Source organism: Schistocerca americana, chromosome 4 (genome assembly GCF_021461395.2).
Source record: "Schistocerca americana isolate TAMUIC-IGC-003095 chromosome 4, iqSchAmer2.1, whole genome shotgun sequence".
Taxonomy (NCBI): domain Eukaryota; kingdom Metazoa; phylum Arthropoda; class Insecta; order Orthoptera; family Acrididae; genus Schistocerca; species Schistocerca americana.
Genome location: NC_060122.1, coordinates 25,880,813 through 26,169,170, shown reverse-complemented (window position 1 = coordinate 26,169,170; position 288,358 = coordinate 25,880,813). Strand labels below are relative to the sequence as shown.

Sequence of the window (288,358 nt, the reverse complement as noted above, 5' to 3'; positions counted from 1 at the left end):
AAATGAAAATAATTTGGCTGTAGCAAAGCTAAAGATGGATATTGATTACTATATTCATGATGAACTTAGGAAATTGTGAGCAGAATTGTTCTGGATTATCATGAGATGGTAGGATTCTTTGTGACATACAGGGAAGTGTTACTGTTGTTTCTGATCATGATAATGCTGATGATTACGTTGTGTTCTGCATTATTTTAGTTGTTATGAATAGTATTGAAGTATTATGACGAACAAGATGATGGAGTCAGGAGTTAACGTAGTCATGAAATATATTGGATTGTATTGACAGAGTCATGTGGTATGTATTTACAGCGAGAAAGAAATCGTTTGCTTGATAAACTGAAGGTATGGTCAGTGGCAAGAAGAAATGCGCTTTAGCAAATGTGGATCTGTTGTCTTTGTGATAAGAAGTAGCTGAAATGTATAATTCAGCTGATATCTTAAGAACAACAAGAATCGGGGGGATATTGGAATGACGATGATTGACTCAGGACTGTATGTTGAGAAAGTATTGTAGCATCTATGTTTGAGTACCATCTGAAAGTAATATACGAACAAGTGTTGACAGATAAAAATGTGAGCTGCAATATTATTTTATTTATTTTTTGAGCTTTAGGTGACATTGACCAGACAACCAGCAATAGTTATAAACAGTACAGAGTTAACATAAAACTTTGAGTTGAAGTAAAATGATGGGCTAGGCTTAGCTTTGGGGAAAACCAATAACTAAGAGACTACAATGCACATGTCTATTCTCACAGTGTTATTATACAAAGTATCTTATTCAAGATAGTTTGAGTCTACATATACAAACACCCATTCATAATTTAAAAATTGTAGAATGGAACATTAATTTGCATCTTCACATACAAATACACTGCCAGAGAAAGAATTAGTACATCTGTAAAGACGATGTCAATTTTGATCCGATGACAGGCTATGCCCCCTGAAGGATAGTAGATGTACTTGAAATGGTTTCAACCACATCCGTCAACAGATAGCAAAGGGGTATAGCTAGCAGACCACCATGTGTGTCTACTCTTTAATAGACGATGCTCACAGCCAGAAGACTCAGTGTGGTGCAAATGTGTGAAGCAAGCAGTTAATCATGACACAAGACGCACTCTTGTTTCCTAAGGTCATCTGAGTGAGTTTGGAAGGGGTCAAATTGTGGCCTACCAAGTCGTGGGATGGTTCATTTGGAGGATTGCCACACAATTTGGATGTGCTACAACAGTTGTGCAATGTTGCTGGTGTCAGTGGTCACGTGAACTTACTCACTCTTATAGATGAGGTTCTGGACATCCAAACAGCACAGACATCTGCCAGGATCATCGTATTGTAATGCCAGTAGTGGCAGATTGTACAGCTATCACAGAACCGATAAAAGGGTTTGGGAATCCAGATGTGTCAACCCAAACTGTTGTGGACTGGTTATTAGCAGTAGGACTACAAACATGCACACCTCTAGCCCGTCTTTCACTCACACCATGACATTGAAGTGCACAGCTTGACTGGTGCCACTGGAGGATAACTTGGAAGATGGAATGTTATGCCATGGTCTTCAGCAATGAAGGCAGTTCCTACTTGCATGCAAGTGACTGTCTTTTACACATACAACGTAGACATGATGAGCACTGTCTCGTGGAGTGCATTTATTCAAGATAAATTCGCACCACCCCAGGCCTTATAGTCAGGATATGCAATAAGCAACAACTCTCATTCACCTCTGGTGTTTCTGGAGAGAGTGCAAACCAGAATGTAACAAGATTCTTTTGCTGTTCTTGCAGCAGGAAGATGTTGGGTTGTTTTGAAAGGATAATGCTCACCTACATAATGCCCATAAAACTCAGAGTGCTCTGAAAGACATGCAGCAACTTCTTTGGCCAGCACAAACTCCAGATTTGTCTTCAATCGAGCGCATGTGGGATACAATGAGACTCGTCAACAAACAACTCTTACAGAACTACATGAAAAAGTTGAGCAGGTATGGCATAACGTATCCCAGGACAATATTCACCATCTGTAGGATCAACCGGATGCTAGAGTCAACACCTGTGTTGCTGCCCATGGAGGCTACAGCATGTACTAATATGGCTGTTTCAGCATGGGTCGATAGCTGGTACCATAGAACTGATTGTGCTGTTGATTTGTAAATGAAATCATTGCATTCGTGCACTCCATATGCAACAATAAATCTTGAGTGAATTGGAAACCTCTAAAAGGGTGCACTAATTTGTTTTTTGGCAGTGTATAAATTCTGAACTTAACCAAACAGACGTGTGAGTGCATGTTCAGTGGATAACAGTATTACGTGATTTGGATCTGCCACGTCAGTTTGATCCTCATCAAAGGTTACAGAAACTGGAACTTTTATTCCACGTAAATTGTGCGCAGTAACACTTGTGTTTCAGCCTCATAAGAATGAATGATGTCGCATGACATTTACTTGGCTTTATACAGTTGAACCCCAGTCGAGGAGAGGTGTGTGGTTGTGCAGCCGCTTGGTGTCTGCTCTTTCAGATACATGCCGGAGAGAATTGTTCTTCAGTAATGTTTGTCTTTACTAGGTGTTCCATAATTATTTGTGGAAAATTGCCGTGTGCCATTTAATCCATAACAAGTTTATGTCCGTGTCATTTTTCCTTGCTTCTGTTATGGCCTCCAATATTTCTAAGATATATCTATTAGACTGCTTGCTGAATTTGCGATTTTGTAATTTGTTAATAATGCTTTGTTGGTGAGTATCAATATGAGTTCCAATGTCTATATTCCATAACAAATGGCCTCCCTGTGACCACAGCAGTGCTATATAGACAGATGTTTCAGGTTGAAGTGCAATCATTTTATAGGTGTGATGAACCCATAGGGACCCATACCAAATAGGTCTAACAGGAAATATTGAACTTAACAATACCAGAGAAGGAAAGTTGCTACTCACCATATAGTGGAGATGCTGAGTCGCGATGGGCATAACAAAAAGATTCACACAATTATAGCTTTCGGCCATTAAGGCCTTTGTCAGCAGTACACACACACACACACACACACACACACACACACACACACAGACACACAACTTGCACACATGTCTGCAGTCTCCGAGAGCTGAAACCACACTGCAAACAGCTGCAATACTTTACTTCACTGACCACCACCCCCACCATACTAGCCCTCCCCCTCCCTCCCCCAGCCTCCTCCTTACCACCACCCCGTCGCCACTCCCATTATGCGCTGGTGCTACTGTTTGCAGTGCCGTTTCAGCTCTCTGAGACTGCAGACGTGTGTACAAGTTGCATTTGTGTGAGTGTGTGTGTGCGTGTGTGTGTGTGTGTCTACTCCTGGCAAAGGCCTTAATGGCTGAAAGCTATAATTGTGTGAATCTTTTTGTTGTGCCTATTGCGACTCAGCATCTCCGCTATATGGTGAGTAGCAACTTTCCTTCTCTGGTATTGTTAAATTCCATCCTGGATTTTCCATTGTTGGATACTGAACTTAAACAGAGAAGGGCAGCGAAAATTTTTACTGGTTTGTTGGACCTGTGGGAGAGTGTTACAGTGATGCTGAAGAAACCAAACTGGCAGACTCTTGAAGATAGATGTAGACTATCCCAAGAAAGTTTACCGACAAAGTTTCAAGAGCTGCTTATAAATGATGGCTCTAGGGATATACTAAAACCACCTATGTATCACTCACATAGGGATTGTAGAAGTTTAAAACAATAACAGCATGCACAGTGCCATTCAGATTATGGTTCTTGCTACTCTCCATATGTGAATGGAATGGGAAGAAACCCTAACAAGTGTTGCAGTGGAACGTTCCTTCTGTCATTCACTTCGGTGGTTTGCAGAGTATGGATGTAGATGTTTAAGGGGCATTCAAAAATAAATGAGCTGGAGGCATAATTACAGAAACTAGTGCCTGTATGTTAGAAGTATTCACCCCTGGCTGTTGAGACACTTGTCCTACTGTGACACAAGGCAGTGAATGGCTGTTTCATAAAATTCGCAGGGCTACGATGTTAGCCAGTTCCACACTTACAGCTGGACGTCGTCGTCCGAGAAGAATCATTATACTGATGTTCTTCTTTCACCAAGATGGTCCTATTTGGTCCTATTCTGATTCACTTCCTGCAGCATGAGACAACAGCAAATGCCCACCCTTCGCCAAGTGATCAAATCATAATGACCAGGCAATGTCACCCGTGGGGTCATTCTGCTCCATGACAATGCAAAGCCTCATACAGCCAGCACAGTCATGGCACTCCTGCAGAAATCCAAATGGGAGGTTCTCGGTCACACTCCATACAGTCCAGACCTCTCTCTCTGTGATTACAACACTTTTGGTCCTCTTAAAAAGGCTCTGACGGGCAAATGATTCACCTCAGACAATGACGTCCAGCTGTACATGCGGAACTTGTTAACATCGCAGCCCCGGGAATTTTATGAGACAGCCATTCAATGTCTTGTTTCACAGTGGGACAAGTATCTCAACAGCCAGGGTCAATACTTCCAACATACAGGTACTGGTTTCTGTAATTATGCCTCCGGCTTGGTTCTTTTTGAATGCCCCTTATAAATGGGCTAAAGAAGGCATATGCCACTCCCTCTTCTGTTTTAGAGCCATCTGTGTATACACAAGCATACTGTGGCCAATATCATTCAATAAATTGCTCTTCTTTGTAATTGATGTCCCTATTTCTTACATCATGATATAAATAATGCACCTGGGCTGCACTGAAGATATCAAACAGGTAGCAGAAGCAAAGTCATTTTGTGTTCTGTAGTATTATTGGTAAGAGATTTTGCCATTTCTCATAGATTCTTACTTGAAGAGGACTTTGCTTTATGTTTTTTTCCGTGAGGTGCTAATGTTAGCTCCCAGAATTTAGTCCCTGACTTTATGGACTTATGATCAGATTTTGATAAACAACTCAAGAGAAATGTGTGTTGTACTGAATTGTATTTATTTGGTCCAGTAAATCTTAAATGTACAGTACAGCACATCAAATATTGGTCTGGTCATTGCAAATCTATCTTCATGTTTACAACAATGAATATGTATTTTCAGTTCTGACTTAAAATTAATTACATTAATATTATTATGCTCCAAGTAGATAGTCATATTTACACAATATTTTTGTAAGTGATAAAGAAAGTTCCTTACACATGTAATGTTAACTTTTTTAGCCTGTCTGGGCATCATCTGTCTTTGAATCTTCAGTAACATTTTGGAAGCTATGACTAGCAGTTTGTTGGTGGGATAAATGTAATAAGAAAATTAAGTAAAGAGAGTGTGTGGCCAGTGTTATTGGAGTGATATGGTAAACGTTTATTGTCACAGATTAATTTGGATATTGTGATGCCACATTAGTTAATTAACACTCTTTTTTAGCATATGATTTTGATTAATTATTGGAGTTTATTTTATACGTCAAAACATAATTTTGTTGCAGCTTCCATTCATGTTCTGTATATATTTGTGTTTACCTGCCACTTCATGATTACTGTTGTAGACACATTCTGTGTGTTTTCATTACAAATGGCATTGCTGAGTTGCTTTGCAATTTCATTAGGGTTAATATTGTCACATAGAAGAAGGTGTAATTAGATGAATGATGAACACTAGCTTCACTTAACGAAGGTTTATTCAGCACTTGCACATACAAGAGCACAGAACAACTGCCTCCAGCCAGAACACATACAGTATATATACAGTCCAGTACAATGATTCTTGACATTTGTGGATACTTCTAGAATGTACTCAAACCGAATATAGAAATTAAAATTTTACAGTACAGTTGAGTTTGGAACTCATGACCCTCCATGTAACAGTTTAGTATCATATCCACTACACCGTGGCACTACACAGCTTCTTCTACGACATTGCTCCCTCCTTAAGAGAACAGCATCTCGGTGTACGTCCTCCTAGTCTGAGAATGAGTCATTGGTCCTGCATATTCTGGCTCCTGATGACTGATTTTCACCCTGGTGGTGATCTTCTTAGAACTTCTTTTGCTGCTATGCTCATCGTCACCTTTTCACTTGTTGCCTGTCACAGGAGCTTTGAATTTACTCTGTGTTGCAGGATCCTTATAGGGCTTCATTCAAAGGAAGTAGACTGTATCTCTGATCTTTCATCGTCTTGTGTCAGGGTCAAAATCTTCAACTTCATAAGTAACATCAGACAACTGTCTTACAAACCATATAAGGTTGTAGTGCCTGAGGAGCTTCCCAGAGAGACCAACCTTCCAAACAGCAGTGAAGATCCAGACGAGGTCACCAGGCTGGTAGACAACAGGCTGGTGGCTCGCATCATACCTTCGATGATTGTTTTTTTTGAGCTTGCAGCGTGCAGAGTCGAGCTAACTGCTGAGCTTCCTCAGCTCTGGTTAACACCTGGCCAATGTAGCCATTGTCCACATCATCAGGATGTAATGGAAACACAGTGTCCATCATTGTAGTCACCTCAAACCCATGCACCAGGAAAAATAGTATAAATCCTGTAGTGTCTTGTTTGGCGATGTTGTAGACAAATGTCATGAAAGGTAGCATCTCATCTCAGTTGCTCTGCTCAACATTGATGAACACTGATAGCATGTTGAACAAGTCTTATTAAGGCGTTCAGTAAGCCCGTTAGATTGGGGATGGTAGGCAGTGGTCATGTGATGAGTAATGCTGCACCGACGGTTTATCTCTGTCAAAAGATTCAATTGAAAAACTTTCCCTCGATCCGTAATTAATGACCTTGGGGCACCATGTTTTAATACAATGTCTTCCAGGATTAATTTGACTGCCTCGGATGCTTTGGCTGTTTTCATGGCTTTTGTAATGGCATAGTGTGTCAGATAATCAGTACAAACAATAATCCATCTATTGCCACTAGCAGACATTGGATATTGTCTGAGGAGGTCAATCCCAACATGATGGAAAGGCATTTAGGCTGGTGGAATTGGTATGAGTCAGCCAAATGGTTTCTGAGGAACTGCCTTTCTCCTCTGGCACTCTAAATGGTGTGACACATAGTGACAGACACTCCTAAATAAACCTGGCCAGAAAAATGTCTTGCGGATTCTATCGTAGGTCTTAATAAATCCGAAATGTCTGGCCTCAGGTGTGTCATGGAATTTCTGTAGAACATCTAAGAGCATGTGTTTAGGAATCACTGGTAGCCACCTCTTTCCAAAGAGATCAAAGTTTTTCTTGTTCTGTAGGTGCTCTCTCATCATACAGACCAAGTACAGGGTCAGTCATCAGAGCTTTTTGCAGCACATCAAAAGCATCAGCTTTTAACAACTCTTGGAGTGGCCTGGCTTTGATACAAAAGTCTTTGATAAAACAACAGTAATAAGAACATAATCCGAGGAAGCTTCTCACATCTCTAATACTTTTAGGAATAGGAAATTCTATGTCTGGCCACACACCTTCATTTGACACAAGGTGTCCAGGTATTTTGATTTCTTTTGCTCCAGAGATACACTTTTTTGGATTAAGTTTCAGTCTGCCTTGTTGAAGACACTTAAGAACGGCCCTCAGTCTTTTTATATGATCATCAAATGTCTCTGAGAACACTATAGTGTCATCTAAATAACAAAGACACATCGTCCACTTCAGGTGCCTTAGAAGATTGTCCATCATCCGTTCAAAAGGAAAATGAAGAACGAGAGATTGGGTTCAATGTCTGTTCCACTTCCTCCCTTATGACCTCTTGAAGCATCTCAGTTTTTTGCTGTCTCTATCTGATGAAGAACACTTGTGAAATCAGTTGCTTCCTTCATCACATACATCAATACGACATTTGGAAGCTGTTCATACTTCTTGTGTGTAGTTCTTTTTTGACGCATTGTCTCGATATACTGGCACCATTTTATGAAGTTATCTGCTGTTGAAACCTCCTTCAGGAGTAGGGCTTGATACATGTCCTCAGCAACACCCTTCAAAAGATGTGCAACCTTATCTTCCTCCTTCATTCTAGGATCCACTATTTTACACAGCTCCAAGACATCTTGAATGTAGGATGCTGTAGTTTCTCCTGGACACTGTGCCCTGCACTTTAATTTATCTTCAGCCTTGCACTTCTGTCGTTGTATGTCGCCGAAATACTTGCACAGTTGCACCTGGAACACTTCCCAGCTTGTGAACTTCTCCTCTTTGTTCTCATACCATTGCTTGGCAGTGCCCTCCAAGTAGAAAAATACGTTAGTCAAAAACATGCTGTCATCCCATTTGTTAAATTTGGCTATATGCTCGTAAACCTTCAGCCACTTGTTTCGTTCTTGGCCATTGTAACTAGATAACCTGGAAGGATGTCTTATGTGGTGGCACACAGTTGCTGTTATCGTAATGTCCTCTTCTTCTTCTGTCTCTAATAGATTGTGATCTGTTGAATATGGCTCAAACTCGGGTTTCTCGCCATGTAAATGGTGGCTCTGTCATGGCCTGATAGGAGCCACTGCATCATCGATAATGTGCACTATAGCAAGTTCCAATACCCAGTGCCTCCACCAGAATAATGTCACATAGAAGAAGGTGTAATTAGATGAATCACAAACACTAACTTCACTTAACGAACATTTATTCAGCACTTGCACATACAAGAGCATGGAATGAACTGCCTCCGACCAGAACACATACAGTATACATATGGTCTTTAAATATGTCTGCTTGTGTCTGTATGTGTGGATGGATATGTGCGTGTGTGCGAGTGTATACCTGTCCTTTTTTCCCCCTAAGGTAAGTCTTTCCGCTCCCGGGATTGGAATGACTCCTTACCCTCTCCCTTAAAACCCACTTCCTTTCGTCTTCCCCTCTCCTTCCCTCTTTCCTGATGAGGCAACAGTTTGTTGCGAAAGCTTGAATTTTGTGTGTATGTTTGTGTTTGTTTGTGTGTCTATCGACCTGCCAGCACTTTTGTTCGGTAAGTCACCTCATCTTTGTTTTTATATATAACAGTATACATACAGTTACAGAACATTCCAGTACAATGATTCTTGACATTTGTGGATACTTCTAGAATGTACTCAAACCGAATATAGAAATTAAAATTGTACAGTCCAGGTAAGTTTTGAACTCACAACCCTCCGTGCAGCAGTTTAGTATCACATCCACTACACCACAGTGTTATTCAGTTTCATCTGCCACAATATTAGGATGTTCACTAATGACCATTTCTCTTTACTTGCAATCAAAGATTATTATCAGGAGTGAGTTCATTGTATACAGTAATAATTGTGCTGTGATTCACATGTTTAATGTTCAAGACTGTTTGTATTACATTTTTTCAGATATGCCTAGATTTGACAAGTAAAGAACATATGCCATTTCACTTATCTATAATGTACTGTGCACTTCCTTCTTATTCACATCCATTTTATTCCTGTGTCAATGAAAATTATTATCTAGTTTACTCAAGTTAAAAAAAAAAAAAAAAAAAAGATTTATCTGTGAATTGTGGGCAGTTATTTTTTGTTGCTTATGGGAGTCGGTTGGTTTTAATTCTTATTCGGAATCTTTTTGCGAACATCTTGTGACAAAGCAAGCTGGGATAATTTTGCTTCCCCTCTTGTTTTGCCATCTGCCTCCTTAAATTTGTTTTTTCAATTTGAACTATTTACTATTAACATATGTGAGTATAATCTGTATTTTCATAAAAGGGGAAGGTTGGTCTTCAGTTTTAAAGATTATAACACCAGATCTAATTTTGTGCTTAGTTTTTGGTATTTAATTGATTTTCTAATTTATTTAAACTATTCCTAGTTAATATTTTTGTTATAGGGTGAAATCAGTTATTGTTTCATAACTTAAATTCTGTTGTTGACCTATAAACAAATATAAATTCTGTACTAATTATAAACATTTGGAAGACGAAATACTAATAATCTTAAAGTATATATTTGGCTCTATTCGAAAATATGTTAGCAAAATCAGCCCTTTAATTCCAAAGTAAGTAACAGTTTTGTCAAAAGTATTGTTTTCATACTTATACAGGGTGTTACAAAAAGGTACGGCCAAACTTTCAGGAAACATTCCTCACACACAAATAAAAAAAAGATGTTATGTAGACATGTGTCCGGTAACGCTTAATTTCCATGTTAGAGCTCATTTTAGTTTTTTCAGTATGTACTGTACTTCCTCGATTCACCATCAGATGGCCCAATTGAAGGAAGGTAATATTGACTTCAGTGCTTATGTTGACATATGACTCATTGCTCTACAGTACTAGCATCGAGCACATCAGTACATAGCGACAACAGGTTAGTGTTCATCACGAACGTGGTTTTTGCAGTCGGTGCAATGTTTACAGATGCGGAGTTGGCAGCTGCCCATATGATGTATGGATTAGCACGGGGCAATAGCCATGACGCGGTACGTCTGTATCAAGACAGATTTCCAGAACGAAGGTGCCCCAACAGGAAGACGTTCGAAGCAATTGATTGGCATCTTAGGGAGCACGGAACATTCCAGTCTATGACTTGCGACTGGGGAAGACCTAGGATGATGAGAACACCTGCAATGGATGAGGCAATTCTTCGTCCAGTTGATGATAACCCTAATGTGAGCATCTGAGAAGTTGCTGCTGTACTAGGTAATGTTGACCACGTCACTGTATGGAGAGTGCTACGGGAGAACCAGTTGTTTCCGTACCATGTACAGCATGTGCAGGCACTATCAGCAGCTGATTGGCGTCCACGAGTACACTTCTGCGAATGGTTCATCCAACAACGTGTCAATCCTCATTTCAGTGCAAATGTCCTCTTTACAGATAAGGCTTCATTCCAACGTGATCAAATTGTAAATTTTCACAATCAACATGTGTGGGCTGACGAGAATCTGCACGCAATTGTACAATCACGTCATCAACACAGATTTTCTGTTAACGTTTGGACAGCCATTGTTGGTGATGTCTTGATTGGGCCCCATGTTCTTCCACCTATGCTCAATGGAGCACGTTATCATGATTTCATATGGGATACTCTGTCCTGCTAGAACATGTGCTTTTACAAGTACGACACAACATGTGATTCAGGCACGATGGAGCTCCTGCACATTTCAGTCGAAGTGTTTGTACGCTTCTCAACAACAGATTCGGTGAACGATGGATTGGTAGAGGCGGACCAATTCCATGGCCTCCACGCTCTCCTGACCTCAACCCTCTTGACTTTCATTTATGGGGGCATTTAAAAGCTCTTGTCTACGCAACCCCGGACCAAATGTAAAGACTCTTCGTGCTCGTATTGTGGACGACTGTGATACAATACGCCATTCTCCAGGGCTGCACCAGCACATCAGGGATTCCATGCGATGGAGGGTGGATGCATGTATCCTCACTAACGGAGGACATTTTGAACATTTCCTGTAACAAAGTGTCTGGAGTCACGCTGGTACGTTCTGTTACTGTGTGTTTCCATTCCATGATTAATGTGATTTGAAGAGAAGTAATAAAATGAGCTCTAACATGGAAAGTAAGCATTTCGGGACACATGTCCACATAACATATTTTCTTTCTTTGTGTGTGAGGAATGTTTCCTGAAAGTTTGGCTGTACCGTTTTTGTAACACCCTGTATTTGTTAATTTCATGATTTAAACAAATAATTTGGACTAACTCTTGTAGTAGAAGAAACTGTTAAAAAGAACCAATTTTTCGATGTATTTAGATAGTCGAATGAGTTAAGTTTTAATTATAATTTCTGTAAATTAAACTTCGGACAATGTGTAGTTTCAGCACCTATTATTGTGATATTACATAAGGGCCCAATTTTTGGTCACAAGGCAGTCAATCCACAGCCAACTTTCAGACGAGGAACCTGTGTTGGTTAGAACGATAACAATTCATCAACTTAACAGTGGAATAAGTATTACACCAGTAGGCCATATGTTAAAGCAATGACAGTGACTGTTGAATTTAGTTGAAAGACTGTGAAATGTGTGGTTAGGCTGTAACTGCTCATAGATGTACAACAGTAAACTATTGTGGCAGTAAGTGGACGTTCACTTGCAAACTATTAATGAGGCTTATTGAAAATTAAACAATAGTGCACTGGCCATATTAAATGTGTATATGTGGGGTTGTGAAAAGCGAAAGTAAACAACAGTGAAACACAAATGTGTACCTGTTGGCTACATTATTTACAGTAGTCAGTGTGCAAATTACAAACCCCATTTTTCAGCCAGTGTAGCAACACCGAGGACAACAAACAAAACTGCTACAGTCTGTTACAGGAAAAATGGCATAAAAAATATTGCTCTTGCCTAAATTCCTTGGCAATAGACAAGTTTGCAATTTTATGATGAAGCTAAGTGAAGCTGCCAGATTTGAATCAAGTTAGTAGTGTTAAGGAGAGCAACAAAGGACTTGGTTGTATTAAGAGAATGGTGTAAGGATGGTGTAGAGTAGAGATTCAAAATTTTCTGTTGCCCCAAATGAGGCTGATGTAGATAACTATGTTGTTACCTGTCTAATGTTAAGTATGGGATTAGTATTTTGTCTTGGAGATGTTGTTGTATTGACAAATTAAGATGTTTATTGAGGTTGTAAGGAATGAAGTAGTAATGGTGGGGAATATATAGTGTGTTTTGTTGTCTAACAGTGACTGTGTAAATAACTGTGTTAAAAGTCTGACATCAAGAATAGTAGTACACAAGTAAGAATCATTGATGTTTGCACCTTCTTGCAATTATTAGTGAGAAGGTTGGTAGTGCATTGTGCTAGTTAGTCTGTGTAAGAGGTAATGGGGATTCTCTTCCCCTGTAATTTTGGCACAAACAGTGCCACAAAATGCCATGGATTAACATATGAAATAGTTGTAAAGAAGTAAAAAAAAAAAAAGGTAAATTATAACATTATGTATGTTGTTGTTGTTGTTGTGGTCTTCAGTCCTGAGACTGGTTTGATGCAGCTCTCCATGCTACTCTATCCTGTGCAAGCTTCTTGATCTCCCAATACGTACTGCAGCCTACATCCTTCTGAATCTGCTTAGTGTATTCATCTCTTGGTCTCCCTCTACGATCTTTACCCTCCACGCTGCCCTCCAATACTAAATTGGTGATCCCTTGATGCCTCAGAACATGTCCTACCAACCGATCCCTTCTACTTGTCAAGTTGTGCCACAAACTCCTCTTCTCCCCAATCCTATTCCATACTTCCTCATTAGTTATGTGATCTACCCATCCAATCTTCAGCATTCTTCTGTAGCACCACATTTCAAAGGCTTCTACTCTCTTCTTGTCCACACTATTTATCATCCATTTTTCACTTCCATACATGGCTACACTCCATACAAATACTTTCAGAAATGACTTCCTGACATTTCAATCTATACTCGATGTTAACAAATTTCTCTTCTTCAGAAACGCTTTCCTTGCCATTGCCAGTCTACATTTTATATCCTCTCTACTTCGACCATCATCAGTTACTTTGCTCGCCAAATAGCAAAACTCCTTTACTACTTTAAGTGTCTCATTTCCTAATCTAATTCCCTCAGCATCGCCCTACTTAATGTGACTACATTCCATTATCCTCGTTTCGATTTTGTTGATGTTCATCTTATATCCTCCCTTCAAGACACTGTCCATTCCGTTCAACTGATCTTCCAAGTCCTTTGCAGTCTCTGACAGAATTACAATGTCATCGGCGAACCTTAAAGTTTTTATTTCTTCTCCATGGATTTTAATACCTACTCCGAATTTTTCTTTTGTTTCCTTTACTGCTTGCTCAATATACAGATTGAATAACATCGGGGATAGGCTACAACCCTGTCTCACTCCCTTCACAACCACTGCTTCCCTTTCATACCCCTCGACTCTTATAACTGCCATCTGGTTTCTATACAAATTGTAAATAGCCTTTCGCTCCTTGTATTTTACCCCTGCCACCTTCAGAATTTGAAAGAGATTATTCCAGTCAACATTGTCAAAAGCTTTCTCCAAGTCTGAAAATGCTAGAAACGTAGGTTTGCCTTTTCTTAATCTAGCTTCTAAGATAACTCGTAGGGTCAGTATTGCCTCACGTGTTCCCATATTTCTACAGAATCCAAACTGATCTTCCCTGAGGTCGGCTTCTACCAGTTTTTCCATTCGTCTGTACAGAATTTGCGTTAAAATTTTGTGGCCGTGACTTATCAAACTGATAGTTCGGTAATTTTCACATCTGTCAACGCCTGCTTTCTTTGGGGTTGGAATTATTATATTCTTCTTGAAGTCTGAGGGTATTTCGCCTGTCTCATACATTTTGCTCACCAGATGGTAGAGTTTTGTTAGGCCTGGCTCTCCCAAGGCTGTCAGTAGTTCTAATGGAATGTTGTCTACTCCCAGGGCCTTGTTTTGACATAGGTCTTCCAGTGCTCCATCGAACTCTTCACGCAGTATCATATCTCCCATTTCATCTTCATCTACATCCTCTTTCATTTCCATAATATTGTCCTCAAGAACATCGCCCTTGTATAGTCCCTCTATATACTCCTTCCATCATTCTGCTTTCCCTTCTTCGCTTAGAACTGGGTTTCCATCTGAGCCCTTAATACTCATACAAGTGGTTCTCTTTTTTCCAAAGGTCTCATTAATTTTCCTGTAGGCAGTATCTATCTTACCCCTAATGAGGTAAACCTCCACATCCTTGCATTTGTCCTCTAGCCATCCCTGCTTAGCCATTTTGCACTTCCTGTCGATCTCATTTTGAGACGTTTGTATTCCTTTTGGCCTGATTCATTTACTACATTTTTGTATTTTCTCCTTTCATCAATTAAATTCAGTATTTCTTCTGTCACCCAAGGATATCTACTAGCCCTCGTCTTTTTACCTACTTGATCCTCTGCTGCCTTCACCACTTCATCCCTCAAAGCTACCCATTCTTCTTCTACTGTATTTCTTTCCCCCATTCTTGTCAATTGTTCCTTTATGTTCTTCCTGAAACTCTCTACAACATCTGGTTCTTTCAGTTTATCCAGGTCCCATCTCCTCAAATTCCCACCTTCTTGTAGTTTCTTCAGTTTAAATCTACAGTTCATAACCAGTAGATTGTGGTCAGAGTCCACATCTGCCCCTGGAAATGTCTTACAATTTAAAACATGGTTCTTAAATCTCTGTCTTACCATTATATAATCTATCTGAAACCTGTCAGTATCTCCAGGCTTCTTCCATGTATACAACCTCCTTTTATGATTCTTGAAGCAAGTGTGCTCTGTGCAAAATTCTACCAGGTGGCTTACTCTTTCATTTCTTAGCCCCAATCCATATTCACCTACTACGTTTCCTTCTCTTCCTTTTCTTACTATCGAATTCCAGTCACTCATGACTATTAAATTTTCGTCTCCCTTCACTATCTGAAGAATTTCTTTTATCTCATCACTCATTTCTCCAATTTTTTGTCATCTGCAGAGCTAGTTGGCATATAGACTTGTACTACTGCTGTAGGTGTGGGCTTCATGTCTATCTTGGCTACAATAATGCGTTTACTATGTTGTTTGTCCCCCCCACGAACCATGGACCTTGCCATTGGTGGGGAGGCTTGCATGCCTCAACGATACAGATAGCTGTACCGTAGGTGCAACCACAATGAAGGGGTATCTGTTGAGAGGCCAGACAAACGTGTGGTTCCTGAAGAGGGGCAGCAGCCTTTTCAGTAGTTGCAGGGGCAACAGTCTGGATGATTGACTGATCTGGCCCTGTAACAATAACCAAAACGGCCTTGCTGTTGTGGTACTGCGAAGACTGAAAGCAAGGGGAAACTACAGCCGTAATTTTTCTCGAGGGCATGCAACTTTACTGTGTGATTAAATGATGATGGCGTCCTCTTGGGTAAAATATTCCGGAGGGAAAATAGTCTCCCATTCGGATCTCTGGGCAGGGACTACTCGGGAGGATGTTGTTATCAGGAGAAAGAAAACTGGCGTTCTACGGATCAGAGTATGGAATGTCAGAGCCCTAAAACAGGCAGGTAGGTTAGAAAATTTAAAAAGGGAAATGGATAGGTTGAAGCTAGATATAGTGGGATTAATGAAGTTCGGTGGCAGGAGGAACAAGACTTTTGGTCAGGTGAATACAGGGTTATAAATACAAAATCAAATAGGGGTAATGCAGGAGTAGATTTAATAATGAATTATAAAATAGGAGTGCGGGTAAGCTACTACAAACAGCATAGTAACGCATTATTGTGGCCAAGATAGACACGAAGCCCACGCCCACTACAGTAGTACAAGTTTATATGCCAACAAGCTCTGCAGATGATGAATAATTTGATGAACTGTACGATGAGATAAGAGAAATTATTCAGGTAGTGAAGGGAGATAGAAATTTAATAGTCATGGGTGACTGGAATTTGACAGTAGGAAAAGGAAGAGAAGGAAACATAGTAGGTGAATATGGATTGGGGCTAAGAAATGAAAGAGGAAGCCGCCTGGTAGAATTTTGCACAGAGCATAACTTAATCATAGCTAACACTTGGTTCAAAAATCATGAAAGAAGGTTGTATACATGGAAGAACCGTGGAGATACTAGAAGGTTTCAGATAGATTATATAGTGGTAAGACAGAGATTTAGGAACCAGATTTTAAATTGTAAGACATTTCCAGAGGCAGATGTGGACTCTGACCACAATCTATTGACTATGAACTGTAGATTAAAACTGAAGAAACTGAAAAAAGTTGGGAATTTAAGGAGATGGGACCTGGATAAACTGACTAAACCAGAGGTTGTACAGAGTTTCAGGGAGAGCATAAGGGAACAATTGACAGAAATGGGGGAATGAAATACAGTAGAAGAAGAATGGATAACTTTAAAGAATGAAATAGTGAAGGCAGCAGAGGATCAAGTAGGTAAAAAGACGAGGGCTAGTAGAAATCCTTGGGTAACAGAAGAGATACTGAATTTAATTGATGAAAGGAGAAAATACAAAAATGCAGTAAGTGAAGCAGGCCAAAAGGAATACAAACGTCTCAAAAATGAGATCGACAGGAAGTGCAAAATGGCTAAGCAGGGATAGCTAGAGGGTAAATGTAAAGATGTAGAGGCTTATCTCACGAGGGGTGAGATAGATACTGCCTACAGGAAAATTAAAGAGACCCTTAGAGAAAAGAGAACCACTTGCATGAATATCAAGAGCTCAGATGGAAACCCAGTTCTAAGCAAAGAAGGGAAAGCAGAAAGGTGGAAGGAGTATATAGAGGGTCTATACAGGGGCGATGTTCTTGAGGACAATATTATGGAAATGGAAGAGTAGGTAGATGAAGATGAAATGGGAGATATAATACTGCGTGAAGAGTTTGACAGAGCACTGAAAGACCTAAGTCGAAACAGGGTCCGCCCCGGGAGTAGACAACATTCCATTAGAACTACTGACAGCCTTGGGAGAGCCAGGCCTAACAAAACTCTACCATCTGGTGAGCAAAATGTATGAGACAGGCGAAATACCCTCAGACTTCAAGAAGAATATAATAATTCCAATCCCAAAGAAAGCAGGCATTGACAGATGTGAAAATTACAGAACTATCAGTTCGATAAGTCACGGCTGCAAAATACTAACACGAATTCTGTACAGACGATTGGGAAAACTGGTAGAAGCCGACCTCGGGGAAGATCTGTTTGGATTCTGTAGAAATGTTGGAACACGTGAGGCAACGTTACAAACATAGTGTCAGCTTGTAAATGGAGAGAAGTACAAGTAACTGATATAATTAAAGCAACCTCTAAATTAGGATACTCTAGATCTGAAGATGTGTATGGCCTATCAAACTATGTAATTAAAAAAGTTGTAGATCTCATAACATATCCTCTTTGCATACTGATAAACTGGATGCTCTCGAGTGGACACTTTCCACAATGTCTCAAAAAAACAGTTGTCATACCATTATACAAAAAGGGTGACAAGCCCTGTATCAATAATTATAGCCCAATTTCACTTGTGCCTATTCTCTCAAAAATAATAGAACATTGCATACTGCAGCAAATATGCATACACCTATCAGACAATAATGTATTAAATGATTCTCAGTATGGATTCAGGTCAAACTTATCAACAGTCAAAGCAGTTGAAAATCTTATCTCTTTTGTACTAAGCGCATTTGAGTCAGAATTATCTGCTGAAGCCATTCTAATTGACTTGAGTAAGGCTTTCGACTCAGTTAACCACAAATTATTATTAGATAAACTGTGTTGCTAAGGAATCAAACACTTGGAACTCTCACTAATTGAATCATACCTCAGCAATAGAAAACAAATAGTAAAGCATAATGACCAACAGTCACAGACTTTAAGTATAAAATGAGGTGTTCCTCAGTGCTCAGTGCTTGGCCCTCTACTATTTATATTGTTTGTAAATGACTTTCCGAATAACTTACCCTGTAAATCTATCCTCTATGCTGATGACACAACATTAGCTAATTCTGGAAAGGATGTAAACATATTGAAGGAGGAAAGTGAAGAGTGTCTCAAAATATCTAATATCTGGTTTAAAGCTAATGAATTATCTATGAACCATGAAAAGACTCTCAAGATAATCTTCAGTTTATCAAACAGTAACATGGAGTTATCATCTGTTAAACTACTAGGAATACACATTGACTCAAAATTAACTTGGGACACACATACAGATTACGTATGTCAAAAGCTATCACGAGTTATCTACCTTCTAGCCAAACTACACACATGTGTTACACAAGATTTATTGCTTCAGTCATACTATGCCTTCTTTCATTGCCATCTACAATATGGCATTCTTTTATGGGGTAACTCTCCAGGAGCCAAAAAAATTTTCACTTGGCAGAAGAAAGCAATTAGACGTTTTTACGGAATCACTGACAACAAGACCTCATGTAGACCTTATTTTAGAGACTTAAAAATTCTCACAGTGGCATCTCTTTACATATATTGTTGCCTATTAAACATAAAAGAAAACTTAAACCACTGCACTGTAAGGAAATCAGTTCGTCAACACAATACTCGACAAACAAATATGATTGATATACCCACAACCAGGCTTAAGAAAACCCAATCTAGCTATGAATACATAGGCATGAAATTATTCAACACTTTACCCGTACAGGCTCAATTGGTTTCAATGGATATTTTCAAAACTAAAACCAATGTGTGGATGAAGAAAAATACTTTCTACAGTGTAGAAGAATTTCAGAATAGTTGTAAAGATGATCTAATTTATTGATAAACTAAGGCTTACTGTTATGTATAGTTATGGATGTAGAGGCAGCTAGCTATAAGCTAATAGGGTACAACACTGTCTTTTTTTTCCATGTAATATTTTTGTTATATGAAACATAATGTACAAATAGCTATAATACTTCTGACAACATTGATTGCATGTTAATGCTGATAAATTATGGCTTACTGTTATGTATGGATCTAGGTGTAGAGGCTGTTGTAAGCTAATAGTTTACAACATTGTTATATTTTTACTATGTAATATTTTGGTATGTAAAACATAATGTACAAATAGCTGTAACTCTTCTGATGACATCGATTGCATGTTAGTGCTGAAAGATGGATAAAATAAATAAACAAAATAAATAAATACTGACCCTACGACTTAACTTAGAAGAAAGATTAAGAAAAGGCAAACCTACGTTTCTAGCATTTGTAGACTTAGAGAAAGCTTTTGACAGTGTTAACTGGAATACTCTCTTTCAAATTCTGAAGGTGGCTGGGGTAAAACACAGGGAGCGAAAGGCTATTTGCAATTTGTACAGAAACCAGATGGCAGTTATAAGAGTCGAGAAGCATGAAAGGGAAGCAGTGGTTGGGAAGGGAGTGAGACACGGTTTTAGCCTCTACCCGATGTTATTCAATTTCTATATTGAGCAAGCAGTAAAGGAAACAAAAGAAAAATTCGGAGTAGGAATTAAAATCCATGGGGAAGAAGGCCGTTTTGGTTAGTGTTACAAGGCCAAATCAGTCGACCATCCAGACTGTTGCCTCTGCAACTACTGAAAAGGCTGCTGCCCCTCTTCAGGAACCCCACGTTTGTCTGGCCTCTCAACAGATACCCCTCCGTCGTGGTTGCATCTACGGTACGGCTATCTGTATTGCCGAGGCACGCAAGCCTCCCCACCAATGGCAACGTCCATGGTTCATGGGGGGGAACCCTTGGGTAACAGAAGAGATATTGAATTCAGTTGATGAAAGGAGAAAATATAAAAATGCAGTAAATAAGTAGGCAAAAAGGAATACAAGCATCTCAGAAATGACATCAACAGGAAGTGCAAATTGGCTAAGCAGGGATGGCTAGAGCCAAATGTAAGGGTGTAGATGCTTATATCACTAGGGGAAAGATAAATACTGCCTACAGGAAAATTAAAGTGACCTTTGGAGAAAAGAGAACCACCTGCTTCAATAACAAGAGCTCAAATGGAAACCCAGTTCTAAACAAAGAAGGGAAAGCAGAAATATGTCAGTGTCGTCGTAAGTGCCGTCTGCTTCACGTCTGCTGTGCAGCGAGCTACGTTAATTTAAGTATTAACTGTATTTTTCTTACTTGTTACTTCTTCCTCCGTGTGTTTTTGCTGTTAGGAAGCTTTAATTGTCGAGTGCTAGTAATAGTGTTCCATAGATTTCGTGTTTGTTTTGAATACAGACAGGGAGAGTCCCTTTAGTCAACCATAGTGCCAGTAGTGCTAGTGTTTGTTTTCAATACAGTCCAGAGACAGGTAGTGCTATTTTCATTGTTTTCTACAAGAAGTGTCTAGCAACCACAGTTTAGTCAACTATCAGCCGCCTTTAGTGAATTAGCAGCCTAGTTAAAAGTTGATTAACTCTGTACAGTAAATTGATTTCTTAGGATGGATAGGATGTGTGACTGCTGTGTATGGACGCAGGAGGAGCTGGCCACTGTTCGCGAACAGCTGAGCGTGTTGATGGCAGTGGTCAGCCGTCTTCAGGCTGGTGCCTCGGAGTATAGCGGCAGTGGGGATTCTGGTGCGCCGTATGGTACACCCCAGGTGTTACATTCTTCACCCAATGTCCCTGCTGTCGAGACATCTTCGCGGGTACCAGGCGCGGTTGGGCCACCCTCTCCCCAAGGGGAGTGGCGGGTTCAGTGGCGTTTGCGGCGCACGAGGCGGAGGGTCAATGAGGAGGCTGGTCGTGTGGCATCGCCCGCTCTGCCTGTGAGTGGACATGTGGCGGCTCCTTCAGCAAGGTCTGAGCAGGCACACGGGGGAGGGGTTTATCAGTTATTGGGAGCTCCAACGTTAGGCGGGTGATGGAGCCCCTTAGGGAAATAGTGGAAAGGTCGGGGAAGAAGGCCAGTGTTCACTCTGTCTGCTTGCTGGGGGGTCTCATCCGAGATTTGGAGGAGGCCCTGCTGGCGGCGATAGAGAGCACTGGGTGCATCCAACTGCAAATTGTTGCTCATGTTGGCACCAATGACTCCTGCCGTCTGGGTTCAGAGGTCATCCTTAGTTCGTACAGGCGGTTGGCGGAGTTGGTGAAGGCGGAAAGCCTCGCTAGTGGGGTGGAATCTGAGCTAACTATTTGTAGTATCGTTCCCAGAACCGATCGCGGTCCTCTGGTTTGGAGCCGAGTATAAGGCTTAGACCAGAGGCTCAGACGATTCTGCGGAGATCTGGGGTGCAAATTTCTCGACCTCCGCTATCGGGTGGGGAAATGTAGGGTCCCCCCTGAATAGGTCAGGCGTGCACTGCACTCAGGAAGCGGCTACAAGGGTAGCGGAGTACGTGTGGAGTGCACATGTGGGTTTTTTAGGTTAGAGAATTCCCTCCCTAGGCCCGACAAAACGCCTCCTGAGACTCGGCAAGGTAGGAGTAGGCAAAATGCAACAGGGAATAACAAAATTAATGTGCTAGTAATAAACTGCAGGAGTGTCTATAGAAAGGTCCCAGAACTGTTCTCATTAATAAACGGTCACAATGCCCACATAGTACTAGGGACAGAAAGTTGGCTGAAACCAGATGTAAACAGTAATGAAATTCTAAACTCAGATTGGAATGTATACCGCAGAGACAGGCTGGACAGCGAAGGGGGATGCGTGTTTATAGCGATAAGAAGTGCAATAGTATCGAAGGAAATAGACGGAGATCCGAAATGTGAAATAATTTGGGTGAAGGTCACGGTTACAGCAGGCTCAGACATGGTAGTTGGATGTCTCTATAGGCCCCCTGGCTCAGCCGCTGTTGTGGCAGAGCACCTGAAGGATAATTTGGAAAATATTTCGAGTTAGTTATAGTTCTGGGTGGAGAATTTCATTTGCCGGATATAGCCTGGGAGACTCAAACGTTCATAACGGGCGGCAGGGAGAAAGAATCCAGTGAAATTTTTTTAAAGTGCTTTATCTGAAAACAGAGGGCCATAGACACAGGTTTCCAGGTAGATGCCGTGTTTCTTGACTTCCGCAAGGCGTTCGATACAGTTCCCCACAGTCGTTTAATGAACAAAGTAAGAGCGTATGGACTATCAGACCTATTGTGTGATTGGATTGAAGAGTTCCTAGATAACAGAACGCAGCATGTCATTCTCAATGGAGAGAAGTCTTCCGAAGTAAGAGTGATTTCAGGTATGCCGCAGGACCGTTGTTATTCACGATATACATAAATGACCTTGTGGATGACATCGGAAGTTCACTGAGGCTTTTTTCGGATGATGGTGTGGTATATCGAGAGGTTGTAACAATGGAAAATTGTACTGAAACGCAGGAGGATCTGCAGTGAATTGATGCATGGTGCAGGGAATGGCAATTGAATCTCAATGTAGACAAGTATAATGTGCTGCGAATACATATAAAGAAAGATCCCTTATCATTTAGCTACAATATAGCAGGTCAGCAACTGGAAGCAGTTAATTCCGTAAATTATCTGGGAGTACGCATTAGGAGTGATTTAAAATGGAATGCTCATATAAAATTAATCGTTGGTAAAGCAGATGCCAGACTGAGATTCATTGGAAGACTCCTATCCGAAAACAAAAGAAGTAGGTTACAATACACTTGTTCGCCCACTGCTTGAATACTGCTCGGCAGTGTGGGATCCATACCAGATAGGGTTGATAGAAGAGATAGAGAAGATCCAATGGAGAGCAGCGCACTTCGTTACAGGATCATTTAGTAATCGCGAAAGCGTTACGGAGATGATAGATAAACTCCAGTGGAAGACTCTGCAGGAGAGACGCTCAGTAGCTCGGTACGTGCTTTTGTTGAAGTTTCGAGAACATACCTTCACCGAGGAGTCAACAGTATATTGCTCCCTCCTACTTATATCTCGCGTTGAGACCATGAGGATAAAATCAGAGAGATTAGAGCTCACACAGAGGTATACCGATAATCCTTCTTTCCACGAACAATACGAGACTGGAATAGAAGGGAGAACCGATAGAGGTACTCAAGGTACCCTCCGTCACACACCGTCAGGTGGCTTGCGGAGTATGGATGTAGATGTAGATGTAGAAGGTGGAACGAGTGTATAGAGGGTGTACACAAGGGTGATGTTCTTGAGGACAATATTATAGAAATGGAAGAGACTGCAGATGAAGATGAAATAGATGATACTGTGTGAAGAATTTAACAGAGCACTGAAAGACCTAAGTTGAAACAAGGCCCCGGGAGTAGACAACATTTCATTAGAACTACTGACAGCCTTGGGAGAGGCAGGCCTAACAGATCTCTACCATCTAGTGAGCAAGATGCATTAGACAGGCAAAATACCCTCAGACTTCAAGAAGAATATAATAATCGCAAGTGTTGACAGATGTGAAAATTACCGAACTATCAGTTTAATAAGTCACGGATGCAAAATACTAACATGAATTATTTACAGATGAATGGTAAAACAGGTAGAAGCTGACCTAGGGGAAGATCAGTTTGGATTCCATATAAATGTTAGAAAACGCGAGGCAATACTGACGCTACGACTTATCTAAGGAAGATTAAGGAAAGGCAAACATACATTTCTAGCATTTGTAGACTTAGAGAAAGCTTTTGACAATGTTGACTGGAATACTCTCTTTCAAATTCTGAAGGTGGCAGGCTTAAAATACAGGGAGCGAAAGGCTATTTACAATTTGTACACAGAAACCAGATGGCAGTTAGAAGAGTCGAGGGGAAGCAGTGATTGGGAAGGGAATGAGACAGGGTTGTAGTCTACCCCTGATGTTATTCAATCTGTATATGGAGCAAGCAGTAAAGGAAACAAAAGAAAAATTTGGAGTAGGAATTAAAATCCATGGAGAAGAAATAAAATCTTTGAGGTTCGCCAATGACATTGTAATTCTGTCAGAGACAGAAAAGGACCTGGAAGAGCAGCTGAACGGAATGGACAGTATCTTGAAAGGAGGATATAAGATAAACATCAAGAAAAGCAAACTGAGGATAATGGAATGCAGTCGAATTAAATCAGGTGATGCTGCTGGAATTAAATTATGAAATGAGACGCTTAAAGTAGTTAATGAGTTTTGCTATTTGGGGAGCAAAATAACTGATGATGGTCAAAGTAGAGAGGATATAAAATGTAGACTGGCAGTGGCAAGGAAAGCGTTTCTGAAGAAGAGAAATTTGTTAACAACGAGTATGGATTTAAGTGTCAGGAAGTCGTTTCTGAAAGTACTTGTATGGAGTTTAGCGATGTTTGGAGGTGAAACGTGGACGATAAATAGTTTAGACAAGAAGAGAATGGAAGCTTTCAAAAGCTACAGGAGAATGCTGAAGATTAGATGGGTTGATCACATAACTAATGAAGAGGTGTTGAATAGAATTGGAGAGAAGAGAAATTTGTGGCACAACTTGACCAGAAGAAGGGATCGGTTGGTAGGACATGTTCTGAGGCATCAAGGGATCACCAATTTAGTATTGAGGGTAGCGTGGAGGGTAAAAATCGTAGAGGGTGACCAAGAGATGAATGCACTAAACAGATTCGGAAGGATGTAGGTTGCAGTAGGTCCTGGGAGATGAAGAAGCTTGCACAGGATAAAGTAACATGGAGAGCTGCATCAAACCAGTCTCTGGACTGAGGACCACAACAACAAAAACAACAACAATACATAAAAAAATACTTGCACTTCACTTACTAAAAGTTACATTCTTACCACTATGATGATTTAACCACTTACCTGTAAGTAATCTCCTACAACTTTAAACATAGCTGTGTGCAGCAACCGTGAAAATATTTTTTACAGTAAAGACAGCCCACTGGTTGCAATGGATTTTATGGTCGAGTTGACCATGGTTTCGACTCATAAAGTAAGGGAGTCTTCATCAGAATTTATATTACATACATAAGAAGTTGAGCATAACAGCTCTGGTCATACAATTTTAACACCAAAAAGGCCATGTCACATAATAAAACATCCTACATAAAAGTTTTACTGTCTTTTCTTGTTAAAAATTAAAGATTGCCGCTAAGGGCTGCTTGTGTATACAAAAAAAAATCCCCTACCGTTAATTAGCCGAGACAACAAAGACCAGGAGAAGAGGGGGATTATAGGTTTCTTTTTTACCGTTTTCTTTAATAACTTGTTGTAAGCTGCTTATTATTGTGAAAATGTTCCACAGTGCAAAGTTAAATGACGTAAAAGTTCCTGCAAAAAAAGGTCCTTTTCATTTTTTCTCTTCGACTAATATTTTCCTGATTGCAGAGGATGTGAAAAATTGCAGATCATTAAATGCATTTTAATGGAACAACAGTTAATGTTTACTGTTAAATGAAGTGGGTTACAAATATTAAATGCCTTCGACAAGGGTAACATGAGAGAAGGCATAGTTCGAAAGAATGTATGGCAGTTATGGCGTTGCAGAAGGTTAAAAGAGGAGTTGTGGAACACATTTGATGTGGCCAGGTAGAGTCAATAGAGTGCAGTTGTGCCACATTAAGGGATAAGCTGTGTAACAGAGTGGATGGGGCAAGGAAGGAGGGTAGAAGTGCTAGAGAAGGTAGATCTCTGGATTGTAGTCATGGACGCTTATTCATAGGTCTTCAAACTGAAGAATGAAAAGGTGATTTCCCAATCCATCTACCATACTACGCCATAAGAAGCAAATACAGAATGTTTCACAAAGTTATATCAACCCTCCGCAGTGTGCCGTATGGATAATTGGTGATACAATGCACCAACATGCCCACATGCAACACTAAATGGAATACAGGTAGGAGTTACTAATAACACTAACATAAGAAACACATATGGAGAGATTCTATGTAAATTTCTGTGTACTGTTCTACACTGCTAGAAGGGAAATGGATTCTTAAGGGAAAACTTCTTCCACCATGAGAGGTGCACAATTTTCATTTTGCAGACATTTCCTGTCTAGTTCTCTTACATGAGCAGACAAAATAACTTCACTCATCTGGTGTTTATATAGTGGAGTTATTTTCTATTTATTAAATGAGTGCACAGTTGTTAAGTGAGCTTGTATGTAAAATACACACTTCAGTGATTAGCAATCTATTCTTTTCATAAAATTATAATTACTCCATCCTTGATTTTCCATGGTTCACTTTAATGATAAACGTCCATAAACAAAATAATCTGGTAGCAATAAATAAATCATGGATGATTTGCCTTCGACAAGGGTAACATGAGAGAAGGCATAGTTCGAAAGAATGTATGGCAGTTACGGCGTTGCAGAAGGTTAAAAGAGGAGTTGTGGAACACATTTGATGTGGCCAGGTAGAGTCAATAGATTATGGAGAAATTTCATCACTGAAAGTTATAAACACGAGGTTCAGAAGCTGGGCATGGGGTGGGCATGGGGTGGATCCAGTTTTATGTAGGTATTTAGATAGGAAAGATTGACTACCAAGAGGAGGGATCATCTAATCCTTAGTCAGGGGAATCCATGGAAGGAGGGTCAAATGATTCATCTTATAACATACGGAATTTCAGAACATATGTCTGATGTATGGGAGACACGTCAAGGTTACAATTCGCTTATTTGAAATTTTGTCACATTTGCAATAATACTTTGTGAAGAATTTCCTTATTTAAAATTTGTCAGACTTACAATATTTTTTTCAAAAATTAATTGTCATAAATTTTTATTCCATTTTAGGGATCCAGCTCAAAGTATCACTTCATCCTTCATAAATCTTCCACAAAGTAGTAACATCATTCAATTACAAAATCACATAACTTGCTGTTTAAAATATTTATCTTCATTTTCATTATGTCATACCCTTTTACCGTGTTGTGAATTTTCATGAGTCTGAGTACACAATTTTAAGTAATGTTAAGTGAGCAAAAAGTTTTTTTATGTCTTGTGTTGTATGGGTGTTCAGATGGTTTTTTGAATAGATGTGCTCTGCTAGATAGGAAAAGGATCACCTCAAAGAAGAATAAAGATGGGCGAGTTAATATTTTTAGGTCTATTATTTAATAGTTGACATGATACCCTAGGCTGTGTGGTGCACATGTTACAAAAGAATTTTTTTTCAACTTTCAAATTCGTGTAATGTTTGCTAAGTTTCCCAGAAAAAGTAGAGCCATATCTAACACCAGATTCAAAGTAGCTATAGTGTGCTATTTTCCATATTAGTGGCACAGGCTAAAACTTCCATTGCAAACGCAAGGCTGTATAATTTGTTTGTTATATGCTCTATATATGAATCCCAACTCAAATTTCTGTCTAAGTTTATTCCTAGGAAACTGATTGAGTAAAGTTCTTCCATTTTTTTCTTATTGTGAGTAATACAGATTTCTTCAGTTTTTGACTGTTTGCTTTTAAAACTCATCATCCTGGTTTTTAAAATGTCTAGCCTCAAGCCATTTAGATTGGACCATGTTCCCAAGTTACTTGACGTATTCATGACATTGTGTAGTATATTGTCAATTGTGTGGTATATTGCCAAAATTTTCATTTTCAATTAGGGCAGAAGTATCATCTGCAAACAAGGTTAAATGAGAATTTATGTAGAGAAACGACTCATTTACAACAGGAATAAAATTGGTCCAAGGATTGGGCCTTGCAGAACATCTTGCGACACAGTTTTCAACTCTGAGAAGTAACTCGCTCCATTTGATGTGATTATTACCCTTTTTTACCTCTCCATGAGGTATGATTCAAAACATTTCAAAGAAATATCCCTTATTCCATACTTGTTTAGTTGGAAAAGCAGCAGGGTATGGTATAAAGAGTCAAATGCTTTTGTATGATCACAGAATATTCTTGTGACTTTAGCTTTCCTCTCTAATGATGAAGAATTTTTTTCAGTAAACTCATTTACTGCATCTACTATGTTTTTGCCTTGTTGGAAGCTAAATTGGTTATTTGAAATGATATCATACTATGTGATGAAGCTTTGTATCTGTAAAGCAGCAATTTTTTAATAATATTTTTGATATGACTGGGAATACAGAAATGGCGTGATGATTCCCAATACCATCTTTTGAACCTTTTTTTAAACAATGGTTTTACTTCCATGTATTTAAGAGATCAGAGAAGTAATCTCCATCAGATGATTTGTTTATTATGATAGAGAGAGGATGAACTATTAGGCTGTAAACTTTTTTAATTAATTTCGTTGGTATCCCAGTCAAACTGCAGACTCTTTGTCTTTTAAGAAGAGTTATGATATTTTCAACAAATTTTGTTGAGACTGTGTTGAATTTTTAAAGACATTCACTGATATTGCCTTTCATCCCAAAACTGATTACTTTCTGCCTATTATTTGGTACATCTAAATCATATTTTGCTACCTTTATGAAGTACCTATGGAAGAAGCACTCAGATATTTCAGTTGGATTTACAACAGATTTGTCCTTAAGCTTGGTTTCTGAAATGTCTTATTTGTGATTTTTGACACCTAATTCAAGGTTAACTACAGATCATACAGCCCTTGTTTTATTTTTTTGCCGCAGAATGTATTTATTATTTGCCATTTGTTTTCAAGCTTTCACCTTTTTTGAAAAATTGTTGTATAATCCCTAATATATTTTTCAAAATCAGGATCTTTGTTGTAGCTGATTGTGTAGCTTCCATTTCTTTTCACTGGAAATTTTTATACCTGGTGTGATCCATCTTATCTTACTTGATGTTTTGTTGCAACATGATCTTGATGGAAAAGTTTCATGAAAGAATTCAAGAAAACTGTTTAAGAATATTCTAAAGTTTTCCTTTGTTGAATCACCATCCCTGAAAGACTATTTAACTTTACTTAGTTTCTCATAGAATATTTCAATATTTGTTTTATTAAAACTTCTTTTGATATAAGTTTTCTTACATTACGTTTATAAGTTTTTGGCAGTGAGACAAACAGGGCTGAGTGATCAGAAGGTCCTGAACCTATAAAGAATGTATGTACAAGGTGCAACAATAAAGTAATGAGACTGATGTGAAAAAAATGTTTCTTACCGCTTTAGTCAAGCTTAGTGTTGTCTCCTTCAAAGTAGTTCCCTTCTGATTGCACATACTTTTTCCAGCACATCTGCCACTCATGGTAACATTTCTGGAACTCATCTTCTGTAATATCCTCCAAGACCCTTGTCACAGTTTTTTGGACATCTTGTGTTGTTTGAAAATGGTGTCCCTTGACTGCCGTTTTGACTCTTGGAAATAGAAAAGAGTCGCACAGAGCGATATCTGGTGAATAAGGTGGCTGTGGTAATACTGAAATTTGTTTTGAGGTTAAAAAATGCTGTACTGACAGAGCAGTATGGGATGGCGCATTATCGTGATGCAGAATCCAATTATCAGCAATGTTGGCATGGACACGAAGAACTCTTTTACAAAGTCTTTCTAAAATTTCTTTGTAGTAATATTGGTTAACTGTTTGTCCAAGAGGCACCCCACTCTTTATGAACAAATCCCTTTGAATCAAAGAACCATACAAACATGCATTTCACTTTTGACTTTGACATGCGAGCGTTTTTTGGTCTGGGTGACCCCTTTGAGCACCATTGTGAACTTTGGCATTTTGTCTCTGGATCGTACTGAAAAAACCAACTTTCATTACCAGTGATAACGTGGCCCAACAAATCTGGATTGTTTTCCATTTGCTCTAACAGATCGGCTGCAACATTTTTCCGTGTTTCTCGCTGTGGTGGTGTGAGATTTTTGGGGACCATTTTTGCACAAATCTTTTTCATACCAACATTGTCACTTATTACTAGACGAACCATTTCTTGATTGATGTTCAGTTCTTCTGCAATCTTTTTCATGGATAATCTTCCATCAGGTCGAACGAGTTCATGCACCCTGGCCAAGTTGACATCCATCTGTAAGGTTGATAGTTGTCCACTGTGGTCTTCATCTTCAACATTCGTTCTGCCTTCACTAAACATTTTATGCCAACAAAAAACTTGAGCTCTTGACATAACTTCCTCTCCAAAAACCTTCTGAAGCTTACTGTAAGTTGTCATCCCGTTTTCACACATTTTAACGCAAAATAATGGCGTACCGTTGCGCAGTATTATGCTGTTCCATTTCTGTGACGAGAGACACAAACACATGTTAACTTATTACAGCACAACTCACGACTGAGCAGTTGCATCGATGTGCCGCTTGGACTAGAAGCAGCTTATAGACCAAGGTCAAAGATATTGTGCCTATGCAAGCCTGCAGGATTGCCACATATTGCAAAAAAAATCAGTCTCATTACTTTATTGTCACACCTCATACATTGTCAAAGTAGGAATTTGTTACAATGTTATCAATGCATGTTGCTTAGTGAATATTTTTTCTCGTGAACTCTGACAAATTTATTTTAAAACCAGACTTTTTAACTGAATCAATAAATTTTGTTGATCCTTTATTGCTATTTGCAGCGTTTATATTAAAATCAGCTACCATTACAAATTTTTTCTTCTTGTCTTTCTTTAGTTCATCTAGCAAGCTCTGGAATGCAGAGAGGAATGGTGCAACTAAAGCCCTTTCTGGAATGCTATAAACTGAAATGACTAATATATTTAGGTCTTTAAGTTCTACATAATAGCTTTTGATTATACAATCTTCATTTAAACAATTAAAATCTGTTTTCATTTTATAGCTTATAGAAGAATCCAGGAGTATGTTGCAACCTCTGTGAGATTTTTCCTCCCTGAATTAGCTGCTTGCAACATTGAAAATTTCAGTTTTATTCAAAATATTTATTTTATTAGAGCTAAGCCAAAGTTCATTTAAACAAATAATTTTAATGTTTTTACATTCTGAGAGAAGGATTTGTAAGTCATCAAGTATATGGCTCCTGTACACATTGTATGTGTTGGTCCAACTCCTCTAACATTCCCCGAGTTTTTGCATCATCATAGCCCTGCACATCACATTTATCTTGCTGATTTTAATCATTTTTCTGTATTTCATTGCTGTTGGGACGCTATTTGATTGTAAGTAATGGGCACACAGGTATGGGGCTTGTGTAACGTGTAATCGTATACAATTCAGCCATGTGTCATCACCAATTTCCTAATACAGACGCTCAGTATAAAGTGTCTTCTCTCTCCTCATAAAGATGAGGTTAAGTAGAGTCTGAAGTGCCTTTGTATTTGTAGGTAAGCTGACTGATCTGAATAAGATTAATTTCCTCCATAACAGGAACATTTATAGGACAGCCTTTTGGATGACTATACCTAACCAGGTGACTTGCCTCTAATGTAGCCAGTCTCATTGCATTTTCACACATTTTGTAAACAAGTCTTGGGTCCAGCCATAAAGTTCTTCCATTTTTCATGGCATGTCCACCCCCGTTTGTATCCTTTTCATAATTCCCATTGCCATGTGTAGGTTTATGATTGTGTACAAGTATTTTCATAATCTTCCTCTATTACCTATTGCATGCTACATTTCTTTAAGCCTTCTCTGTTCAGAGGTAGGCATACTGCCCTTCCTTATTTTCCTTTCTCCTTAGCCATTTCCAGAAACCTCACTTCTGATATAAGTTTTTCTTACATTATTCTTAACATTGGCCTGTTTATTGTCCATCTCATTATCACTCTTGTCTATGCAGTCATTCACATTTTCATTTTGTGTCGCTATGTCTCTCCTCGTTCTGCCCTTAACATTGGACCGGAACATTTCGGAGATTTCTGCACCTTGCTTTCTTTTTGATCGAGGTTTCCATTTCTTACAAAGATGATAGATAATTTTATAATCCATGTGATCGGTGGACTCTGGTTTAATAGTTTTGTTCCTGGACAGTGTTTCATCTTCTTTGACTGTCAACGTGATATTTTCTGTGTTTGTATTTACTCTGTGGTTTCCCGTGATGCTCACCAGTGGATTAAACAATTGTACAGAATTCATATATTCAGTTCTTTGAATTTCGTACTCCAAGTGCATTTGGTATGTCACACAGTCTTTGCCTCATTGGCTGCATAGTTTGTTCCTTTTCGCAAATGGAATGCACACTGGAGATTGCTTGGTATTTTTACAATTATTTTTTAGATGGTCACACTCTCCATAGTGGTACCATGTCGGTTTGTTTTCCTTACAGTATTTTACGGACACACAACACCGTGATTCCAATACAACATTAATTTATTTCTCTCCAAGGAACGTACATCATGGAATATAAAACATTAATTCAAGGATAATCAATATTTCCAGAGTATCTATAATTACAAATATCAACCCGCAACACCCTCCCCACCCTGGTCAACTTCTAGAGGAATGACCAGTTGAAAGGGACGTGGGATTATCGATCCTTCTGAAGTTCGTAAGGTTACAGTTCGTATTTTCCCATCTCTTCCTTCATGAAGATCTTCTATCCGCACCTTCCTCCACATGTATCGTGGACGAATATCCTCTTGTAGAAGAACGACATTACCCAGCTGGAGCCTTCCTGAATCTGGCCTTGGTTGATGAGTTTCATGGAAGTTTTTGAGCAGGATCAGATATTCTTTCTTCCACCTGTTCCAGAAGTGTTCTACCATCTTCTGCAGCCATTGAAATTCCTTGGACAAGTGCTTTTTAACTGGTGATTCTGGACCAGTAGGTAGGGTTGTGAGTCGATCACCTACGAGTAAATGTGCGGGCGTCAGTGGCTCAGATTCCTCTCCCCCTTTCGTAATTGGTCTAGAGTTTAGTGCTGCTTCTATGCTGACCAGGATTGTGTTGAGACCTTCTTCGTCCAACCGTGACTGTCCTAAAACTTTTCTCTGGCAGCGTTTGACAGATCCCACTATCTGTTCCCAGAATCCTTCCCACCAAGGCGCGTGCGAGGCGATGAATTTCCAAGTGATGGCTTGCTGGGCGAGGTACTTGTGCGTCTTGTTTGCCATGGGAGCCTGCCAGAGCTCCTTCAGCTCTAAGTGCGTGGCATGGAAGGTAGTAGCATTTGTAGGGCTTGAAGAAATCTGTCAGTTGACATATCTGAGCTTAGTTCCAGGTGTATGGCTCGTGTTGTTGCACATTTGAATAGAGCAATATACGCTTTCTTCGTAATATGTCCTTGTCTGACATATAATGGACCAGCAAAGTCAATACCTGTTACTGTAAATGGTTTCAGTGGTGAAACTCGTTCAGCTGGTAATGGGGCCTCAGTTTGTTGAACAACGTGAGCTTTCACCATCTTACAAGGTAGGCAACGGTGTAGAACATGTTTAATTGCCTGCCGAGCTCTAAGGATCCAGAATTCTGTTCTCAGTTTAGATAACACTATGTTTACTCCAAGGTGATGCAAACGAATTTGAGTCTGCTGGATCAGTAAACGTGTGAAATGATGATGTCCATCAAGAAGAATCGGGTGGCGTTTATCTCTGGTTAATTCTGCAAACTGCAGCCGTCCACCGAAACGAATAAGACCATTATCCAAGAATGGGTTGTAGCGAGCTATCTGAGAATTACGTGGTAGAGGCATGTTGTTGTATAGTGCATGCAGTTCGAGCGCAAAATGTTGCTGTTGAACAACTTGAATCCAGTAAGTGCGTGCTTCGCCCAAATCTGATGCTGTTAGTTCTCCAGATGTTCTGTTTTCTTTCAATAAGTGCTATTTAAAGCGAAGTACCCATCCTGTAATTCTTAACAGCTTGAAATAGCTACTGTACCGTGTAGCTGTTAAAATAGGAATCGTTGTTTGTATCATGGAGACTTGGTCTGTTAATTTCTTCTTTTCTGGCAAGGAGTGCTCTTCCGTCTGTAAAATTCGAGGCCACTGTGTTCTGTTCTTTGTTAACCAAGCAGATCCATGAAACCATACAGAAGCATGGTGAAGTTTACCTGTTGTGATACCTCTGGAGGTTAGATCAGCTGGATTTTCGTCACCAGGGCAGTGCCTCCACTGTGACGGATTCGTTAGTCGTTGTATTTCCGCAACACGGTTTGACACAAAGGTTTTCCATCGATTAGGGTCGTGTTGTATCCATCCTGTGGTGTCACCGCCAGACACCACACTTGCTAGGTGGTAGCTTTAAATCGGCCGCGGTCCATTAGTACATGTCGGACCCGCGTGTCGCCACTGTGTGATCGCAGACCGAGCGCCACCACAAGGCAGGTCTCGAGACTGACTAGCACTCGCCCAGTTGTACGGACGACGTAGCTAGCGACTATACTGACGAAGCCTCGCTCCTTTGCCGAGCCGATAGTTAGAATAGCCTTCAGCTAAGTCAATGGCTACGACCTAGCAAGGCGCCATTAGTAACATTACATGTATCTAAAGAGTCTCACTTGTATCGCCACAATCTCCCGATGTACCAAAAGGATGGATTAAAGTTAAGTATTCCAGAAGCTACGTACTTTTCTTTATAGCATTCATTACGTATCCTGTTTCAGACCTCACGCCCATCTGCGTGAGCGTAGTGCGTGCCTTTCGGCTTCCTCTCATTGTGTCTAGGCTGTCTTGTCTAGACACAACACATCCTAAGGCTACAGTTGAGTCAGTCCACAATGTTGCACGACTTGCATTATAGCTCGTGGCCTTACAGAAATAATGAAATAGTCTTGATCCAAGAAGTGTCGCTAGAAGTTCCAGTTGTGGAAGAGTTATTTTTTTGATGGGAGCTAGTCGGTTTTTACTGTAAACTAAATGGACTGATACCATATTTGTTGTGATGCACCGTACATAAAGGACTGCTCCGTAGGCCTTTTCTGATGCGTCACAAAAGACATGGATTTATGGCTCAGTGTTTTCAGATACACCAACTCATCGGGGCATTTTTATGTGTGAACATGTTGGCAATGTTGATACCCACATTCGCCAGCGCTTGCTAAGATCAAGGGGTAAAAGCTCATCCCATTCAATTCCTCTTGACCAAATTTCTAGAAAAAATATTTTTGCAGTGAGGGACACAGGCGACAACAAACCCAGTAGGTCATAGAATCTACCAGTGTTTCGTAGTACTTCTCGCTTAGTGGCAGGACGATTTATAAAATTGTCGGTAAAATTGTTGTGAAGAACACTGAGCGTTTCAGTCTGTGTGTTCCAGTGGACTCCCAGTACCTCCGTATCTGTAGTGTTTATGACACCTTCTGATTGCCGTATTCCAATCAGTTGGCTTGAATTTGTGGCCCACTTTGCCATTGGTAGACTGATCTGTCCCATGAGTGATGTAAGCTCATAATTTAAGTTAATTACGGCATTGTCATCTTTAGCACCTGCTACAAAATCATTCATGTACATATTATCTTCAACAAGTAAAGCAGCTTGCGGAAAATTCGTTTTGTGCATTACAGCAAGTTCTTTCAGCTTGGCTGCAAGAAGAAACGGACTGCAGCTAAGTCCGAAAGGTAGCCAGGTGAAGCGGTATGTAATCCTTTCGTCAGTTGTAATATAGTTTCCTTGTTGATCTACGAGTACTTAGTACCAAAAAAACCTCGTGAGATCTCTATCTTTCCTGTGAAGAACTAACTGTAGAAATGCTTGTTTGATATCGGCAATTAAGGCTACTCGATGTAGACGATATCTCAGTAATATTGAAAGCATGTCAGGAAGTAAATTAGGACCTATTTCTAAAGAGTCATTCAATGAACGTGCATTGTGGCCGTGCGACGAACCATCAAATACAGTCCTCCATTTGATGACAACTCACTATTCTTTCTTTACTGCATGATGTGGCAGATAAAATGTGTCACGCAATTTCTGTCCAGAAGGAGTGACTTCCACATGTTTCTTCTTGATGTGTTCTATCATTTGCGCCTCGTAAATTTGTTTCAGTTTCTTGTCCTTCGTAAATTTTTTCTCAAGTGAAGCAAATCTCTTCCCTGCTTGCTGAAGATTATTAGATAACATAACGTTGGGTTTTCTGGGGAAAGACACGACTCTTCTTTTGTCTTCGATGCAGTAGGATTTTGAGAAATCTTGCAATAACGCCAATTCCTTCTGATTCAGAGTTGTTGTTTCATCTTCTGTGATTCCCATTGTTTCTAAATTCGAGAAACGTCGTAAAATATCGTCTGTTGTTGTCGCTGTCTCTAATCTGATGTAGTTTGCCGTCACAAAGTTAGCCGTGGTGCTTGATTTGCTTCCACTTAGAATCCAACCTAGAATGGAAGGTACCAGAACAACTGATGACGTTAGTCGAATCGGAGGGGAATCTTTAACGATTTTTCTTGAGTCGGAAGGCACAGTTGGGTGCGCGGAAAATGAGTATGTGCTTTCAAACGCAGTCATAGACGTCTTGGAATTAGTCCATGTACCCTGTAGTGTGAATTCTACGACTCTGCTCCGATAAGAATCTCGATGGGAAGATCTTCTGTACCATCCCTTAGGTCCGCAAACTGAAGTCCTCGTGTGCGTACAAGTTTTCTTGAGTCGGAAGGCACAGTTGGGTGCGTGGAAAATGAGTATGTGCTTTCAAACGGAGTCATAGACGTCTTGGAATTAGTCCATGTACCCTGTAGTGTGAATTGTACGACTCTACGATGCGTTGAAGTTGCGGATGGCATTTCAAAGGCGTTGACAGATAGATCACGATGTTCTATAGTTCTTAAACCTAGCTCATCAATCAGGAACTTAGAAATGAAGCTTGACTGACTACCGCTATCCAGAACGCAGCGAGAAAGTTTGCTTAATCCTGCGGGTCCACTGACCCAAACTCGAGCTGTCTGAAGATAAGTAAAACCTGCTGAACTTACGTCGATTCTCCCTACAGATGTAGAGCTAATTTGCTGAGAAGATGAAGAAGAGGCAGCAATGTCAGTACAGATAGCTTTGTGATGACTTTTCTTGCACTTAGAACACGAGACCTTGCCCTTCTTACTGCAGTTTCTAGCAGTATGACCTCGGTTTAGACATATAAAACAGCGATTATCTTGCTTTAGTTTATCGATACGTTGTTGGCTGTCAGTTACTATGTTGCAGTCTTGGACCCAATGAGAGCGAGCTTCGCAAAATACGCAGTATGGTTGTACCGGTACTTCTCGTTTAGGCTTACGCGGATTTTTCGCTTGCTTTGAATTTATGTGAAGCCCTGCTGCAGTGGGCGTGAAGCTAGGAGATGACTGATATTCTGTACGAATCTTTTGGAGAGCACCACGAACTTCTTCTTCCAAAAAGTTAAGTAGTTTCAGTACATCTCCTTCCGCTACTCCGGTTCTTCTAGCATGAATGACCCATTTCTGGCACATTTCAGCGGGAAATTCAAGCAGAATTTTCGGAGTGAGAATTTTACCGTATGCCACGACGTCTTCTCCTAAGGCTCGCAGTGCTTCAATACGACGGTTACAATCCAGGAATGTACTGTTCAGCGTTTCAGGTGTCGCTGACTGTGCAGGCTTTGGCGCATCCAAATAATCGAGGAGTGCTTGTATAATGCGATTGCTATCTCCGTATCTATTCAATGAAATTTTCTTTGTTTCTTCATACGTGTTGGCCGTTATAGGTATTCCATTTATTAGGAACTTAGGGATGGGTCTCTATCAATGGTCGATTCAAATTGTTCCCAGAAGCGGGACCACATTTCGACATCTCCACAAAATGACTCAAGCTTAATTGCTGGTAGCTTGACAGAGTGGAATACAGTTGGTTGTGTGAGCACTGGTGGTGACGAGATATTCATCTGCGACGTTGTGGCTGAAAGCTTGTAATCAATTGCTTTTGTAGCCTTCTGTATAGCGCGTTTGACTTTGTCTATATATTCCCACAGCTCAGCACGTCTGCATTGTATTCATCATCAGAGAGAAAATTATGAATAGCGTCATCTAATGAAACGAGCTTCTCTAGAGTTTCTTGAAGACGTTCCCTGTAATGTTCAAAATCATCAATCGGGCTTTCTGTGGTAAGAGCATCAACAGCCGCACAAAACCGCGTAGCATTAGTCCCCTCCCTAGTTCGCTTTCTTTTGAAGTTTGCTAACTGTATCTCTGATTCGTCCTGCATTATGTCTTACCAGAGACGGCTGATGTAAGATTGTTTACGAGTGCGGTTGTGAATAGCTTAAACGTTTAACAAGCAGCGTATGCGCAAACGTAAGTGAACGAAAACCTTTTAATAAAACTAGCTACTCTGAGTGCAAGTTTCAGGCTTGCAATACAAATCCGCAAAAATTGTTTTGAAGCAACCAGTTCATGCGATCATATTATATTGGAATGGACTTAGCTTGTGATGCGGTCCGACATCGTCTCTTGTTTCCTACAGCGTGAAGTAAGCCGTTAATTGTTGAAATCACGCAGGAAATCGCAATTTCTTCCCGGGTTTCGGCACCAAAATATTACGGACACACAACACCGTGATTCCAATACAACATTAATTTATTTCTCTCCAAGGAAAGTACATCATGGAATATAAAACATTAATTCAAGGATAATCAATATTTCCAGAGTGTCTATAATTACAAATATCAACCTGCAACACAGTATTTTGCTATATGACCATAGTAGTGGCAGTTACAGCATTTGGTGACTGCAGTGTAGTTCTTCACAGTGGTTGACCAAAATCCAATGTCTATTCTATTCTGTATACCCAGTTGTGTTCTAAGTTTTGGATTTACCTCCAGTACATAATTTACTGCCAGCAGAGATAGGCACAACAAAAAGACTTTCACAATTAAAGCTTTCAGCCATTAAGGCCTTGGTCAACAATAGACACACACCCACACACACACTCATTTTTTAATCTAATTTTCTCATGTACCACTGTTTGAGGTTTTTACAAGTAAGACGAGACATATAACCCACACACGAAGATGAGGCAGAAACCTGATGAGAGAGACAGCTGCCCAGTGAAAACAATGTGGCCTTGACTGAATGTCAAGCCCCAGAGACCAACTTATGTCTGAGGAACATACCACTATCACGCCAGCTGTAGCCTGCTGGCAGAGACCCACATACCACATACCAGTCAGCATGTGACTGGGCTGCCACTTCCCCAGGTAGTGGAACAGCCCTCGCTATGTGACTGGGTCATGAGCACGAGTGACGACTCGGTCAGCTCGACTTGAGATGCTGCTACAAAAGCTTGGAGAACGTTTGACTGACTTATGACAGCTGTCAAGCAATCATCCTGTGGACCATGAGGTGACACTGTGGAGGATACCCGACCAATTTTGTCATTATTAACTACATGGTAAACTGTATGTCAACCTCAATCATTAGTAAGCTTGTGTGGGACATCTGTATAAGGAACTTTCTGTGAATATTGTGGTGCCCACTAGATCACATGCCTCTGTCAGCTGACATGAACTGTTGGCTTGGTTATCCATTTAGATATTACTGTTGCAGACGACATCATTTTTCTTCATTGCTAGTGTGGGAGAATGAACATTACAGTAACACTTGCCACAACCTCAAATTATGTGGGAGCCAAGAACTGTTGCTCACAAAATAATTGCAGACTCGTCATACCTTAGAGCAGGGAATTTATGATAAACACTGTTTGCAATATGGGAAAGACCCAACTGTTTTAAACTGCAGGCTGTAGATGTAAACTTTATGCTAGTCAGCACTTAATAATGCACAAGTTGTACCACATGGACTAACTACCAATTTGAACTTGTGAATCACTTCGTGCTTCCATGAGGATAATTACTGGAACTATAATTGTGAACTCTTTCATTTACATATTATCTTGTGTGTCAAACCTTTAATTGAAAACAATCCGTGTTGTGAACATGTGTATTGCCCAGGAACAGTGAAATGTACGCTGTTTGGTGTTTTGTTCTACATTTCAGGGACTATTGTAAAGACTGGCCAGTAGACCTATTTATTCAGTAATTCGAAATCAAGTCAGCTACAGTGCTCCAAATTTTTTTGCAATTGTTATTTGCTGTTGTTATCTGCTATTCACACAGTGATTCAGACAGATGCCATCGGTGTTGTCACAGTTTGTGAGTATTTGTACATTTCTGATGTTTGCAATTATGTCACTTATTGGTTGAGACTGTGTGATGTCCCATTTATGAGAGTTATTTATCGATACATGGATCACAGCAACACAAGAGTCTGCGTATGGGAAGTTATTGGTAGGTGTAGTAGTCATTTTTGTATTTTCACATGCTGGATGTACGTCTTTAAGAATTTATGACTTTTTATTGCTACATAACCATACAAAAATGCAAGCATAGTACATTTTGTTTTTCTTATGTCTTGTTTGTCATGCACATGTGTTTCTGTATATGTTAATCATGTTGTGTGATGTGACTTGCTGTACATGTGTATCTATAAATGTTATTTTTATTTTTCACCGTAACATACTATGTAGTAGGTTTTGGTCTAATGGTGTGAACGTGGTTGGCCTAACTAACTGTAGATTGTTTTGAGCATGTCTGGGTATTTACAACAAGCCGTCCATGTGTGTGTGACTCTATCAAGGCACTGTCTTCATTCATGAACATTATAAGAACAATTAGTATGTGTGTGCAATATTGTAATATCTGGTGTTTCTCCTTATTAAATGTTTCCACAAATAAATTGACAATTGCAGCAGTACAGATGAACGAATGTGAGGAGACTTGTACATAAGTGCCGGCCGGAGTGGCCGAGCGGTTAAAGGCGCTACAGTCTGGAACCGCACGACCGCTATGGTCGCAGGTTCGAATCCTGCCTCGGGAATGGATGTGTGTGATGTCCTTAGGTTAGTTAGGTTTAAGTAGTTCTAAGTTCTAGGGGACTTATGACCACAGCAGTTGAGTCCCATAGTGCTCAGAGCCATTTGAACCATTTTGAACTTGTACACAAGTGTGATTGTGTACTTCCATGTTGTTTATCTTGGCACCAGGTATACCATTTTAAACCATGGCATAATACTTATCAGGCGATGAGTATGTCAAGCAAAACACAGAAATAGCACCCTTACCCCAGTGAACTTGTGCTACAGATAAATCTCAGTACAATTTCTACAGCATCCATTTTATTTGCAATGAGGGGTTGATGTTACACGGCAGGGTATCCCTAAACTGTCATGCAACATGTTTTATCATGTCATATACGCATCCCTGTGGTCATTGTGGTCGATCCTTTAATGCTACATAATAACTGCAGACAATACTGAGTACTACCAATGACTGCCCAGATAATTTACCACTTCTCTTGTCTTCCTTTTATTAAAGTGAGGACCTGTCATTTCCTGCATTCATGGGGAGCTTTTTCTAACTGGCATGCAATGTAGGAGTTCAGCTAAAGGAGCAGGGAGAATCATAAATTAGTTCAGAGCTAAAAGCTGCCCCCTGAGAGCACGTCGTCCCAACTGCCTGCAGAGAGTGACTGAGGTGGTGGTTATCTGCCATGTATTGTTCAAGACAGTGGGAGAAAGATAAAAAAGATCTGATCCAGCTGCAGCCTTCAGCAACGATTTGTGAGCTTCAGAATCCTGTCTTGGAGTGAGAGAGGTTTTGTGTCTTCCTCCCTGTGCCTCGACATCTTTGGTTAATGATAACAAACATTACAGGAGTAGCAGTCTGTTTAACTTACTTACAAAATCATTACTGGACAGAACTCACAAGATTGGCTGCAAGTGGCTTATGAGATTCCTACACTCCCTGAAACTGTTAAGTTTCAAGCGCCTGAAATAGAGAACACTTGCTGCTGGGAGACTGAAGAGTAAACATGTGCTGACAGATGATGGAGGAGGAAAGACTTGCTGCCAGACGAGACTTTCCGCTGTCATACAGTAGGGTGATTCCGTTTCAGTAGTGAGTACAGAGGGCAAGCTGGGCTCAGAACTGCTGCCGCCTTCCAATTTTATGCTACATAGGAGTGGTAAGACTGAGGCAGCGATGCAGTCACTGAGTCGGTAGGGGTGTGATGCTGGTTGATTGTTGTCAGGGGCCAACAGCACAATTTCAACATTTGCAGCCAGTTAGCTAGTTGCTTCCATCATGACTTTGGTGATTCTGCAGGTAGTCATACTTTTTTTTCTTGCAGTCATATGCCATATCCATGATTTATGTTTTTATTGTACTCACCCACTTATGCCGAGGTTATATTTCACCGTTACAGTTTCTTGCTCATTTACTAAATGTTCACTTACTTGTCACAGGGGATAAGTCATATACTGATACTTTACAATAGTAAACGGGATCGTTAAGGTGACCACTTGTTTTTGTTGTAGACAGATGATCCCTCCTTTCATTAATATATCTGTGTGTCATGTGGTACCCATACTTTCATGATAGAGTGGGCCAAGACTATTAAATATCATTCAGCAAGATGTTTCCAATGTACAACACTGTCATTTTCTTAAAATGTGTGTGATCTTATGGTAAGCTTCCCTTCTCTGTAGGTCACTAGATATTGGACTTACGCTTCTTAAGGGGTATGCTAAACAGCTCAACCCAGTTGCCATATCAACTGGGTACGATTTTAGAAAAGAGTCCGAGAAAGTCGTTGGACGATTGAGGACTTGAGGCTGGTTTGAAAAACAACATCTTCACAAACATAAGCACAAACCCAAACTGAAACACTACAAAGCAGAAGTGTACTGACTGACCAGGTGAGACACTGCTTCTTGACCACACTACTGAAACTGTGCATTGCAGTCTACATGTGATGGAGGCTAATTCTGAGATGCTCCTTTTTTTCTGACGAAACATTTCATTACAGCGATCATTAAGGTTCGTGAATGTGTAGAGCAATGGACTGTGGAGTTTTGGAAGGCCTCTTCCATTACAGAAAGACATAATACGAAAACAAGAGTTTAGTGAGCAATTAGGACAACTAATGGACAAATCGTATGTTGTGACATGGATGTGAATAATATACTGCAACGGGTTTGCAGACAATTAACAATTATTTAATGCTGGACAGTGGAAGAGTACATAATACCAAGGCATAGCTCACAGTATTACTTGTAGATACGTGCTGTCCTGTATCAGTTGCTCGCTAAACGGTCTACTGTTACTAGTTAATAAGAACGGGACTGATCCACCATGGTACACAAAACACGTCAAAACACTGTTGTAGAAGTAACGAAAAAAGCATTCCAAATTCAGAAGAACGCAAAATCCCCAAGACCGGCTAAGTTTCAAGGAAGCACGAAATTTAGTGTGGACGTCAAAATGCGAGATGCTTTTAATAGTTTCCACAGTGAAACATTGTCTCAAAGAATGGTAGGAAACCCAAAGAGATTCTGGTCGTATTTAAAGTACACCAGTGGCAAAAAACAGTCAATACCGTCACTGCGGGATAGCGATGGAAATGTTAACAATCATGGTGCCACTAATGCGGAGTTACTAAATACAGTTTTCCGTAATTCCTTCATGAAAGAAGACGAAGTAACTATTCCAGAATTCGAAACCAGAACAGCTGTTAGCATGAGTGACATAAAAGTAGATAGTTTAGGTGTTGCGAAACAACGCAAATCCGTTAAGGTCCCTTCCGGTCCAGATGGGATACCAGTCAGGTTCCTTTCAGAGTATGCAGACACAATAGCGCCTTTCTTAGAAATCATATACAACCGCTCACTTGACAAAAGGTCTGTTCCTAAAGACTGGAAAGTAGCACAGGTCACACCAATATTCAAGAAACGAAATAGAAGTAACCTGTTGAATCACAGACCCATATCACTAACCTCAATTTGCAGTAGGATTTTGGAGCATATACTGTACTCGAAAATTATGAATCACCTTGAAGAAAATGACTTATTGATACACAATCAACACGGATTCAGAAAATATCGTTCTTGTGCAACGCAGCTAGCTCTTTATTCCCATGAAGTAATGAGTGCTGTCGACAAGGGATCTCAGATCGATTCCTGATTACTAGATTTCCAGAAGGCTTTTGATACCGTTCCTCACAAGCGACTATTAATCAAATTGCTTGCACATGGAGTATCGTCTCAGTTGTGTGATTGGATTCGTAACTTCCTCTCAGAGAGGTCACAGGTCGTAGTGATGGACGGTAAATCATCAAGTAGAACAGAAGTGACAACTGGCGTTCCGCAAGATAGTGGCTTAGGCCCTCTGGTGTTCCTGATTTACATAAATGATCTAGGTGATAATCTGAGCAGCCCCTTAGATTGTTTGCAGATGACGCTGTAATTTACTGTCTAGTAAAATCATCAGACGATCAATTCCAATTACAAAATTATCTAAACAGAATTTCTGTATGGTGCGAAAAGTGGCAATTGGCACTAAACGAAGGAATATGAGTACTAAAAGAAATCCGATAAATTTTGGGTATACGATAAATCGCACAAATCTAAGGGCTGTCAATTCGACAAAATACCTAGGAATTACAATTACGAGCAACTTAAATTGGAAAGACCACACAGATAATATTGTGGGGAAGGCGAAACAAAGACTGCGCTTTGTTGGTAGGACACTTAGAAGATGCGACAAACTAACTAAAGAGAAAGCCTACATTACATTTGTCCGTCTTCTGGTGGAATATTGCTACGCGGTGTGGGATCCTCACCAGGTAGGATTGACGGAGCACATCGAAAAAGTGCAAAGAAGGGCAGCTCGTTTAGTGTTATCTCGCAATAGGGGCGAGAGTGTCACAGATATGATACGCGAGTTGGGGTGGCAGTCACTGGAACAAAGCCGGTTTTCTTTGGGGAGAGATATATTTACGAAATTTCAATCACCAAATTTGGCTTTCGAATGCGAAAATATTTTGTTGACACCCACCTACGTACGGAGAAATGATCATCATAGTAAAATAAGAGAAACCAGAGTTGTAACGGAAATATGTAGGTGTTCCTTTTTCCCACGCGCCATTCTAGAGTGGAATGGCAGAGAAGTAGTATGAAAATTGTTTGGTGAACCCTCTGCCAGGCACTTAAGTGTGAACTGCAGAGTAACTATGTAGATGAAGATGTACTTCGTAAGGTTCTGATCTGGGCACAGTGCTGTGAACATGCATTGCTGACTGACACACCAGTCAAAAGTGCTAAGCGGGGTAGTGATTTCCTTAGACTACTGCAGGTCCAGTAAAGCTGAAACCACTGTGCCACCCGCATAGCTCAGAATGGGCCAGGCCACAGTCCCTCACATACCCTCCTGTCCTCATGCCTCCCCACTCATACTGACCCCGCCCCTATCCTGCTCATTACTCTTCCCTGCATGCCCCTCTCTCTCCTCTCATCACCCCTCCCCTCCAGTCCACATGCCTCCCCAACCCTACTCTCCAATCCCTTTTCTTTCCCTCACCACCCCTCCATCCTCCTTTCCTTCCTTCTCATCACCTCTCCTCTCCCCTGCTCTCCTCTTCTTTCTGCTCCCCTGCTCTCCTCTTTTCTCCTCATCCCTGCCCTTCTCTTCTTCTCTCTCTCCTGCTCTCCTCTTTTCTCCTCTCCTCTCCTCTCCTCTCCTTTACTTTCTCCTCGCCTCTCCTCCCCAGTATCAGTTCCCATGCAATACCAAATGGTTCAAATGGCTCTGAGCACTATGGGACTTACCATCTGTGGTCATCAGTCCCCTAGAAATTAGAACTACTTAAACCTAACTAACCTAAGGACATCACACACATCCATGCCCGAGGCCGGATTCGAACCTGCGACCGTAGCGGTCACGCAGTTCCAGACTGAAGCACCTAGAACCGCACGGCCACACCGGCCGGCCCATGCAATACCAGGCACCGAGCTTGGCTCAAAAGTGAAATACTTTGTTGAAACTTGCATGTTTTATGGCAAAGGTCATCTCATGTCCTTTCTTCTACTCTCCCCTCCCCTCCTGCCCCCCCCTCTGCCCCCCTCCTCTCTGCTCCCTTCCCTAGAATCAGTTCCCACGCAATGCCAGGCACCGCGGTTGGGTCGAAAGTGAAATACCCTGTAGAAACCTGTATGTTTTATGGAGAAGGGCAAATCTATCACACTGTGTTAAGGACAACTGCTACATTAACAAATGTGTTGGATGTTACCATGTCAACCATGTAGTGGGATAAGACGGCCAGTGCAATACAAATATCCATAAATTGATGTTTCTCCAATGAAATAAAGTTGTTAATTCGAATGTAGTCCTATTTCTTGATCAAGTAATTCGCCTAATCTGATCCAGCTTGAATTTTTTTGAGCTTCAGACACCTGTCTCAGCTTAAGAATTGTCTCAGACAGAATTATCTCTGACAGTGACATTGTTCAAATAACATCAGACTGTTTGAACAAATACAACGGAAGTGTTGTGATATCATAACTGCATAGAAGCTTGGTGACTGTTGTGAATATAGTGCACAGTGCAAGTAGTGCATAAAAATGAAACCATTAGAAAATATTGTGTGTATCACAGTTTGTTCATATTCAGCAATCCAAATTAGTCCAAAACTTTCTCTCCCTCAGTTAAAGCTTCGATTCAGTTGTTCCACATCAAGGTTCCAAATCTCAGAGTGATACATTTGACGTTGACCATCACTGCATAACAGTCACCCTGCATGACGTCTGCAGCTCTCGGTCTAGTGGCTAGCTTTGCTGCCTCTGGCTCACAGGGTCCTGGGTCCCGGGTTCGATTCCTGGCCGGGTTGGGTACTTTTTCTGCCCGGGGACTGGGTGTTCATGTTGTTGTCATCACGGTTCGTGAACGTGGGCGAGATTGGACTGTGGAAAGATTGCGACTTCGTACAAGGGCTGATAACTGCACAGTTGAGCACCCCATAAAACGAACATCATCATCATCACCCTGAATAATGTGTGATGTTGACCACTCGACATTTCCAAGACTACCAAGAGAGAGACAGAGAGAGAGAGAGAGAGAGAGAGAGAGAGAGAGAGAGAGAGAGAGAGGGAGGGAGTTTCCGTGATGTGACTGCACAAAAAATACAGCACAAGGCAGTCAAGTGATATCGCGCAAAACAAGAAACTGTCCATCTTCTCATTTTTGTCCTCAACCAAAAATCTGGCTGGCTTACTCACTTATTCTTGATGCTAGTCTTTTGACCTGTAACCTTTAGTTTTCATCTGCCCTCCTGTCTTCTTCATTCCGTCGATCAGAGTGGTGTACTGCAGCAATTTGCGAGCCGTGTTAGAGAGCGAATGGGAAGTTCCACCAGCGTGAATGAGTTTTGCTTCCAAGTAACGGTCTTTTATTTAACCTTACAACTCACATGTAGATAGTTTTTATAGGAAAATCAGATGCATTTAAATTAGCATTGTCTGATGAAAATTATTTATTTTGAAATAAATATTTGTGTCACATTAACAAATTTGTATTAAATATTTCTAAATAAAACCTATCTTCCCACTTAAACGCAGATAAGTAGTACAATTGTTAGAAATTATATAAATATTTTTTTACATCAGAGATATCAATGGCAAACTTAGCATGTAAAGCCGTTGTAGGGCACTCACTTACTGCAACTTTCTTCCAATAACAATAATACAAAACATATATGTAATCTGTCAACATCATTCATTCCCATATTTTTTTGTTTTATTTTTGTCTTTCTTTTATGTTGCTCAGTACATATATAAAACTTAATGAATCCCATGTATGACAACGTGAGAATAATACAGCAGATAGATATTTAATTTAGTGTGCAGTAACAATACCAGAGTAAATGTATCAAATATTTCAGGATGTTGTAAACACACTTTTCTTAGAAATCTGTTATGGAAACATCTATCATTCTGCAGTGTAAACTACTATTATGTGATATTCGACACTTGAGTATCCTTTTCAAAATACATGTCTGGAATTTCCATTAGACATAGCATGACTGCTAGGTTCTGCAGTGCAAAATGCTGAAGACTAATTTATTTAAAATAACATCCTCTTATGAAACAGTTTCTACTGAATAGAACATTTTTAAACACACATTTTTCACACATAGCACCATGTAGAACAATAAAACTTTGTAATTCTTGCTAATTCACACATTTATAAAATTTATATTTGTGCTTTTCCAAAACCTGATATAAATTACATTTATTTATACATTCACAACATATTAATCCTACAATGCGCATTGTCTCCTTTCCAGAAGTACCATCTCAGTTTGTCTATTAGAAGTCACACAACGATGATCACAATAACAGTTTGTCTCTCAGATGTCTAAATTTCTAGTAGTTAAATTAGTACAAAGTGAAAGCAATCAGTAAGTCCAAGGATCGAAGCAGAACACATTTTTTTAAATAATGGTGTGATGGTAATTCTACTTGTGAAAACGTGTTTTTATGGTCAAGGAGCACAAATTTTGATAAACCAGCTTAACCTTTCTCTTAACGTATCACAAAGGAGCAAAGCAGCATTTGAAGTACTCTGTCTGTAATACCAAAGAAATCGGAACATGTAGAGTAATGAGGAATGTTCTTTTGGCATAGTTTTCTGGGAAGAAATGCCTTTGCCACAATAAAAAGATGTGTTGTATCAGCAGCTTATGTTATACTTATAATATCGTTTTTATATAACTTTATCACTTTGCCTGTATGACAGAGCTGTTACGACAGTCAAATACTCGAGTTTGTCCAGATATTCTTCCAATTACAGCCAAAAATTATAGCTGCAGAACATGTAAAAAATGATAGTCTCTCAAAGATTAACAGTGAATTTTGAATGAGTTGCATGTAAGAAGACAAGTGAGTTAGTAAACAACTGAGGTAATCTTCAGCGCCATAACTATTGAATAGAGTACACAATAAACCTTCACATTTGTGATGCTATATCGTTAAATTTTACCTTAGGAGAACCATAACATAGCGATTCTTCTATGATAGTTTTAATAAAAGACCGGCTGATTTGAAAAGAACTTGCACGTATATTTTTGCCTTATCAGTGCAATGGTATAGAACAACATCTGCACGTTCAGTACAAGAATGTTGTTATATTGCGTGTCCAATTTATATTGACCATCACAAACAACTTTTTGTCCACAAATAAAACAAAAAAATTGTGTCATGCAATTGTTTATCTATCAGGACGACATTAACCAACATCATTGCCTTTTGTGTAGCTTTATTCGTTATCAAGATATTATATTTATTTTAAATAACATCTGGTATCCCTTATTTGGTAATCCACTTTCTCTGCATAAAACCTGTTCAAAAATGTCTTACAATGTACCGTTCATGTAAACATGAGGGAGTTAAATACAAAACACAAAACTGACTGAGGTTGCTGTACTAAACTGACTTTGACTCTGGAGTAATGGTACACAGTGTAGCCACCCAGGCTGATGTAACCCGCCGCCAGGTGGAGTTGACAGTAAAAAAAATGGAAACACAAGGAAAATGGACGCCAGTCATTCCCTCAGACATCTTCTGTTGAAGATTTGTGTGGAAACAACGGAGAAAAGATGGTACTTACCTATGAAACAGAACTGCATTGGCAGAACAGTTATTACAACAATGTTTTCTTGTTTACTATATGGATGCTTGTAGTACACTTAAACAATATGTTGTGCACATTATTGATTTAAAACTGTGTCACCATTACTTTCCTTCGCTTTTGCTTGAAGGTAGGCGTGATACTACTCTGACAAAGGAACTCTACTCAGAACGATATCCTGATAAAAAAGATACCTTCCTGATGGAACCCAACTATTGCTGCTTCAGGAAGTGTGAAGGTTCAACGGGAGGCAACGCAGTCATCATAGAAATCGCACAGTCGAAGCCAGTGAAGCTGCGCTTCACCTTTCTGTCGCCATGAATCCACACGTAGACACACGGCACATGATATCGCATTCCTAAAGCGAGCGTACATGGCACGTGTGCAACATGTTCTTCTGTTTTCATGTACATTTACACCAGGAATTGGACGAGAATCATTACCTGCATCATGTACAGATCTGTCAGTGCGCTCAGCCCAAATATTCGCTAACTATAACTTCTGTGATGTTCTTTTTATCAATGAATATTTCTTCTAAAACGCACAGGCAGACACAAAGAACATTCACTGTTGGTCCACTGTAAACTCGCGGTGGCCGAGATATGGAACATCAGTGTCGAAGGAGGATTGATATCTGATATGGGATACTTTTATTAGCCCTTATTTCATCAATAGTAAACTAAATGGTGCGGCATGTATCTTTGAATCGTCGAAGTTACAAGGAAAGCATTCATAATGTACTTCTGGTAGTGAAATAACACTTGCTTGGTAAATATGAAGAGGTCTTTCCATGGTTATTTTGACTTTCAATACTTCAAACAATTCACGTTATAAGATGTATTAATATGATATTCTCTCAAGAATTGTAGAAATACTGACTGAGTGACATTTCCTGTGGAAAATCTCAGTACAATCTTCGTGTACTACCAGTGTGAGTTACAAAAAAAGATTTTTAAAAGGTTACCAACTGTAGTTAAGCAAAGGATAACGTTTGGTGCTAGTGTAACAATGGCTATTCATGCACAGACCAACTTTTCTGATTGAAAAATTGGATTGTGGAAAAAACTGGATTACAATAAAAGTGAACATATTTGTTCACCAGACTGAAATCCAAAGTTACAGACTATCAATGGCAGAAGAAGCTGAAATATGAGCAAAATATGCTTGTTTCTGTTCTCAGCCGAGATAATATCGCATTGTAGGATTATCAAAATGTCAAAATGTCACGAGGAAAGGAAACATCTGACACTGTGCACCACTGACAGTATGCAATACTACAACACTATTTAATTCACGGACATGATGTATACGTTAAAATTTCACATTTCGCATGGACACAAAGATTTATTTCAATCCCTGAAGCAAATACGTAATACAGACATAGTGTTCCTTCAATAAAATTATGGCTGTACCTCACCATTTCCTCAATGAACGGATTCTAGCAGGACGAGCAACTTGACTCAACTAGTTAACATCACAATTTCTCATTCCAGAACTGCAGTGATACTTTACCACAAATACTACTCTGACATTGACTGAGAAATATTACCAAAATAGTATTAGTACCGTAATGTTAACAGTTTTCAGTACACGATTACTTGAGATAGTCAGCGGTTCTTTTCCAATGTATGGTGCAATGTAGGGGAAATAAAATGCGAGTCAAATTTTTCTTACAACGCTTTAGTTTGGAAAGTTTGAATTGTACTGGTGTAATCCGCTGTAGAATTTTTTGTTGTATTCTGAAGAAGAAAAGTCCTTTAAACATGCATTTAAAACTTTTTTTTGACCGCTCCATTCAGTTAATTCGTAACATTTGGACTCACGAGAATGTCACAGAGTCTGAAGTTGAAAACTAGCTTCTGAAAAACACAATAATATTTACGGTTTTGCTCTCAATAATATTAAAGTGCACAGACATCCAAAAGATTTAACCGTGTAGCTGTTGTGGCAGGATTTGGTCGGGAAATCCAGAGGCGCCAGTCGATGTGGGGTGAGGCTCACTCCTTGAGGCTGGTGAAGCGGCGCAGCTTGACGCGGAGCCTGGGGTTCTTGGCCACCCGCTGGACGCGCAGCTCGCAGCCGGGGCCGGCGCCGGCCAGGAAGGACACCTCGAGGCGGCCGCCGTCGCGCAGCGCCGCCACCAGCGCCTTCGCCGCCGCCGCCTCCATGTCCCTGACGCTCAGCTGCAGCGCCGTGCCGGGGAAGCGGTCGCGCACGCAACGGCCCAGCGCCGCCGCCTGCGCCTGGCTCAGCGGCACCCCCGCGGCGCTCAGCCAGCTCAGGTAGCTGAGGTTGGCCACCACCGCCTGCAGGAACAGGTGCTCGGCGGGCGCGCGGCACGCCACGTCGGCTGCGCGCAGCCCGTCCACCTGCAGGTGGCTCAGCGAGCACGCCTTGAGCGCGCGCCCCACGCAGCGCAGCGTTCGCTCCGCGTCCTCCAGGCTCAGCCGCCAGTGGCTCATTCGCAGGCTCTGCAGCGTCCGGAAGCTGGCCGACAGCGTCTGGAAGAAGGCCACCAGTGCCTTGTCGTCGACAGTCAGCGGCACGCCCGTCCCGGAGACGCTGCTCTTCTCCAGGCTCAGGTCCAGGTCGCTGAGGTGCGTGAAGCCTCGCAGGAACGGCAGGAGCAGAGGGCCGCGGAGGGCCGGACGGTCGTTCACCGTCACCTGCACAGGCAGTGCCGTTCCCGACGAGTACGTTAAGCAGACACTTTGTGGGAGGAAGTATAGAAAGCTGGCAAACACAGCATAACAGAAGACAAATAAGCTCTTTTCGGCAAGAGCTGTGTAAATATTTGGTCATAAGCAAAATGCCTTCTCTCTGCTGCATTGTTGATCTTTGTTACCCCACGTGTATTTCCCTTTTTATGTCAAGTGGAAAATGGACCTTCCCTGAACATTCTGCAATATTATATTGTTTTGTGTTTACACATACTGATATCAGGTATCAGTTCATGCCAGAATTACTACAAAAAGAAATACTGTAGTTAAAGGCGGCTATCTGATTTGGTGAAGACTGCCAGTCTCGCTAGCGGGCTGAAAGCAGAGCTCACCATCTCCAGCATCGTCGACAGGACTGACTAAGGACCTTTGGTACAGAGCCGAGTGGAGGGTCTGAATCAGAGGCTGAGACGGTTCTGCGACCATGTGGGCTGCAGATTTCTCGACTTGCGCCATAGGGTGGTGGGGTTTTGGGTTCCGCTGGATAGGTCAGGAGTCCACTACACGCAGCAAGTGGCTACATTGGTAGCAGGGGTTGTGTGGCGTGGACTGGGCGGTTTTTTAGGTTAGATGGCCTTGGGCAAGTACAGAAAGGGCAACAGCCTCAAAGGGTGTGGGGCAAAGTCAGGACATGCGAGGACCAAGCAGCAATCAGAATTGTAATTGTAAACTGTCAAAGCTGCATTGGTAAAGTACCGGAACTTCAAGTGCTGATAGAAAGCACCGAAGCTGAAATCGTTATAGGTACAGAAAGCTGGCTGAAGCCAGAGAAATATTCTGCCAAAATTTTTACAAAGGCACAGACGGTGTTTAGAAAGGATAGATTGCATGCAACCAGTGGTGGCGTGTTTGTCACTGTTAGTAGTAGTTTATCCTGTAGTGAAGTGGATAGTTCCTGTGAATTATTATGGGTGGAGGTTACACTCAACAACCAAGGTAGGTTAATAATTGGCTCCTTTTACCGACCTCCCGACTCAGCAGCATTAGTGGCAGAACAACTGAGAGAAAATTTGGAATACATTTCACATAGATTTTCTCAGCATGTTATAGTCTTAGGTGGAGATTTCAATTTGCCAGAATAGACTGGGACACTCAGATGTTTAGGACGGGTGGTAGGGACAGAGCATTGAGTGACATTATACTGAGTGCACTATCCGAAAATTAACTCAAGCAATTAAACAGAGAACCGACTCATGGAGATAACATCTTGGACCTACTGATTACAAACAGACCCCAACTTTTCGAGTCTGTAAGTGCAGAACAGGGAATCAGTAATCATAAGGCCATTGCAGCATCCCTGAATATGGAAGTTAATAGGAATATAAAAGAAGGGAGGAAGATTTATCTGTTTAGCAAGACAGCAGATTTCAGACTACCTAATAGATCAAAACGAAAATTTCTGTTCCGACACTGACAATGTTGAGTGTTTATGAAAAAAGTTCAAGGCAATCGTAAAATGCGTTTTAGACGGGTACATGCCGAGTAAAACTGTGAGGGACGGGAAAAACCCACGGTGGTACAACAACAAAGTTAGGAAACTACTGCGAAAGCAAAGAGAGCTTCACTCCAAGTGTAAACGCAGCCAAAACCTCTCAGACAAACAGAAGCTAAACGGCGTCAAAGTTAGCGTAAGGAGGGCTATGCGTGAAGCGTTCAGTGAACTCGAAAGTAAAATTCTATGTACCGACTTGACAGAAAATCCTAGGAAGTTCTGGTCTTACGTTAAATCAGTAAGTGGCTCGAAACAGCATATCCAGACACTCCGGGATGATGATGGCATTGAAACAGAGGATGACACGCGTAAAGCTCAAATAATAAACACCTTTTCCCAAAGCTGTTTCACAGTTTGTGCAGTTCCTTCTCTAAATCCTCGCACAAACGAAAAAATGGCTGACATCGAAATAAGTGTCCAAGGAATAGAAAAGCAACTGGAATCACTCAACAGAGGAAAGTCCACTGGACCTGATGGGATACCATTTCGATTCTACACAGAGTACGTGAAAGAACTTGCCCCTTTCTAACAGCCGTGTACCGCAAGTCTCTAGAGGAATGGAAGGTTCCAAATGATTGGAAAAGAGCACAGGTAGTCCCAGTCTTCAAGAAGGGTCGTCGAGCAGATGCGCAAACCTATAGACCTATATCTCTGACGTCGATCTGTTGTAGAATTTTAGAACATGTTTTTTGCTCGAGTATTATGTCGTTTTTGGAAATCCAGAATCTACTCTGTAGGAATCAACATGGATTCCGGAAACAGCGATCGTGTGAGACCCAACTCGCTTTATTTGTTCATGAGACCCAGAAATTATTAGATACAGGCTCCCAGGTAGATGCTATTTTCCTTGACTTCTAGAAGGCGTTCGATACAGTTCCGCACTGTCGCCTGATAAACAAAGTAAGAGCCTACGGAATATCAGACCAGTTGTGTGACTGGATTGAAGAGTTTTTAGCAAACAGAACACAGCATGTTGTTCTCAATGGAGAGACGTCTACAGACGTTAAAGTAACCTCTGGCGTGCCACAGGAGAGTGTTATGGGACCATTGCTCTTCACAATATATATAAATGACCTAGTAGATAGTGTCGGAAGTTCCATGCGGCTTTTCACGGATGATGCTGTGGTATACGGAGAAGTTGCAGCATTAGAAAATTGTAGCGAAACGCAGGAATATCTGCAGCGGATAGGCACTTGGTGCAGGTAGTGGCAACTGACCCTTAACAGAGACAAATGTAATGTATTGCGAATACATAGAAAGAAGGATCCTTTATTGTATGATTATATGATAGCGGAACAAACACTGGTAGCAGTTACTCCTGTAAAATATCTGGGAGTATGCGTGCAGAACGATTTGAAGTGGAATGATCATATAAAATTAATTGTTGGTAAGGCGGGTACCAGGTTGAGATTCGTTGGGAGAGTCCTTAGAAAATGTAGTCCATCAACAAAGGAGGTGGCTTACAAAACACTCCTTCGACCTATACTTGAGTATTGTTCATCAGTGTGGGATCCGTACCAGATCGAGTTGACGGAGGAGGTAGAGACGATCCAAAGAAGAGCGGCGCGTTTCGTCACAGGGTTATTTGGTAACCGTGATAGCATTACGGAGATGTTTAGCAAACTCAAGTGGCAGACTCTGCAAGAGAGGCGCTCTGCATCGCGGAGTAGCTTGCCACTGAAAGACCTAAGTCGGAAGGAGGCACTTGCAGTAAATAACATTCCGTCAGAGTTGCTGGTATCCTTGGGGAGAAGACGAATTTGTGGCAAGATACATTCGGAGGCATCGAGGGATCACCAATATAGTACTGGAGGGAAGCGTAGAAGGTAAAAATCGTAGAGGGAGAACAAGATATTAATACACTAAGCAGATTCAGAAGGATGTAGGTTGCAGTTGTTACTCAGAGATTCAGACGTTTGCACAGGGTAGAGTAGCATGGAGAGCTGCATAAAACCGGCTTCGATCTGAAGACAACAACAACAACAACACGAAAAGCAGAACAACATCATCAGCTAAGTGATAAAGCTGACAAAAGTGGGTGGTGAGTGACCGTGAGTGACGGTCATTGAAAAGAATTGTGACGGGAAATAAGACGACGAGAGCTGCAAAAGTCACAGCAGAAATGAACGGAGCGCTCACGAAGGACTCATCAGTGATGCAGAAGCACGGAGCCGTGAAACGTAGCCAATGGAAGAACGTTATTTGCTAGGAAGAGAAGTGTTTCACACTGTTTGCAACCTGTGGCCGAATTTACGTACAAGACTGAAAATTATGGGCGTTCGGTGGTAACTTGAGCCGCATGGTTACTCTCCAGTGTTACATTTGCTAAGGATTTTGTGACCACTTCGGCTTTTCGTGTTGTTATCACGGCACAGTGTGTGATGCAGTGTTCCAAAACGACACACACAGCTCACATCGTGCAGGACTGGTTTTGTGAGCACGGGCATGAATTGTCGCCCCTCCTCTGGCCACTACAATCACCAGATCTCTTTGTCGTCTACGTTGGTAAGAACGGTGTGTGATCGCTATACGTCTTTTCATCGTTTCCTGAACTTGGACTTACTTTGCAAGAAGAATGGTACACTGTTCCCTCAAAAACCGTACAGAACCTATAGTTATCCTTCTGAGGTAACAAGATGCAACGTGTTTCGTGCACCTCATTACGCACGGTAATGTGTCGTGTTTTTGACGTTTCCATATTTTTTTCGTCCAAACCCTGTTCATCGAACGTGGTTGTCGTGTTTTCATATAGTCTTGTTATGGTGTTCTGATGAGCACAATTGGATGGATATCCTTGTTTCTTTATTATGATCTATAGTTCTTCCTTACCAACTTTATCAATGCCTTTTTCCATATCAACGAGTGCTCAGTGGTGTCTCGAACAAATTATGCATGCTTTTATATGATCTGCTTCGTCATAAATACTGCATCCGTTTTCGATATTCCTCTTACGGAAGCCCATCAGTTCTTCACTTAGTGAACCAACTGATATTATTTTTAGTCTGCTGTTCAGGATGCAAGAGTAAATTTTTATGGATCTTCCAGTAAACTAATCCCTCTGTAGTTCTGGCAGCTGCTTCTATCACATTTTTTTAAAATAGAAATAAAATTTTTCCTTGCTAAAATGCTCTTGGTACAACACTTCTTTTCCGACAGTCACGAAATAGATTTACCACTCTCAGATGGAGAGCAATTACACCGGATAGAATTTCGTTGTTGATGCTGTCCATGCCTGCTGTCCTATTTTGCAAGAACATCGTAGCATAAATAAGACTAATAATAATAATAATAATAATAATAATAAATGATAATAAAGGACATCATAGCATGAATGGGCCACACCTCCCAACTCTATACATGCAATTTCCCTATTTTCTGTCTCTTCGCCTCCATACAAAACGCGTTTCAATCGTTCGACCTATTGCCTGCCGCTGACTTGTGTTATTTGCCTGTACTGTATCTCTGTGTGCTTTGTTAAGGATTTTCATTGTGTTACATACTAGCGCTTGCTTTCCGTGGACGCCATCTTCGATTATGTTTACGAACCATTACAAAGATTCTTGTTGGGCCTCTTTTACAACCTTTTTATCAATATTCCTCTTCTGTTTGTAAATCTGACGATTTTCTACTGTTCGTTTGTTAAGATAACGGAGATAGACTTTGTGGTCGCTTCAAGGTCTGGCGGCCAGATTTTGAGCTTCCCTTCCCAACGCATATTTCTCTTCCTATCCAATACTCATCAGCAGCCTTCGTTATTGTTCTCCTTGTATTCTTTCGTTACTGCTCAGTATTGCCATGTCAAAGCCACAATCAAGTCAAAATTCGAAAGGCAAGTCATTAATGAAGTACAACGCTTAGCAGTGTAAGCACATTTATTATGGACAGCAGTGGACAAACAGAACAGCATATAACTGCCCCGCGAATGGAGGATGCTGCTATTTATACAAATATCGAAAATTCTAGAATATCTAAATATGGCAAAACCCGAGAACTATCTAGAAATGACAAATAAGGAATGGCATTTATTTGCTTATAATTGTATTTGAAGTCTGGACCCACAGCAAGCCGGCCAGTAACGGTAACCGCTAGTCACGCTGCACGCGGTACAGCTGACAGCACATTCTGAGAAAACTTCGCATATCAAAAATGTGCCGAGCGGTCGGCAAATCTCTGACTGCACTTATTTTTTCCATGTCGGGGCACAACTACATTGCCATTCACTGTGTGTCTCAAAATCCTTATCTTGGGTGACAAAGAGGCACTTTTTCGAATTCAGATCTGTACACACATCACGATTGTCAGGCAGTCTAGATGTTCTTCAAACATTGTTAAAAAAAAGAGACAATGTCATCCAGATAGTTAAGGCATGTTGTTCATATGATCAATGGTGGCTGGAGTCTTACATTTTCCAACCTTCATAAACTTGAATTCTTGGCGATCACGTCAACTATTCTTGTTACGAACACAGTTTTTTTCTACTCTGTCTCGTAAACTTCGATTTACCAGTAGCCTTTCTGTGTATCTGAAGTTGAGAAATACTTTGCTCCTTTCAATCAGTGTAGGGCATCATCAATGTGTGGCAATGGGTATACATATTTTTTCATGATTTTGCTCAGTCATCGATAGTCGATGCAGGAACGCTACTTGTCGTCCCCCTTCTTCACAAGGACCACAGGGGAGGACTGAGGACTCGCTCAGTGTTCAATGATGTCGCAGCATCTTCTTCATTTCTTCCCCAATCATGAGTCGCTCAGCTGGAAAAATCCAATAAGAGAGCTGCCTAATGTGATGTTTTACCATAGGCCGCTTGATATCTCTTTTCTCCACTCTGGATTTGAAAGCTTATGTCAATGGGCACAGACGGGCTGGCGCTGTCTGGAGTTGTCCCACGGCCAGATCAGATCCTGTTAACAGTTTGGTAGTATCTTCCTCCCTCACATTGTCTGTAGCGTAACACGATTCTACATCGATGCCACTGAGCTGTCCATTCTGGACTTTTTCTGCAGTTCCTACATGCTTACCTTTAGGGATGATCTGTGGTTGCTCATACAGTTAATAATCGGAAGTTCTCCTCGATCACCTCCAATTTTGCTATCGTCACTGGTATACACATACCTTTCATGAGTCTGAATAGCTTTATTCAATCGATAAACACTTAAAAGTTTAACTGAGCATCCAGACTGACAACTGGGATTCGTCTCGTCGATTACATAGTCAATGGCAAGCAATTGCACAGAACAGTCTTCGGGACGTGCGCCGGTTGGAATACCTTAGTCTACCTGAGACTTTGATCATTGAGAGTGTGTGATTGCTTGTGATGCCAGCAAGAAGTTCCATCTGAGAATAAAATTATGACTGTATTATATTAAATGACAAATTCGAGGGACTGTGTTCCGTCATTGACAGTTATTCTTGCAGTACACGTTCCTGTCGGCTGGATGTATTACCCATTTACGACATTCGACACAATCGCTTTCGAATCACGAGATATAGTCTTCTTTAGCTGGCAACAATAAACATCGGACATTACAGAAAAACACTAGTACCCAAGCAGACTGGTCGTCGACGGTGAAGTCGATGAGATTTTCCTCGTCTTGGTGAAAGTCGTTCATGGAGGATTTTGATCTGGGACGTCCTGACGTCCAAAGATGGTTGCCTCGCTTACTTGTTTTGAATTTGGCGGCTAGGTGAGCGGCTGGCACCTCTGTAGGGCGACAGGGAACGGCTGTGGCGTGTCGGAGAGCGGTCCCGTCCGGGGGTCCGGGGTACAGCGGTGGGCTTCGTCCCGCAGGTCGCCTGCAGTCGCCTGCAACTGACTGTCGTCAGCACAGCTGTTATTACGGCTGACGTCTGGTGGCGCAGTAGGCGTCGGACGCTCCTGTTCTTCGAATATACTCTTCAAGGTTTACGAGCTGCGTCATTTCGAATAAAACACTTGAGCTTTGGACGGAAATCTGTGCCATCGCCACCAGAAGTAAGAACCAATATGGTAGTATCAGCAAAGAAGGTAGCACTATACACCTAAGAACTGGAATCAAAGACTTTTCAATTACTGGATACCGTAACTGACCTTATGCACATAGACTTTGAATGGCGAAAAACAAGCGGAATTCATACCCATTAAGATACGTATGTGGATCCATAAGTGCTATGCTGTACAAACCGCCAAAGATCAACTGGCTGTCATCCTTCCAGTCGGCTTTCTATCTGATTCAGTCTCAATATTACCACAAAGCTGGTTTGTTGTTACATACACATTTCATTACAGTTTAACTGTCTGGTGATTTCACTGATGTAATTTCATTTAATTCATATTGATACCTTTTGTTCCAACGATTTTAATTTACTTAGTGTATGTAACGATGTCACGGTAGGCAGCAGTCCTCATCATGTTCATTCGTTTCGTGGTGGTATTCTCAGAGGAATATCATTCAGTAGGTGTTTATTTATTTATTTTTTAAATAGGAGGAAAACTGGATGAAATGAATGTATGGTTGGAACCTGTATGTGTTCTAGGACGGAAAATTTATTAAAGTCATTGCTTGTACTATCCAAGTGATTCGGCTTTTAATATTGGCACATCAAAAATTTTTATTTCTTAAGAAGTGCACAATAACGGTGTCATATAGGAGCTGTGGCTTTTTGTTTTCTGATGGATAGTCTCTGCAGGGAAAGACGTTCATCTACTGATGCTACTTTTACTTTCTAATAACTCACTGAAATAAAGCAAAGTTCTACTAAGTGACACACTTAAATTTATAAATTAAAAAAAAAAGTCTTCGATAATTTTTTAAGAGAAAAACTATGGAATAGAAAGAAAGATGTATGGAAACCTATAATTTCGGTTGGATGTGGAAAGAAATCTGTCAGAGAAGGTGACAACGAACAAAGGACCGAGGTGTGTCTGCAGTATTTCATATTAAAGGTCACAGGTGTCGGTCACCCGCTTAGAAGAGCGCGCTGGTCGCTCTGGAGAACTGAGACGGCGCAGCGGGACCGCCCCCAGGCGGCCACGTGACCCCCACTGGCCGTGGCTGAGGTGAAGTCGAACCGCGTGAAAACGTAGCGGCAGGCGTTGTCTCTCCTGTCTCTCTGAAACTTCCTGTCGACCGTGCCCGACCGCCACAAAGGACGTCAGCCGTACTGGGCGCCGAGCGCAACGCAGCCCCTCCACGTCCGCGCCTGCCGTCCGAGACAAGTAAGGGACTCACCGCAACATCCCGGAGTGTGTGTGAAATCCTATGGGACTTAACTGCTAAGGTCATCAGTCCCTGAGCTTACACACAACTTAACCTAAATTACCCTAAGGACAAACACACACACACCCATGCCCGAGGGAGGACTCGAACCTCCGCGACCAGCCGCACAGTCCATGACTGCAGCGCCTAAGACCGCTCGGGTAATCCCGCGCGGCCGCAACATTCTGTATTATCCCACGCCACTCATCGCACACTAGCGGGAGACTAGTGGCCCACGCTGCTTTTGAAGTTGGCCAGGACTGGGCAGCCTGCACTGCTAATCAATGGCGTCACACAGTGTTCAGTGACGAGTACAGTTCATCCCTACCTGGGATGGTCACTGTCAGCAATTTTGCAGCCTTCTGGGGATAGATCCCACGCTTCGAATGTTTCGGAGAGAACAACGGCATTATTGCTAGCGTCACGGTGTGAGGTACTCTCGGGCAGGACTGCAGATCACGGCTAGTAGTGACTGAAACAATTCTGGAAGCACAACAGTACATCGCATACGGCTTGCGTCGTCGCGTGTTACCTCTCATGCGACAGTATCCTGGTGCTATTTTTCCGCAGGTCGATGCTCGTTCACACATGACACGTGTCTCTACGAACTGTTTCCGTGACGTTGAGGTACTACCGTGGCCAGTGGCCAGCAACGTCCCCAGATCTGTCCCAGATGAAACACATTTGGGACTACCTCACTCCCGAGATGTCCACAAACGACCAGCCTGTCCCCTCATATGCTGCCAGTACCAATAATCAAAGGCCAGAGAAAACTCCTGTCACGACTGCAATCACAGTAGTGGACACACGTATCAGCCAAATTGCACCACCCTGGTCATGGACGGCATCTGGGGATGATGGAATGGTAGGAATTTGGATGTTATCAATACGTCCAGAGCCAACACTTAGCAGTGATCGATATTGAATCGCTCAATTTTACACAAACTATACATGAAATACCCACGATTGTGGAGACAGTCCAACACAAACTGAGTATTTATTCACTATTCATCTACCTGAAAGGCGCCGTGAAGGCCGCAGCTGGTATTTGTTCCCATGGCTATGTGAAAGAACTGACTAGCCAGCCGACTGGAACTTTCCTTTGTACCCGCTGCACATCACAGTCTTAAGCCAGAAGTGTCAATTCGTTCTGGCCACCAGCTCCATCCACCACACACTCTAATGGCCAGCAGAGGCAACAAACAATACTGGGCGAAAATTCTGGGATGGATGGGCATTTGTTTTTCTTACGAGTGGTAACAGTGCGTTTTAGGAAGAGAGACGTAATCGTGATATAAGCGACCGTTTGTTACAAACACGTTCGGAACGACTATGATACAGTCACTGTGCATAAAAAGCGTCTTGGTTGTACGGGCCACACAATTATCACTAACGATATCCATAATTCGAGGTATGCTGTTGGTCCCGAATGAAGTGGTCTTTCATATAAATAATACGCCATTGAATATACAAGGTGATCACTGGGGTGTGTATTAACAGACCATAAGTGCGGATGCACGTAGCCAGCGCGTAAGCTCGTAATAAAATCATCTCAACGAATTTAGAAAGTGGTTCGGCTAAGGAACGTGGTACTAAGCCGATATTTGCAACTCCCTCTTACCCCTGCTAGATATTTCCAACGCTAAAATACAATATTTGCTACGCATTCAATCTCGATACCATGAAGACAGTATAACAGAGGTTCTGTGATATATCTTCAGTATCATAGGCGAAGGTGGGGGATGGTTGGTTGAGAATGATCACATACAGTAGATGGTGTGCTATGTGAGGAATCACTTAAAAATGTAACGCTAGATTGAAGTTGTAAGGAATGTACAAAATCCTATACACTGGCGTTTCAGATCTATAATGTTACGCTTTCTCGTGGAAATGCTGTCTGCGATTTCGAATCAAATCTCTCCATGCAAACACATACTTGTGTAGCTCCTATGGAGACGTATTTTAATGATTACAACCACCAGTGAATCATACGTGTGGCACTCTCACATCTCGAAACTCACCTTTTTCGAACCTGACTGCTGCAGTAAAACTCCAGTGTGGTTTCAGACAGTCTCTCTGAATCTTGTAACTGCTCCTCAGTGCCTGCCCTGCTCTCCCTGCGGCATTGTCCGTGTGGTTGATCCCTTTTAAGTCGGAACTGAGAGAAAGTCGGAGAGCCCCATATCTACAACCCTCTGCATCCTGTGGAGAAACAGGGTCACGTGAGTTGATGCGAAAGGACTGTGTTTTAACCACTCGGTGGAAATGGGAGCATGTTGTCGTAGCTCCGCCGACCATGTACAGTGTATAAGGCTAGCGCAAAACGTAGCTTTCTCCTGCAACATGAGGTAGTAGAAAAGACAGTACAAGCAGTTGGTAGGGTTTCTTATCGGAAAAATGACGAAGACTTCACATCATACAGGAACTGGAAGATGGACAAGGATTTTGCTACTGCATTGTGGTGTGTTTCCAAACTACATACAGATACTGCAGTCCGAAGGAGATCTGCGTATCTCAAGGTGGATTCATGTCTATCACACAAACATATCACTCTCTCTCTCTTTCCTCATTATTTTGTACCATCTAATAGAAGAAAACTACTAAGTGTATGCAATCAAACTCTTAAGTTCCATACCATGCTCTGTAATAGCATATCACTAACATCGCCTGGTAGAGAACCCGATGAAATTGTACCGTACCGTGTCTCTCTCTTCCAATATATTGAAAACAAACACAGCCTGCATGGCGGCAACGACTATACGTTGTGACCCCATTAAATACACAGATATTGATTCACTGGAGCAGGTGGTGAGTGAATATAGTCGCTCTCAGAGACCTGAGTAAAGTTTCATTGCCTGTACTGGAAGAAGGCCATCTCGCACACCCAGTCCTCCCGCTGGTGGGTACACCTTAGGACACAGAGCGAATCTCACGATGTAAAGCATGATGTACCGACCTTCATCCTATCCCTGACGTAACGCACTGTGGGTCCACCTCTAGAGAAAAATGGCAAATAGCTCTGAGCACTATGGGACTTAACATCTGAGGTCATCAGTCCCATAGACTTAGAACTACTTAAACCTAACTAACCTAAGGATATCACACACATCCACGCCCGAGGCAGGATTCGAACCTGCGACCGTAGCAGCTCCGCGGTTCCGGGCTGAAGCGCCTAGAACCGCTCAGCCACCGTGGCCGGCCCACCTCTAGAGACCATCTCGATACAATGCATAGTGGATTTACCTTTAAACCATATTCCGGATGCACCATATTGTGGATCTACTTCTGAAATTCTCTCCAGATATAGCACGTAGCGGATCCACTCTTGAAAACTAACTCAGGTCTACTCTGTGTCATCAAAGCCATCCACAATACTTGTACAGACACAAACATACATAAAACAGAGAAAATGCGCTGCAACTGCAACATATGTGGTTGGAAGTGACTGGATGCATTCGAGTACACTGCTATACTATACTGTCTGACTAATGTGCTGTTCTATCTCATACACACAAGAATGATACGAATGACTGTCGCCCACCATTCAAACGAGATCTAGAACACAAATTACGCTGATTGAAGTGATCATGTGATGTCATCATGAATCTTTAGAGAATAAAAGAAGATGTGACGCCTTAGACCGTTGTTATTACTGGAGAATCTAGACACTCTTGTTAGAAATGTTGGTAATATAAATTATATCAAAGATGTTACTGTATTTATCAGGATGAATTTAAAAGTGCTTACACCCATTGCAGAACCGTTTTGCTAAGAGTATTTCGCTATTTGCAGAGCTGTAGCACTGTCAAAAATAATGTACAAGAGGTTGAAATCGAGGCTTTGCAATTGGTAATATGCGTGCAGAATATCTATGTGTATGTGTGTAGAGCTGTCAGCGGTGGATGTTTAAAGTGGTGGTGGTTTGAGTTTAACGTCCCGTCGACAACGAGGTCATTAGAGACGGAGCGCAAGCTCGGGTTAGGGAAGGATTGGGAAGGAAACCGCCCGTGGCCTTTCAAAGGAACCATCCCGGCATTTGCCTGAAACGATTTAGGGAAATCACGGAAAACCTAAATCAGGATGGCTGGAGACGGGATTGAACCGCCGTCCTCCCGATTGCGAGTCCAATGTGCTAACCAGATGGTTAAAGTTCAAAGCATAACGTGATAACTGTTCGTCTATAAATGACGCTGTCAGAGAGACGCACTCCGTAGGTACAACGAAGGGGAACTGTTATGACACCAGACCTGCAGTCGACACACTGTCAACTAATGAATAACTTATTTCTTAGGTAAAAGAATAAATACGTGAAAGCTATAGTTTGTAGATGTCATGACAGGGTTTCGGGTACGTATCAGAGTTGAAGGTATAAACGGAAATAACAAAGCATATCTGGTAAGAAATAAGAGCATGCACTTACGGGAAAACAAAATGGGAGCAGCAACAGAAATCAACTCTGTACACGTGTCAACTCCCTGATGCAGATCCCTACGTGATGAGAAGGGAGTCAAATGAACGTGTACAACTCTTTCCAGGCTTTGAGTTTTCATCAAGTGCAGCACTACGTGAGTCTGCAGACGAGCTCTCTGGCGAGTCGGACCACTACACGGAAGTGTTTCCAACACGTCCATCATCTGCACCACTTGTTGAGTCTCGAAGCGACTGTTAACTATACTTTTCATGATCGTCCTATGCATGCATACGGATCGTCAGAAAGAGGGGAAGTCTTAGGATTTTTTAGTAGCTTGATGTATAAGACACATAAATATCCTCGTAGAAGATCAAACAACAAATGGGTATGTCAGCAGTATGACCATATACATATAACATACGGTCGAAAAGATAAGAAAAATGACATGAAATCGGTGAAATCGGAGGAAAACCTGGTATAACCGCGAAAAAATTAATGTGAAATACGTAAAAATTGAGGTAAATATGATGAAATAATTAAAGTGGCGAAAACGTAGCAAAATTACGAAAATTCACTGAGAATACATACAACTACAGAAAAAATACCGTGAAATCAATATTCATCGAAGTCAATAAAATTGCGTGTTCTGGAGGAGACTACACTGATGCTACACATCCACACGTTAATAATGGAAAGATGTGGTGTTCTAGAGAGGTGGTGTCAAGGCAGAGTGGCTATATCATCCCGCACATTCGCAATACGACCTAACATCGGACCGTGACTACTGTGTGCAAGAGGAAGGTTACCAGAGGCGGTTGTAAACTGCAATATGACTGTCAACATCTTCTCTGTTTACTGATCGTGGTGTTTATTTCTTCCTAAGATGTCACTGTTTCTTCGTAAGCATTTTCAGCCGCCTACGATTATTTTATAGATCTGTTGTGAACATATCATAAATTCCGAAACGTGATCGTGCTTGAACTTCGTAAACAGCAGGCGCCATACACCTCCGGAAACCTGTGTAGTGTTTGTGTTGTGAAGAATTAATGTTTTCTTTGATGTGCAATGTAGTTGTGTCATCACCTTACACTTTGTCGCCATAGTTTATCAGAGAGAAACCTGGGAGAATGTATATCATGGGCTGGAAGTATATTTATTCCAATGGAATATTAACAGCGTTGCATTCCACGTGGCTAACAGGTCGGAAACCGCACAATTCTGGCACTATAGCGTGTTTAATTGTAGAACCGTGTAGCCTTTGGAGTGTGTGTTCATGTTCTAAGATCATTTCTCTCTTTCCAATACCTTCTTGGTATGGACTCCAGACACTACCACTAGTACAATACTCGGGAATTGAAAAGATAAGTGACTTACGTACATTGTTTCAAACTCCATCTGTCTGGAGCCCTAGCATGTATAAACCACATGTTTCTTCCTCTTCTTAGCTGTCAGCTATTTCACTATAACACTGTCAGATGTTTCGGGCTCATACTTGTTATGTCCAATAAGAAATCCTAGTCTCCTCAGTAAACTTGCATTTAGACAGATCCAAATGCAAATGGCTCTAAGCACTATTGGACTTAACATCTGAGATCATCAGTCCCCTAGACTTAGAACTACTTAATCCTAACTAACCTAAAGACATCACACACATCCATGCCCGAGGCTGGATTCGAACCTGCGACCGTAGCAGCAGCGCGGTTTCGGGCTGAAGAGCCTAGAACCGCTCGACCACCGCAGCCGGCGCCTAGGCAGATCATGTGTACTTGGTTGGGTGCTCTGAGTAACAATGATATCGAGTAGTCTTCGCCGAATGGTAGCTACGATACAGGGGTGAGAATGCCAGTCTGTATCACTGGTGTCAGTCGGTTGTGCCAGTGTGGAACGCATATTATGCTCTTTGGAAAGCAGAGTATTGGAGTGTATTTATTAGCTCTTACAGATTCCATATGTTGCAACGTCTTCCACATTTTGGCCAAAGAAACATCACCTCTATCTTCTTTTTCTACCAGCCTGCGTGTGTGTTGTGAGAGCAGCACTGTGCGATGTCCAGCTTTTTGTGGTAGCCAGTGGATCAAAACATGTTAATGTCGGTTTAGCATGTGGCATGGTGGAAAAGAGAACAAAATGTATGGCACTGTACACATCTGTAAAATACACTGATTGGCTGTGTCACAGCGAAATAACAGCGGATGAAACTGCTTACAAAACTACAACACAAGAAATCTCTAATGCGAATGATAGTCTGTGGGATACGGTCTTCTTCCAGTACAGGCGATGAAACTTTATACAGGTCTGTGTGAGCGACTCTATTCACTCGCCACCTGTTCCAATGAATCAATATCTGTGTGTTTAATGGGGTCACAACGTATAGTCGTTGCCGCCATGCAGGCTGTGTTTGTTTTCAATATATTGGAAGAGAGAGACACGGTACGATAAAATTTCATCGGGTTCTCAACCAGGCGATGTTAGTGATATGCTATTACAGAGCATGGTATGGAACTTAAGAGTTTGATTGCATACACTTAGTAGTTTTCTTCTATTAGATGGTACAAAATAATGAGGAAAGAGAGAGAGAGTGATATGTTTGTGTGATAGACATGAATCCACCTTGAGATACGCAGATCTCCTTCGGACTGCAGTATCTGTATGTAGTTTGGAAACACACCACAATGCAGTAGCAAAATCCTTGTCCATCTTCCAGTTCCTGTATGATGTGAAGTCTTCGTCATTTTTCCGATAAGAAACCCTACCAACTGCTTGTACTGTCTTTTCTACTACCTCATGTTGCAGGAGAAAGCTACGTTTTGCGCTAGCCTTATACACTGTACATGGTCGGCGGAGCTACGACAACATGCTCCCATTTCCACCGAGTGGTTAAAACACAGTCCTTTCGCATCAACTCACGTGACCCTGTTTCTCCACAGGATGCAGAGGGTTGTAGATATGGGGCTCTCCGACTTTCTCTCAGTTCCGACTTAAAAGGGATCAACCACACGGACAATGCCGCAGGGAGAGCAGGGCAGGCACTGAGGAGCAGTTACAAGATTCAGAGAGACTGTCTGAAACCACACTGGAGTTTTACTGCAGCAGTCAGGTTCGAAAAAGGTGAGTTTCGAGATGTGAGAGTGCCACACGTATGATTCACTGGTGGTTGTAATCATTAAAATACGTCTCCATAGGAGCTACACAAGTATGTGGTTGCATGGAGAGATTTGATTCGAAGCCGCAGATAGCATTTTCACGAGAAAGTGTAACGTTATAGATCTGAAACGCCAGTGTATAAGATTTTGTACATTCTTTACGACTTCAGTCTAGCGTTGCATTTTCAAGTGATTCCTCACATAGCACACCGTCTACTGTATGTGATCATTCTCAACCAACCATCCTCCACCCTCGCCTATGACACTGAGCATATATCACAGAACCCGTATTACACTGTCTTCATGGTATCAAAATTGAATGCTTTGCAAATACAGTGTTCCAATATGTGCAAAGAAGATGGATATGTCCGATGTTAAGGGATGTGTGGATTTCATGTGGATTTCAGCCCACCGATAGCAATAAGGGGAATGAAAGATTTTACTTTGCTCTTTGTCGAATGTCATCAGGTTGGGTCTGCAATCATAATATTCAATTTTAATTACATTGATAAGTATGTGACTGGTTTCCTAGGACGACTGCGCTGGCCATTAGAGTGTGTGGTGGACATAGCTGGTGGCCAGAACGAATTGACATTTCTGGCTTAAGACTGTCATGTGCGGCGGGTACAAAGGAAAGTTCCAGTCGGCTGGCTAGTCAGTTCTTTCACACAGCCATGGGGACAAATACCAGCTGCGGCCTTCACGGCGCCATTCAGGTAGATGAATGGTGAATTAATACTCAGTTTGCGTTGGGCTGTCTCCACAATCGTGGGTATTCCACGTATAGTTTGTGTAAAAGCTGAGCGATTATATATCGATCACTGCCACGTGTTGGCTCTCGACATATTGATAACATCCAAATTCCTACCCCTCGAATCATCCCCAGATGCCCTCCATGGCCTCTGAGTGTTGGCACTGGCGGTGCACAAGGGTCGGTCGCACCACAGGTGAACATCTGGGAGGTGAGCGGGCTGTATGTACGAGTGTTTTCAGTGATCTCAGGCACCTAGCCGTGACGACGGCTAAGATTGTGGCTTATTGCTTCCCAACACATTGCACTGCACTCTGTCTTGTGGTGTTTGTTGTTGTTACTACCCTATCACTCGGTAGACCCTTTCCTCATCCTTCTTCATCTTGGTGTAGCTGAGAGAACATACTCAGGAGCTCTATAGTGCTTTATAAAAGACACTCAGCAAACCTGCACTGGTTGAGAATTCCACAAGCATGACGGTATAAAATCACGCCGAAATTTAAAATTCCAACTATTATTGTACACAGTATCGATTCCAATTGAGATGTCAAATTTCTGAATCGACAATTTATTGTGTCCGATAGTTGTACTGCGAGCGCACACATCAATCCAACACCTCTGCAGATTGCTTAACGACATAGTACGCACCTGAGCTGAAATTTGAAATTCTGAGCTCCCTCCAATGTAACTGACTTCCTAACAAATGACCTTACTGTGTCAGTACCCAGCAATAGTAGGCAAGGGTAAAAAATCCAGAAGGGTTTGGAAATTAGGTGGTTATCACGATCGAATCCCACCGTACACCAGTTTTAGTATCCTCCAAATAGGATGCAGGACATAGGTGGGTTTAGTGTGGCACATGACAGACGTTATCTACTTCTTCTAGAATGTCTTTGCTCCATTTGCTACAGATTTCCATAGCAGTTGAATTGTGAGAAGAAAGGTATATACTGCATGAATGACGAGAGGGGTAGGGGATGGGTATTCAAGGGAAGAGAGATGGAGAGGACATCTTGCTCTATGTTTGTTTACATATGTTGGTTCAAACAAAAAGGAAGTAACAACTTGAGACAGAGAGAGGGAGAGAGAGAGGCAGGAAGTAAGTCTGGTGTCAAATTTATAAGGGATTCCGCTACCTGGGGCTTTGTTTGCACTTTTCCCAGTAATTTTTCCTGGTGGGGAGGCGAAGTGGTGGAGGGGTGGGGAGTGTTGTTGGACTTCTGAGGTGGGGGGTAGCTAATTTATCTGTTTAATTAATTAGTCAATTAATTTGATATCAAAAGTTTGCTCGTATCTGTGAGGGGGGAGGTGGGATGGTTTAGGGATTTCCCAAAGGGATGAGGGGGGAGGAGAGGGAGGGACAGGGGTTTCTATCAAGGACAGATATGCCCAGGGTTCATAAAACATCGCCCAGAGGGTCATACATCGATTAGAATAACAATATGCCAAGGTCATAAATCAGTCAAATTTGCACCTGAATGTATGCTTACCTCTGAATGTATGCAACCTGCAATGTGAGGTGACAGCGCCATTAGCCTACCACTTATATAGATCCATCCAGACAGAGCCACACTTTCCTGAAGAAGGTTTATGGAACTGAAGTGCCGCAGGTTTCCCACTAATGACTGTTCCTGCACAATAGTCACGCACTCATCAGCATGGAACCCACTTTGAGACTGAGGGGTTTTGGTCGATGTGTCATATCACCGCACACTCCGCTGCAGAGTGAAAATCTCATTCTTGAAACATCCCCCAGGCTGTGGCTAAGCCATGTCTCCGCAACATCCGTTCTTTCAGGAGTGCTAGTTCTGCAAGGTTCGCAGGAGAGCTTCTGTAAAGTTTGGAAGGTAGGAGACGAGGTACTGGCAGAAGTAAAGCTGTGAGGACGGGACGTGAGTCGCGCTTGGGTAGCTCAGTTGGTTCAAATGGTTCAAATGGCTCTGAGCACTATGGGACTCAACTTCTGAGGTCATTAGTCCCCTAGAACGTAGAACTAGTTAAACCTACCTAACCTAAGGACATCACACACATCCATGCCCGAGGCAGGATTCGAACCTGCGACCGTAGCGGTCTCGCGGTTCCAGACTGCAGCGCCTAGAACCGCACGGCCACTTCGGCCGGCAGCTCAGTTGGTAGAGCACTTGCCCGCGAAAGGCAAAGGTCCCGAGTTCGAGTCACAGTCCGGCACACAGTTTTAATCTGCCAGGAAGATTCAGAAGTTTTTATTGTCCTCATGACCTGGGCCATGTTCCCTGTGACACACAGCGTTGCTCCATCGCACTATACTGTGGTCACTGAAGCACGTCTGTGGCGTACAGCTGCAGAGGACTGGTGGCGCTTTTAGTCTCCAGCTCAGGAAGACCACGTTTTTATAAGACGATAGGAATTAGCCTATATATTTTCATCGTTCCTCAGATTAAAATTTAGTACCTTTAGTTATATCAAACGTCGGTAATTCCTTAGCGTGTCTGTCACTACGTTTACATGTGACACATCTTTCAGCACACGAAAACCGAACTTCGGAAATCGTTTTTCGCTGTCATGTTTACATGTTAAAGCCTAAAGCGGATTTGCTAGCTCAGTCAAATATGGCGTTTGGAAATCAGCTGTTCCAGTTTCTGATTAAGTCGAAACAATCACTGTTTCTCTTCAATACTATTAGAAGTAGACAGTTTCATTCTACTTCTCCTTCATCCTGCAAAAAGTCGCTCCATCGGTATTAGTAGATATTTAGTAAAACAAGTCGTAACCTGACAGCCCAAGCACGTTTTAAAGACAGTTATACGTTTACATGGTAGCGAAAATCGATTGTGGAAGATGAAAACCCGCAGCAAGAAGCTTATTTCCAGAATCGATTTAGCAGTCTTTACACGACCAACCAAAAGCGGTATTGAGAAATCGGTTTACGAAACCTAGTTTTGGAATCCCACGTAAACGTAGTAGGTAGGTTTTGATATCAACGGACTAGATGTGCTTATGGTGAAACCTGGAACACGAGTTTTGTAGTTAAAATGTAGAAGCAGTGGTAGTGTTTAACTGATTAGTGAAGTACATTTCCGCGTGCGTTTCACATGTGAGGTGTCATCATCAATTTGGCTTGTCATTGTGCTGTAAGTTATTTAATATTTAAATCATTATCTTGTAACGCATGGTATTGCTGACTACGTCAACCTGCCATGTACCCGTTTATTTTATGAAGAGATCCACTGAATTTTGTAAGAAAATCCTACATTCTTCTCGTCTTTCTTTGGAAGATATGTTCCTGGGTAAAGAACTAGCGTTGTAAGGAACAAACTTTTCGATTTCACTGTGTACTATTTGGAATGGGTAATGACGGTTTTGAATGGCGTAAGTGGGGAGTAGGCAAAGAGAGTCTTCAAAATTTCCTTTCCAAAGCTAAAAAGCAAGAATGTTCTGTTTCACGTATCACAGACGCTGTTAAATACACTCAGCTAGGTACTGTAAGAATTAACCCACTCTTTCGAAAGCAGTTTGGTCGCCGAGACATCGACTTTGTGTTCACTCCAGTGCTCCTAAAACCACTGTAGCACGGTTCTGGCTCCGTGACATGGGCAGTTACAGTGCTGAAAGATGACATCGCCATCAGAGAAGACATCAACCACGAAGGGATGCAGGTATTTAGCAGCTGCCAGTATATCTTCGACTACTGCAACAGATCGCATACAAGCGCAGGAAAATGCCTCCCATAACGTAATACCGCTCCCACCCGGCTGCGCCCGTGGCGCGCTGCACGTTTCACGTTTTGCAGAGGTGACCATCAACCTAGTAAACACGTGATTCCGTTGAATAGCCGACACGTTTGCATTGATCGATGGTGGAACCCCGATGTTCTCGTGCCCAATGAAATTGTAATTGACGATGATGTTGGGTCAATATGTGAACACGTAGGTGTTATCTGCTACAGAGCCCCATGTTCAACAATGTATGATGAACGGTGTGCTCCGAAACACTTATGGGCGCACCAGCATTGTGCTCTTTCGGCAAATATGCTAAGATCACCACCTATCCTACTTTACAGAGCAGAAAAGCCTCCGAATCCCATTTTCCGTGAGAGTGTTGGGCGTCCAACCGTTCAGCGCCTAGAGATATTTTCCCTGTCCTTCTACCTCTTCCCGTAGATGCTCACGACAGTAGCACGCAAACATACGATCAGCTTCGCTGTTTTCGAGATACTCGTTCACAGGCTCTGCATAAGAATAATCTGTCCTTTGTCAAAGTCGCTCATCTCAACGGATTTCCCTTATCTTCGCTAGGGTGATGATACCCCGTCCGTGTCAGCTCCGCCTGCACACTTTTGCTACCGTATCACGTGCCCGCAACGCCACCAGGCGGCATCCAACGCCGGGCCAGGCCGAGGGCACTATGTTTCGGCTGATTAGTATATATTCCACACATGAAAAAGTGAGTTGTCTCCTAAATATAACACGAAATAGTGAAATTAGCGGCACAATTAGTAAATAGGTGTAATTATAGACGCTGACCGTAATTAGTTTAACTGTTTAATATTTATTAATGCTATAACGGCGCAAAATATGGCCGATATGAGCAAAAGAACTATTTGTAACAAAATCATCAAAGCTTCGCAAAAACTACGAGCAGCACTGTGTAGCTGATGAACTTTGCGTCCAGATTCATGTGTAATGTGTGTAAATAACATTACACTTATAGTTGATGTGTGCTTTCGCAAGTGCAAGGCTATAAGTAACGGTGCTCGTTTTTGTGTGGGACACTTTGGATTCGACTGCAAGTTGGAGCGGACTTTGCGTACAGATAGATCGTGTGTGCTGCTAGACGTCGCTTCGTGTGTGTAACAGATACATTGCCTAAGTATTCAGTCCTGGACTTCTAAAAGTTTCACATGTCTTTCATTTGACTGGTGAAGTATTCCAAGGTATGCGACCATCCAGACGTGGCATGTAGTAATTCCGTGCAGACGTTTTGATCTCTAAAAAGTTTATCTATGACGTGTGTCGAGTGAAAATTATCAGATAAAATATGCATAGTGCCTAGTCGGGCTGTTGATACATATTTTATTTGGTGATGAGTAGTCGAAAAAAGTTTTTAGTGATCAAGACATTTCCATGAAATTACCACATGCCAAATTTCGAATGTGACGATTGCGAGAACTCTTGTGGGCTTGGAAAAACTAGCACCGGGCGAACGGTTTGGTTGGGAGTTGTAGTAATTTGAGTGTGACAATCGCAAAGACTTTGAAACATTTCCAGCCTGAGAAATCTATTTTCGGCTTAGGCAACTAAGTCTAAATGTGGAAACTGTGCTGAGTTAGCGCTGAGAGTGATTAACACACAGTACAATATCGTTACTTCATGACTGCGGGACTTGAGTATAGAAGTGTGCTGAACAATATTAAACAGTGTTCGTGGATTTTCGGAAGATTAAGTGAACACATGATGCTTGTCAGACTTAGGTTCTCAGACTGATGATATTATATTAATAGTAAACTATGGTGAGAAGTTGACGGACGGTGCAGTGGCACCAGAATGAGGCACACGATACTGGCAGATTGACGCCTAATATCTTCCAAATCAGAAGACACCAAGAAATAAAATCTGTAGACTATAACGAGTTATAACCCTGTTCGGCTGTGCCATAAACAGGCACGTTAAACCTGCAACTGCTAAAGTGTGTTAGGAGTACCACTGGATAGCTAGATTGTTGCTATACTGATGAAATACACTAACCACACACATGGAACGATACAAGGACTTGTATTAGAACAGAAGTTTCGTTAGACTAGCATAGGAGACGGACTAAAGGCAGCGCCTCCATGAGACGTTTCCCTAAGTCAGTCAATCAGCGAGAAATCAGTGCGCCACATGGAGGCGAGTGGCTCGAAGTGCGCTACCGTCGTCCGCGCATTTGGAATGGCGCTGGAGGCGGGACTCGCTCATTTTATTCTCTCCTCTTCTCTTTTCCCCTCCTAATGTAATAATCCTTAGTTAAAATCCTCTCATTTGCCAGTCTAGAGTTATTTTAAGTTTTCATTTAACTATTTAATCGTAAGTATATATGAGGGTCGTTCAATAAGTAATGCCTCACATTTTTTTTTCTAAGAACATATTATTTGTTACTTGACAGTATTTGGTGACAATATACATCAACATATCTTGTCCATGTCCTAGTTTTCTGCATAGTCTCCATCACGTTCCATGGGTGTACGCCAGCGTTGTGGAAGAGCATGTAATCCCTGCTGGAGGAAGCTCTTGTCTTGTAGGAGTAGCCATGTTTTCACTGCATGACTGACACTATCGTCATCTTCAAAGTCTGTTCCCTGTAAAGAATCTTTAAGCGTCCCAAAGAGATGGAAGTCCAAGGGTGCCCGGTCTGGACTGTAGTAGGGTGGATGAGGCAATGATGTCCAACCCAATTTGGCGATATGTTCCCAGGTTCTCAGACTTGTGTGTGGGCGTGCATTATCGTGTTGGAGCAAGATTTCTGGTGGGTTATTGTCCGATCGAATACATCAGAAACGGTTCTTGAGTTTATTCAGAGTTTTCACATATGCTTGTCGATTGATGGTTGACCTTCTCGGCATCACATGCACTAGAATGACACCAACACAATCCCAGAAGACTGTCATCGTGTCTTTTCCAGCAGAGGGGGTTGTCTTGAATTTCTTCTTTTGGGGTGCATGATGAAGATGGACTGCCTTTTCGTTTCTGGTGCAAAGTGGTGCACGCAGCTTTCATCCCCCATAACGATCCGTGACAGAAAAGCCTCTCCGTCGGTCTCAAAACGCGCTAACAATTCAGATAAAATGGCCTTTCCTTGAATCTTGTGGTCCACTGTGAGCATTCATAGAACCCATCGTGAGCACCTCTTTGAATATTTGAATATCCGAGAGTCTCGATCATTGCAGACGCACTTCCAACGGTGACCGGTAACTGTAGAGCCAGTTGTCGAGTTGTGATGTGCCAGTCGGCACGAATAATGGCATCTGTGCGATTCAGCGTGTCTGGAGCAGTGGCTGTGACAGGACGTCCCGAGCGTGGCCGATCACGGAGCACTGTTCCTGCATTTCCTGAGGCTGTAACTTTCTTTACCCATCGCCCAACTGTACTCCTATCAACTGCAGCATCTGCATACACTGCACACAAACGATTACGGATGTTCACCACGGTTTCTTTTTCCACACACAAGAATTCACTAACAGCATGCTGCTTGTAATGTAAGTAGTATGTAGACGCCATTTTGACGCTGTACTACGGTTGTACCACCAGCCAGAACGGTTCGAAACCTCGACGGCGCACAAAACAAACATCAGATGCAAAGCACCAAGAATGACGTCTGTCTATGTGTATTATGGCCTTTTAAAAAAAATGCAGGGCATTACTTGTTGAACGACCGTCGTACTAGGATACAACAGAAATGTCGTTTGTACAACTTTTAAGGAAATTTAATAGCAAAAAGCCTGGTGTGACCTGGAAGGCGGCGAGCCGCAGGAAGAGGACGGCGGCGCAGGTGAAGGGCGGCAGCGCGGCGAGCAAGTGGGCGGCGGTGGCGGCGCCGGCGCGGCGGCCGCGCCCTCCGGGGCCGGCCCCCGCCGCCAACGGTCCCTCGTGCACCGCCAGCTGCAGGCGGCAGCCGCGCAGCGCCAGGTCGCGCACGCCCGTCGCGCACAGCAGAGACACCAGCGCCGCCAGCGAGCCCTCCTCCTGCAACAGCGTGGCCCGCAAGTTCAAAATGGTTCAAATGGCTCTAAGCACTACTGCTGAGGTCATCAGTCCCCTAGAACTACTTAAACCTAACTAACCCAAGGACATCACATACATCCTGCCCGAGGCAGGAATCGAACCTGCCACCGTAGCGGTCGCGCGTTTTTAGATTGTAGCGCCTAGAACCGCTCGGTAACCACGGCTGGCACATTGTCACAATCTTTGGTGTGTTTATGTTAGTGGTTCATATTTCTTTGTGAAAAATCAGGTAAAAATGTTCATTTATGACGAGCTGCAGGTTTCTGTATACTGAAACAAATTCTAAGTAACTCCACCATCCCTTCAAATGTATAATCTTGGTACCATATGACGACGACAAGTGCCTGTTATACTTTTTGTAACAAAATGAAACCAAACAAACAACTAGCTGCATCTAGCTGGTACATATGCAAAAACTGATTGGTGTTCCTTCAGCTTATTCTTTTGACACCATATTAATGCAGTGTTCTAAATCGTTTCCATGCACACTGTACATACAGAGACAGTTCAAAACATATTTATGTGCTGTTTGAACACAAGGCAGTCTTTCTGATATAACGACTAGCACCATCCTTAGGCCAAACAAGTTTGAAATGGTGGGGTTTTACAAATACATGGATCAGCCTCCAGATTTCACCTTGAGTGGTGCGCCGTCATACAATGATGTGATAGATAGTCTCAGGCCAGCACAGTATAATCATCTGGGGGTGAACAAGATCGATAATACTCCTTGGTCGTCTGTTGATTTATGCAGCGTTCTGCATGACACAGTTTCTCCCAGTCCAACTTTGTAAATTGCACCTCAACACTTCTTGATACACTTTAAATTTCTAACACAACATGACAGTAACTATTCACTGATGCTTCTATAACAGTATTGAAGCACTTTGAACTGCAAGTTGTTATGAGTTGAAGTGAATAGTGTTAGAGCACTGGGAGGAATCAGCAGCTTCTCATCCACCAAATGGGCACTCTGCCGTTACAGTAACAGAAGAATGTTCTAGAATGGTGTGTATCTTGGAGACCTGTACTGATCTGCACCGTGTGTAGTAGGACCCTCCAACAAATTTCTTCTGAGAGTCGGGGATTGGCTGAGTGTCTTCATTACACAAATAATTGTGGATTGATAATAGCAGCTAATTGTTTTGCCCTAACATGCTGGCAAGGTGCGCTACGGGATCCCTTGGAGCTGGTGCCGTTGCCTGTCCCAACAGTCCAGAGGCCGCTGCAGGTCTCCATGAGCCACTGGTGGCTGCTACTGACCCAGATATGCTGGAAGTTTCTGCAGTCTCCGACAAGCCAGAGGTTGCTGCTGGTCTGGACGTATCAGAGGTCCGTGACAAACATGAAGGACAAGAAACAGTAAGTATCCACAGACGGGACCTAGAGTTAAACAAAGACATGGAACTAAACCATATGTACTTACTTTTACGCTTCTTCTACAAGGCAGAGACGGTTGATGATCTTGGTTGCTGTTGGCACGTAACAGTTCTTCCACTGACTGTTTTGCGACTGAGGCTGCATCCGTCTTGCATCTCCTGATGTCATTATCACATGACTGGATGTAATATTCCTGCGATCCTATTGCCTGCCGCCAATTTTCAGGTGGGGGAGGGGGAATGCCGCATTCCTGTTGGTTCCCAGGGAGCAAAACCCATTTCATCCTCAGTTGAGCCTCATACACCAGTGGGACCACCTCTGGTTGATTCAGTCTGGGACAGTGAAACAGGGCAAAGTTGTTTCCTGTACTGTGGATTGACTGGCCTTTTCAAAAAACATGAACAGTTCCAGTAAAGGCAATAGTCTCTACAAATTGTAAAATGTATCCTCAACACATCCAGCTGCTTCACCATTATTTGCTGGAAAGTATTCCCACTACTCACATCCATTATCAACTACTATCATTCCCCTTATAGGGAGATATGGGTGCTGTATGCTTACTGATAATACACATATTAAATTCTTCTCTGGCCAACAGCAACATGTCGTCAATTCCACCAAAAACAAAGGCAGCTCTTTCCTCTCCGTACTTTTTCCCACCAACTCAGAAGTGGAGGAGAGGAGACATCCCTCTGACATTTCGATACAACCTTTCTATCTGGCTGCTCAGCACAGACTGAGTTCACAAGTGTCGGAGGGGAGCAGTTGTGTTTATTTGAATTTCAGACAGCAAGACTGTAGAGTAATTGTCAGTTCGGTTTCCCCACCAGGAAATTCTTCCAGCAGAATAATACCCATACAAATAAATGAACATAGTTACCAAGTCCGTACCTTATATAATAATTGAATTTTATAAATGAACAGTATATCCTCTGCAGAATGAGATTTTCACTCTGCAGCGGAGTGTGCATTGATATGAAACTTTCATGGCAGATTAAAACTGTGCGCCAGACCGCGACTCGAACTCCATTTTATCCCACTGCTTAGTATTATCTGGTCGTTTTCTTAAATTTATGCACACAGACAGATATTTGCATAAGAACTTTAATCATTGTCTACAACAAAAGGTATATCTCATTAAAAGTCTTGCTGACAAATCCAAAAGACTTAGTGAGTGGCTTTTACTCGTGTGTGTGTTACAGTAACTGTGTGCCAGACCGAGACTCGAACTCCGGAAGCACACAGTTTTAATGTGCCAGGAAAGTTTCAGTATATCCTCTGCATTGTAAATGAGATTGGTTACCAAGTTCATATCTTATATGCCAATTGAATTTTATAAATGAACAATACATCCTCTACATTGTAAATGCGATTGGTCTGAATTTCATGTCATGAGATCCTCCCACACCAACAGCTCAGCACAGACTGAGCATTTCACGTCAATTTCCAGAAGGGGAGGAGGAGGGAGAGGGGTTGGGGTATCTCAGAATGACGGATTATCCCCTGGAGCATCACACATCAACTCCCAGTGGGTCATAAATCAATTAGTATAACAATAGGTTGAGGGATGGGAGAGGGGGATGATTATCCTCCGAAAGTATTCTTACCTCTCAGTATATGGAACCCATATGAACAAAATGCGCTCGCAGCCATTTTATCCCACAGCTTAGTATTATCTGGTCGTTTTCGGAAATTTATGCACATAGACAGATATTTGCATAAGAACTCTAATCATTGTCTACAACAAAAGGGATATGTCATTAAAAGTCTTGCTGACAAAGCCAAAAGACTTTGTGAGCAGCCTTTACACTTGTGTGCGTTATAGTAAATACAAACCTGGGAATGTGTTCCGACAACCTAAATGTCCTACTGAGCTCAAAGACACATCACGTACATGAAATTGAAAATAATCCTGTGTGTGTGAAAAGCGATTTCATTCATAAGCAAATAAATAAGCAAACCAATAATTCATACCATATAAACCAATAATTTCACGCTCAGTAGACTTGGCCAGTGCAAACTGTTTGAAAAAAAAATGTAACTCTATAAAAAAAACTGTAATGTTGATCTGTATAAGAACGCAACGTGAAACGCAGGAAAATTTCTGCACTGGCATATGGCCCTGGTAAAATAAAGAAACAGACACAGCCTAAATTGCGCAAAGGAAACGAAACAATCACGTATCACAGTCCCACCTACAAAATGAAGTACTGGCAGAAGCAGGAACACAGCGTCAGCTGACAACGTACTGCTGGTAACAAAACTGACTGCAATTGGCCCAGGGAAACTAGGTTCATAATCTTGACACAGAATGCCAATGAAACACATGACTCAACCTTTAAGTACTGAAATTTCAGTTATGGAGGAACTTATCAAAGAAAACAAAAAAATTGTTCAAATGTGTATGAAATCTTGTGGGACTTAACTGCTCAGGTCATCAGTCCCTAAGCTTACACACTACTTAACCTAAATTATCCTAAGGACAAACACACACACCCATGCCCGAGGGAGGACTCGAACCTCAAAGAAAACAATTCTAGACAGTAATATGAAGGTTCATTTAATCTAATAACTTCCATGGTGCAGCAAATTAACTCACAACATCAATCAATAGAATAATTATTAAAAACTCGACTGTAAGAAGGGTGAAGTAGACCAACAATACAAGTCCACAAAATAAAAATAAACTTCTTACTTCATCAAATAATAGTTTGTACTTCATTTCGAAGTCTTTTTTATGCCTGTATGCTACCCAACCATTGTTGTGAGCCATCATTCCTCCTTGTAATAAACCTGCATCTCACATAGTTCCAAGTGTGAGTCCATGCATTAGACTGTAAACTCAAGCGCCCCCTCCCCCCCTTTGCAGCAAACTGCTGCTATGTACTACTGACAGTGCAAGATTCTACGACTCCACAGTGCTGGCTTCGCAGACACAGGTACTCTGTATCTGTCCATAATTGTTCAAATATCAGTTTTTCTTTGCAAATACACTCCTGGAAATGGAAAAAAGAACACATTGACACCAGTGTGTCAGACCCACCATACTTGCTCCGGACACTGCGAGAGGGCTGTACAAGCAATGATCACACATACGGCACAGCGGACACACCAGGAACCGCGGTGTTGGCCGTCGAATGGCGCTAGCTGCGCAGCATTTGTGCACCGCCGCCGTCAGTGTCAGCCAGTTTGCCGTGGCATACGGAGCTCCATCGCAGTCTTTAACACTGGTAGGATGCCGCGACAGCGTGGACGTGAACCGTATGTGCAGTTGACGGACTTTGAGCGAGGGCGTATAGTGGGCATGCGGGAGGCCGGGTGGACGTACCGCCGAATTGCTCAACACGTGGTGCGTGAGGTCTCCACAGTACATCGATGTTGTCGCCAGTGGTCGGTGGAAGGTGCACGTGCCCGTCGACCTGGGACCGGACCGCAGCGACGCATGGATGCACGCCAAGACCGTAGGATCCTACGCAGTGCCGTAGGGGACTGCACCGCCACTTCCCAGCAAATTAGGGACACTGTTGCTCCTGGGGTATCGGCGAGGACCATTCGCAACCGCAACGCGGCAGAAGTTCGGTTGGGTTGAAGCGGCAGTGAGGTTCGGGTAGCCATGACTCACCCGAGCATTGCCGCCATACACGGCTTGAGTGAGGACGGTCTTGTTTGATCGTCGGTTGGTCGTCTCACCGGACGACGTGTATTTGCTCGCCGATCGCTTATGGGTTGGCGGTTTGTGTCTCAACTCGTGGTTCGTCCTTGTGATTGCACAGTCACTGCTTTTGGCATTGGTCGCGTTCTTCGTCCAAGTGTTTGTGAAATTGTGTGTAGCCTGTCATGTCGACTGCCCAGTTACTTTAGTGCTGTCTCCGCGCTGATGTGTAGCAGTTGGTTGGTTGGCGCGGTCGCGTTGTAGCACCAGTGGGGCATGCAGCGCCAGGGAGGCGCGAATGGCCACCACTCGCCGATGATTGCGACACACATGATTTGAGTGGGGACGGCTTTGGTTGATCGTCGGTCGGTCGTCTTGTCGGACGACGTGTATTTGGCCCGCGATCGCTTATGGTTGGCTGTGTGTGCCGACTCGTGATTTGTCCCTGTTACTGCACAGTACTGCCGTTAGCATCGTCTAGTTCGTCGTCCAAGTGTTCGTGAAAGTGTGTGTAGTTTATGTGATTTTGACTGACAAGTTAATTTAAACGTTGTCGGCGTACTGGCCCTGAATTGGTCGGTTGGCATGCAGTAGCGAGGAAGGACAGGATAGCCATCACTTGCCCGACGATTGCCGATACACACATTTGAGTGGCAACGATCTTGCTTGGCCGTTTGGTCGGTAGTCTGATTAGACGGCGTGTATTTAGGTCGTCCACTGCTTATGGGTTTTCTGTGATCTGTTCTTGTCGTTGTTCCACTGCTGCTAGCATCGTTTGAGTTTTTGTGCAAGTGTGGAACGGAACTAATCTTGATCATTGGTCTGTTGACTGTCTGTCGGTTGAGTTGCCGTCGGATTGAGAATGGTTGGCCCGACAGCCTGTCTCACCTAAGCGGGCGTTAATGTTGAAATTCCAGGCCGACCCTAGAACATCTGAGCGCCCTTGCGAGTACTGCCCTTTTTTATTTGTTTTTGTTGTTTGTACTTGTATGGATTCTAGTCGTTATTTTTTAAAAATTAAGGTTATTTTGCCCTTAAGGCGTAAGATTTTTTAGGCCTTCAGCCTAATTTAAAGAACTGTTTCACGTAAGGCCTTAGACATTTAAAAAAATTTAATGTTGTTGAATTTTAAGTGTTGGGCCTTCACCCAATTTTGAGGTTAAGTTGTTTTGTTCTTAACGCCTTCAGCCTGATTTAAAGAAATGTTTCACGTGAGACCTTTAGTATTTAAAAAAATGTAATATTATGGAGTTTTAATTGTTAGGCCTTCAGCCGATTTTGAATTTAACTTGTTTGCTCTTAAAGTGTCTGATTCTTTGGGCCTTCAGCCTAACTAAAAACTGTTTTAAGATAAGGCTTTACCTTTTAAATTTATGTTTTGGTTGATTTTTGCCTAATTAAAAACTGTTTTATGTAAGGTCATTGTTTTTTTTTTTAAATTTAATGTGGTTTCGCGTTAAGTGTTGTGCTTCCAGGCGATTTTGAACTCAAGTTGTTTGCTCTGAATATCTCAGATTCCTTGGGCCTTCAGCATAAATAAAGAACTGTTGTAAGATAAGGCTTGTTTTTAAATTTCTGATTATGCTTGAGTTTTAGGTTATCGGCCTTCAGCCGTTTTTAAATTAAAGTGGTCTTGCCTTAAGGCATCAGATAGTACGGCGCATTCAGCTGGTGATCAAGTTCCAAAGATGAAAGTTTTTTTTTTTAAATTTCTTGGTTCTTGATATGTTAGATCAACTACATAAAGTTGTATGTTCGAGTGTAACTGACAGCCGCTTATTTGGCCCCTTTACACAATTTAAATTACCTGTCCTGTCCTGCGGGTGAAGCAGGATGTATCAATAGTCACCTTACAACTTTGCACACCAGAGCACCTGGATGCTGAATTAAAATGTCTGAAGCAAGCTTTAAAGAAAACTGGCTATTCAGGCACAGGAGTAAATGGTTTTAAGAGAAGAGCTATGAAACTTGGTAATATATGGGACAGTATTTCTGCAGAATCGATAGACAAGATTTCATCCTTGACGGACGTCAATCAATAGTTTAGTTTTATTTCTGTGATTCTTCAAGCTGTCCTGGTGGATAAGTTGATAGTCTTCACAGATTTGCCGCCAGATCACATTGTGCAAATTCTACAATATTTCCTCAGAGAAACTGTCCGACATCTTCAGGTGGTTCAACCTTGCTAGTGGCTAGTATCGGCACGTCGACACTCCGTTTCTAGAGCACGCGAGCGAAGAATGTGCAGGAGCGGAAATCAGGCATGCGCAATGATTTGCGTGCCATACTAAAACGCCCTCTGCCGAAAATCGAAGAGCGGCTCTCCTGCGTGTGCGCTGTCTAGTGTGGTAAAAGAAAAAATAAATTCAATTAAATGTATTTCAATTTTTTTCAATTGTAATCTGATAATTATATATGTATTGTGTTTCATACTAGAATGTCGTGTTCCCAGATTGGCACAGCTTTGCCACAGGAAACACAAAAGCGTCCGTCTTCTGGTCGGCTCCTGATCGTTGTCAGAAGGAGGCTAGTTTTTGATTACACAAAGGCTTCTATTATTTGGAAAAGGAAAACCCGGATTCCTTTACGTAATCAGTATGAACTTTATAATTACCTAATGGGCCTTTAACAATGAAAAATAAAAAAAATTGCATTTGCATATGAAATCATTAATAAATGTGGTGGCTATGAGTTGTATAGAAAACAAGGACCGGCCTTCTTTCTATGACCAGAAAGCCGCAGTATTATCTGCTGTAGTAAAGGCTGTTTGATATTCATAAAAATAATATGACATGGAGCTAAAAAAAATAGGGAAAAGAATAGAATAATAAATCTGGTAAACACTAAAATATTCAAATAATTCTTGTGGTGTCACCGCCAGACACCACACTTGCTAGGTGGTAGCCTTTAAATCGGCCGCGGTCCGTTAGTATACGTCGGACCCGCGTGTCGCCACTGTCAGTGATTGCAGACCGAGCGCCGCCACACGGAAGGTCTAGAGAGACGTCCTAGCACCCGCCCCAGTTGTACAGCCGACTTTGCTAGGAAGGGTTCACTGACAATACGCTCTCATTTGCCGAGACGATAGTTAGCATAGCCTTCAGCTACGTTATTTGCTACGACCTAGCAAGGCGCCATTACCAGTTTATATTGAGATTGTTATTAATGTATCAACAAGAGTGATGTTCTCCAATTATGGATTAAAGTTAAGTATTACATCAACTACGTACTTTATTTGCTACTATAAATTCCCTTAACTGTTCCAGACATCACGCCAGCCTTCGTGAGCTTAACGCGTGCATTTCGGCCTCCTCTAGCAACATGGTGTTGGCTCTTCTGCCAACACATCACATGGCGACGAGGATTTTTCGTTCCTAACTATATTACCGCAATTTACTTGTGTCATGGCTTCGCCACAATCTCCAGATGTACTGTCCGAATTTTATTGCTTGCAGAATCAGCAGATGCAGGCCTTATTGGATGCCCTTGGACAGCTCGTCCAGGGTCACCGTGCGATGCAAAACGAGGCGGCGGCCGCCGCTCCACCGCTACCGCAGCCACAACACGCAGTTGCACCACCTTTTCGTCCTTTTGATGCAGCACTGGAAAGCTGGACGGAGTGGTCACGCCAATTTGGATTCCATCTCGCCGCCTACAGAATTCACGATATTGAGCGGCAGCCTTTTTTGCTTTCTTGTGTAGGTGTGTCCACCTACCGTGTGATGGTGAAATTGTTTCCCCGATGCGACATAGCAACTCTGTCCTACGAAGAAATTTTGTCTGCATTAGATGCATATTTCAAAGAATCAATCAATGTAGTTGCCAAACGGTATATGTTCTTTCGTACCAAACGTACGGCCGGTCAAACTAATCGGGAGTGGGTTGCAACCTTGCAAGGCCTTACTAGGGATTGTGCTTTTGAGTGTGAATGTGGACTCCCTTATTCAGATACTATGGTACGTGATGAAATTGCACAGAACGTTTCTGATGTTCGTATAAGGGATCAGATTTTGAAACTAGTCAATCCCTCCCTTCAACAAGTGATGGACATATTGGATAGGCAGGACACACTTGACTTTGCTCAGGAATCGTTTGCACTTCGCAAGCCATGTGTCACATTAACCGGCCCGCTGGGCGAGCTGCACGGAACAGTAAACAGCCCTCGCGCCCGTCCGCACAGCTGCCGCCAAGCTCTCCGCTACGTGTGCCGCGCAAGCAAGCAAATGCAGTGCTAAAGTCATGTCCGTGGTGTGCAACTAGACATTTGCGTGAGAATTGCCCGTCCTGCCAAGCTATTTGCACACTCACGACCATTCCAGGCCCTTTGCTTCGCGCCGGAATCGGAATCGAACCAAGAATACTCAGGCTCGTGAACCTTCGCCCATGGAAATTCATGTAGTTAATTCCACTCCGCCCAGTGCCACTCTCTCTCGCAGTGACTGTGTTCATCCCACAAATAGTGTGCATCGACGTCGCCGGAAATCGCGTCAAGTCGCAAGTGCTCCTGTATCAGTGTCTGTCCACGTTGCACGAGACAGTCACTCTTGTCGTCAGCAGGACAATAAACTTTTCATAGACTTGGACATTCATGGCAACGTGATACCATTGCAGCTCGATACCGGAGCTGCAGTTTCATTGATCAATAAAGACACGTACAAACAGCTGGGCACCCTTCCGTTGCGTGCTGCAAATGTTCAGTTAAATAGTTATTCAAGACAAGCTGTCCCAGTGTTAGGACAGTGCACCCTTCTTGCAACATACAAGGGACAAACAAAACTTGTGTCATTTTACGTACTTTGTTCTTCTTCTGCAGTGAACTTGTTTGGTTTAGATTTATTTCAGTTGTTTAACTTGTCTATAGACAATCAGGTCCTATCAGTGAACCAGACTGTGCCTTCAGCCAGTGTTTCTTGTCTATGTGAAGAGTTTGCAGACATTTTTGCACCGGGCCTTGGTTGCGCTAAGAACTATAAAGCACATTTGGAACTGAAAGTAAACGTGCAACCAAAATTTTTCAGAGCGCGCAATGTTCCCCACGCATTGCGTGATGAGGTCGCAAGAACATTACACGATTTGCAATCACAAGTTGTAATTGAACGTGTGCAGGCTACTCTCTGGGCCTCACCCTTAGTAATTTTGCCAAAACCTTCCGGAAAATTGAGACTTTGTGTGGACTTCAAGGCCACAGTGAATCCACAACTAGTGATTGCAACTTTTCCTTTACCCCGCCCGGAAGATCTTTTTGACAAACTGTGCCCGGGTCAATATTTTTCGAAGTTGGACCTAGCAGATGCGTACTTGCAAATACCGGTGGACGAAGAATCCCAGCGAGTTTTGGTGGTTAACACGCATCTTGGCTTGTATCGATTCAAAAGACTGCCATTCGGGTGTGCATCCGCCCCTGCATTGTTTCAGCAATATCTGCAAACTGTTTGTGCCTCGGTCCCTACTGCAGCTCCGCTTCATCGGTTACGCTGTAAAAGTGTTCCGTTCGTCTGGCCGACGGAATGCGAACGCGCCTTTCGCCAGTTGAAATCGGCGTTGCTTTCCAATACTTGCCTTACACCATTCAATCCCCAGAAACCCCTTTTGTTGATGGTAGATGCATCGGATTTCGGGATCGGTGCTGTGCTTGCGCACAAAGATGGTTCACACGATCGCCCTATTGCCTTTGCGTCCAAATTGCTCTCGTCTGCGCAAAGAATTTATTCCCAGATCGAGAAAGAAGCCTTGGCTCTCGTATTTGGTGTTACTAAGTTTCATGATTTCTTGTATGGTCGTCACTTTACCATCATCACAGACCACAAACCCTTGACGTCGCTTTTTCATCCGAACAAGCCTGTACCTCCATGTACAGCGCAGAAATTCATTCGCTGGTCTATTTTCCTCTCGCAGTACCGCTACGATATCTTGTATCGGTCCACTGCTAAGAACGGAAACGCCAATGCGTTGTCCCAGTTGCCTGTTGCTGAGGATAGAGCATTCGATTCTTTAGAACTTGCTTGCATGTTCCTTGATGCGGAAACTGATGACGTGGTCGAATCGTTTCCGATTGATTTTCGTCGTATAGCTATAGCCACAGCTGCTGACCCTGTCCTTGCTACCGTTTTGCGTTTTGTTGCTACGCAATGGCCCTTGTCAACGTCACGGATCGAGGATCCGTTGGTTCGTCGATTTTTTGCTCACAAGGAGAGACTTTTTGTTCGACGTGGTGTTTTGCTGTTGCGTTCTGATAATGATCAGTCCAGGGTCGTGGTCCCACGTTCGTTACAGTCCTCTGTCTTACGGCTTCTCCACCAAGGACAATGGGGTATAGTGAGAACGAAACAACTTGCTCGTCAGCGCTGTACTTGGTTCGAAATCGATGCTGCGATTACGAATATGTGCTCTTCTTGCATGGCGTGTGCCGAACAACAATCCGCACCACCGCGGAAATTCTTTGCATGGCCGAAAGCCACTACCCCTTGGCAACGCTTACACATCGATTTTGCTGGTCCATTCTGGAATGCTCGATGGTTGGTTGTGGTAGACTCATTCATTACTTTTCCTTTTGTTGTCCGGATGTCTTCCACGACGTCATCTGCCACCATCCAAGCGTTATCCGCTATCTTTTGTCTTCCACAGTCTATTGTTTCCGACAATGGCCCACAATTCATGTCCGCCGAATTTCAGTCATTCTGCACGGCCAATGGTATTCAACATCTGACATCCGCGCCGTTTTCGTCTCAGTCAAACGATGCCGCTGAACGATTGGTCCGCACTTTCAAGTCACAGATGTTGAAGCTGAAAGTGTCGCATTCTCGGGAGGACGCGTTATTGGCGTTATTGCTCTTCTTGTCCTCGTATCGCTCTCAGCCCCGAGATGGTCGCTCGCCGGCTGAGTTGCTCCACGGTCGTCCTCATCGAACCTTGATGTCTTTGCTACATCCGCCGCATCAATTTCCTGTGCAGCGGCAGCCACCTGCTTTTGCTCCAGGCGACGTTGTATACTATCGCAACTATCGAGGTTCACGGCGTTGGCTCGCAGGGCGCATTCTTCGCTGCCTCGGCCGCGCTATGTATCTGGTTTTGGGGGCCTCTGGTGAGGTGCGCCGGCATCTCAATCAGCTGCGCCTCTGTCGTCGCCTGGGTTCGGCCGCTCCCCGTCTGCTTTCAGCGACGGTGCCGTCCGGTCAGCGCCCTGGGGACCCATCTACTGGCTCGCCTCATCCCCAGGTGTTACCGACGCTGCCTTCCATTTTGCCCCATGGCGACGCGCCGCCGCCGCCGCCTGTTCTCCCGCCGGCGACGCCCGCAGTGAACTCTTCGCTGCAGCCGCCAAGCGCCTCCCTGGGTCACGCGCCGCCGATCGCTTCCCGTGACCAGCTGTCCTCCGACATGGAACTCTTGCCCGCCCGGGACCAGTTGTCGTCTTCGCCCGTTTGGTGCCCCGACGCGATGGAGGTCGACCCTACGGCCCCTCCTGTCTCTTTACGGGCGCATACACCGCATGTTGGCGTGCACGCTGGACTAAGTTTTCAGGCGTTTCCTAGCTCCCCTCGGACCGAATGGCAGGGTGCGGGTGGCACAGCCTCGCCTGTTGTTAGGCTCCCCACCCCATCGCATACGTCAACATGGGGTCCTCCCCACGGCGGGCGGAAGCCTTATAACACAACCGTACGCCAATTTGGGGGGAGGAATGTGGTGTCACCGCCAGACACCACATTTGCTAGGTGGTAGACTTTAAATCGGTCGCGGTCCGTTAGTATACGTCGGACCCGCGTGTCGCCACTGTCAGTGATTGCAGACCGAGCGCCGCCACACGGCAGGTCTAGAGAGACGTCCTAGCACCCGCCCCAGTTGTACAGCCGACTTTGCTAGGAAGGGTTCACTGACAAATACGCTCTCATTTGCCGAGACGATAGTTAGCATAGCCTTCAGCTACGTCATTTGCTACGACCTAGCAAGGCGCCATTACCAGTTTATATTGACATTGTTATTAATGTATCAACAAGAGCGATGTTCTCCAATTATGGATTAAAGTTAAGTATTACATCAACTACGTACTTTATTTGCTACTATAAATTCCCTTAACTGTTCCAGACATCACGCCAGCCTGCGTGAGCTTAACGCGTGCATTTCAGCCTCCTCTAGCAACACGGTTTTGGCTCTTCTGCCAACACATCAATTCTCACAAGCAATTAGGGCTTATTTATAAACATAAGTAATTTTCTGACTGTATGGTGCGTTTAGATTTCGGGCTGTCCTGTGCTAGCTTCTTGGTTCTCGTTTTTGTCACAAATTACAGTCATTACTTTTGTCCTCCCTTCGAGACAATTCTTGCACCGTTCAAGACCTTCATAACAATAGCTTGGCGATTTACAGTATCGAACATAAATTACTTGAATTTTTCTAATTAATAACTGTTGTCTGTACGCTGGCAAGACTGCTCACTTTTATGGCTTAAAGACGATCTTCTTTACGCTTTCACATTACAAGGAGAAGTACGATAAAATCTGAAGATCTACAAAGGTTTTTACCGTCATATTTTTTATTTAGATGGAAGTGAAACGCTCAGTTCAGTTTCTGTTAAAATTTTTCTTTGACTGCACAATCGATGTATTAGCGTTCGCGCTAGATGCGCATCTTTACAGTTACGTAAATTATATAAAACAAATGTGTTTCAAAGAATGGGTCTCGTCTCATAAGTTGATCATTTAATGCACAGTTAGGTGAATGCCTTTCCAAGGGTACTCACAGCTTTCATACGACGGAAAGCCCAGTAATATTACAGCTGTACTCTGTGTTTACTAACAGTGCGGCTAGACTCATTAAAAAACCGTAGTAGACCAATGTTATGAGGGGCCTGTTATCTAAAAATCTTTGTTTTTGCGTCGTGATTTAATAGCAGCCAATGCAGGGTTCCAGGCTGTGCTCAGTCGAGATCCCACATACCTCGTGATGAGATTATCGGCTGTAGGGGTATGTATTACCTTCTTAATGACGCAGTCCAGGAAAGATGATGTAGGGGATAAAACTTGCGTATTTTCAAAAATGATGGGATGCTCTGTATTCAGACAGTGTGTTCCGCAGGTGCCGACTTTTCCGGTCGACGAAGGCGTGTATGAAGCCGATGTTCATCGCAGCGTTCTTTTACTGTGCGAAATGTCTGGCCTATATATACTGCTCCATACTGACAAGGAATCTTGTACTCACCAAATTTCCTCAGGCCGAGATCGTCCTTAACCGAACCGAACAGGTTTCTCAGTTTTGCAGATGGTCGAAAAACACACTTAATGTCAAATCTTCCGAGAACTCTTCCGATTCTTAACGACATGGCACTAAAATACAGCAAAAAGTCCAAAGTGGTAGGTGTCTTCTTACTCCATAGATTGAACTCGCCCGAGGGTGAATGCATTACGTATCTGTCTCTCAGAATTGTCGATCAGTTTCACTCGACGATGCCCATTTTAGCAGTATCTGTGTCGCTCCCTGACGTCTGACTCGTCAGTCGGCGAGACTCAGAGCCCAGAAATGTCTGGTGCAATTTTGGACAAAACATCAGGAACCAAAAAGTTTTTCGGACCACGGCCGTGTGATCCACTAGACTCACCGCTAACTACTCCTGGGCAGCTGCTGAATCGAAAAATTGTGGCGATACGTGTCACCTCGTAAGCAAACTGTAGGAAGTCGAACAAGTGGTGTGCATTTACTTGCCACAACAAACATTTTCTTAGCAGCGTGCCGTCACGGCTCCCACGCGGAGACCCTTGCAGGCAGAAAGAGGCGCGAGCAGCTGAGGCAAGCGCCGGCGACCGGTACGTACCTCGGTGCGGAAGGTCCAGCCGTCGAGGCTGAGCAGGCGCAGCGTCGAGTTGCGGGCGAGCGCCTGGCACACGAGCTGCGCGGCGCCGTCGTCGAGGCAGAGCCGCTGCGAGCCCAGGTCGAGCAGCTGCAGCGAGGCGCTGTCCGCCAGCCCCAGCAGCGCCGGCAGCACCTCCCCCAGCCGCGCCGCCCCCTCCAGCCGCAGCGCGGCCAGGCTGCGCGACCGCCGCACCTGCCGAGCCGCCCGACCCTCAGCTCAACTCAACTCCACCACACACACACGATCCCACAGCACAGGCGAGACACAGAGCCAGGGGCGGCTGCGAGGTGGGGGGTCTCCTGCTGGCCACTGTTCTAAGGCTAAGCGCATCATTGGACTCTTTATATTTGTTTGCAGTTCTCTACAGGTTACCGCTCAGCCAGCAAGAGCCTCAGTGCTGTCGTTGTGCAAAAGGACAGTATGGGTTTTCAAGATAGAAACGTGGTGACATCTGAAGAGGACAGTCGGTGAAATGGGCCATACGGTTGTTGTTGTGGTCTTCAGTTCAGAGACTGGTTTGATGCAGCTCTCCATGCTGCTCTATCCTGTGAAAGCTTCTTCATCTCCCAGTACCTACTGCAACCTACATCCTTCTGAATCTGTTTAGTGTACTCATCTCTTGGTGTCCCTCTACGGTTTTTACCCTCCACACTACCCTCCAATACTAAATTTGTGATCCCTTTTTGCCTCAGAATATGCCCTACCAACCGATACCTTCTTCTAGTCAAGTTGTGCCACAAATTTCTCTTCTCTCCAATTCTATTCATCACCTCCTCATTAGTTATGTGATCTACCCAACTAATCTTCAGTATTCTTCTGTAGCACCATATTTCGAAAGCTTCTATTCTCTTCTTGTCCAAACTATTTATCGTCCACTTTTCACTTCCATGCATGCCTACACTCCATACAAATACTTCCAGAGACGACTTTCTGACTTTTAAATCTATACTCAATGCTAACAAATTTCTCTTCTTCACAAACGCTTTCCTTGCCATTGCCAGTCTACATTTTATACCCTCTCTACTTCGACCATCATCAGTTATTTTGCTCCCTGAATAGCGAAACACCCTTTACTACATTAAGTATCTCATTTCCTAATCTAATTCCCTCAGAATCACCCGATTTAATTCGACTACATTCCATTATCTTCGTTTTGCTTCTCTTGATGTTCATCTTATATCCTCCTTTCAAGACACTGTCCATTCTGTTCAGCTGCTCATCCAGGTCCTTTGCTGTCTCTGACAGTATTACAACGTCACCGGCGAAACTCAAAGTTTTTATTTCTTCTCCATGGATTTTACTACCTACTCCGAACTTTTCTTTTGTTCCCTTTACTGCTTGGTCAATATACAGATTGAATAACATCAAGGATAGGCTACAACCCTGTCTCACTCCCTTCCCAACCACTGCTTCCCTTTCGTGTCCCTCGACTCTTATAACTGTCATCTGGTTTCTGTACAAATTGTAAGTAGCCTTTCACTTCCTGTATTTTACCCCTGCCACCTTCAGAATTTGAAAGAGAGTATCCCAGTCAACATTGTCAAAAGCTTTCTGTAAGTCTACAAATGCTAGAAACGTAGGTTTGCCTTCCCTTAATCTATTTTCTAAGTTAAGTCATAGTGTCAGTATTGCCTCACGTGTTCCAACATTTCTATGCAATCCAAACTGATCTTCCCTGAGGTCGACTTCTGCCAGTTTTTCCATTCGTCTGTAAAGAATTCGTGTTAGTATTTTGCAGCTGTGGCTTATTAAACTGATAGTTCAGCAACTTTCACATCTGTCAACACCTGCTTTCTTTAGGATTGGAATTATTACATTCTTCTTGATGTCTGAGGGTATTTGGCCTGTCTCATACATCTTGCTCACTAGATGGTAGAGTTTTGTTAGGCCTGGCTCTCGCAGAGCTGTCATTAGTTCTAATGGGATGTTGTCTACTCCCGGGGCCTTGTTTCGACTTAAGTCTTTCAGTGCTGGTCATACGGTATGGTCAAAAATTATTACGTTCATAAACCTGTATGGCAGTCATACGGTATGATTGGCATACAGAGTTATGAACGTAATAATTTTTAAATATCGTGTACATAGTGGAACATTTACGAGGACTTATTCATCAAGAGTTGCAAGATGTACTGAAGTATCTGAAGTATCATGGTCGTGGTGGTGGTAAGTTCCTATGGGACCAAACTACTGACGTCATGGGCCCCGAGGCTTACACACTACTTAATCTAACTTAAGAAGGGTAGGACTTGGAGCAGGAGAAGCATTACAGGACATTTTAATTTCCACTGTCTATACTTTTGCAAATAAATTCATAAAATTTTGTCAGCATAACCAGGAAAAGATTCAGGATTCACACTCACAGCAGTGGAAGTTCATAAACGTACCAAAATAACTTAAATCTTTTTGATTTGCAGCTCCTTGTATTAGCCGTGTTTGCAGTTAAAACCCCAAATAAACTTTTTTATGTGTGATATTTCATCATTTTTCACTTATTTGTGGCTGCATTTGTTGATATAGGTACTCTTTTCTTCATAAGTAAGAGAGATTCTTCGATGAAATTTGCACAGCATACAAATCATACTTACAGCTGTATGAAACTCTGGAATTTTCCAAATCTATTAAAAACTGTGGTAAAAATTGAGGTAATTAAGTGTAAAATTTGGGTTTTTTCTAAACATAAAATTTAAAATGTAACAGGTCATTCATTTTTTTATAGATTAAATAGATTATAGAGTTTCATAAACCTGTAAGTATGGTTTGTAAGCTGTACTAAGTTCACTGAAGAATATCTCTTACTTATGAAGAAAAGTGCACCTATAGCAATAAATGCAGCCAATAGTAAGTGAAAAACTTATGAAATCTCACACATAAAAAAATTATTTTGTTGTGTTTTTGAAGTTTCGCTGCTATGAGTGTGAATACTGAATCCTTCCTGGTCATGTTGGCAGAGTTTTATCAATTTATTTGCAAAAATATAGACAGTGGAAATTAAAATATCCTGTGGTGCCTCTCCTGCTCCAAGTTGGCCTGTTTGACGTCCCATCCGTCTTAAATTAGCTTACGCTAAGGACCACACGCGCGAACCGTGGTAAGGTGCCCTAGATCGTGTGGCTACCGCAAGCGGCTCAAGTATCGTCATTTAGTGTGGAGATACACAATTTGTTTTATTTGACTGAGATTACAGCCAAGGTACATGTACAGAACTCTAAGAGACTGATTTCTGACGGAGCTTTGCAACCGCACACACAGGAGAGGGACAAAAACATGGAATCACCGAACGCGCGACCCATCATCTTGTCCAACACGGTGTAGGAAAGCGGTTGGCATGCAAAACAGCTTTCAGACGTTTCAGAATGGATAACGGTATGCCCCATATTGTTTTCAAGGGAATCTTGCATCCTTCTTCGTGTGAAACAACCGATGACGGAGGTGGAGAGCGATCACGCACCCTTCTCTCCGAAGCAGACCGCAACGTCTCAACAATATCTAAATATGGTGACGGTGGTAGCCGGGGGAAATGCGGCAGTTCACCTTTGTGATCACAAAACCAGTATCGGGCGGTGCGAGCTGTGTGAGAAAGGGCCCTGTCGTCCTGCAACACAGAATAACCATTTGGGAACAAAAGGAGTGTCGTGGGATGGATCAGATCAACCAAAATGGTCACAAAGTATTTGGCAGTACTGCGACCTTGGAGAGCAACCGAGTGTCCGTGGAACACAACGACGCGACTGCCAAAATGATCACCGAACGCCCGCCGCGTTTCACGAGAACTCGGCAAGACGTTGGAAACATTGCGAAACGATACTCATCCGACCAGACGACTTTCTTCCATTGCTCCACAGTCCAGGCTTCGTGGCTTCGGCACCGCGATTTCCTGTTCCGAACACTTGCATCACTAATGAACGCTTTTGGAGTTGCAGATCCCTGCTTATAGAGCTCCCTTGGTGTTGTTTGGGTGTTGACAAGTTCCGCGAGTGGGACATTCAGTTCTGCAGTGACTTTTGCAATTGTCGTCGTCTTGCTCTTGTCTCACTCCTTCACGATGACCGTCTGTCACGACCACTCTACATGCATTCTGTCCGCGTTGCGCCTTAACGGATGACGTTTCTCCTTCCCTGTATGTGGCATAAATCTTCGATACAGTGCCTCCTGAAACGCCAATCACTTCAACTACCTTGGTTGCGGACGCATCAACCGTACTACTATCAACAATTTGCCCACGTTCGAATTCACTTACCTCCAACATAACGCACTCTCAACTACACGGAACGCTGTTGTGATGGCTGCAACGTGTTGAGAACATTGCACACATGCCGCTCATGGCCAAACAGAACAGCGCAGTCTGCACACTTTGCCACAATCTGTATTTATGTTCGAGCATGTATTTCTCGCAGTATTGCCATATTTTTATCCAACCCCTGTATCTTGCAGTATATATAATTGAGTGAAAGATGAAATTGTGGTTTCTAAATTAAATATGTAAGATTTCGACCTTTCAGGAACATCAACTACTGCTTTCAGAATAGACTCAAAAATACTGAAACTCTACTCTGAAATGTTTCTTATTCTAAATTTTCTCTTCAAATGGTACAGAATTTTTCTTTGGCATTTTAACAATACTAGCATTTGTTTAGGGCTGCCGTAACTGTTAGACACAAATTCATTCGTAGAATGTGACGCCTCTACTAGTTAACCCTTTTGTGGTCCGGGGGGCACAGACGTCCCACTGAAGTAATATGAATTTTTGAGTGTTGGAACGTCGATATCTCCTATCTGTCAGTGCTACCATCTAGCGAGAACCTCTGAGAAATTGGAGAAAAATACTGCAGACCATGGCATGGATGCGAGCAGTTAATTGGTTCTACGTGTTTCCTAGCTGTCAAAGTGCGTCTGTTTTACGAAAATAAAATGAAATCACCATCTTCTCTAGAACGAGATTTTCACTCTGCAGCGGAATGTGTGCTGATATGAAACTTCCTGCTGGACTGAGACTCGAACTCGGGACCTTTGCCTTTCGCAGGCAAAAGCTCTACCAACTTTCTTTTATTATTATTAGTACCTGCTAGAGGGGTTGGGGGAAAAGATGGCAGGGGTCGTCTTCCGAGGCCTGGCCTCAGTGTCCCACTCCTGCCTTCCCAGAGTCAAGGAGGGAAAGGATTTCGACAGGAACAAGAGAACTTCATTGGACCACATACGAAGGGCTTATTTCAATAGTGGTACAAGTCTATTTTTGTTCATTCTGAGATACAGAGTCCTAAAGTTAAAAGAGCGCTCAAAAATATGCAGTTGAGATACCAGAAACATTCAAGTATATATACCGACCGTCGACGTACAGTGCGGATGACGTAGAAAATGTGTTACAAACTGTTGCAGAGGACCAAACAATAAGCACCAGGTCTCTCGCCACTGCAGTCGGAATGTCACAATCTACTGTTATGCGAGTACTCCATAGAAACCATTACCATCCCTTTCGCATGCAGAAGGTACAGGCATTATTGCCGGAAGACTACCAGAGGAGGTTGGAATTCTGCAACTTTATCCTATGGCGTCAGACCCACGACCAGCATTTTTCACGAACGATACTGTTCACCGACGAAGCCTATTTCACGAAGGAGGGTATAGTGAATTCGCATAATTGGCACGAGTGGGCGGAAGAAAACCCCCACAGCACAGTAATATGAGGGTACCAACAACGATGTGGTGTCAATCTGGTGTGGTATTATTGATCACCATCTCATAGGGCCACATGTGATACCACAAAGGCTCACAGGAGAGCGGTACCTGCGTTTCAAGGATGCTACATTACCAGAACTGTTGGAAGACGTTAGTCTGGCCTCTCGTATGAACCTGCGGTACATGCATGATGGTGCCCCCGCTCACTTCAGCGGCACAGTGCGACGCCACCTGGACGATACCTTTCCTTCGAAATGGATCGGTCGTGGAGGCCCTGTAGCGTTGCCAGCAACATCACCAGACCTGAATCCACTGGATTTCTTTTTGTGGGGTATGAAGGAGAGGTTGTTGGTGTCAACACCCTTCAACGTGGAATACAACATGCCTGTGATATTACGCAAAGAGATACAGACATGTTGGATCGTGTTCAGCAATCCTTCCTGCGAAGAGTTCAACTTTGCCACACACATCGTGGCTGTCATTTCGAACAGTACTGCCACTGCAGCTTCTGGTCATGTGTTTCTATGTTAGTTTCGATTTGTACAGCTGTACTTTATTCGTTTGTATTAACTGCCACATACTTGTGTAGTTGTAGTTTGTATTCTGCATCTATGTATCGTTTCTTAAGACTAAGTCGGGGACACAAAAACCAAATTACAAAACATTCATGTACAGTAGTGCAGCCCCTCCTCACGGTCCTTTCCCTGTGCCAACTAAACACTATACATAAGACCGGCCAGCGTAACCGGTACGAGAGAGATGTGGGCGCTGTCATTGCTCGCGGTGTCACGCAAACCGTCGCTTGACGCCGCATGCCTCGCCTTCTCGTCAGCGGCTAGACTACCTGCAACACTCGCATGTTGTGCCCTGTTGTCAATCTGTCCCCTTGGCCAATGTCGACGCACAGTAATACCCAAAATTCCACTTCATAAATGGCTCTGAGTACTATGGGACTCAGCATCTGAGGTCATCAGTCCCCTAGAACTTAGAACCACTTAAACCTAACTAACCTAAGGACATCACACACATCCATGCCCGAGGCAAGATTCGAACCTGCGACCGTAGCAGTCACGCGGTTCTGGACTGAAGTGCCTAGAACCGCAAGGCCACCACGGCTGGCTCCACTTCATATTTCCAGATTTTTACCATTCAATTGCATTGTCATTTATTGACACAGGAACATCCGGATAACGAATTTGTTTGTAGCTCAGTGTGTGACAATTTACACGACATATTTTTCCTCATTTATGACTCACCCTGTATATATACACTCCTGGAAATTGAAATAAGAACACCGTGAAATCATTGTCCCAGGAAGGGGAAACTTTATTGACACATTCCTGGGGTCAGATACATCACATGATCACACTGACAGAACCACAGGCACATAGACACAAGCAACAGAGCATGCACAATGTCGGCACTAGTACAGTGTATATCCACCTTTCGCAGCAATGCAGGCTGCTATTCTCCCATGGAGACGATCGTAGAGATGCTGGATGTAGTCCTGTGGAACGGCTTGCCATGCCATTTCCACCTGGCGCCTCAGTTGGACCAGCGTTCGTGCTGGACGTGCAGACCGCATAAGACGACGCTTCATCCAGTCCCAAACATGCTCAATGGGGGACAGATCCGGAGATCTTGCTGGCCAGGGTAGTTGACTTACACCTTCTAGAGCACGTTGGGTGGCATGGGATACATGCGGACGTGCATTGTCCTGTTGGAACAGCAAGTTCCCTTGCCGGTCTAGGAATGGTAGAACGATGGGTTCGATGACGGTTTGGATGTACCGTGCACTATTCAGTGTCCCGGCAAACTGGCTGACACTGACGGCGGCGGTGCACAAATGCTGCGCAGCTAGCGCCATTCGACGGCCAACACCGCGGTTCCTGGTGTGTCCGCTGTGCCGTGCATGTGATCATTGCTTGTACAGCCCTCTCGCAGTGTCCGGAGCAAGTATGGTGGGTCTGACACACCGGTGTCAATGTGTTCTTTTTTCCATTTCCAGGAGTGTATTTTTGGTATTTTGTTTTATTCTTGCCGGCCGTTGTGGCCGAGCGGTTCTAGGTGCTTGAGTCTGGAACTGCGTGACCGCTACGGTCGCAGATTCGAATCCTGCCTCGGGCATGGATGTGTGTGATGTCCTTAGGTTAGTTAGGTTTAAATAGTTCTAAGTCTAGGGGACTGATGCACTCAGATGTTAAGTCCCATAGTGCTCAGAGCCATTTCAACCCATTTTTTTGTTTTAGTCTTCTTATTGTTATTTTTAACTGGATCCTACAACGGCTACCAGAAGCTTCCGAGTTGTCGTCGCATAGCGAATGTAAGAGGGTCTCCCTCTAAACCATTTTCTCTGAGGATCAATCGTGTGCCGTGAACCATTTACAAGTGTGTCTTCTAGTACTCGGAACGACCCAAGGGGCAGGAGGATCCACGAATAATGCACCTAAATAATTCGATAGTCGTGTTGTGGTACAATGCATGGTGGCGGAGCACCTCATGAGTCGGCGTCAGTTGGACCCACAAGGCCAGAGCGTTTTCAGGCGCGGTTTGCAAAACACAATACAGCACTATGTGCTTCAGCTAGTTGACTGCTTTCGTTCTGGTAGTGGGAAAGTAAGCAGTATCTGGGTGTAGGAGTTCGTCTGGTGTGGTAGACTGGCCATCGTCGCAACAGGAGCGCCAGCATACATTGCACAAGATCCCAGCAGCTGCCTGTCAGGCAGTGCGCATCCAAATCGACGACTGCACAGTGTGGACACAAAGCGTTGTCAGCGAGATGTATGGAATGGAGGCGCTGGAGTGTGGCTAATTTGTCGTTCACTACCACATACCACAAGGAACGAGTTTACATGGGCAGGTATAGGGTGCGGACAGCTCGCCACACCCTGATACAGTGGATGGTTGGGTGTTTTTGTTCGAGGTTGTTACAGAGTTGTCGTGCCTGGTAGATGCGGTAGTAATCTCTCGTGCTTGGTGCCTTCGTCATCGGTAGATCATAGGTCATGTTCGACTAGGAAATCGCGTATGTGGGCAAGAGATGGGGTTATGTGGCCCACGGAGACCGGTGGATGAAGATCCCGTAGCACGACAATCTGTAGCAGCATCCCCGTCAAGCTGTTGTTGGCCGCGGTCCATGCGAGCCGCATCGTCCGTAGCTGCAATGCCCGCACGCGGTTGTGGACATGAGTCAACCCCAGGCCCCTTGCTAGTGGAGGCTTCGTTAAAGTAGTGTAACGATCTTTGAACATATGACCTGCAATCACAAACTGTCTGTACACTGTCTAGAAACTATGGGCCATGGAGACTGTCAGAGGAAGAATGTGGGCAAAGTAATTAAGTTTGGACGCTAGGTAAGTGCTGACGTAGTGCGTTTGGAAAATAATATCCATATTGCGGAATCTGCTGTCATAGAGCAGCGCCTGTGCCCTTCATAGTAGCCGGTGATACGTGGCTGTCGTAGTTCGGCGAACTGTACTGGAGAAATGCACCCCCAATGCGTTCAGTGAGAGAACTTCTTGGAAGGGTATCTCTGTCGGGTGTAGAAGGCCTCTCCCGACATCCATGTATGTCGTCTCTGCATGTTGACGACGCTGCCCGATACTGCGCCGTAGCAGCACAACCACTGAAGCGTCGCCTGGATTTCATCGGCTGACCGCTTGAAGAGCACCACGTCGTCTGCGAAGGCAGTACATCGGAAGGTCACATCTCGAATGCAGATGCCTTCCAGTCGTTGGCGATGGCAGTGCAGTACGGGTTCGTGGGCCGCCGCGAATAAGACTCCTGATAAAGGACATCCCTGTCGCACCGACTGTCCAAGAGTGATGTGTTCAGTCTGGTGGCCATTGATCATAATCCGAGAGTGTGCCCCGTGAATTGAGCGGTGAGATCATCCTTGCTGACGCCTGCGAGAGGCCCATGCGTTCGAGCACGGCACGAAGGAAACTGTGGTCGATACGATCAAGGGCGTGATCGAAATCGATGGTGACAAGAGCACCTCGGAGGCGGCAGTCAGCTGCGAGCGCCGTAACGTCGCGGTAGGCGCCAAGTGCCCTGTGCATATTGTTGTCACTGCCTAAACACGTCTGATCATGTGTCCGATGGTGGTCTGAAGTCGTGTGCGAAGGATACGGGCGAAAAGTTTCTAATCCGCGTTCAGGAGTGTAAGAGGACGATAGTCGTAATAACGATGAAAACAGTTCGGTTTGAGAACTGGTATCAGAATGCCTTCGAGGAAATCTGTTGGGACGGTAAAATAGTCGCGGAGGAGGTCTGGAAACATTTGAATCCTCTGAACGCCCATCAGGGGACAGAAGGCGCAGTAGAATTCGTTCTGTAAGCTGTCTGGACCCGGTGGCTTGTTCAGAGCGTCGCCTGCCGCTGTTAAATGTTCAGCAGTTATGGGAGCCAGCAGGACGTCATTCTGGGCCACTACTCTGGGGTCAGGCAGACCACACAGGATGTCTTCGTACTCCCAACAGTCTGTGGGTTCTCGGCGTAAAACGATCTGTAATGCTGGACGAATGCCGCAGCGATGGCACACTTCGAGTCGACGCGTCCACCCTCTACTGCTTCTACTGATGTTATAAGGTGGCGTCTCTCTCTGATAACGTGACATACGGATGCCATTTTGGTGGGGATGGTATTCTGCACCCTTGCCAGGACCCGGACTCCATCAAGCTGTTCCGTGGTGAGACAGAGTAGGTGTGCTTCGAGACGATTAACCTCTGTCTGCCGTTCACGTGATGGCGGTTGGGTCATGAGTCCCGTCAGCGCAGTGTAATAAAATTCCGACCGTCGCTCTGTCACGGCCATATCCATGAGTGTCTGTCGGACAGCTGACTTGGCGCACTCGAGCCACCAATTTAAGGTGGAAGGATGTGCATGCAAACTCCAGAGGCAGTGGTCCCATGTAGCAGCGATCTCCCACGACATGCATCCTCGTACAGATAAGAAACGTTCAGTGTCCACGGACCATGGCTGCGATATGTAAGCTGTCGGGAGTGTGACCAAGCAGATGGATGCCAAGTGGTCGACAAAGGCTGTCGGCCACAGTTCTGTGTCGTTTGTCACGGAGCAGAGTCCTCGAGGTGGCTGGCACAGTGGTCGGTGAAATATGTATAGCCACGGCGGTCCCCTTGGAGTTGCCACGTGTCGTGTAGCGCCAGATCTCGCACGAATGCCCGTAGCGCCGGGCATGTAGAGTAGTACAGTGTTTGGTCTGCTGGATCCAAGATGCTAATAATATCGCCGCCTATGATGTAGTGGTCCATATTCCCATTCATGAGTGGAGTAATTTCTTCAGAATAAAAGGTGACCCTTTCTCTGCGATGAGATGACCAAGAGGGCACATGAACATTTACAATGTGGACTGCTCCAACCGTGACAGCAACACCTCATGCAGATGACAGATACGTAACGTCCGATGCCTCGATGCTGTCTCGTAATAGGATGGTGGTTCCACCTGCACTGTCGCTTGATGGAATGCTGTAGGCTGTGTATCCATAAATATTCAATTGCAGCTCTGGATGGATTTCTTGAAGGAGGACGATATCCAGGTCCGCTGCCCGGAGCATATTATGAAACATGCAAATTTTGATGACTGAGCGTATGCCATTAATGTTAACTGTGCGAACACAGTAGGATTGGGACATCTAAATGCGGAGTGAGTAGATGCAAATGTCAGCCTCTTGGTGATAATGGGGCCATTTGGCTTCTCTTCCTCTGTGGCATGTATCTTTACAGCGCCCCTTCTGCGTGTGTGAGGCTCTCCCCATGTGTGGCGCCAGTCCCGTGTGGCGAAGGAGTGTCTAGTGCGTGTTCTACCTCCATTTCAGCAGCTCAGTCACCGAGCGAGGAAGGGGTCACTGACAGCGCATCGTCATGGGCGTTGTTGTGGTCTACAGTCCTGAGAATCGTTTGATGCAGCTCTCCATGCTACCCTATCCTGTGCAAGCTTCTTTAATTCCCAGTACTTACTGCAACCTACATCCTTCTGAATCTGCTTACTGTATTCATCTCTTGGTCTCCCTCTGCGATTTTTACCCTCCGTGCTGCCCTGCAATGCTAAATTTGTGATCCCTTGATGCCTCAGAACATCTCCTCTTCTCCCCAATTCTATTCAATACTTCATCATTAGTTATGTGATCTACCCATCTAATCATCAGCATTCTTCTGTAGCACCACATTTCGAAAGCTTCTATTCTCTTGTTGTCCAAACTATTTATCGTCCATGTTTCACTTCCATACATGGCTAGACTCCATACAAATACTTTCAGAAACGACTTCCTGACACTTAAATCTATAATCGATGTTAACAAATTTCTCTTCTTCAGAAACGCTTTCCTTGCCATTGCCAGTCTACATTTTATATCTTCTCTAGTTCGACCATCATCAGTTATTTTGCTCCGCAAATAGCAAAACTCCTTTACTACTTTAAGTGTCTCATTTCCTAATCTAATTCCCTCAGCATCACCCGACTTAATATGACGACATTCCATCATCCTCGTTTTGCTTTTGTCGATGTTCATCTTATATCCTCCTTTCAAGACACTGTCCATTCCATTCAACTGCTCTTCCAAGTCCTTTGCTGTCTCTGATAGAATTACAATGTCATCGGCGAAACTCAAAGTTTCTCTTTCTTCTCCATGGATTTTAATACCTACTCCGAAATTTTCTTTTGTTTCCTTTACTGCTTGCTCAATATACAGATTGAATAACATTGGGGAGAGGCTACAACCCTGTCTCACTCCCTTCGCAACCACTGCTTCCCTTTCATGCCCCTCAACTCTTATAACTGCCATCCGGTTCCTGTACAAATTGTAAATAGCCTTTCGCTCCCTGTATTTTACCCCTGCCACCTTTAGAATTTGAAAGAGAATATTCCAGTCAACATTGTCAAAAACTTTCTTTAAGTCTACAAATGCCAGAAACGTAGGTTTGCCTTTCCTTCATCTTTCTTCTAAGATAAGTCATAAGGTCAGTATTGCCTCACGTGTTCCAATATTTCTGCGGAATCCAAACTGATCTTCTCTGAGGTCGGCTTCTACCAGTTTTTCCATTCATCTGTAAAGAATTCGTGATAGTATTTTGCTCCATCAACTGGTCTTTGTCCTGAGGGGCTTCAGTCATGGGAACGTCAGGGCTGGGTGAGGCCACCGTCCTGTCCGTGGTGTCAGATGCCTGCCTTGAGGCGGTGCTGGTAGATTCCGAAGGCAACGACGCGTCAGAGACGGCGTCGGCAGCGTGCTCCCTGTCTCCGCCCTGTTGGTCGTCTTCCGTCGAGAGCCGGCGTTTCTTATGACGTTTCGGCGACCGTTGTTTCCGCGTCCGTGTGTCCGCTCACGTCGAGAGACTTGGGTCAGTACCTTCCACCATGCGTCCGGCGTCCGGAACCGACGCCTCTGATAAGACGAGGTGGTGGTGGTGGTGGTGCTGGTGGTGGTTGCCGGCGTTGTGTCTGTCAAGGGCGTCTCGTCATGCGGCGCCGCAGTCACGCCATTGTCTCGTGGGTGCATTGGACTGCAGCATGGGTGCGGCATATGTGCACATTGGCTACACCACTTCCACATACGTAAGCGGTAATGCAGTTGCCACAGCTGTGTGTACTGGTTCCGCATGTGGCACCTGGTCAAGGCGGCGCTGGAGGCAGTTGGATCGGACGTGGCCTTCCTGTCTACAGCCGGCACACGCCCGAGGGTGCCCTTCATAAATAATGATGGCTCGGCAACCTCCGATGAACACCTACGACGGCAAGTGTTTTAGGACTTCGATGCGCACCTTCGGACGCCACTGAGCACGTGATAGGTTTCAAAGGTGTTCCATTTCTCTTCCGTGTAGCTTAGGACTGTTCCATATGGCCGCAACGCATCAGTAACGAGCGCTGCCGAGTCTTCGAACAGCAGTTCGAATATGCGCACAGTGCGCACACCCATACCCGCGTTGTCCACGGTTACCGTGCTTACGTTACCGTCAGAGTGGCGAAAGCGGTTGCCGTTGGTGGAACGTCGCACTAGCTTGTCACCGCCTCTTCGTTCCACATCTCGAGATAGACTGTACTGGAAGTGATAGACAGGTGTATGCCTATCAGCTCGTGGGGATCGATATGCATGTCGTCTCTGAGAATGCGTTCGTGTTCATAAGCCTGTGGACGCGCATAGGAATCGTTAAACGTGAGTTTCACTGTCGCCTGGCGGTAAGAGAACGTCACATCTAGTGAGAGTTCGAAATTACAACAGCGAACGCAGTACCTCGAGTAGCGAGTAAACAAACACGAGTCACGGCCACATGCCGACTGATCGTACCAACTGAGCTACCCAAGCACGACCCACGACCCGTCCTCACAGCTTCAATTCCGCCAGTACCTCGTTTCCTAAGTTCCAAACTTCACAGAAGCTCTTCTGCAAACCTTGCAGAACTATCACTCCTGGAAGAAAGGATATTGTGGAGACATGGCTTAGCCACAGCGTGGGCGGCGTTTCCAGAATGAGATTATCTCTCTACAGCGGAGTGTCCGCTGATGTGAAACTTCCTTTCGTGGGCAAGAGCTGTACCAACTGGTAAAGCACTTGCCCGCGAAAAGCAAAGGTCTCGAGTTCGAGTCTCGGTCCGGCACACGGTTTTAATCTTCCAGGAAGTTCCACCATCTTCTCTGTTACAAGAATATCTAAAGTGACTAAATATTTTTTCTTATGCATCGTAGACAATTTTGTCAACATCACTGTTGTTTTGTGGGTAGTATTTGGCTTCTCAAACTACATAAAATGTAGAAAACATTGCTATGTGATATGTCAAAGCAATCTTGAAATTTTGCCTTCAAAATTTGTATGTAATATTTTACACTTTTCACAATAAATGTGTTTTGGTGTTGATTTGTTATACTTTTGCCATTTTGGTAAAATCACTTTGCAAACAAAATACTAGGTTCAAATAAAAATGTGTCTTCCATCCCTCCGATTATCAAAATTGGTCAACTCAAATTATTTTTGGTAGAGGAGGTGTGTTATTTATTGTTCGTTACATAAGACAGTTTTCGACCATTAATTTGACAAATATATGTAGAATAAATTTTAACCATGAAACAATTAACTAAATTATAATAACTCCGAACAATGAATCCATGAAGGGTGAGTGCGCAGCCAAGAGTTCTATGCAGTGTTATGTGTTGCTGTTGCACTAGGTGGATAGAAATAAAGCGTTCATTTTTTGACAATCAGGAAGCGGCAACTGGGTAGTCGAAAGGACGCAGTGCACATGCATCAGAGCGCGCAACCTCTGTGCCCGCCGTGACAATGGCCACATCCGACAAGTGAGGAAACTATGAGTGGGGAGGTAATAGTCAGGGAGGAACAGCAGCTGCTCTGAAGGCCTTCAGTATGACTCTCTTCTATCCACTGTTTCGATGCACAGACTACCGCCGCATCAAAACGCCCTGTAAGACTCTCAGTATGACAACCTAATTCCCACAGACTATTCTCTATGCACGATTCGAATTCACTCAGATACTAATGTTACGTTTTTTGACGTTTCCAAGGACTAGTAGTATTAGGTTTTACATCTGCACTCCATTTGATAGCTGTTCCTTGTTTAATTTTGTATTATAAAGCTCACTTTCACTCTCAGAGACGAGACGGAGCTCCGGGGCCTATATGTATTTTGTGGACGTGGGTGGCCAGGGGAGGAGGGGGGCGGCTCAGTTGGAATGGCGAACTGGCAGCACAATGCGACTGTTATTCAATTACACAATACTTAAAAAATCAGTTAAAAAAGGCAAACAGTGAATGATTAAAACATAAGGTAATATTAATGGCACAGATGATCAGGACTTGACAATTTCTGAGGAAAACGTTATGGGGTTGATGCACAGGATGCTGATGCTCTGTGACTTGGCTGTAGATAATATTTGGTGACACGGTATAAGCAGCTTAAGATAAAAAGTTGGATGGAATAGGATGCAGATGCGGTGCAAAATGATTTGGAAAAGGGAATTTATCAGGTCAGCATTGAGGGATTTGGAGATGTAGAATGGAATCTGACTGATTTTGTAGTGGTAATTGGGAAAAGTAGGATCATAGATGTTGTGTACAGATAGGAGTCTGATTAAACGAGGCTATCTACCTGTGAGAAAGTAAAATGGGAATGTCTCTTGCGGTATGTGAGGGGGACATTGGGGCAAATCACAGAACAAATAGGCATGCAATTTGTCAAAGCATGCATGTGGTCTGCCTGAGTTAGGATAAAGTGTTTTACATATTTAGTGGAGGAAGTGGGCATAGGGCAGGAACGATTGGGATTCAGCGTCCTGCCGATTGGGAGATCGGTAGAGGAAGCATCAGGGTAGAACAGGAATGGAAACTGACCACAATCTTTCAAAGGAAACATACTGGTATTCACTTGAAGCGATTTAGGTAAATCATAGAAATCATAAATACAGGTAGTGGAACTGATATTTTAACATCCATCATCCCAAATATGGAATCAGTGACTCACTACTGCACTACTTGACTCTATGGAAATGTAGGGAGTTACTGGACTGAGCTGTGTAGGAAGAGGGGATATGCGAACACAGTCATTTTAGATTTTGTGGCATAAGGTGTCAGACAAATAACACACCTTACATTGAATTCCTGAAACTATTCTGGTTAAACCGGTATGTCACTCGACATAATTACGTAAAAATGTACGAATTTTATTGATATGAAAATCGAATAAACGGGCCATCTCAGGACTATAAACCACCAACACTCGCACTAGGAATTGCATGCTAGTGATTTCCCAGACCTAAGCTATGAGACGCAGTTCTGAGGAAGGGACAATTTTATGGCAGCAATGGCCGTTCCCTGTTCGGCTGAAAACTTCACAGCGAGAGATGCAGCGGTAACAGTGCCATGCCGTGGCCACTGTGCAGGCCGCCGGCAGTGGCCACCCTTGTCACTGCTTTTAACGACGACACTTCAGAGAGCCTTTCTGCAGGAACAGCTGTAAATGGCAGTTAAACATCCGGAGAAACCCAGCTCAAAACATTGGTGACTCTCTGCAGCCACCTGCCTTATAACCAGCGTGGATAAAAGTGTTTGACTCAGTATTATGTAGCAGAAGTTAAACTTTGCCCTACGAAAAAAACGATGCGTTTTATAGGCTGCAGAAAGGCTAGTGGGTGGAGTTATAACAAGTATGAATGCTCTGATTGGCCAGAAAGAAAAAGCGTGGCCACCAGCTTTGATATAGGGAAATTCGGAGAGAATAATTTGCTCTTCTCACGCAGCAAATCGTCGAGAGTTTGAGCAAGACGACTCGCGCTGCGCTGAGACGATTGTGGGAGTAATTACGTGAACACTTCTTCACAAGCTCGTTTTAGGTCTTAAATAGTTAAACTGCAAAGTCTCCTAGTATGCAGAATTGCACCAGGAACTGACAGTTAATGCTTGCGAGCGATTTGAGTGCAATGACATACGTGCTGTTCCAACCAAGTAGTGTGTCCCGTACCAATAAACTTAGCTACGGAGCAACTAGGAGCCTCGGCTTCATTGAAGACATAGGAAATGTATCAGACTGGTGTTTAACAGTCGAGAGAGATTTAGAATAGACTCTCAGGATCACAGCTCGCCCCGACAGCAGCCACTGCCGCCGCCGACGAAAGGTAAACACGCACGCTCGCGCTCTGCCAACGAGTGGTATTCTCTTGACTGTCAGAACACCAGTCTCTCCTGTTTTTTCGTGCATTCAACCGTGAGATGTAGACAAACATATTGACGATTGTCGGGCTTAACTGAATGCAGGAACGCGAGGTATCTGATCTAACGAAAGGAATGACCAGCCACTGTAGAGTGCTTTATACTCCGAAGTTATTCAACTGTTTTAATTGTGCAATTGTATTTGCAGTGATATTTAGGTGCCCTGTAGGGACCCTATTCAATTTTGGGTATTTTCATCTGCATTTTTAGCTTCATTGGTATCTCTAGCCCCAAATGCATTTAATTTGTTCCTATTTTATTGACCCCTAGACATGGTCATCAACCGTCTTACTATTAAAGAACCTTAGAATAGTCAGGGATATCACTTCACAGATGTGAACACCCAGTATCAATATTTTACCATCCTGTACATATTACAATTAAGATTACTATGTCATAAAGTCGCACTTAGAGTAAAAAATAAACCTTAATAACGAAAATCTAAGAATTTCATTTCTTTTGCTAAAATATAGTTATGCCTGAACCCGTACACTAATTTCTGTTAGCGAAAACGTTTCTTTTACATGGAGTGTAGTGGAACCGACATTGAGATCATTGTCTGATTACATCACTGTCTGTACGGCTGCAGTCTTCTGAACTGTGCACGGTGAGCTGTTGTCTTCCTACCTTGCAGACCACAGGTTACACAAAAATGCCTAAGACACTCACAGAGCGTCCTTGTGCCACTGTGGTCAGAAGATAGGTCAGAACCAGTCACACAAGTGTTAAAGTGGGAGCGTGCTGTGAATGACACGTGCCAGAATTGGTCGGGTGGCAAAGGTTAATAGGTCACGAGAGTATTCCGCGAGGATGGAGTCGGCATTTGGGGCCCGTCTTGCCGCGTGCGGCCGACTTACGGTCTCGCCGAGGCAGAGGGCGTCCTCGGTGCCGAGCAGACACTTGCTGACGTTGAGGCTGCGCAGCTGGCAGCCGGGGTCGCGCGCCGCCTCGAACACGTGGTGGAAGCCGGAGGCGGCGGCGTGGTGCGCGGCGTCGCAGGCGGGCGCCGGCTGCAGCAGCCGGCCGCACAGCACCGAGTCCGAGTTGCGCTTGCACTCGTCCGGCCAGCCGGCCGCCGAGCCGGACAGCGACAGCGCGAGCGGCTGGCGCGGCAGCGTGGCCGCGTGCCGGCCCAGGCTCGACGAGTAGGCCGCCATGGCGCCGCGCGGCAGCGACGAGAAGTAGTAGCAGCCGCCGCTGGACGGCGTGCTCGGCGCCGCCCCCGGCCGGTTCCCGCCGCCGCCGCCGCCGCCGCCCGGCAGCGCGCCGCCACCGCCGCCGCCGCTGCTGCTGCCCGAGCCTGCGCAGCCCGCCCCTCACCTCGACGTCTGCTGCACGTACACGGCTACAGGGGAAAGTGCGCCGCCGGACCAGGTGCTCAGGGTGGTTAGATTTGTCGACAGAGAAACGACGGGGCCGTTGTGGGAGAATGGACTGTCGGAATCTCACTGACGGCACAGTCTGAAAAATCCTCGAATGAACCTCAAGTCTTTGCCTCCTCAATGTACTTACAAAACAATGATCCGCTGTTCATATCACCGCCCCCTAGCCAATATCAGGCACGTGTGAGATATATGTGAGATGTACTTACTACTGGTGGATCGGCATCGACTTCCCTCAGCTCAGGAAAAACTGGTCCTAGGTAGGGCTACGAGCCTTCCTGTCACCTAGTAGTTTAAATACTTCATTCGCACAGAAATACGCCATGGCAATAATGATTGACATTCCCAGAGCATTTGATAATCTCTGGTGGCCCGCACTGTTTCACAGGCTAAGACATCTGGAGGTACCGCAGTAACTGCACGTCAGTTTTCTAGACTACTGTAAAGACCGAGTAGTCGAATGGCAGATGGAGAGCCGGAAAGTAATTAAAAGAATTACCAAAGGCTGTCCTCAAGGGTCGATCTGCGGCCCCATCTTCTCGGACATAACAATCGAACCCCTCCCACAACTTCTGGATGGGGATGACAGGTCAGACGGAATTCTCGCCTACACAGATGACCTATTGTCACTGCAAACAACAGAGCCCATTTAGAAGAGAAAGCCAGTGGAATACTACAAACAATTACTCAGTGGTGTCACAACAACAAACTCAGGATAGCCGAAAACAAAACAACATACACTTTACTGAAAGGATCACTCCAAAGGAATCCTTTGGTTAAAATAGGAGACACAAACATCAAACGAGCACACATTATGCGCTATCTTGGGGTACACATAGATGAAAAACTGAATTTCCACGAACACACAAGGCTAACAACACACAAAGCAGAAAAAGTACCACACAAACTGGTGACGCTAAATTCAAAACAGTACATACTACCTCTACCAGTCATACGGACATACCACTGTGCGCTCTTCGAATCAGTACTCAGCTTCGCAGCTAGCACGTGGGCACATAGACTGAACATGGTCACCAACAAAGCATTCGTCAGACGAGGGCAGAGAAGTGTCCTACTTAGGCTATCTGGAGCCTTCGGTACCACCTCAGCGGATGCACTGTGTGTGGTGCTCGTAATATGCCCCACTGATATCACGATCAAATACAGAACTGCCAGGTTCTGGTTAAAGGTGGGGAGACTAGATAAGGTACACACAATAACCGGTGTGCTGATAGAGACGATACATCACCTTAAAAGTTGGCGTTTGGATACGTGGGAAGGTGAGTGGCATGTAAGTGATAAGGGACATAGACTGCACGACTTCCTCCCTGACATAAGGGAGCGGTTGAGAATGAGACATATCGATCCCAGCCACAGTATGGTACATATCTTAACCAGACACGGACCTTATCCCTCGCACTTAAACCACGTGAGTCTAAGGCAGACACCTACATGCACATGCGGGGAAGAAGGTTCCCCAGAACACACTGTCCTTTTTCTGCGGGTAATACGCGAACAATAGACCAACACTACACTTACACTACACAGATACCGACATAGATGCATACACAGCGATAAGAGACAAAGAACAATGGGCACAATTAAACACACTGACAAACAGTATTTCAAAAACACATGAAGAGTACATGTGGACACGACATTACAGACATGCCTATGTGCAGCGTAACAACAATCTACAGAGGATGGACAGCGATACCGACAGTGACAGCGAAAATAGTGACAATGAGGAGGAACAGGATGAGGAAGCTCAGATGTGACAGTAAATAAGCAAAAGTGCTGGCAATCTAGCCGTGAAAACACCAAATACTGTATATGGATGGGCAGCTACAGTAGTTAATACGTAGAATTAGTAATAAATAAGATAAGCAACATTATTTCTCTACTAATAACCGTTTGCGCGCGTGCGCGTGTGTGTGTGTGTGTGTGTGTGTGTGTGTGTGTGACTGGCAGTCAACAGAACGAAGAAACCATTCCAAGATATTCACCATCAGTCCCATTCGGTGATGGTACTAACAAATCTCTCCTCTATCCTCTATTTATATTCTTCTTAAAAAAACAACAAAATTTTATTTATATTTCCATCTTAAATTATTGTTATTTTGAAAAGTATCATTCTTTGTAAATATTGTACATAAAACAAAAGAAAAGAAAACTGTAAAAAAGATGAAAAACGAAAATTGTAAGATGTACAACCTGTTTTAAACATCAGGTAACAGGTCTATAATTAGGCAAGAAATAAATAAATAAAATAAAAGAAAACATGGAGAACATGATCTTCAGAAACATAATAAACCCAAAGAACTGCCATGTTAAATACTGGTACCATTATGTCGATGACATAATATGCCTGATTGATGAACCGCACACACACATAGAACAGCTACACAATGGAATAAACAACTTACACCTAAAAATTAACTTCACATTAGAAACAGAAACAAACAACACACTACGCTTTGTAGATCTCGCCATACAAAAAACAAACAACACACACAACTTCACAATATTCAGGAAACCGACAACCACAAGCACAACCATTCACAACCTATCAAACCACCCATTGAAACATAAGCATGCAAACTTCAGATTCATGCTTCACATATTAAACAGGACACACATGAACAAACAGAACTACACACAAGAACTAAACACAATAAAACAAATAGCAGTAGAAAATGGTTATACTGCCCAAATGGTAAACAAGTTAAATCAAAAACTTTGCAAACAGTACAAAAATGAACACACCACACACACACACACAAATCCTCACCCAGCACAGAACAATAAAAAACACAAACAATGACCACATACATGACACAACAGAGCAACAACACACACACAAAACGAAATGGCGCATACTCACCTAGAATAACAAGGTTGTTCACAGAATAGGCAACATATTAAAGAAACAGTAACTCCAAATAGTATACAGGACAGGGAACACAACATAGAAGAAGATCAGAACACAAGAACCAACCATGGAAAAATAAACAGGTCAGGAATATTTGAACTCACATGCAACACTTGCCAGTCACTTTACATAAGACAAACATGCAGAAACTTTAAAACAAGATATCTCAGAGCTTTAAAAAGCAACAGCTCCCATAGCACATTTGCTGACCACCTTATAGCCAACAACCACCACCCAACCACAATAGAAAGAGACTTAAGAATACTAAAACCAAGCCACAGCCTATACAGCAAACTGACCATTGAGGAAAACTTCCATATACATAAGGCAATAGCGGAAGGAAAACAGGTCTTAAACAAATACACTACACTCTGCAAGGGCACACTGTTTAACACATTAAAGGAACTTTACAAATAAAAACAGCACATACAAATAAAGTCTACATACACGCACACGCGCACACGAACGTACACACACACACACACACACACACACACACACATACACATGAAAAATAAATACACTAAAATCTGCAGACACACCATACACTCACAAATAGGAATACCACATAAAAGACAACACACACAGCTAAGAAGCACACAGAAAACACACACACACACACACACACACACACACACACACACACACACACAAAGATAAAATGCAAATAAAATTCAAATTTGTCGCCGAACTCTCTGGTGAGCAAATGAACACTGACTGGGCTGGGACACATAACAAACCACAATGACACTGTGTTCTGGTGTAGTGAAAAGCGTTTTACTAAGTTATTTGTGGAAAATATTTGTTATAGCTACGTATGCATCACAACATCTCAGCATGATGTGGAGAATGGAAGTGCTTGCCACACGAAATGTAAGTAAATACGAAAATAGGCGCGAAAACATCGCGAAAAACTAAATTACACTCTGGAAGATAGTTTAACTCCAAAAAAAAAGGAAAAAAACTTTCTCATCAACATCGTTTGGTTGAAGATGACAAGCTACCTGTAATAATTAACACAAAAGTGGTCCAGAAAATTCATGCTCACCAAATGTAAAGGTATTTACAAAAAGAAACGCTCTGTTGTTTGATCTAAAAATGCACATAATTTTATAATCATGCAACAAAAATGTTCACATTCCAGAATAAATAAAAACGAAAACCCACTGATGATGGCACAGTTTTGCCCAAACATGTTTGGGTACTGAGAAAAACGGTGTTTTGCATAACTAGCGGACCTCAAATCCAAAAAAAGGTTAACTTTGCATATATTCTTTGAAGTTCTTAAAAATATATTTTTTTAGTAAATGAAGTCTTTTGTCAGACATAATAAATATATGTAGTGAAGCCAATTGACTGCACTTAACAGATACATTCAATGTGTTGGTCTTGAATAGTTGCACTAGCAATAATTGCTGTTCGCATCACATAATAGTGAACTTAATTACCTTTGTTACTTCCCAATTAAAGATTCTGTCAGGATTAACAAATTTCAAAGCTCAACTTTCACATTTCCAACACACTATACTTTACTATCCGTAAGCACTGCCTTCCATATTAGTTGTATGTGCAGCACTGCCATAAACGTTTGTATGTGGAAGAACAGTTAGCAGGTAGCAAGCTGTGGTGATTAGAAATGGCCAAAGTTCCGTGTGTCAATGTATCTTTCGATACAGATTGTCTTTTAAGACTCACCACCGCTATTGTGGTGAGCAGATAAAACCTGATGTGATTATTCTTCTCTAAGAAGTGATATAGCTAAAAATAATTGAAATAGTAACCATTACTCTATTTTCAATTAGTCATTTAATAACTACATAGTTCTAGCTGCGTAAGTAACATGAATTATTGTTACAGGAAGTGGAAGTTGTTATTAAGGAACTGTTAGATACAGAAAGAAGTCATTTCACTCGGTGCTTAGCAGCAATACCACATTCAAACTTATTTGAATGATTTTACAAGTAGTCAATTCCAGTAGATGTAATGTGATACTTATTTGCATCTATCTAGATATTTCTGGACAACAAGCTTGCCTGTCTCGGCTTAAAATGCTATTTTGGTGAGCACCTGTGGATGTTGTGAATAATGAATCTTATTTACATCTTACTTATGATCAAGACCCTATTTTTACAGATTGCATTTCTGCTTGTAACTGGGTGGAGTTGACAATTATATGCCACACAGGAGCCAATGGCGAGCTTTCTTAATTTCATTCACCATATCAAATGTTTCAGGAAAACCTAGAACCGTGTCATTTATGATTTAAATGAGGAAAACTGCACCAGTTACTTATGTTTTGATGCTTAACACAACGCATTTCTAGAATTTATTCCATTGTCAAGTGCATTTGTTCACATGAATCTGTTTGGTGATGTTTGCATATATGATTTTCTGGCTGTCTTGTGTTTTTTTGTGGTAGATTGCAACCAGAAAAATCGGACAAAATGAATTTTTGAGTGTTAGAAATGGTATTTTTGTTTGTCTACTGATAGGTATATACAAAAATAACATTTGTAATATTAGCATTTAAGAACACTTAAAGATTTATTTTGTTCGATTTTCAGTTTGCAGTCGAACCGCTTAAAGAAGCAAGAGAGGCAGAAAATCATACACGCAAACATTAACAAACATATTCACAGTGTACTTTTTACTAGTGGTATATATGATAGTTAATTTTTAAATTTTTAGTTAATAGATAGGATGGGGTATGTATGCAGTTTATAATTGGGTAGACAAGAATTTGTTTTGTATCTTTGGTTGCATATGTAATGTGGGGGTGCATGGATTCATGACATTGTATGTCACTTTTCTTGGTCAGTGAAATTACACTATTATTTTTTTAATGGCTCTTTTAGTGTAGAAAGAAGAGTTGTTGATCCAGCTATGCTGTATTTCTGTAATGTTATTAACTTGGAGAAATTCATTAGCTTATTTACATGGTCAGTTTGACTGATAATGACTATACTATTTTCTTTATCAAATTTTGCTGCTGTCACATCTTGAGTGGTTAATTTCTCATTTAGGCTGTTGAGGATGTGGTGTTGTATCTGTCTGGCTCTAGGAATCAATAGAGTGTCAGAAACAGAGCCGTGAGAAGTAGATTAACGAGCGATTACCATCTCCAGTCAGCCACTTGTGAATGTCACACTCTGTGGAGGCAAGTCTGTTGATACTAGTTAAATGCTACTACAGCCCATCAGAGACTTCAAATTAGAAATATTAGCGTGCACTAGGATATCACAGTTTATTTGGTTTAACCATATTCAAGGCCTTCTCGAGTAGATCACACCAAACACAATAAAGTCTTTCCACATACCACTTAAACACTGGTCAAATGTGAAAACAATTGGAACCACTATTCACTTTCCCTCTGCAGACTTCTGTTCTAAGTAAGGTATCAGCTTGTATCCAGCCTCTGGGCAGTACCTGTCCGTGTGAAATGTTGTGACAGCAAATGTTCTTGAAGGAGAATTTATGTCAGCAAGTCTAGTCTGTGGTTCAAGCCTGGCCTGAGAGTAGATGGCATTTCTTTGCCACAGCACTAGGAGGAGGGGAGAGGGTGAGGAGAGAAGGATCCCTGGTACTCATCTGATAGCTGGTCAAGTCGACCTGGGCCATCCAGGAGGGACTGGAAAGAAGAAAAACCGTACCCCTATGAGAAAGTGAACCCAGGATGTGCAGGACCAGAATCGCACAGTCTGTCTGCTAAACTATCGAGGCTGTACATCGGTAAGACGTGTTCCTGCCATAATGAACATATCACACGTCAGTTCAGTGTGTATGTGTGAAGCACATATGACAATGAGACTGGAAGCGTCAGAATAAATGTAGTTGTAGTAAATCGATGATAATTAAATTGCAGTCCCAAGTAATTTAGCTTCTTCTTAACTAATCCTATAACTCCATATCCAGTCGCTTTTCCAGGCAGCTGAGTAGTGACAGGCTATTTCCACTATGCCTTAGGGCCCTTGTCAAAACTTCAATCCCTCCGACAACACCGACACAGCTTTCTCGTAAAATGCATACACATTACTGCGAGCATACATCCTACGGCATACGAAAATTGCATTCTCTGTACAACTAATAATCTAAGGCGTTCCATGCCATATATCTGGTCACAGGAGTTTTAATTAATCAAGAAATTCACGAGATACGCTGTGTACTTTGGTTGTAGGAAAGACTGAAGTAACGGGAAGCGACGCCCGCTGCAGTTCGCGCTGGTGCCCCCGCCCCCGCCCCCGCCCCCGCACTCACCCAGGCTGACGCCGGAGGAGGAGGGCGGGTCGTCGCAGCGGCGCTGCGCGGCGCCCCACGACCCGGCGAGGCTGAGCGCCAGCAGGGGGCGCGCGCGCACCAGCGCCGCCACGGCCCGCAGGCCCTCGCGGCCGCACACCAGGTGCGGCAGCTGCAGCACCGACACCTGCGGCGCTCGCCGCAGTGCCGCGCACAGCTGCGCCACCTGGCGCGTGCCCATGTTCAGGTCCAGCACCAGCTTCGACAGCGAGGGGCTTGCGTCCACCTCCAGGCCCGTGCATAGCGCGTCCACCAGCGGCTGGAACCTGGGGGCGAGCAAAGGGCGCCCTGTGAGCTCTAGAGACCGGTACTCCCTGTTCGTTATCGTGACAGCGGAGCACTCCCGTCAAGTTCCACACTGCCCAGGGTGCACCCACCAGAGGCCAGGTGTGCGAAAACAGACACGCACGTTCGTTTACTGTTTGGTTGGTTGTTTTATTGGTTTAGCATTTCATTGATGATTAACGTTGATTAACGTTGTTTGTATGTTAATTAATGTTGATCGTATATTGAAGGTTAAAAATGGTCCATTAACCAACTATCTAGCTAAACAATTTTTTGAGAGAAAATATATTTTGTTTATGTTTAACAAATTCTAAACGATGATAAAATTAACAACAAAAACGCTAATCATTCTTTGTGTATTTGGTGTTGTTTTAATTTTATCAATCTTAATTTTATTCTTGTAATTCAAATCTAATTTTCTAATCAATAATTAGATAGATAACAACTTTCTGTATTTTAGAATTTAAAAATATATCTATCTTTTCCGTGATAATTTTCGATTGTAACGTTGCAAATAATTTGTTCTAATTCTTCTTCTAGATCTTCTACTCGTTTACAGTTTACTACTTTTATTTTTCCTAATATTTGACCCATTTTTATATTTTCGATTCAAACTATCTTTTTCATTATGTAAGAAACTGTGTTTGTTTTTTAAAATTGGATGTATTTTTAAGTAAGCTATCCTGCGGAAAGAATTTCCATTATAAGTAGAAAAACCATCTATTTTTATTTCCAAAACCAGCTCTTCTTTAGGAGACTAAAAAAATTTCTAGTTCTTGTCAAAGACTACTATGTGAAATACAAATAAATCCTTCTTTATTAAGAATATTCTTATTTTTCTTCATTTCTATAAATTTATTGTTACAGAGACCTTTAACAACATAAACAAAATTTTTTACTATTTTGTTCACATAATACTCACATATATGTAAACTTATTTTTATCGTTTGACATGGAAGCATTAATTTTATAATGTCCACCTATAGGAAAATCTATCTATTGTCATTTGAATTAATTTTTTTATCTCGTCTTCTGTTTCTCTCATTTTTCTCTTCCTTCTCCAAAATATTCTTGTGTTTTTCTTTTAAATACTGTGTGTATCATCCAAATATTACAGTTTTCTTTCTTGTGTACTTAAATTTTCTAATTCTTGTTCTGTATTTTTAGTACATTGCAAATACAATGCATTAATTGGTTTAATTTCTTCAATGGAATATGGTTAAATTTTGTTGGAAGTATTTATTCTTTTTCTAGACACAAATGGTAAAACATTATTTGTTTTTATTAGTACCAATTATTCAGTATTTATTTGTTTCAGTATTGTAGAACACAAGCTATTAGATTTAGAAAAATACATGTCTCCAGATTTTATAAAGCATATTTGTTTTACGTAAATTACATTGTGTGCCTCCTCAAAATTTCTGTGTAATTAATGGGTGAGCAATTAAAACTAAACACAGTTAACCCATATGTAAGTAATTTTTCTCTTTCTGCTTTATTATCTGCTTTAATTTTTATTTATATTCCAGTTAACTCTTTTGTGTTTCTATTACCCCAGTAGACATACTGCGAGAGATTGTAAATAAGGCAACAACTGTTTTGTAGAGTATCTGTTAATTTTTTCCACATTTTAGATAGTGGAACAGAAGAAAAAGAATCTTTATCAAAATATTTCCTGTTATTTGCTGTTAATTGTAAACACAGTGTTAATGGGTTGAATTCTTGTAATTTTTGGAAATGTGGTTTAATATAATTATAGATTGTTGCTTCCAATTTTTTAATTCCATTTCCTTCAGCTAATGTAGAAGTAAAAGTTTCCCTTAATCATTTATTGGTACAATTTTAAAAAATCTGTAATATGGGTATCAACTTGTTAATTAACTTCTGGACTCGATAATTGGCAAAAATAAAGTTATTGTATACTTTTACTCCAGAATTAGAATTTATCCAACTTAAATGGTCTTTTCCTACAGAATTATTATTGTTAATTATTACATTGCGTTCTTCCTTGTGTTCTCCTTGCATTCAAAATTAAACTATTTATTAAGTACTCGATCTTTCTTCTTTGTTAAAAATTCCTGCAAAAACTTGTGTAATGTCTAAAGTCAGTAAATAATAGTGTTCCTTTCTAAGTTCTTGCAGTATTTGTTGAAGTTCCTTTAGTAATGTATAAATCTTGGCACCTGCTAATCGTATTTTTAAAGGAATAATAACTGGATTTGTATATTTACATCTTATTACATCCATATCCACATTAGTAACTTGTTTTGCTCATTTACATCTTGTTGTATTCGAATCTAAAAGAAGGCGTAATTTACCTTTAACAGTATGTTTGCAGAACAAATTTAAGAAACACTCCTCATAAGAAAGTATTAAATGATCCACATATTTCTTTCTTCGCTAAAAATTGTTTTTTGCTTGTATCTTGTACAGTGTACGAAATCTGTAATTTTAGATACTATAATATTATCACAGAATGGTTTTGTAATTGAATTGAATTGTCCTAAATTTACTTCTCCTTTTGTGTAAATGATATCTCCAATATTTGTAACAAGATTGTTATTACTTAAATTTTCTGTAAGTAACCATAATCAACATCTTTTGTTGGTTGGTTTTGTTTTATTTCCAAGGAGTTCTGTTACAGAATCTTTCTTTTTGTTGTAGCACAAATTTTATTTTCAGCTTCCATTTACAGACACAAAAAAATTAGATTTATGAAAAAGTAGCTAGAATTTAAAAAAGGTTAAACAATAGAAAAAATAAGAAGTAGCTGAAGGTAAAGTGAAGTCCTTTTTTTTACCTATTTGAATAGGACAGAAATCACATTTAATAAACCCATCCATGTTGGTATGAGTATACTCGATCTATAAATAACTGATTTACGATTTTCACTATAGAATAATAAACCCGAAGTATGGGGAAAATATAGAATTATGTTATCAAGGTACAGATGATTATATCTATAATATACAAACAGAAGAATTTTGTGAAGATGTGAAACTGATGATTGATAAGTTTGTTACTAGTGATTATCTTGAAAATAATACTTATGATATTCGTCAAGTTAATAAAAAAGTTGTAGAAAAAATGAAGAAAGATGAATGCAATGGAAAAATAATGGTAGAATTTTGTGGTCTGAGAGCAAAAATGTATACTTATAAAGTTTGCAATAAAATAGAGAAAAAACCTGAAGGAGTTAAGAAACGTATTGTCAAAAATAGAACTAGCTTATTATAAAGGTTGTTTGTTTAACAATAGAGAACAGTATGGAAGAATTAATATGATTCAAAGTGAAAAACATGAAATAAACACTGCTTAATCAAACAAGAAAGCATTGAGTCCTCATCACGACATAACATATTTTTTGAAAAATAAAATACATACATTACAATACCATCATTATGCAATCTGAAACTGAAAGAGTGCCAGTCTGGCAACACTGTAATCACACGTATGGTAAGTACCTTAGTCAGGAGCTGATAGTTGTGCTGCAATGTTGGTACAGTGAGTAGAGTTTTGGGTTAGCATGCAGGAGCGAATTTCTTTTATTTGCTAATTTCATTCTGAATATTCATACGGTAATATATGCCGTTCCTTAGGTTACATGTATCCAAAATTTACATTTTGTAACTCTGAAAGTAGCAAATACATGGTCAGACAAATAAGAAATACAGTTGAAGCAAATGACCTCTGATAGGACAGAATATCTACAAAAACAATATCAATTTCGAGATGCTACACATGCGCCTGTTCCATGGAATGTGCATTACCCCTCTGACAGATATTGTTCTGCATGATTCGTACCGACATCGCTAATTGTGAAATGTTTTGCTTAAAATTACACTGTGTCCCTAACGGTAATAGACATGATGTTTCCACAATCCCATCAATATAATAATAATAACAATGTAAGTGTTGTGTGACTACAACCACCCATCGGGTAGACCATTCGCTGGGTGCAATCCTTTCGATTTGACTCCACTTAGGCGACTTGTGCGTCGATGGAGATGAAATGATGATGATGAGGACAACATAAGAGCCAGTCCGTGGGAGGAGAAAATCTGCGACCCAGCCAGGATTCGAACCCCAGTTCTTAGGATTGACATTCTGGCAGGCTGACCACTCAGCTACCGAGGGCAGACATAACAATGACACTAATGTATTGAAATACATACTAATCAGCAGGCAGTTTCCAGACTCAGTATTGAAAGGCATGGGACCATGATGATAACACAAATAGTAACCGAGTTCGGACATTATTCGCAAAGCACATTGTTAGTCCTATTGATAGCGTAAGGACCTAACGAAATGTATGGACCTGAATGAGGCAAGAAGAATAGTTGCTATTAATCTCTGGGACCTTTGGAGGAGGATACAAAGAAAACAAGTTTAGCATCTAGTGGATGAGGTAATTGTGAAATTCCATGACATGAAAAGGGCTTTTTCCAGATGTGGCCAATCTTCCATTTCTACGATTGTAGTATGTAAGAGCAAGTGTTTTCTAGAGGACCCGCTGCAATCGCTGTTGACGATTAAGATGCCAGATACCGTACCACCTGCACTACATTTACCAAATAAAAACATAGGCCTCAACCCAGAATCGAACTGCCGACCTGCTGTATGCTGACCCAAATCTCTATCCACTGCACCAACAATGCAGCACAGCTATCAGCTCCTAACAAAGGTACTTACCATACATATGATTACAGTTTTGCCAGATTGCCTCCTTTGACGTCCATTTTCTGCTGGATGCACTCCCCGGACGAAATTTTGCGAGAGACATTTTTTTATCGCTGGTATGTGAGGAGTTGCGTAGCGAAGCCCGAGTGCGCGAATTTCGCTTCACCCTGTATATTCAGATGATTGTGATACTTTATGCATTTTTCTAGTACATGGTTTCATGCCAAGACAGACTTCAGTAAATAATGTTCACTCCACGAACACAAGACATCAACTCGAGAATATGTGGCCGACAGATTTAATTTTTCCTAATCCGCTAACAGTAAATGTTGGGAAGGATCATTGTTTTTGTTGCTGGTTGGCAACGCCAAGTTAATATTTGATCGATAGCCGCAACGTAACTTCCTCGCGGATGAAAAGTGTGTGTCGGACCGAGACTCAACTGGGGAGCTTTGCCATCCGCGGCAAGTGCACTACCGACTGAGCTAGCGGTCCGGCAGACAGTTCTAATCTGGTAGTTTGCTTCATATCAGCGCATACTCCGATTCACAGTGTATCAGCGGCCGTGAACAGTGCTTCATGACTGAGTCAGTCAGTGCAAAACTCGTGCTTCCGGAGGACGTTGTGATTCCCGTAACCTGTAAAGCTGGGCGTCCCAGACGAGGACGAGTGCACTTCCTCTGGCTGCAAGCTTCTGCAGTGTGATACGGCAGGGTCAAAATTTACAAGTTTGTCAGTCTGGGTGTCCTCCTGATTCAGTGTTCCACATGCAGCATGTTGCAACATCTATAGTAAGATTAGGTTTATTAAAGATTTCATTTCTTCTCTCTGAACAACCATTTTTCCACTGGAATATGGAGGCAGAGGGCCACGTGGGTTACTATGATATGCCACTGATGTTCTGTGCATGAGGCGCTGTCTCTGGAAAAAACAATGAAAATGGGTAAAAGAAAATGGTAATCATGAGGGAGAAGTAGGGATATCAGGATAAGTGCTTGTAGTAGTAGTAGTAGAAGAAGAAGAAGAAGAAGAGGAAGAGGCATTTTGGGAAGGTGGCATATGAACGAATGTAAATTATGGGAATATTCGAACTGAACTGAACTTTATTCCATAAAACGTCCTTCTTCTCGATGGGGAGACGATCAGTGTCTCGTTTTCGCTTGTAAAAAGAGCCACTCACATTCTACTAAGTGAGATAACACATAAAAAGTATAAGGATTATATTTTGTGTTCACTACCTCATTTGTTACGACGTTGCATTGAATGGCAATGAAACAATGAAAAACGGAGATAAAATTAGAAAAGAAGTAATGAGGGTCTAACAAGGGATGGAATCAGTAAGTCAAAAGGCAATCAAATACAAAGAAAAATGGAGAGAACAGCTACGTCGTATGCTGTAAGGAAGACTTCCTAAATTAGCAATGCAGTGTAAACTGTGGGGCATGAGAAGTGTAGGAAGAGTGAGGAAGAGATGGTGAGACGGAAAAAGGCCCTAGGCCTTGTAACGGGACATCTTCCTCTAGCATTGCTTTTTCTCGACATTAGTTGTCGATACCAATATCATTTTTCGAATTTTGGACTGGTCAGTATCATATGGCTTGCCTTTGTGAATACTTTCGTAGAATTTTCATATTTCTAGCTAAAATGTACGAAAAGGAATTACTTTACAAAGTGTTTTAATTTCGATCTTATAATCGATAGGTATGAGGTTTGAATATACAGTTAAAATTATATTTTTGGAAACATTTGAAATTACAAAAAATTCCCATATTTAAAATTTGTATTATTAATTATGCAATCTTGTACGGTTTACTATGTTTATCTCTGGATTCATTTATGAAATAATAATCGAAATTAATAATGCAACGAAAGTTAGTAATAATTCATTTATTAAGAAAAATTGTAAAGCCTTTGGAATACTGTTTTCTTTCGCAGAGTGTGGGAATAAGCTTGCCTCTGATATAATCGGACGTATTTCTGTGTAATAGGTGCGAACAATGTACAGTAATTTCGGCTTTGTTAACGTGAAAAATCAAAAGACCGTATGATGTACTAAAAAGAGAGAAACTACACTACTGGCCATTACAATTGCTACACCAAGAAGAAATGCAGATGAAAAACGGGTATTCATTGGACAAATATATTATACTAGAACTGACATGTGATTACATTTTGACCCAATTTGGCTGCATAGATCCTGAGAAATCAGTACCCAGAACAACCACCTCCGGCCGTAATAACGGCCTTGATACTATTGGGTGTTGACTCAAACAGAGCATGGATGGCGTGTACAGGTACAGCTGCCCATGCAGCTTCCACACGATACCACAGTTCATCAAGAATAGTGACTGGCATATTGTGACGAGCCAGTTGCTCGTCCACCATTGACCAGACGTTTTCAGTTGGTGAGAGATCTGGAGAATGTGCTGGCCAGGGCAGCAGTCGAACATTTTCTGTATCCTCAAAGGCCCGTACATGGCCTGCAACATGCGGTCGTGCATTATCCTGCTGAAATGAAGGGTTTCGCAGGGATCGAATGAAGGGTAGAGCCACGGGTTATAACACATCTGAAATGTAACGTCCTGTTCAAAGGGCTGTCAATGCGAACAAGAGGTGACCGAGATGTGTAACCAATGGCACCCCATACCATCACGCTGGGTGATACGCCAGTATGGCATTGACGAATACATGCTTCCAATGTGCGTTCACCGCGATGTCGCCAAACACGGATGCGACCATCATGATGATGTAAGCAGAAACTGGATTCATCCGAAAAAATGACGTTTTGCCATTCGTGCTTCCAGGTTCGTCGTTGAGTACACTATCGCAGGCGCTCCTGTCTATGATGCAGCCTCAAGGGTAACCGCAGCCACGGTCTGCGAGCTGGTAGTCCATGCTGCTGCAAACGTCGTCGAGCTGTTCGTGCAGATGGTTGTTGTCTTGCAAACGGCTTCATCTGTTGACTCAGGGATCGAGACGTGGCTGCACGATCCGTTACAGCCATGCGGATAAGATGCCTGTCATCTCGACTGCTAGTGATACAAGGCCGTTGGGATCCAGCACGGCGTTCCGAATTACCCTCCTGAACCCACCGATTCCATATTCTGCTAACAGTAATTGGATCTCGACCAACGCGAGCAGCAATGTCGCGATACGATAAACCGCAATCGCGATAGGCTACAATTCGTCCTTTGTCAAAGTCGGGAACGTGATGGTAGGCATTTCCCCTCCTTACACGAGACACCGCAACAACGTTTCACCAAGCAACGCCGGTCAACTGCTGTTTGTGTACGAGAAATCGGTTGGAAACTTTCCTCATGTCAGCACGTTGTAGGTGTCGCCACCGGCGCCAACCTTGTGTGAATGCTCTGAAAAGCTAATCATTTGCATATCACAGCATCTTCTTCCTGTCGGTTAAATTTCGCGCCTGTAGCACGTCATCTTCGTGGTGTAGCAATTTTAATGGCGAGTAGTGTATATTTACGACAAAAAATTCTCGAACAACAGTCTTTAAATTTATTTAGTTCAAACTAATTGTGAGGATCTGATGTGAGTTTTCAGGTTCAAGAATCAGACCCTGGAGAAGAAGAACTGGAGGCATTTCAACATGGGAAACTAAGTACAGTTGAAAGTTTAGTGTAATCTTCGCTCCTCTCAAAACCTCCATAAAGACTTTGCTTATTAATTAGTTGCACTGGGTGTTGTTCAATGTGGACAATAGCCGGAAGAAGGAAGAAGGGGGTAGATTAGTCTGACTTTGGAGTTGTCGGAAGGAATGAGTCTTTCGACAGTCATACAATGAAGGCTTTCACGACCGGATGGTACTGTTGTTGATAATTATTCCGGGCTATGTGGCCGTGGTACATGGAATTCTTCTATTCCTAACGTCTCGTGCAATACTACGCTGGACATCTTCAGAGGTATGGCTGGTCTTTCCGACGCCCGATTCGTCAGTCGGCAGGACTCAGCAGGACCAGCCATACCTCTGAAGATGTCCAGCGTAGTATTGCACGAGACGTTAGGAATAGAAGAAATCCATGTACCATGGCCATATAACCTGGAAGAATTATCTTCCGACAGTGTTTCCCGTACCACGTTCTGGATTCTCTTGTAGAAAAAAAAAGAGTTATTGAAACACTTGCTTAACCTATAAAGTCACACTGATCTCAACGAACGACAAACAGCTTAAAGAGTTAAGAGGGAGACGAGACGGCGGAACAACCTGTGAGGGGAGCGGGCCGGGCCGGACGCACCTGTCGTGCGCGCTGTCCTCCAGGCAGGTGATGGCCAGCTCGAAGGCGGCGAGCCGCGGCTTGGCCAGCGTGGCGCGCACGTGTCCGGCGAGGCGCGCCAGCTCCGCGGCGGCGGCGGCTGCGGCTGCGGCGCCCCCGCCGGCGGCGCCCGGCTCGTGGCCCAGCAGCGACGAGACGCGCACCGCGCGCACCGACTCGTTGGCGGCGAGCGCCGCGAAGAAGGCGTCCAGCTGGTCGCGCGGCGCGCAGCCGGCGGCCGCGGCGGCCTTGTCGGCGTCGGCGTCGGCGTCGGCGCCGGCGCCGGCGTCCAGCTGCAGCTGCAGCGACAGCTCGAGCGCGGGCAGCGCGCAGGCGTCGCTGCGCAGCACGTGCGCCCAGCCCTGCAGCTCGAGCGACGCGGTGCGCACCAGCGGGGGCGGCGGGGGCGGGCCGGGCCCGGGGCCCGGGGGGCAGGCGCGCGCCCCGGCGGCGCCCACCAGCCGGCACACCGCCGCCACGTTCGCCTCGCTGGGGCCCGCCGCCTGCCGCAGCCGGGACGGCGGAAGACATGAAGACGACCGAACCCGACAGCGGATACCGAACGTAAACAGAGACGGGCCGCAGAAATGCTGAAACACCTGAACTGGCAAACTCTCGATCGTAGACGCCAATGGTCCCACGAAAGCGTCATTACTAGATACGAAGAAGTAGTATGAAGTGAGAATCTAGCAATATGTAACAGCTCTCTACCTATCGCTGCAATCTACATTCTGAAGTTGAGACTAGACTTGTGTAATGCTGTATACTGTCCAGCCATCTCACACAGCCAAGTGCATGCAGGCCAGAAGTTGATACGACCCTCTCCAACGTAGCGGTGCGATTTGGATGCTGGTCTACAGACCACGAGCCGTACTTGATTGGGAGTGCCGACCTACGCCACCTCTTACTGTATTCCTGCAAAATGATATTCCGAACAGGAGATTCACCGTGCCTTACCAATAGGCGGTTGAAAGTACATCGAGGAGAAGAGAAAAGCAATTGGCATGTACTCAATAACAGATTACCTCTGGGCTCCGTTCTTGCTCCACTGTTATTCGACCTCTACACAGCTGACCTGCCGAATTTGACCTGCCGAAAATTTCAATATGCAGATGACCTGGTAATTTCATATCCGAGTAAAGAACTTTCTGAATGTGAAGACCTAACAAACAGCCTTACTAAACTTTGTGAATATTCTGAGACATGGCGACTGAGACCAAATGTTTCTAAAACCGAGATAAGCCTGTTCCACCTCTCTAATCGGCTATCATCAGCAACGATCAGTCCACCATTCGGCCCAAAATACCTGCGAGTCACTCTGGACAGAACTTTAACATACAAAAAAACACCTTTCCGACTTGGTCAAGAAGATACAAACACGAGTGAACCTTGTGAGAAAGCTGGCAGGCAGTACACGGGAAGAAACCACATCAGTTTTCCAAGGAGCATCCCTTGCACTGGTGTACTCTGCGGCAGAATACTGTGCACCAGTTTGGCTCCGAAGCGCCCACGTAGTGAAAGTAGACGTCCAACTGAACTCAGCTATGAGAGTAATTAGTGATACAGTCCGGTGTACGCCTACTTCCTGGCTACCAGTGCTTTCAAACATCTGTCCTCCAGACCTCCGTCTTTACAACCTCTGTCAGCAAGTTTCTGAAAACAACTCAATCCCTCTTCATGACAATTTGCTATCACTGCCCAGGAAACGCCTCATATCTAGAACACCAGTATATGAAATGAGACTCTAAATGCTACCCAAAGGATTCGTCCAGGACGCAGAGTGCAAACGCGAGTGGCAAGCTACAAGAACCTGAAACCATGAACTTGTAGACAATCCGACAGTTCCAGTTCCAGGCTTCCACCAACCGAGGGAGGTGTAGGTGCAGTTAAACAGATATCGGACTGAAGAGGGTACGTGTAAATACAACATGCACAAGTGGGGCTTTTCAAGTGACAGTGTGTGTGACTGCGGTGACACCCAACCTATGAGCCACATTGTGAATGAGTGTCCAATCAGACGCTTCCCTGGTGGCACTGAGACGCTCAATCAAGCATCCCACGAGACACTCCGCTGGATCGAGACCATCAACTTTCCAGTATAGCCTGAGCCGTTTTAAAACTTGTCTACTACATATAATTTCACATGTTCATTTTTATATATATTTCTTTGTTTTGCTAAATGTGTATTACTATAATTGATGCATACGATAATAGTAAGAGTGCCTTTCACCCGGTGCACGTTTGACGAGTTGAGGAGTTAGCGGAAAGTGAAGGACAGAGGCAAGTGGTCGTCTTTCCGAACTTCAATGTTGTTTCTTCAAAAGTAGGAAAGTTAGTAAGAAAACCTAAAGTCAAGTGCGTTTTCTGTCCATGAACGAAATCCAGAGGTCTTCTTAGCCTCAGTGAAGGACAATCTATGCGTGAAAAGGCGTGGTGCTCATAAAATCCCTATACCTCTCGGAACTAATACATCGGATAAACTTGACACGTCGTGGAAGATTGTTCGATGTCTTGTCTTCCACTGAAACTGAAACAGAGCCACTGGAACTCACTTCAGCTGTTACCATACTTTCTTTGTCCTCGTTAAAGAGGTGGCAAATGCAAAAGGGTAGGGATGTATTAGTAGTAGGAAGATGGTGGCGCAAGGACACTGTCGATATCAAATTAACATTACATTAATTACATTGATCAATTAATCACCCACAACCCACCTCCACCTCAGTCTCTGCCCTGCTCCTTCCCCCTCCACACCTCTTCTCCACCCCATCCCACCACCTACCCTACTGGCAGGAATTTCGAATTTTCGTGGGAATTTCGAATTTTCATGGGAATTTCGAATTTTCGTGGGAATTTTCTTTGTCCCACAGCTGTGCTGACGACCAACCCCACCCCACCCGGGAATTGCCGGGAAATTAAGTATGGCGGTTCCCTTTCTGGGGCTCGAATCCCGATTGTTGTGGAAGGAAAGCAGAAGTCCATCCTTCAACATGTGGAAACTGTCCAGACGAAGGAGAGGAAGGTTGGTTTAGTGTACTTTATTGATTTTGGTTGGGAAATTGAAGTATAGATTGGTCCAAATTTCGTAATTAATCCTAATGTTCGGTCCTAATTCCACAACTTTATTCATAACGCTACACAAGGAGTGTCTAAAATCGCAAAATTAACACTGACATACAATTGATGTTATCCAGCTGGGAAAAATTTGCACAATATCATTCGAAACTAGTGGAAGACGTACTCAAAGTCTACCCTTCACTTACAAGTGGTTAGGAAAAAGGATGGAGTGCAATGTACCATCTTTATTTTTCGTGGGAATTGCGTTCAACTGACGGGTTGCTGGTGTTGGACACAAAAGAGTTTAAGCATACAGCTGAAGACTGTATCTGTCGCCGTTTGACGTCAGAGTTCACTACTGATGCCTCCACCTGCATTACTCGATAATCACCCTGCAGCCCAGGTAATGTAAGTCGATACACGCTACCACAAAAATGCTCATGGAAAATGCTTCAGTGTTCCAATTACACATCGAAATTGTCATGACGAAAAACAACACGCGTAAACAATGGGTCACAATGTATTGGGGGATTGGGAAAATGTCACTGCAATAACATAACTCCTGCAAAAACCGACCCCAGAAGATTGCATCACGTGAGAGGAGCGGCAGCCGCAGCCGTGCCCTCCTTGACGGGCGCTCACGAGCTAACCATCTCAGGGGCAGTCTTACGCTCCCCCCTACCACCTCTCATCCCTCCCTCTCCTCACCATAGGTTGGGATAAGACCTGTGTGATCTTGCTGCTGGTGGTCCACAAAGAGATTCTTCTTGCGGCATTGATATACTGCCTCCAGTCTACGGAAATCAGCCACAGGTAGACAAAAGGGAAGAACAGGATGCATCATGCAATATGTTAAACATATTTCTCGGAAATACTGGACCCCTCTGGAACAACGACAAATTTCGGGAGGACTCCCCAAATAGCTTTTTCAAACGTCCACTGCTTGGAGAACAGGCAGCTGTCACACCATGTCTGGGAGGAGAATCTTCAGTCCACTGTGGCATACCGCCCCCGCGCCCTCTCACCCCCCACTGGCGGACGAGTGCAGCACCAGGTCTGCCTTGAGTTGACCATCCAGGCATCGGCCCTTTGTCAACACAAGAGAATGCATCATCAACTAAACAACGTGAGATAATTGACGGCTACCTCAGGTGCAACTTACTTGTTCATCTAGAATGTAGCCGCACTGCGCAGCCCCCGGCCCCACCTGGTCGGAGAGCGGCTGCATTGGCGACTGTACACGGTAGACATGCCCCCAATGCCTCCAGTAGGCAGCCGTTCTGCGCTGGGGAACACTTTTATTTAACGTCAAAGCATCTCTTATTAGTGAGCATCTAGTAAAAAGGAAAATACAATTGTGACGATAATAAATGTCGTCTTTCTACGAAAATAGGCGCAGTCCAATTTCTTTTAGCTTTGTGAGCAAAATCGGTATAGTTTTTACGTTCGACTGTAGGACACAATTCGCATCTCTTTCTTCACCCCACATCCCATTATTTTACGACATACAACGAAGTGCAAAGAAAAAAGAAAACTACAGTACCGCCGCCATTTACAGATGACCAAAATGCGGAGGTCGAGCTACACACCTCCTGTATGTATTGACCCTGTGTAAAATCTAAAACGACTTCAACTATTTTCCCGCAAAAACTACAGTCACTGCAGAATGTCCTCATTATTTTGAAACCATCATCGCAGTAAAGAAAAAGCGTGAATTTAAACTCTGACGGAAAAACATCTACATTATGCGATTTATTTCGGTTTGATGGTCAAATTACGTGGTTTCAGAGCGCCCCTCAGGTTCAAATCAGTGTCTGTAAACAAACATTCCCGAAACCTGAAATAATTTTGCCATCTGCATCATCACCTTTGACATTTTTGCTCCATATCTCCTCTCTACCGACCTGTCTGTAAAGTTTTTGTCACCCAGCAGCCAATAATATGCAATAGTGGCAGATTCGTGCGTCCTAGTTTTGTAAGCAGTTTGATTATCACAGCCTGTTTCATGCAATCTACTCGCATGTTGGGAAAAACACTATCACTTCTAGGCTCCACAATAAGCTACGATTCAAGTGTTGCCTACTTTATAATTAGAGGTTATGCTGCATGAAATAACACCTGTTTTAGACACAGAATCGTGACGATAATAACAAAAGCAGTCATGATTGCATGAGAATAGATACAGCCGATTACTATTGTTTTATGAACAAAATCGGTACAGTACTGCATCCAAACTTTAAACAGTTATACAATTTCTTCTAATAGAAGCTCCTATAAGATTTTATCAGATCCCTCTCTTCCCATATATCGAAAAAATGTCATCTGTGTGTTGATACTGAGCATATCACGTATACATGTATCGATCCATTGGAGCAGGTGGCCAGTGGCTGAAGCCGCTTGCACAGACCTGCATAAAGTTTTGTCACCTGTACTGCAGGAAGACCATATCCAACAGACTACCAATCACAAGAGGAGGTTCCTCCATCATTCCTTCATAAGCAGTCTAATACATTGTTTTTTTTCATCTATAACTCATCCAAGTAGTGCACGACTGTAGCTTTGTACACCACCATACACTTAGTTTTTCTACCATGACTTCGAGATCTGTGTCAGATGCTAAACCAACATTAACACATTTCGATCCATTGGCTCTCACAGAAAGCCGAACATCACATGATATAAACTGTTCAGCTCCCATAACACACAGGCTGGTAGAAATAAAACAAAGAGGCAATGTTTCTCGTTGACAAAAATGTGGAAGACATCGCAACATATGGAAACTGGAAGAGTTTGCGGCATTGTAGAGCGTTTCCAACACATATCTGAAGGTGACGACTGATACAGTTATCTCATCTCCCACAGTGACGGGATAGAAGATGTCTCGATGTTCTGTTTCCAAGAGCACTGTTTTCCTTATTTCGCAGTCATGTATATGATTACTGTTCCAGTATTACCCATCGCCGGAAGGTGCTGTTCATAACATGTATGGGGTAGTAGAAATAAAAAGAGGTACTGTTATCTTAGTGGTGAAAAAATGTATAGGGCATCGAACCATATGTAAATAGGACAAGTCTGCCTGCAATTTTGAGGAATGCTTCCAAACAGCTGTCTGAAGGTTATGATCTCTACATTTAATCCCATGCTCCCCAGTGACAAGTAGCAGATATCCAATATTCCACCAAGGCTCTCTCCATCTCAACCAAGGGATGTCAGTCAATCATTATGTGGTAATCAACAGTGTACCAGTGGATGGATAGAATGGGAAAGATACCATTGATATGGGATGATGTACTGTGATATGCACTACAGTTGATAGCATGATCAATTTTAGCAACTTTACCAGTTATTCCGTAATTTCAGCACCAGCAAATGACACACAAGGATGTTTCCCAATTTCTGAATCATCTCTAAACCACTTCTCTACTACTTTGCAAGTACCATATACTAGATTGAGAATCCAGATAGATGACTGTGCAGTACGTCAATTCTGTCATATACTCCAAAGAATACCAGTTTTTCCGTAATTTAAGCTGATCTATCTGATGACTGTCCAGTATGTCCATTCAGTCATATACATCATATACTAGATTGTGAATGCAGATGCATGACTGTGCAGCATATCCATTCAGTCATATATACCAAAATATACCGGACGGTGTCCTATACTGATGCACTTTGGTTATCTATTTCCACCACACCAATCATAGTGCAGAATTTACATTACGACTGGCCATCTTTCCTGCGTGGATAGGCGTCACTGAATATTCTCACATTCACAGGATAAAGTTGGAGACTGACAGATCCCTCCCACATCGTCCTTGACAAATCATCCCTGTAACACGGTCGCCAATTTAATCTGGAACTGACCAGAAGTATGAGAGTGCTAAACCCACTGCATTCCATGTCTCGTCAAGGAACGGGGTGAGCACAAGATCTCTCTAGCTGCATTCGTGTCAAGGAGGATACCACCTCATATCGGTGTATAGTAGACATGAGAGTGTTGTGGTGATATAACAGATGGTTAAGAAGAAATGTGCGGTTTATACATGATGGAGTTTGAAACATTTCACGAAAATCAACTGTGCTATCAATTCTGAAATATTATTCCACTGTCTGGAGTCAGTACCAGGAAGGTACCGGCATGAGATAAATGAATGTTGAGCATAATCACACACTCCTACGGCTACGAAGTTCTGCACCTAAAAATGCTATATTGTTAAAGCCATATGGTTTCTGAAGTATTAGTCGCGTGGAATGCAACGCTCTTGATACTCCTTGTCCGATATAAGTGTTTGTATGAATGCAAATGTAATCACTCCCAAGGAAATGATGAAAATATAATAGTTTTTGCAACAAATGGACGCAACAGCTTCACAATCAGACGGTTTCTCCGTGCTATTTCAAAACATACGTTTTTAACGTTTTTGAAGTTGCGTTTCGTTTTGGAAGTCATGACTATTGAGTTTCTTTGTTGTAACATAGTTCACACCCGTTTATTTGTCGTTTCCATTTCTGTGAGATGTCTATGTGATATCTCGTGTGCTCATATTTACTTGTGACTTATATATTATGACAACTGCCAAGACTGCAGAAAGAGAATACTCATTTTACTGACCGGACAGACAGTTCACAATGTTGTGGAAAAAAATGCACGAGCGAGTTTTCAACACAGCTCACAATCTTGGCAGTCCAACACGATGGCCAGTTACCCACGACGCCGTTGCTGTTTCAGGCTGCTCTTTATTGTACTTATTGTCTTTGGACAGTTCAGTGTTTCTATTTTTTTTTCTCAGTTCAGTACACCTTCTTCCTGTTTTCATGGTCGATCTGTGTTTAGTTTTTGACGGGCTTTTCACTGGGCCATCTTACCACTAGATCTGGGAGGAGCGTGATGGAGAGTTTCCCTTGCCAACATAAGCGTGATACCCGACTACAACAGCCGAGCAAACCAGCCATAGAATAATACTGCCTTCGTACAGACCATCCTATGAACGGAACAACACGACTGTTCTGACATGCACTTTCAGCTCTTGGGATAGTATTACTAAGGAAGCAGTTGGAATTAAATTAGCAAGTAATCTTATGTCCAAGGATGGTGGTTTTTGTTTAAATTTTGCATTGGAATCCAGCTCTCTCCCTTAACAAAAACAGAGGGATAAGGCAAATGCTGTCTCACCTACTGATTGCTAATACTACTGCCGATAACACGCTGCGCCTGCCATCACAGCGCTACACGTTTTAGTTGGATTGTGACGTCATTGACCCGGTGCCAGTATTCCATGTCTTGGATTCTGAGATCACATACTTGGGCCAGTAATCCCTAGTCACCATGTTCGATCACCGCCATGTATTTCAGGTGAGAAATCTTGGACTCTGAAGCCCTACTAAGGTTGCGAAAGTATTCCAAGTCTCAGGCTGTGACTTCATAGAACCAGGACCAGTATTTCGAGTCAGGCATCACGACAATGCGTCGTCTTGCATTTCCCGCCAATTATACTTAGGAAAACAGCCCTGCTTCCACTGGAAACACACTTGCGAAATTGGGCTAGTTTTTGAATTTCCCGCCATTTTATACTTACTGGGTGGGGAAACCGCATAACGTCATCGATGACACACTTTGGCGACCGAATGCTCAAAAATGCCTAGTAATAATAACCTCAGTCTTTTTGCAGATGACGCAGTAATCTAGAATGAAGTGCTGTCTGAAAGAAGTTGCATAAATGTGCAGTCAGATATTGATAGGATTTCAATATGGTGCTAAGACTGCCAACTTGTTTTTAAGTGTTCAGAAATGAAAAACTGCGCACTTCTTAAAACGAAAAGACGTTGTATGCTATGACCACACTGTCACTTAGCCACAGTTCATTCGGCCATCTCAAACAAATATCTGGTAACACTTTATAGGGGTATGAAATGGCGTGATGACACGGGATCAGTCGTGGATAAAATTGGTGACAGACTTCGGTTCATTAGCAGAATACTGGCTGGGCGAATGCAGTCAGTCTACGGAGGAGACTGCTTAAAAATCACTCGTGCGACCATGTGTCGAACAGTGCTCAAGCGTGTGGGATCCGCACCAGATAGGACCAACAGGCGTTGTTGAACGTAATCAGAGAAGAGCACAGGTTTGCTTGACCTGTGGGAGAGTGTCACAGCAGTGAACTGGCAGACTCTTGAAGACAGTTGTAAACTGTCCCGAGAAACCCTACTCACAAAGTTTCAAGAACCACCTCTCAATGACGACTCTAGGAATATACCACAGCCGCCTACATATCACTCCCACAGGGATCGTGAGTATAAGATTGGAATAATTACTGCACCAACGGAGGCATTTAGACAATTGTTCTTCCCGTGCTCCATTTTTGAATGATTGAGGAGGAAGCCTAAGAACTGGTGCAGTGATATGTACGCTCTGCCATGCACTCCACAGTGGTTTGGCCAGTATAAATGTATATGTAGAGGTGGATGTGGATGTGCTGAACATGAACGACACATACGTCTGGACCAACCACAGAAAACTCCTGTGACCGAACATTGTCTCAGGGTAGAAGGTGGACTAAAATAATAACAAAACTCTCTCGTTGAGGTCTTCCTAGTGGGACAGCGTAATTGATGAAGCCGTGGAAATCTTGTGAACAGAGTCACAACGTTCAAACTCAGAACAGCATGGCATCCAGCAGTAGAAATACTGAAGTCCCAACGACCACAAGGGAGAAATGTTGGTTATACGAGGGACGACACCTCACTGCCGGCACAAATATTAGGGTGACAGCGGAGCAGTCGGTCGCACGCAAGCGCGAACGCGGCATCAGATTTTTCGTCGGGCGGGTGGCTTACCAGTCTTTTTCCTGCTGCCGCTCAGGAAATCTCCGCTATTGCCCAGTCATGCTCAGCAGTGTATTCGACGCCACACCAGATACCGTCCATTTGAGCCTATGAAGTGTTGTGAGGATAACACAACGACATTTGACGTTTCGTCCGAGAACCATATATACAACTAGTCCGTCGGGAAACCCTTAAGCAACACAAGATTAGAGTAATTAGAATAGGACCGACCCTTTTACGAAGTCATTTTCCCGCGACCCGTACGCGACGGGTACGAGAAGGAACCACAACGTACGGTACAGTGGTAATCACGGTCTGCAGTGCGCTTCACAGTGGTTTGCAGAGTATGTACATGGGCTGGCCGTTGTGGCCGTGCGGTTCTACGCGCTTCAGCCTGGAACCGCGCTACCGCTACGGTCGCAGGTTCGAATCCTGCCTCGGGCATGGATGTGTGTGATGTCCTTAGGTTAATTAGGTTTAAGCAGTTCTACGTTCTAGGCGACTGATGACCTCAGATGTTAGATCCCATAGTGCTCAGAGCCATTTGAGCCATTTTTTAGTATGTACATGGAGGGCTTGGACAAAATTATGGAGACTCCGCGAGAAATAGGTGATTGATCGTAAATGTAAAAGCTACCTGAGCCTGCAAGCTGTGTTCGCCTACGAAGTGCACATGTGCAGTCTCCTCCGTACGCTGTGCGTGTCAGTCGTGATCAGAGTGTGATTTATGCCGGGGCTCAGTGAATACGAACGTGGGTTTATTGTTGGGGCTCTCGTTTGGTGGGCACTTTCGTAGCCCGGGTAGCACAAGTATTCCGTGTTCTACGAGCCATCCTATCGAAGATTTATACTGCATAAAGGAAGAGCGGAAGCACGTCATCCACAACATCAGAATGCGGACGAAAGTGTGCGTGAATGATAGTGACAGACAGTCAATGAATCGGATTGTGATGAAAAATAAGAGGACGGCAGCTGCAAAATTCACTGCAGGACTGCATGTCGCACTCACAGATCAGGCCAGCATCAAGGCAACACGAAAGGGGCTCCATACGTAGGGAACTGCACGACGAGCTCGAATTCCAAAACCACTCAGCAGAAATGCAGACGACCGTAGCAGGAAAACTTGGTGCCAAAGTCATAAAACCTGAACTGTGGAGCAATTGAAGAAAGTCATTTGCTTCTGGCCGAGTTTACATTCCAAAAGTGGAACGTAGCGAGGGTTCTATCACGATTTGGGCAGCCATGTCGTGGGATTAAATGGGCCCTTTGGTTACTCTGCAAGGTCACATTACTGAAAAAGATTATGCAATCATTCTGGATGATCATCTCCATCTCACAGTACAATGTTTGTTTCCCAATGGCGATGGTCTGCTCCAAGAAGACAGGTCACCTCCTCACAGAGTTCGCATCGCCCACGACTGGTTTTGTGAGCATCTCCCATGGTCACCACACTCACCAGATCTCAATGTAATTGAACCTTTGTGGTCTATTTGGGAGAGAAGTGTGCATAATCGCTATACACCATCATCGTTCCCTGAATTTGCAGGAAGAATAGAACCATATTCCGTTGAAAATCATGCTGGACCTGTATCTATCCATTCCGAGACGGCTAGAAGCTGTTACGAATGGCAACCGTTGTCCTAAAGCTTATTAGGCAAGGTAATGTGTTGTATTTTTGTTGTTTCCATATTTTCGTCCACCCCCTCATCCCCCTTCATATACCAGGTGGTTATAATTAAAATGCAACTACTCACAGAGGTCCAGTGCGAGCTGTAATTATCGTATGGTAGCGAAACTAGAAAGGTATTCTAATTAAGCTGGAAAATAATTAGCTCCAATTTTGTGCACCGAGTTCGAATATGACCCTGTGAATCCAAGAAAGATCTATAGAAATGTTTCCATATATAATGGATTAGGAAAATGTCAAAAAATGAAAAACTCGTAATGATTTTGTTACTAAGCGTGACTATGAGCACCGGAGACATCGACGAAATGCTGCATCCGTAAAACGATGTGTTCAAAAGCTGCTCGCAGCAATTCTAGTGGGATCTGAGCAAGGTGTTCCTGTATACTAGCCTTCAGAGAGCCTTCCCCTAGCAAACGCATTCTTCTAGTTATCCACAAGGCCAAAATGGTTCAAATGGCTCTGAGCACTATTGGACTTAACATCTGTGGTCATTAGTCCCCTAGAACTTAGAACTACTTAAACCTAACTAACCTAAGGACATCGCACACATCCATGCCCGAGGCAGGATTCGAACCTGCGACCGTAGCAGTCGCGCGGTTCCGGACTGAGCGCCTAGAACCGCAAGGCCAAAAGTCACAGGGTTTCAGATGAGGTGATTTTTCAGGCCACGCATCTTTAAAACCCCCGGAGATAACACGTCTACGGAAGGTTGTATTAGGCAGACCTTTCTCTGGGCGAGTGGCATGAGGTGTTTCCACACAGCTGTGGCCTTCCAAAGCAGGCATCACATGCTGGATAAGAGGTCTCGATAGCGCGCTGACGTTACGGTACGCATGACAGACCCACTGGGTGTATACTTTTCAATGTATAACGGAATGAGAATAATAATACTTGTGAATCCACAACCTACACTCACATACGACAAGTGCTGTGGCTCTTCGCGCACAATACGCAGTTTAATAGTACTACACATTCTACAGTTCTGTGTATTTATGTACGCTGTAGTGTAAAACGTGCCTCGCGGCTCCACAGAATATTGCCTGAGCGCTCGTAATCAATTAGATCCTGCGAGAAACCGAAGAGCAAATTCAGAATGTTGCTGCAAATCATGAGATTTCAGTTGCTGCGCCGTCTAGATCTTTTCTGGATACGAGTTCATTTATTTATTTCATTAACAGAACAGAGTAACTCACTGCGTTGAAATGTCGGATGCTTCTGAATCTAATAGCAAAGACTTCTCATTTACGAGTGTAAAATAACCGAAAGCTTTCTGTAGTGTTGACCACGGCACAGGCAATTCCCGTGGCACTGCACGAGCGGTACCAGCATGCGGGGCGGGTGCTGCACGGTCAGGATAGGACGCCTTCCTCTTTCAGGCAACACACAACATTTTCCAATTTCATTAGCGTCATCTTCAAACCACTTAACGAAATCGGACACCTCCTCAGACCTCACAGGTGGCGTTGCGCTCTCGATGGCCACACCGTGCATCCACGTTACGGCTTGTCAAATACAGGCTGCGTGTCATGTCGTCACACAAACAGTGTACAGCGGCAGATTTATGCCTGCTGGCTAAAACTGGAACTAATTTTTTTTCTAGTGTAAATCGGCTCCATATTAACGCGAAATTATATCTACCAAGTTCCGCTCCGATGCGATGATTACAGCCGATACTGGGCCCCCGCTAGTAGCTGCACTTTAATTATAACCATATGTTAGTTACAAATACTATTGTTGTTATTATAAAAGTCATAGGCATGTGTCACACGTTGAATGTGAGGTGTGAGAACCAGTTATGTTTTGGAGAGTGAGTGGAGATACCGTAAGAAGTAACAAACCACGAATCCCCCTTCTACCCAAACAGTAATCTGTCTTCAGAAGTTTGATGTTTTGTCAGGAGTCGTTAGGCACTTGCGCTGTCAGGGAAAGTCCTATCGTGACTGTGCTTAGCCCAGAGGAAGGTAGCAGGTGGAAAGCTACAGGTGGCAGGCGGCAGTACCTGGAGCAGACTGAAGAGTGTCCTGGTGGGGAAGTCGAGCGGGCAGAGTTGGTTGAAGACGAGGTGCGCCTTGCGGCCCAGCAGCCCGACGAGGAAGCGCACGACGACCACGGTGGGCGAGTCGGTGGCAGCCGCGGGGGTGGCGGGGGCGGCGGGAGCGGAGGCGGCCAGGCCGGGCAGCTCGTCCAGCTCGCGCCGCAGGATGTTGGCGTAGTGCACGACGGACGACAGGTAGTAGGCGGCCAGGAAGTCGGCCAGGCTGCGCGCCAGCGGCGTGTAGTGGTCGGGGCGCTGGCCCAGAGTCATGCCGCGCCGCAGGAACCCCATCTCCAGCACCTGCCGCGACAACATCACAGTGTCCAGTCGGCGCGCACATCACTGTCTCAGTCTTCTACCGTACTTACTTCTAGCTATTTCTTGCATTTTAGAGGGGAATATCTGCACCAAAATTCAGCGCAAATATATACCAGGTCATCAAAAAGTCAGTATAAATTTGAAAACTGAATAAATCACGGAATAATGTAGATAGAGAGGTACAAATTGACATACATGCTTGGAATGACATGGGGTTTTATTAGAACCAAAAAAATTCAAAAGTTCATAAATGTCCGGCAGATGGCGCTTCATCTGATCAGAATAGCAATAATTAGCATAACAAAGTAAGACAAAGCAAAGATGACGTTCTTTACAGAAAATGCTCAATATGTCCACCATCATTCCTCAACAATAGCTGTAGTCGAGGAATAATGTTGAGAAAAGCGCTGTAAAGCATGTCCGGAGTTTTGGTGAGGCATTGGCGTCGGATGTTGTCTTTCAGCATCCCTAGAGATGTCGGTCGATCACGATAAACTTGCGACTTCAGGTAACCCCAAAGCCAATAAACGCACGGACTGAGGTCTGGGGACCTGGGAAGCCAAGCTTTACAAAAGTGCCGGCTGAGCACACGATCATCACCAAACGACGCGCGCAAGAGATATTTCACGTGTCTTGCAATATGCGGTGGAGCGCCATCCTGTATAAACATCGTACGTTCCAGCAGGTGTTTATCAGCCAGGCTGGGGATGATGCCATTCTGTAACATATCGACGTATCTCTCACCCGCCACGTAGCAGTTACAAAACCAGAATCACGCATTTCCTCGAAGAAAAAAGGCCCGATAACGGTAGATGTGGTAAATCCAACCCATACCGTGACTTTCTCGTCGTGCAATGGAGTTTCCACGACAGTTTTAGGATTTTCGGTAGCCCGACTTCTGCAGTTATGGGCGTTGACAGACCCTCGTAGCGCGAAATGAGCTTCGTCGGTCCACAACACGTTACTCAACCAATCTTCATCTTCCGCCATCTTTTGAAACGCCCACACCGCAAATGCCTTCTGCTTCACTAAATCGCCAGGTAACAGTACATGATGCCGATGGATTTTCTACTGATAGCATCGTAGGGTACGCCTAAGTGCCTACCAAACAGTAGTGTATGGAATGCCGGTGCGACGTGCGACTGCACGAGCGCTGACTTCCCCGAGCATAGACGAACTCGCTACAGTCTCCATGTCTTCCTGAACTGTCTCAGCAGCATTACGCCTCGTGCTCGGTCTGCCACTACGGGGTCTATCGTCTAAACGACCCGTGGCTTCGAACTTCGATATCATTCTCGCCACAGCTGCATTTGCCAATGGACCTTTACCCGTTCGAACCCCTTCCTACGGCGATAGGATCGTAACGCTGAACTAGCACATTCCCCATTCTGATAATACAGCTTCACTAAAAGCGCCTTTTCAGGCAACGTCAACATGATGCGACTGCTGGCGCATCTGATTCTCTCTCTCATTACAGCTGCTTTTATACACGATTGTCATGCGCAGTCACTGACGTTTTGCTGCCCAGCGCCATCCGTCGCAAATTTTGTGAACTTTGGTTTTTTCGGTTCTAATAAAACCTCATCTCATTCCAAGCATGTGTGTCAATTTGTACCTCTCTATCTACATTATTCCGTGATTTATTCAGTTTTCAAATTTATACTGACTTTTTGATCACATACATGTATACACAATTTGAAAAAAAAAATACATACATGTATACACAATTTGAAAAAAAATGCGACAGCCCTAAGGATTGTGTTCAGCGGACCAGGGATATGTACATACTAAGGGGTTGTCATTTCTAATGGACATTGGCGACCAAACGGCGTACAGGAAGTCGGTCTGAGCACATTCAGTGATATCTCTGCAGGCAGTAACTGTGCTGAATTTAGAGGTTAACAGTATTTCCAGCATTTATTCTAGGTTACAACCGTGCCCAACCGACTAGTACATACGTTGAACGGCTTCAGCCATTCAAACGGATTTGTATTGTGAGCATGCAAGAAGCTAAATGGGTGCATCGATGGGTTGCTGCACGTGTTGGGTGCAATATATCGGTGGTGAGTCACCGCAGTCAGCAGCAGTCTGTGGAACATCCCCACACCTGTAGACCAGGATCTGGATGTCCACACGGTACAGACTCGCGTCACTATCGACGCATCGTACAAACAGCAATGATTGACCGAAGGCCATCCAGTGACGAAATCCAATCACCTGTTGCACCTGCTGTGCCGTCAGGGGCCACTGAGAACCGCCAGCTTGCATCACAACAAAGAGCACGAGTACCGCTGTCCGGGCTGCTGCTTACACCGTAACACTGCCAAGAACGACTACTCTGGTGGTCCCCCGAGAGTCAGCTGCAGAGTGGAACGACCCTCTTTTGTTTTTTGGTGTCTGTGAGTGTGGACGTAGACGTGTATGGCAAACACGTGGGGATTGACCTTTTATAGACTGTATTCACTCACGACACTACTCGCGGTTACATTTGGCGTTTCAGAATTGTAAACTAAGCAGCGCCTGTTACATTTCTACAGCCATTTCTTCGACGGGAAGGTGACATGCTTCTTCACCAGGACAATATGGCCGCTGCTGCAACACATTATGCTCTTTGTGGTGTACGACAACTGCGCTGGCCAGCAATATCCCTGGATCTCTCTTCAATTTAACACGAATGGGAAATGATGAAGCGAGAAGTTACTCGTTCTCCAGGGCCTGCAAGACAGTTGCCGAACTGCAACGAAAGGCGCAGGATGCTCGGGACAGTCTATTGCAGGGTACCAATCGGCACCTTTACAATCACTTACATGCGAGAATACAAGCCTGTGTTGGCATCACAAAGGAGTCACACTGCGTACTGATGAGACTGGGCAGCTTTTACTGTGACATGTATGTAGCACTTGGTCTGTCACATCACTTGTCAACAAATTACCTTTTCCTTTAAGGTTTTGCACTATATCCCGGTAGTGTAGTTGTACTTACGTGACTCTAGAGAAGATACCCGAAGGGGACAGCAGTTGGGCAGAGAGGTGTATTTACATACATGACGGACAGAGGGAGAATGCGAGGCGCGTCGCGGCCAGTCTTGAGTACGCCTTTAGGCGGTCTTCCCCGCTTGTTTAGGAAAATGTTGGGCTGGAACCCAACCACCACATCACAAAATATGATAGACAAACATTTAAATACCGTACACGATATGCCAATGTTTTGGAGGCACATGTCGGTGTCCCCCTGGCGTTGTGGCGTGGAGAACCCCTCGGCAAGGCTTTATGTCAGGAGTACATCACAGATGACCTGAACCCTTAGGTAATACCCTGGTCCCATCTACCAACAGGACAACGCTCGTAAACACTTAAGAGCAACACCTCTTTATCTGTGCCCCACACAACACGTGCAACACCAGTCTGGATGTCGACTCGACTCATTCTGCATGCCGATACCAAGAATGGCATCAGCCTTTTACAACTGTACTAGACCGACATCTTTCAGGAGAGAACACAAAAGCTGTATGAAAACGACCTAATCGAAGCAGTGTGTGTGTCGCGACAGTATTGGTGCGTGCTCTTAAATTGCGTCACAAAACAGTTAGTTCTAGATGAGGAAAACCAACTACAGCGTACAAGTGTGATGACACACACACACACACACACACACACACACACACACACACACACACAATTTGGCAAACGACCAACGTTATCTGAAATGTTGTTGTTGTGCTCTTCAGTCCTGAGACTGGTTTGATGCAGCTCTCCATGCTACTCTGTCCTGTGCAAGCTTCTTCATCTCCCAGTACCTACTGCAACCTACATCCTTCTGAATCTGCTTAGTGTATTGATCTCTTGGTCTCCCTCTACGATTTTTACAGTCCAAGCTGCCCTCCAATGCTAAATTTGTGATCCCTTGATGCCTCAAAACATGTCCTACCAACCGATCCCTTCTTCTAGTCAAGTTGTGCCACAAACTTCTCTTCTCCCCAATCCTATTCAATACCTCCTCATTAGTTACGTGATCAACCCACCTTATCTTCAGCATTCTTCTGTAGCACCACATTTCGAAAGCTTCTATTCTCTTCTTGTCCAAACTGGTTATCGTCCATGTTTCACTTCCATACATGGCTACACTCCATACAAATACTTTCTGAAACGACTTCCTGACACTTAAATCTATACTCGATGTTAACAAATTTCTCTTCTTCAGAAACGATTTCCTTGCCATTGCGTCTACATTTTGTATCCTCTCTACTTCGACCATCATCAGTTATTTTACTCCCTAAATAGCAAAACTCCTTTACTACTTTAAGTGTCTCATTTCCTAATCTAATCCCCTCAGCATCACCCGATTTAATTTGACTACATTCCATTATCCTCGTTTTGCTTTCGTTGATGTTCATCTTATATCCTCATTTCAAGACACTGTCCATTCCGTTCAACTGCTCTTCCGAGTCCTTTGCTGTCTCTGACAGAATTACAATGTCATTGGCGAACCTCAAAGTTTTTACTTCTTCTCCATGAATTTTAATACCTACTCCGAATTTTTCTTTTGTTTCCTTTACTGCTTGCTCAACATACTGATTGAATAACATCGGGGAGAGGCTACAACTCTGTCTCACTCCTTTCCCAACCACTGCTTCCCTTTCATGCCCCTCGACTCTTATAACTGCCATCTGGTTTCTGTACAAGTTGTAAATAGCCTTTCGCTCCCTGTATTTTACCCCTTCCACTTTCAGAATTTGAAAGAGAGTATTCCAGTTAACGATGTCAAAAGCTTTCTCTAAGTCTACAAATGCTAGAAACGTAGGTTTGCCTTTTCTTATCTTTCTTCTAAGATAAGTCGTAACGTTAGTATTGCCTCACGTGTTCCAACATTTCTACGGAATCCAAACTGATTTTCCCCGAGGTCCGCTTCTACCAGTTTTTCCATTCGTCTGTAAAGAATTCGCGTTAGTATTTTGCAGTTGTGACTTATTAAACTGATAGCTCGGTAATTTTCACATCTGTCAACACCTGCTTTCTTTGGGATTGGAATTATTATATTCTTCTTGAAGTCTGTGGGTATTTCGCCTGTCTCATACATTTTGCTCACCAGATGGTAGAGTTTTGTTAGGCCTGGCTCTCCCAAGGCTGTCAGTAGTTCTAATGGAATGTTGTCTACTCCCAGGGCCTTGTTTTGACATAGGTCTTCCAGTGCTCCATCGAACTCTTCACGCAGTATCATATCTCCCATTTCATCTTCATCTACATCCTCTTCCATTTCCATAATATTGTCCTCAAGTACATCGCCCTTATATAAACCCTCTATATACTCCTTCCACCTTTCTGCTTTCCCTTCTTTGCTTAGAACTGGGTTGCCATCTGAGCTCTTGATATTCATACAAGTGGTTCTCTTCTCTCGAAAGGTCTCTTTAATTTTCCTGTAGGCAGTATCTATCTTACCCCTAGTGAGACAAGCCTCTACATCCTTACATTTGTCCTCTATCCATCCCTGCTTAGCCATTTTGCACTTCTTGTCGATCTCATTTTTGAGACGTTTGTATTCCTTTTTGCCTGCTTCATTTACTGCATTTTTATATTTTCTCCTTTCATTAATTAAATTCAATATTTCTGCTGTTACCCAAGGATTTCTATTAGCCCTCGTCTTTTTACCTACTTGATCCTCTGCTGCCTTCACTATTTCATTCTTCAAAGTTATCCATTCTTCTTCTACTGTATTTCATTCCCCCATTTCTGTCAATTGTTCCCTTATGCTCTCCCTGAAACTCTGTACAACCTCTGGTTTAGTCAGTTTATCCAGGTCCCATCTCCTTAAATTCCCAACTTTTTTCAGTTTCTTCAGTTTTAATCAACAGTTCATAGTCAATAGATTGTGGTCAGAGTCCACATCTGCCTCTGGAAATGTCTTACAATTTAAAATCTGGTTCCTAAATCTCTGTCTTACCATTATATAATCTATCTGAAACCTTCTAGTATCTCCACGGTTCTTCCATGTATACAACCTTCTTTCATGATTTTTGAACCAAGTGTTAGCTATGATTAAGTTATGCTCTGTGCAAAATTCTACAAGGCGGTTTCCTCTTTCATTTCTTCCCCCCAGTCCATATTCACCTACTATGTTTCCTTCTCTCCCTTTTCCTACTGACGAATTCCAGTCACCCATGACTATTAAATTTTCGTCTCCCTTCACTACCTGAATAATTTCTTTTATCTCGTCATACATTTCATCAATTTCTTCATCATCTGCAGAGCTAGTTGGCATATAAACTTGTACTACTGTAGTAGGCATGGGCTTTGTGTCTATCTTGGCCACAATAATGCGTTCACTATGCTGTTTGTAGTAGCTAACCCGCACTCCTATTTTTTTATTCATTATTAAAGCTACTCCTGCATTACCCCTATTTGATTTTGTATTTATAACCCTGTAATCACCTGACCAAAAGTCTTGTTCCTCCTGCCACCGAACTTCACTAATTCCCACTATATCTAACTTTAACCTATCCATTTCCCTTTTTAAATTTTGTAACCTATCTGGCCGATTAAGGGATCTGACATTCCACGCTCCGATCCGTAGAATGCCAGTTTTCTTTTATCTGAAATATTAACTGATATTGTCTTACGGTCGAGCTGTGTGCCCCCTATTTTCGTACCAAGTAGCTGCACTTGCTGCAAAATTGTTTAAACTCGTTAAATTCCAGTCTACATTATCTACATTTCAGCAAGTTACGCGAAATTAAATAAAATAAAAGTAGAAATAAATAAAATATTAGTGAAATAGTAGAAACAGCTATATTTTTTAGAATATTTGATTCTAGACAAGATCTGGGGATGCAGATTGAGTGAACTGATGAGTCATTCCCCAGGGAAAACACGTCAATAATTAAAGTGGCTCTCCTGCAAATACACGTGTAAATACGAAGAAGAATAACATTCATAGTAGATTTCAGTTAAGATTGCGTATCCGTATATTTAAGTGGTAGCAGCATGTGCTGGGCCAGCTCCGATCTCAAAGCCATTCCAGTGCCAGCGTCTAGAACATCGAGGGCCATTTATGACGGCTGTGGGAGAGGATACGACAGCTACATGTCACCCTTCCCAACAGAATCAAGCTTGTATGCAAGGCAAAGGAGATTCAACGTCTTGCTGATACGTGGGCTCAATCTGCCAATTTCTTCGTAAATTTGACAAATTTTGTCATATCTGAAATGACATCGCATATTTTCACAACCTTCCATTTCCTCCCGCCGTTCTGGGTGCTTCACTTTTGTCGCCAGGCAGAGCAGTCAAATTTTTACAGTTCATTTCGTACACATTCTGTCAGTCTTTGGCTCATATTACGAGGGCAGTTCAATAAGTAATGCAACACATTTTTTTTTCTCGGCCAATTTTGGTTGAAAAAACCGGAAATTTCTTGTGGAATATTTTCAAACATTCCCGCTTCGTCTCGTATAGTTTCATTGACTTCCGACAGGTGGCAGCGCTGTACGGAGCTGTTAAAATGGGGTCTGTAACGGATGTGCGTTGCAAACAACGGGCAGTGATCGAGTTTCTTTTGGCGGAAAACCAGGGCATCTCAGATATTCATAGGCGCTTGCAGAATGTCTACGGTGATCTGGCAGTGGACAAAAGCACGGTGAGTCATTGGGCAAAGCGTGTGTCATCATCGCCGCAAGGTCAAGTAAGACTGTCTGATCTCCCGCGTGCGGGCCGGCCGTGCACAGCTGTGACTCCTGCAATGGCGGAGCGTGCGAACACACTCGTTCGAGATGATCGACGGATCACCATCAAACAACTCAGTGCTCAACTTGACATCTCTGTTGGTAGTGCTGTCACAATTGTTCACCAGTTGGGATATTCAAAGGTTTGTTCCCGCTGGGTCCCTCGTTGTCTAACCCAACACCATAAAGAGCAAAGGAGAACCATCTGTGCGGAATTGCTTGCTCGTCATGTGGCTGAGGGTGACAATTTCTTGTCAAAGATTGTTACAGGCGATGAAACATGGGTTCATCACTTCGAACCTGAAACAAAACGGCAATCAATGGAGTGGCGCCACACCCACTCCCCTACCAAGAAAAAGTTTAAAGCCATACCCTCAGCCAGTAAAGTCATGGTTACAGTCTCCTGGGACGCTGAAGGGATTATTCTGTTCGATGTCCTTCCCCATGGTCAAACTATCAACTCTGAAGTGTATTGTGCTACTCTTCAGAAATTGAAGAAACGACTTCAGCGTGTTCGTAGGCACAAAAATCTGAACGAACTTCTCCTTCTTCATGACAACGCAAGACCTCACACAAGTCTTTGCACCCGAGAGGAGCTCACAAAACTTCAGTGGACTGTTCTTCCTCATGCACCCTACAGCCCCGATCTCGCACCGTCGGATTTCCATATGTTTGGCCCAATGAAGGACGCAATCCGTGGGAGGCACTACGCGGATGATGAAGAAGTTATTGATGCAGTACGACGTTGGCTCCGACATCGACCAGTGGAATGGCACCGTGTAGGTATACAGGCCTTCATTTCAAGGTGACGTAAGGCCGTAGCATTGCATGGAGATTACGTTGAAAAATAGTGTTGTGTTGCTAAAAGATTGGGGAATAACCTGGTGTATTTCAATGCTGAATAAAACAACCCCTGTTTCAGAAAAAAAATGTGTTGCATTACTTATTGAACTGCCCTCGTATTTATAAGTGTTCATTTGCAAGTCCTCAGCAGCGATACTTCTTCCTCATGGATGCTAATAACATAATGGTACAAGCCTGCATGTGGAAGACACGTAGGAATGGAGTCTGTGCGACTCTATGCTTGAGATAGCAATAGACAGTGCCTATTATTAGCAAAATTACAAGTGTCGTTGACGTGTAGGTTCCCCACGTGATGTTTCTGTACTGATATTCGCTAAACTACTGTGTTATAAGCTCAACTATTTGCTGTATCGAATTACGACCATTCTGTCCAGTGAGGCGTGAAATATTGAGTCGAAGGAAGCGTTCAGTTAGGTCAGGTTTTCTCCAGGAAAAATTTGGATGGGAAAGTCGGGTAAGTAGAGTAGTGAAAAGGTGGTATTTAAGGATGTGATTTTGGTAATGGAGCCGGATAGCTAGAAGGAGGGATGGATATGTCACAACGAATCCCACTGATTATTAGATTTTGCCGTTAGAGCTATATCCGTTGCGTGTTACTTAACCGTCCCCAGGTGTAGCACGTGCAGATGACAACTGCCAGTTCTGCCACCGAGAAAAGGAAATGTGAGCCTACCGTTTCAAAGTATTCGTTTTCACCTGTAATCACTTCCTAAGGACAATAATCTGCAGGTTTATGTGTGAAGAAGAGATAGAAGTCTCATGACCTTGGGACCACACACATCAAGTCTGTAGGACATACCTGTGACTGAGTCGGCTTCTCACTATAGCAGCTCTGTGGTGGAAAATAATTTTTAGGACTTCATGTTTGGCACAAATAATATGTAACATACCTTCAGTCGCACGAAATTCTTCAGAAGCGTACACCCCCATGGAACAGGATAGAGGTAGATGACAAAGCACTTTATAAGTCAATCCATGGCCTCAAGGCATTACGAATAGGAATAATTCATTCCTTCCACCAGGTGTACCGTTGATCTCTTCCCCACCGCTACCCTCCTTTTGAAGCAGCTGTCGGCAGTTCAGGCAGGCCTCTCGGGCCACTGGACTGTTACGGCACAGAATAGCTCGGTTTCCAAGTTATAAAACAATAACGGAGTTCAGCCACCATGACGTAAGATTGGCTGGCTGCGCCACGATTAGCGCGGACCAGGAAGCAGGGTGATGCAAGACAGAAGACAGACTGGCAGCACAGTCTGACAGTGTGCAGCTCTGCAGCAGCTGAGTGAGAGGGAGCACACGCAGCGGGAAAACAGAGGACACGCGGTGGAATGACACAAGAAGCAATAGCCACGGCTAGGGACAACACTCGTAGACCAATTTAAGTAGCTGCTAAGAGAGGTAAGGGTGGAAGAACAACGAGGCCACATGTAGTCATCGCTAGTAAACCACACCTCACAGAACTCTTTAAATACCGGAGCCCCAACTCGAAGTAGATGACAACAGTTCAGGTCAATGGGAACGATGGAGCCCGTGTCGACGACATTCCGTTCCGTGAGCACGTTGTTTTAGTAATTCCTGTCTCAGATCAACCAGCACGGTACCAGCCAGCCACGGAGTGCCGCAGAGCTGAACTCCACTGAGAACGTAGTGCTGCGTCACACCAGCCACTACTGACGGGAGAGCTGGCGAACTGCCAGCAGACCAGCAGCGGTGCAGCACCAGGTGCTGCACTCTGAGTGTGGGACGGAAGACGACGAACAGGCCGGCAGTACTGAGTTCGACGCCTGCCGCCTACACCACACCACGGATGGGGTGGCCCAGCGAAGAAGAGGCAACGAGAGGGATCGAGTACAGCCCCTCAGCCGGTAGCGGCCATCCACACTGTACCAGAATGGGCTCGGCATCCGCATCGACGCCAGAAGAACGACGTCTCGCTGGCACACAGGCTCAAGGACTGGCGCTGGGTCCGACAGAGTGTGTCCGTGACCAGGGCAGGAGGCAACCACGCCAATAGTGCACCACCCTTTGTTAAGTTGTCACAATAAACGATTCACTGAATAATCGTGTTTCCTTAGCGACACTAGCGCTTCCAGACGATTCCTGACATCGTGCAGAGGCGTCATTCGCTCGGCCCCTCTGTAGCACTATCAGAACCACGTTGTTATGAGTTGGTAGTTCTAACTTTGCGTTCACTGGAAAGGTCTTTTCAGTTACTTGGTATCGTGTAATGGATTCTTTTTTCTTCTCTTTCGAACTAAAGGGGTCACGCGACATTACCCATTGCCTGACATGGTACATTGGTAGCTTGGCCATCTGTTTTTGTTTGCCTTCCTGCCAGTCTACAGCTCTTGTATTCGCTGTTTTAGCATGCCGCTATATGCCCCTGAATCTCTTAGCAAACTTATGTACAGCTGACGTTTACACAATTTGAAAGGGGAAGACCTCATATGGTGATAATCTCATAGTCGGATGCATAGTTGAGCTACAGGCTGCCGCCACATATGTTATTTGAGCGTCCCACCCATTCTAACGACTATTCGCTTAATAACTTCACATTTTCCCAGAGATTTTGTGCACCTATTCTGTCCCCCATTCAGCTGGAACTCTAATGCGCTTGTCTGCACTTCCAAATCTGCAAATACCGATACAACTGTTTCATTAGACTGGACATAAAATTCCTGCCCTGATCAGTTTTCACTTTTTCCACTGACCCAAACTTTAAAACCCCATCAGTAAACATCACCTGAGCTACCGTCAGACCTGCTGATTTGGTGTGGCAATATAGATCAATACTGTGAAAAGAGGCGATTTATTGTCAAAAGTCTCTTACTGTCTGGCAATCTTTTCAATGCATCCTGTTTACACTTTTTCCACCAATAATTTTTCACAATGCATCATTCAGTGGTTCAGCAGCTCCTCTGTCCTGCTAAGACAGAGTCTGGCTCTGTACATTGTCAAGCAAGCATTCCAGCAGGACTATACGTTGTCCGCACTTTGGTGTACAATACTCTGTCCTCAGCGCAGAACAGAGCTTCGTTCAGGAACTGCAGACAGCTTTTGTCAGTGGCCCATGCTTTTCGCTTCTTGTTTGCAGAAATGCCAACACACTCCACCACGTGTACCTTATGACTTAATCTATCTGTATTACTGTGCATTTTCCAAGGATGGTGCATTAGTTCGAAATCGAAGCCATAAAGCTCACAGGGGGAAGGAGTGGTATGTTTAAGTCCATCATTTATTTTAATGCTGCGTGATCCGTTATGACCAGGCCCCAGCGGCCAGAGAGAGTAGCCATGTGTATGTGAATTGTTGTTGCGGGAATAGGTGACTCCTACTTTTGAGGAAGGACTCTCACGAATACACCGAACAACATCTGTTCTCAGACGACCGCTTAGCTCGAGATAAGAATCACACTCTCACCAGGTTTGTGTTGTACCTGGTCCACCCTGACAGCTGAGTGGTCAGCGCGACGGAATGCCGTGCAAAGGGGCCCGGGTTTGATTCCCGGCTGGGTCGGAGGTTTCCTCCGCTCAGGGACTGGCTGTTGTGTTGTCATCATCATCTCATCCCCATCAGAAGATTTGCACCAGGCGACCGGTCTACCGACAGGTGGCTCTAGACACACGACCTCTCCTTTCATTTTCATTGTACCTAACCGATTCTGGGAGATTCCACATTCATTCCTAGTGAGAGGACACAGCTTTTGCACAGCCATATGGATATTAGCACTATAAAATGAAAAAGGAAACAAGGCAGATTGTTTTCTATGCATGATGTCACAGAGTCGATTCTCACGAGTTCGAAACTAGGAGAACTTTTTGCAAGGGAGGTTGCTGCTTTTAAAATACTGGTCTTTATGTCACTGTGGCAGGTGTATTACAGGAAGATAAAAATTTCTGAAGATGCTCAAAGTAATGGAGGACATGTGAAGTTGACATTCCCTATCAGCAGGTTTTGCACCATATTTTACACAACACACTTGAAGGGCTGTATTGTGGCATCTGTCTGATTAATGGACTGATTAGTCACACTATTTTCCTGGGCCTCCAGCGTGTGCACCAAACACCTAACGCATCCACCTGGAGAACTTCCAATTAAGTCCAGTACAATCAAGGATGTGAAAATATGTCGACGTTATTTGCGTGATGAATACCTACATAAGAAGACATTTTGGGCTGTAAAGGGCGGTAGCCAAGAGAATGTGTGAGTGCATTGTCAAAAACTGATTATTGTTTTAGAATGATCCATTAGTGTTATTAAACATATAACTGTTCGTGTTATACCGTATGCAACTAATATTATGTTAATGTGAAGAAAAAGGAGTATACGATTTCAGTGTATTTTGTAGACCATCTATTTTTTTTAGAAAAGCATCAGTTTCTATCATTTAATTACTAAAATATAACATTAAAAATTCAATTTCTTTTCTGACAATCGCATTTGCGTCACGAAACACAAAAATGCCAATAACAATGTCATATAATGTTACTCTACAATTTAAGCACTTCTTCTCAGTTTCCCACAAATGTGTTGACTTAAGCCTCTGTCAGAATATAAAATTCGACTGTGCACTGTATCAGCAAAGTAAGGCAGATAAGAATGAGATTTTCACTCTGCAGTGGAGTGTGCGCTGATATGAAACTTCCTGGCAGATTAAAACTGTGCGCCCAACCGAGACTCGAACTCGGGACCTTTGCCTTTCGCGCGCAAGTGCTCTACCAACTGAGCTACCGAAGCACGACTCACGCCCGGTACCCACAGCTTTACTTCTGCCAGTATCTCGTCTCCTACCTTCCAAACTTTACAGAAGTTCTCCTGCGAACCTTGCAGAACTAGCACTCCTGAAAGAAAGGGTATAACGGAGACATGGCTTAGCCACAGCCTGGGGGATGTTTCCAGAATGAGATTTTCACTCTGCAGCGGAGTGTGCGCTGATATGAAACTTCCTGGCAGATTAAAACTGTGTGCCCGACCGAGACTCGAACTCGGGACCTTTGCTTTTCGCGGGCAAGTGCTCTACCAACTGAGCTACCAAAGCACGACTCACGCCCGGTACCCACAGCTTTACTTCTGCCAGTATCTCGTCTCCTACCTTCCAAACTTTACAGAAGTGCTAGTTCTTTCAGGAGTGCTAGTTATGCAATGTTCGCAGGTGAACTTCTGTAAAGTTTGGAAGGTAGGAGACGAGATACTGGCACAAGTAAAGCTGTGGGTACCGGGCGTGAGTCGTGCTTCGGTAGCTCAGTTGGTAGAGCACTTGCCCGCGAAAGGCAAAGGTCCCAAGTTCGAGTCTCGTTCGGGCACACAGTTTCAATCTGCCAGGAAGTTTCATATCAGCGCACACTCCGCTGCAGAGTGAAAATCTCATTCTGGAAACATCCCCCAGGCTGTGGCTAAGCCATGTCTCCACTATATCCTTTCCTTCAGGAGTGCTAGTTCTGCAAGGTTCGCAGGAGAACTTCTGTAAAGTTTGGAAGGTAGGAGACGAGATACTGGTAGAAGTAAAGTTGTGGGTACCGGGCGTGAGTCGTGCTTCGGTAGCTCAGTTGGTAGAGCACTTGCCCGCGAAAGGCAAAGGTCCCGAAATCGAGTCTCGGTCGGGCACACAGTTTTAATCTGCCAGGAAGTTTCATAAGGCAGATAAGTGCGATTTGAACAAGACATAAGGCCAGAGGTTATTCATGTCGAATTGGACTTCTGGAAGGGAAACAGTAGCATATCTTCAATGGATCGTATGTGAAATTAGACCACGAGAGAATCTATGGGAGGAGAACAAAAAATGATAATTCAGTTGAAAGAAATAACTAATTTGGTATGAACACTCTGGGAGAATGAGCGAAACGATTTAAATGATGTCATCTAGAGAGAAGGAAAAAAAAGCGAGAAATTGTTGTTTTAAAAGGGATAATATCAGACCAAAGTAATACTGACTATTATATGCCAAGAGATTTATGCAGTACTACATGCAAGGAATTGCTTTAGAGCACTTTCATGCATAGAAAGTGCCGATGAGTTATTATTCTCTCCCACGTAGACATAGTGAAACGATTATTATGCTAACAATAGGACATTAGGATACATACGAAAGCGTACACACATTTTTCTCAGTTGGCTTCCAAGATGACAACAGCCACATACAAAGAAAATGTTAGTACTAATTTCTTTTCATTACTAAGATACAATATCCTTTACAGGCCAGCCGAAGTGGCCGTGCGGTTAAAGGCGATGCAGTCTGGAGCCGCAAGACCGCTACGGTCGCAGGTTCGAATCCAGCCTCGGGCATGGATGTTTGTGATGTTCTTAGGTTTAACTAGTTCTAAGTTCTAGGGGACTAATGACCTCAGAAGTTGAGTCCCATAGTGCTCAGAGCCATTTGAATCATTTATCCTTTACACCATAAATTTTAGAGCGAACACAGAAACATTATAAGGCATTCCAAGTATTAAGTATTTATGACGAATTTGTTGGTGTTTAAACACGGTTATAGTAAGTACAAGCACAAAATGCAATCCCTACACAGATGCAGGAGACTGACCTCGAGCCCGTGGCAGTGCGCACGTATCTCAGCATCGGTGTAAGTGTAGCGGTCCTCCTTGATGCAAGAAAGTGCTAGCTTGCCGAACTCTGCAAGCAGCTTCTTGCAGTGGCCCGGCAGGTCGGAGCCAGGTGGCAGCTCGACGCCTCTGCTGTGCAGGCTGCGGCGCACGATGCACTTGAAGAGGGCGTGGTGCACCTCGAGGGAGTCGGCCGGGAGCCGCCCTCCCTCCTCCTCAAACAGCACGCACAGCAGCAGCCAGCCCAGCGGCCACGACGCCAGGGGGCGCAGCACCTGTAAACAGCACACAGAACGTGGTGTCCATGGCTTCATGTTGGCCGCAGCAATGCAACATGGGGTAGTGTTATTTACAGTGAACAAGTGGGTTGTGTTCCATTTATGACCTTCAGAATGGTGGAGAATTATCAGTCTATTTGTGAGGACTCTACCATCAATCATCATGTTGTCTTTCATCTTCATTTACCTACAGCTGAATGGAGGGTGGCACCCTGAAGTTTTTCGACACAAAGTGATAGAGTTTAATGTAGATGCAAGGAGTTGGATGGTGGCCAAATGAGACTTAAATTGAAATTTCAGTGCACGATGGTCTGTGGAGGAAGGACAAAGAGGTCACACTGCTCGTCTCATGAAATCAACTCCTCTCCACTACCATAACTTTTCTCGGAGGGTCAGAGGGGGGGGGGGGGTGCTTTGAAGACACTTTTTTTAGTTGTTATCACGCCACAGAAAGATGACTTGAAGAATACTGCCGTCATCATGATCATTGAGAAAGGCGACCATAGTGTAGATGGGAACTACCATGTTGTCTTTCATCTTCATTGACGTACAGCTTCTCTCTATAATACGATTAAATTGGCTTGAAATTATTTCAGAGAGGATTTTGACTGAAGTGGTTTCTGAACTTCCAGAGGCACAGCAGATATGATATTTTATGCTCGACAAATTCAGGAAAAAAACAGAGAAGTCTGTATATTTAGTTTTATGTTACTTGCAAGAAGCCCCTGATTCAGTACCTAGGTCTGTCATGCAGAAGATGTACACTTTGTATGTCCTCAGCATCACGTGGAACTGGTTCAAGCTGTTCATGATCGCGTATCTGGGCAGATTTTACACAGTAACTCCGCATAGGGTTCGTTTCCAATCATTCAGGGTTTGAAACAAGGCTGTGTGCTTGCTCCAACACTATTTTCACTGAATATGGCTGCCATGCAGTACGAATCATCTGGCGTGGAGATTAAATTTTGTTTCGATGGAGGTCTCTTCGTTCTGGCAGGATTTCGTTCACAAAGACATACCCAGGTGACACAAAGACGTACCCAGGTGACAGAACTGCAGTATGACGATGACACTGCATCTGCTGCTCTAACACTCGCAGAGTTACAACACTCAGTTAGATGGTTTAAAATAGCATATGATTGCTTTGGTCTTACTGTCAATACATGAGAAACAAAGGCACTAGGACAATCTTTTCCAGGATTTATTCTCCGTGACTTCAGTACCTCCATTCTAGACACAGCACTCTGGCAGGTTGAGCGCTTTTAGCATCTTGGAAGCATTTGTCTAAATGGTGTACCTGCGAACAAGACACTGACGGAAGAATTGGGGCTATCCATGTAACATTTGGACATTGAACACACAAAGTATTTGTTGTGGATTGGCAAGAGAGCCAACCCACTATGAGAGGAAGCCGAAAGGCACGTGTTTTAGCTGACGCAGGCTGGCGTGAGGTCTGGAACAGGACAAGGAAGTTATACTTTAGCAAAAAAGGACGTAGTGTTGGAATACTTAACTTTAATCCGTAAATGGTGAACATCGCTCTTGACGGTACATGTTTTACAGCATCAATAGTAACTGGTAATGGCGCTTTGCTAGGTCGTAGCAAATGACGTAGCTGAAGGCTATGCTAACTATCGTCTCGGCTAGGTCGTAGCAAATGACGTAGCTGAAGGCTATGCTAACTATCGTCTCGGCAAATGAGAGCGTAATTTGTCAGTGAACCATCGCTAGCAAAGTCGGCTGTACAACTGGGCGAGTGCTAGGAAGTCTTTCTAGACCTGCCATGTGGCGGCGCTCGGTCTGCAATCACTGATAGTGGCGACACGCGGGTCCGACGTATACTAACGGACCGCGGCCGATTTAAAGGCTACCACCTAGCAAGTGTGGTGTCTGGCGGTGACACCACAGTATTCATGGGTAAAGACCTAGCGCTGCATACCAAACTGGTGGTGTGCAGATGTGTTGTCATCTCTAAGTTAGTGTATGGCTGTTAGACTTGGACACCATATCGCCGTGATATAAAAATCTTGAGCTCTTCCACTGACAAAAATACGGTACATCTTGAACATTAAGTGGGAAGACCATGTGATCAGCTGTACGGTTCTTGAGAAAGACCATCCAAACAGCACTGAGGCAGCCATCGTCACTTATCAACTTAGATGGTTAGGTCATATTAATCGCATGGGTGATACGAGACTTCCCTGACGGTTTATGGTGAATTCTGCTTGGCAACAGGCTTTAAGGAGCCTCTTTCAAATTCTTAAAGGACCAGTTAAAAGACATCATGAAGACGACTGCTATAAACATTCAACTGTACTAAGCATATGCTGCAAACGGCTTATTATGGAGAAACTCTGCATCCAGCGTTGCCAACTTCTTTGAAGCAAAACCCCGCAGACATGAGGATGCCAAGTGACAAGCAAGAAAGCTCTGTTAGCTACAATCCCACTCTCCTGCAACCATTCTGTGCGACTTGTGTTGACACATGTTTCATGCCAGGTTTGATCTGATCAGCCACACGAAAGACATCCATACATTTGGTTGAAATGCTTATTCTGTGCAGGAAGAAGCTGCACATGCTTGGAATGCAGTTGCGGCAGACAAGAGATGAAAAGAAAGAAGGAATTAGGAATCACAAAAGTAGAGGAGGATTTAGAGTTAAAAACAGAGCATATTTAACAGACCAGAGGATCTAGGACGTCAAGATTACCAACAGTCCACTGCAGGTCGTAGCCAGTACTGGAGAGAGTGAGCAGCCTCGCAGGTCCTCTATAGGTCAATATCACACTGCATTGTCAGCACTGAAAAGATAGACTGAGACACGTGAGGTGCAACAAAACAGGCATGATTTTTATTCAGATGTGGACATCACTTACGTTAAAGTGAAAGTAGAAGAAAAGAAGGAACAGAGGTTATGGCTTGAGATTCCATCAACAACGAGGGCATTAGAAATGGAGCACAGAGATGGCGAGCGCAGTCCAATACTTACATTTTCAAAGGATCCACCTGAACAGTTATCTCATTGAAGGAAACCTGAATTGCGTTTTGTTGGATGGGGATTATCAAGAACGTGAGATCATGTTGGAACAACTCCGGCACATCACTCAGTACTGCAAATTACTCAAGAATGTCTTCGAAAACAGTTTATAAAAGTTACTAACATCATAATAGGATTTTAAGCTCTGTTCAAATGGTTCAAATGGCTCTGAGCACTATGGGACTTAACTTCTGAGGTCATCAGTACCCTAAACTTAGAACTACTTAAACCTAACAACTCACACATCCATGCCCGAGGCAAGATTCGAACCTACGACCGTAGCGATTGTGCGGTTCCAGACTGCAGCACCTAGAACCAGCCGGCCACTCTGGCCAGTTTAAGCTCTGTTCTCATTCATTAGCCGGTCGGTGTGGCCGAGCGGTTCTAGGTGCTACAGTCTGGAACCCCGCGACCACTACAGTCGCAGGTTCGAATCCTGCCTTGGGCATGGATATTTGTGATGTCCTTAGGTTAGTTAGGTTTAAGTAGTTCTAAGTTCTAGGGGACTGATGACCTCAGAAGCTAAGTCCCATAGTGCTCAGAGCCAATTCATCATTACCAGTATCATTCACGATTTTAAAAAATATTACTTCAGTCAAAAGTTACGAGCTGTGAAGCTTTAGTCGGAGTATAAAACTCTTCAGTGTCGTTTAGTGCCTTCTGTCGGAAATATCGTCAGAGATAAACTGGCAACTGCAGTTTGCAATTTGTCTCTGAAGATTTTCGTCACTAATGGGGAATGAATATGGGGGAATAGCCTTTCAGCCTCAAAGTGTTAACCAAAAATCGTCATTCTCGAAAGATTAGAATATCTTGCTAAAAATATGAATTTGTTAGTGTTGGATTGATAAAAAGTTTATCGAATTTAGGAATAACAGGAAAATTACACTCCTGGAAATGGAAAAAAGAACACATTGACACCGGTGTGTCAGACCCACCATACTTGCTCCGGACACTGCGAGAGGGCTGTACAAGCAATGATCATACGCACGGCACAGCGGACACACCAGGAACCGCGGTGTTGGCCGTCGAATGGCGCTAGCTGCGCAGCATTTGTGCACCGCCGCCGTCAGTGTCAGACAGTTTGCCGTGGCATACGGAGCTCCATCGCAGTCTTTAACACTGGTAGCATGCCGCGACAGCGTGGACGTGAATCGTATGTGCAGTTGACGGACTTTGAGCGAGGGCGTATGGTGGGCATGCGGGAGGCCGGGTGGACGTACCGCCGAATTGCTCAACACATGGGGCGTGAGGTCTCCACAGTACATCGATGTTGTCGCCAGTGGTCGGCGGAAGATGCACGTGCCCGTCGACCTGGGACCGGACCGCAGCGGCGCACGGATGCACGCCAAGACCGTAGGATCCTACGCAGTGCCGTAGGGGACCGCACCGTCACTTCCCAGCAAATTAGGGACACTGTTGCTCCTGGGGTATCGGCGAGGACCATTCGCAACCGTCTCCATGAAGCTGGGCTACAGTCCCGCACACCGTTAGGCCGTCTTCCGCTCACGCCCCAACATCGTGCAGCCCGCCTCCAGTGGTGTCGCGACAGGCGTGAATGGAGGGACGAATGGAGACGTGTCGTCTTCAGCGATGAGAGTCGATTCTGCCTTGGTGCCAATGATGGTCGTATGCGTGTTTGGCGCCGTGCAGGTGAGCGCCATAATCAGGACTGCATACGACCGAGGCACACAGGGCCAACACCCGGCATCATGGTGTGGGGAGCGATCTCCTACACTGGCCGTACACCACTGGTGATCGTCGAGGGGACACTGAATAGTGCACGGTACATCCAAACCGTCATCGAACCCATCGTTCTACCATTCCTAGACCGGCAAGGGAACTTGCTGTTCCAACAGGACAATGCACGTCCGCATGTATCCCGTGCCACCCAACGTGCTCTAGAAGGTGTAAGTCAACTACCCTGGCCAGCAAGATCTCCGGATCTGTCCCCCATTGAGCATGTTTAGGACTGGATGAAGCGTCGTCTCACGCGGTCTGCACGTCCAGCACGAACGCTGGTCCAACTGAGGCGCCAGGTGGAAATGGCATGGCAAGCCGTTCCACAGGACTACATCCAGCATCTCTACGATCGTCTCCATGGGAGAATAGCAGCCTGCATTGCTGCGAAAGGTGGATATACACTGTACTAGTGCCGACATTGTGCATGCTCTGTTGCCTGTGTCTATGTGCCTGTGGTTCTGTCAGTGTGATCATGTGATGTATCTGACTCCAGGAATGTGTCAATAAAGTTTCCCCTTCCTGGGACAATGAATTCACGGTGTTCTTATTTCAATTTCCAGGAGTGTATTTTCCTCAGTGAGTTGGCAGTGTTGTAAAGCTTAATTTCATATGAAAAACTTTTCTGGTATCGTCGAATTTACATTATTTACAAAGCAGATTTCTTCAAACAGTAATTGTCATCCTGAATATTTGCCTAAAACCCATTTTAAAGACGTTCCAACAGAAAGACTGATACAGACACTGACGGCAGGCGTATTCATATACAGAGAAACGTAAACAGGCAAAATATGGCGCTGCGGTCGGCAACGCCCGTATAAGACAACAAGTGTTCAATGTAGTTTTTAGCTCGGTTACTGCTGCTACAGTGGCAGGTTATCAAGGCTTAAGCGACTTTAAACTTGGTGTTATAGTCGGCGCATGAGCGATGTAACATAGCATCTCTGAGGTACCGATCAAGTGGGGATTTTCCCATACGACCATTTCACGAGTGTACCGCAATATCTATCATTAATCCGGTAAAACATCAAACGTCTGAAATTTAGCGGCTGGAAAAAATCCTGCAAGAATGGGACCAATGACGACTGAAGAGAATCGTTCAACGTGACAGAAGTGAAACCTTTCCGCAAATTGCTGCAGATTTAAATGCCGGCTCACTGGCAAGTGTCAGTGTGGTAACCATTCAACGAAACATCACCGATATATGTGGTTTCGGAGCTGAAAGACACTCGTGTACCCTCGATGACTGCACAACACAAATCTTTACGCCTCGCCTAGGCCTGTCACCATCGACATTGGACTGTTGATGACCTGAAACATGTTGTCTGGTCGAAGGAGCCACGTTTCAAATTGTATCGAGCGGATGGGCGCATGCATATGTGGAAACAACGTCATGAATCCACGCAAACTGCATGTGAGCTGTGAAGGCTCTGTAATGGTGTGGGTGTGGGGCGTGTGCAGTTGGTGTGATATGGGACCCCCGATACATGATCCTACGACTCTGACAAGCGACACGTACGTAAGCATCCTCTCTGATCACTTGCATCCATTGTCCATTGCGATGGACTTGTTCAATTCCAACAGGACCATTCGACACCCCACGCATCCAGAATTGCAACAGAGTGACTTCAGAAACACTCTTATGAATTTAAAGACTTCCGCTGGCCACCAAACTCTCCAGTCGTGATCGTTATTGAGCAAATTTGTGATGCTTTGCAATGTGCTGTTCAGAAGAGATCTCCACCCCCTCGTACTCTTACGGATTTACGGACAGCCCTGCAGGGTTCACGGTGTCGGTCCCTCCAGCGCTACTCCAGGCATTAGCCGAGTCCACGTCACGTCGTGTTGCCGCACTTCTGCACGGTCGCTGGGATCCTTCACGATACGAGGCAGGTGTACCAGTATCTTTGGCTGTGAGTTACAGCTAAGCAGCTAATTTGAAGTACCTGGTGACTGCCACCGACGACCTCGAGGAACCTGCTGGCGCACTCTGGCTTCTTGCTGGCGCCGAAGTAGGCGACGACGAGGCGCTCGACGTGCGGCCAGTGGAGGCCGCGCAGCGCGACGCGGCGCTGCAGGCGCTGCAGCAGGTGGGGGCCGGCGCGGCCGGGGCGCGCCGTCACCAGCAGCCGGCAGTCGGGCAGCAGCCGCCCCGACAGCAGGTCGGCCGCGCCGCCGTCGCCCTCGCCGTCGCCCTCGCCGCCGTCCACCACGACCAGGAGCCGCTCCTCCAGCTGTGGCAGGCTCTTCCACAGCGAGGGCGCCGCCACCTGCCGGAGTTATCACTAGTTGACAGCGGCCGGTGGCGGACCTTCAGCAAAATACAGTCCTAGGAACAATCTTTCACCTTGTGAATCTATTAAAAAGAGAAAAATGTTGCTCTATAAAAATGCAAAAATATTCTACCGAAGTTGTTCGACAAATAATTAGAGCTCTATATTATACAATGGCTGATGGTCTGAGTAGAGACAACAGTAAATACGTCATTTATTTTCACATGCCAAAACTGTAATTTTATGAGTTATTTGGGAACATAAAAGAGGATGTAAGGGAATTGACACAAAAAACAAAAAGTATTTTTCAGCAGAAAAATAAATGGCGTAGTCACTACTTAATTCCTCAAATTCTTCGTTCATCATTTATTTACAGTACCTCCAAAAATTTACTAACGATGAATAAAACAGTAACCAATAGCAAATACAGTACATAAAATGAACAAGTAAGTAATTGAGCATGCACATTAATAAAGTAAGAAGCATTAACATTTATAAGTTAAATCGCACAATATTATTTGACATATCTATATTTACTAAAATCATTAACGCCATCATAATGAATTGCAACAATTTGCATTCTGAGTATGCACCTACATGCCTTTTTAAAGTTTTCTGTCTGATGATGGCTGCTGCTAAGCTGAAACTGGTGATGGTTTTAACAAAATATGATTTGATCGACATATTGACTTTCAAAATCTAGTTATAACATACTCTATGCTGTAGTAGACAAGCCAAGAAGGACTGCAGGTCTGAGAACACGTGCTACATCGTTGTATCTCCTGAACGTGGATTATGTGAATAGCACCAGCAGTTGCCTGTGGCTAACAAATTCCATCCACTGTAGTGTCCTGTCTGGACTCTGGCTCAGAAGGACAGTGCATGCAGCACTCCACTACAGTAGCGGCTGTGTGGCGGCGCTGCCAGCCGCCCACGACTGACAGGCTCTGTGTGGAACAGTGCCCACAGTACGGCATCGCTACGAAAGACCTGTACAGGTTGGCTGACAAGCCAGTAGGCATCAGTAATTGAGGAGGGTTTACAGTTAATAATAGTGCGTATTTAACACATCATGGGTTTATTTACACAGGTGTACAGGGGCCATCTGTAGGACAAGAGATAGTGAAAGGATTTTGGATGTCAAGATTAGTAACATTCCACTGCAGATCGTGACCAGGGCCAGAGGGAGTGAGCAGCCTCGCAGGCTGACGGCAGATAAACATCACACTGCGGCGTCAGCACTGTCTGTACAACGCGTGGGAGGCTCTTCCCTGCTCTGGCCTCGGTGGAAGAATCGGAAGTATCCAGACTGTTATTGTTTTCTTGTTAATAGTTATACGTTACACATTCCTCCCCCTTCACAAAGGGCTACCTGGTGTCGTGATTTTACTATGATCAGGGCCTTGTAACTTAAGGAGCAAGGAGAAAAAACAAAAGTTTGATTATCTTGCATTCTAGTCGAATATGAAATTTAAGAACATCATTTATGTTAACTGGTCTTCCGAGGAGCGGTGGCTATGGTTTGGCGGCGTACCGGGGGCAGAACACAGGACTCAGTGGCCACCGGGCTGGCACTGGTAGGTACGTGAAACTGAGCTGAAAGTCATACTACTTGTACAAGCACAGTAACTGATCAGTTAACTAAATTATCGTCTTACAGGGAGGGCTACAAAACATTATGGTTTTCCACGGGCTCTTAGCTTTTTAGTCTATACAGGGAACTTGTAAGTTCGCAGTAACTACTCTGACTTCTAGATTTTTGCTTTGAGGATTACAAGAGAACATACTGACACATTAACAACAGCCAAGACAAAAGCATAGTTAAATGAATTATATACCTTCCTTGATTTGGTGGAAAAGTTAGACCAAACAAATCTACTTAATTGGTTAAAATGGCTCTGAGCACTATGGGACTTAACTTCTGAGGTCATCAGTCCCCTAGAACTTAGAACTACTTAAACCTATCTAACCTAAGGACATCACACACATCCATGCCCGAGGCAGGATTCGAACCTGCGACCGTAGCGGTCGCGCAGTTCCAGACTGTAGCGCCTAGACTTGCCCGGCCACCCCAGCCGGCTCTACTTAAGTCTCCATAATGGAAAGTATTAGGTTCCCTAAGTAGCTACATATTCCTATTGTCTTATTAGGTTCGCAACGAATTACTCCAAACTACGTCAGGGAAATAAGTTAACACTAGAAGTACCGGACTACTCCGCACCAGTCCGCAGCTCGTGGTCGTGTGGTAGCGGTCTCACTTCCCGTGCACGGGCTCCCGGGTTCGATTCCCGGCGGGGTCAAGGATTTTCTCTGTCTTGTGATGACTGGGTGTTGTGTGATGTTCTTAGGTTAGTTAGATTTAATTAGTTCTAAGTTCTAGCGGATTGATGACCATAGATGTTAAGTCCCATAGTGCTCAGAGCCGTTTGAACCACTGAACTACTCCACACCCCTTAAATTATCACGTAGGTCATTTCTGACCCACAGTACGAAATCACTGTTTTATTGATATTTCAGTGGTGTTTTGGGTGTCGCCATGTCACACATTATGTTCAGGAAGAGTCCAGTGTAACCTAAGGACAGTCTGGTCTCTAAAATGAATAGTACACTGCCAAAAATAAATTTTCAGAAATAAACGTCTTTTTTTATTTTAGAAAAGAAATACCTCAGTCTTTCATATATATAGTCTTTAATATATATATATAAAGTCTAGCTGGGATACGTACCCGGCTTCGTTCAGCGAGTTGATATGAGGTTGTGTGATTTTTGGAATAAAAGGATAAATTTTAAAGTAGAAGACGTACAAAAAAGTTAGCATAAACATATTCTAACTTTTCATTTTGTTATCCGGAGTAAATAATTCTTCGAATTTCCTACTCGAGAGCAAACTACGTATAGTTGACTGTGAGAGAAACAGGAGTCTTTGAGGTTCATAGCGTAAGATTTTAAAGTTTGTCCTTGCGGTTTGTTAATTGTTAAAACTGTAGGTTAATTTGATTGGAAACTGCACTCTTTTAGGCGGGAATGGCTGTTCAGTAATGACCAGCATTATTCTGGCGTTACATAGTAGTTCTTCGTACTTTCTAGTCATAAGTTCGTCTTCGATGATGTTATTCGATAGCTTTTTGACGATCATCCTTGTTCCATTACATAGTTTTCGTGAGTTGAGATTTCTGAGTAGTATGATCAGAGAGCTAGTTTTAAGTTGAAGGCAGTAAATGGCATTTCTGGTACTTGCAAAGAGTTTACAATTTCTGTAGCGAAGTTCACACTTTCTTCAACGTTTATCATGTAGTCGATGGATTTGTATATTCTATCGTCACCGGTAATTTTCTTCTGAATTTTAAAGTTGACATCGCGCACAATATTATTTTTAGTTGCCAAACTTGCCCTTTCAAATAGCAAGTCCCGATTGGTATAGTTGTGAGCAATGTTTGAATAAATTTGGTCGATGAGTTCGTTTTCAGCAGCGGCTAAGTTGCAGAAACCACTTTTTATTGAGGCCGGTCGTTTGGTCAGTAGGATATGTGTTTTCGCCTATTTGTAAAAGCTCTTGAGCAAAATGTTCTGCTGTTTCGTCTTTGCCGGCCGAAGTGGCCGAGCGGTTTTAGGCGCTACAGTCTGGAACCGCGCGACCCCTACGGTCGCAGGTTCGAATCCTGCCTCGGGCATGGATGTGTGTGATGTCCTTAGGTTAGTTAGGTTTAAGTAGTTCCATGTTCTAGGGGACTGATGACCTTCAAAGTTAAGTCCCATAGTGCTCAGAGCCATTTGAACCATTTTTGTTTCGTCTTTCGGTAGTTCAACCCTCGTATTTTTTGTTAGTCGCAGTATTTGTATGTGTGGCCAGAGATGTGATTTTTAAAGTAAGCATTCAACTCGTCTGCTGGTGGTAAGTTGTGGATAACTGGAAGTGTTTGTCGAAAATCTCCTGAGAGTATTAGTAGGGCTCCTGCCATCACTTCAGAGTTTCCTCGCAAGTCTTGTAATCTTCTGCTCATGCTTTTGAGTGATTTTTTATGTGGCATTGTGCATTCGTCCCAGAAGCTAATTTTAGTTGGTTTAGAAGTTCAACTCATCCAGATGCTTTTGAGATTTTACAAACCAGGAATTTTTCCTCGGCTCTATATGCAACGGTATTTGTAGGGCGGAACGGGCAGTTCGCCTTCCTTACATAAGTGTGGCTGCAGTGCCGGACGCCACTGGAGCAAGTGCGATGTGTTGTTTAGCACATATTTCTGCCAGCAATAGTTTTATTAGAAACGTTTTCCCAGTGCCACATGGTGCGTCCAAGTAAATAATTCTGCCAGTGTCGTCAAATGGTTCAAATAGCTCTGAGCACTATGGGACTTAACATCTGAGGTCATCAGTCACCTAGACTTAGAACTAATTAAGCCTAACTAACCTACGGACATCACATACGTCCATACCCGAGGCAGGATTCGAACTTGCGACCGTAGCAGCAGCGCAGTTGTGGACTGAAGCGCCTAGAAACGCTCGGCCACAGCTGCCAGCCCAGTGTTGTCGACTCGGCCAATGATAACGTTGTAAATTTCCTTTTGATTCTTACTGGGGAGTGATTTGTAGTGAGAAATGTATCGGAGTAGTTCATTCGATGGTCAGTTCAGGATGAGTTTTGTCGGACTTGGTGCAGTATGTCATCACTCTTACTCACTTTGAAGGTGTCCGACAACTGCATTCCACTGCAGATCGTGACCAGGGACAGAGGGAGTGAGCAGCCTCGCAAGCTGGCTGTAGATAAACATCACACTGCGGCGTCAGCACTGCCTTAGAACGCGCGGGTGGCTCTTCCCTCCTCTGGCCTCGGTGGAAGAATCGGAAGTATCCAGTGTTACTGTTTTGTTGTTACGGCCAATACTCTGTCACTTGTTCAGCTGAGGCAATGAGTGAGGCTTCAGGTAGTGTTAATTCCCAGTGGTTGTCGTATTCCAGTAGTTCTAAGCGTTGGCACGCTTCTCTGCATTTCTGTCATTGGTAACCGTCAGCAGTGTTGAGTTCTGGGAATTTTGTTGGTTCCCGTTCTTCGTCTAGCAACATCTGGAGATACAGGGTGTTTCAAAAATGACCGGTATATTTGAAACGGCAATAAAAACTAAACGAGCAGCGATAGAAATACACCGTTTGTTGCAATATGCTTGGGACAACAGTACATTTTCAGGCAGACAAACTTTCGAAATTACAGTAGTTACAATTTTCAACAACAGATGGCGCTGCGGTCTGGGAAACTCTATAGTACGATATTTTCCACATATCCACCATGCGTAGCAATAATATGGCGTAGTCTCTGAATGAAATTACCCGAAACCTTTGACAACGTGTCTGGCGGAATGGCTTCACATGCAGATGAGATGTACTGCTTCAGCTGTTCAATTGTTTCTGGATTCTGGCGGTACACCTGGTCTTTCAAGTGTCCTCACAGAAAGAAGTCACAGGGGTTCATGTCTGGCGAATAGGGAGGCCAATCCACGCCGTCTCCTGTATGTTTAGGATAGCCCAAAGCAATCACACGATCATCGAAATATTCATTCAGGAAATTAAAGACGTCGGCCGTGCGATGTGGCCGGGCACCATCTTGCATAAACCACGAGGTGTTCGCAGTGTCGTCTAAGGCAGTTTGTACCGCCACAAATTCACGAAGAATGTCCAGATAGCGTGATGCAGTAATCGTTTCGGATCTGAAAAATGGGCCAATGATTCCTTTGGAAGAAATGGCGGCCCAGACCAGTACATTTTGAGGATGCAGGGTCGATGGGACTGCAACATGGGGCTTTTCGGTTCCCCATATGCGCCAGTTCTGTTTACTGACGAAGCCGTCCAGGTAAAAATAAGCTTCGTCAGTAAACCAAATGCTGCCCACAAGCATATCGCCGTCATCAATCCTGTGCACTATATCGTTAGCGAATGTCTCTCGTGCAGCAATGGTAGCGGCGCTGAGGGCTTGCCGCGTTTGAATTTTGTATGGATAGAGGTGTAAACTCTGGCGCATGAGACGATACGTGGACGTTGGCGTCATTTGGACCGCAGCTGCAACACGGCGAACGGAAACCCGAGGCCGCTGTTGGATCACCTGCTGCACTAGCTGCGCGTTGCCCTCTGTGGTTGCCGTACGCGGTCGCCCTACCTTTCCAGCACGTTCATCCGTCACGTTCCCAGTCCGTTGAAATTTTTCAAACAGATCCTTTATTGTATCGCTTTTCGGTTCTTTGGTTACATTAAACCTCCGTTGAAAACTTCGTCTTGTTGCAACAACACTGTGTTGTAGGCGGTGGAATTCCAACACCAGAAAAATCCTCTGTTCTAAGGAATAAACCATGTTGTCTACAGCACACTTGCACGTTGTGAACAGCACACGCTTACAGCAGAAAGACGACGTACAGAATGGCGCACCCACAGACTGCATTGTCTTCTATATCTTTCACATCACTTGCAGCGCCATCTGTTGTTGAATATTGTAACTACTGTAATTTCGAAAGTTTGTCCGCCTGAAAATGTACTGTTGTCCCAAGCATATTGCAACAAACGGTGTATTTCTATCGCTGCTCGTTTAGTTTTTATTGCCGTTTCAAATATACCGGTCATTTTTGAAACACCCTATAGAAACATTCAGCGTTGTTCGGATGTACGGTGTATACTCGGACTCGTGCGTTAGTTTTCATCATTCCTGGATGATCTTCTACTGGAATTCCTTGTTTTCGTCGTTAAAAAGTGTTTTTTGTTGTGTTCCACATATAATAGGTAGGAATGTTGACATATAGTAATGTTTTAGGGAATGGATACCTTTGGCAAAGTTGGTGAAAAGCTATTAATGTTGTGTACTGAGGTGGTTTGCTTACAGTTTTTCTAGCGGTGTTTTTGTGAAGTACACACTCTGTCCATTCTACATATGTACTACTAGATTTTACACAGTTGGTTCGCATACGTGTATGTGAAAACCGAAAACCAGCCACGCTGCTTCGTTATTGTCGAGGCATCTTCTCATTTGGTACATGAGGATATCGTCGTTTTTGTTTTGTTGTTCACTGTCTTTAGCTATTTGAAATACTGCCATGTCAGTACCTTTGTTCACATACTTGCAGACATATGTGCTGAATTTAGCTGAATTCCAGTATTCTACTATTATGTGCGCTTGGAACATTTTGGATAATTGTTTTGTATGGTACTACGCATATATTATCTATTTCCAGTTCGTCGCTGTCTCGTTTTCGTATCTTTGCTGTGAAGCCATTGTTTTTGCGTGATCGTCTTCTATATTTGGGATAGCCATCAAATCCGGTTTGTGTGTCGTCCAAGTATGGTTTTGAGTTGTTTTTTTTCATTTTCCACACAGTTCCGGATCTTCTTGTGAATTGGAGAATTCAGCATGGATGATTTTGTTGATATCCGTGGGATGAATTCTGTAGTGTTGCCATACGAGATAGTGTGAGTGAGGCAGTTCTCGTTTTCGCCATTCGATAGTGTACATCGAGGATGTGTTAGATGACGATCAGTTTGGCTTTAGGAAAGGTAAAGGCACGAGAGAGGCAATTCTGAAATTGGAAGCAAGACTAAAGAAAAACCAAGACACGTTCATAAGATTTGTCGACCTAGGAAAAGCGTAAGACAAAGTAAAATGGTGCAAGATGTTCGAAATTCTGAGAAAAATAGGGGTAAGCTATAGCGAGGGACGGGTAATATACAATATGTACAAGAACCAAGAGGTACTAATAAGAGTGGACGACCAAGAGCGAAGTGCTCGGATTAAAAAGCGTGCAAGACATGGATATAGTCTTTCGCTCCTACTTTTCAATCTGTACATCGAATAAGCAATGATGGAAATAAAAGAAAGTTTCAGGAGTGGAATTAAAAAATTCAAGGTGAAAGGATATCAATGATACGATTCGCTGATGACATTGCTATCCTGAGTGAAAGTGAAGAAGAATTACATCATAAGCTGAAGGAAATGAACAGCCTTACGAGTACAGAATATGGATTGAGAGTAAATCGAAGAAAGACGAAAGTAGTGAGAAGTAGCAGAAATGAGAACAGCGAGAAACTTAACATCAGGATCGCTGGTCACGAAGTAAGTGAAATTAATAAATTCCGCTACATAGGCAGCAAAATAGCCAATGACGGACGGAGGAGGAGGACATAAAAAGCAGACTTGCAGTAGCAAAAGGTCATTCTTGGCCAAGAGAAGTCTACTAGTATCAAACATAGGCCATAATTCGAGGAAGAAATTTCTGAGAATGTACGTCTGTTGGTAGTGAAACATGAACTGTGGGAAAACCGGAACAAAAGAGAACCTAAGCATTTGAGGCATGGTGCCACAGACGAATGTTAAAAATTAGGTGGATTGATAAGGTAACGAATGAGGAGGTTCTGCACAGAATATTCTTGTGGGAAACACCTGTAAGGACAAAGGACAGGATGATAGGGCATCTGTTAAGACATGAAGGAATGGCTTCCATGGTACCAGAGGGAGCTGTAGAGGGCAAAAGCTCTACATCCAGCAAATAATAAAGGACATAGGTTGCAAGTGCTTCTTTGAGATGAAGAGGTTGGCACAGGCGGGGAATTCGTGGCGGGTCGCAAAAAAACTAGTCAGAAGGCTGATGATCCAAAAAAAGTGTACATTCAGCTTCTAACAGTTCCAAAGATGTGGTATTTATTAATGGATTTTATAAATCTCCCTTGTTTTTGTCGGAAAACTCAGGCTATGGGGTCTCGTCCTTATCTTAGTTCATCTTTGGTTTCTGGCCACGACGAGCTGCACACGAATATTATGAAGAAGTCAGGTCGTCCATATATTCTTATGTAGGTCATGGCATCTTGAATGTGTTCGTGCACGTGTCTCGAAATTCCATGTATGATGACGATAAGATTACCGTTGTTCCAATATCGACAGTGCTTCCACCCATTTGTGGTTGCGTCACGGAGGTGGATGTATTCTTCCATGCGTAGTTTCTTTTGATTCAGTCTTTTGTAAAGCATCTGCTTTTTCATACGTATATACCAGGAACTGTTGGAACATACAGCGAGGGTTGAGTTTGTGATTGTATGTTTCATTGTCTCTGATTATTAACCGGTACGCTTAGAGATTCTTGGAAATGACTTTTTTGTTTGGTTCTACGCCCGTTTCAGGTTGAATTTGATGAATTCTTCTCGGGTTATCAGCCGAGTGGTGGTGTCGCCTTGTCTCATCGAAACGTTGTAACAAGACGACGCCACCACTCGGCTGATAACCCGAGAAGAATTCATCATTGGAATACGCCGAGAAAGACTACACTCGCATATATCAGGTTGATTTGTTTCACATGAAAATGATATCCGTCCCCTCCGCGCAGAAATATTAATGGTTATATGGTTATTGGGGAAATGGGGGGGGGGGGGGGGGGGACATCATGTGAACAGTGTCTCTCTCTTCAATGCGTTGTAGTTCTCTTTCTCATTGTAAAATTACATCACGGCTTATATTTTCATTGTCCACAGTTACGATTGCGACTTCGTGTATCTGAGGTGCGTTAAATCGTAGTTCGTGTTCTCCAGGTGATCTCTTGTCTGCTCGAACTGTAACTTTATAATCACCAGAAATCATTCGGTCTAGTGGTGTTTTCAATATATCTCGGGCTATTTCTGTCTGAATCCACTGATATTTGTGCATCGTTGATCAATTTCTGTTTCTTTGTTTCCGATAAAATATAATTGCGTAGTGGTAGCAATGATCCCATGTTGTGATACATTTGTCCTTAGATGAAAAAAAAAAAAAAAAAAAAAACGTACTCGATTTCATTTCTGTTGGTGTTAATCGAAGTGACACCGAAATAAATCGTTTGTGTGCTTTTATATTTTGAAGAAAATGTTTTTATTCTGGAGTTTCCCTGGTCATATACTGTAAAAATTCCTGCGGAGGCGGTTCCAGTGGCGGTAATCGAATTTTTCTATTCATGCAAATAATCCTGATGTTTCTGTACTGAATTTTTTCGCGTAGCAAAGTTCACAGATGTTATTCATTTTTCCGATTACAACGTGCTTATGTTTGTTACATTCTTGCGTAGAGCCATATTGTAAAGCTTCATTTGCTAGGTTGTACTGTTCACTTGTCCTCGTCCGCACTTCTCGTAGGTTGATATTTTCATGGATAGCTTGAGTTCACAGTCTTTTATTGTAAGACTGTGTTGTAATTCTTCGAGTTTGTCCAATACAATGAACGGCACACGTATCACAAGTGATTTCCTGTGGCAAACTAAACCATCAGCCTGATGGCCTGGCTATGGATAGCCCACCGGCAGGCGTCTTAGCCGATATGTTCATCAATTCGCTAGAACAGAAATTCTTCAATAATTTTTATGCTGTCGATTTGGGTATTTTGTCAAATGCTTGGTACGTGGATGTCATTGTGATCATATACAGTGATGCCCGCGAAGGAATTCGGCATTTGTTTGAAATTTTCAATAGCCTTCATGAAAAAATCAGCTTCACCTGTGATTTGGAAAATAACGATCGTCAGCTTAATTACTTGGACTTCAGTATTGATATTGACAACTGCAGATTTTTTTCTGTATTTTTCCAACTATGTTGTTGTTGTTGTTGTTGTTGTGGTCTTCAGACCTGAGACTGGTTTGATGCAGCTCTCCAACTAACACAGATCAAATTGTGCCTGCTAGTTCAGTGCATCCTCATTCACTTTTCCTTTCAGCCATTCATCGTGCAGATGAATTCTTCTCGAGTTAGTGGCCGAGCGGTTCTAGGCGCTACAGTCTAGAACTGCGCGACCGCTACGGTCGCAGGTTCGAATCCTGCCTCGGGCATGGATGTGTGTGATGTCCATAGGTTATTTAGGTTTAAGTAGTTCTAAGTTCTAGGCGACTGATGACCTCAGAAGTTAAGTCCCATAGTGCTCAGAGCCATTTTCTTCTCGGGTTATCAGCCCAGTACTGGCGTCGTCTTGTCGCAATGTTTCAATGAGTTTCGAAACGTTGCGACAAGACGACGCCACCATTCGGCTGATAACCCGAGTAGAATTCATCGGTGGAATACGCCGAGAGACTGCAATCGCATATATTCATAGTGCAGTTTCTGTACCTTTGTCACCTGACACGCGCAATGAAAAGCTGAATATAATAAATATTGCAGTTAATAACGGCTATGATCCTTCGATAGTTGACAAGATCTTCAAAGGTAGAACTGACGCAAAAGCGACTACTTTACACATTCAGTGCTGTTTCTGACAGTAACGAACACAAAAATGTTTTCTCATTCAATTTCCAGGCCCTGTTTCTTATAAAATTCGTCGTCTTCTTATTAAAAATACTGATGCAAAGTTACTTTTTCCACTAACAATAATTTGCAAAAAAACCAACAAAATAATCCTATTAACAATCTCAAGTCCATAGTTGCTATTACAGACAATTTGGGAGTGTACAAAATCACTTGTGACATGTGTCCCGTTTATTTCATACGACAAACTGGAAGATCAGATACAAAGAAGATTTGTTGGGAAAAAGAGGTACTAATGTGCATAATATCGCTTTTGCTGATTATCTGTTAATTTCCGTCACACACCGAAAAGCGTTGAAGAAATTTCCGTTTTACATAGAGAAAAGAAAGGCCATATGTTCGATGTACTCGAAGAGCTGGAGATTTTCAAGCACGTTTTTAAAAACGATGGCCTCATCCTACATGACAGTTACAATTACGTAACAAAAATTTTTTCAATGGCTTTAATCTACAAGTTACAGAATTTCGATTCTTCTATTTTTACTGTATTTTCTACCTCTATCTCCGAAACATCACTTTCTTCGAATCTCATAGCTACCTTCATGTGGATGTTTTTTGGATTGTACAGCTGTTGGTATAAATTTTTATACTATTCTGTGCTTTACGTAATAGTAATTTCCGTAAAGGTTAATAGATGGTTCTTATACTTCATCTGCTCGACTACTGTGTATTTTCAAAAACACGTTAAGCTTTCTCGCAGAGTAATATTACGTAAGTAAGCTTTGTATGCCATGACAACTGTCATCTTATTAATGTCTTTTTTGTCACACTTAATTTTCTATGTGTTATTTTATAGGGCGTGTCAAAATTTCATTCCGATGAAGACACCATTAGCAGGTGTCGAAACCTAGCTCAATGAATCAAACAGTTATTTGTAACCGGTTGGCTGTGTAATTCCTATGTTTGAAGATTGTCAGCATTAATTGGTTCTAAATCTAGCAGAAATGATAAAAATATGCCACATTAAATAAATTTCGTAAGTTTTCAGTTCTGTTGCGCTCATTTGGAAGGACGTTTTTGCTCTGACTATAATAGCACTTCACAATCACGATTTTGTACGCAGCACACGATCGGTGTTCTGGCATCGCAATTTAGACAGTATGCAGTCCAGCCGCCCTTGTAGAAACTTATGATTCCACTGGCTATGTACTGCGCTGACACGTGCATCAATCTGCAGTTACCGTCAGTGTCGAAGAACGATAGCCGTCGAAATACGACTGCAGCGCAGTTACCAGTAATCGTGCAACTTCCCGAATCCCCAGTACATCAGGCACTGAACGCGCACCAAGTGGAATCCATACATTCTCAAACAGGATAGTAAAGTAAAAACCGATTTATATCTCCCACAAAATACGTTGATTCAACTCGACATTTCAAACACTCTGTCCATGTTTCCACTAGAACACATGCCTTTCGCGCTAGGAAATTTGTTCTACACCGTCAATAAGGTAACATTTTATCAACTCTCACCGTCTTTATCGCATCTGATCAAAGATTAAAAGAAAAAGCTGAAACTACTCTGGACAGAATGATCTCACTTTGTTTCCTTTTTAAAAAGGCAAATAACTGCATCGTAAATACATCTAATATTCATTAATATTCGCACTATAATAACATATATCCCCACAACTTATTCTCAGAAACATTTGCATGTCTCCAAATTTACATACGTAAACCTATTGAAGACTCTTCCAAAGTAACATGTACTATCGAAGTAACCCCACAAACATACCCACAAAAACTTAGCTTATAGTTTTTACGTAATTACTTTTTCTACTTCGCAAAACCAATTACAATTTTAATGAGGTTCGAAGATCTTTCCGAACCAAATTTCATGCAGACAATAATTACAATTACACTACATACATCACAAGAGAAATCCATCAATAACGGCAAGATTAACTCGTCTGAATAGCTCCTTGAAATTCCTCCCTCCCAAATCTTATGTAAAGTATTATTTATATTTACCTAATTTTGTTAATGATGTAATTATTTAAGTTCTGACGACCTCCTCGCGCGAGATTTCTGCGACCAATATTTCCGTCTTCCTTGCACTAAATTGTGCCTCCGTATCCTATTACATACATCTTAGATTCGTCAAATTACCTCTTACACAAATCAGAAATAACTCCCAAATTCTTAAAACTACACATTTCCTTTTTCTAAGTATAATCGCAGCTCCGTCACTTTTCGTAGCCCCAGCGATGTTTGTGACACAGGGCACTAGAACCTATAAGCATCGGGGGGTGGATATTCTGTGACAAGTAATCGTCCATAGCATAAATCACATAGACTTTCTATTACTCCAACTACTTCACCAGACTTCTTTTTTTTTTTGGTTTTCACCAAGATGCAGTCCCCAAACTTACAATTAATTGTCTTGTAACCCATCATGTCACCTTTTTCTTTCGTTCACCATTTTCTCCATACAAACGTTCATCATCATCTTGTTTTCGGTTGCCATTTTTACTTGGCATAGTGGAAATTCTGCGATCTCTGTAATCAGGAACTTAGCCTTGCTTACCGCCATTACATGTAATGGCGAGTACCCTATGGCATTACTTTTAACACTACTTAAGACGCCTTCAAACTATCACATAAACGCCGTCCACATAGTGTTTGTTGTTGCATATGTCCTTCATAGGCGGCCGATTTCTCGCTTATAGCGTTCACATGGGTTACTTGCTGAGTGATGTACTGGTATCTTTATATATTCGTCGCACTGATTGTTCATGAAATCATTCCAGATATCAGTAGTAACTTGAGATATGTTGCCTCTCTGGTTTTGTTACTTTAATAAAGAAATTCTTTTCCAGTTTGGCGATCAGGGTTTTGCTATTGGCTTTCCGTATCGAATACAATCTAACGAACTTTGAAAATACATAAACAACCACAAATATACGTTTATACCACCATGACCCGTTGGACGTGGACCGAAATTGTCTGCCGCGAATAACTCGCTAGACTTGCTAGGGATGATAGTTTGCATTTCTCCCTGGTGCACGATAATGCAATGTTTCAACCACTGGCACTCGTCGAACATGCCTAACTGAGCGCACACCCATCCGGTTGGATTGTTATGTGCAGATAAAAATGGCTCTGAGCGCTATGGGACTTAACATCTGAGGTCATTAGTCCCCTAGAACTTAAGACTACTTAAACCTAACTAACATAAAGACAACACACACATCCATGCCCGAGGCAGGATTCGAACCTGCGACCGTAGCGGTCGCGAAGTTCCAGACTGAAGCGCCTAGAACCGCGCGGCCCCACCGGCCGGCTATGTGCAGAAAATCCTTAGTGATCTCTACATACTTCTGGGCCCCGCAATGTACGTAACTTAAGCGGATACAGTCTGTCAGCTGCTCAACATACTTTTCAGCGACTCGCAGCCTCCTCATTTCCGTTTTTTCGTCTCTCCTATGAAATAGGAATTATGAGTTTATATCAGCGCAGTATCTTTTCATAACCATTGCTGTCAACATTTATTTTTAAAATTTTCAGTTCAGGGTCGTCATTTTGCCCTCGCTGCATGTCCTTGCAGACAGCACAAATCTCATTTTTCCCTTCTGCTCGTTTCATGTATAAGAGTCGAAACTCTCCACTTACTTCTTCCTCATCACTATCTTCTTTACCAACAGGTAGAAGTGACAGTGCGTCATCAAAGCAGTTTTCTGTTCCTTTTATATATCTGGTGCTATAGCTAAACTGCTGAAAACATCGCCCAACTCATAAGATGATCGTTTAGCAACGTACTGTCCTGCAGAAAACTTAGAGCCTTATGATCAGATAGCACAGTCACCCCGTGACACTCCAGATACAGCCGGAAGATTTGAGGCCGTAGTGAGAAACTTTTTTTTAGTGATGCTATAGCTGTGCTCACGTTTATTTAACACACAGTTGGCAAAAACTACACTCCTGTGTTCTATCTCACGTCACAGAAACACTTCTTGGAATAATTCACATCTGATGCTACAATTTGAACTGTCCATAGCTAGACAGATAGGCAGCAATATAGCAAGAGAGAATGGCCACCCCCTATCATGCCATCGATTACGTCTTCGATGATGTCTTCGACGTGTCATGGGCCCTTCCTACCTCTCAACCCTCCCCTCTCTGGCAAATGCCAATTGCCCTATGTAGAAAATGGCGGGAAATTCAAATTTTGGCGGGATATCCAGCGAAGTCGAATTGTGCTAGTGTGTTACCTGTGGGAGTAGGGCTGTTGTCTTAAGTACACTCACGTTCAGAAAAACAGAACACCTTTAACGACTAGAGATAGGACTTTCATATAAACCGGACATGTACGTTAGTATTTCTGCAGAAATGATTAGCATTTCAGTCACCTCGGTTCAGCATGTGTCCTGTTGCCTGGTAGGCACAGTGTTCGCCATGGTCCCTGATAACTTATCCCATGCGTGGTAGCATCGACGCGTATGAGGCGCGAATGGCGTCCTGTGGTATAGCTGTGCATGTTGCAATTATCTGGTTTCAAAATTCATCTCTGGTGGTTTCTTGTATCACAGTGCTGCAACCGTCGTTTCACAGTATCCCACACATTTTCGACTGGCGACAAGTGTGGTGATCTGGCGGGTTAGGGCAAAAGGCTGAAATCCTGTGACACCAAGAAGACACTGGTTCATGTAGCAGTATGTGGTCGTGCACTGCTTTGCTGAAAAATGGCGTCTGGGGTGTTGTGCACAAAATATATGGCTATGGGTCGCACGATGTCATTCACCTACGTCACACTGGTCACAGTGCCGTGGACAGGCACCAACTGAGATTTTTGGCTGCACCCAACAGCACTCCACACCACGAGGCCTTGAGTTGGCGTGTATGTCTTGTGCAAATGCAGTCACCGTATTGCCGCTCCCCCTGTCCGCGGCGAACCAAAATGAGGCCATATTTTCATACAAACAGAATCTGGATTCGTCTGAAAACACTATGTCATTCCTCTCCCTAGAGACATCGTTCTATGCATCATTGCCGTCTAGTATGTATCTGCATATTCGTCAAAGGTAGGCGGAAAAGTGGACGACGCGCACGTAATAAGCGGCGACGGACTGTCAGCCCTGAAGTGTACGATGTGTCACAATGTTCAACTGTTGAGCCAGAGCCGAGGAGGATGCAGATCTGTTACGCAATGCCATTCGGATGAGGCGCCGATCTTCTCAGGGGGTGGTCGGGGTGGTGCGACCTGACCCATCTCGTCTCGTTCTACGGCCTTCAATAAACCATTCTGCACACACTCGCTGCACTGCCGAAACACTCCATCCCACACGAGCAACAATTTTCCTGATGGATGGATCACATTCTCTCATTCCAATGATGCGCTCTCTTTCAAATTCACTGATTTGACGGTACCTGTGAGTCGACATGGTTCAAATGCTAATCGTTTCTGCAGAACATACTAATGTGCACGTCTCTAGTCGTTCGAGGTGTTCTGTCTTTTCTGAACGTGAGTGTATAAATTGGCGAGAAATTCAAGACGTTGCACGGTCATGCTGGACTTGGAATACGGCTCTGGCCCTATGACGTCACAATATGAGACTTGGAATACGAGCATCAGCCTAACTACGATGTCAGAATCTAAGACGGCTGACCTTAAATGCAAGTTGGCGACCTAACATGGCGACCAGTGGAAACTGGCGCAGTTCTATGGTACTATAACCCAACTCATAATTGTTGGGCTGTTTATAACAATATGGACTTTTGGCATACTGGCCAAGACTTTGAGATACTGGCATGGCTCTACTATGGCGTCAGAATTCGGAGTGGGTGGTCTGGATCGCACACGGCGACCATGGCTTTCTGGGACAAGCTCTGTGTCGTCCCATTCTTAGTTCTTTAACACTTACGCTGTGACGTCACAAACAAAGGATTTTAGTGCAGGGCCAGCCTGTCTGCTAACCTACTTGACATAGCTGATATGCAATCAGAGTCTTTCCAATGAGTCTTTATTAAAACAAATATCGGGGGATCGTGGGGGGGGGGGGGGGGGGGGGGAGGGACACAAACCAGACATCAGACATGACGTTCTCGGTTTATTCCCTTAAGTTAAAGACCAAACTGCGCATTGTTTAACTGGAACTCTAAGAGTATTGATTTAAAAAATATCTCTTCTGGGAGAGCTCTCTTTCTGCGGTCGAGACGTCCACTGCCGCTCTCAAAAGGTTGAACAAAGCTGTCAGACAACAGGGTCGCTGTGTCACCTAAGACAAAAGAGTCCAACAGCTGGTAGTCATCCCACCTGCCATCAGTGACAGCTCTGGGCAGAGGATGCACCATGCACATCATGCGCCAACTACCAATTAGATAACCCAAATTAAAATGGAGTATAGAACCTCCAATTCCAAAAGCTACAGTGGACACTTTTGTAGTGGCTTTCAAGCGAAACAAAGAACGTGTTAAGCTGATACATTTGTAAAATAGACCAAAAAATAAATTGTGTGTGGTATGGCTACCAACATTACAGAGCCATTGTCTTCCTTATTGTTAGTTTCATCACCCTCAGACCATATGAATTAGGGTGGACTGTCAAGAACATTTGTAAAAATGTAATATGCACATGAAAAATGATTTACTAATTAAATTAAAAAATTAAGATGGACATCTGAAGAAGGCAAATTTTAAAAACACATCACAGAATGGTGAAATTCTTCTAGGAAAAACACACTGAAGCACTGCACTTTCACTTAAAATCTGAATGATCTTCTCTGGGAGAAAAGTATTTTGAGAGGAGAGAATATGTGCCATAGAGCTGAGAAGCAGGGGAAGCTATGGAGATGATGGTATGCACAGAAGTGGATAGTTCAAAGACAGAAGTTGGAAAAAATTGAGGGTGGGGAATGCTTTGGTGTACGGGAAGGATAATGATAATGACAGGGATGTCATGGGGATAGGTGGACAGTGATAGAGAGACAGGTGCCCTGATGTGGAGTGCGACAGCTGGGAAAGAGTTAAAGTTGGTAAGTGAGAGAGGGAGTTGGTTGAAGCTGGAATGTGATAGTATATGGAGTGAGTGTAGATGCGGAGATGGAGAGGTGTGTTTGTGAAAGCATATCAGCATACCAGGTTTGGTATGTTGGATAAAGGGGTTATTGGAATCTTCTTTGCCGTTAGTATAGAAGATGCAGAGGTGTTTGTTGTGAATGAAGAGGGGTGGGAATTATATAAGACTGTAGAAGATATATGTGGAATAAAGTAAACACATGCAAAAAGTGAGAGAGTGGATGGTGTTCGGGATTTGGAGGGACTTATAGAACTTTGGCAGGCCAAAGATCCATGCAACATTTGCATTGCAGAAGATGGGTTAAATCAGGGTTTTGTAAGTGTGGCGGTAGAGGGTTGTAATCCTCAAGTTGGGCATGTTAGTAGTATTAACAGATTTTGTCTGTTGTGGTCTTTCTCTTGGATGGTTAGTAGGTAAGGTTTCCACTTGAGTAGCAGTTGAGCGGCCTGTAAACCAAACATCATCATCATCATCATCACCACTTGAGTAGTGGGTCAAGGGTTAGTCCAATAAAATTTAGTGTGTTATTTAAGTGGATAGGACAGTCGTAAATTATAAAGTAGAAGTCATGGAGGTGGAAGGTGCAGGTGGTTCATCCTATAATTATTGGCCAGGTTTTGGAGTGGTTATCTTGAGGTGGCATTGGTTACACCAGGAGATAAACGGATTGATGTGAATCTGGTGGGATCGTTAGGATTTCTGAAGAGAAGGGTAGAGGGTGAGGTAATTGATGTCATCAGTACCCTGAAGGAGGTGGACAGGTGGGAGTAGTTCGTTCATATCTGCAGTGTGGAGGAGATAAAAGAGAGGTGAGAAAGAGGCGTGGGGTACTCCTGCAGTGGGATGGAAGGTGCAGGACTTGGTATCATTAACAGTGACAAAGGATGGGCGATTATATAGGAAGGCTGTAATAAAGCGGACATAGTTAATTGGAAGCGCATATGTCTAGAATTTGGAAAGCAGACCAGAAAGCCACACATGGTCATAGGCTTTCTCTATGTGGAGGGAGACAAAAATAGCGGATTTATGAGAGTTGACTTTATGGGATAGGAGAAGGGTGTGGCACAGGAGCTCATTATCATAGGAGAAATTGGGATGGAAGCCCTACTGGTTAATGGCAATGAGGTGGTGTTCATTCAAGTGTTGGTGGATGTGTTTGGAGACAATGAATTCGAAAAACTTGCTAAACATTGAGGTGAGGCAGATGGGATGATAGGATGAGGTATCAGTAGTGGATTTATGGGATTTGAGGAAACGTAATATTTTGAGGTTTTGCACATGGGGTGATAGGAGGAGGTATCAGTAGTGGGTTTATGGGGTTAAGTAAGATTTTGGAGGTTTTCCACAGATCAAGTTAATAGCCTGTGGAAAGGATAGTAGTGTAAAGAGTTGCAAGGGTGACAAGAGAGGATAAAGGGCATTCTTAAAGTGTCAACAGGTGATGCAGTCGTGGCCAGGGGCTGTGTTGCGTTTTCTGTGAAGTATTTGTTTTATGTGACGTGCTTTGATTGCTGTATTTAATTCTGTTTGTGGCATATTGTTAAAGTTCTGGAAGCTGGGAGCCAGGGCTGGGACAGCAACATTAGTATGTTTGTGGATGATACAGAACAGGGAGTATTCAAAATGAGAGTCATCAGGGATGGAGATGTCAGAGAGATTGTGTGGAATGCGCTTAGCTCCAGTTTCCAGATAAGGGATAGTTGTTGTGGGGGAGCAGGTTCAAGGTATGAGATTATAGCCAGTGAATCGATGGAATACTGTCCAGTACTTGGGACATGTTTGTGGGGAGTGTGGTGTTGAGTCTCGTACAAGTTTGGCGCCAGGTCCAACGTTTTTTGCATTTAATAAGCTCCTTATGTGACTCTGTATTTGCTGGTGGCATGTGAATAGATCCCAATCTTGAGTTTACATGAAGGAGTGGTACATGCGATGGGGCTTTCGAAGAAGGAATAGGGCTTGTGGGGGAGGGTGCATGAGTGAGGATATATGGTCCTAGTAGGATTGTGAGAGGATATGGGGTCTGAGAAGATCTGCTAGAGGAAGGATGTGGCATGAGTGATATCATCAGGATACTGGGTGGTCAGTGATTGGCTTCCAACCTGGGTTTCTGTGGAGTCCCTGTAGGCATTCCATTAGCACAGGAATAGTCTTGGGATTGGGTGCATAGGGATGAGGTTGCATATAGGAGATGGTAAGGAGTATGGCTGGGTGATCACTTCCAACTGGATCGAGTACTTCTGCAGTGAGGGTATCAAAGAGTTTGGGAGGTGCTAGGACGATATCTGGTGGGGGGGGGGGGGGGTTGCTTTCAGGAGGCGTGGTGTGGACTGGGAACAATGTCACTTTGCAAGGAGATGGCAAACTAGCACTGCCACTGGAGTTCTGCAGGGGATCGACTCTGGATGTTGAGGTCCCATGACAATAATGTAGGTGAAAAAATTTCCACCTATGCGGACAGGGAAGTGATGGGGTGACCTGTTTAGGTTGGATATAGATGGTGCCATAGTTAAGGTGTGGAAAAAGAGGGTAAGTATAAGGTGTCTGGTGAGAGAATGATATATGTTTTATGGCCAAACAGGGACATTCTTGTGGCTACCAATTGCAACCTCACCTCTGGGTAGAGGTTACGGATATAGGCAGAGGCTCAGTTGTCATGATAGGGTTGGAGGAAGGCTTCATTAAGGAAAAGGTATGGAAACTGTGTTGGGACAAGGTATACATTAAAAGATGTTTATTGGTGCGAAGGGAATTGATGTTATGGTACATGATTTTGTAGTGCTGCCGCACTATCATAAGGAAGTAAAAATGGTATTTGTGGGCGAGGACTAGATGGAGCTTAGACTAGGGTGTCGAGGCAGGTGAAGAGGAAGTAGACCTTGTTGTGGGAGTAGGTGGTTTGGGTGTTGAGATGAAAGACAAAGTGGGTATCGAGCGAGATTTGTTGAAGGATGTGTGGACGTTGGAACGGATGAATGTTTTGGAGACGATTGTCATGAATTTTATGGTGTCTTCAGCAGTGGGGGTTGGGTGGAGGGAATTGTTAGGATGAATGGGAGTATCAGCGGTATGTACTGGGACAGTGAGTTCCGGCTTGGTTGATTCACACTTGGCTTTGCATTTAACAGAATAGGGTGGGGGTGGGGGGGGGGGGGAGGTGGAGTCATTGTAGGTGTTGCAGGTAGGAGAAGAAGTGAGGTTAGGGCACCGTTTAAGGAAATAGTCTTTGCAGACTGGACAAGTGAGTGCGTTTTATAATCGGCGAATAGGTGATCATTGAAATAAAGACACATTGGACAGTTGCAGGACTGAGGATGGGGTTTGCCGGCCGAAGTGGCCGTGCGGTTAAAGGCGCTGCAGTCTGGAACTGCAGGACCGCTACGGTCGCAGGTGCGAATCCTGCCTCGGGCATGGATGTTTGTGATGTCCTTAGGTTAGTTAGGTTTAACTAGTTCTCAGTTCTAGGGGTCTAATGACCTCAGCAGTTGAGTCCCATAGTGCTCAGAGCCATTTTTTTTTAGGATGGGGTTTGGAAGGTTCGACCTTACGGTGGCGGTGGTACATGAAGCACACAGGTGTGAAACACGAGACTGACAGAGTCCTACGCCAGCCAGAGGGTGTAACATGCAGTAAATAGCCCCCACCACGCTCTCTCAGCATGAGGGGAAAGCTTCGCATTTACTCAAATAGACTACAGTTACATGATTCCCAGTGTGTAGCGCACGAGGTCCGTGGCTAGTGGCCGTCCGAGAGCGTACCCTCTGCATGCAGTCCAATCGACTTTTCTGTACTTTTAGATCTAAGTGGCTGCTATTCAGCTTTAGACCGGTGGACATTTGATATGAGCTAAATGTATTATTTATTTATTTATCGTATGGCAATATTTCTCTGCCTCGTGATGACTGGGTGTTGTGTGATGTCCTTAGGTTAGTTAGGTTTAAATAGTTCTAAGTTCTACGGGACTGATGACCATAGATGATAAGTCCCATAGTGCTCAGAGCCATTTGAACCATTTTTTTTGTATGGCAATACAGACACATAAGAAACAAACAGACAAATCACTAATATAACAAACGTTAATAATTGTAAACCAACATTACTAATATAACAAAGTTTACAGATTACAAACAAACATCAAGTCTATTAATATAATCTATCGACTCTGGAGTTGCGAGCAGGAAGTCGTCGGGGCTCCCATTATAGGCTCTTCTGGAACACTCTTCAACAATGTGGCTGATGGTCTGACTTCCTCCGCAGTCACACTGAGGGGATGGTATTTTACCCCATTTATACAGGGAGTAAGCACATCTGTCATGACGAGTTCTAATGCTATTTAGAGTGGACCACGTTTTGTGTGGTAGGTCAAAACCAGGTGGCTTTTGTGTGATGCAAGTCATGTTATGATTTTGCCATGCGTTCCATTTTTCAGACCATGTGTTTGTGATACTGAAACCTTCTTGTACACAGTTCCTTGCTGTTCTTGCTGGCGGGTTCCCAGATCGAAGCCTACGAGTGTTCGCAGCCTCAATGTCTTGGTGGATTGGCAGGCTTCGATTTCCCATGATGTTTTTGTATTCACCTACAAGGGCGTCAGTACGTCGCAGGTGTGGCGCCGGGATGTGGCTTAATATTGGGAGCCATTGCGTTGGAGTGGCTTTAATTACTCCAGAAATCATCCTTATAGTGTTATGCAACTGGACATCCATCTTTTTTACATGTGGGCTGTTTAGCCAAATCGGAGCACAGTATTCGGCAACCGAGAATACAATTGCTAAAGCAGAGGTGCGGAGAGTGGACGCCGTTGCTCCCCAGGTAGTACCACAGAGCTTTTGAATAATGTAGTAACTTGACAGTTGGAAGCAGAAAGTATGGCTCTCTCTAAAGTGTCGTTACTCGATCTGAATAGCTGTAAGCTCACTCTCCAGATGTGATCTTACGCTTCCTACAACGAATATTGTACCGACGGGCCACCACCTCACTGCGTCGGTTAGGAAGACATTGAAAGAGTTTTTCAAAGCACCGAATATGGTACAGAAATGAAAGAAAATTTGGGCATACGGAAGTTTAAATTCCGTCTCTAGATGGTTTTGAAACAAATTTTGTACCAATGACGCTGAATTTTGCGTTGCAAATATCGAATGCAGTACCGAAATTAACAGTATGTTGAGTAGGCAGAATCCTAATTTCAGCTCTGTTTGGACATGACTATGCGAAAATACAGCATTTCGATTCCGCCGATTACAGAGCAGTTCAGGGGCGTGTGGAAGTTCACTTTGCGAAATATTAATGCTAGACTCTACAGAACCTGCAGCTGAGACAGGTTCACATCTCATGTAACCACCTCGCTAGGGTGTCGTTACTCAATGGCGGGGATGATGACGTGATTACAGAGCTCCAGACACAATACTCACAAGCTTAATTAGGATGAAACTACTACTTTGTACATCGATTCAATCTGATACAAACCATCCTATACCGCTTGTATGACATTTGAGATGGCACTACACTCACAGCCCTATGTGACCTAACTTAAAAAAAAAAAAAAAAGTGAAACCTACAACCAATAGATACGTTCTGCTTGGAAAGTTAAATTCAAGAGATGCACAGTCTTCCTTTTGTGTGGTTCATACTTGCGCAGTGGCTCAAAGATCGAGAAAGGGATTGAGGTACTCAGCTTGTAAAATTCACCCCAAATTTGTGTGGAGTGCATAGAGGCTATTTCCCAGCCTGTTATGAAATTAAACTCGCAAGTGGTTGACGTGGAGTGGTACTCCTATTAGCAATGTGGGATATACAGACAACATTGATCATATCGGCACCTGCTTTGCTGTTCCTGAGCCGTGGTAAAAATTGCTGTTTTGAACAGCGCGCCACAGCGCGTAGTGTGAAGCAGTCGCCCTCCGTTTCTGGCGGTGGCGCCGCCTTGGCAATCACAGCTTTGGTGTCTCCCACTGGTGGGAAAGGGGGAAAGGTTGTTGTTCCCGTCCATATAAGGGGCGCTATGAGCTCGCCAGGGGGTCAGTGGGGGCGAGTCTGGTCAGTTGGTCAGCCGGTTAGTGTGGGGCAGTCACTGTCTGTCTGTCGTCCGGAGTGCTAGTATGTGTTCGGCCGCCAGTCTGCTCGAGTTGCTCGGTCAACGGTCATTGGCGGTTGGATCGGTCGGTTGGTCGGTCGGGCACTTGAGACACAAGATGACTCGTCCGCCTTCAGCGTCGGCGCGTGTGTGGTCCCCACGTGACTCCAGTGGGCCGCGCCGTATAGACAGGAGTAGTGGCTTAGCGGTCGACACGAGAGCAACAGGAGTCAACCCACGACATCGGGCTGGCCGGTGCGAGCTGCGACGCCGTGAGACGGGAGATCGGCGCGCCTTCCTGCGTCCGTTGAAGCGGCTGGCAGCGGACGGTTCGGGAGAGCGTTGGGGGTGCTGCGCCAGGTCTTCGCCAGAAATCGCAGTTTATTAGTAGTTAAGTGACTGGAGATATGTTGTTTCATTTACTTGTTAAATTCTACTTGTTTTCTTGGTAAGGTCACCAGAGGCTTTGTTTTGGGGTCGTTCCACCATTCTTCTCCGTTTGCCCACCCGCGGGAAGGTGGTTATTTATGAATTGGGTGGTCCGTTTTTCCCTTGTGGAGTAGGGGCGAGTTAGAGCAATCTACTGTTCGGGTTGTTCAGTAATCCCCTCTCTCAATCTGCCATACGTTTATAGCTGCCTCTGTCATGTTTGTCGGATTCGGTGTTAACGAATTTATTGCTTAAGGTATAAAGACCGAATTCCTGAAATATGTTTTTATCTTGCCTATCATCTTGATAGGCGGTGTATGTGTAATGTAGAGCATGTCTGTACATTTTATGTAAGATTGCATTTCATGGGTTTTTATTGAAATGGTAATTTTAGTATATAAATTTGCCTCCGTTCCACTGTAAGAGTTTTCTTTTAAATACAAGTTGCATTTTCGGTGGCAAGTAATTTTTTTAATGTGAGTGTTTTGTACCATTTCCATCCCTCCTACGGGGTGCATAGTTTATGTGTTTGTGTGAGTTGTTAAAATTTTTAGTTTAAAGTAATCTGGTGTGTTGCAGATTTGCACCAGTGTAGTCTTTCAGAGGTTGCTGTGAGCGGTTGTGACTACGGCCGTGTTAAAAGGGAGCGGCAAGGTTCTCAGCCCTTAAGCTCATACTGTTAAAAAAAAATTGTTATTTCTGCCTCTGAATAAATTGTAACTTGATATTTAGAGGGTGCTTTCTGATTATAATTTTTAAAACCTTTTTTTTAAAAAAAGAAAGGGTTTTTAGCAATAAAATTTCCATTTGTTGAAAGAAATTTGTTTTCATCAGTTACCCAATGGCAACTTCTTCCACGCTCTCATACTGTGATTAAATGTCTTAATGTTCTTGATGAATCGCTAGTAAATAAAGTAAATTCTTTAAAAAAAGTTTTTGAAAGTAAATCCACGGTACAGTTCCCTTTACACAACACAATATGGCCGACCTGTTTTCAGTTCCTCGATTCTCTGTTACATGGACTGGACATGTTCCGGCGTAACATCGAGCGCCGGCACGTCGGCCTGGAAGGATACAGCAGAGAAAGCTGTGAGACGATGTGAGCCAATAGAACGCTGACTAGGACGACACTACGACAGGAGCGGCAGCTACAGGAAGAGGCTCCAGCCAGCCTCGGCCGCACTGGAAGAGTCTCATCAGAAGACGAGCCCTGACTTGTGAACAGAATCATCTGCTTGCATGGAAACTGTGTACATCGAAGGACATTGGTTATTTGCACGTCACCAATTGCTTGCGACACCTCTTTGCAAAAACACAGTGTTAAGTATTGTCTGTTTAATTTACTGTAAGAAACTCCATTAATAAGATTTGCTTGAATGTTGTCTAGCTGTTCCTAGAAAACAGCTTCCTAGGTTACCTATATTAGACGAGGGGGCAAGATACCACAGGTATTGCACGGGTGGAATACATGTTGTTGCTATTCCTTCTCCAGAAAGGGCATAGCATGTTCTTCAAAACTGAGCAGCGTACTAGCGATATAGACCTTCAATTGTGTGCGGTATCTCGATGACACTTCTCACGGTACATTTTACATTTCTAGTATAACCTCGAATTCGCAGAAGAGGTGTAGTTCTGACATAGTACTATCCATTGAGTTATCGCGTTAAGGTATTCGCGTTTCTACTACACTTCCGAAATCACCACAAGTTCGAAGCTGAACGTTCCATACATTTCCAACGGGCAGTGCAGTTTTTAAATCTGTACATAATGTTTTAATCTTTCTTGAGAATATGACGTATGCACACAAGATGTGAGTGCAGAATACACACAATGTGAATACGCTGACGATCCTTGAACATTCATCAGCCCAGTAGGCTCCACACACTACTGCCGCAAACTTTAAGAAGCTGGAATTAATACCTTGGACACCAAATGTAACATTTGATTCTGAAGGTTTTAACAGGAGCTGTTTACGAATTCATATCCGGTTACGGTTACGAAATTGTGATATGATCGCATCACCCTCTATAAAGTGATCTTCAGCGGTTGTAAACGCATACAGCAACGTTTTACGCGAGTAATGGTCTGTTTTCCTCTTACTCAGCACCTCAGCACTCTTACCACCTGCCGGAAGTTCCGCACTCGTACTGTACAGTGGTGGTCTGCGAGTTCCAGGAGTATGAGGGTACTGGAGTTGACCAATACATTCTTGATGGCTACGAAGCCTGGATGCTGTAGGTGAGCGGCTGATACAAATCTGCAGAAAACGTTAGACATCCTACGTACAACGTAAAACACTTATTATTCGTGTGAGGCATTACTTAAAAATGTTATGCTAGTCCTTAGTTCTATTTATTGGAAGGATTCTTGGAGTTTAGCGTTTAGTCTACATCAATATGCAGTTTCCTGCCCGCCAAGACGTACCTAAAGCGAAAATGTCAACGTCATCCATCAAAAGGGAGCGTGGTTCGCTAGAAGACAGCTGCCAGAGTATACTACAGCTAGCTGTGAATCCATTGCAATTTGAAATCTCTATGAGACCTACTGGTTGACTCTGCTGAAACTATTACTACTATTATTACTAATGTAGTCTTTGGTACTATACCAAACGAGCTACAGCGACCCACACATCTGAATGAATTATTATAGCACATCCCCTTCTTCTGCGAATTCCACTTTCTGCGTCTTCTTATTAGAAAAAGCAAAATGTATAATTCTTGGTTTAAGGCTCCTTAACTGCTCTTGACGAGTATTTGTTGGGACACGAAGTTAGCATTCGTGACTTCTGGTCGGTGTTAAATATAGGGAGCGTTGTGGTCTAGCATCTGGCACTAGCGACTACTTCTCGTGTTGGAATGTCTTGTATAAGAAGGGAGCGGTCCGCCATCAGCAGGGTGAATGTGCGTCTCTTGACTTTCTCAACATGCACATTGAGAGGAGAGGAGTGTTTTGGCCCCTTTTGCTACTGGTATTTGACCTGCGAACAGAGCAACGGCAGAACGAATATTTGCCTCTGTGAAGTAACTTGAAGCGTTCAGTTGTGGTGAATCTGTGCGATTTGTACTCTCCAACATGGGTTGCTATGGGAGACTCAATCTATGGAGGATATGTCATCAACTACTTTTCAATCATGTTATCAAGTATCTGTTGGAATATAACATTTGCTATCCTGATTTCTGGTCGGTGTTAAATATGTGGAGTGACGTGGTCTGGTGTGCTTACTGTTTTCCGTGTTGAAATGCGCTGCCGTCTGGTATTTTTCGAAATGAAATGTGATGGATAAGAAGAGAACAGGCTGTCACTCTCGTAAGACGCTGCTGATTTGTCACAGAAGTTTACCATCCCTGATGATCACTTTATAGCGGACTATGTGAACATACTCCAATTTCCTAACCGCAATCGGATATAAATGTTTTAAACAGTTACTAATATACACCTTCGGGAACCAATAAACGGCTTCTGTCAGAAATTGGAACGTGCTAGCTGGATGTATGTTTAAGGACAAACGGCGTGTTCACATTGTGTGTAGCCTGTACTCCCACCTTGTGTGCATGCGTCTGATTCTCAAAAAAGATTAAAAAATTATGTACAGATTTAAAAATCCTTAAAAATGTGTATGGAACGTTCAGTTTCGAACTTCTCGCGGTTTTGCGTCTGTACTAGAAATGTTGATAATTTAACGTGATACTTCAATGGATAGTAGTACCAAATGTCAGGACTACAACTGTTCTGTGAGTTCGAAATTATAGCAGAAACGTAGAATGTGCTGCGCGAAGTTAATGCAAATAACCGGAGGCCTATATTGTTAGTCGGTTGCTGAGTTTCACAGAACATCCTATGTCGTTTCTGGATACAGAAAAACACCAACACGCACTCCATCCCTCCCAGCCTGTCAAGAACTTGTCTAGTCGCTGTTACAGAGAAGACCGTACCCTAAAGGGAATAGCATATAAGATGTCGGTATGATTAATATAGTGTGTACGAGGGGTATCCAAAAGACACTGAACTTATCTTTTTTAACCTATTTATCCACATTTTAAGCACAAACCTTCAATCACCTTCAATGTACTCACCACATGTCTAACCTTTCATTCCATTTCTTCAGAACATCATTTAAATTCACCTTTTGTGATGGTTGAGAGTGAGGTGCTGTCAGCAAAACGCTTTCTTTCATAACTCTTTTTATTCAAGAAAAGAAAAAAGATCGCCCCGGGCAAGGTCGGGCGACTAAGGGGTGAAGAGTAGGGGTCATACCATATTTGGACAAGAACTGTCGTACAGACAGGTCTGTGTGAGCAGGGACATTGTCACGATGGAAAAACCAGTCACTCGGCTGCCACAAATTAGGCTACTTCCGCCGCACAAGCAGAAAACCTGCTTAACTGTCTGACACTGAGAAACAAACGCTGAATGGAAAAATCCTTTCAGATCGAAAAAAAAAAACACACCAGCACTGTTTTCATGTTTGATTTCACCTCATTTTCTTGGGGCGCGGCGAGCTTGAAGTCTTCCACCGGCGTTACTGTTGCTTTGATTCACGATCGTAGGCGTAGCACCAAGTTGCGACACTTGTGATAATTTTTGAAAAAAAAAAAGTTTGGATCATTTCGGGACTCTTGTTTCAAACCAAGGCACGCTTCAGTGCGACCACGTTTTTGTTCAGCAACCACCAGTTGTGGTACGCTTTTGGGAGCCACCTTTCTCATTCCCAAATCTTCTGTTACAGCTCGCTGCACTGAACCTGCGGTTACTCCCGACAGCTCAACAATTTCTTCAATGGTCCGTCGTCGATCTTCGTTGATGACTCCACAAATATTTTCAACATTTTCATCTGTTTGCGTCATGAGAGGACGACAAGAATGAGGTTTGTAATCAAAAGGTGGGGAATTTAAGGAGATGGGACCTGGATAAACTGAAAGAACCAGAGGTTGTAGAGCGTTTCAGAGAGAGTATTAGGGAACGATTGACAACAACGGGGGTAAGAAATACAGTAGAAGAATGGGTAGCTTTGAGAGATGAAATACTGAAGGCAGCAGAGGATCAAGTAGGTAAAAAGACGAAGGCTAGTAGAAATCCTTGGCTAACAGAAGAGTTATTGAATTAAATTGATGAAAGGAGGAAATATAAAAATACAGAAAATGAAGCAGGGAAAAAGGAATAAAAAAGTCTAAAAAATGAGATCGACAGAAAGTGTTAAATGGCTTAAAACTGATGGCTACAGAACAAATGTAAGGATGCAGAGTCATATCTCACTAGGGGTAAGATAGATACTGCTTAAAGGAAAATCAAAGAGACCTTTAGAGAAAAGAGAACCACCTGTGTGAATATCAAGAGCTGAGATGGAAAACCAGTTCTAAGCAAAGAAGGGAAGGGATAAAGGTGGAAGGAGTCTATAGAGGGTCTATACAATGGCGATGTACTTGAGGGCAATATCTTGGATACGGAAGAGTATGTAGGTGAAGATGAAGTGGGAGATATGATACTGCGTGAAGAGTTTGATAGAGCACTGAAAGACTCAAGTCGAAACAACGCCCCGGGAGTAGACAACATTCCATTAGAACTACTGACGGCCTTGGGAGAGCCAGTCCGGCAAAACTCTACCATCTGGTGAGCAAAATGTATGAGACAGGCGAAATACCCTCGGACTTCAAGAAGAATATAATAATTCGAATCCCAAAGAAATTAGCTGTTGTCAGGTGTGAAAATTACCGAACTATCAGTTTAATAAGTCAGGGCTGCAAAATACACGAATTCTTTACAGACGTTTGGAAAAACTAGTAGAAGCCGACTTCGGGAAAGATGAGTTTCGATTCCGCAGAAATGTAGGAACACGTGAGGAAATACTGATCCTACGACGTATCTAAGAAGATAGATTAAGGAAAAGCAAACCTACGTTTCTAGCATTTGTAGACTTAGAGAAGGCTTTTGACAATGTTGACTGGAATACTCCCTTTCAAATTGTAAAGGTGGCAGGGGTGAAGTACAGGGAGCGAAAGGCTATTTACAGTTTGCACAGAAACCAGATGACAGTTATAAGAGTCGAGGGGGATGAAAGGGAAGGAGTGGTTGGGAAGCAAGTGAGATGTTATTCAATCTGTATATTGGAACAGCAGTAAAGGAAACAAAAGAAAAATTCGTAGTAGGAATTAAAATCCATGGAGAAGAAACAAAAACTTTGAGGTTCACCGACGACATTGTAATCCTGTCAGACACAGAAAAGGACCTAGATGAGCAACTGAACGGAATGGACACGGTCTTGAAAGGAGGATATAAAATGATCATCAACAAAAGCAAAACGAGCATCTGGTGATGCTAAGGGAATTAGATTAGCAATGGTTCAAATGGCTCTGAGCACTATGGGACTTAACATCTGAGGTCATCAGTCCTCTAGAACTTATACCTAACTAACCTAAGGACAGCACACACATCCATGCCCGAGGCATTCGTCTTCGTGGACGGAAATTCGCGCCCTCATTGTGCACATCTTGTGAATGACTTCCTTCAGGATAACGACATTGCTCGACTTGAGTGACCGGCATGTTCTCCAGACATAAACCCTATCGAACGTACCTGGGATGGATTGAAATGGGGCTGTTTATGGACGACGTGACCCACCAACCACTCTGAGGGACCTATGCCGAATCGTCGTTGAGGAGTGGGACAATCTGGAGCAACAGTGCCTTAATGAACTTGTGGATAGTATGCCACGACGAATACAGGCATGCATCAATGCAAGAGGACGTGCTATTGGGTATTAGAGGTACTAGTGTGTACAGCAATCTGGACCACCACCTCTGAAGGTCTCGCTGTATGGTGGTACAATACGCAATGTGTGGTTTTCATGAGCAGTAAAAAGGGCGGAAATGATGTTTATGTTGATCTCTATTTCAGTTTTCTCTACAAGTTGTGGAGCTCTCGGAACCGAGGTGAAGCAAAACTTTTTGTTGATGTGTGTAGTTATGCTCCACGTTTTCGAACGATAACAACTGAAAAAACATACATGTCCCATTTAAAAGGAAACGTAAGTTAGTGTTGAAAGTTGTGTTCGTTGAATTTTATGGAGTGTGAGTTTCTACCCACAGCGTGAGCCCCTGCCATAGATGCATCCCTGGCCAGTTACATTTTTCACACTTTTTTTCTTTTCGGAAACAAAGGAGGTGGTGGTGTTAAATGTTACACTCTGGATGTTCATTATTGTCACTGAGTACTAGAATGTTTGTTACGCTTGCATAGTACCGAAGTACAGTCACATGTTACGGTAGATTTAACTTTAAACACAGTCCTAATTAATACCACAAGCGCTGCCAGACGTAGGCTATGCTGACGCTGCTGTCTTCATTGACGGTCACAGAATGGGCAGAGCGGCGCTGCAGACTGGTGCCAGCAGTAGCGGCATAGGAAACCTCTTGCGGGAACGTCTTCACCGACCTCTCTCATTCGTCGCTTCGTCTGCCAGTGACTAACTTGTGGACCCGTTCTGGGGAGATACCAACTGTAGTAGCTGTAACTGCAGTGTACGACACCATATATAGTATTACCGAAAGAACTGAGTGTGAGGAGGCCTGCAGGGAAGTTAGTGTTACTACAACTTGAAGACGATCAGGAGCAACTTCGCGTGGAAGCCTACATGGAACCTGAAGAACTGCTGCAGTACAGATTACGTTCCAAAGTTTTTCACTGTTGACGGAAGTTAGGTTTACAGATATGACCATGCTTAGTACAAGCACAGTAACAATCATCACAATTCAACCGAGCGAGGTGGCGCAGTGGTAGCACACTGGACTCGCATTCGTGAGAACGACGGTTCAATCCCGCTTCCGGCCATGCTGATTTAGGTTTTCCGTGATTTCTCTAAATCGCTCCAGGCAAATGCCGCGATGGTTCCTTCGAAAGGGCACGGCCGACTTCCTTCCCCGTCCTTCCCTAATCCGATGAGACCGATGACATCGCTGTCTGGTCTCTTCCCGCAAACAACCCAAGCCCCAACCCATCACAATTCAAAACTCCTTCTGACCTTGGCCAAAAAAGTTCTTTAAGTGTGACATTTCGAATTAATAACAAATAGAAGAATTTGGAGCGTCATCTGGAGAAACAAAATTAAATTACGTTAAATTTCGTTAATTGTTTGAATTATGTATAGTACAACAAATTTTAGATTATGAAGTCTTATTTGTCTACCGTACATTACGTATTTGCAAAGGTGAAAAATATGAAACACAGATAAGCGTGGGGAGAGATTTACACCAGACAAATAATTAGAGATTTGCACCTCGAGCTATCCTGATGGGTTTATTGAATGTTAAAGTATCGGGTCTACCACAGAATCACGATAAGTATATTCGGAAAAACTTTACCAGATTTTGTCCAATTCGATCTCCACAGTAGGAAACCGAGTGTATGTGACTTTCTGGGTCACTGTGGAATCAGGTATACTGCCGTGCCGTGTCAGATTAGTGTGCTGAACGCGACTCTCATACACGCCTGGGCCGGCCGGATTAATCTGCAGTAGCAGAGCATTGCCTGAGCACAGGGAGGCGAGTTTCGTCCTGGGACTGCTGGGCAAAGGAGACTGCACACACTCGTCCTAAAGAGCGACTCGAACTTTAGACTATGTACAATCTGAATCTCTGTGCTTGCTGCCATCTGATGTAGAGGAGAACGAGTACGCGTACCACAGCTGTGTCGGAGTATGCTACGGGATCCACCTAGCTACCATCTCCGGTCACGGTGACCCTCGGCAGATGCCTTGCCGACCCAGTACACACACAGGAGGCCACAGCTCGTTTCCAAGAAGCGGGTTTCGGACGTACTACCGTTATCCATCTGTCGCGAATCTGAAACTTCTGGTCGCGGACCTCTCGAGCAGAACGCCACACTCTCAGCTGCTGTTTGCCAGCAGTAACCGGTCGCCCTACGCGACGATGTCGAGTAGCTGCCTCGAAGAAACATTACGGAATTTACAGGAGGCGGTCAGGTGACAGACCGGACGGCCGCACAGTCGCGAGGCTGATGCCCCCGCCTAGAGCAGTGAGCGCTTGCTACTGACCGCCTTGGGCAGCAGCTCCCTGGTGAGGAAGTGGGCCAGCGAGCAGCCGGGACCGCCGCCGGCGGGCCCTCCCGCCCCCGCGGGGGCGGCGCCGCGCAGCGCCCGCAGCGGCACGAGCAGCGCGAGGCGCACGCCCGCCGCCCACGGCCACGCCTCGCCGCCCCCGCCGCCGCCCGCCGCCCAGCCGTGCAGCAGCCGCAGCGCCAGCGCCGTCTTGCCCGAGCCCGGCGCGCCCTCCACCAGCACCCGCCGCGGCGCCTCCAGCACCGAGCCGTCGCTCGTCTGCCCGACAAGTCACACGTCAGCGCTGCTGCTACTGCTGCTACTGCTGCTCGTAATTGCAAAAGCGTTCACAGTGGAGTTTGTAGGCGGTGCGTGCACACACAATACTCACCTCGGGGAATCACATCACTGTCACACAGCGATATATGGAGTTGGCAGATCTGCGTGTAAAAATAGACTTAAGTAAAAATCCTGAAATCAGAGTCTGACCTTGGAAATCATCTGTAAATTAAATGTTTCTTACTTTTATATCTGGATGTAGCTACACTTCTTAAAATGCTCATAAATGTACTGACGAAAAAAAAATTCTCAGCACCATGAATTAACTGTGCGACATAAACTAAAGTTGATAGGCGTCTTTCTACATCTGGAAGATGAAATTTCGTACCACTCGTATAGCAGTGGCGATAGTAGCGGCACTGTGAGGATGCAAATCAGGATCACTTCAAATTCACGCTGTAATAATTGTGACACAAAGTACCTTCGAGATTGGACGTGGTGAATTGATGTCAGTCAAGAATACGTTTAAGGAGACCAAGACGCCATTATTATCACCTTACTTACACTGAAGCGCCAAAGAAACTGGTATAGGCATACGTATTCTAATATAGAGATATGTTAACAGGCAGAATACGGCGCTGCGGTCGGCAACGCCTACATAAGACAACAAGTGTCTGACGCAGTTCTTCTCCAGTTGGCTGATGACACCGCGTTCCTAGCCCTTTATCCTACCCTTCAACGGTCCCAACGTACCCTCCAAACCAACCTTGACCAATTCACCGCTTGGTGCAACCAGTGGTTCCTCCGTGTTAATCCCTCCAAGACCCAGGCGATCATCACAGGCCGCACCACCCGCTCCTTCCGTCTTCATGATTTCTATCTCACCATTTACGGCCGTCCTATCCACCTCACACTTACCCTCAGATACCTTGGCCTCACCTGGACTCCCCATCTCCTTACCATCCAAACCAAAGCTCACAACAGAGTCCACCTCCTGAAACCCCTGTCCGGCCAGACATGGGGTCTGCATCCTTCCACCATCCTTCACACCTACAAATACTTGATTCGTCCCATCATCTGTTATGCCAGTGTAGCTTGGATTTCAGGCCCTCCAAGGTTCTATAAATCCCTCTAAATCCTCGAACGCCATGCTCTCCGCCTCGCCTTCCACATCCGCCTTCCGTCCCCCACGCGCATCCTCAACGACCTCGTCCCCTTCCCCCACCTTCTCCTTTTCCTTGAACACATCCGCACACTATATATTGCCAGCCTCATTGATCCCTCTCAGCCCCTGGTGTCTCCCTTCCTCTCCACCCCCAGCCTGTTGCCAAGCCTTTACCGTTGTGTCCCACCTTCTCCATCTCCACACCCTCCGCCTCCTTTCCCAACGCAACTTCCACCATCTACCCCTTCCTAATGATGAGCTTCGCCCTGACATCTACCCTTCCTACCACGTCTAACCCCATCTTCCTCCTGCCTCCTCCTCAGGGCTCCCTCTCCTCCCCCTCCCTTCTCCTGGGTGGCTTTCCCCTCCTACTCCCCCTTCCTCTCCAGTGCTCCCCTTCAGTGTCTCTGCACTCCCTCCTGCCTTGTCGTCCCTCTTCATCTACTGCCCCACCAGTCTCCTGTCTCTTAGTGCACCCACTGACACCCCTACTCTTTTCATCCCGCTGCTTCCCCTGCTGCCCCTTGCTCTCCCCTCCTATTCATCCTCCAGCCTCTCCCTCAGTAGGTCCTGTGTGGCAGTTTTATTCTTCATCGTGTGTGCTCCAAGTGGGTTTTAAGTATGTTGCTCTGAAACGTTTTTAATATGGTGCCTGACTCTTAACATGTGTGTCTGCCTGCACTGTCTTCTTTGTGTTTTAAGAATCGCCAACTGTGCTTTTTAACTTTATGTCGACTTTTTTAATTGGCCACCCATGAACGTCTCCATGGCAGCGTATTTTTACCTCCACTATTTCCCCTCACTCTGTTTTATGTTCCCCTTCTCTATCGCCTTATATATGTAACATTTAATTCTTGTCTTAGTTGTCATGCCACTTGGCTGAAGAGCGGCGGATTGTGCCGCTGACAGCCCTCCCCTCCCCATATGGGGCAGGGGAATGAAATCACAATAAAGGAAAAAAATTGTGCAGTTGTTAGATCGGTTGCTGCTGCTACAGTCGCAGGTTATCAAGATTTAAATGAGTTTCAACGTGGTGTTATAGTTGGTGCACGAGCGATAGGACACAGCATCTCCGAGTCAGTGATGAAGTGGGGATTTTCCCGTACGACCATTTCACGATGGCACCGTGAATATCAGGAATCCGGTAAAACGTTAAATCTCTGACATTGCTGCATCCGGAAAAATATTCTGCAGCAACGGGACCCACGACGACTGAAGTGAATCGTTCAACGTCACAGAAGTGCAATCCTTTCGCAAAATGATGCAGATTTCAATGTTTGGGCTGTCCACTAGTGTCAGCGTGCAAGCCAGTCAATGAAACATCATCGATATGGGCTTTCTGAGCCGAAGACCCACTCATGTACCCTTGATGACTGCATGACACAAAGCTATACCCCTCACCGGGACCCGTCAACACCGATATTGGTCTGTTGATGACTGGAAAGGTGTTGCCTGGTCGAAGAAGCCATGTTTCAAATTCTATCGAGCTGATGAACGTGTATGTGTATGGAGACAACCTCACGAATCCATGGATAGCCGGCCGAAGTGGCCGTGCAGTTAAAGGCGCTGCAGTCTGGAACCGCAAGACCGCTACGGTCGCAGGTTCGAATCCTGCCTCGGGCATGGATGTTTGTGATGTCCTTAGGTTAGTTAGGTTTAACTAGTTCTAAGTTCTAGGGGACTAATGACCTCAGCAGTTGAGTCCCATAGTGCTCAGAGGCAATCCATGGATACTGCATGTCGGCAGGGGACTGTTCAAACTGGTTGAGGCTCTGTAATGGTGTGGAGCGTCTACAATTGGAATGATATTGGACACCTGATACTTCTGGTTACGACTCTGACAGGTGACACATATGTAAGCATTCTGTCTGATCACCTGCATCCATTCATGTCCATTGTGCATTCGGACGGACTTTGGCAATTCCAGCAGGACAAGGCGATACCCAGCGCGTCCAGAATTTCTATAAAGTGGCTCCAGGAACGCTCTTCTGAGTGTAAACACTTCCGCTAGCCACCAAATTCCCCAGACATGAACATTATTCAGCGTATCTGGGATGCCTTGCAACCTGCTGTCCAGAAGAGGTCTCCACCCCTTCATACTCTTACCGATTTACGGGCAGCCCAGCAGGATTCATTGTGTCAGATTCCTGCAGGACTACTTCAGACAATAGTCGAATCCATGCAATGTCGTGCTGCGGCACTTCTGTGTTCTCGCGGGGACCCTACACAATATGAAGCATGTGTACCAGTTTCTTTGGCTCTTCAGTGTAGTTTGGATGGGATGGTGTAATAGGTTTATTGTTGACAGCGATGGTCAGGGGTATGTACGATCGCAAGAAGATGGCTCTGGACAGGCACGTGAGACTACTGAGAGGGAAGACTGTCGTGTTCGGTGTATGGCTCTGGTGCATCGTCCTGCATCTGCAGCACCAATTTGACAGCGGTTGGCACCACAGTGACGCAAACAAACTGTTACAAATAGGCTACTTCAAGGAAAGCTCCCAGCCAGAAGCCCTGTAGCATGCATCCCACTTCAGTGGTGTCAAGTCATAGCTCACTGGACGGCAGGCTTGACATCTGTCTGTTTGCCAATGTAAGCTGGTTCCACCTCGGTGTCAGTCATAACTGTGCGTTGGTCAGAAGGGGTCGGTTGTGGCTCTGCAACCAACCTGTCTGTGTGCTAGGCATACTGGACTGACACCTGGAGTTATCAATAGCCATAATTTGCTTATGAATCCCTTTTATTACTTCATATCAAAATCTGATACTTCCCTACTGCATAGTAGTCATAAATACACAAGTCATAAATACAAATACAAAGAGATCAACGTTCCTCTCTTAATACCAGCCCAAATTGATGGCTCTTATATGCCACATTTAAAAAAATCATGATTTTTCTTGCACAGCTTCTCAACATGGTTCTATTCCAATCAGTAATGAACTGCTTAAAATTTGAGCTCAATAAAATAATTTTCAAAAACGTGAAATATAGGAAAAAAACATCAGTTTTACCCAAGTATTACTTTTGCAGGGTAAATTCAGTCGTTGCCTAACGTAAACAAGTTACTTACTTCAATTTTTTAACCGAATAGATTATCATTTCACACGAAACATTCGTTAGTTGGTGTAACGCAGAATTGACCCCAAGACATAGCTAAGACGCCATTCTTTTAGACTGACAACCCTAATCACCACTGTGCTCTTTTCGAGGGAGAGGACGAGCTGTATTATGAGCAATGTCTTCAGTTTACATGTGAAATAGGATGTATTTTCTCAGGCGTTACCTGCATGAAGAAACCGAAAGTAATTTACTGTAGGCCAGGAAACGTTAATGGTTTTCATTTACAATTTTCAGGTATATAAATTAACTATGTGTAGAAGTGTCACGTTAACTGTGGGAAAAGTAATGATTTTTTGAAGAAAAGCAAAAATTCCAACACAGGAACTGAGGAACTCCTTCAGAACCTTTGAGGCAACTGCAGTAATATGCTGAAAGATAGCCGGAAGTTCAAAGACGTAATGAAACGTGCCTTTTCGCAAAATCTTCAGGCTGTGACACGTACTAATGCTTTGAAGATTACTACTACTACCGAAAAAGAAAGCCAGGTCTTGTTCAGTCATCGGTTAAAAGAAACGAAGGCCAAATTTAAGTAGGTAATTATCTGAGAAACAGAGCTTATAAGAGAACACTGGCTTCCCCTGAAAAAGGGCTGATGACCTCGATGTTGAGCGCTCCTAAGCCCCCCCCCCCCCTCCTGGAAAAGGCACGAGTGCCGCTAGAAAACAAGGATGAAATTTTGCAAATCAGTAAGCTACATATTTATGGGCTTGTAACATATATATCTTATACAAAAATGTATTTGAAAAGAAAAGAAATATCCAGTAAGACCTGGCAGAAGATGTTTCTGAAACTCTCTTTAAAGGGGCTTTCACAGTACTATCTGGAAGCGTTAGCTTTTCACTCAACAGCATCAAATAGACGCTCTTTTAGAGGTGTTTTAGTTATTGTAAGAAACTTTTCTGGAAAAGATGACCTCTTATGGGCATCAGATACACGAGACCGTTCTTAGAAGCATTTTTGGTGAGACCATAAAAATCTTGAAAAATTTCATACTACTTGCTCTAGTATCGATGTTGGTAAATTCGAGACTGGAACTGAATACTGAAAACTTAAAGACAACTTGGATCAAAACAATATATCTCGAATCCTCTATTGTGTCTGAGATACTTTTAAAGAACAGTAGCCTTGAGACGATTATTTTGAAGGTTTAGAATTAACTGCGATCTCTCTTATAGAAACAGCATGTCATTTTACCTTATTCCTGGGTGTAAGCAAGGTCCAACGTGAATGTTGGGAGCTATTTATTACTTGTAAATGTTTTATGTTCGTGATGAATTTTGATTCTGAGCATGAGAAGAGAAACCATTTCTGGAGTCTCCGTGTCACTTGAGAAGCGAAAGCACATCATTTGGATTACAGCGTTATTTCAAAACATTATAGAAATCAAGTTATTGAGCGTAATATCTCTCATATGTGGCTATAAAACTGAAAAATCGGTTATGGTACCTTTCTTCTCACCCTGGACGTTTATGATTCAAATTAGTCTCCTGAATGGAAAATAAAACTGGTATCGAATCGTGAGGCAGAACCACCAACGTAAATATTAGAAGGACTCAAGCGAGAAGTGATCAAGTGTCGGGAATCATCAATAACTGAACAGTTTGTTTCTAGTAAAATAACAGCAATTTCTGCCATGTATGATTTCAGTGCCACATTCCTTAAGACAGATAGTTATTGTGGCAAGAAATTGAATGTTCCTTCAATGCTCTATGCCGGTTTATTAAACTGAAATTTGTAACGATCTAGTTGAGACGACGTCAGACTAACGGAAGACTATCATAAATAATTTACAAAAAAAGTAAAATAAAATAAATGAAAGAATAAAATAATAAAACAGGAGATAGATAATCAATGTGTACCTCAGACTGCTTCTTAGTATCGCCATAAGTTTCCAACTGATAAAATTTGACTTTACACTGAATAGCAGGTTTGAAAAGGAAATGTAACTTACACAATGTAACTGCAAAACATACGTTTTACATAGTAGCTTTATAAATTTTCATTGTTAATCTTAATACAAGAGTATTTATAACTAAGTGTAAATTAAAAAATGTTATTACTTAACCAGTCATTCATAAACAATATTTTTTGAAATAAGAAATAAACTTTATGCGATTTTCGTTTTGTTTTTCACATGTGGGTTCTCAGTTTTACCATTAACACCAAATTACATACAGCTATTTTTTGTGGAATAGAACAAAACTAGGAGATAGCACAAAGAAAGAAGAAAAACAAACTTGAGAAATAACTGTCAGTCCCCTGTGCAGTCTCTAGCCTTTGTGGCACCAAGATTGTGCGCTGTAACAACAGCATTACTCGAACACAGCAACCACTCTTACCGTGAGTTCGTAGAAGGACAAAAGATGCTGTGGGATGCAAGGAATAACCTGACGAAAACGTAAATCTCATCTTTCTATTTTTCCAGTTATATACTCTTTGATAAGTTTTGTCTTCTGAGACAAAAATGGATGCAGTCGATGTTTCTGCACAGATCAGCCAAAACGTTACGACCATCTACATAACAGCCGGTTTTCCACCTTTAGCACGGATAACAGCGGCGATCGTCGTGGCATGTATGCAGTGAGGTTTTGGTAGGTCGCTGGAGGGCTTGGCACCACAACTGCACACACAGTTCACCTAATACCTGTTAATTTCAGGGAGTAGGGCGATGGGCTCTGATGTCTCGTTCAATCACATCCCAGATGTGTTCGATTGGGTTCAGTTTTGGCCAGAACTTCAACTGGAATGCGCCACTGTGTTCCTCAAACCACTCCGTCACACTCCTAGCCTTGTGACATGGCGCATTATCTTGTTGAAAAATGCCACTGCCGTTGGAGAAGATGGTCGTGATGAAGGGGTGTAAGTGGTCTGCAACCACGATACTCCTTGGCTGTCATGGTGCCTTGAACAAGCTCCACTGGACCCATGGATACTCACATGAATGTTTTCCTGAGCACAATGGAGTTGCCGCCAGCTTGTCTCCGTTCTGCAATGGAGGTTTCACGCAGTACAGGTGTCAAGAAGCTGTTCCCCTGGAAGAAGACAGGTTGACAACCTCCCATTGGCATGATGAAGACGGTATCGAGTTTCATCATACAACGCAATACTTTGCCACTCCGCCAACGTAAAGTGCCGACGGCCACATGTCCATTTCAGTCGTACTTGCTGATGTCATGGTGTTTTAGGCCATGTGTAAACATAGATTGCACTGTTCCAAAGTTTTTAATGTGGGCTTTGTATGTATGATTTTGAATGAAATTTAACCTCCGTTAAAGAAATATCTGGATGTTGCACGGATAAAGTAATGTCATTCACTGTCAGCAATTCGCCGTCATTTCGGTACCTGTTGCGTTTTAAAGCAACTAACTGATGAGGTAACAATGCTCAATGCAGCCCCTGCTGACAAGTGGTGGAACGTTATGCGGACCATCTGTCCAAGGAAGAGTGTTGACTGCACAACGCGATGCGTGAATGATGTGTCCGATTTGTCCTCAGCACTACTTGTTGTTACCACAGTAGCTGTTGGGTTGCAAATGCAACTGCAGACGTTCGATTCCATAACGCAGCGACAGAATGGACCACCTGCTTTGCATATTTGTTCTTGTAGAAGTGAAAAAATGTGTTTTCAAAGAAAACAAAATTCCTCTACAAAATATGTCGTTGTCTCCATTACCAGAGCAAAAATGTGTAAAGAAATTGAAGAACAGCATGTACAACACTGGAATATGAATAGATCATCAGCTGCGGAGGCCCATCATCAGTAGTGTTCGGTTTATACTTGTACCATACCCAACATTAAAGTATGATGTTAGCTCCACCACAGTTCGCCGCCTGTCCTGTTTCACCAGTCTGCTCAGTCTTCAACGTCCGACATCTGTAATATATATCTCGATGTCTGGACATGGTTTCAACTCGGTTTCACCAAGCGTTGAAGACAGTCACCACAGCCAACAAGTCGTGCAGTTTCTGAAATGCTCAAGCTGAGCACAGTGTCTCCACGGTCAAAGTCGAATAATTGCTCGCCTTCCCCATTCTACACACTGACAGCATGCTCGCTGATACTACATGCCCCGTGAGTTGTTTGAGTAGCAGGCATTCCTCACCAGGTGACATTGCTGTCGACTGGACAAGTTTATATTGACACTAGATCAGTGTACATGATGATCACTTTTGGCTGTTGCCACTCTCGCCTGGTGCATCGGGGTCAAGTTGTAGGCTGCCACTGCCAGACGTGTTTGTACTTCACAGAACACATGTCGTGAGCAGAATGGCTGGATCTGGCTGACCCTAGCTGAGTGGCAGGCAGCCACTGCTACACGCATTTGAGCCGCACTGAGATCACACCTCGAGCAATGTGGCCCTGCCCAGCTCACAGGCAGCCACACATTAACATGCACACACCTCATTGAGCCCACATCTCGAGCAGTGCAGCTGGTGCTGGCTCACACTTCCTGAGTGGCAGGTAGCCACTGCCAGACATCTTTATACCTCACTGAGCTCTCGTTTCAAATATTGTGGCCGATGTGGCTTAACCTTGTCGGGTGGCAAGCAGCCACTAGCAGACATGTTTGTACCTCACACATCCCACAACTCGAGCAATGTGGTCGTAGCTCGCTGATCATATAAAAGTGGCAGATATGTTTGTACCTCACTGAGCCCGCATATACAGCAGTGTGGTCATACGTGGCTAACCCTAGTCTGGCAGGTAGACATTGTTGGACATATTTAAACCTCACTGAGCAAGTGTCTCAAGCAATTTGTCTGGAGATGGCTGACCCTAGCTGAATTACAGGCAGACACTTTGGATATGTTTGCATCTTACTGAACCCATATAATGAACAGTGTGTCTGGAGCTAGTAGCAGGAAGCCACTGCCAGGCATGTTTGAACCACACTAAGCCCATGTGTCGAACAATATGGTCAAAACTGGCTCACCTTCACCTAGGTCCAGTGCAATGACTGCCAGACATGTTTGCATCTCACTGCGCCTATGTCTCGAGCAATGTGGCTGGAACTGACCAGCCCCTGAAAAGTGACATGATTCCACTGCTAGGCACGTTTGTAACACACGGCAGTGCTTCGGGCAATGTGGCCAGAGCTTGACCACCCTAGCCGAGTAGCAACCATCCACTGCCAGACATGTTCGTCTGTCACTGACACCATCTCTCGAACTGTGCGGATGGACCTGGCTGATACTAGCCAAATGGCAAGTAGTCATTGTCAGACATCTTTTTACTTCCCTGAACGCAAGTCTCGAGCGATGTGGTAGAGCTGGTTGACAGCCAGCTAGGAACAGACGTGTTTGTACCTCACAGAGCGGACGTCTAGAGCAGTATGTCCAGAGCTAACTGACCCTAGCTGAGTAGCTGTCAGCCCCTGCCAGAAATTTTTGTGGCTGGAGATGTTTGATCTCAGCCGAGTGGCAGGCACCCACTGCCAGACATGTTTCCACCTTACTGGATAGCCTCTACTGACAGCCATAGTCGACTTCGCGGTGTAGTTACGGCTATGGTGATAGTACACTACTGGCCATCAAAATTGCTACAGCACGAAGATGACGTGCTACAGACGCGAAATTTAACCGACTGGAAAAAGATGCTGTGATATGCAAATGATTAGCTTTTCAGAGCATTCACACAAGGTTGGCGCCGGTGGCGACACCTACAACGTGCTGACATGAGGAAAGTTTCCAACCAATTTCTCATACACAAACAGCAGTTGACCAGCGTTGCCTGGTGAAACGTTGTTGTGATGCCTCGTGTAAGGAGGAGAAATGCGTAGCATCACGTTTCCGACTTTGATAAAGGCCGGATTATAGCCTATCGCGATTGCGGTTTGCCGTATGGCGACATCGCTGCTTGCGTTGGTCGAGATCCAATGACTGTTGGCAGAATATGGAATCGGTGGGTTGAGGAGGGTAATACGGAACGCCGTGCTGGATCCCAACGGCCTCGTATCAGTAGCAGACGAGATGACAGGCACCTTATCCGCATGGCTGTAACGCATCGTGCAGCCAGGTCTCGATCCCTGAGTCAATAGATGGGGACGTTTGCAAGACAACAACCACCTGCACGAACAGTTCGACGACGTTTGCAGCAGCATGGACTATCAGCTCGGAGACCATGCCTACGGTTACCCTTGACGCTGCATCATAGACAGGAGCGGCTGCGATGGTGTACTAAACGACGAACCTGGGTGCGCGAATGGCAAAACATCATTTTTTCGGATGAATCCAGGTCCAGTTTACAGCATTATGATGGTCGCATCCGTGTTTGGTGACATCGCGGTGAACGCACATTTGAAGGATGTATTCGTCATCACCATACTGGCGTGTCACCCGGCGTGATGGTATGGGGTGCCATTGGTGACACGTCTCGGTCACCTCTTGTTCGCACTGACGGCACTTTGAACAGTGGACGTGACATTTCAGATGTGTTACGACCCGTGGCTCTACCCATCATTCGATCCCTGCGAAACCCTACATTTCAGCAGGATAGTGCACGAGCGCATGTTTCAGGTTCTCTTCTGTACGGGCCTTTGAGGATACAGAAAATGTTCGACTGCTGCCCTGGCCAGCACATTCTCCAGATCTCTCACCAACTGAAAACGTATGGTCAATGGTGGACGAGCAACTGGCTCGTCACAATACGCCAGTCACTACTGTGGTATCGTGTTGAAGCTGCATAGGCAGCTGTTCCTGTAGACGCCAGCCACGTACCCTGAGCGGCGCGAGCAGCTGGTCGGCGCGGATGCGGTCTCGCGGCTCGGGCTCTCCGGGCCGCAGCGGCGCCAGCTGCAGCGCGGGCTCGAAGGCGGCGGCGTGCAGCGCGCCCGCCGGCAGCTGCGGCGCCCACGGGGGCGGCGGCGCCCGCGACGGCTCCCGCGCCGCCAGCTCGCGGTAGTAGGCGCGCAGGAAGCGCGCCGCGCGCCACACCGGGTCGCGCTCCTCGTCCGCGCCGGGGTCGGCGCCGGCGCCGGGGCTGGCCGGGGGCGGCGGGGGCGGCGGCGGCAGCGGCGGCGGCGGGGGGCCCGCGCCCTCGGGGGGCGGCACCGCCTGCGCTCCCTGCTGCTGCTGCTGCGCATCCTGTGGGCACACGTGGAGCGCGCCACTGTACTAGCGGCGCTGTGGGCGGCGGCAGCCTCTGCTGGTAAATCGTCCGCCCAGTCATTACAACCAGCAACTGACCAGCTGTCCTTAGACCAAAATTTACCTCACGCCCCAGTTGTTTATCTCTGACCAGCTGAAGCCCAGACATCTCTGTACGTTGGTCGGTACCCTCACACTTGCCGACTAACAATGTACCACCAGAGGAATATGTCGTGATTTGTGCTATACTCACTTGAAGAATCTTGTTGTCAATGAGAAAATTATTTTTCTGCCTGTGGACGCTATCAGTTTATAAGTTAAGTGTCATGGTAACATTAGCCGGTACGACGTTACAAATAAAGATATGTATTTGCCAATGATCGCAGACTCACCTAGGAAACTTCTTTCCTTCATTAATACGTAGTTCGTGTGTTGTGTGCGACTCTGGAACAGCCGTGGTTCAACACGATCCTGGTGCACCATGTGGTCTACCCACCTCCGCTTGATGAAAAGTTCTTGCGTGCTATAACACAGGTATCCCGCTGAATTCTTTTCTAAGTGATATCACTACATAAAGCAATGGCTGGCGAGTTTCTCGAGGCTATCAAGACCAGTAGTTGAGATTTACTCAGTGATCCCTACACTGTCACCTGATGATGGCAAAGAAGAATTCTGTTGGAAAAACGTGTGACGTAACACGCTCTGGCTTCCCTTCATACCTGATACATTCTATACATTAACGGGGACCTTCAGTCTTTCTAGTTTGTTTTAGTGAAAGAGTAGTGCATAAATACAATGCTGACGTTTTGGAAGTGTTCAAAAAATGTGTGTGAAATTTGGATTTAACTGCTAAAGTCATCAGTCCCTAAGCTCATACACTACTTAACCTAAATTATCCTAAAGACAAACACACACAACCATGCGCGAGGGAGGACTCGACCCTCCGCCGGGATCAGCCGCACAGTCCATGACTGCAGCGCCTTACACCGCTCGGCTATGTTTTGGAAGTGTATTATAGTTTTAGGCCTTGTCTAAACATAGATTGCACTATTCCAAAGTTTTTAATGTGGACTTTGTATGTATGATTTTCAATGAAATTTCACCTCCGTTAAAGAAATACCTGGGTGTTGCACGGATAAAGTAATGTTATTCACTGTCAGCAATTCGCCTTGATTTCGGTACCTGTTGCGTTTTAAAGCAACTAACTGATGGGGTGACAATGCTCAATGCAACCCCTGCTCCGCAGTGATGGAACAGTATGCGGGCCATCTGTCCGAGGAGGAGTGTTGAGTACACAACGTGATGCGTGAATGATGTGTTTGATTTGTCCTCAGCACTAGTTGTTGTTACCACAGTAACTGTTGGGTTTCAAATGCAACTGCAGACGTTCGATTCCATAACGCAGCGATAGAATGGATCGCTTACTTTTGTATACTTGTTCTTTTAGAAGTGAAGAAATGTGTTTCCAAAGGAAAAAAATTCCTCTACAAAATATGTCTTTGTCTCCATTACATAAGCAAAAATGTGTAAAGAAATTGAAGAATAGCATGTCGGTCGACTCCAGATTTTATAATTCTTATTTAGTTAACGCCCTTTTCTTATTTGCTGATGAGAGCCACTTTTATGAGAAACTCCAAATTGTTGACTCTTTTAACATTTCGTTTAACATTTCCGTGGAAGTCAAAGGTTGAATCTCTCCTTAGCTGTATTTTAGAGGTACCTTTACTGTGTCCTGTATTAGAACTGTTTGCGCATGTTCTTAAAGCACTAAAGTTTGTGAAATATTGCAGGACTCACAAAGAAAGACACTACTATGCACAAACTGTTACGATGTGTGTAGCAGTATACTAATGACAACAGATCCAGAGTGCTGTGTCGTCACAGGCACAACAATGCCTCACTCATGTGAGTCCAGAGTTCATTCAGTAAAGTGTCGTCAGCGATCGAATGAGTTAGAACGGGACAGAGGGACAGGGATCTGGAAAGCAAGTGTGACACATTGCCACATTTTTGCTTCACACGGAACCTGACACTGCTATGATACGTGTGCGGAGGCGTACATTACAACAGAGAACACACTTGAGCATCATTACATGCACTACAGATTGCACTGGGCATATTAATAGCATCGCACGCACTGCAGACAGCCCCAGACACATGAGCGTCATTGCTTACATGTTGAGAAGCCAAATCCAGAGGCTTTTGGATAAGTTATACTTCAATACGCTCTGCATAATAGCTGCATCGCACAGACTTGTGGTAATCAGAGACTATCGGTCTGCGTACTGCACGGGCGACAAAAGTGATGGTTTGGGAAGCAACTGGGTTCGACGTCCGATCTCATTTTATGTGCGTTGAGAACCAGTTGAGCAGCATTCATCCAAGCAGAATGGTGTTAGAGTGCGAAATACCACTGTCTTTCGGCAACACCACCCGTCATATTCCAGCAGGATAACGATCAGGCAAAAGTAGCGAGGACTGGGCCAGTCTGGTTGGAACAGTGCTCGCTTCTGGGTTCTCCTTTCACGTCGCACGTCTAAAAAGTCTCGGATGTGCGTGGTTTTCAAGCTTCTCCAGCAACCATAGCTAACATAAATATGATGATGACAATGAGAAAAAAAGAAACCTGATTCCGACACAAACTCTAATCCTTTCGAATAGCACCAAGGAGGACGCAGAACATAACATTCTGACTCAACAGACGGATCACCATCAACAGTGTCGTATGTCGTGACTACAGAAAGAATCAGAATATGGCCCAGGATGAAACCTGATGACGAGGAACTTCAGACGTGCTCTCCTGATTTATCATCCAAATACTGGTGATGGGAACGTTTTCAGCCTAACAGATTCGTTCCGGTTATTTCCATCTCTCCTGTGTGTGTCAGCTGTCCCTTCACCAGGGGTCGGCTCCCACTGACATGCTGGCCGTCACCAAAACAGGCAGCTCTAGGGCATGCGCACTGCGTGGCGTCGCGTGGCGCGAAGCGCTATCATTTGTCCGCTTCACAGCTTCGCTGGCGCGCGCGCGCGCGCACACACACACACACACACACCCGCCGCTCCAGCGGTGCACGTTAGCGCCAGCCGTATCTTGAGTGTTCCAATGCGATATCGTTTGTTCGTGCCTGATTTCAGACTTGCGTAGTGCGCACACCGGCCGGTGTGTGTAAAAGGCGGTAAGGCATTCGGAAACAAACTAAGATTGTCGCATCGAATGTGGTGATGCTTCTTCTGCCGGCCTGACAAACACTAAGGCACCCAGGAGAATATAACTTACGCGCAAGTTCATAAACTGACAGCAATACCTTGCGGTATTCCCAAATCTACCGAACTCCATATTAACACAATACAGTAACATTGACAGAATCTCCAGATCTGAGCACATATTTTGTTTCTCCAAGAAAGGGATATAAACCAAAACGGAAATATAGGTAATTTGACGAGTTTAACGAAAGGTAGTGCGTAGAACTGTACTTAGTTATTGCCACACAGGGGAGTCTCTGACGGCAAGAAAAATTCGGGGTGATCTCCGTGAAAAAACCAATTATTCTGATTCAGAGACATCTGGTGTTAGCCGACCGGAGTGGCAGAGCGGTTCTAGGCGCTACAGTCTGGAACCGCGCGACCGCTGCGGTCGCAGGTTCAAATCCTGCCTCGGGCATGGGTGTGCGTGATGTCCTTAGGTTAGTTAGGTTCAAGTAGTTCTAAGTTCTAGGGGACTGATGACCTCAGAAGTTAAGTCACATAGTGCTCAGAGCCATTTGAACCACTTGAACATCTGGTGTTAGTCTTCTCCGGTCACGTGTTTTCGATTCAGAAATAGTAATAGTGGATGAAAATTTTTAATGCAATACAGAGACCTTGCTGGAGCAAGAGCACTTATTGTGTGCTGAGAACAACAATGTACTTAGCTTTGACAAAAACCTTACTATGAAATGCACTAGAAAAGGCGCATTATGAGGGTATTATCAGAATGGAGCGAAAATCGGTAGATGTGATGTACCAATAGAGACAAACAAACGACTATACTTTCAGAAAAATTAGATGATATATTCAAGACAAGGAGCTTCACAAATTCAGCGAGTCAGGAACACACTGGTCCACCTCTGGTCCTTAGGCAAGCAGTTGTTCGGCGTGGCACTGATTCGTAGAGTTGTTCGATTTCCGCCTGAGAGATACTGCATCAAATTCTTACCAACTGGGGAGTTAGATTTTCAAAATCTCGAGCTGGTTGGGGAGCCCTTTCCATAATGGTCCGACAATTCCACTCTGGTCAATGAGAGTCCGGACCGCGCAGCACAGCGCTGGGATGCCAACCTGATCGTCACAGGCCGTAAGGCACGACAGCCGGGAGTGACGGATGCTGTGGAGTCCCACTTCATTCGGCAGCAGGAGCCCCGCTGTGGTCGTCATCCGCGGGACCCTTACAGCCGGCATTCTAAGCCCCGTTGTCTTGCCCTTCAAAAGAAGCCGTCCTCGGATTATATTTCAGCAAGATAATGCCCGGCCACGCAAGGCAAGAGTTTCTACTGCCTGTCTTCGTGCTCGTCAAACCCTAGTTTGGCCAGCAAGTTCATCCGATCTCTCCCCAATTTAAAACGTTTGGAGCATTGGGGACAGGGCCCTCCAACCAACCTGGAATTTTCACGACCTGACGCGCCACTTCGACAGAATTTGGCACGGTATCCATCAAGAGGCGTCGAATAACTCTATAAAACAGTGCCAAACCGAATAACTGACTGCATACACCCAACAGGTGGATTAACGTGTTATTGAGTTACTCAATTTGTGATGTTCTTTCTCTCGAATAAATCATACATTTTCGTGAAATTGTGATCATTTTTATCTGCACATGTACATCACATCTACCGAATTCCGTCGCACTTGGATAATTTCTTTATGGTGGGTAGTTTTTTGTCTTTTTCGTCTTAGAGTATATATTTTACTCAACTTCGAGGGAAATAGTCGCCTGAAAGCACATGCAGTTACTTTTGTATAACCTACATCGGCGTTTTCAGTGGTAGGTACAGCGAAGAAGACTGTAAACGTTGCAGATACAAAGTTTTCGAGAGACACGGATTGCTCTCGGCCCACTTAAGGCGAGCCGAAGGAACAAAAATTCTGACACCGCAATACAATACTCGGCGCCCTGCCGAGCACCGAGTCTCTCCGCAAGAGCATCTTGTAAGCCCTCATTTTGTGGGGGTTGTCACCGAGAAAAAGTATCATGAAGTTTTGAAATTATGTGTGAAGCTGATTGCACTACGTGCTCTCACTGTCAAATACTGACTACCACCGCGTCGGCTACTTCCTTTTTCTACCTCCCCCCCCCCCCCCCCCCCCCCCCCCGCTTTAAAGAGGCAGTTAGTTCTTAGCTCCCAAAGTGGATTAGCCACTGCCGCGCTGCTGCTACGGTCGCAGGTTCGAATCCTGTCTCGGGCATGGATGAATGTGATGTCCTTAGGTCAGCTAGGTTTACGTAGTTCTATGTCTAGGGGACTGATGATCTCAGATGTTCACGCGCAATTTTATAATATGTTTGGTTTGCATAGTTCTGACAATCAATACGTATTATAAAAATGTATGTAAAAATGCATGTTGATCATCTGATTCTATAGCCCTAAACCGTTTCAGCCAATCTTGGTATGCACATTACTTACTGTCTGGAAGAATCGCTGTAGATGTAAGAAGCTCCTTCCTATTTAAGGGTTGGGCGTGTGGGTGCGAAAGAAGTATAGCCCATTACGCGTGAATACCCAGACTTCATTCAACCACTATTTGTGAATGAGAGTACTTAGTGAGTCTCAACAAGCTGCACTCATAATTTCAAACCCATACGAAACATTTTCTGACAACCTCAAATGGTTCAAATGGCTCTGAGCACCATGGGACTTAACATCTCAGGTCATCACTCCCCTAGAACTTAGAACTACTTAAACCTAACTTACCTAAGGACATCACACACATCCATGCCCGAGGTACGATTCGAACCTGCGACCGTAGAGGTCGTGCGGTTCCGGAATAAAGTGCCTAGAACCGCTCGGCCACAGCGGCCGGCCTCTGACAACCTCCACAAAATGATAAAAGGGAGAAATTCAATAGGTTATTACATTGTCGCAGTTCTTGCTGTAAAACTGCTGCATCAGGCATGCCCTTTTTAATTCATTACTTCTTTGCTACTTACTTTATTTGTGACTCTTCTGTCGGCCGCTTCCGCTGGAGGTTCGAGTCCTCCCTCGGTCATGGGTGTGTGTGTGTTGGTCTTATCATAAGTTAGTTTAAGTAGTGTGTAATCTTAGGGACCGGTGACCTCAGTAGTTTGGTCCCTTAGGAATTCACACACATTTGAAATTTGGTTCTACTGTATGCAGTGTTCGCAGACACCGCTGAATGTTCCTGCAAAATTGCTGCACTTTACGACACATAGTTCAGGGAATATGATGTCATGAACACTGAGCTGCGTAGAAACGACGCTGCAGTGCGAAATCGCTAGAGGTAGGCGTCAAGTGTGTGTACAGATATATGTGAAATATATTAAAAAGACAGCCAGTCTCAAGTACTTTGGATAAAACAAAAACAGGTGATATTGGGTGCACAACCGATTACGTTGAAACAGGAAACCAATGGTCAGAAATGCATTTCTATTGTGTTATTGACATACACAGCGAACAGCGCATAACAACAACATATCTCATAGAAATAGTTCGAGGCGACTACCGCCAGTCTCAAAACATATAGTGCAACGGAACATGCAATTCGGCCGCACCCTCGCAAAGATTCCCTGTGCAATGGAACAGGCAGCGAGTGGTAAACGACATACACTCGTGACCACCAAACAGACTTACCGTACACAACTTGGCTTACAGCGTGTGTGTCATATGATGACTGCGCACATCGCACCGCCACATTAACCTGTGCTGCATGCACACCACTATACCTGGTGTCAGTTGTCAACCGCTTCGGATTAGCTTGTGGTGGGTCAGATATAAGGTGTGGTACTGAGTACAGTGCGTGACGCATAACCAAAGCTGGAACGTTACCCATCACGAGAGTTGGCAGACATGCATTTGATGTACCGTGTGGCAGGATGTAGTGCCCGCAGAGCAGCAGAAATGTGCAGAGGCGTCATCCTAATTGGAAGAAGTCTGTCTCCACGGATACAAATTTTAGAAAGGGGGGGGGGGGGGAGTTAAACCCATAGAGAGCCGGTCAAAATTCAAATAAAACATCTTACCTTTACGACTGTCGGAGAATTTCATTGATGTTGACAATGAACAACATGTGTCCTCATTGCCGGACTGGAAGAGAAGATCCTGGGCCACGGGCGGCGTGATCACCAGGAGCTCTGGACTGTTTCCTCTGGGATTTCGGCAAGACGTTGTATGAACCCGCTGTGTAAACGGATGAATACCTGCTTGCTAGGGTCCGAGCTGTCTGTTTCCTGGTGCAACAGACAGCAGGGATCTTTCTCAGAGTTCGTCAGAACGTCATGCGCCGTTGGAATGTGTGCTCTGAGAATGCCAGTCGTCACTTTAAACAACTACTATGAGCTACTTTGTTGTTATGCGACATACGTCATAACACAATAATTATGCATTTCCGACCATTGGTTGACTATCTCCGCATAATCGGTTGTATGTCCCACTGTCACCTTCTTTAATTTTATCCAAAAGGATTGAGGCCCTCTGCATGTGAGAGAAACCGACGGAAAGAAGACTGCAACACCAAGAAGAAGTTGTGCGACATAAACGAAAGTTGGTTGGCGTATTTCTGCATCTGAAAGATGACGCCTGTTCAAATTTCGCACCAATCCTATAAGAGCGGCGCCGGTGACGCCACTAAGAGGATGCAAATTACTTCTGCTTTAAATACACGCTATAATGGTCGGGAGTGTTAGTTACCTTTGAGATTGGAGATGGTGGGTTCACGTTAGTCAAGAAGGGAAGGAAAGGGAAGAAAGACGCTATTATGAACACCTGACGGAGTTTGAAAGAGGTCGTGTAATAGGGTTACGAAAAGATGGATGTCCCTTCACTGATACTGCAAAGAGATTTGGCAGGAATGTATCCACTGTACGTGATTGTTGGCAGCGGTGGTACGGTAGCAAGAGGACTGACTCCGGACGGTCATGTGCCCCTGCCGAGAGGAAAGACCATCGTGCTCGATGTGTGGGCTCTGGCACATCGTACTGCATCTGCAGTAGCAAACTGAGAAGTAGTTGGCACTTCAGTGACACAACGAACTGTTACAAAACGGTTACTTCAAGGACAACTCCGGGTCAAACGCCCTGCTTCGTGCATTCCACTGACCCCAAACCGTCGCTATTTGCCACTCCAGTGGCATGAAGAGAGAGCTCATTGGACGGCAGGACGAAGGTCTGTTGTGTGTTCTGGTGAATGCTGGCTCTGACGCAGTGCCAAGATGGCACTGGGAGGATATCAGTTGAGGGCCTGCAACCAGCTTGTCTGTGTGCCAGACGCACTGGTCGCACACCTGTTTCGTATGACAGCAGGAATAGTCTCGTCGTTCTCCTAAGCAGCCTGATTACAAATTTGTACTTCAGTCTGGTGATTAGACCTGTTGTGCTGCCATTCATGTACAGCACTCTAGGACACTCTCGCCCACATACCGCTGTTGTAACTCGACGTGCTCTACAGAGAGTCGACATGTTACCTTTGCCTGCTCGTTTACCAGATCTATCTGCAACCAAGCAAATATGGGACATAGTCCGACGATTACTCCAGTTTCATAGAGAAACAACATTAACCACACCTGTATTGACCGACCACGTGCAACTGGCACTGACCTCCACCCTACAAATTGACATCTGGCACCGTACAACACAATGCTGAGGGATTAGATTAGGAAGTGAGACACTTAAAGTAGTAAAGGAGTTTTGCTATTTGGGGAGCAAAATAACTGGTGATGGTCGAATTAGAGAGGATATAAAATGTAGAATGGGAAGGAAAGCGTTCCCGAAGACGAGAAATATGATAACATCGAGTATAGATTTAAGTGTCAGGAAATCGTTTCTGAAAGTATTTGTATGGAGTGTAGCCATGTATGGAAGTGAAACGTGTACGATAAATAGTTTAGACAGGAAGAGAATAGAAGCTTTCGAAATGTGGTGCAACGGAAGAATGCTGAAGATTAGGCGGGTAGACTACGTAACTAATGAGAAGATACTGAATATAATTGGGGAGAAGAGGAAATGGTAGCACAACCCGACTAAAAGAAAGGACGGTTTGGTAGGACACGTTCTGAGGAATCAAGGGATCACCAATTTGGTACTGGAGGGCAGTGTGGAGGGTAAAAATCGTGGAGGGAGACCAAGAGATGAATACACTAAATACGTTCAGAAGAATGTAGGTTGCAGTAGGTACTGGGAGATGAAGAAGCTTGCACAGGATAGAGTAGCATGGAGAGCTGCATCAAACCAGTCTCTGGACTGAATACCACAACAACAACATAGACCGAATAACGAATTCATGCTACAGGTACCATGGACACACAAATTTAACAGTTTGTTGTTGATTTACAGCTGCAGGAATCCGTTATACCTGTAAGCGATTTGCTTTCCGTGAGTTCCAGTTTATGGCAGAAAAAAACATTTGGAATGAAAGCGTGGATACATTGCAAGATGTACGTATTTTTCATTACAATAGTTTTTATTTTTAATCCTAACACGACTAAGAAAAGAAAAAGAGTGAGAATTAGATTACAAACTTTTTGATAAGATTTGAGTTAATAGCTGTATTACCCAGGGATTACACCGTTTGTAACAAAAGTCTTGTGATATGCAAAAGCATTTCCTTGCCACTGTTGCCTGCTCTTCGTCAATTTGTTCTCAGTGGCTTTGGGTAAAGACCTCTTCCGCTAATTTCTCCGTCGACCAGGAATAACTGACCCGTTGATTTCCGTATCGAGACTACATGCAGAAGTGTAAAGTTCACGTGGACTTCGTTGCCTTCTCAGAATGTTATGCAGGTATAAAGTAGCCGTGATAAACTTTTTCGTTTTTTTCTATAATACTGAAGACCTCAAACATAGAACGTAGAATACCAAAAGCTTTATCCAGCGCTCTGTGTGCACTGGACAGTCTGTAATTGAACATTCTTTTCATAGAACCTGTATAAGGGTTTCTTCAGAAGTTTCATAGGATATTCTGTTAACGCGAAAGCTCTATCAGCCAAGGTGAAGCAAAGAACGCCAGTTGCATATGGTACTTGGAGTACAGCCGGAGAAAGAATTTTCAGTGATTTTTCTCGTAGTTTCTTGGATTATATCATTGTACGACACATAGTTCCACTACAATAAACAAGAGAATGCTGAAAAATTTGTTGTAATTATAATATTCCGTAGCTGGGTTTATGGGTGGTTGTAACGTGATGTGTTTTCCGTTTATACCTAATATAGTATGTAGAAAATCCGACCTTTTTGCAACCTGTTAATCATTCTTGTACTGAACTCGGTAATTGTAAAAATAAAGAAAGTTAAGTTGTAGGGTTTTCTTTTCAGGACTGTGAAACATCACACAGCGACCAGTGTTTACTGTTTGTAAGTTAACGAGCATTGCGCTCTCATTTAAATATATGGCCGAGAGAGTCAGCCTACAGGAATTGTGAAACGAACCCTGTCGTCCAGGACCGCGTGCTGCAAAGGGCGCAGATTCATCACGATATGGGGAAATTCACAGGCGTCTATTGTCTGTTGAGGCCTAAGCGCTGTAGTGTGCGAGTGGGACAGACGGGAACCTACGTCATAGGGAAACCCAGTAGAAGGCCTTTGTCGCCGAGGAGACGTAGCAATGTTAAATATGGCGGGTCTAAGATCGGCTATAAATGGAAACATTTATGAAAACTATGTAATTCTGTTGTAATGCAGGAAATCAAGCCACAGTAATTTTAATCTTCCATTCTTCATAAATTTTCATGGTGATCCCACAAAAACTTGAATATTGATCATATCTATGATAGTTTAGGATTTATTGTTAAAGTGAAGTTCACTAGTTTTGTAACAAAGACCTGAATGCTAAAATCTGAACGATCTACATTTCATATAGAATCGCATCATTAAAATGAGAAATGTTGTAAATGTCAACTCTGTAACTTTATTTGTTTAAAAGATATAGTAAATTTAAATTATCAATGTTTTCAGTTTAGCATAAGATCATCATTTCCTCCACACAAAACACATTGAACGATGACAGCATGACACCTTATTGAATCATTAGGTAACAGAATATTTGTTGTAAATTTTAGTGCATAACAGTTACTTTTGTTCTTTATTTATTTATCAGAAAGCACATTGGTGCAAGGCTACTGTTCGTGACATTCAAAGTTAAGAAGGAAATTGTATTGATTTTATGTAAAAGAATTTAACGTTTATTAAGTAATGGATATTATTGTTACTTTATTTAGAACGTGAAAGTGGTCAAGCTTTGATTATTTAAATATTTCAAAATGTAAAATAATTTAGAATAAGCTGTAGCGAATCAGATGGAAAGGGAAGTGCCCTAGTCTGCTGGGCGGGGATATTCGGCGCGCGGGAAGCGGACGGAGGGAGCGCTGGTGCAGACGCCAAAGCGGACAGTTCGCCTGCAGACACCAAAGGGGTCATTTCGGATGCAGACGCGAATGCGGACAGTCGTTCTTTAGGCAGCTAGGAAGTGAAACGACATACAAAATTTAGCGTTGCGTGGTATCGCGGGACTTAGTCCCTGAGCAGAGAGAAGCCGCGCGCCTGGTGTGAATTCTAACTTTCCGCGATCAGATTGCGAATGATCGAACTGTGTCAAATGGAAATGCGCTCGAGTGTAACAGTAACTCTATATACGACCACTTTCCCTATTAGTTTGCTTTCTGAATGAACATTATTCTAAACATGTCGCAACTGTGTGGCCTGCATCATTTATGTGTCGCTAATTTAGTTCCAGATTTTATTATCACTGTTATTATATGTTACGTTAACTTCGAATTTCGCAAACTTGCCATCAGCCAGACAATTTAACCAAAGCGTCACAGGTGTCTAATTTACTGCGTGTAATGCGACACGTGCGGTTCAAGCCCTAGATGAGATTGAGACAAGACATTTCGACGGTGAGGAACTGCATGTGAGCCGAACATCTTTGGGACGTTAGCTCGCATGTTGGAGGAGCGCAATGAGTCTACCGCTACTGAACGAGTAACCGCTGCTAAGTCATCGGAAGCACCTTCACACAAAAGGCACGCCGGCAGTGTGGCCGAACAGTTCTAGATTCTTCAGTCCGGAACCGCGCTGCTGCTACGGTCGCAGGTTCGAATCCTACCTCGGGCATGGATGTGTGTGGTGTCGTTATGTTAGTTAGGTTTCAGTAGTTCTAAGCCTAGGGGACTAATGACCTCAGATGTTAAGTCCCATAGAGCTTAGAGCCAAACCCAGCGTTGCCCAGGTTTTGCAGTCTCCTATTAGATCATTTCCTCCTTGCTCGTGTCTCTACCCATCCCTTCTCTTTTTATCGTCTTCTCCACCCCCTCTCTCAACCTACTCCCCCTGCATACCCTTCCCTCTCTGTGACCCTTCCCTCCTCCTGCTCTATCTGTTCATCTCCCTGCCTCCCTCCTCTCGTCTCTGTCCATCTCCTCCTCCTTCCTTTCTCTGGCGATCTCTTCCTCTCCCCTCTGTCTATCCATTTAACCCTCCCCTATCTCTGACCATCTCTTCCTCGTCCTGTCTGTGCCTGTCTCCTGCTTGTCCACCTCTTCGTCCTCCCTTCTCTCTTCACGTTATCACACCCATCCCAATAGAAGGCTGGTCTTTCTTACATCTCTTTCAAGATTGTAAATAACTTGTGTACCAAAGCTGACTGAAATCATCTCAGAGGTTTAGAATGAGCTTTTAACCCGTAGCTTCTCCCGAATACGCACATGTCAATATATTTCACATATATTTAACGCAATTCACGCGTGTTAGTAAGTATATTTCGCCTGTACATGTAACGAATTTCGTCCTGCAGTCCCATTTCCTCGTATCTCCCGAAATCCGTGCTGTACAACGGCATAATTTTGCAGGAACATGCAGTGATATATTTGCCCACTGTCTCCGAACTGTGTTGTGAATACAGGTAGCAGTAAAGAAGTAATAAATTAAAACGTCCTATTTCATGTGGCAGTTTCACTGCATGAACAGCGAAAACGTATAAAGCGAAAAACTTTCTTTCTTCCATCATTTTGCTAGTGTCGACAGCGAGATAAATTTTCATAAAGCTTTGAAATTATGTGTAAAACGTGTTGCAAGTCTGTAAGTGCCCTCATTTTCAAATACTGGATAACTTGAGGATGGGTATTTTCGCGTTTTGGGGTACACTGCTTTTTCACCCCTTCCCAGCCCCCCCCCACCCCCCCACCCCCGAGCGCCGCACTTTGATAGGTGGGTGGTTCTTACCCACACAGTGTACCAAGTTTTGTTGAACACGGTCCTTGGTTTAGGAGGAGATGTGGAACATACATAAATACATAAGTACATCCATTTTTATAATTTGTATGGATTCAAGGCACCGGTGATGGCATGATAAAGCTAAGGCACTATTTTTGGTATTCTTTGTTTGCTTGCATAGAAGTCTAGTAGTAGTAGTAGCAATAGTAATAGTAGTAGGTATTCTGCCTTACGGCAGGTCTTGTCATGGGTTAAGCCTCTTCCACTTTTGCCTGTCCATAGCCAGTCTTCTCATTTCCTTGGATATTATCGAGCATTTGATATCTTCTTTCTCCTGTTCCCCTTTTTCTCTCCACCATTCCTACTATTCCTTCCTTCAATAAACAGTCCCTCCTAAGATATGTCCAATCCAGTTTCGTTTTCTCTTTCTAATGACTTTCAGCATATTCATTTCTTCTCCAATCTTCTTAATACTTCTTCATTCCTTACTCGGTCTTCCCATTTCATTTTTTCCATTCTTCTCCATATCCACATCTGTAGTGCCTCCAATCTCCTTTCATCTCCCTTCCTCAATGTCTAGGTCTCCGCACGATACAGTGCAACGCTCCACGTGTAACACTTGGCAAGTCTTTTCTTTAGATCTTTGTTTAGTGGCCGCAATGTAATTTCTGTTTCCTCTTGAGTCCTTCTTTTGCCATTGCACTTCTTTTCCTAATTTCTGTTCAGCAATACATATCATCCATTATTACACTTGCCAAGTAATTGAACATATTCACTTGCTCTGTTTCCTCTCCCCCTATTTTGATACGGCATTTTCCCCTTTTTTCTCCAATTACCATGCTTTTCGTTTTCGTCTTGTTAATCTTCATGCTGCTGTCGCTTAGAATCTCAAAGTAATTGCGAATGTCTCCCTCACAGTGAACACTTTTCGAAACTGAGTCTCGTTTTTATCTTACTTTTGTCTAGATCACCGTCTTTTATTGTTCAAAACCATGTAACGGCAATGGAGTAATATTTGGAATTGCATCTTCCACCACTTCGAAAGTCATATCTTGCGTAAGTCTGTTTCCATACAGTATTCTTTGACGACACAACTCTCTAATCCATCAACGTAGTGTTTGGGTTTCCTATTGTTTTCGATGTTAAATATCAGTACGCACGCAGTACGTTTTCGTGAGTGGTCTCTGAATCTCTTTGAGACAACTATTCATCCATCTTTTTTTCTCTACTTATATCGAAGTAGATCAGTTACCACAGTAGCGGCGTCTTTTTCGTCAACACTACGAGCCACAATAAAATATTATTCACAATGTTATCCAACAGTCTAGGCTGAACGAAAGAGAAAGATTATTAAACTTTTTATGTGTTGATGCTCGAACCTCTGATATACACTGGTGTCCAACATTAAAGCAGGAAAGGGAAATTTTGCAACATTGCGTTTATTTCACCACAAAAGAGTATAGACGGGTGACAATAAAGTAGAAACAATGTAAAGAACACAGAACATGATCAACTACAACATGCATAACGGTAGACAAAAATGTTCTTCGTTTTTTCCAACTTAACGGATTTGCACACAGATTTAGACAATTGATTAATGTGCTCAGTATTGTGCGTGACGCCTCTGGCAGCAATACAGGCCCGAAAACGACGGGGCATGCTGTGAATGATGTCATCAATCTCACGTTGAGGCAACGACGCCCATTATTTCCGGAGAACTGCTCGCAAGCCTTGGAGAGTGGTTGGTGGATGCTGCCTCCCTGGTGCGTCCCAGACGTGCTCTGTGTGATTCAGATCCAGAGAGCGAGCAGGCCGCGCCACGCCACGCCATGTGTGCAGCATCTTCCGTTTCCAACGCTCTGTGAGGTTGAGCATTATCGTCCATTCACACAAACTCTGGGTCCGCAGCACCTCGCACAGCCCCACATGATTCTCAAGATCTCTTCATGATACCTAACAGCAGTTAAACCTTGTCAGTTCACCAGTACAATTTCACGAAGAGGTTTTCGAGTGGTCGAGTAGTCATCCTAATCGGTCCCTTCCCACAATGTTTGGATCCCGAAATCGTGTTCTAGGTTCCCTCCAGATGTCAGTCCGTGGAGAATCACTCTCCAGGCCAAAAATTGGGACTCATATGTGAAAAATATATTGGTCCACTGTTCGACCGTCCATGTGACATGTTACCGACTCCGCTGTAGACGTTATCTTCTTTGAAGACACGCGCCAGAGGCACTCATACAGCAGGTCTCCGACAGTAAAGGCCACTCTGCTGAAGAGTCTGTACACCGTTTGGCTCGATACAACACGTCCAGTGGATGGCGCGGGGTCAGATGCCAGTTGCAGTACTGAGGCGGTGCCGTCGTGACCTTACAGCCTCTCTTTCTGGTATCACACGTGCCCGATCCTGCCCTGTTCTTCGGGATGCAGTTTCGGTCTCTATAAACTGGTGCCACATCCGAGAAACGACAGAACGATCCACATTAACCCATTAGGCGACATCAGTTGGCAACTGTCCTGCTTCTATTTTCCCTGTGGCCCTCCACCTCAGAGAGTGTGGTAGGCGTCTTCTCTCTGCCGTGCTGTACCGTCTGTGAATTTTCAGACAGCTATAGTGAATGTGGGAACACCCGTTTGATAGGTGCACTTACGTCATCGTTGGCATGGTTGTCCGGAGTTGAGTGCTATATAATTCCAGGATAATTACCAATGTACCTAGTCTGAAACCGGACAGATGAGGAGATAAATTCAAGAGGAGAAGATTGGCGGACACAAGAGGACATCTGAAGAAGACTGTTAGTGTTTTTGTAGTAGGGTCAGTGGTTCGTTGTATTGCATGTCTGTCGAGATCTCGAGGGGTGTGTGTAATGTAATGAAGGAGCAAGTGAACTTTAACTACGTAAACATAAAGTGAAATATTATTATTTTATTACAAAACTGTTAATATGAGGACAATCATGAGGTATATTGCCACAGAACTATAATATAAGCACTTTTCATTTTTTATACTAAGTTTTTCATATATATATATATATACGTGTGATGTGTAAAATATTGGTATACAACCAAGGTTGGCAGTACTGCACAGTTTATAAGCTCTGTGAACAGGAGTCGGTTGTTGGCGGGTGTAGAGACAATGGGCAGTTGGTGTTGAGACGTCTTGTAATACGCTTGTTTTGAGAAGGTCAAGGATAGAGGGAACGAAATGATGTATTGGAAAAGCTGTTACATTGAAAATTATTGAATACCGTCACGATCAGCATTTATAAAATAAAAGTTGGAAGTTTAAATATGTGTCAGTTCTTACGCAGCAGAATACACACCCTGGACCTCAAACTCATTTAACAAACAGGCGATGGCGAGATTCATCGCTGGACCACGAGCGTGCAACAACGACCAATAAAGGTAACTGGTTCAAATGGCTCTGAGCACTATGGGACTCAACTGCTGAGGTCATTAGTCCCCTAGCACTTAGAACTAGTTAAACCTAACTAACCTACGGACATCACAAACATCCATGCCCGAGGCAGGATTCGAACCAATAAAGGTAAGAAAGTTATATTACTCTAAATTCAAATTGTGACGATACCTTTCTTTCTCCATGTCTTCAACCCTGTATGTTCTGTGTTGTTAGAGTGAGCAGCCTGACGGGGACTTGTGGCCGACTAGGCACACCAGGGAGACCACACAGGTTTAAAATGATAATTTGTAGCTTAATATACTACTAATGATAATAATTAATATTTGTCTCCCGGAGAAAGAGGTGCATTACATGCACAACACGATCGTAGGGACATCTGTTGACAGTTTGTGTGATTATATCGTGAATTGGACACATGACGGGGAAATAGCGGTTTGTTGCTTCAATTTTGGACGCCAATGTATTACTGGAAATGGTTGTCAACATACACAGACATCCCCATACATAACCACATAAGCCTCGCTCTCGTTAGATTTCTGTGGACGCCCATATACCCATGATGAAAGAAGAAAATACTACAATGAGAGGAGTAATTCCAGTGCCAACGTTTACCTTTTGTGGTACAATACGTTGCCACCGGAAATTCTTTCTAAGACTTTAAATTTGCAAGTGCATCATATGTTATGGAAACGTATCATGCACTAAACCGTAGTATTCGGTAAAGTATTGTAGTTGTAAATTGTCGTAGCTGTGTTGGAAAAGTACCAGAGCTTCAAGCGCTGATAGAAAGCACTTAAGCTGAAATCGTCATAGGAACAGGAAGCTGGCTAAAGCCGAAGATAAATTCTGCCGAAATTTTTACACAGGAGCAAACCGTGTTCAGAAAGCATAGATTAAATAAAGTAGGTGGAGGTGTGTTTATGTCTGTTGGTAGTAGTTTATCTTGTAGTGAAGTTGAAATAGATAGTTCCTGCGAATTACTATGGGTAGAGGTTATACTCAACAGCAGTACCAAAATAATAATTGGCTCCTTCTACCGACCCCCTAACTCAAAGAAAACTTTAATCTCATTAAAAATAAGTACCCCACTCATACAATTATAATTGGTGGAGACTTCAATCTACCCTCGATTTGTTGGCGAAAATACATGTTCAAAGCCGGTGGTAGACAGCAAACATCTTCCGAAACTGTAGTAAATGCTTTCTCTGAGAATTACTTTTAACAATTAGTTCATTAGCCCACACGAATTGTAAATGGTTGCGAAAACACACTTGACCTCTTAGCCACAAATAATTCTGATCTAATAGAGAGCGTCATGACGGATGCAGGGATTAGTGAACACGAGGTCAACCAAAACTAAAACCACTAAAAATATACGCAAAATATATCTATTTAAAACAGCAGATAAAAATCGCTTGGTGCCTTCCTAAGAGTCTCCATTCCTTCCAAGATAATTATGCAAGTGTAGACCAGATATGGCTCAAATTCAAAGATACAGTATCGACAGTAATAGATAAATTCATACAGCATGAGTTAATAAGAGACGGGACTGATCCACCATGGTACACAAAACACGTCAGAACACTGTTGCAGAAGCAATGAAAAAAGCGTTCCAAATTCAGAAGAACGCAAAATCCCCAACACTGGCTAAGTTCCACGGAAGCTCGATATTTAGTGCGGACGCCAATGCGAGATGCTTTTAATAGTTTCCACAATGAAACATCGTCTCAAAATATGATATAAAACCCAGAGAGATTCTGGTCGTATGTAAAGTACACCAGTGGCAATAAACAGTCAATACCGTCACTGCGCGATAGCAATGGAAATGTTACCGATGATGGTGCCACTAAAGCGGAGTTACTAAATACAGTTTTCCGTAATTCCTTCACGAAGGAAGATGAAGTAAATATTCCAGAATTCGAAACCAGAACAGCTGTTAGCATGAGTGACATGAAAGTAGATATGTTAGGTGTTGCGAAGCAACTCAAATCACGTAAGAAAGGCAAGTCTTCCGGTCCAGTTGGTACACCAACCAGGTTCCTTTCAGGGTATGTAGACACAATAGCGCCTTTCTTAGCAATCATATACAACCGCTCACTTGACGAAAGGTCTATTCCTAAAGACTGGAAAGTAGCACAGGTCACACCAATATTCAAGAAAGGAGATAGGAGTAACCCAATGAATTACAGAATCATATCACTGACCTCAATTTGCAGTAGGATTCTGGAGCATATACTGTACTCGAACATTATGAATCACTTTGAACAAATGATTTACTGATACATAACCAACACGGACTCAGATAATACACAGCTAGCTCTTTATTCCCATGAAGTAATGAGTGCTGTCGACAAGGGATCTCAGATCGATTCCATATCCCTATTTTTCCAGAAGCCTTTTGATACCGTTCCTCACAAGCGACTATTAATCAAATTGTGTGCATGTGGAGTATCGTCTCAGTTGTGTGACTGGATTCGTGACTTCCTCTCAGAAAGATTACAGTTCGTAGCGATAGATGGTAAATCATCGAGTAGAACAGAAGTGATATCTGGCGTTCCGCAAGGTAGTGTCCTAGGCCCTCTGCTGTTTCTGATTTACATAAATGATCTAGGTGATAATCTGAGCAGCCCCCTTACATTGTTTGCAGATGATGCTGTAATTTACCGTCTAGTAAAATCATCAGACGATCAATTCCAATAACAAAATGATCTAGAGAGAATTTCTGTATGGTGCGAAAAGTGGCAATCTGCACTAAACAAAGAAAAGTGCGAGGTCATCCACATGGGTACTAAAAGAAATCCGATAAATTTTGGGTATACGATAAATCGCACAAATCTAAGAGCTGTCAATTCGACTAGATACCTAGGAATTACGATTACGAGCAACTTAAATTGGTAAGACCACATAGATAATATTGTGGGGGAGGCGAAACAAAGACTGCGCTTTGTTGGCAGAAAACTTAGAAGATCCGACAAACCCACTAAAGAGACAGCCTACATTACACTTGTCCGTAGTCTGCTGGAATATTGCTGCGCGGTGTGGGATCCTAACCAGGTAGGATTGACGGAGGACATCGAAAAAGTGCAAAGGAGGGCAGCCCGTTTCGTGTTATCGCGCAGCAGGGGTGAGAGTGTCACTGATATGATACGCGAGTTGGGGTGCCAGTCACTGAAACAAAGGCGGTTTTCTTTGCGGCGAGATCTATTTACGAAATTTCGATCACCGACTTTCTCTTCCGAATGCGAAAATATTTTGTTAACACCCACCTACGTAGGAAGAAATGATCATCATAATAAAATAAGAGAAATCAGAGCTCGAACGGAAAGATTTAGGTGTTTCTTTTTCCCACGCGCCATTCGAGAGTGGAATGGTGGAGAAGTAGTACGAAAATGGTTCGATGAACCCTGTGCCAGGCACTTGAGTGTGAGTTGCAGAGTAGCCATGTAGATGTAGATAATTATCTATATATACTTTTCTTCACAATTTTGCATCAATTAATTTTTTTAAACATCGTCCTACGTGACCTCCCCCCGTATTTTCTGAGCAACAAATCACACAGTTCAGTCTCAACATTTCTTATTACGACATTCATTCCCTAATTGCGAATTTTTTGACATCAGCTGTAGTGCATACAGACGTACTACCTATTCGTGACACCAAAATTTGTGCCAACCCGGTTTCCCCGCGGTCGTCTTAACCACATCGGCTAACTGCACCCGCTTGCCGAAACGGCCCAGACTTCCATGTGCCGTACATTCTCTACATTCCCTAATGTTTGCACATTAAGCGATTCCCGCGAAAGGGAGAATGAGACCTATAATACTGGTATTTTATTTTACAATGTCTGTTCCCTCAGACACGCATGTATTAATTACCTAAACATTCATGATTTTTACTTATCTGCCCTAACATCCCACAATACGATTAATTATTTGTTCATTTCTACGTACTCTAATCACAACAGTTTTTCATCCTGTTTTGAACTCACTTGCAACATCAAAACAACGAGGAACAGTGAACACAATGATATCCACGTTCTGTAACAGGCGAGAGACTGGAAGGGCAACCTCAATACTGCCTACGGGCAGCAGAATGTTTTGCTGCAGGGCAGTGTATTCCAAGGCCGTGAGCACTATGGGAGTTGACATCTGAGGTCATCAGCCCTCTAGAACTTAGAACTAGTTAAACCTAACTAGCCTAAGGATATCACACACATCCATGCCCGAGGCAGGATTCGAACCTGCGACCGTAGCGGTCGCACGGCTCCAGACTGAAGCGCTTAGAACCGCTCGACCACGGCGGCCGGCCCAGTATATCCCAAAAGTTTTTAGTGCTGTCAATACTACTGCGCAGCCTCTCATTCTCACCCAAACACATTCAATATTTCTGACCACCGAAAAATGTTGTGCAGTACTATGGACGGTCTAGGGGGTTAAGGTTTGTCTGCCAGAGAGGCAGTCTCCGTTCGTATCCGTCTGGACCGGCCTGTTTGTGATGGCGGCAGGTGCAGTTATTACTGACTGAAGCTATTGCTTATATTAGTTCTACGAGGCGCCATGCCTGTAATTTTATTTCACAATATATAATGTTTTTAATTATAAGACAATTTTTTTTGTAAAATGATTAATTCTGCTTAGCAGTTTTTAGCTTTGCGTTGAGTTACAGCAGTTTCTGCTGTGTTTTAGCGTGTTATGTTCAGTTGTTTTGTAAGTGGCGCTCGGAGAGGTGGAACTCTTCCATTCAGTCAGGTGCTCAGCCTGAAGCCTTAGCCGCGGCCCTTATTCTGGAGACTTAGTGTCCTCAGCGGATTTGCATTCGGGTCTATTGTTCCGGCCGGCCGCGGTGGTCTAGTCGTTCTAGGCGCGCATTCCGGAACCGCGGGACTGCTACGGTCGCAGGTTCGAATCCTGCCTCGGGCATGGATGTGTGTGAAGTCCTTACGTTAGTTAGGTGTAAGTAGTTCTAAGTTCTAGGGGACTGATGACCGCAGATGTTAAGTCCCATAGTGCTCAGAGCCATTTGAACTATTTTTTCTATTGTTCCGGTGTTTCACCCCAGTCTAGACTGAACTATCGCGCTCTAGATTGGAAGCTATTAAACAACTTTGAAATAAAAACAACCTCACATTTAAGAAAGGGAAGAACCAAAAGTTTAATTCAACATTTTTCACTTCGAAACTAACGCTTACTTATTAGTCCGTTCATTTGTAGCTTTTTCAAGCCATTTATACATTTGTGTGGTGACGCTCGCTAACAACACTTGGAAAAACTCACCACTTCGCCTAAGTCGTTTGGATTTGAAATATTTCATATATATTTCATCTAAGAACTTGAGTGGGATGGTACCGTTAGAGTTCGTTTGGTAAGTTAACGTTACGTACCACTGCTATGAGAAAATCATTCCAGTAGCTAGTTTAATTCCTTGAAAATATGCAAATGAAGTCATTCGTGTACCTTATGTAACTCATTTTGAATACAATGGAACAGTTTCGCTTGTTTTCAAAACTAGTTATCAAAATGAGTTCTTCTGTGAACCAGTTTTGTGTTTCTAGTCGATGAAATGGTCACAATTCATGCGCGGAAATGTTATTGGGGAGTAGTTTCGAACAGTGCCCAGCTTCGGCTGAAAATAAGGACTCTCGTAAGCAGGGAATGAATGGCGAAAATATTATATGTTATACGAACATGCTGATTGCCCAAATATGTGCAATGCTTTCACTTCCTGTCAGTCACGGTAATGGCTTTAGTACAATATTCTGAAGAAGTTAACTGATTTACAGTGGAGGTTCCGTCTTGTGTCAGAGCTATACTGGCCGTCAACACCCATCGTATCACGGAAGTTCCAGAACGGAACGACTTAGGAAAACGGAATAGCAAACAGCTGCGTGCTGTTGTTGTGCTCTTTGAGACAGTTCTGCCCGTGCGAGACGAGTTATGTTTCTTCTCTTACTTTTGTGCAAAGCAGAAGGCGAATGCAGTAGCCAAGTCGGGGAAGACCAAATAAGGTCGAATAGGGGAAAGGATTCGTGCAGTCGCCAGTTTTCGTACACTGGTGGGACGGAGGGCCATGAACAACATACTAAATATTGTGACCGGTGACGTGGGAGAGTGAGGTTAAAATCCCTGCAACAAGGGCTCTATCTGTTATTTTCTCTTGAACTATTATTTTTCGCGTTAAAGGAGATGGAAAAATCGTAGATTATTAAATCCATTGTCTTAATAGTGTAAAATTAATGTTTATTGTTAAATGAAATGGGCTAAGAAGGAACAATAAGTGTGTGTACCTAATGTAAGTAAGATAGAAGCGTATTAACGGAAAAAATTATGATGTGGGGGTACGACTGAGGCGAACGATCGAGCATTCCTGCAGAGTCTGACAACTGGCACTGAATGTAAGCAGATCTAGCGTATTGCGTACAAATACGCGACGAGATCACTTACTGTTAGATTACGCTATTGGCGATAAATCACGGCGAACAGCTACAACTGTAAATTTTCTAGGAGTAAGCGTCGAGAATGGGATAAAGTAGAATGATGGCGGGGAACCAGTTGTAGGGAAAGAAGATTCTCTGCTGAGATTCACAGGAAGAATGTTAGGGAAAGGCAGTTCATACGGGTGTACAAAACACTCGTTCCCTCAATTCTTGAATATCGCTCATCAGTATGCGACCTTGGTCAGTTTGGACGGAGAGAGAGAGAGAAGAGCCAAAAAACTGTGGCACCTTTCGTCATAGGTTTGTTTAAAGGAAGCGACGGAGCGTTACACAGGTGCTCAACAAACCCTAGCGGAAGGAAGGTGAGGCGTTCCACGCCGCTGAGAGGTTCAGCGCCGAGGCTGACTCAGCTGGCGTGAATTATTGCGTATGAAATGTAGCCAACGCATGGGAATTGTATTTCAACTTGAGAGGGGTATGATTTTTCGTTCTCGAGGTACTGGTTGTTAAATTCGCGGACGGGTCGCTAACGGCGCGCCCCAATCCTTTGCTGCGTATCTGCAATCAAGTGGTCGTAAAGATCGCCGTATTTCATAAACGGTTCAAGATATTTGAAGGAGCTTTTTTTTGGAAATTGCAGCATGCAAACAGGAAGTATTTTGTCGTACGATAACACTCGATACGTCTTTGTCAAATGATTGAGTGGGGCGAAAACAAGACACCCTATAAGTTACACAATGAGATTTTGTCCGAATTTTCATAGCCAAGCAAAGAGTGAGAAATGGTCAGATGGGGTATCACAGCGACCAGCGTGAAGTTCAGTTTTGCAGCAATATACTTAATTGCTTGAAACTAATCGGGGTAATTAAGGAAAACTTAATTACTGATCTAAGGATAAACTGAAATATTTAACGAATATCTGCTGCTAGCTTTGTAAATGAAGTGTAAAACATTTCATCTGTTCCAGGCTTAGCTATCTTGCTCATAAAAAGATACATTGGTATGATACGTAACTGTCAAAAAGGCTTCCTTTGAATGAAGCACTAAATTTAGAAATTTCGAGAATGGAAGGCGCTAAAGAGGCAAATGAAGTGTCAGTAAGATCATGTTTTCTGAATAAAACTTGAAAACAAAAGAAATGAAAGAAATCGGGAATATATTTTGAGAAATGATCTATCTAAAGGAAGTAAAATAAATCAGAGAAATATTTGATGAGCATTTGAATGATCCTGGAAATCGCGTGCGTAAAATGTGCATCAAATGTTTCTCTAGTATGTTTTATACATCACTTTTGTGCAAATCATTTCACAAAAACTTTGACTTTTTTAAAAAAATTTTATGCGCTTTAGTTAAAATGGTTAAAATGGCTTTGAGCGCTATGGGACTTAACATCTGAGATCATCAGTCCCCTAGAATTTCTTAATCCTAACTAACCTAAGTACATCACACATCACACATTCGAACCTGCGACCGTAGCAGCCACGCGGTTCTGGACTGAAGCGCCTAGAACCGCTCGGCCACCGTGACCGGCTGCGCTTTAGTTATGCAGACTGGTTAGATAAACTCAAGCGCTTCGCCTTAACATTGGAATCAGATATCAGTAAAATTTCGAGGTTGTTCATTGTTTTTTATTAGGAATGTAATGTGTGTGATGTTTTGGGATAGGTGTGTATGCATTCAAAGATCAAGTGCTTTGGCAGCACCTTGTAAATATGCTTTGGGGTGCAGTATATACAGTACAGACAAAGCTTTGTACACAGAATTCCGATAAGATTGAAACTGAGTTAGTTAAAATGTAATAAATAGTGAATGTTGAAGCCAGAATCCCGTGACCCCGTTTACTAGGCAACGACTCTACTGTTACACCACGGAGGCCTCGTGCATATCAGCCCCCACTGTTCTAAATTTACGGTAGTCTCTCATTCTTCCGCACTTATTAATTGTAGAAGGGTCTTAATTCTGTAAGAAATATTCGTCATCAGTGAATGCATCGATCAGACAGTCGACCGTCTCTCTGCTCATGCAGATATATTCGAAGAATTTTTCTGATGACGTTCGTGGTTGATGATACGAAATTATGAAATTTTCCGTGAAGATGCCTCACTTCGTAAATCTCATGCACAGCGCTCCTTTACCGTCTTATTCTCGCATGTGAAGCTAATTGTTTTGCTTTGCTCTAGAACTTGAACACTGTACGGTCTAGGAGCGCCGTTTTATAGAAACAGCTCGTCGGCTCTAGTAAAGGGAGGTGGTTGCTCGCACGCAGGCACCCGAACGTATAGCCGGATGCTGCCGCTCGTTGCTGGAGTGTCGCGTATCGTATCCAGCCGCCGCTCTCTGTCGCCCGCTTCCTGCCAACTGCGTCTCGCGAAATCACTACGCTGAAAGGAATCGGTCAAATTACGGCTCATAAGGAGTCTTCCTGACAACGACACTACAAGATACCAAGCGATCGCCGAAACAGTGTTCGATAAGAATAGTGCACTACACGTGTCCCTGCGCCTGTCTGACAGCTCCCATGAACCCAACTACCTGTTAGTGTGTACACAGTGGAAATGCCAAATTTTTTAGTGGAGATTAGCTGTTTAAATGATACTAAGCTAGGATATGGTGTCGGTTTCTGCATCTAAGATACCCAAAAAGAAGAGGGATAGTTGTAAGTTCTGAAACTGGTTTCAAGGTCCAGTGGAAACACAGGATGTGTTATTTAAATTCACATGAGATCAATTAAGGAACAATAATACGATATTAAGAAGTATAGCGGCGTAATGAATTTTAACCATACGGTTATTTGACATAGGCCTACAAGGGTGGGAGGATCATAGTAGTAGGAAATGAAGAAAGTAGGTGAAAACATACTGGATTTGAGTGACAAGCGCAGAATTTACTGTGTGAGGTTAGTGCAACGAGTGGTTACGCGGTTCTGGCCGCGATGTTATTTCAAGTCCCAAACACCGTAGACTACTTGTCCCGGTATGCCTAACGTGAGCCGCCCTAGCTCGTGGAGTGGCAGCATCTCGCTGAATGCGACTTACGCGCCGACCGCGTCCCGGAGCTGCGGGCAGCCGCGTGTCAGACGACCCCCGTCACCGCCGCCCACTGCCTCTGCAGCTCGTCGGCGCTAGGTTCTCTAAGCCCGCTGTGGCCGCAAAAGGTGCTGAATGCGAGGCAAGACCGGGGGCGGCCTCCCGGCAGCAAGCCCCACCGCAAAATTCCAGAAACTGTGCTCGTTTCTCCGCTCCGGAGTTCAGTGCTACGATTTCCTCCAACTTCTTCCGCTAGTTGGAGGGCTCGCTCCAAAGCTCCACTCCAGTGCAAAGTTAAGTAACTGGATGACTGCTCCCAAGCAAGGTACTCTTCTGGATGAGCCAATATGCAATGTACATAAAATGCATTCGCAGTTGCGAATACGGACAACCGTCAGCTGTATAGTGCAATGACACCAATGAAGATTTGCGCTGGACCGGCACTCGAAACTGGATTTTCCGCTTAACTACTGCGTCATGCGAGCACGACTCGTGGCCAGAGCCAGACTTCCCCACGTTGTCAGCCCCGTGTCTACAGCCTGTGCTCGCACATCCGCTGTGTGGATTCCCGTACATGGATGATGATGTTGTTGTTGTTGTTGTTGTTGTTGTTTTGGTCTTAAGTCCAGAGACTGATTTGATGCAGCTCTCCATGCTACTCTATCCTGTGCGAGCTTCTTCATCTCCCAGTACCTACTGCAACCTACATCCTTCCGAATCTGCTTAGTGTATTTATCTCTTTGTCTCCCTCTACAATTTTTACCCTCCACCCTGCCCTCCAGTACCAAATTGGAGATCCCTTGATGCCTCAGAACACGTCCTACCAACCGATCCTTTCTTCTAGTCAAGTTGTGCCACAAACTCCTCTTCTCCCCATTTCTATTCAATACCTCCTCGTTAGTTATGTGATCTACCCATCTAATCTTCAGCATTATTCTGTAGCACCACATTTAGAAAGCTCCTATTCTATTCTTGTCCAAACTATTTATCGTGCATGTTTCACTTCCACACGTGGCTACTGTAGCGGGACTTTGAATTTCGCCGCGCTGCACTCGTTCCCGCAGACATGAGTTGTGCCGTCGCAGCGGTATGAGCGCTCGACGGCAGAGAAAATACTAAAATTGTAACTCTTTTTTGTTTTTCTATTCGTTTCTTTTTTGTCTCTTGATAGCCGAAGCTGAAGGCAGACGTGATCTGATGAAGACGTAAAAAAACTTATTAGCTAGTCTTGATCTGATTTTAATGTGTAGACATTGTGGAAGTTGTTATGAAATTCGGAGGATGGAGTGAAGCAACTAAAATAAATTGTATTTAAGATGACGACGGTTTTGGATACATTAGAGATTCCTGGACAATGAAACTTATCGCAAGATTTCGGAGCAGACTTTTAACGCAGAAATGAAAGAGATTTTTGAAGACCTGGACGCCGCATGAAAGAAGACATTTACCTGGTAAAGGATGAACTCTTATCTACGTCATTTCCCCCTGTCAGTTACATTTTGTTATTATCTGTTCCTTTTCAATACTTTTTGTACTCGAAATTGGTTTAACTTTTGCTCAAAAACGCCACAAGGACCACCCCAACAATAGCTTTTCTGTAATACGAAGTCCGATTTGCTTTTCATTCTTTCCCTTTTTTTTCACGGTCATTAACGATTTAAAAAAAAAAAAAATTTCACTTACGATTTCTTCCCACATTTTCAACCTTTTTCCTCTTTCTTCTCTTCTTATTTTTCTTTTTTTTATTAACCACTACACTACACTCCATGCAAATACTTTCAGAAACGACTTCCTGACATATAAATCTATACTCGATGTTAACAAATTTCTCTTCTTCAGAAACGCTTTCCTTGCCCTTGTCAGTCTACATTTTATATCCTCTCTACTTCGACCATCATCAGTTATTTTGCTCACCAAATAGCAAAACTCATCTACTACTTTAAGTGTCTCATTTCCTAATCTAATTCCCTCAGCATCACCCGAGTTATCTCGACCACATTCCATTATCCTCGTTTTGCATTTGTTGATTTTCATCTCATATCCTCCTATCAAGACACTGTCCATTCCGTTCAGCTGCTCTTCCAAGTCCTTTGCTGTCTCTGACAGAATTACAATATCGTCCGCGAAACTCAAAGTTTTTATTTCTTCTCCATGGATTTTAATACCTACTCCGAATTTTTCTTTTGTTTCCTTTACTGCTTGCTCAATATACAGATTGAAAAACATCGGGGATAGGCTACAACCCTGTTCCACTCCCTTCCCAACCACTGCTTCTCTTTCATGCCCCTCGACTCTTATAACCGCCATCTGGCTTCTGCACAAATTGTAAATAGCCTTTCGCTCCCTGTATTTTACTCCTGCCACTTTCAGAATTTGAAAGAATATTCCAGTCAAGATTGTCAAAAGCTTTCTCTAAGTCTACGAATGCTAGAAACGTAGGTTTGCCCTTCCTTAATCTATCTTCTAACATAAGTCGTAGGGTCAGTATTGCCTCACGTGTTCTAACACATCTACGGTATACAAACTGATCTTCCCCGAGGTCGGCTTCCTGCCAGTTTTTCCATTCGTCCGTAAAGAATTCGCGTTAGTGTTTTGCAGCCGAGGCTTATAAAAATGATAGTTCGGTAATTTTCACACCTGTCCGCGCCTGCTATCTTTGGGATTGGAATTATTATATTTTTCTAGAAGTTTGAGGGTATTTCGCCTGTCTCCTACATCTTGCTCACCAGATCGTAGAGTTTTGTCAGGACTGGCTCTTCCAAGAATGGAAGTAGTTCCAATGGAATGTTCTCTACTCCGGGGGCTTTGTTGCGACTTACGTCTTTCAGTGCTCTGTCAAACCCATCACGCAGTATCGTATCTCCCATTTCATCTTCATCTACATCCTCTTCCATTTTCATAATATTGTCCTCAAGTACATCACCTTTGTGTAGACACTCTATATACTCCTTCCACCTTTCTGCTTTCCCTTCTTTGTTTAGAACTTGGTTTCCATCTGAGCTCTTGATATTCATACAGTTGGTTCTATTGCCTCCAAAGGTCTCTTTCATTTTATATGTAGGCAGTATCTATCTTACCCCTCGTCATATATGCCTCTACATCCTTATATTTGTCCGCTAGCCATCCCTGCTTAACCATTTTTCATTTTCTGTCGATCTCATTTTTGAGACGTTTGTATTCCTTTTTTCCCATTTCATTTACTGCATTTTTATATTTTCTCCTTTCATCAATTAAATTCAATGTCTCTTTTGTTACCCAAGGATTTCTACTAGCCCTCGTCTTTGTACCTACTTGATCCTCTGCTGCCTTCACTATTTCATCCCTCAAAGCTACCCATTCTTCTTCTACTGTGTTTCTTCCCCCATTCCTGTCAATCGTTCCGTTATGCTCTCCCTGAAACCCTCTACAACCTCTGGTTCTGTCAGTTTATCCAGGTACCATCTTCTTAAATTACCACCTTTTTGTAGTTTCTTCAGTCCACATCTGCCCCTGGTAATGTCTTACAATTTAAATCCTGGTTCCTAAATCTCTGTCTTACCGTTATATAATCTATCTGAAACCTTCTGGTATCTCCAGGCCTCTTCCATATATACAACCTTCTTTCATGATTCTTGAACCATGTCTTAGCTATGATTAAGTTATGCTCTGTGCAAAATTCTACCAGGCGGCTTCCTCTTTCATTTCGTACCTCCATTCCATATTTACCTACCACGTTTCCTTCTCTTCCTTTTCCTACGATCGAATTCCAGTCACCCATAACTATTAAATTTTCGTCTCCCTTCACCATCTGAATAATTTCTTTTATCTCATCATACATTTCATCAATCTCTTCGTCATCTGCGGAGCTAGTTGGCATATAAACTTGTACTACTGTGGTAGGCGTGGGTTTCGTGTCTATCTTAAACACAATAATGCGTTCACTATGCTGTTTGTAGTAGTTTACCCGCATTCGTATTTTTTTATTCACTATTAAACCTACTCCAGCATTACCCCTATTTGATTTTGTATTTATAACCCTGTATTCACCTGACCAAAAGTCTTGTTCCTCCTGCCACCGAACTTCACTAATTCCACGATATCTATCTTTAACCGATCCATATCCCATTTCAAATTTTCTAACCTACCTGCACAACATAATTCCGAAGATATAGAGAGGAAATTATTTATCTACAAACATCAAATTTTACCTACATGGAGCGGGCTCTAGACCACTGACTAACTAGAAACAAACACATGAAAATTGATGAGATCTCGCTGATCTAACATACACCAAATCATCCCTATAATTTACAAAGCAACTAAGGTCTTTCCCATGCCTAGAGAACAGGCAAATGTATCTTCCACAGGCCAGATGCACACACCACAATAGATCTTCTGTCAACTAGATAAAGTCGCGAAATGTGCAGGAGCAGTTCAAAATGGTTCAAATGGCTCTGAGCACTATGGGACTCAACTGCTGTGGTCATCAGTCCCCTAGAACTTAGAACTACTTAAACCTAACTAACCTAAGGACATCACACACACCCATGCCCGAGGCAGAATTCAAACCTGCGACCGTAGCAGCAGCGCGGCTCCGGACTGGAGTGCCTAGAACTGCACGGTCACCGCGGCCGGCTGCAGGAGCAGTCAACCGAACAATTTACATGGGAGGGAATAACGGTCCAGCGCAAATGCACCTCCATACACGATCTTCTCAAATTTCCACTTGATCAGGAAAGCCACCCATCTTACGATGGCGGTCTCAATTGAACGTCATTCGACAGCGAACAAACTATCGGAAATACACCATGATGTCGGCAGTGGCTCTGGAAATATAAATATCACTACCTTCCTTATGACTCGATATACTCTTCCCGTTGCTATCACAGTACACCAAGTCAAATCCATATCCTCCTTACGACTGGACCTAGTCATTTCCTTTACACAAACACATACTTTATAAACCTGATGCTCAAATGAGAACATATCAGACATTCCCTACTACTACTACTAAGTATAATACGTCATCAATAGATGATTGCCTGTGATACGAAATAATACTGACTGAAAATCAATGATCTGTGTGCATGTCTCTTAGGTTTTTCTTGCGAGTCCTATCACCCTGTCCTAGAAAGAGAGACGTTGACAGTAATTGTAGGAATGCGTATTACCAGCACATGTTGCAACCTCGTGATCAAATCACCTCATTTTGAAAGTGATTCGTCTAAGGAACGTGGTACGTAAGCTGTATTTGCGACCCCCTCACACCACTCCAACTAGATAATTGTATATCTAGCACTTTCTGTCTCAATACCACATCAGGGCTTCTGCGATATATCCACCAAGTTATAGGCAATGACTGATCCAGAAGGAACACATACAGTAGTAGTAGATGATGTGCCGATTGAGGTCGAAAGAAGAAAAACGTGCACCACCTTCCCAGATCTCTACTGTTACGCTATCCGCTAGAAATGATGTCAATCATTTGGAATCAGGCCTCTCCATTCAAGCACATACCTGCATCGGATCACATCCACAAGGGAATCATATTTCTGGCACCCCCATACCTCAAAACGATTCACCTTTCCCAAACCTACCTGCTACAGTAAAATTGCAACGTGGTTTTAATCACCCCCTACGCATCTTGCAGCTGCTCCCATTTCTACAGCTTTCCACATGTGATCGTTCCAAATTAAGTCACAACTGAAGAGAAGTCAGAGAAAGAGATACCCACCACCTTCTGCAACCAGTGTAGAAACAGAACGACCTGAGTTAGTGCAACAGGACAGTTTTCTGACCATTCGGTGGAAATGCGCGCAATGTTGTACGTCCCCAAACTACATAGAATTACTACAGATCCACGTCCATTCAATTCAATCAGCCCAACATGCTATCATCGTTATTCTATACCCTGCAACAGAGAAAAATTACCAACTACAGAAGTTCATTCGTTTTAGAAGTCACATAGTCATCGATACTGCTGCAATGACTCAAAGCTGCTGTGCTGTCTAGCGCGGAGAAAGAGATTTCGCAATGCTTCCCCAAAATAGCGAAATGTGCAGCCCAAGCTGAGGTGCAGTCCAGTGCGGAGAAAGAGACTTCGCAATGCTTTCACAGAATAGCGAAACGTCCAGCCCTCCAAGCATGCCTGATGGTATAACCACTCCCTCACCGAATTCACACCTCAAACTGCTTAAAGACAATTACAACATAAGCAAACTGGAAGAATTTTGCCACTTGGGCGTAGGTCTCCAGACTAAAGTCTAAAGGTGGTTCATGAACTCTACATTTAGACTCGTCTATCACACTGACGGAATAGCTCATGACTCTGCGTTCCCTTTCAACTGATTCCTCATATTGCCTCATGTACGCGATCACTGTTTTGGTGCTATCCACCCCAGAAGTTGCTCACCATCCACCAAAACTTTTTCCCCAACTCAAACAAGCAATATCAATTAATCATTATGTGGTAACCAGTGCACAGATGGGATGGAAAAGACAACATCGATGTACTGTAATAATAAGCAGCACAGTTGATAGGGTGAACAACTTTACAGTAACTTCAACACTGGCCAGTGATGTGACAGCATGTTTCCCCAATTTCAGTATCATAGCTAAACCACCGCTTCTCCACTTTCTGAGTATCAGTGTGAACTTGAATAGATGACTGTGCAGTACATCCATTTAGTTTTAATTCTCGAACACATAAATCATAAAAGTATACCAGACAGTGCTCCACATATTTCTATCACTTCGAGCATAGTGACTAATTTACGGCCATCTCTCTGGGTATGGGAGTCACAGAGCATTATCGCTGTATTAGGGTAAAATTAGAGAGTGAAAGACCCTCCTCACATTGTCAATGACCAACCAGCCATGCAACACCATTAGCGAATTAATCTGCAGCCGACCAGAGGAAGACCTCTACACTCCACCGCTCGTGAATGATTTGAGCTTTCTGAGTCCTCACCCATCTAGACACACGTCCATGTCGAGGAGCTTAGCATTCCTTATCGATCTATATACCAGATTTCAAAGTGCCATGGTGTTATAGCAGACAGTAAGAAGAACAAGAAAGAAATGATTTTTATAGGCGATGGAGCTCCAGACGGATGGCGTTCCACGCATTTTTAAGTAAATCAACCAAGCTATCAACTCTAAAGTACTGTTCTAGAGTCTAGGATCGGTACATGGAAGGAACTGGTAAGAGAGAACATAAGGAAACGCGCTCCAAAGGTTACAACGTTCTGTACTTAATACAGGTCTATAATGTCAGATCACCTTCGTTTCTGACCTATCACATGTATGCAATGTAGCGTTGACAATATTCCTTTGTGAGAAATATTTTTCAAGCCCATGACATACATCTCCTTCCCGCTTTCTCTATGAAAAACTATCTTATCGAAACGTAAAACACTTGTTCTGCGTGATACGAGCACCATATAGCTTTCCGGAGATGTATAGTGTCCACTGTTCACATCTGAACACCGTTCCGAAATTATACCATGCCTGCATCAGACCTATATAAAATGATAGTTAGTAAATTGGAAACAAATAAACCTATAGCATCAGCGTCTGACATGTGAAAATTACAAGTCATTCCATCACTAACTCTGTAAACAGCACATCTGTCAGGCAAATATGTACACAGGTTTTGCAGCACCTCAGAAGCTCCTATCGCTAACTTAGTTAAGTTTCATCACACATGAGATGGAAGTCCTCTGACGACCAATAGGTTTACCATTAATTTTGGCAAGTAGACACTGCTTTAAACCACATACAGAACACATTGCTATATACGAGTAGAACGCAGGCTATGTCACGCAACTGATGCATCCGGACAGAACACTGGAAAAAAATTGACCTCCACCAACTTCTCCTTCTCTAAAATCAATCAGTCAACCATTAAATCGTACCTCGTTACACCTCTATCTCAATCGATCACCTTGTTCACTCTCTGTTATCCTTTAACACAGATGCAAGTAAGTTTAGGGGTGAATGGTTCTGTGTCCTCCTGAAAAAGCTTCAAGTACTACAGTCAACTCGGGCGTATCACTGATACCTCAACAACATACATTATAATACTGCCTTGACAGAAAAAAATTCACTACTTCCCTTATTCTCTCATTTCGATGTCAATGTTTTCCCAGATTCCTCCTGTGGCCTATACGGCCATGTACAAATTGTTCGGCTATAACCGGAAGATACACAAGTACTTCCTCAATTTCACAGCACTTCGGTGTGTATTTTATCAATTTATACCTGTGCGTTGGCCATTTTTCGCAGTTGTAGCGACTTTAGGTCAGATCTATCCATGCGATCACGACATAACATCTCGTTCTGTGTTCTAAAATTGCCTGCAAATGTAGCACAGCTGCCAACACGTAACCCAAATGCACTGATTGGGAGGCGTAATATAGCACTGTACTCGACTGTATCCAGTCATCTCCACATTCAGAGGTCGTTTGCGCTGTTCTCTGTATGTCTGTGTATATGCGTGTGTCCTAGAACACATCGAACAAAATGTATGCAGCCATCTTGAATAATGGTACTTGTGTCATCAGCTGACACCACGGTCGCCATCTCGGATTACGTCATGCGCTGTTGCCAAGTCTACACTCCGCCGTCTTGGATGACGTCATCGCCGCCATCTCGGATACATTTGGCAACAATGCAGAGTGGCTCCGTATCACCCTTGTTCCAATAGTTACAATTCATTACGTGTTTCGGGCTCTGCCGTTCTTCATATGACATGGTGACAAATTCGCAGTAGAATATAAATTTATTTTTACGATCTTGCAAGATTACACAAGTGTCTTATAAGTGGGGATGTGCTAAAACGTAACTGACCATCAAAGACATTTCAAACAAAATACATACCATGTAGTAAAGAACAAACACACAACTTTGACAAGTGGCAGCAATTTCTTTGGAGCATGAACTGATGTAGGAATGGAAATATGGGCGACTGCATCTTTAGTACACCACCTAAAAAATTTATGACGCTCTTAAAAAAATCTAAGTCGGTTTCTGAACAAATAATGAGCTAAGACTGTTTTTTTGCCATAGCCTATATGAGAGTAGAAATGAATGCAACAACACAAATGTTTATAAAGAAGGTGCGGGTCCCGCAATAGTTTTTATATTGGTCAGACGAGTAGAGAATTCGAGACATCATTTAGGAGTCAGATAGACCAGCGACAGCCCACCTCTGTGTAGGGGTGAGGTTCAGCTCCTTCCTGAGTGCAACACCTGGCGGCTGTGCGTGCACTGCGCGGCTCCTGCCGCCCTGTAGGAGGCCCAGAGTGGGCGGTCGCGGGGTCGGAGCGGGCTGTCAGCAAACTGGATCACTCACTCTGTGGCAGCAGCAGGGAAAGTTTCGTGGGTCAGATGGAGGGACACTTGCTCTCAGCAGGTGAAGCTCTGCAGGGCAGCCCGGCCCAGCGCAGCAGGCAGTGGCCACGCTGACAGTCATGTACGTGGAGAAGGGGGGGGGGGGGGAGGATGGGGGAGGCGTTCCGAGGTGTCGCAACTGAGGCAGTTTACTGCCTCCAAATCGCGGGTGCCTGCTGCGCACATGTGCGTAAAAATAATCAGTATGGGACTTGCAAGTGCAAGAGATTAGTGTGCCTAATTTGTGTGGAAGGCCGGAGTGTGTAGAAACAAGATCAGAATGTGGAGGTAACGAAAGTGATAAATGTAGGCGTATGCTTCCGCGGCCGTTGTCACTGTCGGTAAAAGCAAAACGGGCTAAGGGGGGGGGGGTTGCATGGGGTGGTGGAGGGGGGGGGGGGAGAAGGAACGTCGGAGAATTTCACACACTGTCATTGTGGCCAGGTACCATGAAGAATTTTGTCGGCAGAAGATGATTAAGTTGAAAGAGACAAAGCATCTGTGAAATTCAAAGATATGTAGTCCATTAGGAGTCGTGGTTAAGTCTGGAGATGTGGAAGTGCTGGATACGTTCCGAGCTACGAAGGAAGTTTTTATAAATTAGAATCTAAATTGGACTCTAATACCGTTAAATTAGAGACGAATACTATCAAATCAGACCAAATAGATGTTAATTCCAAAGAACTGAAATCTTATTTACGATATGTATTTGGTGATTGTAGAGAAGTGGTAAAATATGAATTTATTGAAACATGAAAGAATTTAGAAATTGAAACTAATCAACTGAAAAAGTATTCAGGAAACTAGGCAAGACACTGTTAGTAACTGTCAACTAAACTATAAGACACGGTACCTGTGGGTCCAACAGTAGCACCTCAGGAAGCAGAGAACTTAAGTAGTAATAGCGAAACATCTGTTTCTACCAATATCAGCAGCTTATGTGTTAGTAGTTTATCACCATTAACGCTGACCACAAACTAGAGGACGTCTCTGCTAAATATGGGAAACTGCTGTGTGAAAATCTTATAATAAGAGCTAAGACACCTAAAGAAGGAGACCATGGCTAGATTACAATGGCAATTAGTGCCAATGCTACAAAATGTACTTAGCATTTACACAAAACTGGGTTACATTGAAAAATAATATCAACCGAAAAAAAAGTTGTACTCAGTTTCTAAGAAAATTAGAGGTCCTAGGAAGTGAGCAAATAATTATGCTACAGTAACAAAAGCGAAGCAGAAGAGTTAAGTTTACTCAAGTTTGTTTCGCATGATGTACTGTTGGTGGTTCTCTACACGCATCTGCGTTTTTAAAGTCATTTCATGGACTGTTATCTAAATGTTGGTCAGATATAAAGAAAATGAGAGATGTAGTTGGTAATTTAAGAAGTGATGCCATGGGAGGGGTTTTCAAAATACCAGAAAAAATTCAAACATTGTGTAAGTTTCAGGCAGCTTTTAAGAATGAATTTCTGTCTTCCTGCATGTGCACTTAACTGCGAGATTACCACAAGCCCGACTTGGAGAAATATTTGAACTATAACGACTACTCAGTGAAGAGTGGATAATGTCGGAAGTTGCGTTGTGCTGTCTGCAGATGACGGAGTTGTCTAGAAGGCAGCACTCTGTGGCGTACTGCTCACAAACAGGCCAACGCTGTACAGCTGCACTATTGGTGAGAATCAGCAGCTTAGACTCCGCCCCAACAGGCCATGAAGGCCCAACGGTACCGACCGGCGCCGTGTCATCCTCAGACCACAGGCGTCTCTGGATCCGGATATGTGGTCAGCACACCGCTCTCCCGGCCGTACGTCAGTTTACGAGACAGGAGCCGCTACTTCTCGATCAAGTAGCTCCTCAGTTTGCCTAACAAGGGCTGAGTGCACCCCGCTTGCCAACAGTGGTGGGCATACCGGATGGTCACCCATCCAAGAGCTAGCACAGCCCGACAGCGCTTAAAGTTCGGTGATCGGACGGGAACCGGTGTTACCACTGCGGCGAGGCCGTTAGCAATCAGTAGCTTAGCTACCATAAAATACCTCGGATTGACCATACGTTGTGACCTGAAGTCGGACATCACATGAAGGAAAGAGTTCGATAAGCTGGCTGAGATTCATATGAAGAACCTTAAACTTCATCCAGGATGCAAGTGGTTTACAAAGCTCTTGTTTGACCAGTTCTTGAGTGCTGTTCACGAGTATGGGACTCTTATCCTATTGGATTGATAGAACAGGCAGACAAGCTCCAACGAAGAGCGGCGCTCTTCGTCGTGGGTTCGTCTTCACTGAGCGTGAGCGTTGCGAAGGTGGTCAGTCAACTCTGCCGGCAGGCACTACAAGAGAGGCGTTATACATCACACACAAGTTCACTGTTGCATTTCTGGAGAGAATACATTTTGGGATGAGCTGACAACATATACCTTATCCCACGTACATCTTGCAAAATGACTGACACCAAAAACTCCGAGAAACCAGAGGCGACGCTACGTTCAGCGACGATCGTTGTACGCACGCGCTGTTAGCGGCTGGAGCAGAGAAGGCGCCTCAGGTAGCGGAACATCTCGATTTAATTTCCATCTGGTGGAAATTTCAACGAAGCAGCACATATTGTGAGTCTAGCAGTACATTACTGATTCTCAGAAACAACAGAGTGAGACAAGCGGATCTTACCGCAAATGTTCTGGTGCACGATTTGTCTGAGATATGTAAATGTGCTGCCTTGTTCTATTTACCTATTGTGTGCCTGTGTACCTGTGTGATTTTGTTAAATTGTCGTGTATTTAGTTTCATTTTCTCCCGCATGAAATTGAGAGACCAGTTCTGATGGTTACTCTTCTTATAAAAATTTCCGTAACTGCTTCACTCAGATTTTGCGAAGGTATAAGAAAATCGTATGGTAGTGCTCACTTTAATTTCATTCGATTTCCTCCATAGAGCTGCTGCTTAATTATGTGATTAGTGAGTAGCTGTGCCGAAGCAAAAGACGACGGCGAGCTGGCTCTTGCTACTGGTGGTGACGCCGGAGAACTCTGTGATGGGGGAGTCGTCGATCTGCATCTACACCCATACTCTGCAAACCACTGGCGAGCGTATGGCAGAGGTTACTTTCCCATTGTAACACTTTCTTAAGCGGCTGTGTGCGCGCTGTAATTAATCCAACCATGCCGGGACAGCCCATGCGGGAGCGGTACGTAGATGGCGGTGCTACTAGACCAGACACCGCCCAGGTTTGTATTTACTGCAATCGTCTATTGACTCATTCCCTCCTGCCCCCTCCCCCTCTGTTCATCTCCTCCTCCAACTCCTCCTCTTTCCTGTCTCTGTCCATCCCCTCTTTCCTTTTTCTCCATTTCCTCTGCCCCATCTCTCTGTCCACATCCTCTTCTCCTGCATATGTGTCGATCTCCTCCTTCCCCTTTTTGTGCCTGTCTATCTCGTCTTTCCCCCTTATCTTTCCACGTCATCACTCTCACCCTAATAGGAGGTGGTACACTTAACGCCACAACATTTATTTCCAGCCAGTAAGTTACACAGAATGATGGTGTTAGAAGCTTTCAAGGGAGTAGGGTAAATATATTAATCTGAGGTAAGTGAACCTGGTCCGGAAACGACCGAGTCTCAAAAGATAAGCGAAAATCTTTCTGATGCCACCGACAGGGGACCTCTTCTGCTGCCGGCTCTTTGCTTTCCGTATTTTGGGAGGACTTAGTATGGACCCAATCAAGGAGAAATTGACTAGTGATCAAGAGCGGTGAAATTCATACCTTAACAGCTGCGAGCACTTGTTAAGAAGTACAGATTTGTTTCACATTAGCGGAGATCCACAAGTGCTCGCAGCTCTTGAGGAGTACACTTCAGCGTCCATGTTTGGAAATGGAATTGAAGTCCCATGCTTCTTGGCAGAGTGTAGGGGAACGATGCGGGAGACCCGCACCGCCGTACTTGCAAGGTCCTAAAGGAGAGAATTTGCCGTTGCCTTCCTCCGACCGTAATGGGGATGATGATGATGATGATGAAGATAACACATCAACACCCAGTCATCTCGGGGCAGGTGAAAAACCCTGACCCCGCCTGCAATCGAACCCGGGACCCCATGCTCGGGAAGCGAGAACGCTACCGCGAGACCACGAGCTGCGGACGAGTCCATCTTTACTGAACTTTTTTTCCTGACCTCACACTGAAAAATTTAACCTTCCCCATCACCCAGAAAGTTTGTAATATCGTCAAGAAATTACAGTGTATTTGTAAGTTGTGTAAGTTTGGTGTACGTTTGATTGAAGTTGATTCAGTGGTTTTGCCGAACGTAGGTACTTAGATACAGATATATACGAGGGTCACTCCAAAAGAAATGCAGCTTTTTTTTTTTTAATCCGTCTTTTATTCTACATGTTTGAAAGTTGTACAGTGTGTAGATACATCCTTTAGGAACAATATTTTGATTTCTCCACATAATTTCCATCCCTCTCAACTGCGTGACACCATCTTGGAACCATTGCCTGTATACCTGCACGGTAATATTCTGGTCCAACCTGTTGGATCCACTGTTTGGCAGCGCGCACAAGGGAGTCATCATCTTCAAACCTTGTACCACGAAAAGAGTCTTTCAGTTTCCCAAAGAGATGGTAGTCACATGGAGGCAGGTCAGGACTGTAAGGCAGGTGTTGTCCATCCGAGTTTTGTGATCGCTTCTATGGTTTCTTGACTGACATGTGGTCGTGCATTGTCGTGCAACAGCAAAACATCCTGCTTTTGCCGATGTGGTCGAACACGACTCAGTCGAGCTCGAAGTTTCTTCAGTGTCGTCACATATGTATCAGAATTTATGACGGTTCCACTTGGCATGATGTCCACAAGCAAGAGTCTTATGTCAAAGCGGTAGGTGGGTCAAAACAAAATGTCCAGACACTCTGTGACCAAAATGGTACTGAAACAGAGGATGACAGACTAAAGGCCGAAATACTAAATGTCTTTTTCCAAAGTTGTTTCACAGAGGAAGATTGCACTGAAGTTCCTTCTCTAGATTGTCGCACAGATGACAAAATGGTAGATATCGAAATAGACGACAGAGGAATAGAGAAACAATTAAAATCGCTCAAAAGAGGAAAGGCCTCTGGACCTGATGGGATACCAGTTCAATTTTACACAGAGTACGCAAAGGAACTTGCCCCCCTTCTTGCAGCGGTGTACCGTAGGTCTCTAGAAGAGCGTAGCGTTCCAAAGGATTGGAAAAGGGCACAGGTCATCCCCGTTTTCAAGAAGGGACGTCGAGCAGATGTGCAGAACTATAGACCTATATCTCTAACGTCGATCAGTTGTAGAATTTTGGAACACGTATTGTGTTCGAGTATAATGACTTTTCTGGAGACAAGAAATCTACTCTGTAGGAATCAGCATGGGTTTCGAAAAAGACGGTCATGTGAAACCCAGCTCGCGCTATTCGTCCACGAGACTCAGAGGGCCATAGACACGGGTTCACAGGTAGATGCCGTGTTTCTTGACTTCCGCAAGGCGTTCGTTTAATGAACAAAGTAAGAGCATATGGACTATCAGACCAATTGTGTGATTGGATTGAGGAGTTCCTAGATAACAGGACGCAGCATGTCATTCTCAATGGAGAGAAGTCTTCCGAAGTAAGAGTGATTTCAGGTGTGCCGCAGCTGAGTGTCATAGGACCGTTGCTATTCACAATATACATAAATGACCTTGTGGATGACATCGGAAGTTCACTGAGGCTTTTTGCGGATGATGCTGTGGTGTATCGAGAGGTTGTAACAATGGAAAATAGTACTGAAATGCAGGAGGATCTGCAGCGAATTGACGCATGGTGCAGGGAATGGCAATTGAATCTCAATGTAGACAAGTGTAACGTGCTGCGAATACACAGAAAGATAGATCCTTTATCATTTAGCTACAAAATAGCAGGTCAGCAACTGGAAGCAGTTAATACCATAAATTATCTGGGAGTACGCATTAGGAGTGATTTGAAATGGAATGATCATATAATGTTGATCGTCGGTAAAGCAGATGCCAGACTGAGATTCATTGGAAGAATCCTAAGGAAATGCAATCCGAAAACAAAGGAAGTAGGTTACAGTACGCTTGTTCGCCCACTGCTTGAATACTGCTCAGCAGTGTGGGATCCGTACCAGATAGGGTTGATAGAAGATATAGAGAAGATCCAACGGAGAGCAGCGCGCTTCGTTACAGGATCATTTAGTAATCGCGAAAGCGTTACGGAGATGATAGATAAACTCCAGTGGAAGACTCTGCAGGAGAGACGCTCAGTAGCTCGGTACGGGCTTTTGTCAAAGTTTCGAGAACATACCTTCACCGAAGAGTCAAGCAGTATATTGCTCCCTCCTACGTATATCTCGCGAAGAGACCATGAGGATAAAATCAGAGAGATTAGAGCCCACACAGAGGCATACCGACAATCCTTCTTTCCACGAACAATACGAGACTGGAATAGAAGGGAGAACCGATAGAGGTACTCAAGGTACCCTCCGCCACACACCGTCAGGTGGCTTGCGGAGTATGGATGTAGATGTAGATGTAGAATAGAAAAATACCATAGCCATAACTTTTCCAATAGAAGGTGTGGTTTTGATTTTTTTTCTCCTTGGGTGAATTTGCATGATGCCACTCCACTGATTGCCTCTTCGTCTCTGGTGAAAAATGATGGAGCCATGTTTCACCACCTGTCACAATTCTTCCAAGAAATTCGTCTCCACCATTCTCGTACTGTTCCAAAAGTTCGCTGCATACCGTTTCTCTTGTTTCCTTGTGAGGCACTGTCAACATCAGGGGAACCCACCTGGCACAAACCTTTTTTAACGCCAACACTTTGAGTGTTCTGCAAACACTTCCTTCCCCTATCCCAACGTAGCGAGACAATTGGTTCACTGTGATGCGTGTGTCAGCAGTCACCAGTTCGTTAACTCTCTGCACATTGTCTGGAGTGTGTGCAGTACGAGGCCTGCCGCTGCGAGGACAGTCCTCAATATTGCCGTGCCCGCTTTCATCACGTAACCTGCTCGGCCACCGACTAACTGTACTGCGATCGACAGCAGCATCTCCATACACCTATTTCAACCTCTTGTGGATGTTTCCCACTATCTCGTTTTCACAGCACAGTAATTCTACGACGGCACGTTGCTTCTGACGAACGTCATGTGTAGCAGCTATCTTCAAGAAATGCTGTGACGGCGCCACTCACGGGAAGAGGTTGAACTATGTTGGAAAACAAGCGGAAAGGTTGTATCTACAGACTGTAAAACTTTCACGCATGCAGAATGAAAACTGTATTATTACAGAAATAGTGTGGATTTCTTTTGGAGTGACCCTCGTAGATTCCTCACTTGGCTTTGCGTAACGAAAGTTGGTAAGTGGGGATTCGCTGTGCAGCCTAGGCACGTGCACGTCACGTGAGGTACGGCCCGGCTACGGCTGTGTCCTGCAGCGTACACCCGCCACTGGCGCCAGCGCCCGCCGCCTATCGATCGCCCGCCGGCCGCCACGGCGACGCCCCTGCGCCCGCGCCCCCTGCGACCACGGCCACGGCCGCAGCCACAGACACAGCGACGAGGGTGGCCGCTGCCCTTACGTCGACAGCTGACCGCTGCTCGTCTCGCCCGCTGCCGGCAGGCGAGGCCCCTTCCTCTGGAGCTCGAGAAGGGCGCCTCAGTGGCGGGCCGTAGAAGCAACACGGCGCGGACACAACCGAGCTTTGCTCGTCACTACATCTCTCTTTCACGTCCGCACGCCACACTGCTGTTGGTTTTCCCTCTCTCTGTCTTGCACCGCTCCGCTGTACGACTTAGGAGCTCCCTTGCGGAGATAGGTTACAAAAATGACAAACCGGGAAGTTCTTCCGGCAGCTACCGTAACCATCTCTCAAAGGAAGGCGTCGTGTAACTATCGAGAGCTTGCCTAACATAAAACTTCGTGGCAGATGAAACTGCGTGCCGGACCGAGACTCGAACTCGGGACCTCTGGCTTTCGCGGGCAAGTGCTCTATCAACTGAGCTACCCAAGCACGACTCACGCCCCGTCCTCACAGCTTTAATTCCACCAGTACCTCGCCTCCCACCTTCCAAACTTCACAGAAGCTCTCCTGTGAACCTAGCAGAACTGGCACTCCTGGAAGAAAGGATATTGCGGAGACATGGCTTAGCCACAGCTTGGGGGTTGTTTCTAGAATGAAATTTTCACTCTACACCGGAGTGTGTGCTGTTATGATACTTCCTGGCACATTAAATCTGCTTGTTTGGCCAGCAAGGAAGTCTGTAACGTCCTTCAAGGACGCCATATCCAGCTGGAGTCGCACAGGACCACCAAACTGTGGGGACCTGGTTGAGGCGTTTCACTCGCTCTTCCAGACATTTTCTATGAAATTAAGGCCGCTTTACTTAGCGAGCCAGTCGTGGTGCGAAGGGGCCGGAGTGCTCGTCACACCAGTAGCGCGCGCGTTCAGTCCTAACGGCACGGCTGTTGCTATCGTAGAACATGAGAGTGTGCACAGCGTACTCACTGTGAAGAGGTACAAGAAACGACCGTCAGAATGTTCCAGTAGAGGTCCACGTTCATGTTTATTACAAACTGAGTCAGAGGACACTACCGTGCTATGGAAACCATAACCGAAGCATCACAGAGCCACCTGAACTGCACCCCTCACAGCCAAAACGTCTCATTTAAATGGCCCATTGGGCCGTCGGTGCACTTAATGGAAAAAGAAACAAACCCGCGACTCGTGTGACCACTCCACGCGACTCCCACCAGCCAGTGTCCACCTTCTGTGTTGCTAGGCCCACTGAGGGCGTGCAGCTTTATGAGGTGCCACTCTCGAGACCTGCACGAGCAGCAGCCGGTTACCCTCCACTCGCTGTGCATGCGCACGCGACACAATGAAGCCACGCAACACGCGGCGCTCACTCACCGACTGCAGGGCAGGCGGCGTGTGGCCCTGCTGCGCAGCCGACAGGCGTGGCGTGACCGGCGAGCGACGTGGCACGCGGTGTGCCAGATAAATGGCACTGGCGTGTCACACGTGTGACCCAATGCGAAAAGAAGTCGACATAATTAATAACGTAACCTCGCTTCTACTTCGGATGATGAATCTGTCTATCAAAATACTTTACTTTCGAACATGAATTAGGAAGTAAGCATTGTATTATGTCGACCAGTGCTCTGTTTTTATGAAAAAATCTGTTCTGATATTGAATTCTATTTATTATTTCATGTAGACAAGGTCCCTTGGTTACCTTTAATAATATTACTGACTTACTTGGGAAATCATAGGAGTAGTCGTGAAGCAAAGAAAATACACTGATGGGAAAAAATCAGAACAGCAAAAAATAATTAATGTATAGCAATGAAATTTCAGGACTACATTTGTCTAGGTAACGTATTTAAGTGATGAACTTTTCGTGACCATGGGTTAATGTAAGTGCAAGGTAAGCCATTGAAAATGTGATACTATGTAACAAGCAGTGTAACCACCTGAGTGCTGAATGTAAGCATGCAAACATGCATGAATTTTATTGAACAGGTGCTGGATGTGAAATGGTGCGATGGAGATCCATACCTGTTGCACTTGATTAAGCGTAGAAGAGCTGTTACTCGGTACTAGCGCTATGTGACACGTGACAACATGAAATTACTTCCAAGTGGTACACCACTATCTTTGAACATTTTTCTGTTTGTGTTTCCAGCAACTTCGTTACATACGTGTTTCGGTGGTTTTAATATCATAATGAAGATCTCTCAGCAGCGTACATAAGTCGTAAACATGAGAATGTCATTCGAGAAGTACTTTGCCCGATAAAACACGTGATTTTGCATTATGTTTCCACATTTTTACAGCTTTCAAATTTCATAAAACAATTTGGTAGTTTTTGTTTCATTTTTCACAAAATGTTCCCTTTGAGAAGTTATACACTTTTTTTCCCAAGGCGTTGCTTCTACCTCGCAAACATGCCTTTGGGTGTATTCGACACTTTCCTGTGAATGTTTTCTGTTTGACACATCGGAACGAAGAGAAATGGTTAGGCAATATATCACGTGACAGGAAAATGGGACGTCGTTTTTCTGTGTTACGTAATCCATTTTCTGGCATCCTATGTAACAGTTACCGTGACTGAGAATGATGACAAGTTTTCAGTTGTTTTGATGATTTTACAGCTGGCTTGTGGCAAATAAAATGTTGTGTACCAGTCAGCAATACGGTTTCTTCGATTCTCCAAAACAATAGTCGAGGCGTGTTCAGGGTAATCAAAGAAGGAAGTGATTATTTCCTCGACCGAGCTTCGTCAGCGAACCACCCAAACAGTTGGTTGCTGCTTGGTTATTGGCTCTCCAGCAAATGAATTTTACACGATGTTCCATTTCCTCGGTTCAGTTTTTTGTGCATTTCCTTACGCGTGGAGACCAACAACAATTGTTTTCTCATGCAGAAGAATTCACCGGGGACAGACGTCCGCCACAGCTAAATGTTCATTCAAAATCGAATGTCCTGCAATGTTCGGTACGGCCACGGACACCTCTATAGGGCGGTAAGTTACATGACGGCCCTCTTTCATCATGTTGTGCACAGCATCGAGGAAAATCATAAAATATCGTCAATCGGAAGCCGCCAGGTGGATGTTGCATTTTTGCTCGCAGCACAGACCTGCGCCCTGTAAACAAACTGCTTGGCGTATTTCACAGTCGCGGGAGCTGACGGTCGCCTGTGAAGTCTCTGAGGCGGTGGCTCGCCGGCCTCGTCCACAGGGCGCCACGTGAAACCTCGGCGAAAGTTCGCTGAGAGGCGGTGCGGGCGACCGCACAGCACCGGCACGTCAGAGGTCGACGCCTGTGCCACAGTACGGAAGCCCAGGACGATGACAGCGCTCCAAGAGGCCTGGCAGTCAGCTTTGCATACGAGGCAATGTCGGGCAAAACTCCGTATTTTTATTACGAAATATGTAATTTCGCTGACAATATTTTTTATTTCTACTTTATGGGTGGTCCTCCTAGTCTAGTAGCAAAGTTCGCGTCTAGAAAACGAAAGGTTTTTGTGACCTTGCAAGGTAATATATTCGAAAAATTTCATCCAAAAACAAACATTAACTTCTCAAAGTCACGTATTTTTTAAATGACGCCATGTCACCTTTGAACTGTAAAATTATTTACTTGTAAGACCAAATGGCAAGACGCAACACGATCAAAGCAGAAATACGTACTCATCCCGGGACAAGAAGTAATGAAGTTTAATTCTAATTGTGTCAAAAGCTGCTAACGTGGAATTCTCCATTAAATGCGAGAATGTATGGAGGACATGTGGAAGCTAAAATGCAGCTGAATATGGACAATATAATTACATTTAAATCGAGCCCTTCTCACACGGATTCGTAGGCAGGAACAAATGTCAAAGAGAACACTATGCGACGAAACCAGATTCCGTTTTACACGAAAAAAAGAGGAATCATTTACGTCAATGAATGTTATCGATTCGAGTAAAAATCACGCAGGATACGAGCAATTTAGTCCAAACAGTGCAATACACACTCGAAGTCGTAATCTGGACCACAGTGTTATAAGACTAGCTCCTGTTTTCAACGAAACCCAGACAAACGTGGAAGACTTGACATCACCCAATAAGAAACGGAGACGATGGAGTGATAAACTTGCAGCGCTGCATGTGGCCTGGCAGCGAACCGAAATGACCCCGCGGCGACCACACACGGCGAGGAGCTGAAGGGGTGAGTGTCCAGGCCTGGGGCCTGCCACCTAGCGTGACGTCAGCGGCGGCGGCAGTGGCGACGGCGACGGCCGCCTTATTGGATTCCGCCGGCAGCTATTGGACAGGAATTATTTTCCCCCTGAGCCCCTCCCGGAATTCAATGGAGAGTGCTGCGCTCCAAAAGTCCAATAGACGTCGCACCAGAACTCTAACACTTGGAATATCGGAGAATCCCGCCAGCTGAACGTCCGTTATACTTAGGGAATATTCCTACTGGCACTGACTAAACTACGTCAGTTATAACTGAAATACCTTGGAGAAGCGCAGAAAACCGTGGCGTGCGAGACGAATAGTGTCGAAAGCTTCTTAATATTCTGGAGACATCGTTTCACTAGACAGTAAGTTGAAATAAGTAGACTACATCACTGAGCATCACTGGTGAGCGTGTCATTCTGAAGTTCACTTACAGACACGACAACGCACTAAAACTGAATGCCAGTCATAAATATAAACTTTAATTCAACCGAACTGGGTGTAGCGTTTTCTCAAAATCCAAGTGGACACATGGACACAATGAGACTATACCATCCTTATGAGCGTCTCCCTTTCTCAGTGTTTATCGTGTTGTAAACGTCCTCTGGTTTTCTGCTTCGGCAAGTTTAGTTTATTTTAAACTGGTGGCTGCTGGCCCCCTGTCGCTACAGTTGGCAGGTACTCTGACGGAGAGAAGGAGGGAGTCTTTCCTGTCTGAAGGTCGTGCTTTGTCGTATTTTAACTAATTGTACATCGTATTCTCTGAGGTGCGTTAACCCATACAGACAACTCACATCATCCTCCTACGTATGTAACAAACATCACGTGCCATGGACATACACATACGCCACTGTTTTCAGTCTAGACTTTGGGAAAGTCTTTCTGCCAAAGTGGGCACCGTCAAAGTTCTTCAAATACGGGATTAGACAAAAGGACAGACCAAAAACGCAAAACATTACCGTGCCTAAACCGGCGCTCTTGTCCTCTTCTACCAGAGGCCGTTGCTGTCTCGTTGTCGTCCTAGAGAGGGGTCGGTCCGCGTGCAGTTGTCTGACGCCTTCTTCTCAGCCCCCTCTGCTCTAACGGTGCCCACCAGCGTGCCGGCGCTTGAGGACGATGCGAGCTGTGTCAACACGGACCCCGTCGTCTTGTCAGAGGACAAGGACTCGACAGAACCAACATCATACACATCAATCTGTTTACTGAATGTACTAAGCAAGGTCAAGAAGAGGATACTGTATGTGATATGTGGTGGCATGTTAATGGATATATTTGGCACTATTGAGAACCTTTGGTGGTCACGGCCATTCATAATGTTAAGACAAATTCAAATGTCAACAGCTTCACATGACAGCTTTCTCGACTATTGTCGAATGACGGGCAGTCTGACAAAGGGTTGTGATGCCCATCAGGATGCATACGTTGACACATAATCTGGGTCCTTACCACTGAACCGCTAGAGAAAGACGATAGAGCAAAGGGGATAGTGGCGTTCACTCACGGTTTTCTCGTAGTGGTATCGGTGATCTCAAGAACACACTTACAATGGAAGACTGCTGAACTCCTCGTAGACATTAGTGAATGGCGTAATCAGAGTAAACCAATAATTTCAGCAAATAAAACGGTGAACTTACTAATGAAGGGAAAACTGGAAAGAAACTCAAGCATCAAGGTAAATAACACAACCGTGCAACAGAAAAGAGTGACAACTTACGTAGGTTTACACATTGACGAGAAACTAAAGTTCACTGAACACACCAGATTTCCAACCGACAAAGCAATGAAATCGATGCAGAAACCAGCAAGACTACATATCACAAAATACAGACTAGCGGTAAACACAATACGCTTGGCAGCCAGCAGCCAGCGCCTGGACGCAGGCACTGTGGCGTTACCGCTGTGAGACTCGGCCGCACAAGCGTCGCGCTCAGGACGCCGGCGGAGGCAGTGTGCGTGGCGATGCGGGCGGGCGCCACTGACGTCACGACTGCTACTGGCTGAAGAAAGGCAGATGCCACTGAGTACTTGAAAGGCGCCAACCAAACAACTGGCGGAACGATATCTGGCAGAAAGACTGGGATTTGACAGAATAGGGGCGTCGCTCGTATACCCTTTGCCAAATATCGAGGAACAAATGAAGCTAAAACAAGCAGATCCCACACGCGGCGTGGTCCATTTTCTCACCGGCCTTGGCCCATACTCAGAATACTTCCACAGCTTTGGTTTCAGCCGAACCCCCATGTGCACTTGCGGATAACGAGAAACTCCTGTACATGTCACTTTACACTGCGACAGGATCACACATATATGACCCCGAACTGAGTATGACAACATAGGACAAAGTCTGCTACAGTGAACATCATCACCGATAATGTGTCACGTAGCTTACACGAAATATACAAATAATAACAATCACATGCCCTAATAACTGCAAACACAAACGCAGGAAGTGGATATTTCGAATGACACAAACACAGACAAAAACACACACACAGGCAGTGAGATTAATATACTGGCCTAGATGTCAACCGAGCGAGATGGCGCAGTGGTAGCACACTGGACTCGCATTCGGGAGGACGACGGTTCAATCCCGCGTCCGGCCATCCTGATTTAGGTTTTACGTGGTTTCCCTAAATCGCTCCAGGCAAATGCTGGTATGGTTCCTTTGAAAGGGCACGGCCGACTTCCTTCCCTAATCCGATGAGACCGATGACCTCACTGTTTGGTCTCTTCCCCCATCAACCCAACCCTAGATGTCAGATAGGTCAAAATTAAGGAAAACAGAAATGGATCAATAGTCATAAACTATTTTAATATAAGAACAAACATCTTGTGTAATACGTGTAATTCAAATGAAATAATTGTGGATTAAGCTTAGATAAAGTTTTACCTTACTGACAACACCTACACCACGCATCAAACACGCAGCGTGCTGTACTCCCATTTTTGTGTCAATACAAAATGATCGCACGTCAAAGATGGGCAAATTACGTAGGGATTGAACAACTTGTAAAGCACACACGATCTGTAACGAATATAATAGAAGAGTAATACAAACACGTATGAAAGGTACAATGAAGTGCCAAAGACACTAGTATAGGCGTGCCTATTCAAATAGAGAGATATGTAAGCAGGCAGAATGCGGCTCTGCGGTCGGAAATGCCTATATAAGGCAGTAAAGTGTCTCGTGCAGTTCTTAGATCGGTTACCGCTGCTACAGTGCCAGGTTATCAAGATTTAAGTGAGTTCGACGTGGTGTTATAGTCGGCACTTGTGGGATGGGACACAGTATCTCCGAGGTAGCCATGAACTGGGGATTTTCCCATACGATCATTTCTCGAGTGTACCGTCAATATGGTAAAACATCAAATCTCCGACATCGCTGTGGCTGGAAAAAGATATTGTAAGAACGGACCAACGACGCTTGGAGAGAATCGCTCAGCGTCACAGAAGTGCAACCCGTCCGCAAATTGCTGCCTATTTCAATGGAGGCTCATCAAGAAGTGTCACCGCACGAACCATTCAATGAAACATCATCGATACGGGCTGTCGGGGCCGAAGGCTCACTCGTTTACCTTTGATGACTGCAAGACACAAAGCTTTAAGCCTCGCCTGGGCCCGTCAGCACCGACGTTCGGATGTTTACGAGTGGAAACTTGTTGTCTTGTTGGACGAGTCTCTTTTCAAATTGTATCGAGCCGATGGACGTGTTTGGGTATCGAGACAAGCTCGCGAATCCATGGACCCTGCATGTCAGCAGGGGACTGTTCAAGCTGGTGGGCGCTCTGAACGGCGTGGGACGTGTGCAGATGGAGTGATGTGGGTCCCCTGATACGTCAAGATACGACTCTGACATGTGAAACGTACGTAAGCATCCTCTGTGATCACCTGCATCCATTCATGTCCATTGTGCATTGCGACGGACTTGGGCAATTCCAGCAAGACAATGCGACACCACTCGCGTCCAGAATTGCTACAGAGTGGCTCCAGAAACTTCCTTCCACCAAACTCCCCAGATATGAACATCATTGAGCGTATCTGGGATGTTTTACAACGTGCTGTTCAGAGGAAATCTCCAACCCTTGTGCTCTTATGGATTTATGGACAGCCCTGTACGATTCATGGCGTCAGTTCCCTCCAGCACTACTTCAGACATTAGTCGAGTCCATGCCACGTCGTGTTGCGGCACTTCTGCGTGCTCGTGGGGCCCTACACGATATTAGGCAGGAGCACCAGTTTCTCTAGATCTTCAGTGTATATTCTGTACACTACCTCTAATGTGACAGGCTCGATGATTCGTCAAGCCAACACATCCGAGATAGCTAGGAGGTGGGATCTCTAATACGTATCTATGTACTTTCCTATCATCTTTCATTTCGCCTTCTTAAATGTAAGAATCTTGTTATTTTAGAAAATTTTCCAAATTATTATGCGTCACAATGTTGGTATATTATAACCTCTTATCGATCTTTCTCAATTCTCATCTTTTATACATCAATTGTTAATTTTAAATATTTCCGTTTCTTAATTACTTTTAAGTTTATAAATATTTGAAGTTGCAATATTTTTCTCCCTTATTAAAAATAAGAAATCAAATAATATGTCTATTCCGTCTACGTACAATTTCATATGTCGAAAATACGACTCATCTTAATAAGAAGATGTGAGGTAATTTGTAAATGGTACCAAATACACTAATGGCCATTAAAATCGCTACACCACGAAGATGACGTGCTACAGACGCGAAATTTAACTGACAGAAAGAAGATGCTGTGATATGCAAATGATCAGCTTTTCATTCACACACGGTTGGCGCCGGTGGCGACACCTACAACGTGCTGACATGAGGAAAGTTTCCAACCGATTTCTCATACACAAACAGCAGTTGACCGGCGTTGCCTGGTGAAACGTTGTTGTGATGCCTCGTTTAAGGAGGAGAAATGCGTACCATCACGTTTCCGACTTTGATAAAGGTCGGCTTGTAGCCTATGGCGATTGCGGTTTATCGTATCGCAACATTGCTGCTCGCGTTGGTCGAGATCCAATCAGCAGAATATGGAATCGGTGGGTTCAGGAGGGTAATACGGAACGCCGTGCTGCATCCCAACGGCCTCCTATCACTAGCAGTCGAGATGACAGGCATCTTGTCCGCATGGCTGTAACGGATCGTGCAGCCACGTCTCGATCCCTGAGTCAGCAGATGGGGACGTTTGCAAGACAACAACCATCTGCACGAACAGTTCGACGACGTTTACAGCAGGATGGACTATCAGCTCGGAGACCGTGGCTGCGGTTACCCTTGACGCTGCATCACAGACAGGAGCGCCTGCGATGGTGTACTCAACGACGAACCTGGGTGCACGAATGGCAAATCGTCAGGTTCTGTTTACAGCATCATGATGGTCGCATCCGTGTTTGGCGACATCGCGGTGAAAGCACATTGGAAGCGTGTATTCGTCATCGCCATACTGGCGTATCACCCGGCGTGATGGTATGGGTGCCATCGGTTACACGTCTCGGTCACCTCTTGTTCGCATTGACGGCACTTCGAACAGTGGACGTTACACTTCCGATGTGTTACGACCCGTGGATCTACCCTTCATTCGATCCCTGCGAAACCCTACATTTCAGCAGGATAATGGACGATCGCATGTTGCAGGTGCTGTACGGGCCATTCTGGATACAGAAAATGATCGACTGCTGCACTGGCCAGCACATTCTCCAGATCTCTCACCAATTGAAAACGTCTGGTCAATGGTGGCCGAGCAACCGGCTCGTCACAACACGCCATCCACTGCTCTTGATGAACTGTGGTATCGTGTTGAAGCTGCATGGGCACGCCATCCAAGCCCAGACGTTTGAAGGCCGTTATTACGGCCAGAGGTGGATGTTCTGGGTACTGATTTCTCAGGATCTATGCACCCAAATTGCGTGAAAATGTAATGGCATGTCAGTTCCAGTATAATATATTTGTCCAATGAACACCCGTTTATCATCTGCATTTCTTGTTGGTGTAGCAATTTTAATGGCCAGTAGTGTAAAATAAATAAAATCTGTCTGCATCTAGTGTTATCGCATGAGAGAGAGATAGAGAAAGAGAGAGTGAACGTTTTGCCAGCATTTGCGAATCGCGCAACTAGGCGGAAGGTGGGTACCAGTTGGGGCTGTGGCCTGGTCGGATGCAGGAGACGGCCTGGACACGGCAGCCCACCTGGCCGACACGCCGGGCCTCGTCATTAGTCAGGCCTCCTCGAAGCCGGGGAGTGAGCTGCCATCCCGGCGGGCTGTGCTCTCATTGCCGTGTCAGTACGAAGTAGTTGCACGTGTTGTGCATAACACTGTCTGTAATTGTTGGTCAAATAATAACAATAAGGACATTATAACATGCTGTCTGAGATTGGAAAAAGATAAACAAAAATAAAGAACATCTAAATCGGAAGTCTGACTCTGAAAATAGAGTATTCTGACCCAAAAGTCTGCTTATTGCGTTGCACGGTTCTGGATCGAGATGTGACTACAGTGATGGCGAATTGTGTTGCATTGAAAATATGCACAGCACGAAATTTTGTTGCTGCCTTTTTTGTATTGCTAGTACGAGTATACAAGTAACCATGTGACGCGAATTGTGGTTCATCCTGATTACGGCTCAAAATGCTACACTCTTTGTAGACTTGTTAACGCACATGTCCTCAAATGTTCATATGGTTCAAATGGCTTTAAGCACTATGGGACTTAACATCTGCCCTAGACTTAGACCTACTTAAACCTAACTAACCTAAGGACATCACACACATCTATGCCCGAGACAGGATTCGAATCAGTGACCTTCGCAGCTGCGCGGTTGCGGACTGAAGCGCCTAGAACCGCTCGGCCACAGCGGCCGGCTATCCTCAAATGTCAATGAGCCATAAGGTCGGTTGATGCGTAAAGTACTCGACAGTATAAAGGTAGTCCGTACATAAATGTTTTCGACGAATAAGTATGCCAATAACAGTGGAAATGGCTAAAAATTCGATACAGGCGCTTAGTAGAGGCTAAAAAACTTGTAATTCTTACAAGACGGCAATAACTGCGTTTGGACCACAGTCTTTAACATTCAGCAAATAATAAACGACTATTGCATGCATTTTACAAAACCCATATACAATGTCTTCGTCCCGAATCACTTTTTGTGTGCTGACAGTAAAAGGTCAAACAGTGACTAACTCTTATCATGTCATGGCACTATAATGTGTTCAAAGAAGTCTGATTGTAACTGTCGCTGATCAGTTTGTCAGAGACGTTGGTTAAGCCGTGAATAGACGTAATTCTGTATCGAGGTCCTGGGGAAACTACTTTTGTTAATGTTAGGTATGAGACGTGCCTACACACACGCTACTGTAGAAGAGAGGCATGTTTTCTTTACGGACCTAAATACCAGTACGGAAACACAAGAGAGAATCGTGTGGCTTTGTTGACTGGGAGAGGTTAAGGCCGTCGGCACACAGACTGCGCATTCGAACGACGTCGCTGAGCGTAGCGAGTTGGACGCGCTGGCGCACGCTCAGGGGCGACGCGGCTCGTGGGCCGGCGCGGTGACCGCGTGCACACGGCCGCAGCGCTCTCCTGCGGCACATGTCAGCTGCATTTGGCTCGCAAAACACGCGTGTTGTTTACGAAATGGACGGGCGTAACATTCCCCATGAAAACTCACATTTCCTATCTTCTCAAATAGTAGTGATGATGTTTTGTCTGGAGCACACATAAATAATGTCTTTAATATCTATGACCATGTTACAGGGCAAAAAGGAAAGTTTCATATATAGTGATTAAGGATATCAGCTTACAAAAATCCCTTTACAAAAAGCGCGATACAAATATACAACAGTCTTTCACATCAGATAAAATTATTTTCATAATTCTCAATTTTTAGTAAAATCCAGAGGCCACGCTCATTTGATCACTGTTTCTATTCAACAGCAGTATATTTAGAATACTTGAAATAAATGACTAAACAAGTAGCGCAAGCTCTCTTGCACATAAAACCAGTTGAAAAATGGTTCAGATGGCTATGAGCACTATGGGACTCAACATCTGAGGTCATCAGGCCCCTAGAACTTACAACTATTTAAACCTAACTAACCTAAGGACATCACACACATCCATGCCCGAGGCAGGATTCGAACCTGCGGCCGTAACAGTCGCGTGGTTCCGGACTGAAGCGGCTAGAACCGCTCGGTCACCGCGGCCGGCTAAAACCAGTCAAACGCACACATTCCTGAGAGAGAGTGCACTTATATAACATCAAACATACAGAATGTGATTGTGTTAAAACAATACGAAAATATAAAACCTATTAGAAAAAAACGAGGAGGTGAGTAAAAAAGATTGTCTGCAGTGAGATGCGAACCTGGAACACATGGTAATTCACTTTGCAAATCGCCTTCGTTCATTACGTCACACTAAACTAGTATAAGACGCGACCTTGTCGTATATCACTGTCTTCTGATACGTTACTGACATTTAATTATAACAAATCGTGCCAATAAAATGTATATTTCATGCATATGCCTTTGCCTTCAAATGGCATACTTTCAAAGCCGACAAATTACAATTCGAAAATTACTTAACTACTAATATGATGATACCCGTAATTTTAGAAATCGTGCCCATAAGCGATACGTTTACGAGACATCACTTTGCTACTGCTTTCAAAGCGCGTATACTCATAGGACGTAGGTTCTATTGTAAATCCCAGGAAGTATGGGCTTCAGCTGAAGCCAGTACGGTGTCTTCAGACTGAGAAGAGAAGACGCGCATGCGACGTAGGTGGCGTCCTTCTGTGTCACTGGTCTACGTTGAAACGCACGTCCAGGATACCAGTCGTGCTTGATATCGCTCTACCCGTTCGGAAATTTCCACCGTCAGGTGTTAAAGAGGAAGTGGGTATGTTTAAGACTGTTGGACTAGATCACTGATTCATGCTATTTTGCAAAATAATTGGAAAGGTTTCGAAATGCAAACAAAGATACTTTTCCACCAGTTGAATAGTTTTTGAATATACGAAATACTTCACACAGCTGCACAGAAAGTACTGTTGTTGTTGTGGTCTTCAGCCCTGAGACTGGTTTGATGCAGCTCTCCATGCTACTCTATCTTATGTCACCTTTTTCATCTCCTAGTACCTACTTCAACCTACATCCTTCTCAATCTACTTAGTGTATTCATCTCTTGGTCTCCCTCTACGATTTTTTCCCTCCACGCTGCCCTCCAATACTAAACTGGTGATCCCTTGATGTCTCAGAACATGTCCTACAAACAGATCCCTTCTTCTAGTCAAGTTGTACCACAAATTCGTCTTTTCCACAATTCTATTCAGTACCTCCTCATTAGTTACGTTATCTATCCATCTAATCTTCAACATTCTTCTGCAGCACCACTTTTCGAAATCTTCTATTCTCTTCTTGTCCAAACCATTTATCGTCCATGTTTCACTTCCATACATCGCTACACTCCATACAAATACTTTCAGAAACGACTTCCTAACACTTAAATCTATACTCGATGTTAACAAATTTATCTTCTTCAGAAACGCTTTCCTTCCCATTGCCAGTCTACATTTCATATTCTCTCTACTTCGACCATCATCAGTTATTTTGGTCCCCAAATAGCAAAACCCATCTACTACTTCAAGTGTCACATTTCCTATCCTGTATTTAATTCGACCACATTCCATATCCTCGTTATTCTTTTGTTGATATTCATCTTATATCCACCCTTGAAGACACTGTCCATTTCGGTCAACTGCTCTTCCAGGTCCTTTGCTGTCTCTGACAGAATTGCAATGTCACTGGCAAATCTCAATGTTTTTATTCTGAATATACAGACTGAATGACATCGGGAATAGACTACAACCCCGTCTCACTCCCTTCGCAACCACTGCTTCCCTTTCATGTCCCTCGACTCTTATAACTGCCATCTGGTTTCTGTACAAATTGTAAATAGCCTTTCGCTCCCTGTATTTTACCTGTGCCACCTTCAGAATTTGAAAGAGGGTATTACAGTCAACATTGACAAAAGCTTTCTCTAAGTAAACAAATGCTAGAAACGTACCTTTGCCTTTCATTAATCTATCTTCTAAGATCAGTCGTAGGGTCTGTATTGCCTCATGTGTTCCAACATTTCTAGGGAATCTAAACTGATCTTCCCCAAGGTCGGCTGCTGCCAGTTTTTCCATTCGTCTCTAAAGAATTCGTGTTAGTATTTTGCAGCTGTGACTTGTTAAACTGATAGTTCGGTAATTTTCACACCTGTCAGCACCTGCTCTCTTTGGGATTTGAGCTATTATATTCCTGTTGAAGTATGAGGGTATTTCGCCTGTCTGATACATGTTGCTCACCATATGGTAGAGTTTTGTCATGGCTGGCTCTCCCAAGGCTACCAGTAGTTCTAATGGAATGTTGTCTACTCCCGGGGTCTTGTTTCGACTTAGGTCTTTCAGTGCTCTGTCAAACTCTTCACGCAGTATCATATCACCCATTTAATTTTATGTACATCCCCATCGATTTACATAATGTTGTCCTCCAGTACATCGCCATTGTAATGACCCCCTATGTACTCCTTCCACCTTTCGTCTTTCCCTTCTTTGCTTAGACTGGTTTTCCATCTCAGCTCTTGATATTCATACAAGTGGTTCTCTTCTCTCCAAAGGTGTTCTTAATTTTATTGTAGACAGTATCTATCTTACCCCTAGCATATATGCCTCTACATTTTTAAATTTATCCTCTAGCCATCCCTGCTTAGCCATTTTGCACTTCCTGTCGATCTCTTTTATGAGACGTTTGTTTTCCTTTTTCTCTGCTTCATCTACTACATTTTTATATTTCCTCATTCCATCAATTAAAATCAGTATCTCTTCTGTCACTCCAGTATTTCTATTAGCACTTATCTTTTAACCTACTTGATCCTCTGCTGTCTTCACTATTTCATCTCTCAAAGCTACCCATTCTTCTCCTATTGTATTTTACCCCCATTCTTGTCAATCGTTCTCTAATGATTTCTCTGAAATTCTCTACAACCTCTGGTTCTTTCAGTTTGTCCAGGTCCCGACTCCTTAAATTCCTATCGTTTTGCACTTACTTCAGTTACAGTCTACAGCAAGTGCAACACCTTTGTAAAACGCATTTTGCAGGCGTTACGTATGTGGGAGAACTACATGCATGTCGGTGTGATTGGAGGCAGAGTAAATACCGACCAGGGTTGGAACAGTGTGAAGTGTGGTGGCGGGGTAGGTAAGCGAGAGTTTTTAATCGAAGACCAACACAACTGGTTTAAGAAATTATTAGAATCTGGATAGCCGAATTTGAGATATTCCAAGGTGAATGGGAAGCTACTGCGCACAGGAAACCTAATGGCATTTAAAGCAGCTTCCAGTAATCTGAGAATGGATAAATACAGATCCTAAGTGGATTTAAATGCTGTCTTACGCCATTTTTGCTGCAAAACAGTCGCGAGTTCAGGTAAACCACAGAAGTTCGATGACATTGCCATATGGTGACTGTGGTGGCAATTCATCCCAGTGCTGAAAAAAAAAAGAAAGGAAAACAGTCCTACAGTTATGGACGCTGCGCGCTGTGTGAATAGGGGCTGTGTCGTCTTGGAATACAGCATCACCACCGGAGGAAAAAAGAAAACTGTGCCAAACTGCATATAATCCTCGGCAGTATTGCCACCTTTTTTTTGTTTTTTTTCTGTTTATTTGGCCTTTGAGTGTGTACTCAATTTAGCCATCGGCAATACATCGTGACAATGTACACATAATTGAATAAACAAATACAGAAATGCATATTTACAAAAAAAAATGGCTCTGAGCACTATGGGACTTAACATCTGTGGTCATGAGTCCCCTAGGACTTAGAACTACTTAAACCTAACCAACCTAAGGACATCACACACATCCATGTCCGAGGCAGGATTCGAACCTGCGACCGTAGCAGTCGCACGGTTCCGGACTGAGCGCCTAGAACCGCTAGACCACCGCGGCCGGCTGCATATTTACAAGAATAAAAAGCTTAACTGTTACAGTTTTGTACATAATGTTTTAAAAATGGAATTGAATTGAATTGGAAAATAATTAAAAGTGTCTTGGCTTACAATGCACACCAATTCTGAAATATCTTCATCAGCAAGACATATTTATAATTTACGTACACCATTAAAACCTACAGATTGTAGCCAGTACTCTTGATGAGGTTGGCTATCACTTTATATAGACGAACGTCTTTAGTATACAAAAGAGAAGAAGCTGGTTGAGGAAGATGGTAGCCGATACTCAGCAATGTCTTCAGAAAGACCAAGCGTTCACGGTCAAATTTGGGGCACCTAAATAACATGTGGTTGACATCAGCTTCCGACTCAGGATCACACTCACATGCTGGTGAACTGTAAACGTTGATCCGATGTAGATGTTGTGGGAAAGAGGCATGATTGAAGCGGAGTCTTATGATGGTAGAAATCGTGGATCGGTCCAGATGTGTCCTCATGAACCACGGCTGCGAAGGAATCCGAGGTTGGAGCACTGCATAATAACCGCCTTTTGTCTGTTGAGAAACGTTCCACATTTCCTGCCATTGTCGTCTTGCGTGATCCTTGACTTCACGTAAGGAGTCTGTATAAGGAAGGTGCAGATCCAGGACGGTGCCTAAGGTTGCCGCTTGTTTGGCTAATGCATCAACTTCATCATTATAGAGGATACCAGCGTGGGAAGGTACCCACAACAAATTGATCGTCCAGCCCGTGCGTGTGCTGCGAATATATTCAGATATCACATCCAAGATATAACTGTTGGTTGTTTTGTTCCATCTGCTGGACTGAATGTTTTTAAGAACGCTTTGCGAGTCAGATACTATCAATATCTTGGGGAAGGAAGTGCTAGAGACAAACTTCAAGTGATTCCAAAACTGCCACTGTCTCCGCCGCAAACAGAGAAGTGCTCGTAGGCAGTTTGAAGGTTTTGCGGATCTGGATCTGAGGGCAGAAAAAAGCGCATCCTGTACACTCTTCTTGCGGAATTTTGGAGCCATCGGTATACACACAGAGAAATCCCGGCCATTGTGCTTGAAAGAGACGATTGAAGCCAACGTTGACATTAGTACTGTCCAGCCAGGTCGTACTTAAATAATGGACTGGGATCTGGGAGCAGAGCGTTTGAAAATCATATTCAAAAACAGGTAGATGCGCTGAACGCCGTATAGAATGTATGACAGGTGACCAAGTGTCAAAGCTGGCACAAACGGCTGGCACTTTATTCCTTCTGTGGGATGCAATCCACAGTCGACAAATGCAGTCTCTACTTTGATAAACGGAACTTGAATGTAGAATTTGTCCGATAATATTTGGCGCCTAATGCTCAAGGGCATCTCCCCTGCTTCTATTAAAAGGGCGTTGGTGGGCGTCGATCGCATGGCTCCAAGACAGGTACGAATGGCTCTATATCGAAGAGTATCTAATTTGGAGAGATGAATCTTTGACGCAGTGTGGTAGAATTGACAGCCATAGTCTAATCGAGATCGAATTATCCGTCGGTACATGGTGAGTAAAACACTCTGGTGCGCTCCCCACCAGACACGAGTGAGTGATCTGATTACATTTAAACCTTCTTCACACTTGGTAACGGTGGACCGGATGTGGTGCGCCCAGCTTAACCGAGAGTCTAAAATCATCCCCAGAAATCGAACGTGAGATTTTATTTGGAGGGTGCACTTGCCACCTTGCAGAGCAACCAAAGTGAAAATGTAATACACCAATGTGGCTGCCCAAATCATTACTGAACCCCTGGCACGTTTCGTTCTTGGGACGTGAACTCAGCCATAAGTTGCAAAGACAGTGAAGCAAGTCTCATCTGCCCTAAGTGCCATATCTTGTAGTTGTGTATTTATTACAAAAGTCAATGAAGGTATAAACTGATGTTAAAATTATATTAGATCCATAGACCAGATTTTATGACTTCGGCACCACGTTTTCGCGTTACGGGCGTTTGCATCAGTGATGAGTGGTTTTGGAATTGCACATCGCCCTGCAATTCGCTGCTTATGCAGCTCACGTCGTACTGCTTTGGTGCTGACAGGTTTAGTGACTTTTAGCGTTTGTCGTCCCTTTGTTTTTCGTCGCAATCCTTTAAAATGAGCGTCTGTCAACAAAGACGCCACCTAGCGGATGTTGTTTTTCCGCTTTTCCTGCATCAGGTATAAATATTTTTCTTTAAATGAAATAATTCCGCTTTACGGTATTAAAACATAATTGTACAGCCTCAAGCGGAGTGGTTTGTTAAACAGTTTCACGAAGGGTGCGAACGCAGTCCTCATCAAATTTCTGTATAAATCTTCGATACGGTGCTCCTTGAAAAACCGAACCCTCAGGCTACCTTCGTTAGGGGAACACCCAGTATACGAGCACCAACAATCTGCCCGCTGTCGAACTCACTTAGCTGCGACAGAATGCACTAACAGTTACACAGAACACTGTTCTCATCACGACAGACAGTTGCAACGTGTTACGGATATTGCACAGGTGCAATCCGTGGTCAAATACAACAGCGCAACGACCGGGCATTTATGTTCGAGCAAGCATTTCTCCCATTGTTTCCACATTCTTGTCCAGTGCCTGTACGCACGTTCACACATCTCACTGGAGGCGCAGTAGTGAACAGTGGTGCCTAAATGCGATAGCGATTAGTTGTGTGTCAATGAACGTATAAACTGTTATTAAAATTACATTAAATCGTCTAAGGGCTGTAATGAAAAACTGTGGGGCTAAGGTTACCAACTGTCAAACCATCCTCATGTAATGCCAGACTAAGAAATTTTTAAAATTCTCAGTGCATTTCCTACTCTTTCCTTCTTTTTGCCCATCCAGGCTAGTTTTTCGCTGCTTCACAACGAATATGACTACTTCAACTTGAACGTCAAGCAATATACCATCCTTTGGTCTGTGCAGCGTGACAGTGTTTCCTGGTGAGTGTCTCTACTTTTTTATATGAGCGCTGTAGGATGCTCCTACAAGGTGGCTTCCGCTGGTGTTCGCTGTCGCTGAACAACTCCACTGGTTGTAGTAAACTTGAGGCGTTATCGTTTCACGATACTCTTCCTCCACTTGTTTCTCTGGACAGAAGCCTGTTTTTAACGATCGTAACTCTAACTTTAGCGACTGCCTTAATTCAGTTTGTGCTTATAGGCGATGCCTATGATGTCTCTAACATCGAATGTTGTTGTTCCTGTTGACCATTCCATAAACGTGGCTATTAGTTTCGGAAGGCTACAATACGTACTTGCGATTTACGTTCAATTTGCTGATGTGTACGAAAGCAAATTTGTAGTTGATGGTGAAAAATTGGGGCCTCTTCCTTAAATGTAAGTGAAACGAAGCATCTTCGAAGAGACGCAGAAACTGAGAAGCTCTCTTTGCTGCGGCAGATTCTGGAAACCGTCAGTCGGAGAACAGGTCTGGACGGGAAAACGGCACGTATTTCCGGCGCATAAAGGGACGCGTAATTTTCTCCGCCGACGACCACGGAAAGACGGGAGACGCTCCAGTCGGGGAGGAGAGTGCTCGGCTTCCCCAGGGACAGGGTTGTCGTTGAGGGCAATCGGATTTGACGGCAGCGGAGAAAAGTCTCCGGCAACAATGAGGACACTGTGCGGGTGGAAAAATACAGAAGAGGAAGTCGGTCGGTGTGGGACAAAAGCAGGCGACATGGAAAGATGGAATTCGTGCTCCGAGGGCGACGAGTAAGGAAGGAGGTGTGCGGCGGAGAACCTGTTAGCTGGTTGGGGACTGCAGCGCCTTCAGACCTCGGGGTGAGACCGCAGCGTGTCAGAAGAAAAACGTTGTAACATCCCTTACGCTCTAACGTAGCAGAACTGCCAGCTTGTTCTGCTGATTAATCATTATTAATGGATTAATTAGTGTAGATGGATTGTGGCTGTACTGGAAAAGAAATATTGCAGAATGTGTTATGAAATTGTGTCTCAGCTGTGTGCTTATTGTATTTCCGTACAAGCTGTTCTTGTCTTGAGGCAGAAATGCTATCCGTCTTTCTTAAAGTCGCCTTTTCTACGTTGTGAGACAAACTCTGAGTAACTGTCCGGTCCAGACACCCACCGTACAGCCGCTGTCAAACTCGTTCAGCTTCAAACGATTTGAGCAGTGGAAACCTGACTGCAACTATTCCAGAGCCTCACACATTAAACTGACTCGGATGGAAGAACATGGAGGCAAGCAGAACACACAGACCCTCGCTTTTAAGTCCATTTCTAACATGGTGGGAATACTTGGAGCTGGAAGCCAGCGAATAGTCGCGTTCAGCTTGGCTACTCTGGACGATCAAAAGGTTTTTTGACTGGATGACGAAAATCGTTTTCCTATTGGAGTAAGCCAGGGTAATTCATCGTTGAATTGTGTGAAAGAGGTTCGCCTTTCTTTGCTTTTTCTTTCTAAATTTTGAACACAAGCAGTACATATGTTTGTTACTTCCGTAAAAGCGTATTTATGTACATTAACCTTCCCCTTTTTCAGGCAATGATTGTGAGCGTTGTGTTTAAAGAAAGCTTTGTCTGGATATTTGCAATATCTTAACCAGGAAATTTTAATGTGGCAATTAAAATAAAAATTATGTTTTACTTGTTAATATGTAATCGGCACTAAACTATGGGAACCACGAATTACAGTAGTATTTATTTGAATAAGTTAGTAAAAAGGAACACGGCCATCTGTTGATACTTGGTGAATTATTTGTGCAGAAAATCTGAAACCATGCGATCACGCTAGCAGTGAGCAGAAGTTACGTAATGAGAAGAGGCGTCTGCCACAGTGATGTAAAATAGGACGATACTTCTGGTTTCACCATCCCGGTTTTTATCAAAGCGCGAAAGCTGCACGAAGAAAAATACTACTTAGACATAGCTTAAAAGAAGGAAAAAAGTAATTGTCCCAATTTAGATATAAACGGCTCTCGGGTGGAATTTGTCAAGGTGATTTTTAGTCGTGGCATAGTACTGTCACTGCAGTTTTTAGACAAATAGTATTTAGTTGAAGCGTTACACAAATATGTACCAAAAAATATGTCTAAATGCCATTGAAAACAGTCATGCGATCGAATAAATCTACGCTGAACACCACTCGGCTTCGTACCCGAGGTCGCTATAGGACACCTGCGTCGTGGTACTCGATAGGAATTACAGTAGCATTCATTTGAATAAGTTAGTGAAAAGACACGGCCGTCTGTTGATACTTAGTGAATTATTTGTGCAGAAAATCTGAAACCATGCGATCGACCCAAGAACTGGCAAACTGACAACAGCACCACTGGATCGTTGACGCTTAAGAAAAGGTAGGTCCTTGTGGTAGAAAATTTTCACTGTCAGTATTTGGCCAGGTGGGGGAAGCCGGATGGTTACCCGAAGTTTCTGATTACGAGTCTTTGCACCGATGATCTGGATTAACTTGCAAAGCTCGCTACAAAAATCCTTGGAGAAGTGAAGGCGCGAGACACTTGAGATGAGGACCGCTCCGCTGGACGGGCACGTTGAGCTCGGCGTCCCCCTCGGTGCTGTCCGAGAGGAGTGACGTCAGCCGACGCCTCGTGGCTGTGACGTCACGCAGACCGAGCTCTTCGAGGCTCCAGGAAGTACCACATGGTGTGTTGTGCTTCGGATAGTGCGAACGTTTACGTTTTTGATTGTGCCAAATAAGTTAAAGCGCTGATCAGAATGCGGCGGAGGTGTTGTATGCCAGATTGCAAAGTCAGTTACGGCAATGGGCCTGAAGTTTCTGTGTTTTATTTTCCGTCTGATGAATCTCTAAGACGGAAATGGATGTCAGCTGTTCATAGACAAGATTGGGCACCTAGTAAACATTCAGTTGCAAGTAGCGTCACGTTTGTTAACTACTACAGTACCATTCCATAAATCGCAACGCGTAATAGCTTTTATTCCGAAACGTATTACGAATGGAAGCAATACACAATCTCGCCCATCTTAACGGTATTTTTCATAACATCAACTGTACGCTTCTTTTAAGCTTTGTGAGCTGCATTTCACCGAAGAAGATGTATTAAGCAGTACACGTGGGTACGACCCAAGAACTGGCAATCTGAGAACAGCACCACTGAATCGTCGACGCTTAAGAAAATGTAGGTTAGAGAACCAAATGTTAGGCAGAGGCCTACATTCGTAAATTATAATGTCGTAAAGAGAAATCTGGTTGTATAGCTGCATGTCGGTTGATGTTAAGCTTTTTTTTTTAGATGCTGTACTTCCAAAGTTACCGGGATGCCTTTCATATGTGTGCAATATACCAATATCAGCCCGAAAGGACCTCGAAAGTCGAAGGGAGCGACTAGAAAACAGTTTTCCATGGATCCATTGGAGAGGAGCCTCTGGGATATGAAAAAGAGTCAAAGATTTTTTTATTTTTTATTTTTTTTTTTAGTCCAGATACATCGATATTGCACGATTCTAATGCAGAGAAAGTTATGAGCTATAATCCTTGTGAAGATATTCACGGTTGGAGTAGAAGGAGTTGGCCAGCAGGAAGTTCATTAATTCACTCTGAAACCGATCTTTATCTTACAACACCTTTGATATGCTCTGGTAAGTTATTGAATACATGAGTAGCCAAGTACTTGACTTCTTTCTGTACTAATGTTACGCTTCTTATACTCCTTATACAGATTGGTTTTGGTTCTGGCATTATAATCATGTTAGAATACCAAGTTTCTTAAAGAGGTCCCTGCATGATGACCTAGGACTGACACCAGATATAATTCTAATGACTAGTTTCTGAATTTTGAAAATGTTCTCTTTGTGAGAGGAGTTTCCCCAAAAGATGATTCCATAACCCATTATTGAATGGAAGTAGGCCGAATAAAACTAACTTCTCATTTTTAAACCACCTATTTCTGCTATCATGCGTACAGCAAATGTAGCTGAACTAAGGCGTTTCATTAAGTCTAGAGTGTGAGTTTTCCAATGTAGGTTGTGGTCAATTTGTAGCCCTAAAAATGTGACACTGTCTACAATTTTAATTTCACTGTTTATACTTATAGGATCAGGTATTCTTTGTGACGTACTAAACTGTATGTACTGGGTCTTGTCAAAATTCAGTGACAATACATCTGCTGTGAATCGCCCACTGTTACAAATATTTCATTTACTGATTTCTCAGTGAGATCACTTGGTACTGTTTTTTATACCAGTACTTGTATCATCTGCAAATAAGACAAAATTTGCATTTTGTGACACCACATATTGAAGGTCAATAATATATAATAGGAACAACAAGGGACCTTGTCTGATGATTTCATATTTTGAATTACTATTGCTACGTCGTAAGCCTGATACAGATACACAATGTTTTCTATTAAAAAGATAGCAAGAGAACCATGAGCCTGCTACTCCTGTTATCCCATAATATTTTAACTTCTGTATAAGGATATCATGCATAACACATTCAAAAGCTTTAGCCAGATCACAGATTATTCCAAGTGGTAATAACTTTTGATTTAATGATTCGAACATGTCATCTGTAAAAGTGAATATAGCTTGATTAGTTGACAATCCTTTCCGAAATCCAAACTGATTGTGAACGAGAATATTTTTCTGTACTAATTGTTTATAAAGTCTATTGTACATAACCCTTTCAAACACGTTTGAAAATATTGTCATCAATGAAATGGGACAGAAGTTTTCCAGTGATGATTTGTCTCCTTTCTTGTGTAATGGTTTGACAATAGCATATTTAAGCCTATCTGGGGAAGTACCACTGTGCAGGGATTCATTACATAAGTAACTCAGTATGTCACAAAGTTCTGAGAAGCAACATTTAATTATGGTAATGCTGATTTCATCATAACCACTGAAACATTTGTTTTTAAGAGAGCTAATAATATTAGAAATCTCTTGCAGTGAGGTAGGATATAGTTGAATTCTGTCAAACATCTGTGGAAAAGCATTTTTTAAATATTTTAAGCTGTCTTCTGAGGAACTATGCAAACCTAAGTTGTCGGCTACTGAAAGGAAAAATTTGTTGAAAGTGTCTGCAATTTTGGAGGTATCTCTAATCAACTTGTTATCTACATTTAATATAATTTCCTCATTTGCCTGATTAGTTTCCCCTGTTTCACTTTTTACTCTGTTCCATATAGTTTTTATCTTGTAATTAGATGTGTTTATGTTTTCTTGAAAATAAATACATTTTGAGGTTCTGATTACCTTGTTTAGAATTTTACAATATAATTTGTAATGCGATTTAGCTCTGTAGTCATCGTTTTCCCTTGACATTAAGTGCAGTCTTCTTTTTGTTTTGCAAGATACTTTTATTCCATTTCTAATCCAAGATTGGTTTGAATACTTTCTTGGGGCAGCAGTTTTCAACGTGACCTATGACCATATTAGAGAAACAGTTATATTTTTCATTCATCCCAGGTGAATTGTATACATCTTTTCAGTCTGTATTCCTCAAACAGTTTTTTGTACCCTCAATTCCTGTTCCATTTATTATTCGTAGAGTTTCAAACTTCCTATTATTAGTTGAATCAGACCAAACTATATTAAATGTAAGCAACTGGGCATCATTATCTGAAAGGCCATTAAATATTGGACTTATACTATGATTTGCTAGTGTGGTAGTATCTATGAAAATATGATCAATAGAACTACTGCTGGTACCCTTAACCCTGGCTGGGAACTGTACTAAGGGAATGTGATTATAAGAAGTGGTAAGAGACTATAGTATGGATCTTGAGTAACTATACTCCAGAAAATTTAAATTAAAATCTCCACTTAGTAAGAGTTCATTATTTGTTAGTGTGGTAGAATCTATGAAAATGTTATCAATAGCACTGCTGCTGGTACCAATAACCCTGGTTGGGAACTGTACTAGGGGAATGAGATTATAAACATGGTAAGAGAATATAGTACGGATCTTGAGTAACTATCCTTCAAAAAATTCAAATTAAAATCTCCACTTAGTTTGAGTTCATTATTTTTAGAAGTTAAGAAATTTAATACTGCATCAAGCTGTTTAGTGAATAGCTGGAAATTACTATTCGGAGCCCTGTATATTGTGACTATAATTATTTTTCTTTCGTGTGTTTCTACTTGTGTGGCACATGGTTCAAAATGCTGATCACTTCAGTATTTAAGAATGTCAATGTTTCTATAGTTGTGACCCTTTCTAATGTAAGTGGCAACTCCTCTTTTCTCCATCTCTTTTCTACATTAGATTGAAGCTAACGTTGTTGTTGTGGTCTTCAGTCCAGAGACTGGTTTGGTGCAGCACTCCATGCTACTCTATCCTGTGCAAGCTCCCAGTACCTACTGCAACCTACATCCTTCTGAATCTGCTTAGTGTATTCATCTGTTGGTCTCCCTCTACCACTTTTATCCTTCACGCTGCCCTCCAGTACTCAACTGGTGATCCCTTGATGCCTCAGAATATGTCCTGCCAACCGATCCCTTCTTCTAGTCACATTGTGCCACAAAATTCTGTTCTCTCCAATTCTATTCAATACCTCCTCATCGGTTATTTGATCTACCCATCAAATCATCAGCATTCTTCTGTAGCACCACATTTCGAAAGCTTCTAATCTCTTCCTGTCAAACTATTTATCGTACATGTTTCACTTCCATACATGGCTACACTCCATACAAATACTTTCAGAAATGACTTCCTGACATTTAAATCTATACTCGATGTTAACAAATTTCTCTTCTTCAGAAACGCTTTCCTTGCCATTGTCAGTCTACATTTTACACCCTCTCTACTTCGACCTTCATCAGTTATTATGCTCCCCATATAGAAAAACTCATCTACTACTTTAAGTGTCTCATTTCCTAATCTAATTCCCCCAGCATCACCCGACTTAATACGACTACGTTCCATTATCCTCGTTTTGCTTTTGTTGATGTTCATCTTATATCCTCCTTTCAAGACACTGTCCATTCTGTTAAACTGCTTTCCCAGATCCCTTGCTGTCTCTGACAGAATTGAATATCATCGGCGAACCTCAAAGTTTTTATTTCTTCTCCATGAATTTTAATTCCTACTCCGAATATTTCCCTCGTTTCCTTTACTGCTTGCTCAAAATACAGATTGAATAACATCGGGGATAGGCTACAACCCTGTCTCACTCCCTTCCCAACCACTGCTTCCCTTTCATACACCTCGACTCTTATAACTGCCATCTGGTTTCTGTACAAACTGTAAATAGCCTTTGGCTCCCTGTATTTAACCCCTGCCACCTTCAAAATTTGAAAGAGAGTGTTCCAGTCAACATTGTCAAAAGCTTTCTCTAAGTCTACAAATGCTAGAAACGTAGGTTTGCCTTTCCTTAATCTATCTTCTAAGATAAGTCGTAGGGTCAGTATTGCCTCACGTGTAAATTTAGTAACTTTACTGTTACTTTTTTTGTCATCAAAAGTATTATGCTTAACATTTTCAGATACATCGTGTTTCAATATTGAATGTGTAGATAATGAGCGTAACCTCAAAAAGAACTACTTCCATGAGTTTTAGTGGCCCTCTTAAAGAATTTGCTATCAAACTAGCCAGTATATCCTACCCTATTCTTCAGAGTGCTGGCTATGAGAAGTAAAGCCCCACCTACCAATAGTGTCAACAGGAACCAAACCAATTCCTGACCCAGCACCAACCCGAAGCAGTCGATCCATATTGCCCCTCTTCACAGGGCTACTAAACTGGGTTCGACAGTACCTCTTGAAAACAGGCACAAACTCAACATTAGTATGGGTCGTCGCTGATGCTGTTTTTACCAGGTCACTCTCAATACTGTAGCCCTGGTCCCCATCGATACTGTTTCCTACGCCACCCACTATTACAACATGACCCTCATTGGTGAAACCTTTACACAAAGATCCTATGCCGTCTATCACTTGGCTGAGAAATGCACTAGGCTTGAAAAAGTTTGTGACCTGGTAGCTGTCACCTAATTTTTCCTGCAGAAGTTGGCCCACACCTCTTCCATGACTGCTACCTAACAGCAGAATTTTCTGACTACTTCCTACTTTTTATGAAGCTACAGGCTTCCTTAGGTTAGTTACGTTTAAGTAGTTCTAAGTTCTAGGGGACTGGTGACCTCAGATGTTAAGTCCCATAGTGCTCAGAGCCATTTGAACCTGTTTGGAAAGCGTTTGGCACAGGGCCCCATTTCCGGCTTTTGAAGAAGTTATAAGCGTATGGAATAGGTTTACAGATATGTGAGTGGCTTGAAGGCTTCTTAAGTAATAGATCCCAGCAAGTCGTCCTGAACTGCGAGTGTTCATCAGAGACGAGGGTATCGTCAGGAATGCCCCAGGCAAACGTGACGAGATGGCGGACAAGGAGTGCGGCATCTACGGTTATTTACTATGATGCTGTGTTGTACAGTAAGGTGTCAAAGTTTAGTGACTGTAGGAGGATACAAGATGACTTAGAGAAAGCTTGTAATTGGTGTGATGAATGGCAGCTATCTCTAAATGTAGGTAAATGTAAGTTAATGCGTATGGGTCGGAAAAACAAACCCGTAATATTCGGATACCGCATTAGTTGTGTCCTGCTTGACACAGTCACGACGTTTAAATATCTGGGAAGAACGTTGCAGAGCGATACGAAAAGGGATGGGCGTGTGAGGATTGTGGCAGGAAAGGCGAATGGTCGACTTTGCTTTATTGGAAGGATTCTAGGAAAGTGCGGGTGTCCGTAAAGAATACCACGTATAGGATGCTAGTACGACCTGTTCTTGAATACCGAGTGTTAGGGATCCGCACCAGGTAGGATCAAAGGAAGATATCGAAGCAATTGTGAGGTGAGCAGCTAGATTTGTTACTAGTAGGCTCGAGAAACTCGTAAGTGTTAGGAGACGCTGCAGGAACTCAAATGGATATCTCTGGAGGGAAAGCGACTTTCTTTTAGAGGAGCACTATAGAGAAAATTTAGAGAACCGGCATCTGAAGCTGATTGCAGAACGATTCATTTGCGTCCAGCATACATTGTGTGTAAGCACCACCAAGATAAGATACGAGAAAGTAGGGTTGATACGGAGGCATATAGACATCGCTTTTCCCTCGTTCTGTTTGCGAGTGGAACAGGAAAGGAAATGAGTAGCAGTAGTGCGGAGCAACTTCCGCCGCGCGGCGTAAGGCAGACTGCGGGATATCAATGTATATATGGAACAGCGGGAAAAAAAAGGTTCAAATGGCTCTGAGCACTATGGGACTTAATTTCTGAGGTCATCAGTACCCTAGAAGTTAGAACTACTTAAACCTAACTAACCTAAGGACATGACACACATCCATGCCCGAGGCAGGATTCGAACCTGCGACCGTAGCGGTCGTGCGGTTCCAGACTGTAGCGCCTTTAACCGCTCGGCCACGGTATCATTAGAATATCGAAGAAAATACAATTCCGAGTGGTGAAGAAATCGAGGAAAAAACCGGAAACTTCACCGACACTACCTAGTGTAACAGAGAACGCCATCCTTGGTCCTGAGATTACATTTTGTGAATGAAATGTTTATATTGGTCGTCAGTGTGTTTTTCTGGGGCAAAATAACACTAAAATAATAAATTTAAAAAACTGGTGTGGTTCACCAAAATGTAAGGACATGTGGCGTACTTGCTACATCAGGTTCCAAATACTTGGAAAATTGGAAATTTGTGCTAAGGTTTTATGGGACCAACTGCTGAGGGCATCGGTCCCTAAGCTGAGAGACACTACTTAATGTAACTTAAGCTAACTTATGCTAACGACGACACACACACCCGTGCCCTAGGGAAGACTTGAATCTCCGACGGGGAAAGCCGCGCGTACCGTGACAAGACGCCCCAAATACTTGTTTTATCCTAGTAATGACATGTTTCCAGCGGTTCCTTTGAGGGATTTTGTATGTAACTGATCTAAAATACACAAATACTCTGACGAAAAGAAAATCGCAATAACAAAATATAATTACCGCAGAGTAACGAAATTTCCAGAAAACATATTTAAGTGATTAGCACCGCAAGAGGACAGATAGGCCATTGCAGGAGTGAAAAGCTGGTACATTAATAACCATTGTAACCGCCAGAATGTTGAATGCAAGCATGCAAACGTGCGTGCACTGTGATGTGCAGGTGCCGGATGTCAGTTTGTGGGACTGAGTCCCGTACCTGTTGTAACGGGGACCGAAACGGTCGCGGGGTTGTAGTGGCGGAAACGCGGCGAGATCCGCGGAGCGGCCCGCGAACAACAACACAACGGGAGAGGACGGACACGACCAGCGATGGACCTTACCACACAAAACAAGAACAGACAACAGAGTCACGAGCCAAACAAGACTACCACGTCCACTCGTAAAGCAACATGAAAATCAATACGCTATCTAATGCGAGGTTAGACTGGCAGGCTGAGCTTTTCTTTTCTTGATTGTGATTTCATTCCCCTGCACCATATGGGCAGGGGAGGGCTGTCAGCGGCACAACCCGCCGCTCTAGAGCCGAGTGACATGACAACTGAAACAAGAATAAAATGCTACATGTATAAGGCGATAAAATAGGGGAACATAAAACAGAGCAAGGGGAGAGAATGACAGGGAGACATTCTCTGGGGAGCAATTAAAAAAGTCACCATAAAGTTAAAAAACACAGTTGGCGAGTCTTAAAACACAAAGAAGACACCGAATGTACATGCACAGGTTAAAAGTCGGCCACGGTATTAAAACACTGCATAACAACACACTTAAAACCCACTTGGAGCACACACGGTGGAATATAAAACTGCCAGGTAAGACCTGCCGAGGGAGAGGTTGGAGAGGATGGAAGAGGAGGGGAGAGCAAGGGGCAGCAGGGGAGGTGGCAGGACGAAGAGAGTAGGATCGTCATCGGGTACACTAAGAGGCAGGAGACTGGTGGCGCAGGAGATGGAGGACAAGGCAGGAGGGAGTGCAGATACACTGAAGGGGAGCACAAGAGAGGAGGGGAGTAGGAGGGGGAAGCCGCTCAGGAGAAGGGAGGGGGAGGAGAGGAAGCCCTGAGGAGGAGGCAGGAAGATGGGGTCAGAGTTGGTAGGAAGGTTAGATGTCAGCGTGAAGCTCATGATCCGGGAGAGGTAGATGGTGGAAGTTGCTTTGGGACAGGACGTGCAGGGTGTGGAGATGGAGAGAGGGTGGGACACAGCGGTAAAGGCGTGGCAATGGGTTGGGGGTGGAGAGGAAGGGAGACACCAGGGGGTGAGGGGGATCAAAGTGGCGGACAATATACAGTGTGCGGATGTGTTCAAGGAAAAGGAGAAGGTGGGGAAGGGGGATGACATCATAGAGGATGCGCATGGGGGATGGAAGGCAGATGTGGAAGGCGAGGCAGAGTGCATGGCGTTCGTAGATCTGGAGGGCTTTATAGAATCGGGGAGGGGCGGAAATCCAAGCTATGCTGGCATAACAGAGGATGGGGTGGATCAAGGATTTGTAGATGTGAAGGATGGTGGAAGGATGCAGACCCCACATCCGGCCGGACAGGAGTTTCAGGAGGCAGAGTCTGTTGTGAGCTTTGTTTTGGATGGTAAGGAGATGGGGAGTCCAGGTGAGGGGGCGGTCGAGGGTGAGTCCAAGGTATTTGAGGGTAGGAGTGAGGTGGGTAGGACGGCCATAAATGGTGAGATAGAAATCATGGAGATGGTTGGAGTGGGTGGTGCGGCCTATGATGATCGCCTGGGTCTTGAAGGGAGAAACCACTGGTTGCACCAAGCAGTGAATTGGTCAAGGTGGGTTTGGAGGGCATGTTGGGACCGTTGAAGCGTAGGATAAAGGGCTAGGAAGGCAGTGTCATCAGCAAACTGGAGAAGACGAACAGGTGGGGGAGGTTTGGGCACATCAGCAGGGATAGACAGTATGGGAGTTTGAATTGTGGATAGTCACATAGGAGGGACGATGGGAGAGGAAGGAAGCAACAAGACGAAGTTGATGGGGGAGAGCATAGGTATAGAGTTTGAAGAGGAGCCTGGGATGCCAGACATGGTCATAGACGTTCTGGAGATCAAGGGAAACAAAAATAGCGGAGTGATGGGAGTTAAGTTGGAGGGAAAGAAGATTGGTAAGGTTAAGGAGCTGGTCATCAGCGGAGAAGGAAGGCTGGAAGCCACATTGGGTAAGGGAAGGAGGTGGTGCTGGTTAAGGTGGCGGTGAATATGGTGAGAGAGGATGGCCTTGAAGACCTTCATGAACACAGAGGTGAGGCAGATGGGGTGATAGGAAGAGGGATCAGAGGGGGGTTTGTTAGGTTTAGGGAATAGTAGGACACGGAAGGTCTTCCACAGGTCGGGGTAAAATCCAGTGGAGAGGAGGCCATTGTACAGGGTACCAAGGACAGTCAGGAAGGATGGGGGGGATTCCTTGAGGTGGCGATAGGTGACACCATCATGACCAGTGGCGATGTTGCGTTTGGAGTGGAGGACGAGTGTGATGTCTTGTGTGGTGATGGGAGTGTTGATGTCTGAGGGGGATAACCGATCCAAGTACTGGAAGCTAGGGGCGAGTGGGGGGACAGAGGTGTCAGTGTGGTCAAGGACAGTGGGGAAGAGGGAGTAATCAAAAGGGGGATCGTCAGGAATGGAGAAGACCCCAGAGAGGTGGGAAGCAAAATGGTTAGCCTTACAGAGGTTGTCAAGGAAGGGTCGATCATCATGGAGGATTGGGTAATGCGGGGTGGGATGGCTACCAGTAAGGCGGTGGAAGGCTGACCAGTACTTGGAGGAGTTGACAGGGAGGGTGGAGTTGAGGCGTGTGCATGTCTGGCGCCAGTCCCGGTGTTTCTTTGCTGTAAGGAGGTTCCAGATGAGTCGCTGTAATTGCCGGTGGTGGGTGAGTGTATCTCGGTCACGGGTGTGGAGGAATGAGCGGTAGAGCCTGTGGAATTCGTGCAGAAGAAGGATGGCCTGTGGAGGAAGCGTACGGCAGTGGGGGTGGATGAGTTTGGTAGGGACGTAAGCCTCCAGAGCGTCAGTGATGGTTTTCTGAAGGAAGGAAGAGGCATGGGTGATGTCAGCAGGGTGGTGAAAGGTGAGGGGGTGGCTTTCGACCTGTAAGGCAATGGAGTCCCGGTAGGCATCCCAATCGGCACAGTGGTAGTCATGGACAGACTTTGAGGAGCAGCTGGGCGGGTGGCGGCCCTGCCTCAGGCTAGGGGAAGGGGATTGTCAGTGCTGTGAAGGAGATAGGGGGAGGTGTGGACAACATGGTGGGGTTGGAGGAAGGTTTCATGAAGGATGAAGGAGTCAAAGGCTGAGCGACAGGCAGGCGCTTAAGTACTCGATCGGGGACGCCGCTATTGGTCGCTGCAACCACATGTTCCACTGTGGCACCCTCACTCTAAATGCGAGCCAGGACGAGCGCGCCGCCACAGCTTACGGCGCGATGGTACAGGGACCTCTATGGGTCTTCGACGTCCATGACGTGTGGTGGGGATTCAAATTCCGCGGCGTGCGGTACCAGAATACCTGTGGCACTCGGTCGATCAATACAGGGACAGTAAACGGTGTCAGTGAATAACGCTGGAGTTGTCATCCTACGATGTCACATTTGTGCTCGATTTTAGACAGATATCGTGATCTAGCAGGTCAAGGCAACATGTCAGCCTGTTGGTTTAGAACAGTGGTATGTGGCGAGCATTGTCCCGTTGGGGGAAAAAAACTGCTGGAATGCTGTTCATGAGTGGCAGCACAGCAGGGCAAACCACCAGGTCGATGTGGAACACCACGAGAGTGTTCTCCTGCCCTACGAAACCGCACACCAGACCGTAGCTCCAGGTGTAGGTCCAGTGTGTCCAGCGCACAGACAGGTTAGCTGCAGCCCTCAACTGGCCCCCTTCTGATCAACACACGGTCATCACTGGCACCGAGGCAGAACAAGCTTTCATGAGGAAACACGACAGACCTGCACCCTGCTCTCCAATGAGCTCTCGTTTGACACCACTTAGCCGCAAAAGGCGGTGGTTTGGGGTCAGCGGAATGCACGCTACAGGGCGTCTGTCTCAGAGGTGTGCCTGAAGTATCCGATTTGTAACCGTTCGTTGTGTCACCATGGTGCCAACTGCTGCAAATACAGTTACGATGCGCCAGAGCCACACGCCGAACACGAAGGTGTTCCGTCTCGATAGTACTACGTGGCCGTCCAGAGCCCGGTCTTCTTGATACCACGCATTCCAGTGACCACCGCTATGAACAGTCACGTACAGTGGCTACATTCCTGCCAAGTATTTCTTCAATATCGCAGGAGGAACATCCAGCTTCTCTTAGCCGTATCACACGACGTCGTTCAGACTCGGTGAGGTGTTGACGATGGAGTCTTCGTCACCTTACAGGTATTTTTGACCAACATTAACTCACGACGTCCCTTCTGAAAGACCGTTACAACGTTCCCCGATTTGGATCCTCACAGTGGTGCTACTAGCGCCGTTCTTAAGCGACTGCTTTGAAATTTGAACAGATATCACCTTTCAGGTTAGAAACACGGCAACCACATTATGTTTATGTCGCACAACTCCTTCTTGAAGTTGTGATTTCTTTTCGTCACTGTGTATTTAGGTAAGTACCACAAAATCTTACTTTATTATTATGTTTGGAAAGACAATGATGAAATATTTCGTAGGAGGAGACTTGAAAAAGTGAGCTAGTAATTTTTTTGAATGCTGTGCTTCACTTCAAAGTGAGACCGATACATGACGGGTGTGGCTTTTATTCCTACATTACGCTACAGGCTGCAGTGCAGTGAGCGAAGCCGCATCAGTAGCTAAGCTCACAGCACGCGGCGCCAGATGGTCACGTAGTGCGGGGACACGGAATGTTGGAGAGGCTTCCCATGCCGGAGCAGTGGCGAGTAAGCGTCCGGTTGGGGCTCCAAGCCGCATACGCTCACAATTTGCTTTTGCACATTACTATTAAATTTGAACTTCCAACCATACGGTAGTCCTGCTTGTACCGAGAACAATTATTTAACAGTTTCAACAACTTTAGTCATTTTTACGAGAAAAGCTAGATCTTTCAATTAAGGTGAACTTTCATTAGATGTTGAGATGGACCAATCAGAAGCGAGCAGGATGAGACAGGCGCGAAACGGTGGCTGAGCGGTTATAGGAGTCGCCATCGGGACTCAAAGATGGAAAGACGAGACAGCACACTGAGTGCCGCTGGAATATTTCGTTTGATACTACCGAAAGATGTACAAACTAAATGTTAACGCATGTTGAGTGCAATGAGACTGTTATTCGCGGTGTTCAGGAAATATTTCGCGTCTCAAAATTTACTTTTTCTCGTTCCGTGCGTGTGCTGGTTCTTGATGGCAAAGTCTGAATAAATTTGGAGAGGTATTTGTGGCATCCTAAGTCAGTGCAGCCTTTTCAGTAGTTGCAGGGGCAATAGTCTGGATGACTGATAAGGCCTTGTAACACTAACCAAAACGGCCTTGCTGTGCTGGTACTGCGAACGGCTCAGAGCAAGGGGAAACTATAGCCGTCATTTTTCCCGCGGGCATGCAGCTTTACTGTATGATTGAATGATGATGGCGTCCTCTTGGGTAAAACATTCCGGAGGTAAAATAGTCCCCCATTCGGATCTCCTGGTGGCGACTACTCAGGACGTCGTTATCAGGAGAAATAAAACTGGCGTACTCCGGACCGGAGCGTGGAATGTCAGATCCCTTAGTCGGGCAGATAGGTTAAAAAATTGAAAAAGGGAAATGGAGAGGTTAAAGTTAGATATAGTGGGAATTAGTGAAGGTCGTTGGCAGGAGGAACAAGACTTTTGGTCAGGTGAATACAGGGTTATAAATACAAAATCAAATAGCGGTAATGCAGGTGTAGGTTTAATAATGAATAAAAAACAGGAGTGCGGGTAAGCTACTACGAACAGCATAGTGAACGCATTATATTGTGGCCAAGATAGACACGAAGCCCATTGGATATATGCCCATGGATTGGGAGTACGAAATGAAAGAGGAAGCCGCCTGGTAGAAGTTTTTTGCACAAAGCATAACTTAATCATAGCTAACATTTGGTTCAAGAATCATGAAAGAAGGTTGTACAATTGAAAGAAGCCTGGAGATAGTAGAACATATCATATAGATTATATAATGGTGAGGCAGAGATTTAGGAACCAGGTTTTAAATTGTAAGATATTTCCAAGGGCAGACGTGGACTCTGACCACAATCTATTGGTTATGAACTGTAGATTAAAACCGAAGAAACTGCAAAAAGGTGGGAATTTAAGGAGATGGAACCTGGATAAACTGACTAAACCAGAGGTTGTACAGAGTTTCAGGGAGAGCATAAGGGAACAATTGGCAGGAATGGGGGAAAGAAATACAGTAGAAGAAGACTGGGTAGCTTTGAGGGATGAAGTAGTGAAGGCAGCAGAGGATCAAATAGGTAAAAAGACGAGGACTAGTAGAAATCCTTGGGTAACAGAAGAAATATTGAATTTAATTGATGAAAGGAGAAAATATAAAAATTCAGTAAATGAAGCAGGCAAAAAGGTATACAAACGTCTCAAGAATGAGATCGACACGTAGTGCAAAATGGCTAAGCAGGGATGGCTAGAGGACAAATGTAAGGATGTAGAGGCTTATCTCACTAGGGGTAAGATAGATACTGCCTACAGGAAAATTAAAGAGACCTTTGGAGAAAAGAGAACCACTTGTATGAACATCAAGAGCACAGATGGAAACCCAGTTCCAAGCAAAGAAGGGAAAGCAGAAAGATAGAAGGAGTTGGTTCAAATGGCTCTGAGCACTATGGGACTTAACTTCTGAGGTCATCAGTCCCCTAGAACTTAGAACTACTTAAACCTAACTAACCTAGGGACATCACACACAACCATGCCCGAGGCAGGATTCGAACCTGCGACCATAGCGGTCGCACAGCTCCAGACTGTAGCGCCTAGAACTGCGCGGCCACTCCGCCCGGCGG

General features: G+C 43.8%; 1 protein-coding gene across 1 annotated transcript; it reads right to left on the bottom strand.

Moving 5' to 3' along the window:
- Nucleotides 1–47,320: 47,320 nt before the first annotated feature.
- On the bottom strand, nucleotides 47,321–209,148 carry LOC124612548. The gene is made up of 13 exons (XM_047140821.1): nucleotides 209,104–209,148; nucleotides 208,611–208,976; nucleotides 197,326–197,607; nucleotides 163,165–163,488; nucleotides 156,145–156,438; nucleotides 140,681–141,016; nucleotides 127,379–127,618; nucleotides 127,098–127,327; nucleotides 117,741–118,145; nucleotides 110,130–110,469; nucleotides 91,829–92,059; nucleotides 76,719–76,952; nucleotides 47,321–52,166 (listed from the first exon to the last, which is right to left on the bottom strand). The coding sequence occupies exons 1-13, from the start codon at nucleotides 209,146–209,148 to the stop codon at nucleotides 51,498–51,500; spliced, it is 3,996 nt and encodes a 1,331-aa protein (XP_046996777.1). The 3' UTR covers nucleotides 47,321–51,497.
- Between the last annotated feature and the right edge of the window lie 79,210 nt (nucleotides 209,149–288,358).

What these genes read in the sequence shown, in the direction of transcription:
- LOC124612548 (XM_047140821.1), bottom strand. Translation starts at nt 209,148, where the DNA reads ATGTCTGGGCTTCAGCTGGTCAGAGATAAACAACTGGGGCGTGAG. An exon ending in ATAAACAACTGGGGCGTGAG is followed by an intron (nt 208,977 to 209,103) that starts GTAAATTTTGGT and finishes GTGTGCCCACAG; the next exon opens with GATGCGCAGCAGCAGCAGCA. An exon ending in CACTCTTCAGTCTGCTCCAG is followed by an intron (nt 127,619 to 140,680) that starts GTACTGCCGCCT and finishes CGGCTGCGGCAG; the next exon opens with GCGGCGGGCCCCAGCGAGGC.